The sequence below is a fragment of the Lemur catta genome, chromosome 12 (assembly GCF_020740605.2).
Source record: "Lemur catta isolate mLemCat1 chromosome 12, mLemCat1.pri, whole genome shotgun sequence".
NCBI classification, from domain to species: domain Eukaryota; kingdom Metazoa; phylum Chordata; class Mammalia; order Primates; family Lemuridae; genus Lemur; species Lemur catta.
In genome coordinates this window covers 49,265,547-49,553,904 of record NC_059139.1, presented here as the reverse complement: position 1 = coordinate 49,553,904, position 288,358 = coordinate 49,265,547, and the positions used below count along the sequence as shown (strand labels likewise).

The window sequence follows — 288,358 nt, the reverse complement described above, 5'->3', positions numbered from 1 at the left end:
TTAAATAAATGTGATTATGTTATACATCATTTTAATGTGCATTTCTCACTTTTTTTTTGCTAATGACTTATTACTTGCTGTTTATGTTACATTTATTTTAGACTATGGAAACCATGTTAGACAGATAGCAAATTAAAGCGATTTTTTTATTCGTAAAGGAGCTGAGACAACTCGAAACATCAACAATGCATTTGGCCCAGGAACTGCTAACAAAGGAATGAACGAACAAACGAACGAACGTACAGTGCAGTGGTGGTTCAAGAAGTTTTGCAAAGGAAATGAGAGCCTTGAAGATGAGGGGTGCAGTGGCCAGCCATCAGAAGTTGACAACGACCAATTGGAGCTGATCCTCTTACAACTATACAAGAAGTTGCCAAATAACTCAACATGGACCATTCTATGGTTGTGAGGCATTTGAAGCAAATTGGAAAGATGAAAAAGTTCGATAAGTGGGTGCCTCATGAGCTGATCGAAAACCAAAAAATTCATCGTTTTGAAGTCTTGTCTTCTCAAAGTGTTGTCTTCTCTTCTTCTATGAAACAACAAACCATGTCTCAATTGGATTGTGATTTGTGATGAAAAATGGATTTTATACAACAACCAGTGATGGACCAGCTCAGTGGTTGGACCGAGAAGAAGCTCCAAAGCACTTCCCAAAGCTCAACTTGCACCAAAAAAAGGTCATGGTCACTGGTGGTCTGCTGCTGGTCTGATCCACTACAGGTTTCCAAATCCTGGTGGAACCGTTACATCTGAGAAGTATGCTCAGCAAATCGATGAGATGCACTGGAAACTGCAATGCCTGCAACTGGCATTGGTCAACAGAAAGGGCCCAATTCTTCTCCTGACAACACCCGACCACACGTGGCACAGCCAAACGAATTGGGCTATGAAGTTTTGCCTCATCCTCCATGTTCACCTGACCTCTCAACAACTGACTACCACTTCTTCAAAGATCTCTACAACTTTTTGCAGGGAAAATGCTTCCACAACCAGCAGGATACAGAAAATGCTGTCCAAGAGTTCGTGGAATCCCAAAGCACAGATTTTTACACTACAGGAATAAACAAACTTACTTCTCGGCAAAAATGTGTTGATTGTAATGGTTCCTATTTTGATTAATAAAGATGTGTTTGAGCCTAGTTATAAGGATTTAAAATTCACAGTCTGAAACCACAATTACTTTTGCACCAACCTAATATAACTAAAGGAAAACTGTCAGACTTTAAAATTATTCAAAATTGTACCACTCAGAGATAAGCATCTATCTTTTTTGATAAAAGTAGTATTTATTATACATGTGGGGAAAAACCCACAAACTTTATTGGAAGACATGAAATGAAAGCCTCCCTAGTATTTCTTAACTGATCTCTCCTCCCCCAAATCATTAGGTGTTTTCTCCTCAGTAACTACAAAGAGTAGTTTCCTATATGTTCTTTGTTGCTTGTTTCTTGAGTATCCTTTTTTGTTTGTTTAATATTTAAGGCAACATAAAATTTAGATCCCTATTTTGTACTTTGGTTTTTTCACTTGGAAATATTTCAGGGTAAGTATATGAGGGTTTCATAGTATTCTGCGGTATGTACTGCCAACATTTTTTTATATTTCCTTCCATCTATATAGATAAGATCGTGAAGGACAGGATGAGCCTTGCTAGCACATCTCAAAATTCCAAACTGGAACATTTAGTATTTAGAATGTAGTTTATGTGGTGATTTAAATCCTGACTTAAAATTCTTCTAGATACTATGACAAGAGTTTTTGGTTTGGGGGGGTCTGTTTTGTTTTGCAAACTTGTATTAAGTCCTATTAGAATATGAAAATTAAATCATGTTTTGAAGTACACTTAAAAATCTTCATTGCAAATAATTAGACAAAAGCCCCACTCTGATAAACAACATGGGTCTAGACATAAACAAGCAAGCCAAATGAAGAAAGTTACTTTTAATATGTATGAACTCTGAAAAGTTTTTTCAATAATATGTATATAGGTATGTTAATATTTTCTTGGACTGTACTTTTATATTAAAGCTTTGATTAACCAGAATTAGGGGAGATTGAGCTATTACGGTTAATTGAATTTTGGTTGTCTAAGAAATAATCAGTAGAACTTTGTATTGCACTATTCCTTATTGTTGAAAATCTTCCTGATTTATAGCAATGCTTTTTCTTGCTTTAGTAAATAAATACTAGTTTTTTCCACTACTTGTCTGTAAGAGAATCACATCTAAATTATCTATCCCAGCTCCTTGTGCAATGAAAATCTGGCATAAAATTAAGTGCACAGTAAATACTTGTTAAACAGTTTGGTTGAAAATAATCTCATCTTTGTTTTGAATTTCTCATGGAATATACTGATCTAATTTTTTTCTCCAGTAAGCTGAGCTTTTACCATTAATGCTGTTTCAAATACACATGTAAAGGCTTGGAAAACATATCAATTAAAAAAAAGACAGAAATGTTACTATGTAATCGAATGTTGTTTTCACATTGTAAATATAATGGAATGGGTTTTAAATTTAAAAATTAAGACTTTAACACTTTGATAGATTAAACTTACTTGAGGTAGGTGTAGGACTTAAGAGCATGAGGATCATACGTATATCTATGACTAAAGTATTTTTCTTCCCTTCCTTCCTCCCCGCCGCCATCTAGTAGATATACTTTGGTATTTCGAGTATATTTTATATTTACATTTTTTTTTCTTTCTTGTAGTCTTATTCTCTAGAGAGAAAACTGATTCTCTGAAACATTTTTGGTTCATTTATAGATTGGTCAAAGAAAAAGTGATGTATGAAAAAGAAGCAAAACAACAAGAAGAAAAGATTGAAAAAATGAGAGCCGAAGATGGTGAAAATTATGCCATTAAAAAGCAGGTAAAATTATATCATAAATAATAATAACATTTACAGAATACCATATAACTAATGTAGTCTTTACAACAGCTGTTTGAGATGGTGCTATTGTTTGCTTCTTTACTATTAAAACCTCCACTTAAAGATAAGAAAACTGAAGCACGAGTTAAATAATCACCCATGGTCACACAAATGCTAAGTGGCAAAGATAAGATTTGAACACAGGCATTCTGGCTGTAGAATCTGTACTCTTTACCACTAAGCTATACTGCCTCTCCAATTTTAAGTATTAAATATAAAAATGGACTAATCTTATATTAAATATACTCAAGTGTTTAAGTTCACAAATATTTTTCCAAACTGATGTGTGAAGACCACTAAAATATGTATTACACTTTTCAGTGACTACTTATGTTTGTCTTCGTGACAAATTTTAGTCTCTTTAGTATTGCATACAAGGCTCTTTTTTATTTTGGTATCCGCTTATCTCTCTAAAGTCACCTCTTAGCAGTCCCTACCTGGACCACTTAGGTTCCTGCCTTTTAGCTCCCTGAACGTGCCCTTTCTCCTTTGCCTCTGAGATTTTGCATGTCCAGGATGCTCTTCCTACTCCCCCTACCTACCCTCTCCTTATTAATTCCCATTTATCCTTCAAGCCTCTCCTATACTCACCTCTACAGTGAGTAGGTACCCCTCCTTTACACTGCCATAACACCTTCCTTATTCCCATGATAGCATTTATTGAACATTCATTCTTGGCTGATACTTGCTTGATAATTCCTTGAGAAAGTAGAGGCTATCAGGGAACTTTCTCATATTAGCACCACAAAATCTATCAACCTATCTGCATCTGTACTCATACTACCTTCCTTCTTGTGAGAGTGTTCTTGTTATAACTATCTGTGACATCATCACTCCTTTTTCCTCATCTTACATGCCTCAACAACATTTGACACAAGTAACCACTTTCCCCTTGAAACACACTCTTACATTGGCATCCTTGATAAAACAGCCTCTTGGTTTTTCTATTTCAATACCATTGTTTCTCAGCCTCCTTTGCTAAATCCCTCTCTCTCTCTCCCCCCACCTCCCCACACACACACACGTATATATGCTTTTTAAAAAACCTTTAAGAGTTCTTTCTACAATTACTCTCTAGGTAGTTGCATACCATCTACAGGTTATATGCCTTAAATATCATCTTTATGCACATTCATTTATTCAATCAGTAGATATTTATTGAACACCTCCTAGATGCCAAACACTGTTCTAGGCACTCTTTTAGGCATGGCATTAAAAACAACAAAACAAAAAACCAGAGTCCCTGCTTACTTGGTACTCATTCTAGTGCCAGTGACTCCCAAGTTTATGTCTCTGAGTCTAACCACTCCACATGCACATATCCAACTAATCACCTACTTGACATCTCCTCTTGGATGTCCAAAATAAAAATCTTGATCTTCCCCCAGCCCAGCCTAAGCCCCACAAAACAAAAAGCTATTCCTTCTCCTGTTTTCCCTTCTCAGTAAGTGGTCCCTCCACTCATTCAGATACCCACCCCAAAAATTTAGTGGGTCCCTTCTTAGTACTTCTCTTTCTAATAATCACATCTAATATCACCAAGTCCTATTTATTATTCCCTCTATTTTTATCTCTTGCCATCACTTTAGTCCTTGTCCACTATCATCTCTTGCCTGTACTGTTACAAAAGCCTCCTAATTGGCCTACCTCTTTGACTCTTGACATCCTCCATTCCTTCCCCCAAGAATAGCTAAATTGATCTCTTTAAAATGTATATTGGATCACTTGCTCCTCTACTTATAATCCAGTGTCTTATGCATTTAAAATAAAATCCAGATGACACTAAGGAGAGTGTGAACCCACTCAAAATGCACTTTTTGAATCAGCTTTGTAAACTTATAGTGGTTTTTACCATGTCAGTTATGTTACAGCTTGTAGTAATGCAGACTTAATTCAGCAAAATTAATCACTTAAAATTGATTTTTCTGTAGGTACTTGCTTTTTGCAGTGCAAAAGGAATGTAGTGGCACCTGAAACATCCTCTTCCCTTGGCTATCTAGGAAGAGAAACTTCTTATTTTATTGAGCTTCTAGGAGAGCCTTCCTGTATGTGTGGTACAACACCTTGTACATAAAGGAGATTTCTGTTGTCAGATAATGCCATCCTCAGTCGCTTCTCATTACCTTGGCTTTTTTCTCACTTGGATCCATTTTGCTCTGATTTTCCTAGCTCTTCTAAACTGTTTTAAACACATGGTTACAATGCTATCTATCTCTTAGTGTCTACCAAACTTCCTACCTGAAGTTGGTTGCCAAAATGCAGGGGAGATTCCCTCTCCTGGACTAGGCCTAATTTTGGTTCGTTTAAAAGTAAGTTACTAGGCAGAAGTTGCAGGATGCTAAAAGGCCAAAATACCCATCAATGAAAGAGTCATTCTTCTGCCCTTTTCTTTTCTGGCTAAACAATGTAATATATCATTCAAATATTGCCCACATTGATTTTAGCCCTCTGCTTCTGATATCCCTCTTTTTCTCCACTATTCCCAACCCCCAATTACAGATAGTTTTACCCTCACTTGGTGAAAGTATTCTGGTTGGCTTGTTTTTTAACCTATGCTGGAGCTGAAATGATTGGCAATAATACAATCAATCGAACATATCTCTATTAATAATTTCTTCTGAGGCATGACTTATCTCTTATTTTCTGTAAGTAATGTTATAAGATAAACTGGTATAATTTTGGACAAAGATTTCTCACAAAACTTTGCAGTTATTACATTTAATTGCAGTGATGTGAAATTGTGTCTTTTTGAAAAAGATTCACACATGTTTTTGTGACTTATTTGAAACATGAGTTAACATTTACTATTAGATGTTTCTGCCTTTTTCCTCTAAATTAAGGGGTATTTTTTTTCATTAATATACAGAAAATATTAGGAGGCTTCAGTCAACAAAGAATAATTTGACCAGGGGTTTCTCACAGGCCGATTCTCCAAGAAGTACTCAGATTTTCTTTTAATCAATAATAAAAATATGGAAAATAACTTTGAGTTGTCCAAGAAAATATTTTTGTCTCTTGGTATATACACTCAGGTTTATAAATGGTCTTCTGTTAGTACACTTGCTTTTTTGTGTTTTGTTTTTGTCATAGGAAATTACAAAATGTATCCAGAGAGATCTCATATATCCTTTATCCTTCCTCCCCCAATGTTATCATCTTGCTTAATTATATTCAAACCATGAAATTGACATTGGTACACCATGAAGTTTCCTCATAGTTCACTCACACTGCACTAATCTGTGTGTTTGCATATATAGTTCTATGCAATTTTATCATGGGTAGTCTGTGTAACTACCAATCAAGATGGAGGAACTAGTCCATCACAAGTCTCCCTTGTGCTACCTCTTTGTACCCACCCCATCCTTTCTGTTCCCTAAACCCTAAATAATTACACTGTTTCAAGAATGTCACACAACATAGAATGGAATCATATATAATAGTATGTAACCTTTTAAAATTGGCTTTTTCCACTTAGCATAATATCCTTGAAGTCTTGTTGAAGTTGTTGAGCATATCAACAGTTTCTTCCTTATTATTGCTGAATAGTATTCCATGGTCTGGAAGTACTACATTTTAACCATTGAAGAACATTTGGATTGTTTCCAGGTTTGGGCTGTTATGAAAAAAGCTGCTGTGAACATTTGTATACTGTTTTTACATGAACATAAGTTTACATTTCTCTAGGATAAATGCCCAAGAATACAATTGCTGGGTTGTATTAGTGCATTTTTAGTTTTAAAAGAAGCTGCCAAACTCTTTTCCACAGTGGCTTGTATCATTTTATGTTCCCACCAGAAATGTGTGAATAATTCATTTTCTCCACATCCTCACCAGTATTCAATGTTACCACTATTTCTTTTTATTTTAGCATTTAGCCATCACCTGTATGTTAGGTATATAGTGATATTTCACTGTGTTTTTAATTTGCATTTCCCTAATGGCTAATAGCGTTGAACATTTTTTCATGTGTTTATTTATTTGCTGTCTCTTCGTGTCTTTTGTCCACTTTCTAATTGGATGCTTTGTTTTTGTTTTGAGTTTTGAGAGTTCTTTTTATATTATAGATAACATGTCGTTTGTCAGATACTTGTCAGTTCTCAATTATTTCTCTGTCTGTAATTTGCCTTTTTAACAGGATCTTTCACTGAGCAATGATGATTTTAAATTTGAGAACATTCAATATATCACTACTTCCCTTTATGAATCATACTTTTGGTTTCAAGTCAAAGGTATCTTTGCTAGTCCTAGTTCCCAAAGATTTTCTTTCTTTTCTTTTTTTTTTTCCTAAAAGTTATGTGGTTTTTTGTTTTACATTTAAGTCTTTGATCCATTTTGAGGTGATTTTTATACAAGATATGAGGTGTAGTTGGAGGTTCATTTTTTTGCCAATGAATATCCAGTTGCTCTAGTAGCATTTGCTGAAAAGGCTGTCTTTCCTCCATTGAATTGCCTTTGTACCTTTGTCAAAAAACAGTTGGATGTATTTGTGTGGGTCTATTTTGGGGTTCTCCCTTCTGGTCCTATAATCTTTATGCCTTTACCAGTACTGCATTGTCTTGATTACTGTAGCTCTGTAGTAAGCCTTAACATTCGGAAGGGTGAGTTCTCTTACTTTATTCTTTTTTTTTCCCCAAAATTGTTTTAGCTATTCTAGTTTGTTTTTTTTTTTGCCTTTCCGTATTAATTTTTAAATAAGCATGTCTATGTCTGTAAAACACCTTCTCACAGGAATTGCATTAAACCTGTAGCTCAGTTTGGAGTTAATTGCCATCTTTTCTGTGTTGAGACTTCCAGTCAATGAACACAGTAAATCTCAATTTATTTGGGTCTGATTTCTTTCATCAGCATTTTGTAGTTTTCAGCATACAGATCCTGCACGTTAGAGATTTATACCTAAGTATTTCGTTTTCTTTGGAGCTGTTATGAATGGTATAATTTTTAGTTTTGGTTTCCACATACAATATTTGTTGTTAGATACAGAAGTGCAGTTGATTTTTTTGTGTGTTGATCTTGTAACCTGAGAACTCACTTGATAAACCCAGTTACTAGTTCTAGGAATTTTTTGTAGATTTCTTCTGATTTTTGTACATAGCAATCATGTCCTTTGCAAAAGGGACAGTTTTATTCATTTCTCATCTGTATATCTTTTATTTCTTTTTCTTGCTTATTATGTTGGCTAGAACTTAACAATACTACCTTGAATGAGAGTGGTGAGAGTGGACATCCTTACCTTATTTCCAATCTTTGGGAGCAAGCATTCAGTCTTTTACCATTAAGTTCATATAATGTTAGCTGTAGGTATCTTGTAGATGATCTTTATCAAGTTCCCCTCTGCTGAATGTTTTTGTCACGGGTATTAGGTTTTGTGAAATGTTTTTCCTGTGTCATTTGATAAGATCATAGGAGTTTTCTTTCTTTGATATGTTGATATTGTGGATTACATCAATTGATTTTCAAATATTTAACCATCCTGGCATACCTGGAATAAATCCCATTAATCCCACTTGATCAAGTATATAGTTCTTTTTATACATTGCTGGATTCAATGTGCTGATTTTTTGTTTGAGGATTTTTGTGTCTAAGTTTGTGAGAGAGAGTGCTTTGCAGTTTTCTTTTTTATACTGTCTTTGTCTGATTTTAGCATTAGGTTAATACTGGCTTCATAAAATGAATTGGGGAAATAACTCTTCCTGTTCTGTTTTCTTAAAGGATTTGTGTAAATTGCTGTTAATTCTTCTTTAAATGTTTGGCAGGATTGTCTACTGAAATCTTCTGGGCCCAGGGAGTTCTTTTTCAGGAACTTTTAAACTACCACTTCAGTTTTTTTAATGATTATGAGACTATTTAAGTTATTGGGTGAGTTTGAGTGGTTTGTAGTTTTTGAGGAATTGGTCCATTTCTTCTAAGTTGTTTAATTTATGAGCATTATGAGTAATATTTTAATATTATTTGTTGTATTTCTTTATTCTCCTTTTAATAGTTGCAGGATCTGTAGTGATAACCTCTATTTTGGTACTTCTTTCGGTCATTCGTGCATTCTCACTTTGTCTTTGCTGAAGGTTTATCAGGTTTTTTTTTCTTTTCAGAAAACCAGCTTTTTGTTTCATTGAGTCTTGTCTATTTTTAATTTCATTGATTTCTGCTCTTACTGTTATTATTTCCTTCCTTCTGCTTGCTTTGGGTTTATTTCGCCCTTTTTTTCGAAAGCTCTTGAAGTAAAAACTTAGATTATTAATTATAGACCTTTTCTTTTTCCTAATGTAAGCATTTTAGTGCTATAAGTTCCCCACTAGGTACTGCTTTAGCTGCATTCCATAAATTTGACATGATACATTTTCATTTTCATTTATCTATGTATTTCATTGAGACTCTCTTGTTGGCCTATGGGTTATTTAGAAATATATTTAATTTATAATTGAAGATTTTTCTTTCTGTTATTTCAGTTTTGTTCCATTATAGTCAGAGAATGTGCTGTATAGGATTTCAGTTCTTTTGAATGTGTTGGGTATTTTGTTTGTTTCATTTTTGGTTTGGGAGAATTTTGGCTTGTTGATTTGTTTGGTTTTGTTTGTTTTTTGTTGTTGTTTTGTTTTGTTTTTGACCCAGGATATGGTCTACTGCAATAAATGTTTTTATGGGCACTTGAAAAGTATTTGTGTTTTCCTTTCTTAGGTAGAACATTGGTTCTTTTTCTTAAGTAGAATGTTTTACAAATGTCAATTACAGCTTGGTTGATAATGTTCAGTTTTTTTATATCTTTGCTGATTTTTGTGTAATATTTCTATCAATTGCCAAGAATAGGATATTGAAATCCCCAACTATATATGTGGATTTGTCTGTTTCTCCTTTCTGTTCTATCAGTTTTTGTTTTATGTGTTTTAAAGCTCTGTTGTTTAGTGCATAAGCATTTAGGATCACTGTTTTCTTGGTGGATTGGTCATTTTATGATAATGTAACATCCCTCTTTGTTCCTAATAATGTTTTTGCTCTGAAGTCTACTTTATCCATATTACTATAGCCACTCCTAAGTTTTTTAAGTTAATGTTTGTATGATATATTTTTTCCATCCTTTTATTTTCTATTTATTTCATTATGTTTGAAGTGGGTTTCTTGTAGACAGCATGTAGTTAGGTCCAGTCTGTGAATTTCTGTCTTTTAACTGGTGTATTTATACCATTCACATTTAAAGTAATTATTGATATGTTAGAGCTTAAGGGCCCAGATTATTTTTGACTCATTGGATTTTTCTTACAATCTTAACCATTGAGCAGTAACCACAAAACACAAGTCAAATGGATTTCTTGACATGTGAGCATATAACATTTTACCACCATATAAATGAAAGACTTAATCATTGTTCAATAATCTCTGTATTACTCTGGAGCTCAGTCTGGCAAACTAATGCAGTTACCATTGATTGCAGAGGCAGCCAATAGCCAATATTAGAGTGTCTATAGGTTATTACAGCTATAGGTACAGACAGCTTCTGATGAATGATCTGGATCATTACAGCAGCTAGAACGTTTATCCCAATCAAGCAATGGCCTAAGAGCTTGAATGACATTGGCCAGATTATTTCACAGAACTCTTCTTTCTGAAAAAATGAAAATCTGCCAATTAGGGTATTTTTTCCCCAATTTATATATGTTTGACTATAAAGGAAATTGATTAGATTTTAGATTCAGCAGTTTATTCATTGTTGCAATCTGAACCTTGCTAAGTCTCCCCCAACTTCCATTTTACCTGATTAACTACCAAAAAGAAATCATAACTTTTTAAAAAAACTATTAGACATCAGTAGGACTGCATCCTGTTATATTCCCCAGAGGTTCCTTGTACTTCCCAATCTGTGCCAAGATCCTGATTTAACCTCAGTTTTATCATAGTCAACATTAGATTAAACATATTTTAAATAGAGGCACCATTCATTTGAATAGAACCCCCCAAGGGAAGCTCTTTGAAAGATAATGTTCATTTAGTTAAGTTTGTATCTTTACTATATAATTACACCTCATATACTGTCTTTTAAATTATTCCTGACAGTTGTAATTTATTTTTACAAGGTAAAGTATATGATTTATGGCTTTGATGCAGATGTGATTTATGGATTCCAAATTATAGTCATCACTGCATTCCTTTGGCTCCCTGTGGCATGATCTTCTTGAGGCAATGTCAAATGTTTATTTTCATATTTATGCCCCTATACTTGATTAGAGAACAGAGACCTTCTCTTTTTCATCTTTGTACCTCCTGTACCTAGGATCCTGCAGACATATTGAAACCTATTAAATGAATTAGGGTGGTATATAGAAGAGACTGAGCTTTGGCCGTGCTTAAGTCAGAGTCTCGTTTTGATAGACTAATTGAAAATTCTTTCCCTGTAATAATAGATAGAATAATAATGAATAGAAAATATTTTAGACAGCATTGTTTAAAGTCCACGTAGTGACTAAAGCTTTCAAAAATTTTTTTACAAGTATACATTTTGACTTCTCGTGGGTTTAATTCTTTATAATCAGGCCTGGCATGGTGGCTCACGCCTGTAATCCTAGCACTCTGGGAGGCCCAAGGCAGGTAGATCCTTTGAGCTCAGGAGTTTCGAGACCAGCCTGAGCAAGAGCGAGACCCTGTATCTACTAAAATAGAAAGAAATTAGCTGGACAACTAAAAATATATACAGAAAAAATTAGCCGGGCATGGTGGCGTGTGCCTGTAGTCCCAGCTACTTCGGGAGGCTGAGGCAGAAGGATTGCTTGAGCCCAGGAGTTTGAGGTTGCTTTGAACTAGGCTGATGCCACGGCACTCTAGCCCAGACAACAGAGTAAGACTCTGTCTCAAAAAAAAAAAAAAATTCTTTATAATCATTTCATCTCGTTTAATTCCTATAAGCTGTGAAGGGAATTCCATAGGAGAGGAAATATGAATCATCCAATATGAAATGTTCCTGTTACTGATTTTTCGTATATATTCAAATCAACCAGATACACAAAAATAATTTAGTGGCAGAGATTAAATGTCTAGGTGTAGCATGATCAGCTCTGAGGTAAAGTCATGATCCTATGTTTGAAATTTTCAACCTGTGCCTTATTGTAAAAGAATTATAAGTTCAGCAGCAGTAGATTTCCACCTGAGAAAATAGATGTGGATAGAAAATATAATTGTATATTATAATTCTGATTTTTGTTTACAGTGTGAGCTATGACAAAACTATTGGGGAGAAGATGATGCTAGGATTTAAAATTTCCATGAAAGTACAGTGTTATTACCACTAAATTATGTCTTTCCCTTTTATTTTATATGAGCTGGATAATCTTAGTAAAAGTTCAGATTTTGTACCCATTTCTTTGAAGGTCTTTGACCAAACATTATTTTTTGGAAATAAATATTTAGATGATCTTTTTGTCTTTTTCTGAGAATCGTGTGTTATACTCCTGCTTTGAATGGTGAAGTTTAAGTCCAGAAAGATCCTCTAGAAAAATATTCCTGTGTTTAATTCTGTAGTGTCTGTCTTCAGGAGGAATAGGCAAGAAGTTCAGGTTCAGAGGGGTGCCACATTGGTAATTTGGCTCAAACTGCATGGGGAGAATAATCTGTCTCCTAAAATGAAGCACAAGGATAAGTAATAACTTTTTATGCATGATAAGCATCAAAAATATGAACCTGCTGGTCTTTGCTTTTCATTTTTCTTTACCTCTGTCTTTCAGTGAGAACCTCCTGCAGTGTGCACACAATGTGATCAATAACTCAATAACGTTTTTCATGCAGTAATTATCTCCATGTGATATTATCTGAACACTGTTTTTCTTTATTACTCAAAAGATGCAGGAGATATTTATATAACCAGCTGATCCCATTTTGGATAAAGGTGCTTTGTGACAGCAGTGAAAACAGTTTATTTTAAATAGCCTTTTAAATAAATGTTCTATGAAAAGCTTTTCCAGTTAATTTTCACTTAGCATGAGAAGATGATTACCAAAAAGGTTTAGTTCTAAAACTAGTACTTTGTAGATTTTATAGTATGTTGGTTTTTTTTTCCTAACTTCTAAGAAACACAATTTAAAATATTGAATCATTTAATATAACCTCAATTTTTTTATGATTCCTCTAAATCATTAGATATTTACCAAGGTATGAGTTAAACACCCGTAAGTCTGCCATGTCCGCATGTCTCACGGAGATTCTTGTTATAGGCAGAGATCCTGCAAGAGTCCCGGATGATGATCCCAGATTGCCAGCGCAGATTGGAAGCTGCATATACCGATCTTCAGCAGATGTTAGTAAGTAAAGACTTCTCTGTCTTATGTTTAGTTTTTTTACAATCCAATACATGGAAGGCCAAAATTTTAAACATTTAACACTGAGAACTACTTGGAGATATTTTTTATTTTTATTAACTTGCCCTGTATACCAATACATTTTTAAATAAACAATGAAGTTTAAATTATGTTTTGACTTATTCCTCTAGTGAAAGCACTGTTTTCTAGCATGTTTATTCTATTGTCCAGCAGTATCTTGAATTATTTGGTTTTCATAAAGTTCTTTTTTTGCACATTAAGGGTAAGTCGAGTGTTTGAAATTTCAAAGGATCCAATGTTTCAAATGAATTTGAATCTTTATTAAAGGGATCTGGAATTCTTTCAGTTTCAAATCTAAGTCAATTTGAGAGAGGGAAGTAAAACCTGGTAACATTAATATAAGCATTCCCCTCAGATTAACTTGGAGCTGGATAACACTTATAAATGCCTTGTGATACAGAAGATAGTTAAAGCAGGAAATAATTACTATGTTAAAATGCTACCTAAGAAAGGAAGCACTATTTGTATTTCGTGACAGTTTAAATACTTTTTTCTCTCATGAATCTAGTAGCTGAGAAAATAATAGAAATTGCATGAAAAAATATAATCTTTGGATGATATATTTGTGTGTGAAGATGTATTCAACAATATGTCAACCCTTAACAAGCTTATAGTTACTGACAAAAAATAAAGACTTGTTTAAGTTATAATATAGAGGTTTAAGAAATTCTTATAGTTTGAATTAAGCAAATTCTCAATATTTTTCCTTTAATTTTTCATATTAAATACACACATCTTTTATTCCCTTTCCTCTGTAACTGTATATCTCCATCTTGTATTGACCTGACACGAATTACTGACCATAGCTTCATTTAAAAATCAAACAAAATTTCCTTTGTATAATAATTTAGATGATATTATTTCATTTATCTGTTACAATTACAACATATTAGTAAAAGTTTCCTGTATATTAGTATCATGGAAAAGCTCAATCTTTAAATATTAGAATATGAAAAATGATGTATTTTGTTTTCTTTAGTGCAGGCTATGTAATATCATTAATAAGCAGGCAATTCACTTTTGTCATTCAAAGATTACATTTAATTATGGTGTAAAATCAGTAGACTTCTTGTCACTGTGAGTAGTTAAAGGATTATTTTGGCTCTAATGTTGTCATATATGTAATATGTTAGCAAGTCTTTCTTTTTGACTTTTCCCTTTTGTGTGATGATGATGTATTGACAAAATGACAATAAAAATTTTCTTTAACATTTTCTGGGGTTTTTATCCTAATTCCAATAGCTTTAGATGGCTGTATTACTTTTTATATGACAATATATTATATGGGAATATACAGTGAAACAAAAGCAGAACTGTGGGAAACTGGTGGAATTATACCAAATTTATTTGAGACTTAGGATCCTTTTGCTGCTACTTTTTATTTACATTAATGGTTTGTAACATTTGAAATTTGAAAAGGATAAACTTAATTTTTATTATATTTCATTTCAGGAAAGTGAAAAAGACTTGGAAGAAGCTGAGGAATATAAAGAAGCACGTTTAGTACTGGATTCAGTGAAGTTAGAAGCCTGAAACTTTTCTGTACAGGGTGTTTTTAGGATAAAATCCTGGGGTCCATTCTACAATTCATTATTTTTGACCACTGCTGTGTTCAAGTAGTATGAGAATGTGATTCTTTTTAAGCAGTTGCATATATTTTTCTTTGCCTAATTTAATGTGTCAAATAAATGAGTTCATCTAATAAAATTGTTTATTTCATACCTTACAAAAATTTTTAATTAACCTTTTATTATTAAATCACATAGACTTTATGACAGAATTAAAATCTGTTAGGTTCTGTTTGAAGTCTAGATATTTTGCCTCATAAGCATGCATTGAGTTAAAAATAGGATACCATTTTTTCAGATAAAAATCCAAATTTTAGGCAAGCACTCTAGTGTGTGCCTATATTTCCAGCTACTTGGGAGGCTGAAGCAGAAGAATCACTTGAGCCCAGAAGTTCCAGGCTATAGTCCACAATGATTGTGCCTGTGAATAGCCACTGCATTCCAGCCTGGGCAACATAGCAAGACCATGTCTCAAAAAAAAAAAAAAATCCAAATTTTAAGCACTTTATTCTGAATAGGGTACAACTGATAAGAAACAACACTCTGTGAATAAAGCTCATATATTTATCCCTTCGCAAGGAAAACCTAACATTTCCGTTGCTGTAAACTAATGGGAAACATTTAAATCTTTTTCCAGAAAGAAGATTTAAGTACCAACCATTTAGATCTTCAAATAAGATTCTTATGAACAAGGAAAAATTGAATTTTATTTGAAAACATTGATGGTTATTGCTGGTGATGTGCTGGGAAATGTTTAAAGTTTCCTCAAAATGGAAGGGGAACCTCTCATTTGTAGCTTTTTGCCAATTTCGGTGGTATAAATACTCCCACCATGACTAATTTCAAGCTACTAATGTGACATCACTGAACACAGAAGTGGGAAAATTCAGGCCATCTCCACAATACACTGGCTACGGCAAAACCTTGATTATCTTGATTTGACTGGGAGGAAAAAAGAGTATCATTTTGTCACAAAGTATTTTTCCAGTACAATCGTAGACCTATTAAATAATTGTTTGAGTTTATTTTTCAAAAATATATGACAACTCATTTAGTCTTATTTTTCTAGAAAATGTGTGTGAACTTTAAATCACCAGCCTAACATGAGCATTGATATCATGTACTGAAATACTACTAAGAGCATTGAAACTGTAAAACTCACAATTGGGAAAAAAAGAAAACTTGTTGGTGCCATAAAATACTTACAGTTGCAGTATAGTTGGTTTGATTTTGGCAGCTGCAGATAATCACTAGAAACCTTAACGTGTATTTATTAAACCTGTCTAGATGATCAGAAAAGAGAAAAATATCCTTTTCTAATGTTATCTCTAATGGCTTCTGTTGTTATAAAGCACAGGATGTATCATTTATAAAATAAACTCTTATTTATACATGTCAAAAATTACTTCATCAGAAAATAGCATACATCAGAAGCATTTCTAAATTGAAATGTCATCTCAAATATTACATGCCATTTTAAAATATTTGAAGTGAGAGGAAGAGTTGAGAAAATAAAAACTATAATTACACTATAAAATGTCATAATAAGGTTTAATATTAGAAATTTGAGCACCAAACGAATTGAAACTCTTTAGATTATTTTGTGGTTGAAATCAAGCACCAGAACAACAGATTGGCTTGGGGTGGGGGTTGGGGGTAATATTTAGTTTTTCAAGCAAGATCTTATTTAAGTATTTTAGTATTTTTTTAAAAGAGTATCACATCTCATTATATATATATATATATATATATATATATATATATATATATATCCATATCCACAGTGGTTTCTTGACCAATTAAAGCTTGAAGAGAACAGAACATTAAATACATATGTATTTGTGTTCCAGAGAAAAGACACAAGAAACACTGAAGATCAAGTTTTGTAGCCAGGAACTAAATCTTGGTTGCCAGAAAAATTATTTTGTTGCCAAAAGCCTAGAAAAGGAGAAATCAATGACAATGTAGAAGAAAAGAAATATATCTTTAGAGAATTGCTGTCTCAACTAGATTTTATACTAGCTCTCTCTCCAGGTACTAATGAGAAACACAAGAAGCTTAACATTCTGTGAAGGTTTTTTGTTTGTTTGTTTGTTTGTTTTTTTGTTTTTCTTTTTGAGACAGAGTCTCACTCTGTTGCCCGGCTAGAGTGAGTGCCGTGGCGTCAGCCTAGCTCACAGCAACCTCAAACTCCTGGGCTTAAGCGATCCTCCTGCCTCAGCCTCCCGAGTAGCTGGGACTACAGGCATGTGCTACCGTGCCCGGCTAATTTTTTTCTATATATATTTTTAGTTGGCCAGATAATTTCTTTCTATTTTTTTTTTTTTTTTTTTTTTTTTAGTAGAGACGGGGTCTCGCTCTTGCTCAGGCTGGTCTTGAACTCCTGAACTTGAGCGATCCACCCACCTCAGCTTCCCAGAGGGCTAGGATTACAGGCGTGAGCCACCGCGCCCGGCCCATTCTGTGAAGGTTTTATTTCTAGGAATTTTTGAATCATTCCACTTAACGTTTTTATGGCCATCAAGAGGCACATTAAAATAAAAACAGTTGTAACAGATTCAGCATTAACTTGTTTTTAAGTTTTTATTTAAAACCTTACATCTATGTAACAATAGGTAGAAATGCCAAAAGTAATTTTGCCTTTTCTTCGTGCCCCAGCACCTGACTCCTAACCAACATATAGTAGTTGCTCAATAAACATTTGTAGAGTGGGTGGAAAGCAAGAACACATCTGACCTCTGGAGTGAGAGAAAGAATGCCGAGAAGGATTCTATCACATTACAAACACACTTAACACAGTGCTTTTCAAACTATTTTGATCACAAACCACAATAAGAAACACATTTTCCATTGTGACCTAGTACATATATATGGGTGTGGATATGTGTGTATAAAACAATATGTATCCTTACTATGTACAATTCCTCTGATGTTTTCTGTTGTGTTACATTTTTTTAATAGTGATTATGACCACTAGTTGATTTCACTACCTGGTATTGGGTTGTGAAAAACACTGCCTAATACAATAATATAAAATTATTCCATTTATTAAACTAGTTGTCTCAGTGAATATGTGCAAATGTTATACACATTGCAGGTATAAAGTATCATGGTAAAGTGTAATCACTTGTCTTCTGTAATATGCCCATAGTCCTCGCATAAATACAAAGCTTCAGTAGGGAAGGCAGGCAAAACAAAGGCATACAAGTGACAGATATAAATGATAAACCTAACTCACCTGTATTTTTGTGTGAAGCAAATGGTGCATCATTTCTAAGAGTGTGCATGGGATGAAGAAATAAAGATACAAATACAAGGTGTGGGATGAGAAAAGTGACAAAATCCAGGCTGGTTTCAGTGCCGCTGAGAGCATTCCTAAGCCCTAGCATCTTCGCTTGTATTTCCTTGGCTAATAGGAAAATCAGTCCTAGAAAATGAAAGTATTCCCTCAGTGGTCCTGGACAGGGGCTTTCTGGCTTGGCTTTTGGGACATTTACATTTCTGCCTGAGTATTAACATCCTAAGAACTAGGTTGTCCTTCCTTTCTCCTATTTTGTACCATATTGATAAGTCTTGTAAACACTTCATTGAGAAAGAATGAAACTTGTGGGGAGGGGAAAAAAAGCACACTGCTAAAATAAACACGTGTTTGTTTTACGAGTAATGGAAACAGGTTAAAACAATATACTAAATGTTCACTTGACATTTCTCAACTTGCTGGTCAGCAACATTCAAAGCCTAATATTTAAAAATTACTTTTTTACCTGTACCTGTGCACTGAACCACTTAGAAATTGAGCAGTCAAACCTGTTTAATCTAAATCACTTTGCAAACTTCATTACATTACTTGGCTTTTTAAAAATCCTATCAAATTTAATAAGAACATATCCTACAGCTAGTTATCACTTAAATCTTATTATTTGGTCATTTAGATAAACCAAGAATAGATTAATCCTTTCTTTGATGGCATTAGGACCTTTAAATGTCAGTATAAACTTGACAAGTATGTGAGAGCAAGAGCTGTGAAGCATTTGTTATTAAAGGGTTAATCAGATCATTTAGTCCTTGAAGCTCCTTTGAGTGCATTAGCTGGAAAGAAATTGAATGGTTTAGAAATAGTATACTATAAGACCAGCCATAAATATTAGAGTACTTGAAATTTTCAAGAGTGCTTCATAAAAGTCTACATTGCACTCCACTGTTTGTCTTACTGCTCTTGCAATATGAGATGTATTGGTTCGTGTATTGAACTGTTGCACAGAAAGGTATAATTAGTCTATGTTACAGTAGATCTGTACCTTATATTTTGTTTTGTGCTTTCTGTTGGCTGCTGGATAGTTGACATAGTACTTTCAAAATTTTGGGGGAGAATATTTTCAATATGTCACAAGAAGTTAAGATTTTTGGCCGGGTGCAGTGGCTCACGCCTGTAATCCTAGCACTCTGGGAGGCCGAGGCGGGTGGATCGCTCAAGGTCAGGAGTTCGAGACCAGCCTGAGCAAGAGTGAGACCCCGTCTCTACTAAAAATAGAAACAAATTAGCTGGCCAACTAAAATATATATAGAAAAAATTAGCCGGGCATGGTGGCGCATGCCTGTAGTCCCAGCTACTTGGGAGGCTGAGGCAGTAGGATCGCTTAAGCCCAGGAGTTTGAGGTTGCTGTGAGCTAGGCTGATGCCATGGCACTCACTCTAGCCAGGGCAACAAAGTGACACTCTGTCTCAAAAAAAAAAAAAAAAGATTTTTAATGCACAAGAGCTCTTTCAAAGTAATAAGAAAAAGTTCCCAGTATAAAAAGTAGACGAAGGATAGAAACACAGAGTTCACAGAAGAAATACAAATGGATAGTTTTTTTTAAATGTTCAATTCTAGTAGTAATTGAAGCAAAATTTTTAAAAATTATGAATACCGATTGTCTAAGTGTGATACAGTACTAGCCAATGAGCTTAGACAAGAGGATGAAATAAATATTGGAAAAGAGACATCATTTTTATTGTATGTGGATGATAAGCTATGTACTAGGAAAATCACTAGAGAATCATCTGTGAAATAATTAAAAGCAATGAGGAAATTAAAGTATTTACAAAATATATAGAATTGTTATGGGTTGAATTATGTCACCCAAAAAGATACATTGAAGTCCTAAGCCCCAGTACCTCAGAGTGGAATCTTATTTGGAAATAAGAGTCCTTACAGAAATAACTAGTTAAGATGAGGTAATACTAGAGTAGGGTGGGCCTTAACCTAATATGACCGGCGTCCTAAGAAGACAATGTGAAGACAAGGCAGAAGATCATGTGACAAAATAGAGACTGGAGTCACGCAGCTGCAAGGAACACCAACATGACACAAGAAGGGAAAGACATGGAACAGATTCTCCCCTAGAGCCCTCAAGAGTGTGTGGCCCTGCTGACACCTTAATTTCAGGCTTCTAGCCTCCAGAAATCTGAGACAATAAATTTCTGTTGTTTTGAGCCACCCAGTCTGTGGTACTTTGTTACAACAGTCCCGGAAAACGAATACATAGAGCCCAAAAGCTTTTCCATATGCCAGTAATAACCAAATATAATGGGAAAAAAGATCCCCACAGAGAGTCAAAGAAAAAGACATTTTTAAAAATGACTTGCACTATATAGGGGGAGTTAATATTGGCAAGATGTGTTTTCTCCCCATGTTAGTCTGCAAATTCAATGAGAAAGTACAAGAGGGTTCGGGGGGAAGGGAGGATTTGAGGAAATGATTCTAAAATCCAATTTAAAGAATTTTTTGGAACAGGCAAGAATGGGAGGGAATATGAAAAAGGATTGTGTCGAGAGGGAGCTAACCTTGCACTCTAGTAAAACTTGGTCATTACAGTAATTAAGTATACCGTAAAAGAATATAAGATCAAAGAGAATATAGCCTGGAAGCAAACCCAAATTTATATAAGTATGTGATGTATAAATTTGGTATATGACAAAGGCTATTTCAGACCCCTGGGAGGACAGAGTATTCAATACGTGGCCAGCCATTGAGAAAAACATGCAGCTGGGTCTCCATTTCACCTCACACCAAAATAAATTTCAAATGCATCAGAGATTTCAATATGAAAATGAAAAAATTAAAAGCTAGAAGAAAGCTCTGGTGAATTTAATAGACTAACAGAACTTTTAAATTGATATTATGCAGTGAGGGTACAGGGAAATAGAAAATCTAGCACACTGATGGTAAGAATATTTTAAAGATGGCAGTTTTCCACAAATATATAAATGTAATGCAACAAGTATCAAACTTACAGAGGTACAGAAAAATAAGTGGTAAGACTCCCCAAGAAAATCTTGAAAATGGAGAATTGGTGAGGGAGAGAGGGGATAAATGTGGGAGGCACTGCAGTTGGATATTGAAATTTAAAACAGTGAAACTGGAATAAGATTGAACTGTCAGTAGAATAGTAGAAAACCCACATCACACTCAAGTGTCTGTCTATACATCAATACCTAATAGAGGTGGCATCTCAACTTCGTGGTAAAAGAATGAATATTTTCCATGCCAATAAATGGAATTAGAAAATTCAGTTACTGAGAAAAATAAAAACAGATTTCTGTCTCACCTCACACAATAAAATAAAGCTTAAATGGATTAAAGAATAAATTTATGCTGCAACTACTTCTTGACCCTCTGCTATTAGTCAGGCTCTGTCCTGGTGTTGGGACACAGTGGTGACCGAGCAAGACATAAAAATCTCTGCTCTTGAGGAGCATACAACCAATGAAGGTCAACAATAAATAAACAAGAAAATATCAGTAGAATATTCAGTGCATAGAATTAAAATAAGATAGTGTGATAGAGAACAGCCAGATAATCAGGGAAGGACTTTCTGAAGAGGTGACAGTTAAGCTGGGCTCTGAATCAGAACCTCAACAGAGCAAAAGAATAGCTTATGTGATGCCTAAGCCAAGAAGTAGCCAGATGAGACCAAAGAAAAGAGATCAGTAGGGCTGGAGCCAAGTGAGTGATGGGGAAAGTAGCGAGAGTATTTGTAGGACTTTGTAAACCAATGAAAGAAATTGAGATTTTATTCTAAAGAGAGGCCAGAAAGATTTTAAGCAAGAGAGTGACATGATTTAATTAACATTGTTTGAAGATCTTGGTGCTCTGTAGAGACTGAGTCACAGGGGGCAAAAGTAAGGGAAGAGAAAAGTTGCTATCATAGTGCAGAGTTAAATGTAAAGAATAAAACATAAAAAACTGAATATTTTACTTAATATTTAATCTTCAAGTGGAAAATCAATTTCTGAAAATACAAAGGTTACTTGCTTTGCTAAACAAAAAATATTAAATATCTGTTTTTCAAAATAAAATTAAATAAATTACATGAGCAACATTAAGCTGGGATAGAAGATTAAGGATTTTAGGAGAAGGTTAATGTTTTTAATATATAAAAAAAGATAGGTCAGTCACTTTTAATTCTGTCATCCTCTTCTCTATAAATTTAATATCTAGCTGTTTTTATTGGGAATTATAAGGAGAGAAAAGACTCACTTATTGAATTGTCAAGTCATTTTCTTATTTTAATAAACCCAAAAGGTATAAATCTTCCATCTTTGTCCTCCAATGCCTCACCTGGACATCATCCACGCACTGCAACCACACCTGTCTTCGTTTCCCTTCAGCCCCCACCACACACACCCCTAGGATATTGTTGGGTTTCTGTTTTGTAATCTATAGTAACAGGTATAGCATAGTAGGGCTAATTGGATACAAGTGAAAGCACATCGGCTAATACGTACTGCTTCACATGTCTGCACGCACCTGAGCCATGGTGGAGAATGACTTATGTAGTGATTTAAGAGCCCAGGTTCTGGAGCCAAGCAGCTTGAGTTCAAATCCTGGTTCTACCCCTTATCAGCTGTATGGCATTCAGCAAGTTACTTGATTTCCAAAATGAAACCTGCTGATGAAGCAAAGCCAAAAAAAAAAAAAGCCACCAGAGGATGAATGTTTTTAATATATTAAAAAGCTCTTACCACCCAACCTGGATCAAGAAGGCAGGCACAACAGGTCCTGCTTCTACCACTGGCAACCTGCTCTGATGAAATAAGTTTCCCTGGGTGGGGGGATCTTCCCAGAGGCGGGGACAGGAGTACTTGAGATGGAATTTTAACCTGAGTTAATTATCATGGGAGCCAGCTGAACATTCTGAAAGCATCTGATGTCTGCCAGAGGGTGGATTGAACGAGAATCAGAGACAGAAATTATGGGCAGTTCTAGAAATAAATAAAAGTCTACTTAAATAAAAAAAAAAAAAAGAACTCTTAAAAACAAAAACAATCTTACAGATAGGTAAGAAAAGCCAAACAAACATCCCATTAGGAAAAAAATGGGCAAATAACACGAATACTCAGTACATAAAAGTAGTACAAATGACCAACAAATATATGAACATTTATGGTCAACCTTGTAAATAAGTAAATAAACACAAAATTGAACAATGAGATTTCCTTCCTCCCAATCAATTTGACAAGGAATTTTGAAAATTCTTATATGAAGACAGCAAATGTGGGGGCAACAGACACTTCATACTTCAATTATGGTAGAAGTAGAAATAAGTAGGCAATAAAAATATAAAGCCTTAAAAATATGCATTCCCTAAAATATTTCAAAGGATCACATGCTTCATTAGTAATAAAGAAAAGTTAAAACCACAATGAGATACATTTTATACCCACTAGATTGGCACATCGAACCCCATAAACTCTCGCCAGCCAGCCTGATGCAGTAGTGGTGCCAGTCGAGAAGATTTCTGTGGGAATGCAGCACTCGTATGTGATATCATGTCTAATTAAAAAGACTATTTATTTCCAAGGTAAAACTAAGTCTGTATATCATTTGTGCCAAAAAAAAAAAAATCCATGCATTTCACAAAAAGCTATGTTTTTCCCAAAACACTTCTTCAAAAGGAAATTTTGGATGAACATTTTCCCCAGTTAGCAAAGGTCATTGATGAGCAGAATGATATACGAGAATCATTTGAAGAACACACAGCTGTTATAGACAATGGAGAATACAATGAAAGGTTCACTGATGTTGAGAATCATGACATCACACTCAAATTATTATGTTATTCTATTAAGTATGAAATGTCCGATTTCCTTAAGTGCTAAGTTTGACAGTTGATACTTCAGACATTTCATTTTGATACTTCTTGGTTTTTGTTTTGTTTTGTTTTATGTTTGCTTTTGTTTTTTTAACTGGGAAGATACATCCTTATTCTTTCAAATGCATGTTTGAGCTTGTGATTATCTTTCAATTTTTTTTAGAGTAATTTTTGTGAAACCATGGATAAGTCAAAAATTCATGTTATTTTTGAATATGAGTTTCATTGTGGAACCAATGTAGTGCAGACAGCTCGAAATATCAATGAAGTATTTGGGAAGGATGTGGCTAATGAATGCATAGTATGTTGATGGTTTGAGAAGTTCTGTTCTGGTGGTTTTAATCTTGAAAATGAGCCATGTGGGCGCCCTGAGACCAAGGTGGGTAATGATGAGCTGAAAGCTGTAGTGAAAGCAAATCCAACTCAACCTATACATGAATTAGCAGCAAGGTTTGACATTACTATTCCAACAATATTGGACCAATCAAAACAAATTGGCGAGGTAAAGAAGCTGGGTGGATGGCTCTGTGTGAATTAAATGAGCATCAGAAGAGAAATCTTCTTGCAGCTTGCCTTTCTTTGCTGTCACGACATAAAGGTGAACCATTTCTAAACCATATTGTTATGTGTGATGAAAAATGGATTCTTTTTGACAATTGCAAGCATTCGGCACAATAGTTGGATAAAGATGGAGTGCCAAAACATGGTCCAAAACTGAATATTCATCAACAAAAGCTAATGGTGTTTGTTTGGTGGTCCAACGCTGGTGTTATCCACTACAGCTGCATGAAACCTGGTCAATTGATTGCCTTGAATGTCTACTGCAACCAAGTGGATGAAATGATGAGGATGCTTGCAGTTAAGCAGCTGAGATTAGTCAACAGAGACAGGCCAATCCTCTTGCAAGACAATGCTCCAGCACATGTTGCACAAACAGTGCTGCTGAAACTACAAAAGCTGGACTGGGAAATTTTCTGTCATCCACCATATTCACCAGATCTTGCACCAATTGACTACCATTTCTTCCAGGCTTTGGACCACTTGTTGCAAGAAAAATAATTAATTCTCAACAAGCTGTGGAAAATGCCTTTTGCAATTTCATCACCACTCGCTCTCCAGGCTTCTTCACTGCTGGCATACACAAGCTACCGTTAAGATGGCAAAACTGTGTCGATAGTTTAGCTGCATGCTTTGATTAATTGTACTGCTTCTTGTCTGAGATATAGTAAATTAAACTTTTGATTTGAAATCAGACATTTCGTATTTAATGACCTAATAGCATTTTAGCCTCACCTGGTTGATATCACCAAGGTGCACCTAAAGAACTACAGATGGAATTGACTGAGCTCTCAGGAAATGACATTTTAAAGTCACTGTCTGATGCTAAGAAAGATCAATTGAAATACAGAAAAATGCAGTAGAATATGCATGCCTTCAGCAACATGCCCGAAAAATGCTTTCTTGCTTTTCAACCACTTATTGCTGCAAATCTACATTGTACCTAACCCAAATCAAGATGGCTTAAGGTCACAAATGAATGATACCCATCTAGGGCAGCAATCCCAAAATTTTTTGTCACCAGTGACCAGTTCCATGGAAGACAATTTTTCCACGGACCAGGGTGGGGGGTGGGGATGGTTTGGGATGATTCAAGTGCACTACATTTATTGTGCAGTCAAACCTCTCTGCTAATGATAATCTGTATTTGCAGCTGCTCCCCAGCACTAGCATCACTGCCTCAGCTGCACCTCAGATCATCAGGCATTAGATTCTCAGAAGGAGCCAAGGATCGAGCAACCTAGATTCCTCGCATGCGCAGTTTGCAGTAGGATTGGCGCTCCTATGAGAATCTTCTGCTGCTGCTGATCTGACAGGAGGTGGAGCTTATGCGGTGGTGCCAGCGATGGGGAGCAGCTGTAAATACAGATGAAGCTTCATTTGCTTGCCTGCCACTCACCTCTTGCTGTGTGGCCCGGTTGCTACAGGCCACGGGCAGGCATCGGTCCACAGCCTGGGGGTTGAAGACCACAGAGCATCAACTGAAACTGTGGACCTCCATGCTGCAACCAAATCCTCACATGCTTTCCAACAAAAAGCAGACACAACAAAGTCATTAACAGGTTAGTTAACTTTAAAATTAACAAATAGTTTTCCTTTTTTGAAATGATTAAGTACATAGTAGATTTTTACAAAATGATGTACATTTTTAAGTATATCTAGTTGAAGTTTCTTGAATGCAGCCTTATTTGATTACAGCTAAGTTAATGTGGCCTCCAACATGCAAAGGTTCCCCACCCCTCCCCTAGCCGCCTGTGGCCATCAAACCCTTGAAACACAGATTGTCCAAATGGAGACACGCTGTAAGACTTAGTATGAAAAAAACATTGTAAATATTTCATTAACAATTTTTAGTATTGATTACATGTTGAAATGATATTATATTGGCTTTATTGGTTTAAATAGCATATATTACTAAAATTAATCCTACCTCTTTATCTTACCTTTTTAATGCAGCTACTAGAAAAATTAAGTTACCAATGTAGCTTGTAACGGATTTCTATTGCATGGCACTGCTGTAACATGTATTGTCTTCTCTGTCCTATTTCCATCTCTTTATTTGGTCTGTTTTCTGGGAAATTTCATCAATTTCACCTTCCAGTCGTTCTACTGAACTTTTTGTTTAAGCTATCATCTTTTTAATTTCTAAGAGCACTTTATTGGTCTCTTAGCCTTCCTTTTACATGGCATCTTATATGTGTTTTATGAATGCAGTATTTTCTCATCTCTCTGATTTTGTAATTCTAGATCTTTTGACATTTTATTCTGCTATCTGCACCATTCCAGTTTCTTACAAGCTTCTTTATTCTCTTCGTTTAGTGTCTGTCTTTCCCGTGGAGGCTTTCCTCCAGTGTCTAATGCCTCTTGGTTATCTGTTCATATTCAAGAGGCACCAAAACGCTGCCCGGAAAGGCTGTGTGCACTGGCTTATTTACTGACAGTCTTTCCCGTGGGTTGGTGAGGTGGAAAGCTGAACTTCCTTACAGAGACGCTACGGTCACTACTACCATCCCCAACCGTCAGTTTATGGAGGCTTTTTCTCTGGTTCTGTACTTTTTTAATTTCTCTAGGGAAGAATCCTCCAGGGTGCTATCTGGATAAGCAGTTGGGGGAAGGGGACTGGCATTTTGGGAATGGGAGAAAGATTGGGAGTCAAGTGTCCACTTTTCCCTTAATTCTACTATTTTCAGGGCCTTCTCATCTCTGGCTGCTCTGATATGTTTCCAAATCCAGATTGCTGTTGCCGCAGGCTCAGTTTCTCTACAGAATAAACCTTCGGTTTCTTGGCAAAGTTGAGGTGTCACCTGACTTAGTGCCAGCATCAGACAGGGCATGTGACTACCTCTAGCTCCGGCTCCTCCTCATGCTGAGGGTGAAGGGCCTCCCTCCTCCTTTCTGGTGTCCCTGTGAGCACTCTTTCATCTACTGTTATCTTCTGTCCTGTTCTTGTTGTCCTTGTGGGTCATTTAAAATTATTTAGTATTTTCTTAGTGGGATTTTAGTAGAGAAAGGAGATCAACACATGTGGTCAATTTCCTTATCTGTACCCAGAAGTGCTGTTTCTATCCTGGCCTCCAGCTATTTACTGATTTTTATTTTCTGCTCTAAGAGATAGTAACTTCCCTGGGGGAAGGATCAAGGTCTGCTTTATCTTTGCGTCCACTTGCCACTTTCTTCCTAGCGTCTACATGTGACTTTGTACAAACTAAATTCTCAACATTGAGGGAAGCCACTCATGTAAATTAGCTACACTTTTTAATCTTATCGGTTCCCTGTGTGCCTTGGGATGAGTCACTTTACCTCTCTGGGTCACTGGAGGAGACTGGAGTGTGTTTTCTAGATGATTTCTTCAGCTTTAACATTCTAAGAATCCATGTGCCCAGTTTCTTTATTAGTTTTGACTGCTCGCTAGTGTATATTATATCATCACTAGCATCTAAGCTTATAGAGGGTTGAGATCTTTTGCAAAAGAAAAAATTTTAATCCATCATAAGAGGCAATAATTACTCCTAGTTAAGGGGTTTATAATCCTTGATCAACAGCGGTGACAAAGTACAGTACTGAAGATAGAACAAGAATAGGATGTGCAAAAAAACAGTACCTCTTCCTGTCCTAGCTGCCTAGATCTTGATATGTGGAGTGGGAGGCTGGGAGAGGTAGGTAGGGGAAAGCTATTGGAAGTTGTCTTAAAATTTTGGTTTTATTCAGATATGGTGAGGCCAACAGATCAGGGGACTATTGCTGTTGAAAAGATAGTGTGTTACTTGCAGTAACGCAAGAGGGGACATGCCATACTAGGCAGGGCCATGCAGAGGAGCACCAGGGTCAGGCAGGAGCCTTGATTGTAGTTTCCACAGGGAAGAAACTGGCAGGGAAAGCAGCGGAGCAGAGTTAATAAGGGTTGAATACTCTGAATAACTGTGGCAGGCTATGGGCTACAGCGGTGGTCCCTGGTTGTGTGGTACCTGGGCTTGGGGTGGTGAAGATGCAGGGAAATTGCCTCCTGGAGTATATAGGCTTGGGAGAGAAGGGGGTTCAGAGTAAAGGCTCTGGAGTGGCCAGTTCGCCAATGAAAGGCACACCTCCCAGAGAGTTCACTGCTGTCCCTAAGAAATGGCTAGCCCTGGGAGGGGCAGTCAGTGAGGCCTAGGTGCCAGAGCATCAAGAATACAGAAAATGAGGCCGGGCGCGGTGGCTCACGCCTGTAATCCTAGCACTCTGGGAGGCCGAGGCAGGTGGATCACTTGAGGTCAGGAGTTCGAGACCAGCCTGAGCAAGAGTGAGACCCCATCTCTACTAAAAAATAGAAAGAAATTATCTGGCCAACTAAAAATATATATAGAAAAAAATTAGCTGGGCATGGTGGCACATGCCTGTAGTCCCAGCTACTTGGGAGGCTGAGGCAGAAGGATTGCTTAAGCCCAGGAGTTTGAGGTTGCTGTGAGCTAGGCTGACGCCACAGCACTCACTCTAGCCTGGGCAACAGAGTGAGACTCTGTCTCAAAAAAAAAAAAAAAGAATACAGAAAATGAGAACATATAGTTAATCCAGAAGTGGTCAAAGCAAGCCTGAGATAGAGAGATAGAGACTCATGAAGAAGCAGGCAATGGGGCAGGAGGGTGGGGCTCTTGGAAGACAGAGCGGAAGTCAGAGCTTATAAAAGCACAGGCCTGGAATACCTGTGTTTGGGAAACACGTGTTGTGTCATTGTGAGTGGAGTGTAGGCAGGTGGAATGTATTAGGTAGGGGGTTTAGCTTTCTCATATAACCAGAAGCCTGGCGGTGCCGTGCTGGGCTGATGCCTCCACTTGAGGATTTCACCAAGGATCCAGGCTCCATGTCACACTTCCTGCTCCACCGGGCTTCTGTGCACAGGCAGCATGACGGCTGATCCATCTGCCTGCAGGCATTGAGTCCAAGTCCCAGGCAGAAAGTAAGAGAAGGTGAAATGGCAAAAGTCAAACTCCAGCTAAGATTTACCCCTTTTTCCCCGGGAAATAATAGCTTTCCTAGACATCTCATCCAGTATAGACTTCTGCTTGTGTCTCATTAGCCAGAACGGAGCCACATGGTTCACCCCAAGAAGCAACGGTATCTGGGGGAGGGAAATGTTTCTAACATTTACATTGCTACCCCAAACAAAATTGAGGTTCTATTAAGAAGGATGAAGAGGCGAATAGGTTTTATTTAGTAGTGTTTGCCACAGAGGGAAAAAGGAAATATGAGCTTGTCTCCTTCAATTAAATGAGACAAACCATATAAAGCATTTAGTGCAATGCCTCCTAGCTTATAGTGTGTGCTCCAAAAAAAGTTTGCTGCTGCTGCTCCTACCACAACTGCTAGTATTATTAATAAAATGTGTAAGTTCATAGTCTTGATGTTTCAGAGGCCCACTAATTCAACAAATATTTATTGCACTTTTAAAACATACAGTCTTTAGGTGCTGGAGATCAAAAAAGGGAATAAAATCTGATCCTTGCCTTCTAAGAATTTGCCATCTATGTTGACAAATGCATGATGAATTGAATGTGATAAAAGTTTCAGCAGAGGCAGCCTTGAAAGTTACTAGAAGTGGAAGGAACTTGAGAGAACATGTGAAATGAATCCCTCATTTGACAGATGAGGAAAGGGGGAGCCACCAGGGAGGTGAAGGGGCTGGCCACCACCACCCAGCTCTCATTGGGGAGATCTAGGCCTGGAGCCCAAGCCTCCCCATGCCCAAGCGGGTCCTCTTCCCACTCACTACACTGCCCTATTGGATGTAATTTGAAAATGCTGTTTTTGAAGCTAGACAAAGAGACTGGAATAAAACAGGCCCTACCCTTTGGGGAGGTGGGCAGGCCATCCAGCAGAAATGCAGCCCTTGGCTCAGGAGGAAATGCAACCCACAGTAGATTCACTGAACTCCCAGGATTGCAACAATGTGTGTGTGCCAGGCATGAAAATGAGGGCCCCTCCGAGTGGCAGATAGGAGAATTCCTCTGGGTCAAGACTTTTATTCACTCTGTGATTTTTAATTAGCAATCCTGATTTTTCTAAGAATTGCATTAAATCAGCAAATGTTTCTTGCATAACTCCCCACCCACTGATCCTCTCTTGGATGACACGGGTCACTAAAATGTGGAAAAAGAATAGAATTTGGGATCCTGGTGCATGACGCAAGATTAGAGGAGGAAAAGGGCCATAAAATGTCATTCAGAAATATCTTAAAGATATTAAATGCAGTCTGTTCTCTACAATGACCACTGTATTTTTTTTAAATTAAAGAATACTTTGCTCTGCTTGTCATCAAGTACAGCAAAAGATTTTTTTTTTTTTAATGGTGAAGTTAATGAAAATCACAGACTGGCTGGCAGAAACAAAATAAAGTCACATCTGGAAACAGCTGCACTAGCAATTAAATGGCATTTAATGTGACTAATATCAAAAGGGTGGGTTTTTCTCCCCCTAGCATTAAGGATGCAAAATTCAGGCTTCTGAGCTGCTCTGTGATAATAGTTTTGAGTCAGTGGGTGTTTAGAAGTCATTCTGATATTTATAAAGAAAAACCCCCAGTGAGCCATAGACGGGGATTTGAGTCAGGAAAAAAAATGAACAAGAGCTGCGCAGTTTGAATTTTGAGAACCAGCATAAATTTTTCAGTTTTTTTTCCCCCTAAGCATTAACTGTTCAGTGTTTCAGTTCAATGAAATAAAGGCCTCTTGTTTCCCATACCAATCAAGTGACCTCCTGCCTCGCTGTAATTAGTGGCAAACTTCAATATGCAAGCTAAAAGACCACCTAATTAAAAAGTGTAATTAATTTACATAGATCATTCAAAATGGCTAGATTAGATAGCTTATGGAGATAATATAAAACTCTTTGAGCTGCTTTTATTGGCTTCTTTCCCTGCTGTTCCTCAGGTTCTGAGTATTTTCATGGGAATGAGTTTATCAAAGTGGGAAGGGCTTGGAGGTGATGGTTTTAGCTAATCACTGCTAAACATTTAAAGCTTTGTGATTATTTTTATCAATTACCCAAGTATAAAACAACAACAAAAAAGTGGCCTTATCTTCCTGCTTGGTGCTGAGTGGCCTAATGTTATTAGTGAATATTTATTAAGTGCCTGTTGAGTGCTAGATGCCACTCAAAACACACAGTTATTTTACAGTTTGCCATGGTTAGAAATGACTCCTCTGGGCTAGACAGCACTTTGATTTTTCGGATCATAATGAGATGGCTACAGGACCCAAAAGGTTTCTCTCTCCCTTTATTCATAATTCACAGCACCAACCACTATCCTATACTATCTACTGTACCTTCAGCATTAACAGTATTGGACTCTAGAGCTTGGCCAAGCTGCTATGTGACAACAAAGTGACTATTCCAGTAGTGAGGGAGGAGAGTTCTAACTTCTTATCTTTCTTGGTGCAGAAATTTTGACTCTATGGTAATGGCCAATCATAATTTTCTTTTCTCTTACCTGGGTAACAAAAAGAGAAGTTTCTCCCCAATTTACTTATGGAGGCGATATATCACAAGATCAATCAAGCAGGACTTCTGAACAAAGAAGCTTTGGACAAGGGATTTACTAATACTGCCCATCTTTCGGGGAAAAGTCCAAGGTCCTTGGCAGTACCTTGCCAAAGAACAATAAAGAAATCATCACCCTCTTTTAATTTTATCTGATCCTTCTAAGAAGGAAAAATTGTCACAGCATTAGATGATCTTGGTATAACTCTACAGTATTATCCTAACAATAGCAAATAACATAAGAGCAAATGCCAATTTTCTCCTTAATATATTTGACAACATATATCCCTGTGACATGAATCTTCTATAATTCCTTAATATTTTGTGGCTTTGAATCATTTGACAAGGAATTCTTCCCTCCCCGTGAGATAAACTGTTGGATTATTACTCAGAGAGTGAACACTACATTTTGGAACCTGAATTCTATCACTTGACTTCTTACATTTAAATCCCTGAGTAGCTCCTACAATTTTACCTTTTTGTTCTGTGTAAACATAATTCAGGTTCCACTTCACTTTCCATATGCCTCGGTCTCCTCATTAATATGCTTCATATAAGAGCATTGTAACTAAGCAACTCGAACATTTGATGCAATCGGAACAATAGCAAATATTATCTGTAATAGCAGTTCTCAAACATTGCTGCACATTAAACTCTCCTAGGGAGATAAAAAAAAAAAAATCCAGATGCCCAGGCTGCCTCCCAAACCAATTAAATCAGAATCCTTGGGAGGAAGGACCCAGGTATCAGGATTATTCCCTGTCTGACTGAGCGAGGAATTTATTGTTATATGCCTCTGAGTTTGGAATGGTTTGTTATGCATAGGTCTCTGATAGATATGTTCATTCGTATTTTATTCTCTGAATACTGATCAAGCATCTACTATGTCCCAGAGATGTGCTAGACTTTGGAGATACAGCGGAAAACAAAGATGACCAATATCCTTGCCCTAACGCAGTTTTTATGACCTTGTAGTAGAGATGAACAAAAAATAAGTAAACCGATAGCTAAGTAATATCATTTCAGGTACCATTAAGAGTTCTGGAAACAAATAACTCCATAGCAATGTGAGAAAGGAAAAACAAAGTTGGATTCCTACCCCATATCTTACTGAGGATAAATCCCAAACATATTAAAGATTTCAATATTAAAGATGAAGAAATCACAGGAGATTCAAAAGCCATAGAAGACAAGACTGATAAATAAGACTACATACTGTCATAAGCAAAGTCAAAAGAAAGGTCAAACTTAGAAAAAAATATCTGTAACTCATTTGTACAATTAGTTACTTTTCCTATTGTATGCAGATTTCAGTAAATCGATAAGAATAAGATCAACCACCAAATAGAAAAATGAACAGATAGTTTACAGAAAAAGGAAATGCTAGTGGTTCTTAAACACTCGTGGGAGATACGGTCTGAGCGGTGGCCAGAGGCCTGGCTGTGTGGGCCTTGTCAGTGGCACTGAGGGGTCTGGAGTTGATGACATGTGATAGGAAGACATGAGAGGTTTGCTCAGGGGAGTGACACAGTTGGACCTCCGTTCCAACTGTTGTGCTGCAAGTGGGATGGGTTTGGGGGAGGACAGAGGTGGGGAGACGAGGAGGTGCTATCCTGCTATGCAGTAATCCAGGTGCCAGGTGCAATGGCTCGAACCTGTGGACCTGTGGTGTGAGGGTGGGGAGAAGTGGGCAGATCTTGGGATATATTTTGAAAGTGAAGCCAAGAAGGTGGCCATTGGATTGGATGTCTGGGTGATAACATGGGATGATTTGAGGATGACTTCAATTCTTTTGGTTTGTGCAACTGGGTGGATACTTATTGAATACCTACTGTATTCTGGGCACAAAACAGACATGGCCCTGCCATCAGGGAACTCAACTTGTAATGGAAGAGACCTACAATAAATAAGCACTCACTTAACTCAACAATAACCCTGGGAGAGAGCTATGGGGGCTATGGCAGGCTGCTGGGATGGCAGGTGACCAAGGGAGGAAGGGCCAAGTGGGAGGGGTGAGGAAGGCCTTGCCTGGAAGGTGATATCTAAACTGAGATCTGAAAGCTATGATGAGCGGGGGGAGAGCATTCAGGGGAAAGGGAACAGCATGTGGAAGGGCCCTGCGCCAGAGGAAAAAATTATTGCATGAATTTTCAGGAGGCCACGGTGGCAGATGTGTAGTACACGAAGCAGAGGTAGTGGGTAGAGGGATCAACAGGGGTCAGGTCACGCTGCGCTTGCAGGCCAGGGTGAGGAGAGAGAGAGTGTGTGTGTACACACGTGCCTGTGTGCTCATTTCTTAACAGCAATGGGATTTAAAGTTGTCATGCTCTGTCACCTGGCCTTGAAATTCTGGAGTCAAAGGGGGCAGGCATGGTGTTCTGCCAGGATGTGGCCTAAACAGGTTTGGCGCTCTTGCTTCTTTATTCCTCCACTACCTCTTTTTTCTTCCAAAGTTGAGTCTCCGATCTTTTCCTGAGAGGAACACTCTTCGCTTTCTCCAGATGCTGTGGCTCCCCAGGAGGACAGCCCAGATCCAGTGTCCACGGGACACCCTTTCCCAGCCAACGCTTCTGCTCCTCTCTCACCTGCAGTTCTGCCACTTCACACCGTCCCCTCAGGCGAAGCGTCAACAAGCGATGGCTGTGGACAGAGAAGGATGACAACAGAAATATTAAAATCAAGACTTCCCAACCTTGCCCTGCCTGCGAGGTAACCTGGGAGCAGCTCAAGGGCCTGTGTGTGTGTAGTGGCCGTGCGGGGCCGGCCTTCCTCCCTCATCACAGCACTACGGCAAATTTCAGAAGGGGAAAAAGAACATCTTAATCATGAGCTGATGAGCTGATCGATATTCTCAGTTTACCTCTTTAGCTTCAGGGCCCAAATTGAAAACGGGGCTGTGAGAATCTCAAAGGGCTGCAGCTTTGGTACCTCCCTGCCCCCCAGGAGTGGCTGCTCATGCCAAGTAGAGCCTCAGAGCTTTCTGGGTGCTTCTGCTGCTTGGTCACTTACAGACTTGTGGGAGCTGCTTTTGGGGCTGTCGGCATCAGGCTTGGTTAGAACTTTCCCCTCTGAGGATATCCCCAAACCTCTACTCTGGGTTAGAACAGAGCTCCAGAGGCCAAGCCTCTGGTTTCCAGAATAACTGCAGTCAGGGACACAGCTACTCTGCAAGGACACAGGAGATTTGTACCCGAGTAGGTGGGAAAGTGGTAAACAACTGTCACTCAAGTGGCACTTACACTATGAGTGCCCCACACTGAGCTGGTTAACACTCACCCCAACCTCATGAGGGGGGTACTATCATTATCCCCATTTGACAGGCCTTTTGGGGAAACTGCAAGTTAGGGATTCTTTTAATAAGTATTAACTGCACTTAATGCGTGATAGAGATTCCATACCAATTCTGGAGGTTTCTATGAAACTAATTGGGGTTAATCTAAGACAGTAGAAACAGACCTGGGGTTTGGGAGACCTGAGCCCCAGCCCTAATTTCCGTCAGTCATTAAGGGGCTTCAACCCTTCTGGGCCTTGGTTTCTCATCTTCACAAATGAGAATTTTAGGCAATTGTCCCTAAGGACTCTTCTGGCTCTGACAGTACAGGACCTTTCACTTCAGCATCTTCTATATTGTCCACATCAAATTTCAGCCCAGTGCCCTGTTCAAAAACTGAGTCCCTCACCACCAATGCATAATAAGGAAATCTCTGCACTGGGCTCACTTTCCAGGGCTTCAACTTGAGCTGGAGAGGGCGAGCCCAACTTCATCCACAGAAGCCATGCTGGACTCTTCAACAACAGGGAAGATGTTGAAGAGTCTTAATGTGTCTCCGTCAAGCAATTTGTCCATTCTCATTCTGCTCTACACATGTGGAGTTGGCCAGGTTGACCCCACCTTGGCCAGTTAGCATAATTCCCAATAGTAATGAACTCTTCTACATAATTCAGATTGCTTCCTAAGACTAGTTTGAATTGGGCAATCTGATTCCCAACTGCTATGGAACAATTAGACCATTCATTCATTCATTCAACAAAAACTATTTTGCACATTATTACGCACAGGATCTGTAAAAGCCTCTAGGAATACTGAGGTATGAAGATAAAGTTTCAGCCTTCGGGTAGCTCCCATTCTACTCAGGGAAAGAGGCAATGAACAAATAAGCACATAGCATACTTTAAGACAGCGATGAGTCCTAGGCTGAAAAAATAAAGCAAGGTAAGAGATGAAGATCTAGGGGTATATTTGACTCTGGGGAGACTTTTTTAGATCTGGGGAAGGGATGTCAGGGGAGGTGTCTCTATAGAGATAACATTTGAGCAGAGACCTGAATGAAGAGAGAGCTCTAACCATGTGAAAGTTCAGAGATGTGTATTTCAGGAAGAAGTTACAAACAGCAAGGTACAACAGCCCTGAGGTGGGGATGAGAATGGCTAGTCTGAGGACAAGCAAAGGGCTAGTATGTTGTATATTGGTAGTGGCCGTCCATCTGAGGGTGAGGGCCCTCCTTCATAATCTGCCTGGCCACACTTTGGAAATCAGAAGTGTGGGGTACAGAGGAGGAATCTCTCATAGTGTGACTTAAAGATAACAAGATATGTGGCAAGACAGCCAGGCCTACCCCCAACATTTGCAGCACCTGGAGCAAGAGTACAAATGGAAGCCCACATGCTATATATTTACATATTTAAAAATTATAAGTCAAGCTAACAAACTGTTAAATGAAATATGTACTACGTTTTTATCTTGACAACTATATTTTCATAACAACCTGGAAGTTCAAGTTCAAATTCATAATTTTGGGAGTCCCAGCCCCCAGCTCCAGGCTTGGCCTTCTCTTCCTGCCCACCAGCTGCATCTGGCACAGCAAGGGGCCTCACACAGCTGTTTAAAGCCAAGATCCAGGGCAGGGGCTCCTGCTTACCTGGGTATAAGGGCGGCACCGCATATAGTTTCTGGAAGATGAATGTTAAAGCAATCCTCCCTTGTGCAGAGACAGACTGGGAACCAGGGAATGAGGGCTGTGGTCAAGGTGCCAGAAAAGTTGGACTAAATCTTTCAGACAGGTGAAGAAGAGTTGATAGATATCTTGGACTTTGTAACCTGGGAAGTTTACAAGTTTCTTGTGCTTTCTGTGTTTATCCTCTTCTTTGTCCTCTTTACATCTGTCTGTAGTAAACTCTCTGAAAGCTCCATTCTGTCTTAGCTAAGGGAACCCAGGGAAAGATTTTAATCTTTGCTTCAGCAAGAATATTTAAGGAGGCAGCAGCACCTGGGTGCCAGGGGGAACTAGAATGAAAGAACCCAAAGAAGAAGGTGAAACTTGTGATTCAGAGGTGTCTACCTATCCCTCCACCTCCACACATACACTCCTGAAAATTTTCTTTCAAGCACTAACCTTGCAAGTCCTGAGTAAGAAAAGGAATCCCTTAGAGGATCCTTGTATCTGTTCTCTCCTCTCTCTCAGTGACAGAACCCCCTACTGTTACATGCCACAATGCCTGTCCAGTATAAAGAATATTTTCCAACCTTCCTTGTAGCTGGCTGTGATCATCTGACCAACTTCTAGTCAATGGGATTGAGTAGAAGTGTTGTGTGCAACTTTCGGGTTGTGCTTTTAAAGGAAGGAGGATACTCTTCCCCTTTTCCCTGCCTGCTGGCTAGAACGTGACATGGTGGTGAGCCATCTTGGATGACATGGACAATGGGGACCCAGTAGCAGACAGAATGGCAAGATGGAAGGGGCTGGGTCTCTGACACCACAGACTTACCATAGCAGTCCTACGTTTCTTACATCTGGACTATTAAGTGGGAGAGAAATAGACTTCTATCTTATTGAGGCCACTGTTGTTTTATTTCTCCTGTTGCTTTCTCTTTTACAGCCACTGAATCTTCATTCCAACAAATACAGTACTTTTACCACTTCTTGGAGGGAATGGATTCCACAAGTTTAATTTCCCTTGTATATAGGACTTTTAAAAACTTGTCCTAAAAGAAAATTGTAGGTTGTCTCCTAATTCATGTTTATACTCTTGTCACCTTCCTGAATTGTATAGATTTTGATCATATCACCACTCAGTATGTCTTTCTATGTTAAAATCCTTTGTGGTTTAGTCTGACCTCATAGAGAGCAACTCTGCACTTCCTAAAATTCAATGATTTCAATTTTATTATCTGCTTTGGTTAAATGGTACCATGGGCTATTGTCTTTGGGCTGGGAACCTGGCCCACAACCTAAAAATGTTTATTGAATTTAATTAACTTGGATTGAACTTCAAAAAGCATTTTCTCTTCAAACAGGCAACATGAACACAGTCCAGGATTCTAGACTTCATAGCCCAGGCTTTCGTGTGCTAGCCCAGGTAGACAACATGAAGCCATGGAAGGAATTAGGATGTGGAGAGAACTCCTTTACAAGATGCTCTTCCCTCTGGCCCCCATCTCACCTCAATTTCAGGCCAATTCCTGTGCACCTTTCATATCTCAGCTTAGACGTCACTTCCCAGGCCTCTAGATTAAATTAATATCCTCTGAGTTATTAATATTATCTCAAAGCCTCTGGTACTTGTTTTTTATTATCTACATCATATTTGTATTTACTCTCTGCTGGCTATCCTTGTCAACTATAAAAGCATGACCATACTCATCATATCCACAGGCCTCAGCCCAGTGCTTGGCTCACAGCCAGTGCTCAATAACAATTTGGAGCTGGGTGCCCTGGTATGTTACTGTAGTCAGTCCTAGCTACTTGGGAGGTTGAAGCGGGAGGATTCCTTGAGCCAGGAGTTTGAGACCAGCTTTGACAACGTAGCAAGACCCTATCTCTTAAAAAAAAAAAAATCAGCCAATGGATAAATAGATAAGCAATGAGTGGCATTATCCTTGATTCCTCTCTCTCAAAGCTCACATTTAGAAGCAAATCCTAGGCTTCCTAAAAAATGCTTCTAGATTCCAACGACTTATCTCCTCCTCCACTGCTCTTGTTCTGATCTAAGCAACCATCATTTCTCCCTTGGATTACTGCATTAGGCTCCTACCTGGCCACTCTGCTTCCACTTTCTGCTCCTGCTCTCTGCTCCCCACCCCTCCTCCTGCCAACACACATCAATCTTTCAGCAAACACAGGGGAGGAGTGAGGATGGGACCAAGTCATAAGTGAAGGCCATGTTGAAGATAGCAGTTCTGTCCCTTCCAGAGCAGGAAAGCCACGGAACCTCCTTTCTTATGTTTTAACTAGTTCATGTAGAGACTGTAGTGCTCCATTTCTGTTGAGGTAGATAGGGCCATGTGACTAACTCTGGTCAATATGTTGGAAGAGAAAGCAATAGAAGCATTTTTGAGGCATGCCCTTAAAAAAAAAAGGAAGGAGCCTTCCTCTTTGTCTGCCTTTCCAGCTACCTAAAATGCAGGAGCTGGAGCAGCCATCTTAGGCCACAAGATGGAAGGCAAGTGAAGTAAGGCAGAGTAACAGTAAAGAAGTCGGGGCCAGGTACAGTAGACGGCACCTGTAGTCCCAGCTACTCAGGAAGCTGAGGGGAGAGCATCACTTGAGCCCAGGAGTTCAAGGCCAGCCTGGGCAACATAGCGAAACCCTGTCTCTTAAAAAAATAAAAATAAAAATAATTTTTAAAAATGAAGGCTAGGTTCTGGATCTTTTAGAGCTGCCATATCAGCCTTGGAATGCTTTTGTGTGTTATGTGAGAGAGGAATAAAACTCTTTCTGTTCTAAGCCACTCTAATTTGAGATCTCTGTTACAGCAGCCTGTGTATCCTACCACGTATTCCCTTCTCTACCACAGCTGCTTCACAGGGAGTGAAAAAAATTACGCCCAGAAAATGTATATTAAAAAGTCAGTATCATTCCTAATGGGTGACTTGGGGATTTCTCAAAAATTAAGGTGGGGGAGAGTAAATTCTTTTTCTAAAGCAGTCAGAGGAGAACCATCTCTTGTTCCATATATCAGCAACTCAAGAAAGTGTGGAAGCATGGAGAAGGCAGCTAAGCTACAGGCTTTCAGGCCCTAGAGTGTAAAATGCCTTAGGGGAGTAAATGAGAGAATTAGCTTAAGCTCTGGATTTGGGGGCTTTAGTGGGCTTAAGACAGACTTTTAATCACCCTTAACTCTCTGTAGTCCCAGTGTGTGAATTTTAATCACATTCACTTACACCTCCACCCAGGGCAAGGTCTGCTTATTTGTGACCCACCATTGTATGAGGCCGATCTCCCTAGGCAGAGTGCCAGCTGCCCAGGGCCTACATCTAGGGACCAGAGCTGCCCACCGACAAAGCAGGTTTCCTGACAATTCTCTGCAATGTAAAAACATTTAACATAGCTTTGGATTCATATCAACCTGTGTTTGGGTCAGACGGAAGCTATGAATTTATTATAAATTTGTTAGACAGCATGCATCTCCTAACCAGTTGTTTTCTTGGAACTCACTGGTTTGACAATTTCTTTCTGATTCTTGACCCAGGTAGAAGTCCTCTGGAGATTTGTATTATTTCTTTTCAGAAGGTCACATTCATAAATATTAAAGGTTCACCCAGATACCACTCTTTCACAACTTGGGGCCCATAGATGGGCTCAGGAGGGGCCCGAACCCCTTAAGTTGTCTTCAAATATATGCATTTTAATGGGAGGCAGTCCATAGCTTTCATCAGATTCTTGAAGGGATCTGTGACACTCCACCCCAAAAAAGTTTCTTAAAAATATGCAAGAGTTTCACAGAGCTTGTAAGATTAATTAGGGAACCAATAATTTAGGTAGTAATGACACCTAAATCCCCATCTCAAGCCTCTCACTACCACTAGACAGATATGGACAAGAAGATTCTCCTTGCAGTCTTCTTTTAAATGGGAATATTCCATGGTATTACATTAATTCCTAACACCTAAGACAGTTAATTTACCAAGTTACTTTCTTCATCAAGATTCCAGGTTTCTGGGTGGGAAGAAAATACTGATTAAGAAGGTGAACGAGGGTCAGAGCACACTGAAACGAACTGAGCTACTCTGGGATTGTCTCTGCCTCCCACAGGGTGCAAATATCTGATAGCACAGTCGACCCCTGTGGAAAATTCAGTGGTGGACCACGGGTGACATCAGAGTAAGGATTTGTCCCTCTGTTCACCTCTCATTCCCCAGTGCCTAACACAGTGTTTAGCACATAGTAGGTGCTCAGTAAATACTGGGTGGGTGAATAAGGAAAAGTGTGTCAGTTACCTTATTAGTCACTTTGTGTGAATAACGTTAAGTCTCCTTGTCCAGTTGAGAATGGGTCCAAATGATGAAACTGAATCAAGGAGCAGGCTAACAATCTAATTAGAAATAAATATTGAGGTGTCACCACATCTGGACATTGAGAGCATGCATATATACACACACCTTGATGTAAAGAAGGAACTCGTAGGCCATCCTGAGCCTAATAAACCAGAAAGATCAGAGGTACTTACTGAAGAAACCTTTGGAATAATTTATATGAGACTTTTAAAAAATGAGGTGGTTAAAACACAGAGTCGATGTTTTTTCAGTACTTTAATAAAGTTTGGACAAAGACTTGGAGAGAATGAGAACCACCAAGGCCCTTCCACGCCAGGACCCTTGGCGCTCGTGAAGACGCGGTATTCTGCTGCGTGTCGACGTCTCCCGGGGTGGCGTCCACCTGCCTCTGAGCACCTGTATTTTGTGATACTCTTTCCTAGTTGAACTCACATCCGCCCAAGAGGGCTTCCACCTGTTCCCGAAGTTCCCCGACTGCTCCTCAGCACTCGCCCTAACCAGGGCCCTCCCTCGGGCCAGCTCCTCCGGGGTCCGGTGCCCGGGAAGTTGTGCAAAGCTGGCGGCGGCCGCGGAGCGGGCCGGGCTGGCGGGCCCAGGGAGCCAGGCCGCCCCTGGCCTGGAGCGGCCGACGCTGCCCGCACTGCCCGGCCGGGCCGCGCGACCCGCCCGAGGGAGGAGGCCGCGCGCCGGGTGCTGCGCCCCCTGGGGGCCGGGCGGGCCGGGCCCGACGCCTCTCCCGGATCGCGGGAGCTCCGGACCGCGGGAAGCCGATGCGCCGGCCACTTCGGGCGGGCGGGCCGGGCCTGTAGAGGAGTTGGGCTATTTTGTAACTGCACCATCCACCCAAGCCTCATTACCACCTCTTAATGAGACCCCTTTACTCCGTGACGTGCAACCGCTCCATCTCATTAAGGAAATCGCTCTTCAATGCTGATTATTTTATTTGCAGCCATAATTATATTTCTTTCGGCTAAATCACGGTTTAATCGAGCCCACATGGAGGGCAGCAGCACTAATTACGGCGGGGGATGCGGCGGCGGCGGCGGCGGGCGCGGGCCGGCTGGGGGGGGCGGCGGCAGGGGGTGCCCGGGCGGCGGGCGGCGGGGCGCGGCCGAGGGGTCGGCGGGCGGGGAGGGGCGCGGGCGGGGGGCGGGGGCCCGGGCTCAAACACAACAACTTATTACTTCTAATTCCCCAACTGTCACCAAATCACCTGCACGAAACAAGAATCTAATTTGTTAAGCTGGCATGTCTGCAGATGGAAGATCGATCTTCTCTGTAGATTTCTCTAATTGAGTGAATATAGACGCCCGGAATTAGCCGCACTCGGGCTGCCGGGAGGGGGCAAGGGACAGGGAAAGCGGGTGGGGAGAGAAGGGGGAGAGGAGGGAAGAAGAAAGAAGAGGGGGAGGGAGAGAGAGAAAGGAGAGAAAAAGAGAAGGAGGAGACGGGAGGATGGAGGGAAAAGAGAATGAGAGGAGAGAATGGATGATGGAAAGGGAGAAAAAGAAGAAAAAAGAGGAAGAAAGAATAAAGGGAGGAGGGAAAAGGGAGTCAAAGAGCTAAAAGGAAGAGCAAAGGCAGGAAGATGAAAGGAGGAAGAGATAGGGAAAGAGAAAATCCTATTTGAGGATGGCTAGTTACCTATAGCATCACACCCCCCACTCCTCAAAGTCTAAAGTAGCTGGAGCAGCGGAGCCGGAGTCAGTGGTAAACCTGGGACTAACTGCTCATGAAAAGAAAAAGGTGGGGACGTAGGAGCCAAGCTGGGAGCTAGCGGGGAGGGGGCGAGCGCTGGCGGCTCGAAGAAATGGCTTACAGAATTACATTTGTTTTTCTTGTGATTTTATTAAAAGTCACTCCTCATCTCCAGAATGCGTGAAAATATCTACTTTCCACTCAGATACACCGCATTAACTTGTTGGAGGCGAATTTGTTTGTTTGTCTATTTTATTTATTTGCTAGATAAGATTGATGCAGTCTTATTAGCGCTATATCTAGTTATAGAAAGAGATAAGGATGAGATGTTTTTCTTTTTATTCCAATTACTAGCCTTGTCACCTAACTGAATAACTGATATATGATTATTTATCCTGAGTAAATAGAAATCAGAAAAGCAACGAACTTAACACATGCAAACAAAATCTCTATGTCACATATTATATTCCGTGTGGCTAATTGGGGCCATTAAAATTATGGGGCGAAAGGCAAAAAGAGAAGCAAGATACCGCAGTCAGAGGGCGGATACTGATCTGTCATTGTTTTGTGTGGAGCTTTCTGCGTTGAGGGCTATGGATGCCAGTTGTTAGAAGAGAAAGATGGGAGAAAAAAATAAGCAAGGAACTGACCCTTTAGCCCACGAGAGTCAGGCGGGTGGACTGTCTGGTTGTAGTTTGCAAACTCGAATGTGTGAGAAACTGTTTATTGCAGAAAAAAATGTGTCCAGCTCGTGTATTGTCAAAGGCTTCTGGGAGGGGTAGGAAATCAGACTCTTGGGCAGGTTTTCTACTCCTCCGTAGCCCCTGGCATGCCTCCGCCGTGTGGGTGAGCAGGCAGTGGACACGCACGGTTCACATAAGCTCGCGCACAAGTACACGTGTTTTGCACACGCAGTCCTGCTCCTGGCGCTTAAAAAAAATGCCTGGAGTATGGCTCCTCAGGCACCCCATGGCATTTAGCTTCGAGGCTGGGGAGTCTGGGCCCTGGAGGCAGAATTTTTGCTTCCAGAGGCTCCCTGGGCTACACCACGGGGACAACCCTAGCTAAGAGCGCTCCGGGCCCAGCGAGGCTCGGAAGATGCACCTTTGGGCTAGGCCTGTGCGGGTTTGGCTGGGGTTGAAGACACTTCACTCTGCCCTGAGAATGTCCTCCCCAAGGCGAGGCGAGGGCGCTGTCGCAGTGGCCCGGCAGGGGCACTCAGCCGAGGCCTCCTAGGCTGTGGTTTCTTTTTCTGGGAACCTCAAGTGAGAGTTCTTTTACGCAGAGAAGTGTGGAAGCGTCCATCACCCCCTCGCGAGACTTGGCCGCCCTCCCAGATCTCCTTCCTTCCAGTCACCCCACCCTCAAATTTGACTCCCCCAGATAAGCCATACATTAAGCAGCCTCAAACCTTAGGGTGGCCAGATGTGGACCACCGACCCCTGCCCAGGAAGGGGGTGGGGCGGTAAGAGTGGGGGCTGGGAGAGCGTCGGTTCTGGCGCCTGGAGCAGGATGTGCAAGAAAAGTGGTCACCATTGTTCCAAGCACAGCGGACTTGAAAGTTTCCTTATTTTCCTACTGTATTTTTGTCCCCTACTTTTTATTCTTTTTCCTGTTCTAAGGTAGGCCTAAGGAAGACGATCTGATTAGCCGTTGCGTTTGGGTTATTGCATATCTGGAAAAGTAAACAGGAGTGTTCAAGTCACTTGATTTGTTTTCTGTAAGCAAATAATACCCAAAAGCATGGCTGTAATTTACCACGAATTAAAATTGATTCTTTTCATCAGGCAAGAAAATAGGAAAATGTGAGATCGTTAATTATTGAGGGAGGCGCTCCTCATTAAAGGGAACAATGTTACAATTCAGCATCTAATAGCAGGAATGTGAATAATAACGCGCCATATTTCAGCCCACTGTCTGCAAAGAAAAGAGAGCAGTTTACAAACAACCCAAGCAGCTGAAAGTTACATTTAATAAACATCCGAGGTTTCTGTAAGTGGAAAAAGCAATTAGGGCTCTGGGCACACTACCCAATTCTTTTCGGTCTATATTTTTATTCTGTTTGTTTCTGTCTCTACAAAGGATTCACAATGAACATGAAAATACAACTAATAGAGAAAATCAGAATTACAAACCTAATCAGCACAAATCCATCTTTAAGGCCCTAGCTGCCCAGATCTCCCACCCCATCCCACCTCCTAATCTAGCCACACAACATTTCTAAGTCATGCTCTGGAACGAAACTGCAAAGCAGGAGTAACGACGCCGATTTTGTAGTTGTTGTGCTTGTAATTTACATAATCATTCCTCAAGATTTAGTTTAAAAAAAAAAAAAATCTCCCTGAGAGCCGACTTCTCTCAAAGCTACAGAGTTCTCCGGCTCAGTCTGGGCGCGCGGGGCGGCGGGAGCCAGGAGCGGGTTCCCTGGCCTGTAAACGCTCTTTGTGCTTCGTTAAAAAGGAGAAGGGGGAAAAGGAGAAAGAAAAAAAATGATTTCCCTGTGCATCGCCTCTTGGCAGGCTCTTGTACAAAATTCAATCTCTATTTTTTATGAGAAGTAAACTGTCTAAATAAATTTTATTAGGGGCAACCAATATATTTTCTGGTAGTTCCCTTTGTTCCACTTCTACGTGTGTGTAACAATCTAAAACCTATTTATTGAGGAAAAATCACTGGATCCGTCATAGAAAATCCTTTTACTTTGCTTTGAAGTGATTTCTGAAGACATTCTTGTCATTCCGAAGATTTGGGGGCCATTGCGCTAAAGCCTCGCCTTGTTAGGGACTTCAGTTCCCATGATCATGTGGGAAATGCCTTAAATTATCAACAGCAATGGGCCTGACCGGCACTTTCCCGGCTGCCCCAGGAACGTGGGAAGATGACGGGGAATAAAACTCTGGTAAATACATCTCAGGCGCTGCCCAGGTGGATTCAGACATTGGCCAAAACGAGCTGCCGAGAGGGAGCGGGGCGCGGGGGTAAGCATTTTACGTCCAGGCTATTGTCGTGTTCCTCGCCACGCCTGCTGGCGGCCGCTCTGGGCTCCCGGCTCGGGCTCCAGCCCGTGCCCTCCCCACCTCGACGCCCCCACTCCTCCCCGTCACCCCCTCCCACGCTCACATTTCCTTTCTTTTTCTTTTTTTCCACCTTTCCTTTCTCCCTTTCCCCCACTCTCTGAGATGCTTATGCTCTGAAGTCTTGGAAGAAATGATTTAGTTTGTTTATACTGCTATAAAAATCAAGACCAATAGAAAAGTCATAAAATGAAGCGGGCTATCAGTCACGCCGCAACATTGTTATTCAGCGGTTACTAACAGAGATGGATAATCCTTTGATTTCGTCCCATTGTTATTACTCTGATGTGTCTTCACATTAACTATTACACATTTATTTATCGACCTGAAAGATACAACAAAACAGAATATACGAGCGAGTGAGTGTGGGAGGACGCTGCACCGCCGGCGCTGTTCCCGCGGCGACTGTGGGACGGGGACACGCGCGCTTGTGTACACACACGTGTAGACTCGCGGCCCCGCGCCCTTCTCTTTCTGGGTCGCAGCCTCTTTGCCCTCCCTGCAGACGGGGTGTGCAGCCACGGCAGTGCGGGCCTAACGGACCTGCCCATTTGGGGGAGCAGGGTGCCGCTGCCAGGCTTCCCAGTCTCTTCCTCAGCCACCTCTGCCCACCTCTGCCCACCTCTGCCCCTGCGTTCCGGTCTGGATACCCTGCAAGCCCCACCCAGCTGGGCAGAACCCCCCTGCTAGTCCCTGGGCGTGCGCTGGCAGGTGCGCACTCCCGAGCCCCGTCCTGAGCGCTCGCCGCCCGGCCGGAGCTGCTGGCCGGCCTGCTCCTGCTGCGCGCGCCCGGCGCTCTAGCTTCTAGAAACTGGGGTTTTGTTTGGGGGAAAAGGAAGCTTTTATTGGAGGGACTCTATTTGCTTTAGGTATCGGAGTTATCCTCCCAGGCAAAGCCTTTCTCGATAGGGCACCCGGCAGGTGCTTGCCTGACGCCCTAGGGGCTCCCAGACACTCCGCAGCCTCCTGGGCTCCGCCAAGCCTGAATCGGCGGCCTCGGCGGCCCCGGCGCCCCGGCCCCACATAGGCCGCGTTGGTAGGAGCTGCGGCGGCCGCTGAAGCCCAACTGGGCCCGGAGCTTCCGGGGAAGCGGTCTCCGCCACAGAAGGAACCAATACTCTGCATTCACACGTGTGTGTGTGCATGTGTGCGCGCGCGCACGTGTGTGTGCACGGGAGGAGGCGAAGCGGCTGCAGGAGGAAAAGAGGAAACAAAACTGCCCCAGAGTTCGCTTTGCCGCCTCCTTTGTCTCCGTGCTCAGTCCCTGTCACACACAGCTGAGGACACTCGCTCGAGCACGCACGCACACACACACATACACACAATTCCTCTCGCATCTGCTCTCAGGCAGCATTTCCAATGTTTTGTGTAAGTCAATTGGACGGCGAACAAAAAAAGCCATTTGCTCGGCATTATTTAAAACAGACTTCATAGGGCCACCCTTTTGTGGAAGCTTTATTTGCACTAAATGAATAATCTTAATTGCATCACTCTCGAATTAAAAATCAATGTTAATCAAGTTGGGAGTAGTAAATATCAGTTTTCATTGTGTCTGAGTAGAGGGCATTTTTCTTGTGTTGCAAATAAAAATACAAGTCAAATAACTTTAAAAGGGCATTATGTTCTGCTACAAATACAATTGAAACGGATTGTTTAGGAGCAGATCAGAAATGGTACAGAATTTTGCACTTAATTTCCTCAGTTATCATTTACAATAAGAACCTCTAGGCTTGACAGCCAAGTCTAAACAGTAGTAAATTAGTACAAATTTATACTGATTTTACTCTAATAATCGTAATAAAAGCTTATAGATTTGGCACTAATTACATAAATGCCTAATGATCTTGAAAATTACTCTGGTTAGAAATATATTACTAATCTAAACTTTGTTGTTGGCTGGCTCTGAAAAATCAGAACATTAGAAATGGTTCGCTTCACTTGTGCAAAGCACTTTAAATTGTTCAAGTAGTTTAACATATTCAAGAGGAAAATAAAGAGCATTTAACTTTATTTACAGCCTTAAGTGGAGTTGGGAGCTGAGCTGAACTTAGAAACTTTGACCAAAAGAGTGGGTTGGGGGCCAGGATGCGAGCGTGGTCGGGGCAGAGGAGCGGGAGCCAGGAGGGAGCCCAGCCGGAAGGGTGCAGAGAGCTCGAACCCACACTGCACGCGGCCCCCCGAAGCAAACAGCAGACGCGGACGGTGCGGGGGAAGCCAACTCCTCCTTGGGCTCTAGGACCGAGGCGGCTTCGGGCCTCTGTAGGCCCCGGGGCCCACCCTGGGCGCCTGGACCGCAGGCGCAGGCCTGCTGAGCGGCGGCAAAGTCTAGGCACCATCTAGAGGCTGCGGTGTGCCCTCCTCGTGCCCTGGGCTGGCAGGCTGGTACCAGCAGCAGGCCAGTGTCACCCAGAGCGCGCGGGTGGGGGCGACTCTCGGGTCACGCGGGGGTCATGCCCTGCCCTGGCCTCTGCTCTGGCTCCTGCTCTGTCCCTGTCCCAGGAAAATCTTAGCTCAGAGACACAGAGCTGCGCCTTTGAAACGAGCAGAGCAGGACAAGGGGAAGGAAGCCGGTGCCTGGCAAAAAGCGCAGGGAAGAACTAACGGGAGCCGGGCCCAGAGCTCAGGGTGAGGCCGAGGCGGCCGCCGCTGCTTTAGCTGCTGCTCGGGGCTGAAGCTGCCAGGGCTGCCGCGGCCGCCGCCTCCTCCCGGCGGGCGCGGGCGGGCGGGCGGAGTGGGGGACTCTCCGGGCGCTGACATTTGCAGGCTGCCCTCCTGATTGGTCCCCTCGCCGAGCTGCTCACGGGTTCATTCAACTGTTAAGCACCTCCCCGTCTCTCTAAAGGACATTATAATGCAAGAAGCCCCCTTTTTAACCACAAACCGAATTTTCTTTCATTTAGGTGATCTATATATATCTATATCGTATAGCTTATAGCTTATATCTATTTTAAATAACTTAAAGCCGCTAAAATTTGGGGGGGAACAGCTTTCGCCCTGGAGCGGTGCGCGATGCTGTCTCACGCCGACCTCCTGGACGCCAGGCTAGGTGAGTGCGCGCCTCTCGCCCGGGCAGGCAGGAGAAGCCGGGGCAGGAAATTGTCAATTTGTTCCTTATTTTACCTTAATGTGCCCTAAATGGACTAATTTCTTTAAAAGTAATTGTGCTGCATTAAAGTTTAATTTGATTTAACATCGTCTTTAAAAAAAATCTATGGAATATGTAAATCCAAAAAAGGAGTTGGGGAATGTTGTTACTTTTTGTTTTTCTTATTTTTTCTCTTCCGCCTCCCCCTTATTATTTTTTTTTTGAAAGGCGATCTACCCCGTGATAATTTGTTTGGAGGTGTTTCTCTCTCTCTCTCCTGTTTGCCTTGATTTGGGATTTCTTTCTTCTTCTTTTTTCCCCTCTTTCTCTCTCCCCACTACCTTTCCCCCTCCTCCTTGTCTAAGTATGGTCGAATTTGTTAAAAATCTGGCATGAAAGAGAAGCCGCTGCCATCGAGGGGGATTTGCTAAGTGTGCTGGTTGAGAAGGAGAAACGCCAAATTCAACCTCACAGGCATCCCCGCCTTCTGCAAGGACCTCGACGTTGCCAATGGCTGAGAGGAACACTGCTTTCATTTCTCCGGAAAAAAAAGTTGAATTCTCTAAAGTTTGATTCACTGTTTTACATAGAGTTGACTCGAGTTTCCTTAATGCTCTCCGGGTTGCTGGGCTCTGGGTTTCCGGTTTGGGAATCTTTGGTGATGGATGTGACTCCATTTTCCAAACACTTTCTCTGATTTGAGGGGGAGGCGGAGCTGATTTGGGTTGATTTCTGGGGGTGGAAAGCTTGGAGACTTATTCGTCTTCCGAAAGTGAGTGGGAATCGGCTGAGGGCCGGAGGTAGAGCGCGTCAGGCTGCCTAAGTGCAGGTGGGGCAGCAACCGAAGAACCGAATAATCGTTCGATTTTCTTTCTTTTTTCTCCTCCCTACCCCCCGGGTCCAAAGATTTGCCCGAGATTTCCTGGACGCCGGGGTACGGGTTATGAGAGGGATTCGGAGGCATGTTTTATTGCCGGGACTGGGAGCGCTTTATTGTGGGAGAGATGAAAATGTGCGCTGTTTACTGCGGGCGCCGGCTGCGGAGAGAGGGCACAGGGCCGGGCGATGTCATTCCAGCCCAGCGGTCCGAGTCCTGGGGAACCCAGCTGAGCACCCCCGGAGTTTCTTCCCTAGGGCCGAGCGTGGGCGCAGAGGGAGCTGAGCATGCGGCTGAAGGAATACGGCTCGGGGAAGACAGTCCCTCCTGGCGTCGCCGGGAAAGTAGTGACCACGATCCCCTTGCCTCCTCAGGTATGAAAGATGCCGCCGAGCTTCTGGGCCACCGGGAGGCGGTGAAGTGTAGGCTGGGCGTGGGGGGCTCCGACCCCGGGGGCCACCCGGGGGACCTGGCGGCCAACTCCGACCCGGTGGAGGGAGCCACTCTGCTGCCCGGGGAGGACATCACCACAGTGGGCTCTACTCCGGCCTCGCTGGCGGTGAGCGCCAAAGATCCGGACAAGCAGCCCGGGCCCCAGGGCGGCCCGAACCCCAGCCAAGCCGGCCAGCAGCAGGGCCAGCAGAAGCAGAAGCGCCACCGGACGCGCTTCACCCCAGCACAGCTCAACGAGTTGGAGAGGAGCTTCGCCAAGACTCACTACCCCGACATCTTTATGCGCGAGGAGCTGGCGCTGCGTATCGGGCTGACAGAGTCCCGAGTGCAGGTATGCTGGGCTTGGGCTCCGGGACAGAAAGCAAGGAGGGAGAGGGAGGATTTAAGCAAAGGGAGCGAGGTCTTTCCTTTCCCTGTCGGGATCCTGGGCTGCATTCCGGCTGCCTATGTGTTCCTGGGTCGAGTCATCCTCCTTCTCTGCCCGGAAACTGGCCCGGATCACCATCCCCCAGTGGACACGCAAGGCCCCTGTCTCCGGCCAGCATAGCCACATGTCCGAAGAGACTCCTCAAAAGCGAATCCCGGCGCCATTGGGGTCTGGGGTTGGCCTCCTTCCTCCAGAGAGGGCAAGCTCCGCATCTCCCAGGCGGCTGAGCCGAGCGCGCCTCAACTCCAGCTAGCGTTATTGACAAGCATTTCATTACTCCCGTAATGAGTTTGTGTTAAGCGTCTGGGTAAATAGGGAAATGCAACAATTATACAGAAAACAAGAGAAAGGAGCAAATAAGGCGTTACAAGAGTCTCTCTCTCTCTTTTTTTGCTACACCCAGGTTTCACTGTGTGGCTTTATCTTAAGTATTATCCTCCCGCCGCTCTCAGGCAGAATATCCTTAGCTTTGATGTTTGCAAGGGGCTTGAACTTTGGTGGTCTACCAGTGCGCCTGGGGTGCTGGCTAGATGCCCCACAGCCTGTGAACCCTGTTCTGTTTTGGTTTTAGATTCCCCTAAGGAAACTGGGAGAGGTGGGGGGGTGGGGAAGAAGGTTTTCTGTTGTAGATATCCTATCTGAAGAACCAATATTTAGGACAGGAAAGGTTGACAGGTAGTAGACGGAATTATTGTTGACACCTTATTCTTCTTCAACCACTCTCCAAGTTGTAAACGATATACATATATATATAACCTAGAAAATCACACTTACAACTTTTTTTTTAAAATTGGGGAATAAAAGTATAAACCTAATGGACCCCAGATTTTTTGTGTGTGTTTTAAAAGAGTGAAAACAACATATCAAAGATTTTATGGACAGGTGCCTGGGGGTGAAATTCCAAGATGTGCACTTAGTCTTGAACTATCCAGGGTGCTGAAAATCGTCTTTTGCTATCTTGCAGTTTGGTATTTTCTGTCCAATATCCTGGGTGTCAATCTGACTAATCTGTTAAACCAGCAGTACATATATATAAACTTTAAATATCTCAGTTACTTTACATCTGATCTAAGAAGTAAGCGATGAGGATATCCATAGTCACAGTGTTGAATATTGCTGTCTCCATTCTGCATTCTAAAGATAGTCTAAACGGGAAAAATAGTGCATGCTTCTGTTCTAATAGTCAGTAAATGAGTGTCATCGGGGACTTTAAATGGTCAAATTAATAAAGTAATATTGAGGTTATAACATAATGATTAACATTTTTATTCAATATAAGTCTGGATGGTTTTGTTAGTGAACTCTGAAAGGCCTGAACCATTGGGCCTCTAAAATCACACAGCGAAAGTATTCATTGCATTGTACAGATAATATTATTAATGCCTTTTAAAATTTTTACTTTTCGCTTTTTTTGAAAATCTGAAGTTGAGTTCAAACCTCTACAAAAATATGCAATTTCAATATTTCCATCAGAGGTAATGATACTACTTGCTTGTAGGTTCAAAATTTATAAATTTGCTTTTTGTCACTCAAGAGAAATATTACCTATTAATTTTTGTTTAAAGAGGAAAATGCTATGTCTTAACCTAGACATACTGGTAATTAGTCTGAATTAAAATAGAACTTAGAATCACAAATAAAATATAATTGGACTACTGATTTTATGAAAAAAGAAAACGAGGTCTATTAAACTTTATTAGGTCTTCCAAAGGTTAATGATAGTGATTCTTTTAATAGAAAAAGTTGCAAATGAAATAAAATATAAACTATGTAGTAGAAATAGTTATTTTCAAAAAGTACAGAAAATAATATGCTAGAAGAAAGAGACAAAGTACTTTAATTGTTCTAGCATAATGTTCAACCAAAGATAATAGCTTGAGTCTGCTGATAGAAACAATTTAATAGAATAGCAATTTCAATATTTTTAAAAATAATGTTCCATAGTTTAAAAAGTAATCAGATCAACATAACCTTCCTAATTAACTTTTCAAAATGATTAACATGATGTAATATAATGCAAAAATAATTTATGGAAAATGTATTTACTTCACAATTCACTGTACCATTGCTCCTTGACCAAATTCAAATTAAATAGTAATTGGTTTATGTTCTTATATGATGAGTACTTCATAGTTTTCTTTATAGTTAACAGATTGCCACACATTCTTTCCAGTATGTGGGCCACTGCACTGATTAAAAATTATCTAAATATTTAATTCATTGCAGTTGTATGTTTTTAAAGATGCTATTTTATTCTAAATTATCCAATATAGTTATTTTTTATCTCTGTCTTGTATACAGCACACTTTTAAGTATTTTTTAAAGCACCTCTACTCACATGGAGGCCAATTCCATGTCTGATATCGCTCCCCTTTTCTGGCTAGTGTAATAAAACCATTCCTTTTATAGCATGCCATTATTAGAAACCAATTTCAGAATTATTTATAACCTGGAATGGCTTATTAAGCAGCAATGCGAGAATCATGCAAATTACGCGATCAAATGCAATATAATAAGCATAATCATTAGTCTCTAGCACGGATTAATTAACTTTCAATATTTTATTTACATAAAAACCAAATCAGTGAAATAACTTCTGCACAGTCAGGCTTGCCTTTCAATATTTTATACGAACAAAAATAATGTGCTGTAATTCCATTGACCGTGTCCCCCAGAATGGCCCTGTCACCTGCCACATCTTAATAGGGGGACAAGCTGAGAGTATTTTCTAGTTTTCTAATGGAATGAGAAATTGCATTTTCTTCCTCTCCCAGCACTATTAAAGTGTAATGAATTCGGCCCAGAGTTCACGGCTGGCTGATCGAAATGAACCTGAGATCTAGGCTTTAATACAGCTCCCCAGATTTCCTCCCAAATCTTCACATTAATCATTTGCTGGATTCCAATGAGATCTTCATAAAGCCTTTGCTTTGAGGGGGGGAAAAAGTAATATTCTCCCCTTTACCCCCGCTTTCTCTATTTCTGAACCATTTATAGCTGGGGAATTAAACGGGCTATATATTTTAAAATACATTTACAGTATGTCTATATTACTGTAACAGCAGATATCATGAAAGTGGATTTTTAGATTCCAACCTCCATTAGATTCTCACTGTTGTATTAAGCATTTTCTGAGAAGAGCCGCATTTCAAACTGAGTACAAAGTTGGCCTGTGGCTTCGGTTAATATATTTCCTGGAGTTGTCATCTGTGCATTCTGAAAATCTCCCTTAGGTTTTGCCTGCATTTTAATCCGTCATGCTCTAGTTTTCAAGTGGAAACATTCACATTTTAAAAACATATGCATCATAGCTTGGAACGGAGGTGCCCAGACCCCATGCAGATTTTTTTTCCCCATTCCTAGTAAGCCATGAAACATTAAAAAATTTGTAGCCATCATTTGACTACTAACCCTCAAACATAATTGAGCACAATTTTTCGATTATTCCTATAATATTTAGTTCTATAACAGCTGTTCTTTCCCACCTGTGCCTGAGCAGCTCCTGAATTCATAAACCTTTCTGACAGTAGTGTTTTCTATTGAAATTCTACTGGGCAGCGTCCTCTCCCCCTCTTTTTTTTCTGCTTCTCTCTCTACTCCCCTCCCAGGACAACTCCCTCCTGCAAACAACCAAACATTTCAGGATTCACTGCCACTTCAAGGGTGTTAGGAACTGGTCTTGACTTTGTAAGACACCTTTCAAAATATATCCAAGTACAGCGTGTTAGGTGTGCAAACCGTTTGGACACAGACACCAGCCCATCTACCTCCCCCTAATCCAGCGCTGGGTAGGTGCTGCAAAGCGACTTGTGGCCGCGTGTCTCCTCACTGTGCCTTCCTTTACTCGGACGTTTGCTCTCCGCAGAAGGCAGCTAACAGCTCAATCCCGTCGCATTGATCCCGTCCACCATCAAGGGCCCTGCTGCCTCATTAATCCGCAGTGCCACCCGCTCAGGGGCTGCATCTGGAAAGGGACAGCGACATATTTACCAATTGCCAACATTGGGGTAGACAGCAATCTGGGAAATGGGGTAGAAACCAGAGAAAGATAAAGTTGTGGGCGATGGTGCCCTTACGGTGGGAAGGCCAGGGCCGGGCCAAAGCTGGGTGAAAATTGTAGATTGCAATGCTGTTCACGTTGGTAAGCATAGAGTGTGTCTTTGCTCACACAGGTGTGAACACACCGCTGGGCATGGCTGGTTTACTGAGAACAAGGGCAGGTATACCCTTTAGCTTGCAGAGTAAAGACTTACTAGATTAAGGGATGAATAACCTTTTTGGCCACAAATATGGTGGTCAAAATGCGTTGGCCAAATTCTAAGAGGAAACTCTATCAGTACCTGAGCTGTGTCCTACATCATTTATATTTAGGCACAGTAAATCTCCAGTTGACTAGATTTTAAACTGCAAGTCTGCCAAGTAGGCAGGCTGGCAAATTATTGGTTTGGTTTTTTTAAAGGTAAAATTCAAATAGGGGGAGATGGGAAGTTATCTTGGTCTGGCAGCTTCCTTGATATCTTTCAGGCAGCACTCTTCCTCTGTGATAGTGAATTTGACATTCCTAGGCGAATTTGTCTGGTAGGGCCTGAAATTCTTGGGCCATTGTTAAGAAAGAGCGGGAGGGTTATTTTCATTTGGAGTATTTTCATCGAATATATCTCCCTGAAAAAGACACTTGGGTTTGTCTAAGCAAAATTACATTTTATTCATATATAGTGTGAGTTTTAAACTTGACCTCCTTTAACTCATATTGGTCAGAAAATTTGCCTTTGGTTTACAGATGAAATGGGACGACTTGAGGGAATTGGAAGTTTTATTACTTGGGATCCTTCGTAAGTTACTGAAAAAAAAATCTTGAAAGCTCTGGGGCTCAGGGCTCTGGCAGCAGGTTCCAGCACCTGTGTACCTCTGGGCACACAGGTATAGCCCAGACAAAGATATACTTAGAGTGGTTTGGGAATGAGGCACGGCGACTTGTGGCAGTAGCATCAAGCGCTATAGGAGGAATCAGAAGTCACAGGGGCGACCCAAACAACACTGTAGCTCAGTGGCGCTCACTTTCCCACACGGATCACTGTATTAACCTCTCCGCTCTGTCAACCGTGGCATTAGGGACTTTCCTTTGTCTTTCGATTTTGAAACTGACTATGTCATCCACGGCCCGTCATCAATTTCCAAATTTCCAGCGTTTCTGAAAATTCTATACCCCATCAGTGTTATAAGGCGCGCCATTAAGCCACATGGGTACACATGTTTATCTTCATTTGTGCACCTGTGGGTCGAGCCTTGACATATGCCTGCCTGCAGACCTGTGTATCTCTGCAGTGCACAGAATGTGCAGGGGCGTGGTGAGCACTGCACACGGTGGCATATTTGCACTGTGAGTAAACGCTCCGGGCCACGATCACTCAGGAGCGCGGGAATCCGCGCGCGGTGGGTGCAGGAGGCTCCAGCTGCCACGAGCTGGTGGAGAATCAGGGTCTCTGGCTGGGTGTGGGGGCGTGTCGGGCCGATGGCTCTTGTTCGGCCTGGGGCTGAGTGGCTGTATCCAACGCGGCTTTCTGGAGCTCATGTCCCCGCGCCTCTTGGCCGCTGGGCTAGCTAACCGCGCCTCGTCTGTCTCCCGCCCCGCCCGCTCCAGGTCTGGTTCCAGAACCGGCGCGCCAAGTGGAAGAAGCGCAAGAAGACGACCAACGTGTTCCGCGCGCCCGGCACGCTGCTGCCCACGCCAGGCCTGCCTCAGTTCCCGTCAGCCGCCGCCGCTGCCGCCGCCGCCATGGGCGACAGCCTGTGCTCTTTCCACGCCAACGACACCCGCTGGGCGGCGGCCGCCATGCCGGGCGTATCACAGCTGCCGCTGCCGCCGGCGCTGGGCAGGCAGCAGGCCATGGCTCAGTCTCTGTCCCAGTGCAGCCTGGCGGCCGGGCCGCCGCCCAACTCCATGGGCCTGTCCAACAGCCTGGCGGGCTCCAACGGCGCCGGGCTGCAGTCGCACCTCTACCAGCCCGCCTTCCCCGGCATGGTGCCCGCCTCCCTCCCCGGCCCCAGCAACGTCTCCGGCTCGCCCCAGCTCTGCAGCTCCCCGGACAGCAGCGACGTGTGGCGGGGCACGAGCATCGCCTCCCTTCGCCGCAAGGCGCTAGAGCACACAGTCTCCATGAGCTTCACTTAATGCAGCCGCGCCCCGGCCCGCTCCGCCCCAGCGCCGCCCCCGGGGCCGCCCCGAAGCCCTCCCGGCGCGCGCCCGGACCCCCGCTCCCTGCCCGGGCCCTTACCCGGTGCCCTGCCCTGTCCCTCCCCGGCCTCCATCCCGGCCTCCACCCTGTCTCCTTTTGTCCTCGCCTCTCTCCACTCGCTCGGGCTCACCCCAAGCCCCAGCCTGCGAGGCCTCCCCTCCGCCTGATTTCGCTCGCCCACGGTCCCCCGCCTCCCCAAAGCCCCTCTTCTCTTCTCGCCCAGCTCCTCCCTCGCCCGGGTCTCCAGCGCGTCACCTCACCCTCCCTCGACCCCCAGCCTCCTGGCTCGCACTTGCCGTGCTCGCTCCCTCCTCCCGGCCTTCCCACTGGCGGCGCTCCCACCCACACCTTTGACGCTGCGCCTCCGACCCCTTGCCCGCCTCCTCCTCTCCGGTCCCTTCTTCCCCCGCACTTCACGCCCCTCCTCCCGCGCCCGGCAAAAAGCATCCTTCCCGCCATTTTACGTACCAGGGAGTCGACTCAGGATCTGAAATCAGACACCAATGGACTGGTTTGTGGGCAGAAACACAGACACTCGCACTCTCGCTCACTCAGACACTACACGCGCGCGCACACACCCGCAGTGCACCTAGGTCACACACGGACGTGTTCAAGGGACAGCACAATGTTAGGGATTTTTGTCTTAAAGGAGGACAAGCATCTGCTACCAACCACCTCATCTGAGGGCCCAACCGATGTAATTTGATTTATCCTTGTATTCTTTCTCTGAGCTCCTCTCTTTCTTTCCTCTCCCACCACCCTACCTTTGCTCCGTCCACCCAGTCACATCCATGCAGTCCTCTATTGGCTCGCAAAAGAAAGCTTTTATTTGATCTTATTTTTATTTTCTTAAGCACAACTGTGTGAGACTATAGAAGGGAAGGCTTCTCAGGAGGAACATGCCAGTGGATTGGGTGGCTGGACTAGACATGTGATGAAGAAGAGGTGATCTTACCCGTTTTGATAAGTCTTTATAAGGAGGAATATAAAATAAACATGTAAGCAAATTTTCCTTTTGTAAAAGCAAAAAGCCACATCTCTTTTCTGGTTCCTTCAGGACTGGGGTTTGTTTGCTTCCTTTTCCGTTTCTCTCTTCTTGCTGCTCTGTGCCCTTGGTTGTTTTGTGGTCGTCCTGTCGTCCCTCGTGCCCCTCGGCCACCTGCCGGCCGCCGGGTGCACTCGGACATCTACAACCCTGCAACTTTGTACAGAGAAACACAATCAGCTCTTTCTGCATGTGCTGGTCAAATCCAAACCCAGAGAACAGAAGCGCTTTCTAAGAATGAACAAACATGTGAAATAGGATGTTTTGTGTAGATAAAGCATTCTTGTTACATACTGGTCAATTTGTGATATGTTTTAACTTATTGTCTGTGCTTATTTATGGAATTTGGTTTTCTTAATAAATGTTTGAGCTAATATAAAGCATATTATTTGACTTTTCCGGACAAGTTTATATCGAGTTAAATGTAAATGAATAAAATAAAATCATTTTCAGTATGTGATATGGAGAATGATGGGTTTTGGTGTGACTCTGAGGGGGCTCATGGGGACAGGGGAAGAGGGCTGCTCTTGGGGATTCCCATATTGGTACAGCTTTGCGGGCTCGGGGCGTTTGGGACGCGTGGGCCCATCGCCCTTCAGCAGGCTTGGGTGCAGTTTCCGGGCGGCTGGGCGAGGTCTCCACCGCGAGGCGGCTTGCCAGGGCCGGGCCGCGAGCGCCCCACGCGAGCTCAAGCCTCGCGGGGCTTCCGGGCCAAGCCGGGCTTCTGAGCCTGAGGCGGGGCCGGGGCGGAGCTGCCGGCGCGGAACGCAGGGCGCGAGGGCTGATGAGCTGCGGGGTGGCGGGTTTCCCCGCACAACGGAGCCGGAGGGCGCCGAGCTCACACCCTGGGCCTGCAAGGCGCGGAGCTCTGCCCTCCCGCGCCGCCCGCTACGCAACCGGGCCCCACGGTGGCGGTGGACACGACAGGCCGCGGCTCTTGCCTTCCCTGGGCCTAGGCCTCGCTGGGGCCTTCCCAAAGAGGCGACAGCGCCTCTTCGGTGTCCCTAGACCCAGGCTCAGCTTCAGATACCCGGGACCTCCCGAACGGGGGCTTAGGGTGCCTCAGAAGAGGCGTGCCCAGGACAACGGGCGCCTGTCAGGGCTTCCCCAGCCGGGCTGCTCTGGTTTTCCTTCTGGTCCGTGCTCGGTGTGAGCTAACCTCGAATTTAGCCACGTGCTCAGGGGACTTCCCCAAAGGAGTAGTAAAAATTGCTGTTTCTTCGGTAGTCTGAGGAGGAAGGTTGCCAGTGTGTTTTTAACTTTGAGGCAAATCGATATCACAGGCTTCCTTTGGAAGACTAACCAAAATCAATCTTGTGGTTTGAAATTTAATGGCCATTATAGGCATTGAGAGGGCACCCCTTTTCCCATAGGAAGATTTCTCACTTGGTTGCCACTGAGTGTAAACCCCCAAAACACACTTTGCTATCATACAGTTCCTACCTCTGGGCTACATGTGAATTTTAGGAACTGCTGTAACCGTTACTCAACGAAAAGAACACAATGGAATCTCCTCAAAGGTGAGAACAAAAAGGCATGATTTTCTATGATAAAGAAAATCATGTGTTTACGTTACCCTAGGAATTTTAATTAGAGGTGAATTGGTGCGTGGCTTCACAGAATATTTCAGTTCTACATTTTCTAAAGAGTATTTTTGGATACAACATTAAAATATTAAAGGTGAGAAACACATGCTAATTTGGAATTCCGTGTAAAAATGGAACATTTCTGTATTTTAGGACTCATCCTAGAATTTAGCAGCACAACCACCAAATTTCTAAAATATTAGTAGATGAAAAATACTTTTCCTTGTTTTTACATTTCCTCATATTCTCCCTTGTCTTATGTTAGTGCTTTTTTTTTATAATTTGAAATCGTGGATACTGTAATCTCAAATCACATTTAAGAGATCAGTACAAATCACAGATTGCTTCACCAGTGAGCATGGAAGGTTGTTTACAAGGATGCTAATTTTACAGCTTTTTTATGCTGCTATAAAGCATAAATTTATGATGTAGGAATGCAATAAAGGATGCTAAATGGAATCTTTAAAAATTGTATTTCTCAAAGGCAAGGGAAATGGGATCTTTCATTTGAAAAAAATGGGACAACTCAGAACACTGATGAGAAGTTGCAAATCAACTAAAGTGATAGATGCTTTCAAAGATACTTATATTTCATAATATAATGGTTATTTATCAATATTATAATGAAAGTATACAGAGTTTTTCATTTGACCTGACTCTGAAATAATATTTGTTTCTATGGCAATAGATTTTTGTGTTAAGAATCCAGAACATTTTAATGTCATGTACGCCATTAGGATAAGGGAAGGCAAGCTGGCCTAAATTGTTAAGGTTGAGAGAATGAAGATCTCAATCACCAGCCTGAAAGATTTCTGCTTTCTGAGGGGAAAAAAAAAAATTAACAACAGAATAATAATGCTTCGTGTTATTTTTTTACTCATCATGAACAGCAATTCTGACTCAAAACTGTTAAAGTTATAATAACTAATTAAATTTGATAAGGGACGGAAGACAATAATGATGAATAATATCAGAACACAAGGTAAGTAAGTACAACATGCTAGATGTCCTGCCTCTAATAATTGTACTTTTTGCTGAGTAGCCTGTTTGGCATTGAATACTGTCACCACATGCTAGTTAGAAAAACTCAATCCATTATGATATAACTATATGATTGATTTATTTTACTATACGTATTCATCCTTTTTCCTTTATTTTCTCCTCAATTTTGGTACTAAATATCATACATGGCATACAAGAGATAGCACAGTAATGATGTTGTACTTAGACTACCTTTTGTTGATGGCCGTAGAAATGTGATGTAGGAATACAACCTGCTGAAGATGATGTTAAATATTGAATACAAAATAGGATGCAGAGCAATTTGGGTAAAGCAAGGTAGATGTGAATCTAGGTACACAGAGGAAATACAGAGGAAATTCTAACTTTGGACCAATTTATGCTTGATGCCCTCAATGACTGCTTTTCCTAAAAATGAAAATGTGTTTTTAATGTGTATGATGGACTTCACATTTTAATTTTTAGGATAAAGAAAAAAAAAACATAGCCCACAAAAATGTGTATTCTAGTAATGGCAGTAGTTAACCTGTCAGTTGAAAGAATGTAACCTTCCTTTTCTCCTTTTCATGACATAAAGATAATCTCATCTGAGGGCATTTATGTGAAGAAATAACAGCATGGCATGGTGAAACTGCTGGCTCATTAATCCTGGCATCTACTTCCTACAGGGTTCCTTGATTAGTTAGATTCATTCACTGGGCATTTCGGAGTTTTTGATTTGTCACCATTGGCTAGGTTCACTGAGTTCAGGCTAAATTGAGCCAGAAGCAATGTTTATTAGTAATTTTGTAGTACAGGCTACCCTAATAATTCAGCCCAAATATCTCAGCTGAAAAATATCCATTCACCCTCACTTCTAATGTGGGTTGCAGCTGTGTTCATAGGGAATTGAAAGAACACAAGTGATTGGGCATGTATTTTCTAAATTATTAATATGACGGCTAATAGCTGTAAACCCATCTTTGTATCCCATGCAGAAATCACGACTCATTTTAAAAATAAAAGCAGCCACAAAGGGAGGGCACCCCCTGCCTAGCTCTCCACTAACTCTCATCAGTACAGAGCTTGAGTATAGGCACCATGGCCTATTTAGCATGTGGTCATTACAGAGAGAAACAGAACAATGCCTTTGGCTTTTTCCCATGCATGCTCTATCAAAACAAACATGGATTTGTAAGATGTACTAGAAAATGCTATTAAGGTATTTCAGGTATGAGCTCCACACAAGGCCCTCTTGATTTTGATGATGTCATAATCAGTCTGTAAGCAGGCATAATTTGTTGTTTGTGCAGTTCAGCAGCATCTTCTATCCACATGATCAAATATCCCATATATACAAATTTCCGGATTTAGAGCCATATTGGACATACACTTGTTGCAGTTGCTCATGCGGCCACAATCCCTCTCAGTTCTATGTTGAAGTAATTCACAGGTATCAGGATATATAATTAACCCACATGACATATATAGTATATGTTCTCTGTATCTTTCATTGAAATGTCACAGGGTTTCAAATGCTTTTGCTCGCGGTCTTTATTGAAGCTATTTAAGATAAACACAAACAAGGTCAGATTAAGAACTGTAGAAGCCCTTAACATGGAAAAGATTATATGGAATTCACATGAAATTAAAAATAAAGCAATATTAAATTGTAAAACATAAAACAGATATACTGAAATTAAAATAAATTCTTTCTAGATTTTCTAATTGCAAAATTCTGAGTTCTGTGAAGCTGAACTGGTATGTCTCTCTCTCTCTATTTTTAGAAGCAGGGTCTCTCCTTGTTGCCCAGGCTGGAGTACAGTTGCCTGATCATACCTCACTGCAATCTCGAGCTCTTGGGGTCAAGCAATCCTCCTGCCTCAGCCTCCTGAGTAGCTCAGACTACAGGCATGTGCCACCACACTTGCCTGGCTAATTTTTTAAATTTTTTAAATTTGGGGGGTCTTTCTATGTTATCCAAGCTGGTCTCAAACTCCTGGCCTCAAGCAATCCTCCTACCTTGGTCTCCCAAAGTGCTGGGATTACAAGTATGAGCCACCATGCCTGGCCTGGTCTCTCTTTTTGCTGCCCTTGCTTTATTAATTATCACATGCTTAATCTATCTGTTAGGTACTCCAACACTGATTTCAGAAATAACATTTTTCAAAGGGAGTTTATTTCATTACTTTCCCTCCAGTACCTTACATTTGAATCCCCTTTTTCAGTTTGGAGAGCACATGATCTCATTAAATCATGGCACCATTGTGAAGTAGATCTTATAATCCCTATTTTATATATGAAGAAATTGAGACTCATAGAGGCTAAGTAACTTGCCAAAGGTCACATACCTAGTAAGTGGCAGAGATCATTCTTTAAGTCAGCTCTTCAGATCATTCAGCAATACCAGTGTTTATGTGATATGTAGACATTGTTTTTATTCTTAAAATATTTTCAGTGAAGAAAACAAAATATCTTCCTTTACTTAGAAGTTTAACAATCCACCCTTGTAATTTATTCATTTTTACTTTTTATTTTTTTGAGACAGAGTCTCACTCTGTTGCCCAGGCTAGAGTGCTGTGGCATCAGCCTAGCTCACAGCAACCTTAAACTCCTGGGCTGAAGCAATATTACTGCCTCAGCCTCCCGAGTAGCTGGGACTACAGGCATGTGCCACCATGCCCGGCTAATTTTTTCTACATATTTTTAGTTGTCTGATTAATTTCTTTCTATTTTTTAGTAGAAATGGGGTCTCGCTGTTGCTCAGGCTGGTCTCGAACTCCTGACCTCGAGCGATCCTCCCGCCTCAGCCTCCCAGAGTGCTAGGATTACAGGCGTGAGCCACCTTGCTGGCCCACCCTTGTAATTTAAATAGAGATGCTTTGATGGGACATGATAGCTGCATTAAAAGAAAAGATGGTTTCAAAATGCTAGAAACACTACTTTCCTCCTGAACCTCACCCCCTCTCTAGAGGTTAATTAAAGATAGTTTAAGTGTGCCACTGAGAAGGCACTAATCATGCGAGAAATCTTCAATGAATTTGTCTCCTTGTGACATGAGCTCTGGGTTGAGGTGGCAAGAAACTTGTGAGAGAGCTCTGGGAGTACTTTGAAAGGGGTGGCATCCTAGATGGTGAGAGAAAGATTTGCCTGTGGCCTATGTCCACAAGGGAGAGGAGCCTTGGATTCCTAGGTGCTTCAGATCTTCCTTCCTTCCTTTCTTCCTTCCTTTTTTTTTTTTTGAAACAGAGTCTCTCTCTGTCACCCCGGGTAGAGTGCAGTGGTGTCATCACAGCTCCCTGCAACCTCAAACTCCTGGACTCAAACTACAGGCACGCACCACAATGCCTGGCTAATTTTTTTATTTTTTGTAGAGACAGGGTCTTGCTCTTGCTCAGGCTGGTCTTGAACTCCTAACCTCAAGTGATCCACCCACCTTGGCCTCCCAGAGTGCTAGGATTACAGGCATGGGCCATTGAGCCCGGCCTGTTTCTTATTTGTTCCTGCAAGATTTTATAGGGGGATCTTTTAATGTTGCTTCAGTATATTAAGATAGTCACAACTTAGCATAAGCTGTTTCACCTTTTTCTGTCCTTCACATATTAGCAGTCTATTGTCAATCAAAGATCATAAAATCTTAGCATTTGTAAGGATCTTTGAAATCATCTAGTTCAAATTTCCTGACCACAGTTATCCTTTTGTCATTTCTCACCAAGTGGACTTGCAGACTCTGGTTGAGTACAAGGCAGATCTCTTTTACTGGCCTTACTGCCAGAAGTCCTTCCTTTCACTGAGCCTAGTCTGGCTCCCAGTTCTTCCTTCCATAGTCTTGCCTCATTGAAGACTTTCTCTCACATCTCTTACTGCTGAAATGATTTTTCTTTTTAGTCTTCTTTTATGACTATCAGTCTGTGTAACACTAGGCTATGCCATGGTACCAGATAAACCTGATATCTCTGGCTTAACACAACCACAGTTTGTTTCTTGCTCACACAAGTTCCACTGTGAGTGAAGGGACTCTCCAGGACAGCTCCCCTTCACATGGTGACTCAGTGATCCAAGGTGTTTTCATTTTGTGACGTAACCACCCTGTTATGGCGTTTCCATGGTCTTTGGGGGAGGAAGAGAGAGCTGAAAGGTTGTATATTGGCTCTTAATGCTTTGGCCCAGAAATTTCTGCTCATGGTCTAATAGGTAACAACTAATTACATGGTTTCCCCTAACTGCAAGAGGGTTGGCAAATGGGGTGGAGCACATGAATATTTATTTAAAAAATTTTTTTACATTCTTTTCTTTTTTTATTGATGCATAATATTTGTACATATTTATGGGGTACACGTGATATTTTATTACATGCATAGAGTGTGTAATGATCAAGTCAGGGTATTTATGATATCCATCACCTCAAGCATTTATCATTTCTATGTGCTGGGAACATTGCAAGACCTCTTTTCTAGCTATTTTGAAATATACAATATATTGTTGTTAACTATAGTCACTCTACTCTGCTATCAAACACTAGAATTTACTCCTTCTGTCTAACTGTGTGTTTGTATCCATTAACCAAGCTCTCTTTATTCCACTCCCCCATACCCATACCCTTCCCAGTGTCTGGTAATTATCATTCTACTCTCTACCTCCGTGAGATCAACTCTTTTTAGCTCTCACATATGAATGAGAACATAGGATAATTTGTCTTTCGAGCACATGGATATTTAGCAAGTAGAAAACACATCTCTGTCATTATCTTATTTTCTCAGTGATAAACACCCTTAGATTCCTCATTTAACATTTCTTCATACTTATAAGTCAACAGCTATATTTTGTGCTTGTTGGTAAGTCATGTAGGTGGGGGTACCAGAGAAAAATGTATGCTATCCAAGCTCTTCAAGGAGCTTACCATAGAGTTGAGGAGAAAAGACACATATATTTTTAAAAGAAAATGATACAAAGCAGTTTTTATTGGATTGATCAAGGGCTAAGTACTCTGATCCATATCATAAATGCAATGGGAACTCAGGAGATCGTTGGGGACAGAATTCCTGGGCAAGGCTTCCTGGGAACTGGGCCTTAAAAGATGACAAGGTCACCCTTTAGGAGTTTATTCTCCACTTTGTTGGAATTCTTTTGACCTTTCCTTGGGGGTCTTATTTTCAGATCTATAAAGCATGTTTTGTGTGTTTATATGTATCATTACTAAATTCTCCACTATCCTTTTAAATGTGGAGCCATTAACCAAGTTCAGATTTCTAGTGACCAGGGCAAGGTATGGTGGGCTATTTGCCAGAGTCACTTTAATAGCCATTCACAGTCTGATATAGTGTTATAATATCATTGATATTCCCTAAATAGATAAATTGTAGCAATTCCCCAATATCTAGCATAGACTCTAGCACACAGTAGGTGCTCAATAGATGTTTATTAAGTTGAATTTAGGTCAGATGTATTGGTGTTAAATCTTCCAGCTTATTGCACTTACTATTATCCATTATCATATCTAGGGGAAGTAGTTACCAATTAAAAATATATATTAAAGAGTTTACGTGATTATTAAGGTGAAAAATAAGCAAATCACTCCTGACAACAAGCAAGATAATGTTTTCATTCTCACAAAAAGAGACCATCCTCATCCTATGATGAGCACAGTGCTTACTTGGAGTAAACTAGTCACCTATGGGAGGCTAATTATCTTTTCCAAAGAACTGGGGTACCATGTAACATCTTCAAAAAGATAATTTAGTAAATGATGCCCTGGTATCTTGGAAGAGTTAATATGCCACTCTTAGAAACTCTAGTGACTGAAATGTTTCCCACAATAGGGGGAGGAACACACACTTGCCAGAAAACCAGCTATCTTAGATTTCCCTGTTGGAAGACTTAAGAGCTTCATTTTCATTTAAACCTAGTGGCTTCTCTGAGAACTGGTTGTATGCCATGAGACATTTCAGCTGTGAAGAGTGACGATGAGAATTTTCTCCTTAGGAAGAAGCACTCCAAAGGAGGCCCTTACGGTTCTGGTAGGGGTTACTTTGGGCACAGGTATCCTCACCTACTAAAGTGTGGTTACTCCATGGATCTAACTGAAAAGGAGAAATTAGGGAGAAAATAGATAACTTAGACATATATTCATATAGGAAGCACTTAGTAAATTTTGGTTGGATTGATTAGATTCAAATAGTACCAGTTCCTTGTGTAAAGTTAGGGCGGCAATTGGCCAATTACTTAGAAGCTAGAGTGGGGCAGTGCTCGCATATTTATTCCGTCACCAAGGCAATGCCAGGTGTTTGTGACCACATGGGAAAACGAAGAGAATGGGAAGCCCAGTGGCTGCTCAGGAGAGCGGAGGTCCACAGGCCAGGAAGTATCTCTGTTCATCACCTCTCCTTATGTATGCATGAAGTCGAATTGTTCAAGTCCTGGGGAAACTGGTGAAGTATGTAAAAGTTTTGGGAACTTCAGCTTTCTTCTGAGCCGAACATTTTCAGGGTGATAGGACCTTGTTTTTCTAATCCTTTTGCCTGATTGAAACAAAAAATTAGCTGGGATCATTTACATTTTGACTGAATAGAACAGAGTAAATCTTTGCAGCAATATGCTAACTATTCGTTTTAAACTCTTTAATTTTAGTTAGAAAGAATGTTTTCTAATCTTATTCTATTGAAAGAACTTTTAAGCATTAGGAGGTAAGCACGGGTGATGTTGGGGCTAGAGTTTGCACAGGGGCATTTTGTTTAAGGAAATTATACCACACCTGAAATGCATCTGCTTTAGTTGTTTGGGATGTTCAGGGAGCTAGATAAAAAGGAGTGAAGAAAATTATCTGGGCGGTGGAAACACAGGTGTTTGTTTTATTCTTGAACTGTATATTATATGTACTCTTGCTTGTTGGATATATTTTAGAAAAGAAGAAAAGTACTGGTAGTAATTTTCTCCCTCTTGTAATGTCCCATCTTCAAACATCAGGTTTCCTAGAGTAATTAGACTTTACAGACGTCCCTAGGGATTGATTGCCTCAAAGCTGCTAAGTATACAGAGGCACTTTTGGCATTGTTGACTTCTCTTACATGAACCCCAAGGCTCCAGCGTCACCTCTGTCTGTCTCCTGGCTTTCCAGTAGTCTTCCTCCATCCCTACCCCTCCCCTTTAAAAACCACACCTCTTTTCCTTCCCTGTCTCCGTTCTGCTGCTTTGAAGTTCTGAGAGTCCATTCTTACTGCGTAATATCCGGATCTGAGTTTCCTTCTTCCTTCCCTATAGTAATTCTGTCGTTCCCTCTAGGCAGGCAATCCTCACTCTCCTGGCCCCAAATTTCTGCTGAATGGGAGACACTCGGAGCTGGGGTCAGAGCTGGGGTCAGAGCTGGGGAGAGGCAGCAGCTGGACATGTTGCTCAAGCACCCCTCAGGTAAGAGGGGTGAGGGAAAGAGGGAAAAATGGGGGCTTCATGGGGTGTAATACAGGAAAGTCTGCCCTGGAGCACAGGGGTAGACAAGACAATGAAACCTGAGCTTGGGGAGAATCAGACTCAGGACGTTTGTCTCCTAATTTGTGTGTATTAATGATTAGCTTAGTTATTTCCTGGTCTAAATACATGGTACCTGACACTAGATGGCAAAAAATATTTGTTAAATAAATGATGCTAAAGTGATATGAGAGAAATGCAACATTGGCTTTAATTTAAGTACCAGAAAAGTGAGAGAGGAATCAAATGATTTGCCATGTAAAAGTAAACATATTGATGTGAGCTGCTTATCTAACGACTACAAGGCATTAAATCAATTATATATAAAATAAAATACTTTCAAATGAACTTTGAGTTCTATCTTGTAACAGTAGTGAATTCTGCTAGATGTTAGGTAGGATGTATCAAGATGGAAAGGGAGGTTACTGGTCATCTAATCTTATTGTTGCTGGTTAAATTATTCACGGAAATTGTAGACCACATAGTCATTTAGCATAATGTAGACGTCTCCAAGAACAGGACATTCATCGATCTCTAAGGGATTCCATTTCTTCTAAAACATTCTTATATCAAACTGAAACCATCCCCCTTCTGGCTTATCCTTTGTGTCCTACAAAACAAGTCTACATCCTTTATTACTTGACAGGTCCTCACATGTTTAAAAACAGCTTTTCTGTTCCCCTTTCCTTCCTAATATTTGTGAAAATACAAGGGGCTATAGTGAGAGGTGCTAAGCTTTTCCCAAGTCATCAAAAAACTTGTTTAGTCATCTTTATTTTAAAAAGAAATTTTATTCGTAAGGAGCATCAGGGTGTCTGTATCTTATTTTCCTATCCCAGACATGTAAAGCAAGTTATTTTAAATCAGTATTTCTCAGTCTCTGGGAACGGGGTTTATGAGTATCATTTTGAAGTTTGAGAACCACTGTTTCAATCCCTTAAACTGTCCAGGTGAATTAAGTATAATTGATGCTAATCTCAGGAATGGGTAGCACCTGGAGAGTAATGTTGCACCTTTCTGGCCTCTCAGCCAATAGCCTTGGAACAATCTTAAGTCTTTTACTGACTGAATATTAACATCGATCCCCGACCCAGCTCTTTTATTCTCATTTAATAATGAGAATTTCTTATCCCCCCTATTTTTCTTGGTCATGGATTTCTCAATTCTAGTACATCTTCCCCTACAGCATGCAACTTGAATTCTTTTCAGCCTCCATATCCTCAGCCCTTTCAGGTTACTGCTTATATAGAACAGTTATCCTATACTCCCAACATTCAAGCTTTATGAGACTGTTCCTTACTCAGGTCCTTTAGATTGAATTGTTCTTCAACTTTATTTTTTTCTAAAATGTTATTTATATACAAATGTTAATATGAATGAAAACCATTTATAACCCATTACTCCATTTGATTATTTTCATTGGTTATGTTCACTTCCAATCTTTATACATGTACCTAAGTTTTTAATATTTGTGACCAAAAACATAGATGGCATTTTGTATTTTGCTTCTGTACATTTTCCATATTGATTTATATCTTCATATGCATAATTTTAATGACTATAGTATTTATAGCTTTTTCTGATTATAAAAATGTTACCTGTTTATTATAAAAATTCTTAAACATAAACACATATATGTTCATTCAAAATATGTTTGAATGTCTATTTCTTAGCTACTTGCTCAGAATTAAGCACTAAGGTTTAACATGTCTCTGTGTGAGTGTGTCGATGTGTGAGAGAGAGAGAGAGAGAGAGAATTATTTTAAGAAATCTTTTGTGTATAACAAGTCTCTGGAGTGAAAACACAACAAATGAAAGTCTTTCACTTACTGCTACACTGTCCCATATGGTAGCCACTAGCTACATGTGGGTATTTAAATTTAACTTAAAATTTAAAGTTCAGTGCCTCAGTTACAATAGTCATATTTTAAGTACTCAAAACCTGTATGTGTCTAGTGGCTACCATATTGGATAGCATTGCAGAAAGTTTTATTGGACAGTGCTGACGCATAGCATTCTAGGCTAGGGAGATGTAGAATCAAGTTGTTCTGCTTCCTGCTGAAATTCATGGGACTTCATTCTGTGCTTCAGCTGTGGAATAGAACAATGTAAGCAGACAGTGAGTGTCCCTGAGGGCCTTTGAAGAAATGCATGTAAGTAGGAATTTACCTAGCCATGGGATTTCTACATAGATTTTAAGGTAAAAAAAAAAAAATTTAATGGGAACAAGGGGCCAAGGAAGTTCTTAACTACCAAGCCTATAGAACAAGAGGGATGTGCAATCCAAGTCTAATACTCCTGTGCTTTCTCCATACCACTACTCGGAGCCACGCTTCAATGATTTTCTGTCAGGGATAACGAAAGAAGGCTTTTTATGTAAAATTTTAAAATGTATCCGTACGTAAATGCTTGGGCTATGCCTTGGCCATTTAGAGTGGGTGTATGAGGGATGTAGTGTGGAGTGCAAGAGGAGACCAGCTATGATTTGAAGTAAATGTGTGTGCATGTAATACACACATGTGCACACTAAGATTTTCCTCCAGCAGTGTCATAGCTGTTTCAGGAAAACAACTGTCTCACCACTTATAGCTCATCCAGTGCCTGGTCTGAAATTAGCCTTACTTTCTCCCCAGGGCATCCTCAGTTCCCTGCAGATCTCAAAACCAGTTATACATCAAAACCCTGTGGACCTGGTCAGATGTGCTGCCATGTTAATTATAATGCAGAGCATGGTTGTGGATTCTGTATGCAGATGTGCGTAGAAAGCCTGCAGATGTGCACAAAGAAAAAGCTGTTGAAAGGGCTTGAATACATTTTACTGGTGCCAGGCATATTTATCATAGGATGGTTACTGAGAATGCTGATGGATTCATTTCAGGATCTGTGCAGTGTAAAGTATGTAATGAGCAGAGACTAAATTGAGCTAGTAGGGGAAAAACATCTATCTATATGTCTATATAAACACCTTCTCTCCCACCCTGACTCCTCCCAAAAAACCAAAGATAGAATGAGTTTATATCATTTTTTGAAGTGCCTTAAAGGTAAGAAATTAGCTTTTACTTGGGAGACTTAGAATAATTTTAAAAACTGAATTTACTTAGAATAATTACCTGGTATCTTAGTTGCTGGCAATATTGGGGAATCACACAAACTCATTATTGCCTTGATTTATGACATTAACCATAGTAGCTGTTTTTTTTTTTTTTGAGACAGAGTCTCACTTTGTCGCCCGGGCTAGAGTGAGTGCCATGGCATCAGCCTAGCTCACAGCAACCTCAGACTTCTGGGCTTAAGCGATCCTACTGCCTCAGCCTCCCGAGTAGCTGGGACTACAGGCATGAGCCACCATGCCCGGCTAATTTTTTTGTATATATATATTTTTAGTTGGCCAGATAGTAGCTGTTTTTTTATTATAAAAAATTTCAAGCATGTACAAATGTAGAGAAACTACTTTAATGAACTCCCATATATCTATCACCCAGACTCAATAATTATCAAGATTTTATCCCATTTCCTTCATTCATTCTTTGTTCCATCTTTTTACTCTGTTGTAGTATATTGAAGCATATCTCAGACATTACACACATTTCAATAAACATATCTAAAAATATGGACAATTATACCCAATAAAATAAATATTTTAAAAGTATTGTCTAATGCATAATCAAATTTCTTTGACTATCTCAAAAATGTCTTTAGAGTTGTTAGAGTCAGGTCCAAACAAAGTCCATACATTATAGTTGTATCATGACCTTTTTTTTTTTTTTTAACAATTCAATAATACTTAGTAAACTTGTAGACTTGTGCAACCATCATTACAATTCAGTTTTAGAACATTACCATTACTCTTCAAAATTTCCTCCAGCCCATTTGTAGTCAATCCCTGCTCCCACCTTCAGCCCCAGGTAACCACTCATCTGCTTTCTTTTACATTTGTATAAATTTTCCTTTCCTGGGCATTTCATACATTAAGTCTTTTAAAATCTAGAGTAGCTTCCTCCTTCCTCCCCTTTCCTTGCTGACATTTACTTATTGTTCGGTTGAAGGCCCTGTCTTCTGGACTTATTTGTTTGCCTCTTTCTGGTGTCATCTAGCTTGTTCCTTCATCCTCTCCTTCTCTATATTTCTTATAAATGGATTTAGCTACAGACTAGTCAACAGAACTTCTGCAATGGGGGAAATGTTCTGTATCTGCACTGTCTAATGACTATATGTGGCTTTTGAGCACTGGAAATGTGGCTATGGTGATGAAGAAACTGAATTTTTCATTTTACTTTTTAAATTTAGCTACATGTGGCAGTGGCTACTGTATTAGTACAGCTCTAGAGGCTTAATCAGAATTAGGCCCAATGTTTTTGAGCATGAATTTTCATAGGTAGTGCTGTATGCTTCATATTGTGTCATATCAGGAGGCATGTAATGTTTGCTTGTCCTACTTTCAGGGATGCAATGGTTGATCTCCATTGTAGCAATTCTCTATCAACATTTTATTACTAATGATTTCATCCATTTATGTATATTGCCTGAAGCAATTATTTTACTAGGCTTTGCAAAATAGTGATTTCCTACTTCTATCATTCCTTATTCATTTAGTAGTGGAAATTCTTTGGTGAAGAATGTTTCTTCATCACCTAAGGCTATTTGCTTATGCTAAAATAAATTTTGCACAGAAAAAGCAGGATAAATACTTAATTTTTGTATTTTAACTGCCATTTTTTCAGAGTAATGTGTGCCTTAGTTATTTTGATTGGTGTTTAACGAAATATTTCATTTTTTAGTGTCATTATGAACTTAGGCAGTTTACATATTCAGTGTACTTTAATCATTTTCATTTATTATTCTTAATGCTCAAAGCATCTCATCTTTGACCAATAGGAGTTCTTTGAATTGGCTTGTATGTTCTTTTGAAAAAAAAAAACTACAGGAAACACTAATCATTAGGGAAATGCAAATGAAAACCACAGTCAGATATTACCTCCCCCCACATTAGAATGGCTGCTATCAAAAAAATAGAAACTAACCAGTGTTGGCAGGGATGTGAAGAAATTGGAACCCTTGTGCAGTGTTAATGGGAAGGTAAAACAGTGCAGCCACTATGGGAAACAGTATGGTGGTTCCTTTAAAAATCAAAAATAGAATTACCATTTGATCCAGTAATTCCATTTATGGGCATATACTCAAAAGAATTGAAAGAAGGATCTGGAAGAGCTATTTGTACACCCATGTTCATAGCAGCATTATTCACAATATCCAAAAGGAGGAAGCAACCCAAGTGTCCATCAATGGATGAATGGATAAACAAAATGTGATATATACATACAATGGAATATTATATGGCCTTAAAAAGAAGGAAATTCTGACACATGCTACAACATAGATGAACCTCGAGGACATTTTGCTGAGTGAAATAAGCCAGTCACAAAAGGACAGATTCTGTATAATTCCACTATAAGTGAGGTATCTAGAATAGTCAAATTCATAGAGACAGAAAGTAGAATGGTGGTGGTTGGGGGTGGGGAGAATGGGAAGTTATTGTTTAATGGATGTTAAATTTCAGTTTTGTAAGAGAGAAGAGTTCTGTGGATGGCTGCCATTGAACTATACACTTAAAAATGGATAAAGTGTTACATTTTATGTGTAGTTTTTTTAAAAAGTAGTTTCATATGGGCAAAAGCCTGTTTGGAATGCATTTAAGTAAGAATGGAATTAGTGAAATTGGAGAATCTAAATATAGGCAATTATTTACAAACTTTACATATAAAATCAACAAAAATATTTAAAAATCCATTATATGCCACTTGAAGATAAACATAATTAAAGTTATTTTTATATATTTTCCCCATGTATGTTTATATTACTAAAGAAATTTATATCATTAGAAAAATCCACAGGGAATGTTTTCTCCTCTTTATTATCCAGAGATGCTTTAAACATATTTAAACCAAACTTATCTTAGAATATCAGATTTGGAAGAGTCATACATATCATCTAGTTTAATCTCAATTTTTAGAGGAATATGAAAAAATGCTCAAAATCACTAATCGTCAGGGAAATGCAAATTAAAACCACAATGAGATATCATCTTACCCAAGTTAGAATAGCTATCATTAAAAAACCAAAAAATAACAGATGCTAGTGAGGATTCAGAAAAAAGAGAACTCTTATAATGCTGTTGGTGGGAATATAAATTTGTATAGCCACTGTGGAAAACAGTATGAAGATTTCTCAAAAACCTAAAATTAGCACTACCTTATGATCCAGCAATCCCACTACTAGGCATTTATCCGAAGGAAAAGAAATCAGTATATCAAAGGGATACCTGCACTCCCATGTTTACAGCAGCACTATTCACAATAGCAAAGATAAGGAATCACCCTAAATGTCTATCAGTGGACAATGGATAAAGAAAATGTGGTATATGTACACAATGGAATCCTATTTGGCCATAAAAAAGAATGGAATCCTGTCATTTGCAGCAATATACATAGAACTGGAGGTCATAATGAAATACTCCAGGTACAGAAAAACAAATATCATATGTTCTCACATGTGGGAGCTAAGAAAGTTTGTCATGGATAAGAGGAATGATAGATATCAGAAGATGGGAAGAGTGTGTGTGTGTGGCGAGGTGGATGAAGACAGGTTGGTTAATGGGTACAAACATGCAGTTTGAGTAAGTTTTAATGTTCAGTAGCGGAGTAGGATGACTATAGTTAATAATGTATATTTCAAAGTAGTTAGAGGACTTTGTAATGTTTCTAGCACAATAGAAATGATAAATACTTGAGGTGATGGATATCTTAAATAACCTGACTTGATCATTACACATATTATGCATATAACAAAATATTACATATACCCCATAAATATGTACAAATATCATGTATCAATAAAGAAAAATAAAAAGTAATAAGATTCAGCCTTGAGTTTATGAATAGGAACAGAAGCTGAGGAGTGATTCTTTTTGCTCTATTTCTACTCCAAGTCTCTGAGAGAGACATCAGAGGCAAGGAGAGATGAGCAGTGAACTTGAAATGAGGGTTTAGCTACAATTAGAGAAGCAGCCTCATATTGAAACAGCAGAATTTCGCTCCCAGATCCATAAATGCCAAACCCTTAGTCACATTGTAGTGAAGGCTTTATATTAATACAATGTGCCTTCAGGCTGCTTTCCCCCATTCTCCTAAACTTGCAGTCTAAATGTTTCATTTATAAAAAGTAAATTTAAAAATTAATATTATGCATAGCTTCTCTGCTTTATTGACATCCTTGCAACTCTTTCTAATGAGGATTTTTAGAAAATACTATAGCATTATACCATTTCCCCCCTAGAAAGTCAAAAGCAACTGACTAATTCCCAGTGGCCGAAATAAAATGATTTCCAACTTTCAGACCCACTTCAGTTTGGCGTTCATTTCAGGTGGTATGGCTTGACAAAATAAAAATTTCTTTGCTTAGATCTAGTAGGCTTTGCTTTATGAATCTGGGGGCTCCTGAGTTAGGTGCATACATATTAAGGATTGTTATGTCTTCTCGTTGAATTGCCCCCGCTACCATTATATAATGACCATCTTTGTCTGTCTTTACTATTATTAATTTGAAGTCAATTTTATCTGATACAAGAATGGCTACACCTGCTTTCTTTTGGTTTCCATTTGCATGATATATTTTTTTCCATGCCTTAACCTTGCATCTGTGTGAGTCCTTGTGGGTTAGATGTATTTCCTACAGACAGCAGATACTTTGGTTGTATTTTTTCATCCATTCAGCCAGCCTACGTCTCTTGAGTGGGGAATTCAAACCATTCACATTAATTGATAGAATTGATATATGGGATGCTGTTGTGTTCATCCTGTTGGGTGGTACCTTATTGCTTTGTTTTGCCTCTTGTACTGCTGTTTTATATGAGTTCTGAGCTTTAGCTTGTGGGTGGTTTTCCACTGGTGGGTGACCATTATGCTGATCCACGTATAACGCAGTTCTAAGTATTTTCTGTAGGGCAGGTCTGGTCTTGATAAATTCCCTCAGTGTTTGCTTGTCTAGAAAAGTCTTTATTTCTTCTTCATTTGTGAAACTTAGTTTTTCAGGGTACTTAATTCTAGGCTGGCAGTTGTTCTGTTTAAGAGCACTGAGGATTGGGGCCCCAATCCCTTCTGGCTTGTAAGGTCTCAGTTGAGAAGTCTGCAGTTAGACTGATGGGTTTTCCTTTGTAAGTTACTTGATGTTTTCACCTTATGGCTGGCAGAAGTTTCTCCTTTGTGTTGACTTTGGCCAGTCTAATGACTATGTGTCTTGGTGATTACCTCTTTATGATGAATCTCCTAGGTGTTCATTGAACTTCTTGTACTTGGATGTCTAAATCTCTTGCAAGACCAGGGAAGTTTTCCTCAATTATTCCCTCAAATAGATTTTCCAGCCCTTGTGCATTTTCTTCCTCACCCTCAGGGATGCCTATGATTCTTATATTTGGCCATTTTATATAATCCCATATTTCTTGTAGGCTTTGTGCATTCCTCTTAATTTTCTGTTCATTATTTTTGACTGGGTTAATTCAAAGGAGTTGTCTTCAATCTCTGAAATCCTTTCTTCTGCCTGGTCTAGTGTATTCTTAAAACATTCCACTGTGTTTTGTATTTCCTTAAATGGATTTTTCCTTTCCAAAAGTTCTATTTGATTTTTCTTTAATATGTTGAGCTCTTTAGTGAATTTTTCATTCATTTCCTGAATTGTTTTTCTGTTTTGTTTGAATTGGTTTTCCATTGTCTCTTGGATTTTGTTGAGCCTCCTTGCAATCCATGTTTGGAATTCTTTATCTGTCATTTCAATATCTCCATTTTGGTTGGAATCCATTGCTAGAGAGCTAGTGTTCCCTTTTAGGGGTGGGTGTCCTTTCACTCTGATTTTTCATACTTCCAGAGGAAGTTCTTTTGCTGATTCCTTCTCACCTAGAGCAGCTGTTGCTTCTTCCCAAATCAGGTACCCAGGGTCCACTGCAGGCCCCCAAGGGAAAAGACAAGGGACCCACTCTCTGTGGAACCCTCAGCCTGTAGCATGCACCCACTGGGGAAAGGCAGCCACTCGCCAAATTCTTAGCTTGCCCTGCTTTTCTGGTTGCAGTGTGTGGGGCAGGGGTGGGGAATGAAGCATCTGAACGGAAGAAAGCTGGCTCTCAGGCTTTTCGTGACACTCTCCTTGGAGGGGAGCCCCTCATGGAATGTCAAAGCTCTGGGATCTCACAATTTCTCCCCACTATTCTGTGTTTGATGCTGTGCCTGGGCTTGTGGGGGTGGAAAAGCCTCCAAGAAACTTGGTAGCCTGCTGGACACCAAAGGCTTGTGAAAGGGAGAGGGGTCCCCCCTTACCCTTTCACTAGGCTCTGAGCCTCTCTGGGTTTGATCCTCACTGATACAATTTTTCCTTTATCATCTTCCTTCTCTGCTTCTCAGTTTTCCTCTGTGAGGTCCATGGCAGGCTACAGCACCTCTCTCTGTGATCTAAACCTGATCTGTGTCCCTTCTCCCCTCTCCTTTACCTGAAATCCAATCTTCCCTCTGGGATAGTTCAGCAAGGAATATCTCTAGCTGCTCATCTTGATGAATTTTTAATCTGAGTAAAAGATTAGTCACTGAAGTACAGCATTTCTTTCACTGCTGAAGAGAGAGAATCCAAATAACCATTTCCCAGCTTTTGGGTATCCCAAAGTCCTCCTTATGGATCTTTCAGTATCAGCAGGTTACAGGGCAACAAGGGATGCACCAGAGCCACCTAGGGTCCTTAGGAGGATGTGAGACACACTATGCCAGTGGCCAGAATCCAAAATAAAAATTTAATGAAGAGTCAAGTTTTTACTGTAAAATTTTTCTTCCAATAATTTAAAAAAGTACTTCAGGCCATAGTACTGTTCCCACCTTAGTATCAGTTCCATGCCTCCATTTTATCCTTTAGTTATAATTCCTTTGGTTTCAAAGGGAACATTTCCCTTGGCCATTCTTAGGAACTTCCAGCTCTTGAGTTTGGCTTCTCTTACTTACCATGTAGGTTTTAGATTCATCATCCACATTGTGGAATCTATCAATCTTTCCTTCCTTTCCTCTTCCCCTTCCCTTTCCCTTTCTTTCCCTTCCCTTCCCTTCTCTTTCTTCCTTTCGTCAGGGTCTTACTCTGTTACTCAGGCTAAGTGCAGTGGCGTGATCATAGCTCACTGAAGCCTTGAACTCCTGGGCTCAAGTATACCAAGGGCCATTATTGTGATTCTAAGAGTGATTTGAGGATATCGGTAAGGTTTGAGTACATAGATCGGTAATTTTAATTCACTTATGGTCAAGCGTAGGGTACCCTATGAAAGTTCAGTAGTACATTCTGGTACAGGAGCCTTAAATTTTCTTTAGGAATAGGCCATATAGAAGACATCACTTGGATTATATCTGGAGGCATGAGAAAGAATGCTGTGATCCACAAGAGAATGTTACAGAACAATAAGTGAATATAGCCGCTAAACTCTGAGTTCCTTGATGACTTGTCTTGCTCCTTTCTATGTTACCTTTCACCTTCCAGTGCCATTTTAGGCCCTCGACAGTTATTTGTTGAATAAGCAGAAATTATCCTAAAATGCTGTCAGATTGTGACTTTAATATAGCCCCTCAAGCATAGTGTCCTTAAAGCCTTCTGCATGCTACCCCCCACAAATGGCTATACATTCTCTTAAACACTAGTATTTTCTGTTCTTTTCATCGCCAAATGCCAAAGACCCTTTTTTATTCTTTAGCCCCTCTTCCCACCAGGGGACCCTCTGTTTTAGAAGATTTTATTTATCATATAGTATTTATTAATTAAATATTAATATAAATATTAAATAATTTCCTCATTTGGAAAATCAATCAAGGTTATCTAGCTAACTAGCTTTCTATGTATCTAATAATAAGAACTTCTGATTAGCAAGAGATGACCACTCTAAATGCATGGAGCAGACATCATTCTGTCAATAGCAAATAAACTTATATTTTAGTTAACTTCATTAAAGGAATGTATGCCAGTAGTTTTAGGCTTTCTAGGAATAATAGCAATAGCTTGAAGTGCCTCATTATTCCATTTGTACATTCCTAAAGGTCTAGAGAATTCACGTTTGAATTCTTAAAAAAGAAATCACATTTACAGTGTGGTTTCTTTTTTAAGAAATGCCTGATCTAAATGTTTACCAAATGCTTTGAGAACCTGGACTTGTACCCTACTTAAGGCCATAGAAATTCAAAAGACCTTAGGTCAGACTTTGGCTGTGTCTGTCAACCCCCAGCAGCAGCATTAACATTGAACCATAATTGTCTCTACAAATCTGGGTAGAGCCTTATAGAAAAGAAAAAACTACTGCATCAGACTGGACTCTTCCTATTGTTAATGTCAGGAAACTCAACCCCAGTGAAGTTAAGAAGAAAGAAAACTTACTGATTCACATAACTTTGAAGGCCGGGTTGGCTTCAGGCATTACTTGATTGGAACTCAAACATTGTTCATCATTTGTCTCTCAGCTTGGACTTCTGTTGTTTGGGCTGCATTCTCAGCTTCTTACCTGTGATTCTAGGATGGCTAAAGTAGCTCCTGTCTGCATCTTTTCAGGTTTAAGTCCAATGGAAAAGAGAGAGGCTCCTTCCCAGGGATCCCAGCAGGAATTTCATTGAATCTTACTGGTTCTGACTGAGATATGTGGTCACCCTGTCCAAGTAACTATGCCCAGGGAAATGATGCACTGATTTTTTAGTCCTCAGGCCAATAAACCTAGGTGTAAAGCTTCATCCAAAGCATATGGACTGAGAACTGGGGAGGGGAATTCTGCAGAAAATAACTTGGGATACTGTTGTCAAAGGAAGGAGGAATAGATGTATGGTAGCTGAATATGAACTGTCTAGACGCTAGCATTTATTAATAACGTGTCCGTTAGTTCCTATTTTCCAGGCACTGTGCTAGATACATTCATAAATGTAGTTTCATTTAATTGCATTCTCACAATGTCTCTGTGAGATAGTTATTTCTCTCTCTGTTTTACAGTTAAGGAGATAATCAGAGAGGGTTAAGTCATTGCCCAATTCCGTATCAGTGGTTATTGCTGAAACTGGGATTCTAGCTAAAGTTTTTCTGAATCCTAGTGCAGTGCATTTTCCATCACCTCCTTTCTGGTGTTCAAAAAACACTGAGAGGCCAGGCGCGGTGGCTCACACCTGTAATCCTAGCACTCTGGGAGGCCAAGGTGGGTGGATTGCTCGAGGTCAGGAGTTCGAGACCAGCCTCAGCAAGAGCGAGACCCTGTCTCTACTAAAAATAGAAAGAAATTATCTGGCCAACTAAAATATATATATATATATATATATATATAAAATTAGCCGGGCATGGTGGCACATGACTGTAATCCCAGCTACTGGGGAGGCTGAGGCAGTAGGATCGCTTAAGCCCAGGAGTTTGAGGTTGCTATGAGCTAGGCTGACGCCATGGCACTCACTCTTGCCCGGGCAAGAGAGTGAGACTCTGTCTCAAAAAAAAAAACAAAAAACAAAACACTGAGTAATAGTTAGAGCATCATTGGAGAATGATTGTAATCTCTCTAAGTAATTATTCTGAAGATTGAAACACTCATCTGTATGTGTTTGTAAAATGACATGTTACATTATATTTTAAGCTTATTCCTTGTGCAGACTCCTATGGGCTGCATTCATTCATTCAATAAATATTTGTAGAGTGCCTATTATAAGCCAGATACTATTCTAGGAACTGAGGATAAAGCAGTGAACAAAACAAAGTCTGTAATCTCAAGGAGCTTACATTCTAGTATAGATGAAACATATACAGAAAGAAACATGGTAATCATGAGGCTTCCCTTTTAATTTAGGTTATCTATGGGGCTCAAGCCCTCATAGGTATTTCCTGCTATAGGTAGAACTGTGAAATTTCATTCATAGTTTGCCTAGTATTGACTCTGACAAAACTACTTACTGAGGGCCGAGCTCAGATCAGGGCTGGAAGCAAGGTAGAGAAGGAAATGAGGAAACGAATCAGTCATGCTGTAACGGAAGCCAAATGAATATTAATGTTCATTAATATTCAAAACACCTTTTCCTCAATTTTCTGGATTGTTTTTGGAAAAAATTCCTCCCCCAAAGCCCCAACCACTACCTTCCCTCCTTAGACACAGAAGTATAGAGTCATTAGAGCTGTGGTTCTCAAAGTGTGGTCTGCAGACAACCTGTGTTCTCAAAGTGTGGTCTGCAGACCACCTTTTCAGGAGGTCTGGGAGGTTAAAACCATTTAATAAGACAAGATATTATTTGCCTTTTTCTCTGTGTTGACATTTGCTCTGATGGTGCAAAAGCAATGGCAAATAAAACTGCTCACGTTTTAGAGTGAATCAATCCAATGGCACAAAACTCTGCTATTAACAGTAGTCATATTCTTGCTCAAAGTAAAAAAAAAAGAAGAAGAAAGAAAGAAAAAAGAAAAAAAGTTTCCCTTGAGAACATTTTTGGTGAAACAATAAAAAAATTAATTTCACTAATCTCAACTCTTTTTTTTTTTTTTTTTTGAGACAGAGTGTCGCTTTGTTGCCCTGGCTAGAGTGAGTGCTGAGGCATCAGCCTAGCTCACAGCAACCTCAAACTCCTGGGCTCAAGCAATCCTCCTGCCTCAGCCTCCCGAGTAGGGGGGACTACAGGCATGCGCCACCATGCCTGGCTAATTTTTTCTATATATATTTTAGTTGGCCAGATAATTTCTATTTTTTTAGTAGAGACGGGGTCTTGCTCTTGCTGAGGCTGGTCTCAAACTCCTGACCTCGAGCGATCCACCCGCCTCGGCCTCCCAGAGTGCTAGGATTACAGGCGTGAGCCACCGCGCCCAGCCTAATCTCAACTCTTAAGAAAACACCTTTTTGATATTCTGGGTGATGAAATGGGAAACATGCACAATATACATTTGCCTGCATGCCGAAGTATGGTGGTCCCTAAGAGAAGGCACTTGTGTGATCGGGTTGTGAGCTAACCCAGCTGCTTTTTTCATGGAATACTATTTTTACTTGAGGGAATAACTGACAAACTATGGTTATTCAAAGTTGAATAGTTGGCAGACATTTTTTCAAAAATGAACAAAGTAATCTTTCGAGGAAAGTTCAAGGAAAACAAATGGCAGTGTTTATTGCCAGTGCTAAAATTTGAGCTCTCAAGTAAAAATTAGAAATTTGAAAAAACTTGTGGCCGGGCGCGGTGGCTCACGCCTGTAATCCTAGCACTCTGGGAGGCCGAGGCGGGTGGATCGCTCGAGGTCAGGAGTTCGAGACTAGCCTGAGCAAGAGTGAGACCCTGTCTCTACTAAAAATAGAAATAAATTATCTGGCCAACTAAAAATATATATAGAAAAAATTAGTCGGGCATGGTGGCGCATGCCTGTAGTCCCAGCTACTTGGGAGGCTGAGGCAATAGGATCGCTTAAGCCCAGGAGTTTGAGGTTGCTGTGAGCTAGGCTGATGCCATGGCACTCACTCTAGCCTGGGCAACAGAGTGAGACTCTGTCTCAAAAAAAAAAAAAGAAAAAGAAAAAACTTATGAGCTTGACAGTGTTCCAATATTTAAAGACTTTTCTGAAAAGACTGGTGGTCATATTAATGAATGTGATTTCAAAATATTAACTATTAATTATTAATATATACGGTAATGTGTCAAAGTTGAAAAGATCTACATAAGTCAGTGAACTAATATTTTCCAAATAACCGATATATAATGGTATAAAATCATGCATGGTTAGAAAGAAGATTCACTCAAAGTGTAAGATAAACCAATATATTTAATGTAAAAAAGTATGAAAATTTCATTGATATGGGTTCAGATTTTATATTACAACTAACCTTTAAGAAATATGACACATTTTGGTTTGTTATCAAAGCAGAATATCCACAGTTATCCAAAATGACTCTTAAAGAACCACTTTTCCAACTACATATTTGTGTGGGGACAGATTTTCTTTATATACTTCAATCAAAACAACATATGACAAATTAAAGGCAGTCTCATTTCTAAGAATCCAGCTATCTTCCATTAAGACAGTCTCCTCACTGAGTTTTTTGAGAGGAGGAGGAATACGATTATTTTTAACAAAATGTTCTTTATATTAACATATAGTGGGCTTATTTTTACTTAAAAAATAAATATTTGAAAGAATTTTCCGTTTTAATTTCTAATACTACAACTATTGATATAACCTATAAACAAAAGCTCTTTGAGGTCCTCAATAATGTTTAAAGGAACAGGGAAGTTTGAAAACTCTTGAAACTTTGACAACTGCTGACTTCAAGGGCTGTGTTTTCCTTCCAAGGATCAAGAGAAGTACATATTTCGGTTCTTCATTTTTCCTGCATTGTGAACCCAACCAAAGAGTTCCCTGCAGAAGTGAAAATTTATCAGAGAACTCTTCAGTCAGGTGGTGGAATTAACAGGTCCCTGTGATTATCAGAGCCTAATTTCTAATAATTAAAAGCTTGGAGCTTTTTATTAAATCGCTGGAACTTTTTATTAACATTAGAGGATGTGGTTTCAGAAGTACACTGTAGTCTGTCTGGATAAGGGAGCAAGTCAGGAAAGATCACTAGTGTGTGCTACAACAAATGGCTTCTGCCCTAGTGCTCCCCACTTCTTTACCATGTGAAATGACATTTTGACCTCATATTCCACTCTTTTCAGCCCCTTTCCCAAGCGATTGGTGCTAGCAGTCAGTACCTTAAAGTAGGAGACTCCCCAAATTTCCTGGCAGGTGGGAGGGGAGTGGGAGGCCATGGCTGAAATACATGCGTTCTTGGTTTAAATTGTGCACACTCTTTCCCATTGAAATAGGATTCCAGTGGTGAGTAGGCTTTCCTGGCAGACTTAGGTGTCTTAAATTTAAAGAAAATGTTTAGAATTTAATTTTTTTCCTAAGTTGGGAACTGCTTCTACTTTTTAACAAAATTGTACATTTTAAATCAGGATTAAATATTCTATCATTGTAAGGATAGGTAAAATTAAGGATGGTGTAACAGTGGTAAAATGTGGTCGTTTTCCTCTTTATGAGACTGAATGATGGAATTTGACCCAAAGGCAATGAAATTAAGCCCACAGGCAGTACTTAGAAACACAACAGAGGTAATGATCAAGAAGTATCTGGATTCCCAAATTTTATAAAATGGCATCATATTGCTCAGGGCCACTGGTATTCAAAGGGAAAAAATAAACATTCCACAAAATTGTCTATTTTCTAGTTAAACTGATGTCCTATAACTGTATCTGAAAAGCTAAGTTGTAATTTTGAGGACATCATGGATGAAAGAGAAAAAAATTACTACCACTAGTAACAGATGTGAAATTACATTAGATAAATATAATCATTAGTTTCAGTCTCACCCTGGTTAATTTGTTTGTGGAAATGTGCAACCCATTATTCATTAGATAATTTTTCACACATTGATTAGAAAGCCATGTCGAATTGTGACCCTGCACATTTGGATTTACCTATCTTGCAATGAAGTACACCACTTACAGTGGTGGAAATGGGGGACAAAATGTTTATCTCAAGCTGATTTTGTGCCAATAAATAAAGTAAATCAATAGCCAGTGAAGTGTGAACAACATTTCTCTGCTGTATAATATGGTTTTGGGGGCAATTTGACATGCTACAAGGGGAAACAAGGATCTTGAACAGAAAGGTAATAAAAGCAAATCATGCTGGTAACTGTTATTGAAGTCCTGTATTTTTCTATACTTGGGCAGCTTTCAGATGTGAAAAATAATGCACATAAAATTATAAAAATATTGAGGTAACTCTCCCCCATATTTATAAACATTCTTTCTTATAGCTGAACCTGATTTTATTGGTCATGCATTCTATACCTGTGACAAATCTTTTCTATTCTCTATTTGATCTAATTTAGTACACAAATTCAAATACCTTTAAAGTATTTATAGCAAATGAAGCACAAAGACCTTAAATTTCAAATAGTTTTTATTAGCACTCAGTAAGACCTCATCCGAATTTTACTTTTCAATATTCAGATAGCTACTTATAGTAAACAAAAATCTCTCAAATTAAAAAATGTTTTTTTCTGCCTCGTGCAAAGCTTCAGAGAGAAACCCCCACTTCCTCTTCTTTCACCTCTCTTACCATTCCAAGCCCTGAAGAACCACAGGAGAAGTCTGCCTTATCCAAGCCCATGAATCTCTTTTCTAATCCTCTGAAGGAGAATAACGGTATAAATGCATTTATAAAGTGTATTTTCTTGTCAGGTGGAACCTCAGATGTTGTCTTTTAAATTAAGATGAAAGTAACACATTTTTCCACATAATGCAGGCTGCATTCAAGTAATTAACGGTTAATTAAAAGCAGGTTTTTTTCCCTGTAGATCAGACAGTGAAAGGATGTGCTATGTTACCATAGAAAGGAGAGGTTGAGCTGTTTGGTTTCTAAAATGAGCTTTCTAGTCCTCTTGGTCTAAAATCATAGCCAGGGAAACCCGCAGATTCAAATGAGAAATGGTTACTGGTATCATAGAAACCGTGTTTTGCTGCCCAAGAATGTTATTTCCTTGATAAATTCTGTGTACCATTGTTAGAATTTAAAAAAATAATGGAGCACAGGCTTTTTTATAATGTATGCTGACACTGACATATAATGTATTTAACTGTTTATTTTCAATGACTTGATTCATGTGAAAAGCCCTATAAATGATAAATATATACCTCTATCTTATTGAGATAATCCCCCCTTTTTTTATTTGGACAGGGATTCAGTCTACATTAGATTAAATTTTAAAGTCTATATTTAAGCAGATTTATAATGTTATAAATAAAAGAAAAGATCCTATTAGCTCTAATTTCTCATTTAAATGAAAAATTAGCAGAAGTATAAGTACTTACAAGATCCAATATAATAGAGAGACTATGGGTGAAAAAGATGAGTGTGTTAGACTGAAAATCAGATCTGTATTCTAGTCCTTGCTCTGTCAGTTAAGTCACATAATCTTTCTGGTATTGGTGGATTAGGTGAGCTCCAAGTCTCTTCGAGCTTTAATATTCTGTGCATATAATGTCTTTACAAGATAGTATCATACTACTCGTGGATGAATGAACTTTATGACTTAGGTAAAAGTCTACCTTTATTACTATAACCTGCTTTTTTATATTTAATATATTATAAACATTTTTCTACATCCTTATGTATTCTTTTACATCATTTGTAATGGCTGTATCATATTCCATTATGTGGATTTATCATAATTCATTTAATCAGTCCCCTGTTGTTGGACACAATTAAAGTAGCTTTAATCATCTCTCTCTTACAATGCTGCCATGGTTTATTAATGGGTCTCCCTTTTCCCACTCTTGCCACTTACAGTCTAAAATTTCTATAACCAGATAAATCTCTCTCTCTCTTTTATGGCAATTCAGATACAACATTCCCCTGCTCAAAACTCTCCAAAGGGTTCAGTCATTCTTAAAGTCTAAAAGCCCTGTGTGGCCTGTAGAGCACTGTGTAATCTGGCACCTGCCTGCCTCTGGAACCTTATTCCTACCATTCTATGCCTCACTCACTGCACTTCACTGTTCTCCTGGCCATTTTTCAACTCTCTAAGCATGTCCCCACCTCAGGGCCTTTGATCTTTGTGTTTCCTCTGCCTGGGACATTCTTCATGATTTGTTCTTTCACTTCCTTCAGGTCTCTTACCTGGGACTATGGGTCATGCCAGCTAGTTTATTGCTAACAATGTAATTTATGGTGAACACCTGTTTTTGTTCACCTGTGTCCCTGGGCCAGACTGCATTAGTTTGACCTCTGAGGTGACAGGGCTGGAGACTGATTAGCTAAGGTCAGTCACAAGGGTGCTCCATGCCTACAGGACCAACCCTCCAATAAAAAACCCTGGACACCAAGGCTCAGGTGAGCTTTATTGGTCTTTCTCCTGTTGGCAATAGTTTGCATGTGTTGTTAGGCATCATGGCTGGGAGAATTAAGTGTTGTTGCAACTCCACTGAAAGATGGAGCCTGGTTTCTCCTGGACATCTCTGTTGCCCTTTTCCTTTGCTTATTTTAATCTGTATACTTCTGCTGTGATAAACTGTAATGGTGAGTTTCACAGATTTTCTGAGTTCTTCTAAGGAATCATCAAAGCTGAGAGTAGTCTTGGGAATCTGCTGACATAACTAATAAGTCAATAGAATGAAAATACAGAGTAATAATAAATTCTTGACTGATATAAGACAAGAAAGTAAAATGAGTAACAAAGAATAAGACAAGTAGAAAATGCAAATTAATCTGGAAGATTTAGATCCAGGTATTATCATAGTTATACTAAATGTAAGTGGAATAAATAATTTAAAAATAAAGTGTCAGACTCAATCTGACTACATGCTGCTTATCGTGACATACCTTAAATATAAGAACATGAAAGACTGCAAATAGAAGGACAAAATATTCCAAGTAAACACAATCCACAAGGAAACTGGTGTAGCCACACTAATATCAGATGAAGTAGATTTTACTAAAATAAAGAGGGACATTTCATAATGATAGAAAGGTCAATCCCATAGGAAGAGAACAATCCTAAATGTATATGCCCCTAGTAACATGGACTCAATACATATCAAATAAAATTTATACAAAAATATAAATAGGTAATCCTCAATCATGGTTGGAGACTAATATATCTTGCAGTCACCAATAGAAGAAGCAGAGCAAATAAGTAGAAATATAAAAGATTTTAACAATCTTAATGGACATAATTACAACCAGTATTTAACAAACTAGAATGTACATTCTTTTAAGTGCACATAGGACATTTACTAAAATTGACCATATCCTGGAACCACAAAGCAAGTTTCAGCAAATATGAAAGGACTGAAATCATACATACTGTTTTCTGACCATTGCAGAATTATGGTAGAAATCAATGAAGAGATAACTAGTAAACTCCCGAATATTTAGAAATTAAACCACATTTTCTGTATAACTTACGAGTGAAAGGAGAAATCAAATTGGAAATGAGAAAATATTGAGCCATACGATAATAAAAATGCATTGTATCAAAACTTGTGAGATACGTCTAAAGCTGTGCTTGGTGGGAAGCTTACAGCTCTAAAGCATATATTGGAAAGGAGAAAGGCTATCAGTGAACTAAGGATACATCTCATGAAATTAGTAAAGGAACAGTGAATTAAACCCAAAGAATGAAAGATGGAAAATAATAAAAGTAAGAACAGAAAGCAATAGAATAGAAAATAGGTACAATAGAGAAAATCAAAAGTTGTTCTTTGAAACGACTAACAAATTTAATAAACTCCTGATAATACTAATGAAGAAAAAAGCAGAGAAAGTATAGTATAAATGACTAATATTAATAAAAAAATGAGACATTGCTACCAATCCAAGTTGTTAAAAAGATAATAAAGAGGCATCATTATGCCTACAAATTTGAAAATTTCAACAAAAGGGAAAATTGCTTGAAAAAATAACTTACCAAAATGGAATCAAGAACGAATAAAAAATTCAATTATATTTTCTATTACAGTCTAATTAGGAGAACCACTCAGAAGAAAACTAAAGTTTCAGATGACTTCTCTGATGAATTCTTCCAAACATTTACTTCCATTAACATTGGAAGCAATACTTCCAAACTTTAAGTAACATCACTCTTACATAAACTTTTTCAGAAAACAAAAATAGAGCACTTTCCAACTCATTCTATGAGACCAGCGTAACCTTTGTAACAAAACTGACAAAAACAATACAAGAAAGAAAAGGTACAGGCCAATCTCTCTCATGAACATTGTAGTGAGAAAATATTTTACTTGACATAAGTTGCTATTAACATCATGACATCTGTCAAGGGGAAAAGGGGAAATGGAGCTCCCTCAGGAGAGGACTCCTCCCTTCTCACATAGACCACCAGTCTATACTAGCAGCTCTCCACTTTACTGTCCCAAGCAAGAGTCCTTTTTTCTGTCAGCTATTTTGTCTAAAACAGCCCACTCTCAGTTCCCCTCTGCCCTTCCTTTTTCTCAGCTCTGACCTAGTTTCCCACTTCAAACAACCCAATTAAGCGTGTCTGTGGGAAGCCCTACCCTTCAAGGCTTATAAGGCCTTGACCGATCTTCTGCTCTGCTTTGTTTTCTCCTCCTTCCCTCACCCCATGTGCCATCTGTGTGGTCTCTTGGGGCAAGCTGTATACCTCCTCCTGGGAGTTGTATGTCTTAATAACGCTTATGTATTTTCTCTGCATCCTATTTGGGTGTTACATGCTCAGTCATCTGAACCTACTGTGAAAGGAGATACCTGCTAACCCACTGCAGACACGGGTAAAGCAGTCAATGCAGATATCAACACAAGTTATAAAAATCCAGAATAACAATATTAACAAATCTAATCCAGCTATATCTACAATTTATAACATGTTACAAGCAAAATTGAGCTTATTCCAGGAATGTAAGGTTAGTTTAACAATTTAAAAGTCAATGACATTCACGTTAACAGAATAAAGGACGAAACATTCCTCCATATAATCATCTCAATAGATAATGAAAAATCATTTGATGAAAATCCATCACTTGTTTATAAAGGCTCTTAGAAAACTAGGAATAAAAATCTATATACTTAAACTCATACAGAATATCTGCAAAAAATAGTACAGCAAGCATCAAACTTAATATTGAAATATTGAAATCTTTCCTTCTTGAGATAGGAACACAAGGATGCCAACTCTCACCATTTCTGTTTAGAATTGTACTGAAGTCTCAGCTAGTGCAAAATAGTAAGAAAAATAAAAGTTACAAGGATTGGAAAGGGATAAATTAAAATGTCACTATTCAGGGATGATATGGTTGCATATGCACAAAAATTTAAAAGTATGGATAAACAATAAGTGAATTTGACAAGATTAAAATATAAAAATCATCAGGTGTGGTAGCTCACGCCTGTAATCCTGGCACTTCAGAAGGCCAGGGCAGAAGGATCGCTTGAGGTCAGGAGTTCAAGACCAGCCTGAGCAACATAGGGAGACCCTGTCTCTACAAAAAATAGAAAAATTAGCTGGGTGTGGTGGCACGCGCCTGCAGTCCCAGCTACTTGGGTGGCTGAAGCAGGAGGATCACTTGAGCCTAGAAGTTTGAGATTGCTGTGAGCTAAAGTTATGCCACTACATTCATGTCCAGACAAGAAAATGACATCCTGTCTCAAAAAATAAATAAATAGACAGGTAAATAAAAATCAGTCATGTTTCTATGTATTATCAGTGAAGAATTACAAAATGAAGACTTAAAATGATAGTTTTGCAATACCATTGAAAACACCTAGAAATAACTCTTAAGAAATAATATCAGAGATCTCTACAGAGAAAACTACAAAACATTTCTGAGAGAAAGACATAAATAAATGGAAAGATAATACCATGTGTGGAGTTGGGAGACAATATAATTTCCTCCAAATTGACCTGTAGATCCAATATAATTCCAGTCAAAATCCCCACAAGTTTTTTGTTTTTGTTTTTTAATGTAATACAATCTCAATTAAAACCCTGGAAGATCTTTCTTTTAAACCTGATAAAGTGAATAGCTCTGAAAATCTTGAAAAAGAGGAAGGTTGAAGGATTTATACTATGGGTATCAAATTAAAAAGATACAGTAAGTATGATAGAATATGACTGGCATAAGATGGATACACAATCAATTCTCATTATTCATGAATTCAGATTTGCAAATTCACCTACCTGCTAAAATTTATTTGTAGCTCTAAAGCCAACATTTACTGCTTTTCAGTCATTAGAAGACTTGCAGAGAAAAGAAAATTTGGAATAATCTGACATGCACGTTACCAGCTGAGGTTGAACAAGGTGATGGTTTCTCTCATACTTAAATAAGTATTCTTTTTGTGATCTACTGAGTGTCACATTTCTCATATTTTTGGTTTCTGTTGATGATTTTGCTGTAAAAGTGGCCCCCCAAAGTAGTGCTGAGGCCCCTCTTGTTCTTAAGCACAAGAAGGCTGTGATATGCCTTACTGAGAAAATACACCTGTTATATAAGTTTCTTTTAAACGTAGTCATAGTGGTGTTAGCTATGAGTTTAATGTTGATGAATCAATATATAGTAAATATTTCTTTAAACAGAAACACAAAAAGCAAGGTTATGTATTGATCGATTGACATAAATGTTGTTACTAGAGACTTTCAGGAATCCAACCATATATTTCCCCTAGGAGCAATGGTTCAGTATTTATTAATTCAGTGTTTGCAGAAACTTTATAGAACATAACTACTGAGAAAGATGAGAATTGACCATATAGACCAATGAATGGAATGGAGAACACAGAAACAGAATGATAACTGATTGAATTGAAAGTTGCCTTTGGAAGTGCACAGGAAAGGTTGTTGTGTGTCTTTATTAAGGTGTTCTAGATACAATGAATATCCAAATTGAATTAAAAATGAATCTTGACCTCTACCTTATATCACACCAAAAAAAAATCACTTCCATATAGATTTTAGACATAAATGTGAAAGATGAAGCAATGCAGTTTGTAAAAGATTACACAGAATATCTTTCTGAGTCTTTTTTTGGCACAAATTTTCTAAACAGAACCAAAAACAGCACTAATCATGAAGAAGAAGATTGATATATTGGACTTCATGAAAACCAAGAATGTCTATTCACTGAATAAGAAGGCAAATCACTGAGTGGAAGAAGATACTTACAATACACATATATGACAAAAAATTCATGTCCAGAATGTATAAGCAACTCCTAACCATCAATAAGAAAGAGGCACATAATCTAGCTTTACATGGGGAAAAGATTTGAACAGGTAGTTTATTAAAAAGGATATACAAATGACCAATAAGCATATGATAAGGTGACTATTTTTATTTGCTAGGGCTTCTGTAACAAAGTGTCACAAAATGGGTGCCTTAAACAATAGAAATTTACTTTCTCACAGTTCTGGAGGCTGAAAGTCCAAGATAATTGCTCTTGAGCAGAATGTATATTCTGTTATTGTTGAGTGCAGTGTTCTGTAGATGTATGTTAGGTCTAGTTGGTTTACAGTACTTCTCAAGTCTTCTATTTCCTTGTTCTATCCATCATCAAAAGTGGGGTGTTGGCTGGGCGCAGTGGCTCACGCCTGTAATCCTAGCACTCTGGGAGGCCGAGGCAGGTGGATTGCTTGAGGTCAGGAGTTCAAGACCAGCCTCAGCAAGAGCGAGACCCCATTTCTACTAAAAATAGAAAGAAATTATCTGGCCAACTAAAAATATATATAGAAAAAATTAGCCAGGCATGGTGGCGCATGCCTGTAGTCCCAGCTACTCGGGAGGCTGAGGCAGGAGGATCGCTTAAGCCCAGGAGTTTGAGGTTGCTGTGAGCTAGGCTGATGCCACAGCACTCTAGCCCAGGCAACAAAGTGAGACTCTGTCTCAAAAAAAAAAAAAAAAAAAAAAAGTCGGGTGTTGAAGCCTCCAGCTATAATTGTCGAATTGACTGTTTCTCCCTTCATTTCTATCAGTTTTTGCTTTGTACATTTTGATGCTCTATTATCAGAGGCATATATGTTTGTCATTATTATGTCTTATCAATGGACAAGATGGATCCTATTATCATTATAAAATGTCCCTCTTTATTTCTAATAATAGTTTTGTTTTAAAGTCTTTTTTGTCTGATATTAGTATAGCGTTGCCAGTTTTTAAGTGATTGCTTTTTGCATAATATATATATTTTTATCTTTTTACTTTCAATCTTTTTGTGTCTTTGAATGTAAAGTGTGTCTCCTGTAGATGTTTTTTTATCCAGTCTGGTAATCTCTGCCTTTTGATTGGATTGTTTAATCCATTTACATTTAGTGTTATTGATATAGTTGGAGTTACATCTTCCACTTTATTTTTTGTATTTCTCATTTTTTTTGAGCTTCTGTTTCTCCTTTACTGCTTTCTTTTGCATTAAGTGAATATTTTCCAAGGTATTATTTTAATTTTTTCAAGGATTCTTTTTCACTATATTTTCTTATAATTTTTAAATGGTTACTCTAGGGTTTACAGTATACATATTTACTTATCAGAATCAGCTTCAGATTTATACTTGTTTAATTCCAGTGAGATATAGAAATATTACTCCTATGTAGCTCTATTCCCTTTTCTCCATTTTTGTAGTTTTATTGTTATGTATATTATATATTAATGTCACAAAGCCAGTAATGCAGTTATAATTATTAATTTACTATCTATAGTCATTTCGTAAGCCCAATACAACTTTGCTCCCTCTCACCTCCTTTTAGCTTTTATTAGAAAATGTATTATGCATATATTACATTTCTATATGCTGTAGGCCCAAGAATATCTTATATACATATTATTTTAGACAGTTACTTTTTAAATCAGTTAAGAGGAGAAAGTAGAAAAATATACATTTATACTTCTTTTACAATTACATAATCTACTGTGTGTGAGTGCATGTATATTTGAATTATCATCCAGAATCAACTTGCTTTCAGCCTGTAGAACTTTGTTTAGTATTTTTTTTTTTGTAAGGTAGGTCTGCTAGCAATAAATTCTCTCAGTTTTTGTTTCCTGGAAAACTCTTTATTACACCTTCATTTTTGAAAGATAGCTTTGTCATGTATAGGATTCTTGTTTGACGGGTATTTTTTGAGAATTTTGAACATATAACCCACTGCCTTATGGCCTTCATTATTTTTGCTGTGTAGTTAGTTGGCTGTTAATCTTATTGGGGTTCTCTTGTAACTGTTGAGTCATTTTTTCTCTTGCTGCTTTCAAGGCTTTCTCCTTGTCTTGGGCTTTCTGCATTTTTAGTATGATTTGTCTATTTGTGGATCTCTTTAAATTTATCTTACTTGGAGTTCATTCTACTGCTTGTGTGTGTAGGCTAATGCTTTTTAATAAATTTGGGAAATTTTCAGCCATTATTTCTTTTAATATTTTTTTCTTTTCCTTTGTCTTTCTTCTTTCCTTCTGCTACTCCCATTACATGCATTTAGTGAGCTTAGTTATATCCCACATTTCCTGAGGCTCTGTTCATTTTGCTTCATTCTTTTTCCTATCTGTTCTTTGGCTTGCATAATCTCTATTGATTTGTCTTCAAGTTCACTATTTCTTTCTTCTGCCAGTTTAAGTCTACTATTGAGCCCCGATAGTGCATTTTTAAATTTCATTTATTATACTTCAGTTTCAGAACTTTCATTTGATTCTTTTCTATAATTTATATCTCTATTGATATTATATATTTGATGAGACATTGTGATCACACCTTCCTTTACGTCTTTAATCATGCTTTCCTTTAGTTCTGTGAACACATTTATAATTTATAACACAATTTATATTTATAACACATTTAAATGTGTTATAAATAACACATTTAAAATGGACATTTTAGATAATATATGTAGTACTCTGGGTACTTAACTCCCCTTCCCTGGGTCTTGTTATTTGTTTGTTTGTTTCTTTGGTGACTGGCTGGCTTATTTTAGTGAATTCTACCCTCCTACAGTATTAAGCCTCTGATGTTGCTCCTCAGGGATGTTCAGTTTGGGGCATGCCCGTAGTCATCCTGGGATGACAGTGGTATTAGTCTCTCTTGTTGTGTTTCCCTGACCAGATCCAACTCTTAAACCCTATTAATTGCGGTTGATTTCTCTATTGTTTTCTATAATGCTCTTGGGGCGTAAATTGCCTCACAAACTTATCCCTGACTTGCAGTGGTTCAAGTTGTGATTTTTTTACTTTCCCATGGTGTGAAAGCAATTTGCGTTCAGTTGAAACTGTACTTTCAATTTTGAATTTTGATCTTTTCTTGGGCAAGCCATATGCAGTACAATACTCTCTCTCAATGCTGGGCAGCAGCAGTGAGCCATCCTGTCTTTCATTTTCAGTTCAATATTCAATAAATTGCATGAGACGTTCACCACTTTATTATAAAGGAGGCTTTGTGTTAGATGATTTTGCCCAACTATAGGCTAATATAATGTTCTGAGCACAAATAAGTTAGGGTAGGCTAAGCTATGATGCTTGATAGGTTAGGTGTATTAAATGCATTTTTGACTTATGGTATTTTTAAATTATAATGACTTTACTGAGGGGTAAGTTGAGGGGCATCTGTAATTTCTGAAATCAGTGTTTGATATTTGTTCTGATTCCAGCAGCCCCTCTCCCAACTATTTTATTTCCCAGATCTCTCTTGCAAACTAGCCGCCATAGTCTAGTCTGTATCTTCATTAAATTTGTGAATTTCCTCCCAATTGCATTTCACCACAATCTCTATTGTTCTTGGAAGTACTCTTAGTTTTGACTCTCTCCATGCTCTGTTATAAATGCAGTCAGTTTATTTGGGAAGAAAGTTGGCCTGCTTCTCCTCCCCCAAGTGAAATCTCTGAACTAGTGCTCTGGAGCTGGGGTTTAGGATGAAGGAAAGCTTCTCTCTGAGTGACGACCCTGCTTTAGGAGCTGAGCACTCAGTGGAGGACCATCTGAGGTCCTCTTGGCTTGCCTTTCCAGGCGTGGGACCCTGCCTTATAAGCTGGCATGCTGTGCCAAGATACAGCCTATATTCCATGTCTGGGGGCTGAGCAGAAAAAGGGAGCCCTCACCTCTAGACCACACTCCCCCAATACTTAGCCTCATTAATAGGTTGCTGGGGGCTGGATGAGAAATGCTAAAGTTCTCCTCCTGCTGCAGAGAAGCAAGCACTCTGGCTTGGAGCTGGGGGCAGAGGGAGCCCTGTGTTCTTAGCTGCAGCGATGTTGAGTGGAGTCTCTGCCTCACTAAGCTAGGAGCAGGAGGGAGGAAGCAGTCTTGGTTCAAATAACAGAGACTCTGGCTTTCTTACTGAATTTATAGATTTTCATATGTTTCTTCATTTGCTGTTTTCCCTTAGGAACATTTCCAGAGGCCCTACATGGTTTCTTTTAAATAATTTTTACGAGTTTCATGGGGGAATGGTCAGTGGAGCTCCTCCTCATGCCGTCATGCTGGAAGCTGATCTCTCAGGACTCTTTTTATCTCTCAAGATTTTTGAAAGATTTATCCTTCTTGATGCATATAGTTCTAGTTAACTCATTTTCACTGCTGTACACTATCCTACTACTACTGCATACTATTCTGTTTTATGAATAAAGTAGTTTATTTAGTTATTTCCATACTGAGGGATAATTACGTTGCTTACAGTCTTTCATTAGAAACAGTGCAAAAATATTATTCTTGTATATATCTCCTCATACACCTGTGTAAAGTTTGTGTAGGGAAGACACCTAGAAGTAAAATTTATAACCAACTTTACTTAGTATTGCCAAAATACTCTCTAAAGTATTTGGAGGAATGTATACTCCCTCCATCCTCAACAATAGTTTTTTGTGTTATCAGACCTGATAATTTTTTGCAATTCTGATTAGTGTGAAATTATTCTCTTTGTTTTGTTAATTCACATCTCTTAATTACGCTGAGATTGGGCAATCTCTCTTATTGTATTGACAACACTTTCTTATTTTGAAAGTATATTTCCTTTGCCCGTTTTTCTATTATTTTTTGGGGAGGGGGTAGAGGAGTGGAGTGGCATGAGGATAATGATTTGTAGGGAATCTTTTTATATTGTGCTATCAGTTCCTTATTGGTTATATGGGTTGCAAATTTATTCTTTCATTTTTTGGACCATGACTGATTGACCTACAAGAGATATGTGACCCAAGCTTAGCCAATACAATTTTTTCACCTGGGAATATGAAAGAAACTTAGAACACAGGGAGACAGAAACTGGGAGTTATGTTTGTGGCTAGGCTCTGGAGAAAACATGATGATCTTCTGAGGAAGTTCCCAGTGATGTCCTGGTTCCTTCACTTCCAATGTCAACACTTCCTTTCGTTCTGTGAAATATGCCACTATCCTTTCAATACCCACTTACTTAAAAAATTATTATTATGCTATCTGGTGTTGATTTCTTATTGCTCCTAACCACAAAAACATTTAAAAAGTAACTTTAGGCTGGGCGCGGTGGCTCACGCCTGTAATCCTAGCACTCTGGGAGGCCGAGGCAGGTGGATTGCTTGAGGTCAGGAGTTCAAGACCAGCCTCAGCAAGAGCGAGACCCCGTCTCTACTAAAAATAGAAAGAAATTATGTGGCCAACTAAAAAATATATATAGAAAAAATTAGCCGGGCATGGTGGCACATGCCTGTAGTCCCAGCTACTCGGGAGGCTGAGGCAGGAGGATCGCTTAAGCCCAGGAGTTTGAGGTTGCTGTGAGCTAGGCTGACACCATGGCACTCACTCTAGCCCGGGCAACACAGCGAGACTCTGTCTCCAAAAAAAAAAAAAAAGTAACTTTAATACAACTCTCAAATTTCTGGCTTAGGTAATGGTCTGATAGTGATGCTGTCAATCAAAATAGGGGTTATAGGAGAGAGAGCAGGGAGTAAGTGGCATTTGAGGAAAGATAATTGGTGCAGATTTGGACATGCTTAATTGCACTACCTCTGGAGAACCCAAGTAGAACTGCCCAGGAAGACTGTGAAGTATGAGAAAGAAAAACGACCAAGAACAGAATCCTAGTAGCACTAATGCTTAAAGGAGCTGAAAGGACAGAAAGAGGAAGAGGAGGACGTAAAGAGATATGAGATGAGGTAGCCAGAGCTCATGGAGGTGTGAGAACAGATTCAAGAAGTGGGGAATAGTGAACATAAGGAATGAGTGAGAGGCCTGAGTTTTAAGCAGGGAGTAGTTCCTATCAGGTCAAGTAAGATTTGGCAGTGAGAGATCACAAATGATACTGTCCTGGTCAGTGTTTAGGGCTGTAAATCAGACTGCAGAAAGTCAAGAAGCAAATGGAACAGTAGGAAGTGGAGAGAGAGTGTAGAGCAGTGTTTTGAGAAACATGTGAATGGAAGCAGAGAGATAAGACAATATCTAAAGGGGGTGGGTGTTGGGGGCAGTGAGTAAAGATGTGGGAGACTTGTGCATGTTTGTATGTGACAGGAAGGGATCAGGAGGGAAAAATAGGCAAGAGAGATCAAGATTTCCAGGAGACAACAGGAAACGGGGCAAAACACAGATCAAGGGTTTCCTCTAAGAAGAAAAGAGAATAGGGATGTTTTGTCATGTGGCAAATAATTATACACTGTGTAAGACATGCTAGGAAGTATGTACAACATAACAGGTTATAAAGGAGAGGGCTATTAAATCTCAGTCTGTGGTGTCAGGAAGACTTCATCCGGGAGGTTCATTCTGATCTTGTATGACTGACTGGCTGCCTGTCAGCGTAGCCTGAATACTCTGGAAGGCACAAACATGAGCTTTATCACTTCACGGTCATTGGGATGAAGGATTTTGTAGACTTGTTGTATTTCTTAGGCTCTTTTTCCTGAACTATTTTAAAATATGGTGGGTAGTGCAGAAAATTAATCTTGTTAACTCTGTAATTTTTCCATATCTCCATACACAAATTCCATGAGGAAAGTCTCAGTTCTTCAGCAAGCTTAACCCATGAACAGGGAAGGTTCTTTTGCCATACTTCCCAAGACTTTTCTGCATCATGACACACAGAAAAAAAAGGATAATATTTATCCTGCACACTGGGGTGAAGAGATTGTACAACTCATATCAGGGATTCTTACCTTAGTGCCCTAAGAGCTTCAATAGCATGGGCACACCTGAGTGCCCTAAGAGCACACCTGAGCACCGCTGTAACCATCTAGTGTGCCATGGTGTTCCAATTGGAATGTCTGCTCTAAGGTGTGTCCCCCTATGCTTTGACCTCTTTTCAGTTTCTGCTCTATGATAAAGGACTCCTCCCCACCATTAAACTCTTTACCAAAACTATTCAACGTGTAATATAGGAGGATGCTTAAATACTGAAAGCACACGGCTTGCTGTACCCTTACATATCTCCTTCATAAATGTATATGTTATCTTAAAGAGCCATCTACTTTCAAACATATTTTATAGGTTTCTAAGTTATCTCATTTTTAAGTTCATTCCTATTTCTCACCATATCAAATCTGGTATAAGTGCTGTAGCTTATTCTTTCATTCTTTCTCTTATAGAAACTACAAAGATATTTCTTTCACATTGCTAGAGTAGTGTAATGCTGGGAGAAAGCATGTTCATTACACTGATATTATGCTGTAGTGTATACTTAGTACACTATAAATAAGGTTCAGTGTAATGAAATCATTCATATATTCCAGTAGGAAATAAGATATATATATATACACACATTTTTTAATTTCCTAAATGCATTTTAGGCCATTCTGCCATGGACAGAGGCTTTTCTGAAATGTGATGTTTACAATTTTTAAAAAATCCTGATTTTATAATGTGCATAATGTTATGTTTGGTCTGTGAAGATTAAGAAGTTAACTGTATGTCCTTTGTATTTAGAAAAAGTTGTAGGAAGATAAGAACCTGGCTTTTCTTGTTTAAATTTCAACAGGGAGAAAAATACAGGAATATATTATGCAAGGAAGTGATGAGTTGTATGGGAAATTGTGTTTTAAGACCTACTGTAGATCTATGTCGTGTCTGTGAAAGAGAGGATAATTAGTGCCTGCACTCTCAGTCATATCAGACTAAAGGTAATGGGGTGTAAGAAATGGTTCATTAGGCTCTCTCAAGCACTTTTACTGTGTCCATACTATTTATACCAGCAGAAAAAATTCAGTCTTTAAAACCAAGTCAAAGCATTAGCCTTAGATTCTTCAGTATGCGAAATAACATTGAGTAATGATCCCTTAAAGTCAAATGAAAAAATGTACATAGAAAACCTACACAGTGTTTATTGGCTTATGCGTCACCCACACTGAATACCTGCGGTGTCCGACCTCCTCCTTCTTGGCTGTCCGCTCCACACCTTATGTGTCTCCTGGAGGTAGGGGTGGTGGAAGAGGTGAGATCAGAAACCAGTTTGTGAAATACAATCACTGTCCACATAGGAATTTTATTGGAAAAGGACCTTTGTTGCAAAAAGGCTCCTTACCTGGGGTAGATGGGGAGAGGGTAGGGGAAAGCAAGCAGTAATGAGAAATTGGTTCTCTCTTCTAGAAAAATTGCTTTTGGTGGTGGATATGAAAATCTGGTCAATTAACAGAGGTTCTAGTGTGTTCCCATGAACTTGTTCAAATGCTGTTCAGAGAGGTGTTGAGGCAGAGGTATCAAAAAGAGGAGGGGTAGTGCAGCTGATGCTGTCTAGACCACATTTAATTCTGCTGTAAATTTCTGGTCAGTCTCTTTTAATTGTCTTCCCCCTCCTGACCTCTCCTCCTTTCTATACAACTTCTGGGATGCACTTCTGAGCTTTGGAGTCCAAAGCTGGGCAGGCATTAGTGGCTTGTCTCTGGTTAGAAATTCTGTGCCTGCAAGATGAACAGTTCCTTAGCTTATGGGAAGGAGGAGGAGGAGGTACCATGAAGAATTAGCAGGGGGAAGGAAGATCTACTAGAGCTGTATATTTAATTCTTCTTAGAGAATAAAGTTGTATAACCTATAATTTCTGTATGAGTGAGGTATGTGAAGTTTCTGGTAATGTTCTGAAAAACTAATTAAGAGAATTCTGTAGTAAATTAGGGCAGGTCTAGTACTTGACTTGGTGCCTGGTTTAGTCTCTTAAGATCCATTCATTTCTGGACCTCCCAAGGCTTGCAAGTAGCTGGGCAAAAGTAGTGAAAACAGCTTTGTCCTGGACAGGAAGGAGCCTTTGATTGTAAATTCTCTGAGGGTAGTGACATGTCTGAATAGTGGCTCTGTGGCACAATGTACAATTATGACAGAATTAGTAAGTGCTTTTTTTTATTTCGATTGGTATGACAGAAGAAGATTTGAAGAGGGGAAGAGAAAGCATAGGAAATATGTAGGAACTGCTCACTCCTTTGTATGTACTGCAGAGACCCTGTTTTATACACTACTTTTGGGGCTGAATTAATCTAATTAAAGATATGCAATAAAAATCAAATACTTTTGATTACCTAAAAACTCAATTACTAATGAATATTTTGATCAAATAATGCCAGAGAACTAGCTTGAAGGTTTGTTTAATGAAATTGACTACTTTGAGAAACTTTCCCTTGATTCAAATAAATGTTTCTGAAAGGGTAAAATTTCACCATAATGGGGAAGATCTTTTTTGGTAGGCAAAATTTTCAGTTCTTTAGATGACTAAGTACCTACAAGTTCCCCTCCTTAAGATTATTCCTGTCTTCATTTATTCTCAAACTATGTCAGGAAGTTGTTAGGTAAAAGCTGTTATTGGGAAATGTCTATAATTACTCAGTACTATTTATTAGATATTAGGAGTTCCAAATCAGGTTAAAAATCAGTATGAAATAAGAAAATAAAAGCCTCTTGAACTATTCATAACATTTTTTAGAGTTATAGCTCTTGTCAAGAAGCAACAATTACTGAATGCTTTTTTACACTGAAATAGCTTTTGAAATTGCTGCTAATTCACATAGCTAGAACAGATACATGTAAAAAATTTTTTGAACACAAGATTTGTAGTCAAAAGACCTTGATTCAAGTTTCAGTATTGCTGCTTCCTAGCTATGTCTCTTAATTTCTGAGTACTTTACTCATCTATGAAATAAGTAGAGTAACGTTAAAGGTAATATATCTACTTGGGCGTGGTGGAGCATGCCTGTAGTCCCAGCTACTTGGGAGGCTGAAGTGGGAGGATTGAGGCTGCAATAAGCACTGCAGCCTGGATGACAGAGTGAGACCCCATCTCTAAAAAGAGAAAACAAAAGTAGTATATTTACAGTGGAAGTAGTGAGTGCATTGTTAGTTCTAAAGTGCTGTACAAGTCGTCATAGGAATAGTGGTTATTATTAAGATAGGTTCATAAAGTGAACCTTCTCCTGTTTTTGGCATATCTCTCTAATCACCTCTCGTATTCTTTGGAATTGCAAGATTCATTTCATCCCAAACACATTAACCCGTTAAGCCTAAAGAAACTTGGTTTTTAGGCCCTCCATGGCTGCTTGCAGAATTGTGTGGCTCAGAAGCCTAGTATTTTTCTTGCTTATCCAGGCACTAAGAATGCAAATATTAACCCGGTTTCTTCCATTGGAAAAACACTTTCCCCCTTTCCCTGAGAATTGGGATTTAAACACATTAACAGCAATTAGTGCTTGAGCCAAGAATTCAGATTTTGAATACAACTACGGTTGACATTTGCTCCTGGATGAGAGAGTGAAAAATGGTCCATAAAGTTTCTATTAACTTCAAAAGCAGCAACATCTGCTCCAATCCACAAAGCTTCAGGGTCTACCATGGAGGAAGAGAGTGCTCTCTGTAAGCTATGAATCCTGCCAGCACTCAAGTCCATAGTCTTCCTGCCATGGCATTAAAACATTGAAGAAGGGCATCATTTCCAGCAAAAACTTGGAGCAGTCTCATTAAGCAAAATGTGAAGCCAATATTATGCTTGAGACTAGCTGAGGAAACTTAGAAGTGCAGCAACCTGAAAAAGTTCTGCTCAATGCATTTATTTAAAAAATTTTCTTCCAATTTTCCCCCCTCTTCGTCTTCTTCTTTCTCCTTTTTCCTCTTCTGTTTTGCCTCCCACCATAAATATTTGCATAACTCAATGTCGGAGTCTGTCTCCCATACCTCTTTTGGGCTGTTTGCTGATAGTGGCACTTTGGGTATTATCTGACTACTAGAAAAGACCCAACATTTTCCAAACAATGCTGTGGTTTTCTCAGTTACATGAATTTCCCCCCCAAAATTCAGGGGAATTCCAGACCATTTTGCAATTAGTTAAGGATTATATTTCCTTATTTTTATTAATTTCATGTAAAGTGGGATTTATCAGTGGAGCATTCATTGACACTGACTTCAATTTATTCTGATGAAACTGACTGACATCTGTGTGTGCTGTTCATCAGTCATAATTTAAACCATTCTTAATTGCATTAAATGTAAATTAAGACATTCAATTTCAGCCATTATTTTTCATAAAACACTGTGAACTGAGTTTTAGTGGGTCAAGAGATCTTACATTCAAGATAAATAGGGTAAATTCAAAACTTACCATTTATGTTCATATTTCACCCTTTGTCGACTATTTCTTTCATTGCTTACTAGATTGGAACAATTAATTTGCTCTCTGAAGAGACGGATGGCTAAGGAAGATGTAACTGAAGTTTTTAACAAATGATTTTATCAATTTTAGAGCTTGCCTATGTTTAAAATATGTGATTTTAAAAACCTTTAATTAACTATCTACCTAAATCTAATGATAATTTGAATTGAAAGTGCCAAACTAAGTTCTCTGATTTGGAGCTCATACCTTTAAATCCTTGGATTTTAAGAATTTAGGGTTATATGTACATATATTTTTTAAATGGTTTAGCTATGCTAATATAAAATTTCACTATAACACTATAGCTTAGAATATTAATGTAAAAATTAGTAACATCTGTGAAATATTACATACTATATGACAGTAAGACATACTCTTCCCCACTTCCCTTCTTGATAAGTATTTCATTTTCCAAATAATTTATTCTGGTTTTATTTGTAAGCACTTGTCTCAACTCCTGCAATTCTCCCCATTAAATGAGAATGATCATGTTTTAGTCATATAATTATTAGAGTGATACTGATAATTATGAATAGTAAATAATAACAGGCATTTGTATGACATATTTTCATGAGAACAATGTATGAATCCATGGTTAATATTCATCTCTGAAGATACATTCAAATAGGACAGCCCACAATCGAGAGCCCAAGAGAAATTGGGACCAGGTGAGAATCACACCATTAGCAAGAATTAGTTTCCAACAGAATGAAGTATCAAATAGCTATGCCTGAGAGGTTGGATTTAGCTAGGTTCCTGATGCTTATTTTTATCTAGAAAGATGTCGGGAACACTAGTACAGGTGGGGTTTTTGTTTTCTTTGTTTTTTATCTTTGTCTTAGCCCACGTGACTAAATACCAGATTATTCTTAGAAAAGAAGTTGACAGAATCTTCTAGGTGTGTCCATATGCTGAGGTTTACCCTACTGTGCAATTGCCACAGGAGATGTAGATTTATTTAAGAGAACATTCATGCCACTTACCCCAGTCAATGGTGAGAGGTTTCCTTTGACAACAAACTAGCCAGAACTTTGCCATGTGATTAAACCCCTTTGCTTTCCAGTTGAAAGTTGGTCAACAAAGAGAAGGAAACTGTCACACTTGCCTTAGTTACCTCTGTAGTAAAATTTTATATGACTATTATATACGACATTTACATTCCCATGTCAGTTCAACTGATGGAAAATGAAGTGTTGCAATAAGTCTGGAGATGGGTAGTGATGCAATCATTCTACTAGTTTCTTGCTATTAATATATGTCTCTTACTCATTTTTAAAGATAGCGTAAATGAGAGTACTGAATATAAATGGCTTTTGTGAGTCATCTGGGTCAGTGAAGCATGTCATTGTTTGCAACCTGAGTTCCATGAGAGGCCCGGCTGGTTGATAGGCATACCATATATTTTTCTCATAAATGAAAAACACAAACAATATTCACAGCATTTAATGAATATTATAAAATAATACAATATTTTTCTTCCATAGGAAAAAAAAAACCTAGTTGCACGTACTTAATGGTGTGGCCTTAGTGCACCATCTTTAAACTATGTAAAGCCCATATAGGAAGGCATTGTATAATTTATTTCTCCAGATGTAATGTTAACAAACATTTTATTATGATTTATTTTTTGGCTCCTTGAAAGATGAAGTAAGTTCTTTAGTATTAGCATTGTTAATGATTTTAATGAGGCATTAAAATGTTGCAGTATTGTAGGAACATTTTTCTTTTTTCCTTTTAACATTATTTCCTTAATATTTTACAGGACTTTTAATGTTAAATTGATGAAAGAACCTGAAAGGATAATCCACACAGTGTCAAAGTGCTCCAACAGTGGGAAAGAACCAGAGAAAGGCAGGGCACAGTGATGGGGTGAGCTCTGAGGAGATGCCCCTGCACTGGCAGTAACTGTGATGTTGGAGTCTGTTGTTGCTGAAATGAAGGCAAAATAACATTATGTTCTCGCACACAATTTTTCTGCTACAGTCCACAGAAATCTAGCACACATAGCACAAACCATCTGTACTTTCAGAATAGGAATGGAGAAGCCAAACACACGAACAGGAGCTTTTTAGGGAGAGAATAGTCCGTTGATTGGCTTCTGTCTTAGAGTAGTCTTCCTGGTTGGGCGTTTAGAGTTTGAATCCTTTCTGCTGCATGCTGTTTAATTCTAGTGTTGCCACGGCCTCTCACAGTATGCACAATGCTTTCATGGGCATTATATTCTTTAATCCTTACAAAGACCCTTGTGAACTGTGTGATCTTTAGGGGAAATTATTTTCTCCCCCAAATCATAGTAGTTGTGCAAGAAGTTGCTCTTTGGAAAACTTATATTGCAAAGTGACCACTCTTCAAAGTATCTAGACCAGAGGAAATAAGGACAAGGGGTTTCACTCCCAGCTAGCAGAGCTCTTATACAGGTATGTAATCCCACGAAGAATGGCTAGCTTTATTTTAGGCATCTGAGAAAGTTTAAACAACAGATGAACCAAGGACTAAGCAACCTTTGCAGCTGCACAGTGGAAATCCTGGCACAAAGGGGAACTGTTCTTGAATAAATTCTCCAATGTCACAGGCAAAAATAGCCCTTGTCATGGTTTGGCCTCAGCAGCTGTTTGTTCTGCCTGGATCAGAGCATGGCAGGACAGTATTACTGTCTTGTACATTTCATTATCTGTAAGCCTGATCCTGCCCTTAAACAACCCTCAAGGCTATACCTTAAAGCTCCATATACCCTGTAAATGAACGCCTTTTATCACTTCTTGCTTTAGAGGAAGTGTGTATTGGATCTTTAACGTGGTCTTTAAGTCAGTATAGCTGATTTAGACCCAAATCATCTGGGGATTGTGGAACCAGGAAAAAAATGGTCTCTTGCTTATGGAACCAAGTGCAGGGATATCCAACTCTGTTTTTTTTTTTTTCCCCCATACCCTAGGCAGTGCTTTTCAAAGTGTGGTCCATGAGCTCTCCATACTTGAATCTCTGGGGTGGGGTGATGTTCGGGGTGGGTATGAAAAGGGAGGGATAGAGAGGGCTGAATAAATGGAGAACGAAAGATACTTCTTAAAATACAGATTCTTGGACCCAAACCTATTAAGTTAGACTCTCTAGAGAGAGAATTTAGAAATCTTTATTTTAAACAAGTTTCTTAGGTGATTCAGAATAGCACTAGTTCCTTGTCAATGTTTTTTGTAGCTGGTGTAGGGTTCCTGTATCACATTTACTTCAATACATAATTAGTTTGTAAAGATAACACTTATAACTGATTAAAAATGGTTCTGTTCATGCAGTATTTGTACTACTGCTTGGGAGTAAAGGGTTTGCACTAACCCTGTGATGTTGCTATGTGCATGGGTCCAGCAGCTCTGTGAGGATGAAAAGTGGTACTCTCGTTTCAGCCTCAGCACCAGCCATCCGTCTTGCAAATGCATAGACAGTAGTGACCTCGGTGGAAAGGGTGACAGCGCAGCTCTCTTTTTCTGGTGGCTCAGTAACACCTACCCAGGAACCCTAGAAAGTGTACAGAAAAAACTTAAAAGCTGAAATCTAAGCCAGTCACTTATACTGTTTGTTAGCTAATATAATAAAAGCTCCATCATGGAAGAGATGTCTTAATACCTTGACTAAAATTAAATTTTGGTATTACCTGTGGATTTCAATCATTCGTGCTATTCCAAAACTCCAAAGCATGACACATCTAGAGTTGCATTAGTAGAGCCACCAATAAGTATGTGAAAGTCAATATCGGTATAAATAGAGCAATGGACTCTGTCGCTCTGCCTCATTTGTTTTCAGCATTTTAATAGGGCTCAAATCTTCAAAGTGTCTGGCCCAAGATAAAAAATCTGGTTCATGTACTACCATATTGGACTTTCCTCTGAATATTGGAGCTTATTTTTTCCCATTGACATGAGCTGATAGAAGTGCCTTATTCTATCACATGGAGTGCCATTTAACTCTAGTGACTTCTGGTGCCCCTCATAGCATGCTGACTGTCAGGAAAGCTAGACCTCCAGGCCTATACATGTGCATAGACTTTGATGGCAGTCAATTTGCACACCCTGAGGTATAGCAGGTCTGTGTGTCAGAAGAAGTGTACAACATAGGAAACAAGTCACTTATTACCCTGACACAAACAATTTTGATGTCTACTTTCAAAAGCATATTCTTTTAACCCCTTCAACCCCACCCCGATACTGCCACCTAAACACGTATGGGCATGCTCTCACGCACAGGTGCACGCACACACCTACCCCCAACTGACTGAATTAATAAATCCTTTTCTTTAAAAAATGGCAGCAAAGGCCCAGAAATATTAAAAGAAAACCCTCTGATGAAATATGTGTCTTGGCCTGCTTTAATATCCTTCAAAATGGGCAGTTTGGTTGAGGGGGGATTTTTAGTTGCATCTTTTTTGTCCTAGTATTGTGTTAAGTGCACATCGTTGCAACTGACATGCATATATTAAGAGTCATCTAAAAAGTTATGTAGTATCAATATAAATAGAAACCCAGAGACACCTAAAGGACATGTAGGAAAGTGAATAGAGAGTAGGTGCCTTTAAATAAATAAACACACGAAGAACAGTAAATGGAAAATATCTCTTAGTTTTAGGCAGATGAGCTAGATGGTCACTAAAATCCCTCCCCAGGCTCATGTTCTGTGATTCTGTGGTGTCTTGGTTAAGAGCATAAGCTTTGGAAAGACTGCCCAGGTTGGAATTTCAACTCTTCCACTTGGGAACTCTATAAGTTTGATAAGTTATGTCACTTCTCTGTATTTATTTCCTTGTCTAAAAAGGAGGTTTCTATTAAAACCCTCATAGGGTTGTTGTGAGAACTAAGTGAGTTAATGCATGTTTGCCATGCAGTAAGCATTCGATGTGTATTAATTAATTATAATAATCTGTTGAGCACTTATAATGTGTCAAGATATTATGAGGAGAAATGGGAAAAAGACTTTTTGACATAGTTTTTTTTCACGACATTTATAATCTATCAATGGAGAGAAGATTTATAAAAGTGTGATTTGAGAAAAAAAATAAGACAGCAAGATACTGACTTCCATCCCAACAGGAGAAAGAGAAGAGAGAAAAGAGAAAGGAGTAGTTTGACCAGTGGACACTTGGTAAGAAGGTCAGATGGGGCTCATCTTTTGAAGATGGATAGTGTTTCGGTTGGTGGGTGGATGGAGAAGGAGTGGTTTTAAGCAATGAATCAAGGAATTTAGAAGGGAATAAGATTGAGGAGACTGTATTTGTCAGAAAAAGAATTAAGTTGGAAAAAGTCAGGTGGGGCTAGGTCATGGAGACTGTTAGAAATTGGCAAAGAAATTTCAGCTTAAAGTGCCAGGAAGTCAGAAACTGTTAGAAAGTTTTTAAACACTGATGTGATGATGAAATCAGTATTTAAATATACTCTGTGTTGAAACACACAGAGCTGAAACTACACTAGTAGTTCCAAGTCTAGTTGTGCATGAGAATCAACCGGAGAGCCTTAGCCCCCAAGAATTCTGATTCGATAAGTTTGGGGTAGCCTGAAAATCTGCAGTTTCGCAAAATTCCCTCAAGTTATCATGATCTACATCCAGGATTTTGAGAAGTAATGAGCTATTGCATCATTCTAGACTTGAGGTCGTGGGGCTATGACTCCATAGCAATGAGAGTAGAAAGGACTACTCAGATTTGAATGACATCTTAAAGAATGAAATAGGCAATAGATTCACTGTAGGGGATTTATAAAGAGAGAAAAGAATCAAAGATTACTTCTAAGGTTTTACTTTGATAGAAGAAAAGGTGGTTTGAGATGAATTGTAAGGCCATTGACTTTGAGTAGATGATAGTTCATTTAACAACACATATTCTGTAGCAGGTAGAACCTGAAGATTGGAGCACATTATCAAAAGTCAGGGCTGGAAATGAGGATTTAGGGGTCACTGGTATAGAGTTGGTGGTTGAAGCCATTAGGGTGGATATGGTCACCAAGGGGAATAAGTGTAGCGAGAGAAAAGATGAGTGCTAAGAGTAGAACTTCATGCAATACCTGTCCAGTTGGGCAATAAAAGGATTTCAATCAGCAAAGGAGACAAAGAAGGTAGGCCATTTAGAATGTGAAATGATTGCACTAGAGGCTTTCGAAAGTTTTACAAGTGGTGACAAAAGTATGTAGATCATCAATGATGTCCATGAAACTTCCTTCCTTCCTTCCTTCCTTCCTTCCTTCCTTCCTTCCTTCCTTCCTTCCTTCCTTCCTTCCTTCCTTCCTTCCTTCCTCTCTTAGAGACAGGATCTTGCTACGTTGTCCAGGTTCATCTGGACCTCCTGGCCTTAAGCAATCCTCCCACCTAAGCCTTTTGAGTAGCTGAGCTTACAGAGGCAAGCCACCCAGCCTGGCTTGAGTATGAAGTCTTAACAGGCTGCTCTACATGCAGAATATGAATGTGTTGTGAAAGAATGCAATTTGATGGTTAATAATAATAGCAATAACAACAGTAAGAAATGTACAAACCAAATATCTCAAAATTTCAAGGAAGAAGAGATTACTTCTTGAGAGAATCAGGAAATGCTTCTAGAGGAGACAGTATTCAGACAGTTATTCAGTGGCTCAGGCACAAGAAGTGAAAGTGGCAGAGGTATGAAATAACAATATTAGTATCTGCTAGGTTTGTTTCAGGGGATGGATAAAGTTCCATAGAAGAACCACCTACTATATATTAGGTACTGTCTTTACATGTTACATACATTAACTTATTTAATCTTTACAATTGCTCTAAAAGGTAGATATTATTATGCATATTTTATAGATGAGAACATCCATGCATATAATGATTAAATAACTCACCCAAAGATACATAATTAGGAAGAGGAATAATTGGAATTCTAATCAAGACTTCCTTATTCCAAAACATGCATTCCTTCAGACAGCTTATCAAAAATTTTCAACTGAACTGTCTAGAATGGCAGAAGAGAGTGAATTCACACTCAAGGGATCAAAAGTAGACTACTGAAAATGGGAATTTTTTGAATTCTTATGTTTTAAAAATTCCTGTAAATTTTGCATTCTATTTCTTTCTTTATTTTAATGTAAAATAATGTTTTAAATTACTTTATTTCCCCATCTAAGAAGATATACCATGTTTCTCCAGTGGCTTCAAGTATTTCCTGGCACGCTGCCTGGTCCCTGCCAAGAGTGCATAGTATTATTAATATATCATTTTCACCTTTTAGTGCCTGGTGCATAGTAGGCACTCAATAAAGAGTTGGTGAATTTAATCTATGAATCAAAGGGTCACAAAAGGTAACATGTACCAAGAAGGCAGTTTCCCATGGGATGAGTTCAAAGACTTCTAAGAAATGGATGAAGTTTATATCCTGTGAATTACTCTGTGGTCAGACAAGGACACTAAGGGTATTATATGTTGAAGGGATCTGAATGGTATGTGTAGGGAAGCGTTGTTTTGGTGAGCTTGGTTATTGACTTGTCTTAGATGAGAATGAGGTCTAGCATGTGGTGTTGCTGGTGAAAGGCAGATTCAGAGAGAAATCAGAAACTCTAAATTGAGACTTGTAAATGTAAGAGGGGCCATCACCTGTGTGTGGTGATTGAAGAAGTGGAGATTTAGGAAGTCAGCCATTGTTAGTGATAAAATCACCACAAATACTCATAGCTTTAAAATTTCATCAACCTGGAGACTGCTACCACATTGTAGTCATGTGGTTATCATTCATTCATTCATTCAACAAACATGTATTGAGCACATACAATGTGTCAGGCACAGGACTAGGTAAAGTAATGGTTATAAAAATATTAATAAAATAGATGCGGTACTTGCCCTTAAGGAGCTTAGAGTCTATTGTAGGAAATGAGATAAATCATGTCTATCATACAAGATCAAGAGCAATAATAACAGTAAGAAATGCACAAGTCAAGTATCATAGAATTTCAAGGAAAAAGAGATTAGTTCCTGGGAGAATCAGGAAATGCTTCTGGAGGAGACAGTATTTGAGCTCAGTCTTGAAGGATGAACAAGATGTGGTCACTTATAGATGTACTTATAATATGTTTATTGCCTCTTAGCATGAATTACTCTTATCCAAGCCCAAGTAAGCATAGAAGGCAAAATTCACCTGTGTTTGTTTTTTTACTGCATATCTGGAATACCCTTCAGTGGTCAAGATGCCTGGCCAAGATGATACATAGGCCAAGATGTTATATTTTGTTTCTAAATTGGCTCTTTCTGTAACAATTATCATTTTGTGTTTTCTTAGAAGGAAAAAGTTTGGACATATGCAATTTTCTGTTGAAGACATCATTAAATAGCAGAATTTATTAACAACTACAGTTGAACCAAGGGACACATCAACTGATTGTTAGTTCCCTGCCACCAAATGAAGATATATTATCAGTATTTGTGTTAAATATTCCATTTTAACAGTGCAGATACATATTCATTAGGAGGCAAAATAACCTTAGAGTTTGCACTTTGCAAATGCTTGTTATTTTCGCAAGTCTACGCAGATTTTAAAACTTTGCATTACCTCCTGCATGTAATCTCAGAGTCTGTCATTCACATGTAGAAAACTCACCTCTCTATTTAGCCCCTGGTTGGTGAGAGATAGACATTTACAGGGCCCCTCTGCCCTTGAGCTGTTCCATTAGTGCATGGAAAGCACCTTGCAGCCTGTGACAAGCGCAGCAGATCGGCACTAAATCAAAAATCAGTGCCAGCCAGGGATCTAAGCCACCATGAAGGTCACAGCCATCAACTGCATGCCATCTCAATCCAAACAAAACACATTGGATACAGGGGGATTTTCACAACTCACAATAGATGACAAACATTTCATGTTAGAGTAATCCATAGCAGTGAAACTGGGACTGACCTTTTAAGTACTTTCGAGTATTTAATCAAACTTTGAAAAAGCTGGAGGTAATATTCATTAATATTTTATATTTTAAAACAAAATATAACAAAATAAAACCTCCACAGCCTGGTGTTACTGTAATCAGGATTTTGATGAAAAAAAAGTCCTTTTTGGTTTTGTATTCATGTGTGTTTATAAAATACAAAATTATCAGAAGCTTTGTATAAAAATAGTTTTCATTTAATTTCTTGCTTTGAAAAATGTGTCATCGATCCATTATGAAATGAACAATTTGTGCTTTAAACTGCCCAGTTTTGCTTATTCTGAAAACTTATAATTAGCATTTATATTAAATAGGAAATATTAGGACTTAGTCTGACTTTAGTACAAGTTCACCTTCAGCAATGCAGTTCAATTGAAGTTGCTGAATTTGAGTCTACATATTAATAGGATTTCTGTACAGTCCAATGAAGGTTTTGAATAATATAAACATTATTTAAATGTTGTAGATGCAATTCCTTTTTCACCTCTAACTGAAAAAAAAAAATCAAGGAGGAAACATGCATCAAAACTAAATAATAAATCCTCTGCCTACTTCATGGATTTGCTTTTATGGCATTCTGAGAATTAATTGCCTAGGTTAATAAGAAGTGTTGGATAGCCAAGAAAACTAAGCTGGATTTTGCCAAATTAACTTGGAAAATGCCTGTGCTCTACAAAATGAGAAACTTGTATGCAAAAATTATTTTCATAATTGCACTAGCATAGCAATGTGATCTGATTGAGTTATATCACACTGCTATGGGAGGCGGGGTGAGGCAAAAGCTTAATCCTTCTACCTTGATGAAACGACTGACAAGTGGCTAACATAAGAGATTTATACATTATTCTTACTAAAATTTAGCTTTTGTGAGTGAAATTCAACAAAGCAATGGATACAGAGAACAGTGAACATGGTTTGGAGCAACCAAGACTATTTTGAGAATATGCCATTTCAGAAACAAATATTTGGACCCAACTATCTCTACCGTTGAGCGAATTCATGGTTAATTTACACTAGCTAGTGAAGCTTTATGAAACTGTAAAATCAAAGCAGTCCAGCAGGAGTGTATGTAATGGAAGAATGCCATCTGCTGGTGAGCCCCATCAAATCCATAATTAGAAATACCTGAGAACACATACCCAGTAGATGAGGAAGATTCAAAGTTTGTAGAAGCATTTTTTTCTTCTGAGAAATCTGCTCTCATTAAGCTGATGCATACGTTTGATATACATTATTCATTTTAAATTAGCTTGATTACTAATTTCATGGAATCACTAGTCAGGAAAGCCTTGAAAGGAAATGGGTGCAAAGGGATTTTTTTTCTTTTTGCCAATTTACAAAGTTTTTGTATTCATCATTCATCAGTAGTCAGCCAGTGAGTCTGTTCTATTTAAAAGCTCTGGCTTTTCGCTTAATGCATCCCATCTGTTTCTGAAATAAATTGCAATAATCCGTGTTTAATTTTAATCAATGTATTACTAAATATGCAAATTATATTAAAAGCCGTGGTTTGAAAAAGCTTTCATTTGTAAATATGGTAGCTTAAAACAGGAAGCATATCTAAAAGCCATTTAGCTACAGTAGCCTAACTCTAACACTGTAGCTGATTTATAAAGCAGATCACAAGTTGATCTTTCTCCCACAAGGGGATATGTAAAACTGTTGCATATCAGATTTTGTTAACATCTGATGGGCTAGTGCTAACAGTGTAAGAGACTCACACTTCAGCAACCATGTCTTTTACATTTAAATTAAGGTAATCTTATTCCATTCTACATCTTTCTAATTTTTTTTACACAACCTAACATATGAATTTGCGTGATTGGTTTATGAATCACAGTTAAAGCAATTTGAGCAAGCCTTTCAATCAATCTTAAATTTTTAGTGTCTAATTTACTTGTGATTTGCATAATTAATTGTGGAAGGGATCCTTTGGGAGTCTCTCTTTTCCCCCCTTTTTCCTTCCTTACCTTGTATCTCGTACACTGACTAGACAGATTAGGAACGATACTGGAGTTCTTTCAGGCCTACTGGATGACTTTGTCAGGAATCCAGAAATTATATTGCATTGTTCTCTCGAATCTGGCTGGACTAAGAGGTAAATTCTGAAAATTCAGTCTGTTATCTGCAAAACTATCCATTAGTATGGCTGTCATTAAATAGTTTACCAAGCAATTACCTTATGGTTTAAATAGTTTACCAAGCAATTACCTTAAAGGAGGATTTTGGAATTCTTTCCTGTACACAGGTCATGAGTATGTAGGGGAAAAAATATATATTTGTAGGTATATATATGTAGACACACACATATATATGTAAAAATTATGTTCATTTACTAAATACTGTCATCTAATTGTTGTACACTTCACCTACCTAGAGTGTAGTCTAATTAGTGTTATGCTAAAGCAAATTTCAGGAATTTTGCCATGCTGTTGTTAAACATGGTTATTATTAATAATCTAATTATATAAACTTCTAATTAAATGAATTATAATAAAAACAAAGGTAATAAGTGCTCAAAACTTATCACTTCCTAATTATTATGCTATATTTTAAAGTTATCTATTCTCTTAAGATTATTTATATCTATCTGTTGTATCTGTATGATGAAAATACTAGATAATAGTGCACTACTGTACATTTCTCCCCAACTCTACATTTAGTATATCAAACTGATAGCTTCACATTGGCCATGGTGGGAGTCTTTACACCACAGAAATCAGCAAATGCCACACATCAAGGCTATTTCTCCCTCTGTATAGCTGGTTGTAAACCACTTGCCAGTATACCACTATTTTTAACCATAGTAAACACAGCAACTCAATATGTGTTCTCTGTTATTTATTCTGGTTCCCCTCACCCCATAGAGAAACTGACCGAATTATTACTGTATTTGCTCTGTGCTGGATTCCAACATGCTGGTCCAGAGTGTGGCTAGCTATAAGCAACTCCAGCAGGCTTTCTCTTCCCTGCCATGTACATTATTTATTTTGACCCTACACACTGTCCCAAATCCAGAGGCAGTTACTAAAAACTATGGTCCCCAACCCCCGGGCCACAGACTGGTACTGGTCTGCGGTACTGTCCACCATCCATGGAAAAAGTGTCTTCTCTGAAACTGGTCCCTGGTGCCAAAAAGGATGGGGACCACTGACTAAAAACACTCTTGATGGAAACCATGAGTGGCTTTAACAGACAGATGGGGGTGGGCATGATTCACACAGGAAAGAGTGAAATCCAGGAAAATGATGTGTAGAGGCAAGATGACTCCTTAGTTGCTAAGAGTATATCAAGTTTAAAACCCGCAACTGCTTTGTTTTATTTTAAATTCCTGGAGTATATTGAAACTACTTGCTCCTAATATTAGTTCATATTTTTAATCAAATATCTGATCTGATTTAAAACATGTTTGTTTGCATACGTATTTCCCTAGCACACCTTAAAGTTATTCATATTGTTATGGGGTGAAGACTACAAATACCTGCATAAAAAGAGAAACTGTGTGACTCTGTATGAAGACAACAACCATCACATTACACAGCGTATCATTGGTTAACTTTAGAATTGTCAAGCATTATTTAAAATGAGAGAGAGAGAATAAAACTGAACACAAGTGCCATGACAAAACAATCATAACAATAGAACCAAACCCAACTTCTCGATTAATCATTTAAAAATTTTAGCTCTGTTTCTAACAGTTTTCTTTACTTATTTTAAGCTCCAGTAGCAGGATCAGATTTCTGCTGCCTCCTGGCAAATGAGTTATGATCTGATCTGAAGTTCCAAGGGAAATGCTCAAAGTTTATTTTTCCCTAGCTGAATAAACAGTACCATGGATATTATCTTTTGTGTTAGAATAGTGTTGTCTTCACATAAGACTCAAATAACGGTATTATTCATTTCCCTGAACACAGACACCCTCATGCGTGCTGACAGGTTTATAAGGATGCAGTGGCAGCCACCGGTTCTGGGAGCTGCTACACGGCCAAGTTTGATTTCTTACAGTCCTGAGTGATGGAGCCTGGGTATGCCCGGTTATCATCTGCTTTCTCTCTCAGATGCTTGGCTTGCTTTTCAAGAGAAGCTTTTTCGATATTCATTGCCCTGTTGATTAGATCCAGTCCTTGTTCAGTGAATGGTTTCAAGGCACTTTAAGTTGCAGCTCTGGAGGCTGGAAGTCCAAAATGAAAGTGTCCGCAGGGTTGGTTGCTCTCTTTGGCTTGCAGATGTCTGCCTTCTCGCTGTGTCCTCTCGTGGTCTTCGCCCCGTGCACGCACACCCCTGGTGTCTCCTGTCATTTGTTCTTGAGCTCACCTAAGAAAGTAACCACAGCTCTCACAGACCCTTTTATAAAAAGTAAAATATATATTTGGTTCCCTAGGAAACCTTAGCCCACAATTTCTTGTTAAACTTCAAAAATTACGTTTTTTCCTCTAATAGACAATTTGGAAAATACAGAAACAATTATTTTTTAATGACTTTATTATTTTGGAAGAAGGAAAGTCATCACATATTCATAATTTTCTGAGTAGCTCATTGGTTTGCCAGGCAACTTATTGCTGAGTTTATGGGACTGCCAAACAACACTATGATTAGAATGTGCTGGAAAATTAGTTTGTGGAATAATATCACTACAACAATATAAAAGTAGAATCATGCCAAGGGCCATCTTTGTTAGAATAAACTTATTTCTCTATGCAAAAGATTAATCATACCTCAGGATGCTTAATGGTATAAACAAATTAAAAACATCAGCTTGTGATCTAAGGTCATTTTCAAATTGGAAGCGAACTCAGATGATGCAAAAATAAGTAGGGCCCAGTCCTCGGGAGAACACAGTGCAGGCTCTGTCGGTGAATGCACCAATGTGCTCTGCTTCCGCAGGCCCTGTGTGTCTCTGGACTCCCTGGGAAAGGCAGGCTGTCTGCCTAGCACCTGTGGAAGAATATTTCTTTCAGTTTCCTTACTTCTTTTCTGTTCTTCTTAGATTTACACTCATGGATGAGATATAATTCATAAATGACTAAAAATGTCACCATGGTAAATTTTCCTTCCCTAAACAAAAAGAAAATTCAAGATCTATGATTTATCTTTATAAAAATTGTTTTTAAGGTAAATATTAATTAAAAATTATGGTATGGTCTAAAGAATAGCATTTTGATGATTACCTAATACTTACTCTTATATTTTTTAAAAAGGGGCAGGGCAAGGTGACTCACACCTGTAATCCTAGCACTTTGGGAAGCCAAGGCAGGATTACTTGAGGCCAGGAGTTTGAGACCAGCCTGGGCAATATAGCAAGACCCTGTCTCTACAAAAAATTAAAAAATTAGACAGGTGTGGTGCCACAGGCCTGTAGTCCCTGCTACTCAGTAGGCTGAGGCAGGAGGATTGCTTGAGCCCAGGAGTTCAAGGCTTCAGTGAGCTATAATCACACCACTGCACTCTCTCCTGGGTGACAGAGCAAGATCCTGTCTCTAAGAAAAAGAAAAAGAAAACATTTGAAGTCTTCTGTGTGCCCATCTCTTCTCTCCCTACATAGGGGTAACCATTATGCTGACTTGGGGTTTTCATTTGCTTGTTTTTACTCACTGTTTTACCATTATTTTTTCTTCTAAACAATATATTGATCAATTTTGCATACTTTTGGCCTTTATATAAAGAGAATCATACTGTATATATTCTTTTGTAACTTTATTGCTTCATTACTTTTCACTGTCATATAATAATCCATTATATGAATATGCCACAATTTATTCCTTCTACTGTTGGTAAAAATTTGAGCTATTTCCAATTTTTCTACTATGAATAGTATCAGTACACTGTGACTATTCTTACACATGTTTTTTGGTGCATATGTGTAAAAGTTTCTTTAGGTACATGCCTAGGAGTGGAATTACATGCCTTCAAATCTACTAAGTAATGCCAAATTATTTTCTAAAGCAATTATCCTAATTTCTACTGCCACCAGCAGTGTGTAAGTGTCCTAGTGGCTCACGCTAACACTTAATGTCATCAGAATTTTTAATTTTTGTAAACTTGGCAGGTGTGAAATGTCATTGTGAGTATCTTTTACCTTTTTATACTTTTGGCTACTTCTGCCTCCTCTTTGTGAAATGCTTGCTCAAGTCTCCTGTCTATTTTCTATTGGGTTGTGTGTCTTTTTCTATTGATTTATAGTAGTTTTTTGTATATTCTATGTATATTTTTTTGGTTACTTTTAGGGGATTACATATATCTTCTCCCAGTATCCATTTCATTTTTTCCTGATGGTTTCTTTTGATAAACAGATGTTCTTAAAATTAATATACTGTAGTTAAATTTATCACTTTTCCTTTATGACTAGTACTTTCTGTGCTATGTCTAGTAAATTTTTCGCTACCTCGAGATCATATATTCCTCCATATTGTCTTTTAAAAGTTTCATACTTTTGCTTTTAATATTTAACTCTTCAATCCACAAGGAATTTTTTGCTTGTGTTTGTAAAAGGGATGTGTAATAAAGAGTCTGACTCCGTTTTTGATGTGTGACTACTACCAGTGGTCAGGCTCCACCCCTCCCTCTCCCTCCTGCCCAGCACCTGGCAAAGCTGACAAGAAAGCCCAGGTGCTTCCTCCCTTGGTGCCAAGCGGAAGTTCAAAGCATCCCTCATCCCAGCCTCATTACTAACCACAGTAAAAACCAAAGTCATGTGTCCCTCTCTCCCTTAGGCTGTTAAGAACTGGCTTGGGTACCTGTTCTGCTCTGCCGAGAAAGCCTTATGATGTGCAATAAGGTTGTTTTTACACTGTGGGTAGTATCCCAATCTTGACATCTGAACCAATTTGGAATGGGAGGAGGTCGATCTCACCCTTCACGGGGCAACCACAAAAATAAGATCTGATTCCATTTTTTTTTTCTCATTTTGGACAACCAGCTGTCTCAGTGACCTTTGCCCCACCATCCACAATGCTGCCTTTGTGAAAAATAAAGTCTGTTTCTGGGTTCTGTGTTTTATCCTGTTGGTTATTTTTTTTAAATTTCTGTGCCAATACCACTTTCTTAATTACTCTAGCTTTATAATACATCTAATATCTGATAAGACAAATCTACTCATTCTTTTTTTCTTCTTTCAAAGTGTCCAGGCTATTCTCTTTCCATATGAATTTTATAATCAGTTTGTTAGTTTCCACAAAGAAACCATATTAGGATTTTGATTAGAATAAGATTGTACCTTTATGTCTTTATGAACTTAAGTCTTCTAATCCATGAGTATAAGAATTTTTATTTTATTTTGATTTTTTTTTAAGAGACAGGGTCTTGCCACCTTGCTAAGGCTGATCTCTAGCTCCTAGACTTAAGTGATCTACCTTAAGTCTATTTATTTAGCTCTTTAATCTCTTTCAATAAAATTTTATAATGTCTCTATAAGGATCTTACCCATTATTAGATTTAGTTTTAGTCACTTTATGTTTTTTGATGCTGTGATGCTGCTGTAATTCTTCTTTTTTAGGTAATTGTAGATTCACATGTAGTTGTACAAAATAATACGGAAAGATCCCTTGCACACTTTGCCTAGTTTCCTCTGATGGTAACCTTTTGCTAAACTATAGTATAATATTACAAACAGGAAATGAATATAATTGGCTGATCTTATTCATATTTCCCCATTTTTAATTGTACATGTGTGTATGTTAAGTTTTATACACATTTATCTCCTATGTGAGTTCTTGTATCGTTTACTGCCGTTCAAGATACAGAACAGTTCCAACACCACAAGGATCCCTCCTGCTGCTTTTTTTTTTTTTAACTACACCATTGTCTTAGTCCATTCAGGCAGCTATAACAAAATACTATAAACCTATAAACAATAGAAATCATACTATGTATTATAAATTATACTATATATTATAAATGCTGTATACTAATAACAGAAATTTATTTCTGACAGTTCTGGAGGCTGGGAAGTCCAAGAACAAGGCACCAGCAGATTCTGTGTCTGGAGAGGTGTCCTGGGTCACAGATAGCTCCTTTTTGTTGTGTCCTCACCTAGTGGAAGGGGTGAGCTAGCTCTCTGGGATCTCTTTTATCAGGCACTACTCACATTCATGAGGTCCCTACCCTTGTGACCTAATCACTTCCCAAAGGCCCTACTTCCTAATACCATCACATTGGTGATTAGGTTTCAACATCAGAGTTTTGGAGGTGGGGACACAAACACTCATACCAGAGCAACTATTTTCCTACCTCCCTTCACCACTCTCTACCATCCAGCAACCACTAATCTGTCCCCTGTTTCTAAAATTTTGTCATTCCAAAAATGTTATATAAATGGAATCATACAGAATGTAACTTTTTTGGATTGGCTTTTTTTTTTTTCATTCAGCATGATTCCCTAGAGACTCATCCAAGTTGTATCAATATGTCAATAGTGTGTTCATTTTCATTGCTTAGTAGTATTCTATCTTGTGTATATACCACAATTTCTGTAACCATTCACCTATTGACTCCAGTTTTTAGCAGTTACAAATAAAGCTGCTGTAAACAATCATGTTTAGGTATTTGTGTGAAAAGAACTTTCATCTCCCTGGCATAAATGTCCAGGAGTGTAATTACTGGGTTGTATGGTAGTTGAAAGTTTAGTTTTTTAAACAACTGTCAAATCTTTTCTAGAATGGCTGTACTATTTTACATTCCTACCAGCAATGTATGAATGAGCTAGTTTTTCTGCATTTTTGCCAGCATTTGGTGATATTAACTTTTTATTTTAGTAATTTTGACACATGGGTGGTAGTATCTCATTGTAGTTTTAATTTAAAGTTCTCTAGTGGCTAATGATGTTGAACGTATTTTCAAGTGCTAATTTTACCTCTTTTGTAAAATATCTGTTCATGTCTTTTGTTCATTTTAAAATTAAATTGTTTGTTGTTTACTGTTGAGTTTTGAGAGTTCTTAACATATTCCAAATACTAGTCCTTTGTTAGATATATGGTATTGTGGTTTGAATGATGGCATCCTCTCCAAAATTCATGTGTTGAAATTTAATCTCCATTGTGGTGGTACAAAGAGATGGGGCCCTATGGGAAGTGATCAGGTCATGAGGGCTGTGCTCTCATGAGTAAATTAGTGCTTAGCTAAATGGAACTTGTTTAGGCCCTTTTTGTCCTTTCCGTCTCTTCCACCATAGTGTTTGTCCCCTTTGGAGGATACAGCAACAAGGCTCCATCTTGGAAGCAGAGACAGGTCCCTCACCAGACACCAAATGGCAATGCCTTGAGTTTGGAGTTTCCATCCTCCAGAACTGTGAAAAATAAATTTCTGTTCTTTATAAATTATCCAGTTGCAGGTACTTTGTTATAGCAGCACAAATGGACTAAGACATATGACTTGCAAATATTTTCTCATAGTGAGTAGTTTATCTTTTCATTTCCTTCATATGAGCTTTCACAGAGCAAAAGTTTTTTCAATGAGGTTTAATTTACCCAATTTTCTTTTTATGGATAATGTATTTGGTGTCAAGTCTGAAAGCTATTTGCTTCACCCCAGATCCTGACAATTTTCTTTTATGTGTTTTTGTTAAGGTTTTATAGGCTTATATTTTACATTTAAGTCCATGACCCATCTTGAGCTAAGTTTTGTACAATACAGAAAGTTTAGGTCTAGGTTCTTTTTTTCCCCTGCAGATATGCAATTGTGCCACAATCATTTGTTGAAAAGGCTATACTTCCTCCACTGGAATTGGTTTTGTACCTTTGTCAAAAGTCAGTTTAACATATTTGTGTGAATCTATTTCTGGGTCTTCCTCTCCATTGATTCATGTGTCTATCCCTCTGCCTGCATCACCCTGTCTTGCTTGCTATAATTATGTAGTAAGTCTTAATATGAGTAATTTCTCCCATTTCTTTGTAATTCTTCTTTGTCAAGATTATTTGAGGCTGGCTTCTTTTACTTCCTAGTATATTTAGGAGATTCAATCATGTTGTACACTGCTATAGTTCATTTTTTGCTGTTGTAGAATATTCCACTTATGATTATACACCACTCTACTGTTCATTTATCCACTCTACTGTTGATAAACATTTGGGTTTTCAAAAGTTTTTATATATTATAAATAATCTCTTGGTATTTATTCTTATAAATGACTCTTGGTATTCATGTATGCTCATTTATGTTGGATATATACCTATAAGGAGGATTGAAGGATCATACAATATCAGTATATTCAACTTCAGTAGATAATGCTTAACATAACTATAGTCATCCTGATGGGTGTGAATTGGTATCCTATTGTGGTTTTGATTTGCATTTCCCTAGTCACAAATGATGTTTAGCATCTTTGCATGTGCTTTTTGGCCATTTATATATCTTCTTTGGAAAAATATTTATTCAAGTCCTTTGCCCATTTTTAAATTGGGTTGTTTGTTATTGAGTTAGTAAGAATTCTTTATGTATTCCAGATGTTAGACCTTTATCAGACATATAGTTTGTAAATATTATTTCCCATTCCATAGATTGTCTTTTTACTTTCTTGATAATGCCTTTTGATGCACAAAAGTCTCTAATTTTGATTAAGCCCAATTTACCTACTTTTGTTGTTGTTTGTGCTTTTGGTATTATATCTAAGAATTCATTGCTAAATCTGAGATCACGAAGATTTACTCCTGTTTTATTCTAAAAATTTTATAGTTTTAGCTCTGATACTTAGGTTATTGATACATTTTGAGTTAATCTTTGTATATGGAGTGAAGTAGGAGTTTAACTGTATTTTTTTGCATGTGAATATTCAGTTGTCTCAGCTCTGCTTGTGCCATTAACATGTACCTGTATTTGTTTTATCATCTCTTGTTTATCCATCAATTCATCTTACTGTTTTGATGTATTTCAAAATAGATTTCAGGTATCAATCACTTTTCTGTAAATATTTCAGCATACATAAAGTTAAATAGTATTCAATATTTATTTAGTTTCTTCTCTTGATGTAAATTTTACATATAGTGAAATACACAAATCTTCATTGTACATTTTCTAGGTTTTGACAGCTGCATACAACCATGTATCCCAAACCCCTATCAAGATATAGAACACGGTCATCATGCAAGGAGTTTCCTCCATGCCTTTTCCCAGTCAGTTCTCACCCTCAAACTCTCTAAATCAGAGGGGATTTTTTCCACTACGGATTAATTTTGCCTGTTGTAAAACTTCATATAAATAGAATTGTTCAGTACACTCCTTTTTTTTGTATAAGGCTTCTTTTACTCAGCATGATGATTTTGAGAGCATCCACATTATTGATTGTATCAGTAGTTGGATTTTTCTTAGTGGTGGATGGTATTTCATTTTATAAATATGTTTATTCTTTTATTAATGAACACCAGGGTTATTTCCAGTCTGGGGCTCTTATGAATAAAGCTGCAATCAACATTCTTGTCCAAGTCTTTTTGTGGATATATGTTTTCATTTTTCTTAGGTAAACACCTAGCAGTGGAATTTCTGGGTCAAAGAGTAGGTGTACTTTTTCCCAACAATGAATGAGAGTTTTGTTTGCTCTACATTCCTGCCCATATTCGAGGTTGGCTGTCTTTTTAATATTAGCCATTCTGGTGAATGTATTGTGGTCTTTCATTGTGGTTTTAATTTTATATTGATGACTAATGATATTGAACATCTTTTCATATATTCCTTTCTTGTTTAATATGTGTCTGTCTTTTTCTTGTTTTTTTCTATATTTTGATAGGAGCCCTCATGACAAATATGTCAGGTGTATCAATCATTTTTATGGTTATTGTTTTCCAAACTAATATTATCTCATGTTGTTAACCAAAAGATTAATTTGTTTTGCTTTTCACACTTAGGTCTGCAATCCACTTGAAACTGATTTTGGTATATAGTATGAGGAAGCAGCAAAGATTCATTTTTCCCATATGAATATCCAATTGTCCCAGAACCATTTATTAAAAAGACCACTGTTTCCCCACCATTCTCTGTGCCACTTTTGTCATAAATCATGTAGCCATTTATGTATGGATTTGTTTCTTTGCACTCCATTTTCTCATTAATCTGTTTGTCTGTGTACCAATACCACATTGTCTTAACTCATATAGCTTTAATAATAAATCTTGACATATGATAAAGCAAGTCTTCTCCCTTTGTTCTTCTTTTCTAAGATTGTCTTGGCTAATCTTGGCTCTTTGTATTTGCATGAAAATTTTAGAATCAGCTGGTAAAGTTCTAAGAAAATTTTGGATTTTGATTGTGGTTTTATCGTATCTCTAGATCAATTTGGGGGAGAATTGATATGTTTATAATATTGAGCCTCTGAATCCACAAACATGGGATATCTCTCCATTTATTTAGATCTTTAAAATTTTCTCTCAGTAATGGTTTGTAATTTTTCTGTGTAGAAATCTTACAAATTTTTTGTTAGATTTATTCTTGTTTGCTTGTTTGTCACATTCTTTATAAATGGCATTTTAAAAATGTCTAGGCCAGGCATGGTGGCTCATACCTGTTATCCCAGCACTTTGGGAGGCTGAGGTGGGAGGAACGCTTAAGGCCAGAAGTTTGAGACCAGCCTAGACAACATAGGGAGACCCCCCCATCTCTATAAAAATAAAAATAAAAAATATATATTTATTTGTTGTTGGTATATAGAAGTAAATTGATTTTAGTTTATTGACTTTGTATTCAGCAACTTTACTAAAATTGCTTAGCTTTCCTAATAGTTTATCTATAGATTCTTTAGCATTTTCTGTGTACACAATCATACATGTCAGCTGTGAATATGAAAGTTTTATCTCTTTTTTTATAATTCTGATACACTTTAATTTTTTTTCTTGCCTTATTGTATTGATATGTTGTCTAGTACAAAGTTACATAGAAATGACAGTGGGCATTCTTATCTCAGCTATCAATATTTCATTAAGTGTGATGTTTCTGTAGGTTTTTAAATAAATAAGCTTTATCAGATTAAGGAAGTTTGTTAAAAGTTCTTTTTTTAAAAAAACCATGAGGTGTCAAATTTTAACAGATAATTTTTCTGTCTATTGAAATGAGTATATGATTATTATTTTTATTGTGTTAATATTCTGAATTGTATTAATTGGTTTCAGAATGTTAGTCTAACATTGCATTTCTGTAAGAAATATATCTTGGTCATGTTGTGTTCTTTTTTTATGTTGCTGGATTTTATTTGCTAATATTTTTTGTTTTGTATTTGTAAATTATGTTCATGACTGAGGTTGGCCAGTAATTTTTCTTTCTCAAAATATCCTTGTCAGACTTTACTATTTAAGCTTATTTCAGTCTCACAAAAAAGTTGGGAGATAGTCTTTGGTTTTCTATTTTCTGGAAGAGTTATATAAGATTGGTATTATTTCTTTCTCAATTGTTTGGTGGAATTGGCCTGTGAAGACATCTGGGCCTGAAGTTTCCTTTATGGATTACATTTTCTTTTAATAGTTAATAAACTACTTAGATTTTCTGCTTTTTGTGTCATTTTGGTAATTGTATTGTCTAAGAGTCCATTTTATCTAAAATTTCAAAGTTGCTCATAATCACCTCTTAATACCTTTTTAATGGTTGGCATCTGTAGACATTTCTTCTTTTCCATCCCTATGTTGTATATCTATGCCTTCTCTCTCTCATTGCCTTGGTCAGCCTTTCCTTAGGATTATCAATATTAATAGTACTTTCAATGAATTAATTTTTGCTTTATTGAATCTCTGTTGTAAGGTTTTTACTGTTTTATCAATTTTGATATAATTTTTATTGTTCCTTCTTTAATTTGCTATTCTTAACTTTTTATGAATAATATTTACCTCATTGATTTTCAATCTGCATTTCTAGTATGCATTTAATGAATTTAATGCATTTCTCTTGAAGTACTTCTTTAAACTGCATCTCATAATTTTGATATTTTGAATTTTCAGTTCAAAATATTTTCTATGATTTCTTTGGCCCTTGCATTATTTAGAGGTAGATTTCTTATTTTCCAAATAAATAGGGATTTTAAAGGGTTTTTTTTGTATTGACATTTATTTAGCCTAGTTGCATTGCAGTCAGAGAATATATTCTGTCTCATATCAGTCCTTTGAAATTTGTTGAGACCTGCTTTGCAACACATGCCAATTTTTGAACATGTGCTATATGCATTCAAGTTGTTGGGTATAATGTTCCATTTCTATCAGTCAGGTCAAGTTTCTTCTTTTGTTTAAATTATATAGTCTATGTATTCTACCACTTTGTATTCATGATTGTGTTTTTTTCTGTTTCTAACTGTAGTTCTATAACATTTGTTTTATATATTTGAGTCCCCGTAATTAGGTACATACAAATTTAGAATTGTTATATCTTCCATATGAATTGAGCTCTCTATTATGCAGTATCCCCTTTTGATCTCTAATGTTGCCTTTATGCTTTAAATACTACTTTGCCTGATATTACAATAGATACACCAGCTTCCTCTTTGTAGGTGTTTGCAAGGTATATATTTATCTTTCATTTCACTTTTAATATTTTATATCCTTCTTAATGTGTGTCTTTTTTGAACAGCATGGAGTTAGGTTTTGTTTTTTTTCATCGGGTCTGACAATCTGTTCTTTTACTACAGCATTCAGTCCACTAGTATTTATCACAATTATGAGCATTTCTGCTTTGCTGGAAAGACCTGGAATTAAGGCTTTTATTAAACTAAGGCTAATGGAATAGGCTTTCGGATATATTAATTGTGGGCTCAAATTTTCTAGGTGTGTGATAAGTATTAAGAAAATTTCCATTTTTAAAATATTCTGTAAAAAGGGAAGGAGACAGTGGATGTGGTTTCAAGCTGAGATTTAAAAAAATTAGATTCCATATGGGATAGCTATTAGAAGTACTGAACAAGAAAGGACCCATATCAAGTTTCCAGATACAGCCAAGCTCAATCTTTAATTTGGCATTGATGGAGCAAGAAAAATATCTAGACTGATTGAATTATAATTACAGCTATATGAATCACACACCACTATATATATAGCAAATGTGATTTTATCTATGATATAAAAAGGGCCTTTTTAATGGAGTTTTACTGTAATTTTAATAGACTGGAGAAAGTAATGAGGGAGTCATCACTTGTGTGTATTGGGGTGAAAAAGTAGGAAGAATATCTGAAGTAATCACTGATGTGTTAAAAAGATATTGAGACTGGGATTAGGATTGGGGAGGTGTGCCTCAAGTTAATGACTTATATATCAGGCCCTTGTAACTAGGTACTAGTTCAGAATAAAAGTTCATAAAAAGCATGAAAAATAGGACTGTTAAATTCAAATGTAGAATATTGTTTTGCAGTGAAATAGAAATAAATATTTAAAATGACTAGTTTAACTATGAAAAAGATATTTTTGAGACAGATAAGGAAATTTGAATATTGATTATTAGATATTAAGGGATCATTGTTACTGGAATTGGAAAAATATACAAGATATACTAGGTTTCAGATTGAGCCCCTCTGAATTCTGGTGATTTTATGGAACTCCTTCAACATTTCAAGAGGTCTAGATCTTCCCTAAACCCCAATTGTAGCAACTCTAATAGCTTAGCCACTATATTTTTTTTAAATGTTGATGGTTTCTGTTTTCTGCCAGCATCCCTAGAAAGAATTGGTCTCTCTATGCCCAGTTTTTATAGCTCTTACTCTACTGAACCGCATGTGCCTTCTCACAGACTGTGAGCTCCTCAAGGTAGGATCTTTCTATTTCATTTTTGTATCCTAAGTACCGAGGACACAGTCTGGCATGTCAAGGGCCATAATAAATATTTGTTGCATGAATGGATGAGTGAGTGGAAGAATGAATGAATAAATGAAAACAAACCAAAATAATTTGGTGACATTTTATTTAATTTCATGGAACATAATGAAAAAAATATGAATTCATTTTTACTATGAAGTTTAGAAAGCTTTGGCTCTTCAATGGAGTGCATTTGTACTGGCACTCTTTCCCTGTTGTCTCCGTACTCCACCCTCCTCAGTAATCCTCAGCACAGCAGTGTCTTCTGAAGGATTCATTTGATCAAAAAGCATTTTACTGTTATACCCTCAAGAGCCAGGAGGTTGGGGGAGGGGGACATAGGTGAATTGTGTTCATCTTCCAGAGGATTGATTTTACTTAAATATTTAGAGAAATGTAATTGTTAAATAATTTAGAGCATTATTTTATGTTAAAACAAACTCAGATATATTTTGGTATAAAATGTTCAATGAACACAAAAAATCTAAGCTATACCTTGAGATCGCTGGGAACCCTTTTGGCTAAGACTGTCCTCCCCACCTCAACTCCTGGGTCAGTGATTTATTCTTTCTATGGTATTTTGGTAGAAAATGTTCAAATTGCACTGACCTATGATATATATAAAACTCCCAAAGTAATATTAATAATAAAAGAAAACAAGTTATTCTATTTTTAAACTGTCATATTTTCATTTGTCATCTACCAATAAAGCTTGGGGGGGAATCTGTCATATTTTCTTTAGGACTAATCTGATTGTTTTTTTCCTGTGTATGAACGCATGTATGCTGCTGTTTTGAACTGTGTACTATAACTTATAAAAAGTGTTAAAAAACATGTTTAGTAAAATTGTAGTCAGTGTATATAAGGTTGTTTTCTTTAAATGGTAGACAATTTGAAAAAATTGTCAGTTCCCCAGATAACCAGATGCTCTATTTCTCTCTAATAAAAGGATTGGATAATTCAAATCCACTTAGTTAATTCAAGTCTGGTTTTATTTTACTTTTTCTCATTTTCTTAGGTTTCGAGTAGGCATTTACTTCAGACAGTGCAGTCAATATTCAATGTTCAAAGTTGTCTTATTGAACTGTAAGTTGATCTTTATTCTTTATATTCAAGGTTTTTTTTGGTGTGTATATAGTTATATTTAAATCCATCTCTCACCATCTATAAGACTATTAAACTAAAAAAAGTCTGGTACTCTAGCGGTCTGTATTGCTTGTACTGACACTGAACTAAATCCAAATATATCTGTAATTCAGCTCAGTTTAAAAAAATTATTAAACACTAGTGCCAGGCACTATAGGCATGGCACTATTATAGTTTGTTGAATATAGTAGGTAATCAGTAAAGGCTTTCTAATTAGGAGTAATAATAGTAATGAACAAAGCATTTAAGCTCTGTCTCATTGCTCCTTGATCTGTAAAATAGACACAGTTATTTCCTCTCAGAAAGGTTCTAAAGTAGGATAATGAATTTACCAAGCACTTGGTGAATATAAAAATGAAGGGGAAAAAATGTAATGCAGATTATTCTAAAAAGTAGTAGAGATATCATTCTGTTTTATTTTGCAAACACATGAGGTGCTTCCCATTATTTATTTTTCTTTTCTTTGGTGACTGTTACAGTTGCTTGTATTGCTTCTAAAATGAGTGCTCTGCATCTGTTACCTTCGTTTCCTCACCGTGTGTCACACTTCCCTTCTTTAACCCCTCATCGTCTTTACCGAAGCTATGCTTTCAAAATCTCCAGTGACTCCCCTCTAGTAAAAATGATTACCTTTTACTCAAACCCCTCCCACTCCCTACTCTTTTTTCCAGCACTTAATTTTTATGGTCACCCCTTTGGAACACTCTTGTCTTGTTTTGGCTTTTATGGTGGTGTTTTTGGCCATCTTTCTCTCGGATGGTTCTTTTTGTTTCTTTTAAAGGTTCCCTTCTCTCTGGCATTCTCTGGGACTGTCTTCCTTGAGACTTTTTCTGTGGAAAATTATCTACTGTCTCAAAGTTCTGCTTTTTAGTCTTGTTTTCCTCAACTCTATAGCTCTTGCTCCTACCTTCAACAGAACCACAATCCACCTGTACACCTGCCTGGAGGGCATCCTTACAGGTTTCTCAAGCACAAACAGGTATGAAATTGGAAGCATCTCAGGTCTGCTTCTCTTCTTACTTCACTTCTAATGTTTTAGTCACCTAAAGGTCATGGAGTTCTAGTGATTCTTTTAGAAATAACTCTTATATTAATAATTGTTTTGAACTTAGTAGAGACCATGTGACTCATTCACTGTTTCTAAACTAGTAGCTGGAACCAGGAATCAAGCTGAAATCTTAGAACTCGAAAATCAAAGACCTATTGCTTATAAGGCCCATGGTTTCTGACCTGAAATCTTTGGTTCCAGATGTATTTCAGAATTCAGAATTTTTCGGAGTTTATATCATAGTGTACATATGCTGTTAATAACATAATACCATTTTGGGGCAGCACAGCACATATAATCACACATATTAATATTTCTGCAGTAAAGTGTGTGATCATTCATATGCAATGTGATAAATCAATACTATAAAAAGGCTCTTGTCAATTTAGGTTAGGTTTTGCCACAAAATCTAGTCAGGTCAGGTGAGGTTTTACCACCTTTGGATTTTGGAATTGTGACTAAGGAATCGCAGACCCAGAAAATTAATGTTTATAATTTTGATACAACATTTTCATTGGGCAGAGAGTCAATTCTCTCCATAGTCATCTGGGACAATAAGCTACCTTAATGGGGGCTGTAGGAGCCAGGAGGTGCCTGGGGCAATACCAGTTGTTAGGTTGGAATCAGGGTAGCTAGAGTCTCCCGGCAGAAAGATCTCCCACAGATCGGGGTTTGCGATTAGAAACTCAGGTGGTATTAATAAATTCCAGCCAGTCAGATGTCCTTGTCCAGGAGGCATTTAGGATTTATGTTTTTCAGATAGTTATGAGGACTTAATGGAATTTGGTTGGACTCCAAAATCCGTTTATCATTAAACCCAGTTCTCTGCCTTTTTTTTTCTATTGTTAGGTCTTGATATGTTAAGAAATATCAAGCATAATCTGCACAAGAATAATCTGAACCCACTTAGCTACAAGTAGCTCTTTTTAACAGCTACTCCCTGATGGCTAGTAAGGGGCAAAGTGACCTTCACCCTTACAGGGTTCAGGTCTGAAAGGAAACTCATTTCCAGGGTGGATCAGCAGCGGACAAGGAGCGTGAGGGGAGAATGTGAAGAAAGGCTCAATTTTATGGGAATAAAACTAGTGAATTGAATGATAGAAGTGGTCATTTTGGGTATACCAGAGTAGAGAGCATCTCCTTTTTCAGAGTTTCAGGTCTTTGAGCTCTGTTTCATTTGCTGGTATTGCTTGTGTGACTTTTAGCAAGTTCATTTCTTGGTGATTTGGTTTTCTCATGTGGAAAATTAAACTAACCATACTTACATCTTACTACCTCACAGAGAAAGTGTGAAAATTAATGGGTTAATGCTGGAACACAGCTTAAAGGTCTTTAGATAAAAGTACTGTTGTCAGTCACAGCACAGAACCATTTGGACTCCAGAATAATGGTTCTAAAGAGATTACTAAAATACCGTCTGTGCACGTTTATTAGAGTAGATAATTTTTCAAGTTATAGCTGTGGTTTCTAATTTAACAAATCTAATTTTATTTAATCAATCCATTCTAAATGGGCCTAGAACCCCGTCAGAGAGTGATCTTACACCAAAAGGGCAAGATAATTATCCTGGCTTTCTCATCTGACTGTTAGTTCTCTAATTATGCAATTTTTCCCAGTGAGGCTACGGGCCCTCTGAAAATAGCACTCTAAGTGACTTAAAAGGAAAGTAATTCAGAGGCCTAAATTTTTAAAGGTGTTTTTCTTTTACTTACTAAAAAATACAAAATTGTAATGTACTGGAAAAATACATTAAAATAATATATTGAGAATAGTTTTCTTTAATATTTTAGTGACTTAATTAATCCTCTGGAACTTTGAATATAATAGCTTTCTTGTGTGTGTTTGTATGTGATAGGAAACAGAAAAGAAACTATAGTTTTTGTTACCATGGAAGTTATAAGTAAAAACTCAGGAAAAAATTAAAATAATTATGAAATGGACTTCACATTTAACATAAAAATATAAATTCATATAATAACGATAAAAATATATTAAAAATCTTTTTAATTACCCAGTTTAAATGCAAACCAGACTGTTTCTATCATTCATTTTAGGAAAAAGAATATAAACGTGGCCAGGCGCGGTGGCTCACGCCTGTAATCCTAGCACTCTGGGAGGCTGAGGCGGGAGGATTGCTTGAGCTCAGCAGTTCGAGACCAGCCTGAGCAAGATCGAGACCCGTCTCTACTAAAGATAGAAAGAAATTAGTGAAACAACTAAAAATAGAAGAAATTAACCAGGCATGGTGGCACATGCCTGTAGTCCCAGCTACTCGGAGGCTGAGGCAGAAGGATTGCTTGAGCCCAGGAGTTTGAGGTTGCTGTGAGCTAGGCTGATGCCACGGCATTCTGGCCCAGGCAAGAGAGTGAGACTCTGTCTCAAAAAAATAAATAAATAAATAAATAAAAAATAAAACGTGGTACACATCTTCACAAGAAGCTATTTTCAAGTTAAATCTTAAATAATTACTTCTCAAATATAATTTTGTTTGAATCTTAGTCCATTACGTTAGAGACAATTTCATAGAACAGTGGGTAGATTAAATTTGGAAAGTATAAAGACTAAATACTTGGAGTTAAATTGCAACCTGAACTTTCATTTAATTACCATGTTGTTTGTTTAGTAAATAAAGAGAATATAAAAATTAATGTCCTTAGGAACTCATACAGTATAACTGATTATGGTGTCAACTATTCAAATACAGTTTGATAAGTTCAGTATTATATACTTTCAAAATAATTTATAGGAGGTTTAGATACAAAAAATTCATTATATATGCAAGTACATAGGATAGTAATTTAAATAAGTTTATTTTTCTGAATATAAATAACCAGGCAGCACACTGTAATAAATAATTATTTTCCTTTTAGTATTTATTATAGCAATTCACTATTGATTTATATTGGTCAAGTACCTGAAATTATATTTATTGAATATATAAGTTATCTGATATTAGCTGAAAAATGTACTTTTCAGACCTACTCCTAGCATTTAGCTAAAGATCTCAAAAGTGTTTTCTGTTTAATAAATGCAGTGTCCTTTCTTTGAAAGTCAGAGAAACTAAGTCTAGAAAATTAACACTTTTTCATAGGTCACAAAGAAAATTAGCAACATTTGCAAATAAATCTCTACTTCTCACTAAGATTATTCATTTGGAATTAAATTTATATTGTCCATATATATTGACTTAAACATATATTATTAGATTCTTAAAGATAAAGTAGTATCCTTGAAAGAAAGTACATTCTGTTCTTTCAGGAAATTTTGGTTTATGAACTATTTAATTTGGAAAGTGCTTTATCTTATTTTAATCACAACACATTCAAATTCATAGCTACTACAAAATTAAGAGAACTTATTCAGAATAAAGAAACAAATTAAGAAAATACTGTTTTCCATATTCACATTTATCACTGGAATAAGGGGAATTTCTTGTTAGAGTAGATTCTGATCTGTGCCATATGAAAACAAATGACTTAGGAAAAACAAGGCTATAATGCCACCTGGGGGCTTTTAGGGACATCACAGTCACTAAAACTAATAATCCTATAGGGTAATTTATAATTACCTCCGTTTGTCCTTCAGAACAATAATTACCATGTATTTTTCCCTTTTCACTGATTTTTATAGTGATTAAATAGAAGGAATAATGATTCAAAATATTATCCTATTTTCTACAATTCATATTACTGAGGTATTTCTTTCCTATAACCAAGCAGTATTTTTTTCTCAAGAGACAGGAGATAGGTACAACATAAGTTATCTAAAATGTTGTTAATACATTATGAGATACAATAAAATTACAGGGTCAAGCCAAATAAGAACAAGCTTAAACAAAAAGACATATGCTAGTGTGTATCAGTGGCAGTGAAAATATTCTCTCTCTCTCTCTCTTTTTGCCAACTCAAAAACCCATAGAAGAGTTAGTCACATCAGCAGAGCCACCCTCAGAAAGGTAGCACGTAAGAAGTGGTTACAGTGCAACACCCTTTTATGAGAGAGTTCATTTGCATTCATTATTTAGTAGTCTTTACTGAATGTCTATTGTTTGCTGAATATTGTCAAGAAAAAAGAAAGATCCTCTGTGCTGTCAAAAGACAGTATAGACAACACACAGGAGATAAAAATACACAAGAATTGCTAACGCCCTTATCTACATTATTTTTGTTTTGTTTTATAACAAATTGTTAATTTTTTTAACCATTCTGAGAACCATTTTGGCTATCTTATGCTTTAACTGTATTTTTCCCATTTGGGTGGTTTTCAAATCTCTGTTGCTATAAGCAGTGACATAAAAGCTCTTTATCCTATTTGTCAACTTATTCACATCCCTTTTTTTCCTTTCTGCTAATTGCCTATTAGCCTGATATATAGTAGATGTTCAATAAATGTGAATAAATAAGTCAATATTTTAGAGTTTTCTAGTTGTCCCAAGATAAAATACATAAAGGAAAAGAGAAAAGTTGAACTAGTGACTGTATCTGTGGGATGAAGGATTTGGTCCATTGTTTGCAGCCTGATTCTAGCTAATTTGTGTACGTGTTCAGAGGACCGTGTGGCCTAATTACAGCAGGTGTATTTAAAGAAGAATAAATTTGTAACAGAATCTTATCTATTTTTTTAGTCAACTGGTCACTATAGCATCTGCTAGAAGCCCTGGTTAAAAGTTGATGAGATTTGTAATGTTGATGTAATGTGTAAAGATGAAGATCTGTAAATTATCTGTAGATTATTTGAACTGTATTACATTACTATGGCAGAAACCAGTAGTGTGTTTCCTCACTATCCATCTTTATTGTCAGCAATAGAATTTTTATCTGGGCCTTTCACTGCTCAGAATAGAGGCTACTTTCCCCAGCTTCCTTTGCAGCTGCTTGGGTCCATATAACTAAGTTCTGGCCAGTGGGCTGTAAATGGAAATACCTTGTGGCAACTTATGGAAAATATTGTTAGGAGACAAGTGGCACATACCACTTGCCTCTTCTTTTCATCCCTTCATCTATCCTGCTGTCTGAACAAAGATGCTACTATCTTGGGCCATAATATAGAGGCCAGACAAAGTCAAGCCAGATGGAAGGAGCCAGAGTCCTTGGCACTGTGGTGTGCTGGAACAGCCCTAGACCACTTTCCTGGGACAGAAATCAACTTCTATTACAGCACTCTTCTATCTGTTGGATTGTCTATAACTTGCAGCTGAATCTAATAACAACTACAATAATTGTCATGGGAAATGAAGATTCATTTATTGATTACAGTTACTTTATATATTTTTAAATTATTTTTTATTCAATATATCCATGTGTTATCTACTTTGCTAATTTTGTCCATTCTCTCAGCTTAGAAGCATCATGATAGTATTAGAAAAGGTATAAAGGGTACTGTTTTACACAGTTAATAAAAAATGCAAATAATAAACATAGGAAAAATATCCATCCTATAACTAAAAATACAAATTAAAACAGTAAATTGTCCATTATCTATTAGTAACATAACAAAAACATTTTAAATGCCCAAAACAAATTTAAAAAATGGAAACTAGCATACCATTGCATTGCGTGTGGCCACATAAATTGAAAAGCAATTTAGAAATACGTATCAAGAGCTGTAAGAATACATTTGCCTTTTGATCCAACAATTCTGTTTCTGGGCAACAGTTCTAAGGAAATAATTGTAAATACTGAAATGTTATGTGCACAAAGATACTCACTAAGGCATTATTAATAGTGGTGACAAACTGGAAACAATTTAAACATCCAACATAGGGATTGGCTAAATAAGGTATAATAATATATATTGGAGAGATTAACAATGACCATTTCAATGACCATTGAAAATGAGGGTCATTTATTCACTGATTCAAAAAATTTGTTGGCACACAGTGGCATCTCACTAAAAGTCATACACTGCATAATGATGTTTTGGTCATGATGGTCTGCATATACGGTGGGGGTTCAATAGGATTATCATGGAGCTGATGAACCCAGGAGTTCTGGGTTACAGTGAGCTATGATCACACCACTGCACTCCAGCCTGGGCAACAGAGCAACACCCCATCTCTAAAAAAAAAAAAAAATTAAACAAGTTTTTTAAAAAAGATTATAATGGAGCTGAAAATTCTGATTGCCTAATGGTATTGTAGTACAATGAATTACTCACGTTTGTGGTGATGCTGGTGTACACAAACCTTTGCTTCTAGTCACGTAAAAGTATAGCACATACAATTATTTACAGTACATAATACTTGACAATAACTATGTTACTGCTTTATGTATTTGCTATACTTTTTATCATTATTTTAGAGTGTATTCCTTCTATTCATTAAAAAAAAAGTTAACTGTAAGACAGCTTCAGATCCTTCAGGAGGCATTCCAGAAGAAGGCACTGCTATCATAGGAGATGACAGCTCCATGTATATTATTGCCCGTGAAGACCTTCCAGTGGGACAAGATGTGGAGGTGGAAGGCAGTGATATTGATCATCCTGACCCTGTGTGGGCCTAGGCTAATGTGTGTGTTTGTGTCTTACTTTTTAACAAAAGAAGTTTAAAAAGTAAAAAAATAAAATAAAATAGAAAAAAGCTTATACAGGGTGTCCCAAAAGTTGCCGTACATGGGGACAATGGGAAATCATAGCTAATGTACCTTTATTTACAAAATAGTCCTTACAAAATTTTATAAAATTTTTCCTTTGTATGGAGACTTCTGGGACACCCTGTAGAATAATGATATAAAGAAAGACAATATGTACTGTATAATGAGTTCATGTTTTAAGATAAGCGTTATTATAAAAGAGTCAAAAAGCTGTAAAAAATTTAGTTTATAAGGTAAAAATGTTATAGTAAGCTAAGGTTAATATTATTGATGAAAGAAATTAAAAAAATAAATTTAGTGTGGCCTTAAGTGTACAGTGTTATAAAGTCTTCAGTAGAGTACAGTAAGGTCCTGACCTGGGCCTTCACATTCACTCACCACTCACTCACTCACCCAGACCAACTTCTAGTCCTGCAAGCTCTAGTCATAATAAGTGCCCTGTAGGTGTGTACCATTTTCTAATCTTTTATACCATATTTTTACTGTGCCTTTTCTGTGCTTAGAAACACAAATACTTATCATTGTGTTACAGTTGCCCACAGTATCAGTATAGTAACATGCCGTGCAGGTTTGTAGCCTAAGAGCAATAGGCTATTCTGTATAGCTTCCATGTGTAGTAGGCTATTCTAGCTAGGTTTGTGTAAGTACACTCTACAATGTTGGCACAATGACAAGATCACCTAACAATGCATTTCTCAGACTGTATCCCTGTCGTTAAGCAATGCATGACTGAATTTGTCAAATAAGAGTGTCTACTATGTTCCAGGGCTTGTTCAGGTTATGTAATGATGAGCAAAAATAAATAAATATGGTTCTGGTTCTCATGGAGCTCAGAGCCTTGTGGGGAAGACAGCTGATGAAATAATTACACTTATGGTTAGTGCTACATAGGAAAGGAACATGGTTCTATAAAAGCAAAAAACAAAGGAACCTGACATAGACTGAGATGTTAAGATTGATATTGCTAATTAAAGATGTGACCTTTGCACTAAGATCTGAAGAATGGAAAGAAATTAACGACAAAAATGGACACAAACACTATATATTAACATAGAAAATGCTTAGGCTGTAGTAACTGGAAAACACAGAGTACAAAAATGAATCTATAGTATGATTGTGCTCAGAAATAGGTATACAGGAAAAAAAGACTGGCAGGAATACATCAAAATGCTAAGAATGATTTAAAAGATGATAAAATTTTAGATATTTTTTTCTCATCTATGTCTCCAGTTTTCTATAATGTGCTATAATTACTTGTATGAAAAACTTCTTAAAGAAATGCTATTTTTCTGTTAGAGTAACATATAAAACTATCAGCATAATGCATGTAAGGAAGCTTTGATTCTTAAAGTACAAAAAAGAAAAAAAATGTTTTTGTAAAGCAAAAGAAGGAAAATAAACTTTTGATTAAGCAGTCATTGACTGAGAAAAGCCTTCTGTGGGCAAGTGCAGAGGGTGTGTAATTTGGCTACTCTCAGTTTGACTGGAGAGATGATGAATTTTTACCACTCAAAGGGTCTGCTTCAATCAAAGGAGCTAGAAAAATAAATTGGGGTCATGAACATATGAAATGCAGACTTAATATCTGGCAAACATTGTGTAGAAATAGTTCTGGAAATTTTTCCATTAATGCATGTTTAAAATTTTATGAAGGAAAAAAGGCATACCTAGCCTTTTTAAAGGGCTGTAGGAAAAAAAAAAAGTCAACTTCTTCATGTCTTCTTTACTATCGTGTGCAAAATAACTTTTATACTTTCACTGAATGCAAGGAGGAAAGAGGCAGATGGATGAATGAAGAATAGTAATTTAGTTCCCAAGGAAACCCTTTGCTAATTGGAAAAAAAGACAGTTTTAGGATTTGTGGCTATGACAATATATCTGAACTGTTGTGAATATATTCTGCTGTTGTTATATAATCTTGAAAGCAGGAAGAGGTTGCATTATAGCTTTTTCTTTTTCAGTTTAAGAGCTAATTTAGTTATGTAGTGAATGCTGAGCACTAGCAACAATAAGAAAGGCAATGCCACTGAAGAATTCAAGTTTTCACTCTCAGGTGCATAGACCTACTGAGTGTCAAGCAGTTGTAAGACACTGGAATCTATGCATTAGGCTCAAGAATCTTTACAAAATTTCATTAAACAGGGGCTAAAAGAAGAAACTATGTAGAAAAGTGCAAGAATTGAAAAATACATATGCCATGTAGTTCACCCCAAGAATATGGAGGCACAACAAATCCTTAGGTGTTTGAAATATGCCAATCACTTAAGTGTGTTTCAGCCAGCATCTGTGGAATAAAATCAGTTATTTAAATTCAGTCTCTAGCTTTCAGTCAAGTAGGAAAAATCATAAGCCTTTTCATTCTGTCTTTATCAGAAATTTTCCACTGCTAGTTAAGACCCCCCCAAAGGAAAAGGCATCTGTATTAGTCCGTTTTGCATTGCTATAAAGAAAATATCTGAGGCTGGGTAATTTATAAAGAAAAGAGGTTTATTTGGCTCATGGTTCTGCAGACTGTGCAAGAAGCATGGTGCCAGCATCTGCTTCTGGTGAGGGCTTCAGGGAGATTCCAATCAAGGCAGAAGATGAAGGAGGAGCAGGTGTGTCACATGGCAGGAGGAGGAGGTGCCAGCCTCTTTTAAACAACCAGCTCTCATGTGAACTAATGAAGTGAGAACTCATTATCAGGGGGAGGGCACTAAGCCATTCATGAGGGATCCTCCCCCAATACTCAAATACCTCCCACCAGGCCCCACAGTAAACACTGGGGATCAGATTTCAACATGAGATTTGAAGGGGCCAAACATCTAAACCATGTCAGCATCTTTGAATCCTTAGCACTTGAACAGGGCTTCAATGTAATAAGAATGTAATATGTGAGTACCGAATACAATAATACATTTATACATTGATTTTTAACTTTTATTTTCAGAATTTTAAGCACCGTTTTCTTGCCAGAAAAGTTGAGATCTCCCCCACCCAATTTTATGTCCCAAAGACTAATTGTTCACCCTTTCTTACTGACTACCCACAATGTCATACACCCCCACCCCAACACAATTACAGACCATGGCTTTTCTTAACTTTGGGGGAATATTACAATCATCTGGGGAACTTTTAAAATTCTGATGTCCAGGCTGATCCCTATATAATTACATTAGAACTCAGGCATCAATATTTTTTATACCACTCTCCAGGTGATTCCAGTGTGCAGTAGGAAGGTTCTCCATAAACAAATAAACTAACAAAATTACAAATTTATTTTAGTTTTTCCTCATTTTATCTAAATTAAGGCATAATACTGTTGTTTTGTATCTCTAGTTACTGGCTATGAATGCTCAGTGGAATATTGTATTCATTGATTGATTAACTGCTTAAACTCCCAAGGATGGTAGAAGTAGAATAGGTGGTAAAGTAATTATAATATACATTACCTATTACTGATTTATGAAGTGTCTTAAGTGTGCTCATCTGTAGTATTAATAATTAGGGTGGCTCTGGGTAAGAATCCAAACTTAACTAATGCTTCTTGGTAACCTAAATGGAGATTTAGTATCTTAGAAGTTCTATGTACCAGAATTCTAAATAGGCACAGTGAGAGTAACACTAAAGCAATTAAGCTCATCTGTTCTTGAAACTTTCTGGCTGCTGACAGTGAACTAACCTAAGCTGACCTTTACTAATAGAACTGTATATGTAATAGAACTGTGGATGGATGCTTGAACAGATTCGTATTGTTAAAGATTGCTCCATGGTTACATAGAGAGAAAATAAAAATTCTTTGCCTGTGTTGTTCAGAGATTTAATGTGATACACTATTGACTGAAGGCAGTTGATTAATAAGTCATTAAATAAGGGTCTAAAGCTTATTTAGACAATGGAATGTGTTATGGTGGATTTCTGTCATCACCAATGCACTCATTACAAATATTATAATTATGAATGAAAAGCCATTAGAGATAGAGACAGAGAACTCAATTTAAAATTCTACTGCATTCTGCTTAATTCCATGAAATATAAAACAAACTCTTTGGTAGGAATGCACAATCCTTAGCTGAACAATTCCTTGTTTGAATGAGAGAACAGGATATATTGGTGCAGTGGTGTGTGTTGAAAAGAGGTCAGCTGGAGAGAATGAACTGGTTGTGTTGTTGGAGGGGAAAGAGTTGTAAATAAGAGTTGTGAGCTGGATGATCTTTCAGTGCAGAATCCTAAAAATTATGATAAGTAACACTTTTTTAATACAAATTCTATTTGTATTTGTAGGGGCATGGTTTTTTACACTCTAATTTAAAAACTTGAACTTGGAGTTAGAAAAACCTGGGTTGAAGTCCTAGCTCCAAGCTTAACAGGCAGTATAACCATGGTTATTTCTCATCTTTGAGACTCAGTTTCATCAGCTGAAAAATGTAGCTATTTCTCCTGCCAATGTCATAGGGTTGTTATGAGGAAAAATTAAGATAGTGGTAAGGGATTGAAACCTGAAACTGCTAAGCAAGTGTGTAGCAGACACTATTGATAACCCACTCAACAGCCACTCCCTCCTTCATTCTTGTCGGGCAAAACCTTAATTTTATTCACGTGTTCACTCATTTTCTATTGGTTAAATCATGATTAATATGATCTAATCCTGGTGATCCCAGTTCCACACTAGTGATTGGTTTAGGAAGAGGAAGGGGACGCAATGAGATGTGAGGGGAAGTTTCTCAAAAGGTTCTATTAAAGAGTTACTCTCACATGCTGACAGAGTAGCAAGATTCAATGACAGCTTCAGGCTGCCAATAAATATCTTACCAGCCTGAATTTTTAAATCAGTTTTATTGAGATATAAATCATATACCATGCAACCTACTCACTTAAAGTGTACAATTCAATGGTTTTTTTCATATGTTTACAGATATGTGCAACTGTTACCACAATTTAGGTTTTCATCACCTGGAGAATAAACCTCATATCCTTTAGATACCATTGCCCTGACTCCCTCTCCCCATCCCTAAGCAACCACTAATGTACTTTCTATCTCTTTAAATTTCCTTATTCTGCACTTCCACATGAATGGAATCATAGTATGTGGCCTTTTGTGACTGGCTTCTTTCACTTAGCACAACACTTTCAAGGTTCATCCATGTTGTAGCAGGTGTCAGTACTGCTGCTAAGCTATTACATGTTTATACCACATTTGTTTATCCATTTGTGCATTGATGGACATTTGAGTTGTTTCCCCTTTTGATTATTATGACTAATGCTGCTATAAACATGCATGTACAAGATTCTATGTGGACATATGTTGTTGTTTCTCTTGCTTATATACCTAGGAGTGTAATTGCTGGGATTCCTGAAACAAAGGGAATTCCCAGGAAGATGGCAAAGGAAACCCCAGAGCAACAGGCATAGAAAACAACCAGTTCCGATTGGAGCAGGAAGTCAGAAGTTTTGATGACAGAGGGCTCCAGGAGTGAAATGAGGCTCATATTTTATATCATAGGTCTGATTGATTGAAATATTATATTGAGAGAAACAAGCTAAATCATAGGCCAGGTAGTTCACCGGAGACAACCAGGAAAAGAGATAGTTAAGAAGAGTCCTCCTGGAGACAGAAGAAACCTCAAATACTGGCTTCAAAAACCATCCTTGCCCAGATTTAACTGGATCAGACTGTGGAATCATGTATACCATGGAGCATTCTCAAAACTAGTCAGCAATTAGTGGAGACTGACAAAAGGAGCAGAAGGTTTAAAACAGAAATCAGATAAAGAAACAGTTAAAGAGAGCCCTGCTAAAATCAGTCATTCTAGGGTGACTGTCCCATGCCAAGGCTGTACCCTCTGATGAGCACAGAAAAAGCTGCACACTGTATGGGGAGAGAAACAGACCACTAAAATAGTCAAGGCACTACACAAATACACAAGCACAAAAAAACAAGAACAAACTCCAGAGAATGGGGGAAATCAATATCCAGTATCATATATTACCTAAAATGTCCAGTTTTCAACAATAATTAAAAAATCATGACATAACCAGAGAAACAGGAGAGTATAACCCATACACAGGAAGGAAAAGCAGGCAACAGAACTGCCTGTGAGAGGGTCCCAATATTGGATTTAGTAGACAAAGAATTCAAAGCAGCCTTGATAAATGTGTTAAAAATAACTGAAGAAACCATACAGAAGTAAAAGATGCTATGATGACAATGTCTTATCAAATAGAGAATACCAGTGAAGATACACAAATTATCTTTAAAAACCCCAATGGAAACTTTGGGGTCAAAAAGTAAAATAACCAAAATAAAAAAATTCACTAGAGAGGCTCAACAGTAGATTTGAACTGGCAGAAAAAGGGATCGGTATACTTGAGAAGAGATTAACAGAAATTATGCAAGCCAAAGGACAAGAGAAAGAAGAATGAAGAAAAAGGAGCAGAACCTTAGAGAAATGCAAGATACCATTAAGCACGGCAACATACGTGTAGTAGGAGTACCAAATGGAGAACAGAGAAAGGAGAAGAAAAAAATATTTGAAGAAATAATGGCTGAAAACTTCCCAAATTTGAGGAAAAAGAGTATACTTCAATGAAGCTTAATAAACTCTAAGGAGAATAAACAAAGAGATTAACACTTAGTAATATCACAAAAAGAAAATGGAATCCTACTACTCCATCTGACTCAATAGTAAATAACATTTTCTACCTAATGTTATAACCATAAAGCTAGAAAACACTGAATAGTGACTAACAGAAAAATTTGTTATACCTATATTGAGAGTATGGCGAAAAGGAACATTGGTGATATAGGTAGGGTGATGAGGTAAGGAAAGTTTAATGTGAAGGCTTAGTGGGGAAGGTTTTTAGTATTAACCCTTATCTAACATAAGAAATCAAAGATCTCAAAATGATGCCTGAAGAGAGAACAAGTATAAGAGATAGCAGTATAAAAATAATTTCAGAAATATGGAGGCAAATTGTAAATGCAGCAGCTACAACCTTCACAGTGGTTGCCTCTGGAAGCAGTATTAGGGTTAGGAATAGACAGGGCAGTGTATTTCTGTTTTCCACCATAAGCCCTTAGTACGAATTGACTTTAAACATATATACATGGTTTTGTGTCCATAAAATCCAAATTAACTTTTCTACCTTACTACACTTTGATGATTATTTTTATTTTTATTTTTTAATGGTGGTAAAATACATGTAAAATAAAATTTGCCATCTTAACACTTTTTAAATGTACAGTTCAGTAGTTTTAAATACACTCATATTCTCATGCAACCTATCTCCAGAACTCTGATGATTATTTTTAAACCAGATGTCCTTAGAATTTAGTCCTTCCCTTTATTCATTACTAATTTGTATGTGATCCTCTCTTACTCTTCAGCTTTCTTCTTAAAATGTAAGCATCTACTCAATGTTATTCTAAAGTTCAGTGTAAGTTTCTTGAGAGCAGAGATTGTAGGATTCAAATATTTAAGTTTTGAATATCTTTCTTGGTTTCTAACGTAATGTCTTAAAGCATATACTAGTTCTTTTGCCCTTCCTTATACATTTCAGAAGCAGCTTTATCTATCTATAAGAAATCCTGCTAGGATCTTCATTAGTATTTGCCATCTGGGCCTGAAGACTTCTTTTCCAGAATACTTTAAACTATGAATTCAATTTTGTAAATGGTTATGGAACTACTTAGGTTATCTATTTGAGCTTGGACGAGTTTTGGTAATTTGTGATACAAGAGAAATTGTTCTATTGCATCAATGTTGTTAAAGTTTTGTGTGTAGGGTTATTTGTAGTGTACCCGTATCCTTTTAACGTCTGCAGGGTTTGTGGTGATATCTCCTCTTTTATGCCTTATACCGCTAATTGTGTCTTTTCTCTTTTTTTCTTTGTCAGTCTTGCTAGAGGTTTATCAATTTTATTGACCTTTTTAAAAACCTAGCTTTTGGTTTTATTGATTTTTCTCTATTTAAGTTCACTGACTTTTTTTTCCCCTATTACCTCCCTTTTGTTATTGAGTCCATTTAATGAGTTTTGGATTTTGGTTATTGTATTTTAAATTTTAAAATTTCCATTTGGATCTTCTATTTTATATGTTCTACTTCTTTAATGATACGTTCTATTTTAGTGTTTGTTTCAAGAGTGTTCACAATTGCCATTCGAGCATTTTTATATGTTTTAAAGTCTTAGATAATTCTGACATCTGTAAGATTTTGTCATTGGCATTTGTTGATTATGTTTTCCTATGTGAGTTGAGACTTTTGTGTTTCTTAATATGCCAAGTAATTTCAGCTTGTATTCCTAGACTTTTGGAATATAACACTATGAAATTCTGTTTTATTTAAGTCCTATGGAGAATGTTGATATTTTTATTTTAGCAAGGATAATTCCTGGCTAGGTTTAGGCACAAGTTCTAACCTCCCTTTTGTGAGGTGTGGTTCCAGTGTCAGTTCAGTTTAAATTCCTTGGAAGTGCTACCTGTATTTCTCCCACCCAATGATTAGTCTTGGACCTGGGCAGAATTCTGTTAGCTCAATTCTCAAAGTCTTTGGCATACTAATTAGAGTAAGATCTATTCGTAAGCAGGTGAGGGAGGTGAGCCTAGGATTTCATATACAACTAAATGGGGTTGCTTTCCTGAACTCCTCTCTTACCCCTATCTCTCGTACTTTCTGGTTCTGTGGGGGCAGTTGTTTTAAAAAGTCTTTGTCTAGCAAATCCAATGTGTGGGGCTAGTATACTATTCCCTTGCCCAGTACACTCAAAATGAATACAAAGATAAATCAGTAGAGATCCTAATTCCCTAGTGACTGTCAGTTAGTTTGGGCAGCTACTCACAACTAATATACCCTAAAATAGAATGTATAGACTCTCTTATTGGTGCCTAGGACATTCTGCCTTACCCCTAGAGAACAGCATTTTATGTGATTCCTTTTTGCTTCCCTAGAACATCTGTGCTCAACATATTTGTTGAGTTAATGCATTGGTTGGTTTGTAGGTTCTCTACAAGAATTTACTGCTAGGAGGCTTATTTGAACCTAACAAATACATATGCAAATGTATGTGTACACTTCTACAAACATACGTATAAGTGGTTCCTAGACCAGTGATTCTCAAACCTTTCTACTCATCAGAATCACCTGAGGAACTTTCCCCAAACCCTGATTCCTATGTTCCAACCACAGAGATTGTTTTACTAAGTATGGGGTGGAAGACAGGAATCTACATTTTCAAAAGCTACCCAGGTAATTCTGATAAGCAGCCAGGGTAGAGAACCACAGCTCTTTGACTACCTAAGAAAATTTAGTAGTCAAAGTATATGAAGTGCCTTCTATTCCTTAGGGAGATTCAATGTTAAACAGTACAGCATATAGTCAAGAATACTAGTTTTGGAGTTCGGAGATTCGTTCCAATCCCCATGCAGCCACTTCCTAGCTGTTAGCTTTAGACAAGTTACTTAATTGTTCAGAGCTTCAGTTTCTTCCTCTATAAAATAGGGGCTATAGGGTAACTATGAGGATTTATGTAAATCCATATAGCACAGTACATGTATATAGCACACAATAAATAGATCTGTTCTGTTGTACACACATGCCACTGGATTCGTTCGGATGCAGAACTCTACTGTGGTCCACCTTCTCTAGGCAGTTCTTGGAAAAACGGAGGTGGTTTCCTAGTGGTCCCCCAGCCACGTGAAGACCACTGCAGCGGTCTAACAGGGAGGGAGGCAGCGGACTCCACGGTGCTCGCTTGCTCGCCGGGCTCCGGTTGCTGTTCCGCGTGCGTCCTCCAGGGGCCGCTCTAAGCCCCCCCGTGCCTCCCCGGCGGCGCCCCCGCGCGTGCTCACTCGGAGCAGCGCGAGCCTCGGAATCGCCGCAGCCGCGCCAGCCTTCGGCGGCCGCTCTGCGGGCGGCTCCCCGAACTAAGCCTGTGTGGCTGGGTGCGGGAGCGCTTCGGGGACAGAAGCCTTCCGTCTCCTGTGGTCTCTGCACTCTCACCCTCCCGCGGGCCAATCTGGGGCGGCAAGGGTTAGCGTCTCCATTGCGCTGTAGCCCAGGAGGTAGGAGGAGGCCGAGCCCCGGGCGGAGTTCGGGCTGACTGGGGCCTGGACCCGGCGGGACGCCGCCGCTGCCCGGATGTTGCGATGGCTGATCGGGGGAGGCCGAGAACCCCAGGGACTGGCCGAGGTAAACTCCGGGCGGATCCTCCCTGCACCCTCAGAGGCCGAGCTGGCCCGGGCAGGGCTGGGTTCCGAGCCTGTCGTCGGACGGCGGGGGCGGGGCCGCGGGCGTGTCCTCGCTGCGCGCTTCCTGGCGCCGCCGTGCCCCGCCGGCCGCCTGCGAGTGCCAGGCGGGGACGCCCCAGACGGAATCGTTAGACACAGGCTCGGGGACACCCCGCCAGTCGTCAGGCCGGTGGGACCTGTAAGGACGTGGGTCTTCTGGCTGCTTAAACCATCCTCATTTCAATTTAAAAAAGTATCCAGCTTAACTAGAACGAGTGGTGACTGCAACTTTGCACTTTTATTTGAATTGGTACTTCTTCCCAACATCACCTGATACAGGGAACATAAAATTAACTTATTTATCCAAGGACCAAAATAAGGATATAAGTATTGCTTTAAGGTCAAGAAAAAGACTCTAGTTGGCTACTGTTTTTGGTTCCATAGTCACACTTTCTTCATGGGCCTGAATAATTGAATAGACTGTGTGTAATGAGATTTACATTTGAAAAGTGAATAAAATAATTTTGCAGTCTTAAAAATGTTGAGGTCCGGAGTTTATTTCATATGCCACACAAGAACGGAATTTATGTTGAATTCCATTTTATTTCTTATAAGAAGTATTTGTTTTGACTGTTTAAAAAATTGGGTGGTTGCGTGTAAGCAGCCTTCTCAGTTTTAACTTCCTCATATCTTTGCAGCTGAGGCTTATTGTCTATTTAAAAAAAATTGTTATTGCAGATTAGTTTGAAATCCTTCAGATTATGGAAGAATTGTGGGTCATGGAATAGCCATATGTGATATATATGTCACAATTCTATATTAAGCCGATTATTTGATTGATCATGTAATTTGATTAACCAGTTCTGCCATTACTGACAAGCTTTCATTTGGGGAAAAGCAGTTTATACAGTTTTCAGATTTCTCACTTTTGTTTTTCTTTTCAAAAGCTCTGCTAGAAGGGGGACAGGGAGTAAATAAAAAATTACTGCTTCAAGGTGGATTTTTTTGAAACCACTTATGCATGTTAATGTATACTTTTTTCATGTAAAAGTGTTTCAGTGGTATAACTGCTGTGTGAATTTGCACATTATCAGAACCTATGATTTTCCCTAATTTATGCAAGAACTTTGTATACAAGCTTCTAGTTTAGGCAGTGGTTCTCAACCAGGCTGATTTTGCCTCGGAGAGGACATTTGGCAATGTCTGGGGACATTTTTGATTGTCCTGTCTTGTGTGTGTGTGTGTGGGGGGGGTGACATCTATTGGCATCTACTGTGTATAGACAGGGTAGTTGCTAAATATTCCTACAATGCACAGGACAGCCCTCAACAAACAGTTATCTGGTCCAAAATGTCAATAGTGTCAAGTGTTAGAAACCCTAATTTAGAGATTAGTACAAAAATTTTTATCAAGAGATAGTACTCAATTTGACTCCAGAAATGGAGTTAACAAGACCTACCTTATAGAATCATTAAGTTACATAGCACAGTGTGCACCATGTGGCTTGCCACATAATACTATGTAAATGTTAGCAATTATTATTAATATTATTGTCCAGAGTTGAATTCACTGAGTCCAATGATTTAATTCCTTCTTTCATTCATTCAGCAAACATATATTGATTGCCTAAAATGAGGTAGGCAATTCTTTTAATCTATATTTTACCCCTTTGATTTGAAGTTTTGTTTTCTGCCAAGTTTTAATTGAGAAACACATTCTAAAATATTGAGTTGGATTTACCCATTCATTTTTTTAAGTCAGGTTTAATGAGATGCAATTTACATAAAATAGAATTCACCCTTTTTGTAAATGTATTGTGATTTGAAAATACTAAAACTTATGGTATAAATTCGTGGTAAGAGAAGTGTTTTATGCTGAATTGGCAGTTATTTAGTTGATATTAGGGGAAATAATACTTAGTATTAGAACATGATATCTTCTGGATTTTAAAATCTTGTATTCTTAGATGTATACTATGCAGTTATATTCCAATATGGTTTTTCATCATAAATCATTTTCTCTTTCTCTGTCTTTTGTTTTTGCTTGTTTTTTCCAATACAAGAAATCTCCTTTACAGACAATAGGTGAAGAACAAACCCAGAACCCCTACACTGAACTGCTTGTACTGAAAGCTCATCATGATATTGTACGATTTCTGGTACAGTTGGATGACTACAGGTAAGAGACTCTAGTTGTCCAATTGACTATTGTTTGGGAAGAGTTTTTAGAGAATTCTATGTTAAAAAATAACTTCAGAATTAATACATCTTTTCTGAAAGTTTCAAAACTGATTATTATTAACAGTTAGTAGAAACTGAAATTGACCTCTGCATCTTGATGAAATCTGTATCTCAAGTCTTTTTTGCCCAAAGTCAAGGTGTCGTATCTAGTAATTTGGGGGTTATATATGTTTTTTGAGTTCTCTGAAATATTCTTGTTAGTTTAGAGTCCGCGTGTATGACTTTAAAATTTGGGTGAGAGTTATAACTGCATTTTAAGGCAAACCTGAATTTGAGAAACAAATATGTAAATGTTTCAGGTACTTACCAGGAATGTACTATTTTTAGTGGAAGGTAAGGATTAAATCTGAATTTTTTGTTGATGAAACCCCCTTAAAATGTACATTAATCTGTACTTTCTTGCTAACATGTATAATATTGTGTTTAATATATTTGCAAGCAGAGATGAAGGTGTGTAGTTTTTAGGACTTTAACTATTATTGATCTTTATATTTGTTTATTAAACCCTATTCAACTGTATATTTATTCTTTGTAGCATGTGACATTGTAACAATTAATTAATAGTGTAACTACTTAATATTTGTCTTCCCCTCAAAAATGTATCCCCGAACCCTACTTCTGTTGTCTCTACCAGTTCTTCCTCTATCATCTCTAATTTTCTCTTTTGCTTTTGCTACTGTCTTCTGTTTTGGGTGACTGCTACTGTGATTATTCCTAACTCTGACTACCACTTCTGCTGTTAACCTTGTCTTCTGTTATCTTTTTTATGTCTTTGACATTTTTTTGCTTTTACCATGGACAGTGCAATTCTGACACTACATGGAGTTAGGTCAGATTCCACAGGTGAAGGGCACTCTCCTATGCAGTATTCCCCTAGCCTCAGACACTAGCCAAATCTACTGGGTTTCCAGGCCACCTGCACTTCTGACTAGCTGACTACAAGTTCCTACTGCCCCCTCAGGTTTCATAATTTGCTAGAATGATTCACAGAACTCAGGAAGGCACTATACTTACGATTGCAGGTTTATTATAAAGGATACAAATCAAGACCAGCCAAATGAACAGATGTATAGGGTGAGGTCTAGGGGAGTCCCAAATGCAAAGCTTCTGTGTCCTTGGGACTTGTCACCCTTGAGACATATCAGTGTGTATCACCAGTAAGGAAGCTCACTTGAGCTTTGAGTTTCAGTTTTTATTGGGGTTTCATTATGTAGGTATGAGTGTTTGAATAATTGGCCACATGATTGAACTCAAGTTTTAAGGCCCCTTTGTCCCCATCCCAGGTGGTTGGGAGGTCCAGTTGATACCCTGTGATAGCAACACAAAGCCCAAACCACCTAATCACATGATTCATCTTTCCAGTGTGGCCAGCCCCCGTCCTGAAGTTATCTAAGGACCTATCGTGAGTCATCCTGTTAGCATGAACTCAGGTGTCGTCCAGGGGACCCACCATGAATAATAAAGACACTCCTATTACTTGAAAAATTCTAGTTTAGAGGCTCACTTCTAAGAAATCAGGGACAAAAGTCAGCCAAAGTAGTATACAACACCATGCTTCTCAACTTTGCCTGAAGACTTGCCTCATATATATTACTAGCCACTTAGCACTGTTTTCCTGTTGTGCTGCAAACTAAGCAAATCATAGCATGCTAAATATAATAATCTTCAGCCTTCTTTGATAATATTCATTGTTGCTTTGTCTTTAGTGACTCTCCATTTATTTAAGTGGTCATTTCCGTGGGAAATGAAACATTTCTGGAAAGGTAGGATTTTGAATAGCTAAAGTTTTCTTACGCCATAGTTTACCATAGTAAGTTGCTAGAAAAGAAAATCCAGATAATGTCTTACAAATCATCACTAATATCTGGGCCTTAAGAAATCCTAAAATCATTTTGTCTAGGGAAGGTTAAATAACAAATATATAGTACACTTTCAGGTTGTGATCTTTAGATTTTTATATAGATTGTTAAGATGCCCCTTTCATTGCTGTCTTCTGTGAAATGCCCTCTTGGTTATTCCTATTACACAGAAGAAGAATCTGTAGAAAAGGCCAGCTTCTAGAATAATGCTGACTGGTATTTAATTATATTTTCCCCACAGTGCTGCTCATGGTATACTTTAGTTGTTTAATGAGAGAGTAAATATTCTGTACACAGTGAAAAAGCCATACATACCAGTTATCTATTGCTCTGTCAAATATCACCCCAAACTTAGTGGTGTAAAACAACCTCCACCTATTTGGCTCATTATCCTGCAGGATGGCAATTTAGGCTAGGCTCAGCTGGGTGAGTCTTTTCACCTGTTCCTGGATCAGCTGATCTTGGTTAGGTTTACTTACACATTAGTGGCCAACTGGTAGATTAGCTGGGGCTGGCTGCTTCATGATGGTCCCAGGTGGGATGACTATACTGTCCCTCCATTTGGTTTCTCAGGTGTTTGTTCACATAGTGATCATGGAGTTCTAACACCAGTAGAGGGGCAAGCCCCAGAGTAAGACACTTTTCAAGTCTCTGCTTGTGTCATGTTTGCTGTTGTTTCATTGCCAAAGTACCAGTCAGGAGCTAGTACAGATTCAGTGAATGGGTAAATAAACTCTGCCTCTTGATGAAAGGGGCAACTAAACTAAGTCTTATTGCAAATGATGATGGGTATAGGGAGGGGGAGTAATTTGTGGCCAGTTTGCTGTCTATCACAATGAATTTAAATGTCTAGAATAGATGGAGCCTGCTTTTTGGCTTTTGCAATAATGACTTCACGAATCACATTTAATTCTTTATGCTTAGGTCATTACTGTATCAAAATTTCCATATAATTAGGTATGAAGTTTTTCAGTCAGTTACACCTGTAGAACTTTCAATTTGTGTTTTTTTTTTTTAAAAAAATTTAATTCTGTACTAAATAAAATATGAACTGAAAGAGTCATTGTTGGTAAGAAGGATATAGGAAAATCTACAAACTAAATATGAGCAGAATTAAGAGCTCAGTGTTTTCACTCTTAATTGTTTCGTTTAGAATTTTCACCATTGCATGTGTATGTTATTTGTGCATTGTCAAATTATAGAAATACCTTTCCAGTTTTTAAATAAATTTTATGTTGTTATACTTTTTATGTTTTTTACTTAGTTTTTATAGTCATTACATTCTGGGTTTTTTGGTCAGCTGTTGTAATCCAGGTTTCACGCTTCAGGTCTTTAGATAATATCAACTTATTGAAAATTTTGCAGAAGGATTTTCTTGTTTTCTTGGTGGCTCAGCTAAAATCAGTGAGTGGAAAATTTTCTCAGATTGGTTTTTGAAGATACTAAATAAATCCTGTATAACCTAACAGACAGCTGCCTTTTCTTTTCTAAGAGTAGTTTTTGAACACGAAGTGAGGGTCATATTGATTGGGAGATCACTAAAGAAGGCTAAGCCTCAGCAAGAGTCTTCCAAGAAATGGACTGTGCTAAAATTGCATGTAATACTCTAGCATTTGACATATTAAACTAAACTGCGTTCATAACACATTTTAAGAATAGTTTTCTCTTTTGCTCATTTGACCATTCCTTGCTTCTCTAGGAAATAGACAAGGTTATGTAAGATGGTGATCATGACTGGAAAAGAATCAGATGACCCATGAAGTGCCAAAGTGGAGAACAAAAAATGTGCCTTTAGGGTGGCTGGTGAAGCTGTACATTCACAAGAAAGTAAACAAACTCAGTATAGTTTGATAAACCACTAAAAATAAACAGTATGCTCCATCTGTAAGAAGATATTCTTAAGCTAAGAATATTCTTTCTCACACATTAATGTTCAGAAAATAACGATTAATAGTCAAGATGGTTTAGATCCTCCTAATAACTGGGTTCCCTGGGAAGCAGACACTAAAATGCAGTTAAGCATACCAAACGTTTATTAGAGAGAAATACCAACGAAAAGAGAAGGGAGGGAGCAGCATTGAATGAAGAGAGCTGTCTCTGACTCCAGTGCAGATGTGACACAGTCTCTGCCAGCCCAGCAGGGAGTGCCGGTGGAAAGATTGCCCTGAGAGTAGTTCTGTGCTGGACGTAAATAGTGGGCTTAGTACCACTGCCTTGCTCAGTCATTTGCTGAGCATCATCCAAGAAGATGTTCCTGGCTTCTACCATCTAGTTTAAATCCCAGTGACTGGGGACCTTCTCAGCTAGTAAGACTTTGGCTTGAAAGCTGAAATAGACCCTGAAGTCAACAACAGCTGGAAGCAGTCAGATAACTACATTCCTCACAGCTGGGCAGCTAGTCCTCTCTTGAAAGGGGCTCTGGAGGCCCATCTTTGTGTCTGCCACACTTGCATACTTGCAAGTTAGGCTATTTTATTTTTAAATTGCATGAATACACTGATATGGGCCGTGCAATTGGGCAGCTTTTTAAAAACTTTAAGGATGCCATTGAGTAATAGTTCTTTGATGGTTTGAAAAAGTTAATTTAGTTTTCAGTGATATTAAGGTACCTTAATAAGGTACCCTGGAAAAGAGTATAAGTAGAATTATTTTTATCATGAATTCCAGCAGCAATAGTACTAATAACAGACTATACATCTGCCAATTTTTTTAAGTGCTTACCCAGTGTTACATTGACTTTAGATAGACACCTTAATTTATTGTAACAGACTTTACTAAAATCTATTACCAATAAAACAAAAAAACCTTTTCTGTTTCCAAGACCCCTGGATGACTCTCTGTGGTGGATTTGTTTATTCAATTTCTGTTGTTTTTGGATAGTCCTTTGAATCAAGTAAGGAATTAGGGCAGTGTCATCATCTATATGTGTATACTACCTTTTCTCCTGTCTTTTTTCTTATTTCTAATTTTGTCCATTTGGGTGATATTTTGGATGTGTAGCTGAATTTTGTTTAGTTGGATAAGATGTTAAAATGTAGCTTTAAAAATCCATCTGATAATTTAAGCCTGAATAAGGGAAATAACTGCAATGGATTGCAACATATCACATATGTTTAAATCCATGAGTTCATAATGATACTTAAAAAAGGGAACTCACTGGTTACATTTGGGTAATGCTAGGAACTAACTCATTTTGAAAATTGGTAAATAAAGGGGCAAAGTCAGGACTTATATTGCCTTTCTTATATAAACTGTATCTTGGAATCAGTAATAATTGATGAGAAGAAATGTCTCTTTATAGAAGAATTCAAGCTAGGAAGAATGATAGAATTGGAGTATTGCAATTTTGTAACATCTAATGTGTAGAGGAGGGAAAAATGTGTTTCTTCCACTTAGGTTTATTGGCCAGGGCCCTGTAAGTTGGACTGATGAAAGACAGATTAACAAGACAAAAACAAGTGTATTAATGTGTGCATCTTGTGTACATACTGGAGTGCTCAATGATGAGTAACTCAAAGGGGTGGTTAAAACTTGAGCTTATATAGCATCTTAACAAAACAATAAATTTGTTGACTGATAAGACAAAGGAAAGGGACTTTGAGTTTCTTGGGATAGCAGATTGTAAGAAGCCAAATATGTGGGGGAAACTAATGGTAGATAAGGGCTAGTTAGTAAGGTTGGTTTGTACAGATGCTTTCTTGGTGCCATCTCATCTCTACTGATAAGGTTATCATCTCCTTCCTGGTATGGGAAGGGGGCACTTTCACAAGGTGTTTTATGTTGTTTTCAGGAAGATGGGGGAGGGCAGAGAGCTCATTCTGTGTCTGCTTTTTCTCAGTTGCCTTCAGCTGAAAATAATCCTTGTGTCAGAGTGGTGTATTTCAGGGTTACATACTCAGAACTCATTCAAATGAAATAAGGAGTTCAGGCAACGATTATTGATGGCTGTTAACATCACACATACACAAAAAAAGGCTGCTGGAAATTGTTTCCTGATGGAGTATACAAACTGCCTATGAAGTAGACTTAGCAAAAGTCAAATCTGAATCTGATTATATCTCTAGATTTAACTATCCATTTACTAAAAATACAGGGGACGGAGGTGCATGTTAAATGACGACACAGGAAAGTAGCCAGAAAATCCAGAACTCTACAAGACAGATGACTTTTTCTCAACAGATGAATTGCAAGGGAAAAATAGAGAACAAATCAGTAGAATAAAACAGACTTCAGGCCGGATGCGGTGGCTCACGCCTGTAAACCTATCACTCTGGGAGGCCGAGGCGGGTGGATCGCTCGAGGTCAGGAGTTCAAGACCAGCCTCAGCAAGAGCAAGACCCCGTCTCTACTAAAAATAGAAAGAAATTATCTGGCCAACTAAATATACATAGAAAAAATTAGCAGGGCATGGTGGCACATGCCTGTAGTCCCAGCTACTCGGGAGGCTGAGGCAGTAGGATCGCTTAAGCCCAGGAGTTTGAGGTTGCTGTGAGCTAGGCTGATGCCAGGGCACTCACTCTAGCCCGGGCAACAAAGTGAGACTCTGTCTCAAAAAACAAAACAAAACAAAAAAAAACCAGACTTTAGAGATGTATCAACCAATTGCAATGTCTGGAACTTATTTGGATGTTGCTTTTAAGTAATAAACCATTACAAAATATGAAACACTGAGGGAGATTTGATCGCTGACTAGCTCCATTATGACGTTGAGGAAATGAATGTTAACTTTAGGTGTGATATAAAAGAGTCCTTAGAGACATGTACTGAAATATTTACTGATGAAATAAAGTGACTGGGCTTTGCTTCAGAATAATCTTAAGAGGAATTGGGTAGGTTACAGATGAAACAGTATTGGCCATGAGTTGATAACTGTTCTCTCCACTTTTGTACATATTTAAATTCTCCACAATGAAAAGTTAAACTATATTTGATACAGAGGAAATAAAAATGCCAATTTAAGCAGTATTTTTGCTTCAGTATGAAATAAAATGTTTTATTAGGTGTTATTAGTATTCTAAGTGTTCAATGGAGAACCACCCCTGTTTCCCTTTGAGAACAGAATTTATTGAGAATAGATATAACACAGATGGACATGGAATTATCAGTTTAATAAAGTAGTAACTGATAAAAAGCTGAATTAAGGGATATGGCTTAAATATATACTACAAGCACACTGGCTTTCCTTACACTTTACCCTGAATTAGGTAAACTTCTTCACTGAATCAGTGGTACAACTGGACATTTGCAGGCACTCAGATGTAGACTTACTCCAAAAATAAGAGCAGACCAGAATATTCCCTCTATGGACAGACAGATCCACACAGAAAACTGACAAGAGGCTGAAGTGAGCATGTTCAATTCATGTTCTTATCTGTGTAAGTGGGGCAGAGAGAGGCCAATGATGTTTTTCAAGTAGAAGTTTCTTTACAGAAACTTGAGCTTAAGGGAATGGAGGTCACAGGGATTTTTTTGTATTCAAATACTGTAAACTTGATGTGCAGTTTAGCTTTCTATTTGTGATTTGAGGGAGGGGAGAATTTACCAAAGATTTTACCTTTGCAAATGACCATGGGAACAATGAAATCTTCCTGTCTTCATTCTATTTGTGAGTTTAAAAGGAACTTTGGACTTTTAGATGTTAGAGTTGTGATAACATAATACATTTTTCTTAATAAAGGGAAAAAAAATCAATGTTCAGGTAGATATAATAAAAGAACAGTGGCATCAATATCTATGCTTCCTGAAAATGCTCTGAAGTTCCTTTGAAAAATTGTAGTAGCATCTTTGAACTTTATAGTAAAAAATAATGGTATCTGAGTTTCACCATGCATTAGAAAGTACTTGTGGATTAGGTGAGAAGTTAGTTAACTACTGGCATTTTCTGTATTGACCGAATAATATTCTATTTTGATTTTTTTTCAGTGATGTATGGTTACGTAGATGTTGAATACAGGAAGATTTATGTTCAGGTTTATGGGCTGTATTTTTAATGATGTCCTTTATTTAAGATTATATTAGAATTTGTAGGACCTTTGATTTAATTGAAATGGCTTCACATGAGTAAGAACTCTTAAATGATCATTTAGGTAATTGACATAGGAATTATTTTTGAAAACATTTTATAAAAATCTTTATGAAGCTTTGCTGTACTTTCAGCCCACAGTTGGCAAGAAGGAGAGACTACTTTCTCTGAGACGTTGAAGGGAAGCTGTTTAGAGGGAATCATTTTTATAAATTGAAATACTTTTAAGTAAGAATTCTTAATGAACTCATAACACCACTTCATAATATTAGACTGTGAGTTCTTAAAGAGCAAGAACCATCTCTTACTCTGATCTTTATTCTCAGGATCAAGCGTATATATAGTTAGTGCTTGATACATAGTTAGTGCTTAATGAGTATTTCTTGAATGAATGGGTGAATCATTGACCACAATAAATGTAGTTCTCACAATTAGGGGAGCAGAGGATAAAAAATTCTAGAAGACCTTCTATAGGTCTTCGTTAAACCATTCTTCACCTTGTTGAACTTGTTTTTCATGCATGTATTTTTGCATAGTCATTTAATTGTGTAGTCTCAAAGAGTATTTTTAAAGACTTGGTTTCAAGTTAAGAAGACTTGAAGGACATGCATTAGAATTGGACAGGAACATAAAAAAATAAAGGAATTTATTTTTGTGTGGTAGGATTCTGGGCTTAAAGTTTTTCAAATTTCTATTTTTGTTGTGATAATATACTGATTAATAATGATAAAAGGAAAAGAGGTTACATTAATACGTCTATTTCACAGAGCCCTTGTAACACTTAAATGTTTGCTTATTCATTCAACAAGTATTCCTTTAACACTTTAAACCTGCCAGCAATAGGGATTCATTAGACTAGGAAGTACTATATTATAAAGCAATAAATATGGTAATTACTATATTTAATTGATTCTAAGAAACATATTTTCCCCATTTTAACATCTCTAATATTTGGACACATATAATTGTGTCTTTTAGTTAAAATTGGCAGCATTTTTTCCTTAATGGTACATAAAATTATAGAGTATCTTATAATTGATGTCTTAGGTGTGATAAAATACAGTACATTTCTAAGCAGTCATTAACTTTTAAGATCTTGGGGCAAGAACCACATGTAATTTGTCTTGGCACCTCCCTAACACCTAGCGTGGAATTGCACTAATTATATTTTGTGCTAATCAGTAAGGAAGTATTTCTCTCAAAATCTTTATTCTTAAGTCTTTGCATTCTACTAATTTAGTGTTTTTACAAAATTAATACATAAAATGTTATGGCAGTATAGTCACTATTCTTCCTTTTATTGAATAGCCTAAACCTATTGACATTTTAAATACTCCTTTTTTATAGTTGATTACTTCTTCCCAGTAGTTATAGTATATCTTACGGTGAGGAATTATTAGGTTGAATTTTCATTTCTGATTTTGAGATGGCTAGAGTGTGTCCTTGACTGACTAGGATTTGGTTTAATATAAACTGATATAGTATAGCTAGTTTTTAGTTATCTATTGTATCAGGATGATTAATTATAATTATTTGTTATTTTATGAGAGTTACTAACATGTAGTAAAGTTATATGGCTTGGTTTTAAAGCTTTATGTTTCCTCTTCAAAGGAGGTAGTGATAAATACTAAAATGGCAAAAAAAAAAAAAAAAGAGCAGCAATAGAATATACATAAGAATTGAAGGCCTGGATAATCTGCCAACTGGGTAATTGACCTCTGAGCAGTAAAAAATTGGCTGTGATTTCATGCATTACTATCAAGCATTGTTTAGATTTAACTTTTCGTTCACTACTGACTGAAAGAAGGTTTGAAATGAATGCTCCGTGTCTCATTTCTAAACTCTCAACCATTCAATCATCTCTCGTTGTGAACTCATGAGATTCAAACATGATAAAACAGTAATGAGAAGTTAAAAATCAGGGTTAGGAAAAAAGTGTATATTTTAAACCTGCAGTATTCTAAATGGGAGAAAAGCAATTATAAGAGGTTTAGAGAATCAATAGAAATTGATGTTTTACACCAAAGAAAACTTAAAACCTTGAGTCCTGCCCTCCCTGCCATCACTACACAAATAAAAAGAAATCAGTAGGCCCAGAAACATAAGCTATTAAAGATTTACTTTCAGCGTATTTTATTTTACTTTATTTTTAAAATAAGAATGAATGATAGTCATGAATTTAAAAATAACTGTTTGTATGGTTTCTAGCTGGTTACCTAAGAAGCTCTACAGGTCGTTTCCATTTGGAAGATATGTAGATCTATATTAAAAAATTATTTACAAACTTTCTCAGACTGTATTTGATAAATTTCAGATTTCTGAGATAAGCTCTTGGCTCTAACAGGAATGTAATCAAGGGTTTGAAACGAGGGACTGAGTATGGGAATTGTTCAAGCCAGTAAACACAGCAGTTAAGTAAGGGACTTTGAAATTGAGCATGAGAAATTTGAACTTGAAGCTTAGTTTGGAGTGTTAAGGAAAATGTTACATGACTGAAGTAGTGAGATTTTATAGGGGTAGAATCCATTGGAACAGATGCTTTCATAGGAACAAAGTGATTTCTATGTTCCAGTTCTCTACTTTTTCCCCAATGATAAATGTATGGCCAGTGTTTACTTGAATGAAGACATCCAAGGCATACCCAGATTTTGTGAAACTGTTAACAATCTTCCAGGGAAGTACAACATATTTTCTGAATGCCATAGCTGTTAGTGGAATATAATTTATTAATAGTTATTAAATATAAAGAGCCAGTTATATGCTGTTCATAGATGGCTCTCTAAACACCACATTCAAAAAACAAACCTGAATTCAAGTGAATAAAAGTGATGTTATGGGGATAACTTTGAATCGATTCTGAGCCATTAAAAATAGTTTACAAAATTGTGTACTATATTACAAATAAATTATTTGACATGCTTAAAATGTGATTATTGTACACCATATTGGGTTACTGCTTAAGAGCAGTGCTTTCTTGCTTTTACTGTAATGTAGTCACTATGACAAATCATCCTATATGACAGATTATTTGTCTTGATAATGCTTGTGTCAAGGATATCTTCCAGTCTACAGAATGTAGATGACTGTTCCCTGTGCATAGAGAGTGGAAGGTGAATAGGAGAGATAAGCTACAGCAGAGTTTATCACAGTTCTTTCTTCATGCTGTGGAACATGTTTCCTTTCCCTCTGTGTATGTATTTCAAGCATCTTCACTAAAAAAACAACAAAAAAAACTCTCAAAAACCCCCAAATGTTCCAAACCAAGAACATAACATTCATGGAAAGACCAAGGAGAGACCAAGGAGCCAAGATGAGCAAAGGAGAGATCTTGAATTTAAATGATAGAGTTAAAATATCTTTACAGAGAAATAGTAGAAATAAAGAATTTATCTAAAGACATGATTCCATTCTACCCTTGGAATATCACTTCCTATCACTGAAGACACTCCTCAGCTTGGTTTCATTTCATTTAAGTCAGGGATTTCTTAAAATAATAGAATTTTAAAGCAAGGAAGGACTTTAAAGTCATCTGTGTATCTCCTTTATTTTTACATTTCTAGCAGGTTATTCTTCGTAACTCTGTAAATGTCTTATTTATCTTTGAATCCTTAGTACAGAGCATAGAACCTAGAAGGTATTCTATAAATATTTGTTAAATTAGCTTAAGGAACAAATCTTCATTAATGTTAGTCAAAATACCACTCATAAGGTCTGCTAGTTCTTAGTTAATCTTAGCAATTAAATGTTACCATTGATTGTTTTTTACTTGATCCTTTTTTTTTTTTTAACCAGATTTGCATCTGCTGGTGATGATGGAATTGTAGTTGTGTGGAATGCCCAGGTGTGTATTGATTATATGTGGATTGTGTAATGAAGATATAACAGTATAGTTGAGTATTCATTCATAAATAATATCTGGGGACATATTTGCATATCAGTATAATTATTTGAAACTAATACTTGAAAAGGGCTACTTAGGATAAATTCATTTAAAATAGGGATCAATATTTCATAATAAAGAGGGAAAGTTTTTTTAATTAAGATTTTTTCCTGAGAAACAAATGCCAAATTATGAAAATAAAAATTTTAATTTTACTGAACTATGCACTGACTGCCAGAATGAATCAAGTGTTGATTTTTGTGAGAGGCACAATTTTTCTTTCAGCATTGTGTGATAGCATAATATAACATTTGTCTCATGTTTGACTTTAATAGTAATATAATAATAGGCTTATAATAGTAATATAACAGTAGGCTTATTTTTAAAAAAGATATTTAAGGCCTCACCAAGTTTCTCTAGGGTCTCTCTTCCTGATCCTTTTTTACGCAAATAATTCTCTTTTGAAGCATTTCTACTCCTCTCACCTTTATTTTAGATTGTTATCTGGTCTGACTGTGTCAGATCCTCATTTTTCAATGGCTTGGCCTATAATGAAAGCAGTTTTTACACATTACTTTCACTACATTCATGAAATCATGCAATCTTGGAAAGATACGCAATTTACATTATATTTTACATTGTATTTTTGTATATTTACTACTTGTGAAATCAGTAAGAGAATGATGGGGAAAGACATTGGATGAGTGGAATAGATTTTGGTGTTCAACAGAGATGGACTGGAGACTTAACTTTATAAGTGGTTGATAAATTAGTGGAGATAGATATGCTCATACATACACACATTGTTACACTGACTTTTATTTCCTTTCACAACCTTGTAACTGTAGAGACTTAATAACAAATACATGGATGATGAGGACTCCCTATTTTTTTCCTACAGGTTAAGTTACTGATTTTTTTAAGAATTATATTCTTAAAACCATAGGAAAGAATACTCTTAAATTTTCTATAAAAATATGCTAAAAATTAGCATTTTCTATTAGAAAATTAAATTGTTCTTTCAGCACTTATTTAGATTCTGTTTGATTGCTTAAGCTAAATTGTAAGTTCTGAATAAGCAATCTTAAATGGAATGTTTGTGTATTTTCTACATGGTGATTCTTCTTAATGTCATTTATGATAATTTAAGTTGTGAAAGATGAGGCTGTTAACATTTTTATTGGTATTTCAGACAGGAGAAAAACTTTTGGAACTCAATGGACACACTCAAAAGATAACAGCTATTATTACATTTACTGCCTTGGAATCTTGTGAAGAAAAAAATCAACTCATCTTGACAGCCTCTGCTGATAAAACAGTTATTATATCCTTAAATGTGGAAGAAAGTAAAATAGCTACAGTGACCCAAGGAGACACTACATACATTATTAGTCTTTAGCCTCTAGGGGCCTGTCTATTCATTCATGTTTTAGCAAAAATGGTTTTATTCTAGCCTTTATAAGACACTTCTTAAAAGTATTAGGCATCTGAAAAGTATCAGACTGGAAATGGCAGGTTAAGGCTTGTTACTGATGGAAACCCCATGACTAAAGCTGTTCTTTCCAGAGTTGTTGTTATATCAGGTTGTATAAAATAGAAGAAATAGGATAATATGGGCATGGAAATACTTAGTTTATTATCTCTGTTTGCTTTTCAATTTAGGGAAACAAAGATGAGTTGGACTGGAGAATAATTTACATTTCTTTTCTCCTCATTGTCCAGCAAAAGAAACCAAATGGCCTAAGCCATAAGAACCTTTTGAGCATCTGAGTCTGGCAGAAAAGTGAATTACCATCTATCTGCTCAGTGTTTAAAATTAATATTCTGTATTTAAAAGCAGTTTTATAAAAGTAAAATTCCTTTTCCTTTCCCCATTCTTTTAGGTAAAAAGTTATGATAGAATAGCAATAGTAGAGTTTTACAAAGTGCCTGTATATGTCAGGCATTATTCTAAGTGTTTTACGTATATCAACCCTTTAAAATAGCCCTTTGAGATAGGTACTTTTAATTATTCTCATTTATAGATAAGAAAATAAAGGCACAGAGAGGGTAAGTAACTTCCCAGGACCACAGTTAGTGTAGGGCAGATGTGACAAACAGCCTGACTGCAAAGTCAGAGCTTTGAACCCCTCTCTGATACTGCCTTCATTAAATATTTCTGTAAACAAATTTAGCCCTTTAATATCTGTATGAGGAATTGAATTTGTGAAGCCCAGAGCTGAGTGCTATGGGTACCTGCATTCTTTCATTATTATATATTTTTAAAAAGGTGTTACCAGATTAGCTTTAGAAAGTCTATGCTTATCTGAAAGTTCTGTTTAAATAGTTTCAAGCATTAGTGATGTTAAGTTTTAGAGTAAGCCCCAAAGGCTTACTTTGTAGCATACTTTAAGAGAGTTTATCAGCTGAAGTGGTTTCTTAACAGATTATGTACGGGTGAAGAAAAATGTCAAGAAAAGTTTTAAGTGGGGATAAACTATTTATATATATATATATATACACACACATTTTGTGTGTTTGTGTGTAATTACAATATAACAATATAACATAACATTGACTCAGATGCTTAGGTCACAGTAGCTTTATTACTGCTGCTCTGTAGAGGCATATTTTATGTAAAAAAGTTCTTGCTTTTTTTTTTCTTTTTCAGTATCAGTATAATCTCTGCAAAAATAGCACTTAAAATACTTTTTTACTAGACCATTCCTAAGATACTATAATAATATTTGGGGGCAATTATTAAAATTACTGTTACAGTACAGAGTTTAGTAGCTGGTACAGTATCAGTATAAATTGTACCTGTAAATGATAGTATAGAGTCTTTTCCTTTGCTGAATAACTTTTCTGGTAAAAAAAAAACAAAAAAAAATTCCAGGCTGCTTAGTTGGCAGTTTCTTTTACCCAAATGAATTCTAAATTTACTCCACTTGGGCCTTCAATACAGATAGAGCATCCCTAATCCAAAAATCTGAAAACTAAAATGGTCCAAAATCTGAAATTTTTTGAATTCCAGCATGACACCACAAATGGAAAATTCCACATATGACCTCATGTCACAGGTCACAGTCAAAACTTTGTTTTATGCACAGAATTACTAAAAATATTGTATAAAATTACCTTTGGGCGATGTTTATAAGGTATACATGAAACGTAAATGAATTTTGTGTTTAGACTTGGGTCCCATTCCCAAGATATCTCATTATGTGTATGCAAATATTCTAAAAATCTGAAAAAATCCAAAATCCAAAACACTTCTGATCCCAAGCCTTTTGGATAAGGGATACTGAACCTGTATTAACTTTCTTAATTAAATGCTGAAGGTAGGTTTTTTTATTTTTGTCAGGTGATATCCTTAAGAGCTCAAGTTACTGAATAGTAAACATTTAGCTTTCAAATAGTGAAATTTTAAGTGAAAAGCTGTGTGATAATACTAGAATTGCAGTAAATTTAAGACCAGAAAACATTGTCTGCTTACTGGGAGCATTTTTTGTGTGCTAGCAGTTTGTTTAGTATGAGATAAATATAAAGTATCTAATTCTCATAACATATCTAGCTTCATTTAAAAAATGAAATACAAGACAGATGGTCCTGACCTAGGATGATTTAAGTTAAAATTTTTCAACTTTATAATGGTGCCAAGCAATATGCATTAAATAGATACTGTATTTTGAATTGTGATCTTTTCCTGGGCTAGTGATATGCAGGACAATACTCTCTCCCAGTATTGGGCAGCAATAGCAATGAGCAGCAGCTCTCAGTCAGCCGTGCGATCCTGAGGGTAAACAGCCGATACTCTACAGTGCACTGTGTTGCCAGGTGATTTTGCCGAACTGTAGGCTAGTGTAAATGTTCTGAGCACATTTAAGGTAGGTTAGGCTAAGCTATGATGTTTGAGAGGTTAGGTGTATTAATAAGTGCATTTTCAACTTAGGATATTGTCCACTTAACAGTAAATGGGCTTATTGGGATGTAACCTTATTGTAAGTTGAGGTGCATTTGTATAATAAAAAAATAACAAAAGGCATTGGATGTAATAACTAGTTTGTGAAATTAGTTTCAATCTTTACTACATACATATATATGTAAATGTGTTTTTAGACATGTAAAATGTATTTCTTACCATAGGAATTGGTATAATAAGTTTGAAAATCATTCTGCTCCATAAGTCAAACTAACTTTGAACTTTTTATGATAGGCCCTCTAATTATGTTAAATACATATACAGGTAATAATAATAGACTGTTCGTGTCTTGTTTGAATTGGAATAACAGTAGTAAATGATGCCATGCACATTGCAGAGAGCTTTCAGCAAATATTAATGGGCGTGATAGTTTTTAGTATAAATACTTGATGTTCAGTTTATTAGATTATGGGAGACTATTCTGGAGAATAAACTTTAAACAGCTGCAATATTTAATGCCTATAAAGATTCAGTACTTTAGACCACTCATTCTGTTGGCATTTTCAAATAATTTGATAGGAAAATTTATCTTGGACTTATTTTAGATCATAAGCCTGCTCTAGTAAGTTGATGACTCACTATATGAATTAATTTTTATGGTAGTATAAATACTGTTTTATGTTTTATGTAAAGATTTTTCTAACTAAATGTTTAACATTTGTGATTTAATTGGTAATTAAAAAAGTTATACTTAAGATTTTAAAATTCTGTTTAGAAATTATTTCTTAACATAAATTTAGGTGTGGGATAGTAACACTGGCAGACAAGTTCAGAGAATATCATGCTTCCAGTCTACTGTCAAGGTAAAATCTTAAGCAAATATGAATTTTTATGGTAATCTGTTTTTGTCTCAGAGAAATGGTTTCATAAGTTAAATGAAATTACTTTTGTAGGTTTAAAAAATTATTCACATGCACCTACAGTCATTTGGTTCTTCTAAGACTAGATTTTTGTGTATGTATTATGTGATAGAATGTTTGAATTTGAAATTACAGCAGGAGATAATCCCTATAGCAAGATAAGGAAATAGGTTGTATCTGGTATATCTTTAGTAAGTAATTCTAGGAAGAGATATTACTTGCAGATTGACTATAGCAGTAGCTGATCTGTTTTCTTTATACTTTGAATTAAAAATATGGAGTTATTTATTCCTTGACCTCTGCCTTCTCTAAGGTCATAAATACAAGACATATCAATTACTTAGTTCCAGAATTCCAGAACTTATATGGCTAATTGGCTGCTGTTGTTAGGTTCATTTATTTTACAATCAAATTTTTTTTGGGGGAGGGGGGACAGTGTCTGTCTCTCTGTTGCCCAGGCTGGAGTGCGTAATCATAGCTTACTGCAGCCTCGAACATCTGGGCTCAAGTGAACCTCTTGCCTCAGCCTCCCTTGTAGCTAGGCCTACAGGCACACGCCACCAGACTTGGCTAAATTTTAATTTTTTTGTAGGGACAGGTTCTTTCTGTGTTGCCTAGGCTGGTCTCAAACTCCTGGCCTCAAGTGATCCTCCTGCCTTGGTCTCTCAAAATGCTAGGATTACAAGTGTGAACCACTGTGCCCAGCCACAAGCAAATATTAATTGGGGCTTATTATATGACAAGAACTCTGCTACGTGTTAGAGAAACAAACATGGATAAGACTTGGTTACTTGTGATTCCTCCATAAGAAATTACTTTAAATGTTCTGAGATAGAAAACCACATTTTTTAATGTCAGCAAGTTTGGGAAAAGATACTAGTAAGATGGGATGTTTCCTTATTTGCTTTAGGGATAACTGATCTCCATATTGGAGCTAATAATTTTTTTCCTTTTTCCTTTTTAATGTGAAAAGAATTGCTATCTGCCAGTAGTCAGGGCAATTTGATTTTTTCCCTAAAAGGCAGCATTTCTGGTAGCCCTCAGGACACTATGCTGTTCTAAATATCAAATTGGTAAAGTTTCTGGGGAAGAAAGTGCCATGTGCTATATGCTTGTATCTAATTTAACAATGGATTTTAAGAAGTCATATAAGTCCACCACAAAAATGTGTATGTGAATGTTCACAGCAGCATGATTCATGATAGCCAAAAATGGAAAGAACCTAAATGTCCATCAACTGGTGAATGGATAAACACATTGTAGTATATCTATACTGTGAAATACTTTTTGGCAATAAAAAGGAATGAAGTACTGACATTAAAAATTCAGAGATTAGACTGGATAGGACCACTTGACATATAAACTTTAACTTCATCAGTTATTTTCAACTCTTTAATCCATCAGTTTTAAAAGCAAACCCACTCTCAGCCTTGGCAAGACTACCAGAACCTCTTCCTTTTCTTCTTTTCTTCTTCTCTCTTGCTCTTGTCCTTGTTCCCACTCAGAGTCAAGGGTGAGGAGAGTACTATTACAGGAGTGGCCTTTGAAGTACCATGGTACTTCAAAGACTTCTGTAGTCTTTGAAACACTCACTTTTCTGAGTCTTGCAAACATACAGCATTATTGAGAAGAATTAGAAGATATTAGTTTAAAAAATAAATACTAAGGTCATATTTTCAGTTTCATTCAAAAAGTTTATTTTAAACTGTTTTCCAAGGTGGCAGTATCATTCATTGTGTGTTATTCATTATTCAGTAACAAATTACCTCAAAATTTAGTGGCTTAAATATCTCACAGTGTTTGTGGTTAGGAATTGAGTGTCTTAGCTGGGTGGTTCTGGCTCAGGGCCTCTCATGAAATTGTTGTCACCCGAAGGCCTGACTGCGGGTGGAGATTGCTTCCTAGGAGACTCACTCACATGCTTCGTACGTTAGTGACTGTGCTTGTCCAGAGGCTTCAGCTCCTTGCCACGTGGACCTTTCTCCATATGGCCACTTGAGTGTCTGTGCCCTAGAGCAAGTTATTTACGAGAGAACAAGGAGGAAGCCACATAGTCTTGTAAGTCACACATTGTCCCTTTTGCCACATGATGGAAGCTAGTCATATAGAGCCCACATTCAAGGGCAGGAGACATAAGCCCCACCTATTGAAGGGAGGGGTTTCGAAGAACTTGTGGACATATTAAAACCACTGAACAGTGAATGCTTGAGTTTCTAAACTGATACACATTTCAAATCGATTTTGCAGTGTTTAACTGTTCTTCAGAGACTAGATGTTTGGCTCTCTGGTGGGAATGACCTGTGTGTGTGGAACCGAAAATTAGATCTCCTATGCAAGACCAGTCACCTTTCTGATACAGGTAAAAAACAAATTGAGGTAATTGTGAATTATGACTGATAGACTCCAAAAGACACAGGGAATATTCAGAGAGACTTTCCATGAATACAAAGGTCAATACAGGGGATTTTTCTTTTTAGTTCTGAAGACAATTTAGCCATATTCAATTCAGACCAAGGATTGTGTAAAATATATTTCCATTCTGAATTGGGAGGAGAAAACCCCACTTCTGTTGGCTTCTCCTTCCCTTTTAACAGAATTTCTTAAAAGTAGTCAAGAAAAACCTTTTCATATTTGCTCTTGGGCCATGTTCCTAAACTGAGTTTGATGAGCATGTTGAAACAAACCCTTAGAACTTTATAATAGCATTTTTCTTTTTCTTTTTTTTTTTTAATGGAGTCATTGCCTTTGAATAGATTCCTGAGAATGACCTCTTTGTACGGTTGGTTTTACCAAAGTGTCTATACATGTGTAAGCTTACTAACAAAGTTTTATTCTTTCAGAATTCCATTTACATACAACTTTAGTTTTAACAGGAAAAAAAAATCAGTTTTGACGTTCATTGATAGCAAGGATCTTAAAAAAATTAAAATCTATTTTCAGAATAAAAATATTTAAATATAAATGAGTACATTTAAATGATAATACCTTGAAGTCATGCAATACACTCAACTATTTTTGTTTCTAAAAGTAACCAAATGAGCCTATGGACATATTAGAAAGAATATTATTGTGTATATTGTTGATGTTTCAAAGGTAGCAGGAGCCCTGTGAATTAAATTTACAGTTCATAATTGGAGCTAGCCTATCTCCACATAAATATTATAAAATATCAGGAAGATGTCTCAGGAAAATTAAATCCACATATTATAAGGATTTATACTTTAACCTGTTCAATATTTGATTACTAATAACCTTGCTTGAATCTAGAGTATATTTCTTGGTTTACTATTATGAGTCATATCTCTATTTTCATGTTAATTTCCCTCTATTCCTTTAACTAGTCTGTGGTTATCTATGAATTTTTCCCTGTGAATTATTAGTAGCTATGTTGTAAAATACTGGAATCGGAGCTAAAAAGAATCTTTTGCATGTTAATAGAAATAGCCACTTCTTATTTCACTCTCCCTTTCTTTTGCAAGTTATCTTCATGTACTACACGTTAAGTAATCACAGTATTGCCCTGTTTATCAGTGTCTCAAGAGGTAACAGACAACTGTGAGGGAATCTATTGGAAAGCTTTGAAAAGGCCATAGGTAACCATTGGTGAACATTTTGTAATTTGGGTTTTCCAAATTATAGGATACCAGGTAGTCAATAATGCTAATGCTACTAGACCTTTATCTCATGGGCTGAAGGGGCTTTTAGGGGCAGTTTATTCTGTATTTGGAAACAAGCAAAGATAATGTTAGTCAATACGATACAGTGGAAAGAACACTGGATAAGAAGACCGGCATCCATATGCCAGCAGTATGTTTTGTGATTCTGAGTATTAAGTACTTTTAGATTGTTGGGTCTAGAATTTTTACTTCACAAATAGTTTAGTGAAAATTTTTTTAACAAGCAGTTTTCTGCATTTGGAATTTTTATCTTGCTCTTCATCTCTGCTGCTCTCCTGTTTCCTCTACCTCTTTCTCTTGTACCACTCCTCTGTCTCCTCCCCATTCCTGTCCCCCCACCCTTCCTCCCGTAGCACCACCTCCTGTTATGTTAGTTACTACTGTTAAAACACACTTCTGTGGAGAAAAAATTTTGGCCAGAAATACTCTCCAAATTACAACAGTGCTAGTCCTTTGATGAGTAGGAAGGAGAAGCAAATGAGTAGACTATTTTCTGAAAGTGCATGTATGTTATAAATTTTATATATGTCATAATGGAAAATTAGCTTTAATAAACAGTTTTTTTGGCAAGTGTGGTGGTTTTACTATATCAACTTTTATTCTTCCTGAAAATTAATATTTTATAACTGTAACATACCTTTCAGAAGTTAGTTACCCTAAAATCATTTCATGATTCAGCTATGAAAAGATACTCAGAACTCTATACTGAAATAAATGAAATGTGGTAGAATGTTGAATGTGATTATTTCAATAATACAAGGAACTTTGTACATGTATTAATTGATCATAAACATGCTATTTGAAGGCCAGTTTCTTAACTGTAGACGGTTGGCTAGCTCATTTCATGCCAGGACGCCTGCTCAGGCTTCTTAAGTTTGCATTAAGGAAAACCCCAATTTTGCATCTCTTTTGAGCTAGCCATCTTATACATGGGTGATGGTGATTATCTTAAGGGATCCTTGGTAAATAAGTTTGAATGGCTAAATATACCACTTTACTACAATAGTAAAAATCAAAGAGCATATTCCACCCTTAACAAGCAAGGAATGTGTATGTAGCAAGTTTTGTGTGCTTTATCATTACCACCGTCTTTATGGGAAATTACACAAAACTGGGAATGTTTTAATTTTTGATGTAGTATGTGAAAGAAATAATATGACCTTTGTTTTATATGTTTTTGGAGGAATCACTGCTTTGGTTGAAATACCCAAGAACTGTGTTGTAGCAGCAGTTGGCAAAGAACTGAGTGAGTATGAATTTTTTCTTTTTCTCTTTTAAAAAATTTGTGAATTAGACTTGTATACACATGCTGGGAAGACTAATTAGTTTTTTATATAATGGAACATCTGCCGCTGTCCTAGTCTTGGCTTCTTGGGATTGTTGAAGTGATACAGAGATTGAGACATTTTCAAGATGTTAGGCAAGGTTTCTTTTTCTTGTCAGTATTTCAGGTTATTATCTCTCTTAGCTTGATTAAACAGTGTATTGCTTGTTATTCCAAAATTCCAATCTCAGAATCATTTGGTAGTATTCCAAGTCAAGTTGAATTTTCATACAACTTTGATAGGCAACAGAAAGAGTTCTCTTTTGTATTGACTGTAAGATCTTCTTTTGACAGCTACAGTTTGAACATGAATGGCTGTCAGGATTAAATAACCTTGCTAGAGATTTGTCAGTTGCTAAAATGTTGTCAGAGATACAGAAAGAAACATGGCATGACCTATTATCCAGAGAGGAATGTGAGAAAGAAGAGAGATATTAGTAATTTTAGAAGGATGTGATCTCTGAGACCTTTCCACTTTTTGGAAGTTAGTCATCCTAAGCTTTGACCATCCACAGCACTTGGTCCAGTGGCTTATTATAGCCCTTACTATATCGGTGATAAGCCCCTTCATAAGTTGCACTCCCACTCTGGACTGAGCATTTCAGGGCAGTGACTGGGCCTTATTCATATTTGGTATCTAGAGTTCCTAGAACATAGTAGCTGTTTAGTAAATACTTATTGATAGAATTACTTCAGTAGACTTGATTTTGGGTTTTTCTGTATTGATTAAAGTTAGGATTTATGTTAGTTTAAATAAAACTGTATTTGTTAAAGTCAGATTAATGAGTAAAGCAACACATTTAACATCTACTGTAGTTGAACTTTATGGCATACAAAAATTTTAAGTCATATACTCCTCAGAGAATTTGTAATGTAAAGATATAAGCCTAGGTATTGAGAAAAGTTAAAGAAACAGCTATTGAAGTCTTCACTGAGTTGAAGTTAAGTATGAATTTATAGTTTATTTCATAATGGTGCTTACTGGGCTGGGGACATGAGTAGAGAAAGCTGATGGTGGAGATGACTCAGGGATGTGGGCCACTGGGTAGGGGAAGGAGTGAGGTCAGATAGCTGGACGTGTGTGAAACCCTAGAGGGAACGGGGGCCTCAGTGTTTGGCAGTGTCAAGGAAAGGGAGAGAGTTCTAAGGACATACTCACTTTGGGTTTTAGCAGATAATTTCAAACATCTGAAGCATTTTAAAGAAGTAGTTTAAAGTAATATGAATAAGGCTCTCTTTGGAGATGGGTTTTTCTGTATGGTAGGTATTTTTCACTTAATGAAATGCTTTTGGAGCAGAAATAGTATTTTATTTTTCTTTGAACATTTTAATAAAATTATATGTCTTTTTCATTTAGTAATTTTCAGGTTGGTAGCACCCACAGAAGGATCACTAGAATGGGATGTTCTCGAAGTTAAGCGCCTCCTTGATCACCAGGATAATATTCTGTCATTGGTTAATGTCAATGGTAAGCTCAATGTGTACATTTATATTATGTACAACTTTTTACTTGTGGCCACAACCTGTTTTGAACTTCAGTCTTGTTTTGTTCTAGGATTCCAGAATTACTGTCGTTAAATAATGCTTTAGATTAGCAGGGATTGCCATTTTCTTTTACTCTGAAGTTTCAGCCTGTAGAGCTGAGCAAGTTTCCTAGATGGTTAGGTCTAAGATTTAGGCACAAGGAGAACAGAGTAGGGCACAGAAAAGAAGACAGAGGAGAGCATAATTCTCTCAGGCACCACTTGGTAGCTGTGGGGTGATTGTCATGGGCTATAAATCCATAGCATTTCAGCATTTTTGGCAACTGATGCCCTTTTGTCTTGCTGAGCACACAGTACAGTATCACATAGCAAGTTATACACTTGGAATGAGTAGGATTCAAGCCAGTTGTAATCATGATTGAGGACTCTCAGAGAATAACACCTACAGTAAAGGTCTGCAGAAAATGGGGTAGACATGGTTATGGGTTTCAACTTGCCATATATCCTATTTGGCTTCATAAATGATTTTAATGAGTATCTCCTATGAGCTGAATATGACATCAGATGGCAGGATAGGATCACAAACCATAGATCTTGGCATTTTAGCTAGTTCACTTGCAAATATGTGACAGTTTATATCTTCAGGGTTCTGGGTGATCTGTGTACAAGGTCAGATGAGAGGACTCCTGGTGACTTCCAGTTTGATAGTCCGGTGGAGATTGCAAGAGCATCCTGTAAGGATGCTGTGAATATGATGTAGTGGGAAGACTGGACTGTACCCCCAGCCACATACCTACCTGAGGCTGGGGTGGCTCTTATTTTGTGCGAACATGAGATAAAGGGAAAGGGGGACCCAGAAGTCTCTAAGTATAGTCTCTATTTGTGTGCCATTCAGTCACATTTTCAGATACATCAGTAAGAACATCCCTCTCAGCTCCAAAATCCTTCCCCCTAATACAGCTGTCTTTTTGTAAAATCAGCTGCAAAGTTTTCTAAGAATTAGCTTGTCTATAATGGTAGAAGAAACAATGGTTGGTAGTGCCCCTTTAATTTTCTCTGGTGGCTCTTCTAATCTGGTCCTGGAGGGAGTGACAGCACAAAAGGCAAGTTCTTACTTGGGAAACCCTCTGAAGCCTCCTTGGTGACACTGAACCGTAAGTATCAAGGCCCTGGGGCTGCTGAGAAAGGTACAACAGTGTTCTGGCCCATTGTACTGGTCTTGCCTAGTTGTCTTGTTTTGGCGGTGAAGCACTGGTACCCTTGAATCAGCATGGTTACTTAAGATGATGGGATAGCACTGAGATAGCCTTAACTTCATGGCACTTCTTTTGCCATGTGATATGCAGAGAAACTTATAACAGTTACGAAAGCTTTCTTCAAGTATTTCTTTGACAAATTCTGGAGGGAAGAAAAATGGAAAGCTAAAGCAAAAAACTTGTTAACAAAAGTTACAGAAAACCCCTAGTACTTTTTCATTTATAGACTCTATGGCTGCAAAATTTCACTACACATAGTTAGTAAGCCGAAAGCATATTTAGGATCCATACATGGCCAAGGAGTCTGGTAAAATTTGCATATGATTTACTGACAGTCTGATCTGGTACATAAGCATGTCAGACATGCTTAGACTGTGGCAATCCTGAAATGTTTATGTTGTACAATTCCCTCCTCCACTTTCAGCCCAGCTCTTTTTCCTCATCCATTAGCAATGAAAGATGTGACCAGTTACTGGGTTTGTACATCACAAGGGAAGTGAGATTTCAGAGAGGTGGCCCCAGGGCAACCTTAGAATGGCACCATAGAACTCCCTAGATGTGAATGCCAGGTTTGCTAAAGAGATCTGAATGCCCAGGCAGAAGGTTTTTAAGGCAAACAGGATAACCTTGCTAATCTCTTTTGGTAAACGCCTGTGGGTACTTCGTATTTTATTCCTTTTCTTGTTTTGAACTGACAGCATGGCATGGTCATCACAAAGTGTTAGTGCTTGTGAGGGATGGATAGACAGATGCCAGGTGAGATTTTCATACTAAGTGGCCATTGATACTTACTTATTTGGTGTGAAATGTTTTGAATGACCTGTTTGGGAATTATTTGTAAATAATTTACAGTGATAAACTATGTACTGACTCAGATGAATGCCAGTATTTTGTTTTTAGTGAAAAATTTCAACTGGTCATTAATACTTTGTTTCTGTTGCGTAGAGGAATCACAGATACTGGGAGAATTAAGTCAGAGCAGGCAGCTGCGTGGTCTCAGTAGGTTAACTCTGTGTTATGGCTACAGATGCAGAGTGGGAGTCCAGAGGAATCTTCACTCCTTAGCTCTCTGGTTCTTTTGTAGCTTGAGTGAAATTAGAGGAGGGAAAGTGGTAGAAAAGAAAGTCATGGAAAGATTAGTACTGTCTCAACTTTCCCATTATTAAAACTAGAAGCTTGTTTCTTTTCACAGATGAGATGTAAACTTCTTCACAGAATAAATTCTATAGAGTCTGTTAATGAATGCTAGAAGTTAGACATTAATAATCCACCTATTATGACCTTTGAACCAAGACTAAATAATGTTTACATGTAGGATTGCTGGTAATTCTTTATCTCTGAGAGTTTGTTCATCTGGTCATTAGAGATTTGTGTCCTGCTGGTTTATTTGAAAAATGGAATAATTAAATCATAATTACTCATGTATGTATTCCTAAAGTGCAAGTAACTGGATGTTTTAATACCATTAATGTGGAAAAATACCAGGTGCTCAAAATAATAGCAGATAACCAAAGATAACATTTGATGTCTTTTTAAAATGGCTGCACATTTATTATTTAATTTGATTTTTACAATCATTCTCTATTTAATGCATGAGAAATTCACGATAAAGGTTAAATGACTTCCTAAAGACCAGGCAGTCTGGCTAATACCAGGCAGAGCCAGAATTAGAAACTGGGTTTCTAAACTCAGTGCATTTACTCTCCATCTTACCCTAAATAAGAATTAAAATAAATTACATTTCTTTTTTTTTTTTTTTTTTTGAGACAGAGTCTCACTTTGTTGCCCGGGCTAGAGTGAGTGCCATGGCATCAGCCTCTAGCTCACAGCAACCTCAAACTCCTGGACTTAAGCAATCCTACTGCCTCAGCCTCCCGAGTAGCTGGGACTACAGGCATGTGCCACCATGCCTGGCTAATTTTTTCTATATATAATTTTAGTTGTCCAGATAATTGGTTTCTATGTTTAGTAGAGACAGGGTCTCGCTCAGGCTGGTCTCGAACTCCTGACCTCGAGTGATCCACCCGCCTCGGCCTCCCAGAGGGCTAGGATTACAGGCGTGAGCCACCGCGCCCGGCCTAAATTACATTTCTTTAACTTTTAGTCTAGCAGTTGTACATTTTCTATTAAATGTATAATATGTAAAGTGTATAATGTGTTGAGTATAAAATGAAAAAAACTTCATTTTCTTTAAAGGTTTAAAAAACTTGTTATTGTATGAGTTAGTCATAGTAGAAAAATGAGAAAATGGTGAAAAACATAAAAAATACAAAAATTAAAATTAAAATCTTTCTACCATCCAACCATCCAGTATAAACTCCGGTCCACATATTTCTAGGTGTTTTTCTGGGCGCACATGCGTGTGTATATGGGTATAGGGTTTACTGTTTTGTAACAGTATGTCATGAATATATTTCCATATCAATATAAATATACTTACACAACTTAATTTTCAGTAATAGCATTACTGTTTCATTTTGTGGGTGTCTTATTTATTCAATCCCCAATTAGATGTTTAGATTGTCTTCAGATTTTTAAGATTATATATAACAACATTGTACATATCTTTTATGCATTTCCTTCAAGATAAATTCCTAGAAGTAGAATTGTTGGATCAATAGGTTTACGTTTTTTAAGGTTTTGATACATATTACCAAATTAATCTTTGAAAAAATGGCACTAATTTATACTAATTTATAGTGGGACACTAGCAGTGCATGAACATGCTGATTCCTTATGTTTTGGGCAGTACCATATTGGGTATTTTCCTGTGTTACAATCTTTCCCTATTCACAAGTCAATAAATGACATCTCATTGCTTTTAGATCTCTTTGATTATTAAAGGAGTTGAACATCTTTTCACATTTTTACTTACCATTTGTATTTTTTGTTTTGCCTGCCCAAGTCCTTTGCCCATTTAACTTCTTATGTATCATGTACATCCAAGTTGCAGATTTTTCCCAACTTTTTGTCATTTACATGTATGACTTCTTTTTTTTGCCAAGCAGATATTTTCTAGGATATTCCCCACCCCTGCACATCCAATTCTTCCTTTAGAGCTCTTTACCACTCCACGTTCATAAAAGTATTCACCTTTATTGTTTTCATTCCTTTAAGTACCTTCAATGTTTTAATCTATTTGAAACTTATTTTGGAATATGATCCAAAGTAAGGTTCTTTTATTTTTATTCTCCAAAAACTTAACCAAATATTCCAATATGAGATATTTCTTTCTTTACTCAAATGAAATGTAATCATCATCACATACTAAATAACTAAGTAAACTTGAGTTTATTTCTGGTCTTTGTATTCTGCTATAGTAATCTTTCTGTTGGCTTGTCTGGGTACCTCACTGTTCTAATTACTGTGGTTTTACAGAGCATTACTACTAGGCAGTCCATTCATTTTTACCTTCAGCCTAAATAAAATGATTAATAATGAGGTAAACTTTGCCTAGATTTGAGTTTTGTCACTGGCTCCCACGTTGGAGAGCTGATCGTCTGGGATGTCCTGGACTGGACCATGCAGGCCTATGAACGAAACTTCTGGGACCCATCTTCACAACTGGACGCCCAGCAAGAAATAAGGCTGTGTCAAAAATCAAATGACATTTCTATTCATCATTTCACATGTGATGAAGAGGTAAGAAAATGTATAAAATATTTATAAACTTGCCTTTTTTAATAAGCCTAATTTCTGATTTTTAAAATTTAATCCCATGATGGACATAAAAAGGTATCATTATTCATGGTTTCAAGGTGTGCTTTAAAATCATCCGATATTTTTCAAAGACTGTACCACTTGTGCAAAAAAAGCATTTTAATCTTCATGCCTAATCTTGAGGCAAGGAAATGATTAAATGGCCACAGACAATAAAAACCCTCTTGAAATTTTGAGCTGGATTAAATAATCCCATACGATTTGAAGTTAATGTTTAAAATTGTTTTAAGAGACACTGTGAGAAAGAATCTTTTTGAATATATCTGGGGCATTTCCTAGAGAGGGAAAGGAAATTAAAAATTTTAGTAATGTTTCTCTTTTATTCTGCGAGCATTCTAGGACAAGATAATTGGATGGGAATTGCTGATTGCCATCGTTAAGGCCTTGGCAGTGATGCTTTTGAAGCACTTTACATCTTTTTTGCTGTAAGAGATTAGTGTCAATGGACTACTGAATCTTGGCTTTGTTCTGAAAAAAAAATCTCTGCTTTTAGCCTCAGGGGCTCAGAAAATGTCTTTAAAGGGGAGTTATTAATATTTTTCTGAATGAAATCACAAGAAATATTTTAAGAGTTCTAACCTTTGAGGCGAGGGAGTGGGGGAAGCTTTTCTTTCACTTTTTTTTGGTACCTTTCTATATTGTTTAAATTTTCTAATTGTATCCATGTTAGTATGTTTATTAAAAAATTTTAGTTGTGTTTTGGAGTGGGGAAGACTATGATCCTTTTGTTTTCTTTGCACTGCTCATACTTTAAAAACAAAACAAAAGAATAGGGGAAGAACAGGATTAAAAACACTAATGTACTCAAAGATTGTTTCTTTGTATCCCAACTTTAATTTAAAAAAAAAATTAAATATATATGATACAAACAATATGGTCTCACAAGAGATGAAGACTAGATCTCTAAGAGTTGTAGCCCTAAAAATTATATATATTTTATATCTTTTTCTTACTTTTGTAAAAATTTATATTAAAAGTTTTTCTGTTTTATATTCCTTTTTATCTTAAAAGTTTTGGTTGATGTTTATTAGCTATTCTAAATGCTTGCTAAAGCACCATACAGTTTTCCCTAATTTTCCTTCTTTTCTTGGGGGCTCTTCTAGACTGTCTCCATTGAGTGAATGCAGTCCCCAAAGGTCATGAATTCTCTAGATGTATTTATAATTTTCTTCTTGACCTTGGATAAACTACTTAGAACTACTTTCTGGGGATTCTACATTGCATGTAGTCCACAGGGCTCTTGATATTAGCACACTGGCTAGCTGTTTCAGTAATGCCCCTGGCACTGGTCCTCAGCTTACAAGTGCAGAGTACCAGTCCTGGGATTTGAGGGGATCATTCCAGATCTATACTCTGGCAAGGCTTGAGTGCATGCTTTTGTTCAGATATTGTAGGTCCGAGTTGGGTTTGTGGCCTTTGAGACTATGAAAAAGGTTGGAGGGCACAGGGTCTAAACAGGAAGGCCATCTGTGTGGGTTTTTGAAAGGTCTGCCTCATGAGGGTACCTATTGAGCATGAATGAATGATGCTAAGACAAGTGCTACCTGAAGTGTAGTAACTTGCAAAAATTTTAAAAGCTGGCGTGAGTGTGTGTGGTGTGAGGAAAGAGCAAGGGACTGGAGTAATGTGACTTTGATTCTTATATTGACTCCATGTCTCATTTCTTGTGAGACTTTAATTTCCTTTTAATTTTAACTTGATCATCTGGAAAATGGCAATAATGCTTGTCTTCTTACTTTAAAAAGATGTTGTGAGGCTGAAGTGAGATAAGTACTAGTGAAAGTGCTTTTAAAAGATTAAAGTTGTTTTAGTGAAAAGGTATTTATTTCTAATACTACATTTGGGAAAAATACTTCAGAGGATCTTACAATGATAATGCCACTGTAACATATGCTTTTTTGTATTATTTATAAGTCTCTTGGTTGCTTAAGATGTGGAGTACAAGTAACTTTACTCACATTTTCTGGGCAAAAGAAGCTAGGTAATTTTTCCAAGGATATAGTATTATGTGAATGAAAACCCTTGTTGTCCCTCAGCAGCTTCTGCTGTAGGGCCAGGCTGGCGGCCATGCTATCATGTTTCAGTGAGAAAGAAAGTGATGCTAAGGGATATGATATGCAGAGTTTTCTCTGTATTAGTGGTTGTGTCCTTCTACCTTCTAAATGCTCTAAGCTTTCTCCAGTGCTTTGACATTTTTGGGCTTCAGAGGGCAGTACAGTAATTTGGGCTGAAGGCTGGGAATAGGCAAGTTAACAATGGCTTTCTGATGTCATGAAAGGGCAGGAAATCTATACCAGGTAGTAGTAAGTACTAGTTTTATGTATATTTCTGAATTCTTCTCCCCAGAATGTATTTGCCGCAGTTGGAAGGGGTTTATATGTGTATAACCTTCAAATGAAGCGTGTGATTGCCTGCCAGAAAACCGCCCATGACTCCAATGTCCTGCACATCGACAAACTTCCAAACAGGTACATGTTCCTATCTGTTCTGCAATAGATGAAAGAAGTCACGGTTCCCAGGGCCACCAGTGTACTTTCTCAGGTGTCCGAGTTACCTGGCGGGCTCCATGGCTTGACCTGCTGTGTTCTTTTGGAAATGGAATGCCCCCTATGTCTTAGCTGAAGAGTTTGTGGCAATATGTTACAGAATTTACAAGATGCAAGGATCAAATGAATTATGTTGAATTTCATTTTAAGAAGAGATTATTTAAAATTTGGTATTTATTGAATAAAGTAAAAGACTGGGGCACTTACAATGTACTGATTTTTCTTTTTATATATTCCATAAACCCACTTTTTTGTTGTTGTTGTTTATGGCCAGAATCAATGGTAGTCTCCTTTTTGTGTAAGGGTGTTAAGTGAGGGTTTTCCTCTCAGGATAGATTTGGCTGCTGAGTTTCTAGGGATGAAAATTACAGGAAAGAAATAGCATTATTTTCTATTCAGGATACTTTTAGAGTGAGAAGCATCCCAAGAAGAGACACAGTGAGAGGAGGGAAAGGGGGCTGCTCAGGACATTGTGAAAGAGTAATTCATACCCTGTTTTCCTAAATGCATTTTTAAAAATGGAAAGAACAAGTTTATTGCATTTGAGCCAATGTAACTTAGTATAATGCATGCCTTTCCTGAAGAGTGCTTTTAGTTTACATTGTAAAGCCATGATAAATTGTGATTTTTATCAGCTCCTGCTAAGAGCTGAATAAAAGCAGTTGAAGACTCCAGTGATTTCTTTCATTGGAAATTTAACATTGGCCCTCCATGGTGCTCTTTCTATCTTTGTATTACTGATTTTCTGTTCTGACAGGCAGTTAATCTCATGCTCAGAAGATGGCAGTGTACGCATTTGGGAGTTACGAGAAAAACAGCAGCTCACAGCTGAACCTGTACCAACAGGTGTGTGTCTGTCCCCAAAAAGCTAGTCTTTCTCCCCCTCTTTCTCTTTTCTCATGTGAAAAGCAGAAGAAAGGAGGTTATGTGAAACCACAAGAATGTGCTCCAAATAGGCATCACATGTTTACAGAAAACATATGGTAATTGAGACCTAGGATTCATATCTTAATATTGCCTTAATGTAGAACTGCCTCTTTATTTCAGTTCAAGACAACTGGGTTTATTGCTTTGAGGATAAACTTATTTTCTGGCAATCTAAATATAAATGAATAATTATTTCATTTGGTCATTGTCTATAATTTTGACTGATATACAAACAGAATTTGTACCATCAGATGCCAACCTAAAGTGTTCTTTAGCCTTGACATTGAACTCTATTTATGGGAAAAAACACTTTTTTGTGTGTTTGTATCATAATTTCATGAGCTCTTGGTTTTCAGGTATTTGATTTGAAGAACAAAACTCTGGATATTTGAATAAATTGGTTACCAAGCTTTGCATAAGAAATAAGGTGCTGGTACCTCTAGTTTATTCTGGTTCTTTTGACTTACCTGAAGTCCTAGGGTATTGTTTTTGTACGTACACGTATAATTTTCCACTATGCTTTGTTGATAGATCTGAGTTGTGCCCTTTTTTGACAATCAGACACTGCCATTCAGGCCTTTTACTTCTCTCTTCCTTCATTCCCAGTGCCTTTTTATTATATTAATAGACCTTCACCAATGGGTGAGTAGGGCAATAAAAGGAGATGAGGAACAAACTTGGTTAGCTAAGAAAGTTGAAAGGAAATAACATTTAAAAAACCCTAGCATAGTGCTTGGTACCATCCACTTAGCCCTTGACTAAAATAAGTGTGAGACATCTTTGCATTTAAATTTTGTTTTTCTGATCTCATATTACTATTATAAATAAAGAACACAGTAATGTTGGAAATGATTGAAATGACTGTGTTTTTCTAGGTTTTTTTAACATGTGGGGATTTGGAAGAGTGAACAAACAAGCCAGCCAACCTGTTAAAAAACAAGAAAATGCCACTTCATGTTCACTGGAGCTTATTGGAGATTTGATTGGACACTCATCATCTGTGGAGGTATCGCTTTCAATAGGCATAGAATGTCCAGGCAACTCCTGCTTTTGCATCTCACTGGTCTTTTCATTCAGTTGGTCTCATAAAGACCTATAACTTTCTCTCTTATCTGTAGGTTTTTGCTGGATCTCAACCTGGAACAGGAGAGGATATAGTATGTGCAGTCAGGATCTCCCTTTATAGAGATTTGATTAGAGGAAGCTAGGAATGCACTGCTTTTAAGAATGGGCTTAATCATCATTATTTATCAGCTGGAAATAGCTGACAATAAGGGCAATATGAGTAATGCTGAACATATGTGTGTAGAGTTAAAAACTTTAATAGAATCTAGTTCCAGGGGCCTTTATCAAATTCATGAACAGAGTACTGTTTTCACCTGCCTTAGATCTGTAATAATTTGTTAGCTTTAGTAAAACCCTGTACCTTAATTATTGTACATGTAAGAAAACACTAGTGAAAATTATAAGATGCATAAAATTCTACCTTGGAGAAATACAAATACAGTAACATTTACTACAGGCACTATTGCCCGTAATGAAAGAATAAGATCAGATAAGGAGACAACTGGGAGTGATAACAGCGTAAACAGTGCCCTAAGAACTTCTTAAATTGTTCTTCCCTGTTTTATAGCCAGGGAAGAAAAAGTTTCATTTGAAAGGGCTTTCATGCTTGGGAGCAGCAACAACATACTTGCTAGTGAGCATTTCCTATATTTCAGACAGTGGATGCTGGAGTTTACAAAGAGATCAAATATAATCTTTGCCCTCATGGATCTTGCACTTCAGGGGAGAAGAAGGGTGTACACCTAATAAGCTGTTCATCTAGGCTGCTTATGATGTATGCAAATAAATAGTGCATACTCAGGAGAAACATTTCTTGCTGAATCCTATAAATGGTTAGTAGAAGACATGGGACTTGAGCTAAATCTTGAAGTTTAGGAAGGATTAATACATAGCCTTGTCACTGTAAGCTCCTTGAGGCTGGGTACAATGTTTTATTTGTCTTTGCTTTTCTCTCACAAGTACCTCAGTTTTTTTTTTTTTAACTTTTTGTTTTTGGCTGGATGGCTATAGTGTAGTTTGAGGGTGGCTAGCATGGAATGTGGTAGAGAAAAGGGCAAAGATGGCATTTGCATGGTGGCAGTGAGCAGAGTGGCTAGGCTGGAGCACTGGGTTGCTGCGAACAGAGACCAGTAGGAGATAAAGCTTGGGAAAGTAGCTTGGGGTCAGACTGTGAATGTAGGGGGAACCAATTAAACATGTTTTTAGATGGTGGGAGAAACCTTCAAAATGGATTATTTTTCATAATATAACACAGTATCAGATTCTTAGGAATTTCCCTGAGTTGAAAGTGTTGATACTTAAGTGTTTTTAAAAAGCATCTCTGACTTCACTGGTAAAATAGAGGCTGTGTCTTTGGTGCTATCTGCTGATACCGCCTCATTTCTTTATTTCCACCCTTGCTCTCTGGCCTAACCCCTCTGCCTGTGTACTAAATTCTGTCTTTCCCAGGCTCCTGAGGAGTTTTGCTCCCTTATTTTCCCCTTTACTCCTGCTACATCAGCTGCGTCCTCTCCTGGGGACTTAACCTGCTATCTTCAGAGAAAACTCTCATTCCTCTTGTTCCTTAATGATCTGTTTCTCTTATTTTGCTTTTTCTTTCAGGGATCTCATCCTTTCCACGGGGTCATGTATCTGCTCTCTGCTACTCACTCTGTAACTTCGTAGTGTTCGTGCTGACTTTTCATCAACTCTCCATGTTCCTGGTCTTAGCTTCCAGCCTTGTCCTTCACCGGGCATGCCCTTTCCCTTTACTGAGAGAGTGTATCTCTTTGAAGCTTTCTCTGACAACTTCAGTTTCCCCTTTTCTGAATTTCTTTGGCATGTTATAGTTTATACTACATTATTTAGTATCTAATTACATAGTCTTTCATTGGGGCCATAATTGTTTCAACTATGATTTTTCACAAGTGAATTAGAATCTTCTTGAAGTTAAGGACCATAAGCATATAGATGATACTCAGAAAATGCTTCTAGATTGATAGGGAGAGCTGAAGCCAGTGTTTATTTTTGGAAATTTTGAATTCAGACATTTTATCCTTAGTCATTTGTGTGTAAATGATGATTAAGTAAAGCAGGTGTGGCAAGACCTGTATCTGAAAAAATCTTCAAACGAACACTTGAAGAATTAGATTATGGTAAAATTTGGAAGATACTTTGGGAATTCATATATTTTACAAAAATAGCTGTTACTAATAGTTCTGTAGTTGAGCAACATTAATAAAGTTATGATTATTAAAATATTAGATATTGGTCATATGTGTATGTGATGGTTAAGAATACTCAAAAAGGAAATTTCTCATGATAAATGGAGTTTTATATTCAGATCCAAAGGAATCTCGAAGGTACATATCTAATAGTACCTTCTTCTTAAAGTTCCTATAATCAGTAGTTTTAATTTTCTTTACAGATGTTTCTGTACTTTGAAGATCATGGACTAGTGACATGCTCTGCTGATCATCTCATTATTTTGTGGAAAAATGGACAGCGAGAATCTGGATTGCGCAGTTTAAAATTATTTCAAAAATTAGAGGAGAATGGTGACCTGTACCTTGCTGTCTAGGAGTACTTGTGCATGAACCTTGAACATCAAATACAGGGTAGTACTCTGAAAACCATAAATATATCGATCACTTAAATTTGTAATTTTTTTCCTATTGGTCTATAGAATTCTACATGTTTGAAGTCTTTTAAACAAGGAACAAGTTGCTTCTTAGGTATTAGTACATCTTCCAAAGCACATAGAGCAAGTTTTCCACTGGACTTTGTGTTGCTGTTGAAGTGGTAAGCATTGTGTTTTGAGCTTCTTTGAACTTAGACCCTTTGTGAAGAGGTAGAAATACAGGTAAGAGTAAAGTTTTGGTATTCATTAGAAGTTTTTTTATTCTTTGATTTTTCTTAGAGCCTGTTTAAGAATTCTTGTGATAAGTTTTAAAATATCCTTTCTCGTACAAATTTTCTTGGTCTTTAGTAACTGTCAGTATTTTATAGTGCAAACTTGAATCTCTTAACCAAAAAATGAACTAAATATGCGGTCTAAGTATAACAGTTCTTTTTGGTACCAACTAATTTGTCTGAAAATTTAAAAAATTTTTAATTCTAGTTACTAAAATCCCTATGAACTCAAATCAGTAGGAATCTTATGAGGGTGCATTTTTTTCCCCAGTGTGAATTGGCCTGATCAGCCAGCTACTGGCTAGATTGGTACTAGAGTATGCCAGGGCACAGTGTTTCCCAAGTCAGGGGCTGCAGCTGAAGGTGCCTGATCCATCTGACCCATTGACTAAAATATGAAATGCTTAAGAAAGGCTTCATTTATGTAGTCCCTTGTAGGGTCCAATAAGACACTATAACTGGCCTTGTGAGAATCAACTTCTTCCGAACTCCTGTTAATGTTGATATTTTGACGTCCTCCTCTGAACCATAAATGTTCTTAATGGCATCTATAATGGTGAATCCTTTCCAGAAGCTTTTCAGTTTATTTTGCCCAGATCCAGAGGAATCACTAGCTATGGCAGTTATAGCCTTATAAAATGTATTTCTTAAATACTAATAATAACACTTGAAAGTTGAAATTACTCCTGACCCATGAGCTCTAGAATGGATGTTGTTTTAGCAGGCATGAAACCAATAATACACAGGTTTGTTGTCACTGAGCAGTACCAATTTGAAAAGAATCTTTTTCTGAGCAGTAGGTCTGAATAGTGGGTTTCAAATATTCCATAAACCATGCTGTAAGCAGATGTGCTAACATCCAGGCTGTGTTGTTCCATTTATAGAGCACAGGCAGAGTAAACATAGCATAATGCTTAAGGGCCCTTGGATTTTCAGAATTGTACGTGAGCATTGGCTTCAACTTAAGGTCACCAGCTACATTAGCCCTTAACAAGAGGATCAGTCTGTCCTTTGAAGCTAGGAGCCAGGCATTGATTTCTCCTCTCTAGCTATGAAAGTCCTAGATGGCATCTTCTTCCAATAGAAGGCAGTTTTGTCTTCATGGAAAATTGGTTGTTTAATGCAGTTACTCTCATCAGTTATCTTAGCTAGATCTTCTGGGTAACTTGCTAATTTTCCTTGTACTTTCATGTCATTTTCCTTAAACCTCATGAACCAATGATCTCTGCTTGCTTCAGATTTTTCTTAAGCTTCCTTACCTCCGAGTTGAAGAGATTAGGCTTTGGTTTAAGAGAATGTTGTGGCTGGTTGGATCTTCTATCCAGACCACTCAAACTTCCTCCATATCAGTAATAAGGATGTTTTGCTTTCTTATCATTTGTGTGTTCACTGCAGTAACACTTCTAACTTCCTTCAAGAACTTATCCTTTGCATTCACAACTTGGTTGGCTGAAGAGTCCTAGCGTTCAGCCTAAGTTTAATTGTTTCTAGCTTTTGATTTAAAGTGAGAGAAATGCAATTCTTCCTTTCACTTGCATACTTAGTGGTCACTGTAGGATAACTGGAATAATTTCAATATTGTTATGTCTCAGGGAATAGAGAAGCCCGAGGAGAGAGGCCGGTCAGTGGAGCAGTCAGAACACAGATAACATTTATCAATTAGGTTTGCTGTCCTATACGAGTGTAGTTTGTGGCACCCCAAAATAATTACAGTAGTAACCAAGATCACCACAACAGATATAATGAAAAAGTTTGAAATACTGCAAGAATTATCAAAATGTGACACAGACACGAAGTGAGCACAGGCACCAATAGACTTACTTGATGCAGGGCCACCACAAACTTTAAATTTGTTTAAAAAAAATGCAGTATCTGCAAAGTACAATAAAATGAGGTATCCTGGTACTGTAGTTAGTTTTCTGCCACAGTTATTTAAAAATACCTTTATTGCCTCAGTGCCTGGCTCTATTCACATAATGCAAAGCATTGGGTAATCCCTTCCATTTATCTTTCTCAAGTTGAGTAGGGTTTTGATTGAACTGATGGGTTTGTTATTTGCCCAGAAGCCTAACTCTGAGGACAAGCAAATTTCAAAATCTTAAATTAGAACTGAAAAATGACTTTGTGTAATTATAGGGTCATTCTGGTTCAACTAACAATGTGTTATAGCTAACTTCCTTCCTCCGGTTAGTAATAATGTGACTTCTCTTTGACTTGGTGTTGTATTTTTCTAAAGTAATATGGCTCCCCTCAACACATGGTGTTTAGTAAACAACTCAGTATAAGAGGCAGTTGTAATAGTTTATATTACATAAAAACTGTCTGACACACATTCCATCTGAAAGCCTATATTTCTAACAAATTGACTATATGGAAGAATATACTAGTTAGCAACTCAGAAGATTATACCAATAAGGAACAAATATACTGGAGCTTTAGTACCTGGCTGTCTTAAAGCATTTAACATTCACACATTAATATTAAAGTTTGAAGTTAACATGAAATTAATTTGACATAACACTGAGTAAACTGTAATGTTTCATATAGAAACCGTCGGACACCTGATAAATGTTACTTACCCAATGGAACTGAAAGTGAGATGATCAGAAAAAGACTGTCCTTGCCTCAAGCCAGCTTCTGAAGCCTAGACAAATTATCTAGCTCCTTAATACGGGATTCTGGCATCCTGACTTTTATGTGTTCTGAAAACAAAGTGTGTGACTCATGAAATAAAGGACACTAAACCAAAAATTTGAAATTATGAAAAATTTAGGCCAAAGAGGTAAAATAAAAACAGTTGCTGGGAATGAAAAATGGCTGTAAGAATTTAGTTACAAGTACTTCACAAAAACATTTTCATCACATTTACATAATACAGCATTACAATGCAAAGCTGGCTGCTGTCCTGACCAAACAAGTTTTCTTATCTAACAAAAATAATTTAGATACATTTCTTTGTATGGAATTGTCATGTTTCCATTTTTGGTACAAAACATAGAAAAAAACATTGGCACATTATGTAGTGATAAGTCATTTTTTCTCCCCATGTACCAGTTCCAAGTATTCTGCATTCCAATTTTTATTTGAAAAAAAGTAATTACTGATTCAATTAATTCAGTCTGTTTATACTTCTTAAAAATGCAGCATGGAGTACAGAGGAAGAAAAACTAAGATATTTTGTTTACCGAGTTTCTAATATTTATAATACATAGAGAAGGGTTGGTTGGTAAAAGAGAAAGGAAAATCTGAAGTCTGACTTTATGTAGATCACAGAAAGTTGTGAAAAGAGCTGTAGAAAAATATGCACTTGTGCTTTAGAAGCTTTTAGCATACAATAGCTTAAAATAGTATTTACTGCCTCCCCATATGCCTATTTTCTGATGTATTTACACATCATGCAATTTTTTTTACATCATTAAAGCAAATGGCATGATCTCAAATATAGATAGGTTAAAAATATCTGAACCTTAAAACTTCCCCTATCCCCTTCCCCAAACGTATAGGTGGTGCATGGCACAACATACTCCATGGGCTTATACCCAGAAAATTTAGAGTTTAATAAAAAATTTAAACAGTAAATGTATATAAATTTTTTTTAAAAAAAAAATCTTGTCCAAGGGCATTCAGATTTAATGGCTTTTATAGAATACTCAGTATAGTGCCTTGTGGCTGTCTCTGAGAGCCAGAAATAAGGGACATTCATGGATTCCTCCCCAAAACGAGATACCACCCCCTCCCCCATCACGGATGGCTTTCTGTTAAGATGAATGCCTTTTACAGGAAAAGGACTGCACAGGCTGCTGATACCAGTCTAGAGAGGGCACTCGTCAGGCCAAGGCTGTGTTGTAACTTGGGAGTTGTACCATCTACCAAAGAACCACCTAGCCATAGAGGCTGTGAAGCTAACTAGTTTATCAATAATTTGGTCCTAGTTGTTTTGCTCATATTATGTAGTTTTTTTCTTAGACATATCTTTTCAGATAAGCTTCTTATGAATCCTTCAGACCAATGTTCTTGAGGAAGACAGTCAAGCTCAACAGTGGTGGTGAGAGATGAGCTGAACACTAGCTAAGCTACTTAGTCACCATCCAGGGGGATGAGCTCACGGGCACCAATGCGTTGCTTCTGTGTCCTGCTAGTTACAGTGAATCAGCTTCACAGTTTGACAAGGGCATACAGGATGACAGCAGAGCAAAGGCATTTGCCAAGTATTTGTTTTGTCACTAAATGATTGTTCCAAAGAACATTTTTTTATGGAATGTAACTTTCTAAAAATGAAATTTGGGGACTTGAATGATTCAAGGTCAAATATTAAACATTACCTCCTTCACCTATACCTGTCATTGTCATATGAAGGAAAGCCTCTTGTTTACACTACTGTGATTCACAGTGCCCTTTGTAGATCAAGAGGTCCCCTTCTCTGGCTTGGCTTTAGCTTTCGGATGGAAGCCTCAGACTTTTGCACTTTAGGTCGTCTAATGTCTTCCAGTGTTTGTAGTTATCAGCCAAATGTTGCATCAGGGCTGGCAGATGTGCAAAGGCTGCAAGGACAGAAAAGAATTAAAAGAAACCTGTTAAATTAAGTTACACCTCAGGAGCATTTAAAAGGCTGGGGCTCTCTGGGAGAAGCCTAGGATCAGAATTGGAGTACCCTGGGTCAGGCCTTAGGCTGTAAGTGAACACACAAGCATGAGGACAAGTCATTAAGCACTAGTTTCTGAAATACAGGTCCTTTTAATTAAAGATTGAAAAGCTGTTTTATCTTCTGCTAGAAAGGTGGAAATAAAACAAAAATAAAGAAAAGCTGTTTATCAGTGACATTATCAGAAGAGCCTGGTCTGTAATTCAGAGCAGACTCAATACATTTTGCATTCTTTCTAGAATTTCCTCCAGTGACAGAATAAAACTGCTATAAGCTTTGGAAACCTGGCCTTTGATAACTGGATAAACAAATCCTTGCCTCTTCAAACAACCATTAAGTCTTCTGTACACAAGGTTCTGGGCCAGGTGCTGGGGACGCAAAAAGTATACACATGCTCCACCCTACCTAGCCACAAACAGCTGACAGCTAACTTTTTGAAAATAATACTTCCCTTGCCTTTAGGCCCAGCCTATGTCATTAAAGGTTATCATCATAAAGCATAACAAAACATTCTTTGTGGATGACAAAACAGTAACTGTCTTACCATCCCAAGCATCAAACATGTCTGTTATGAAGTAGTCAATGAAGGAGATCTGGGACTTGGGGATGCTGCAAGTATTCCGGTCAAACACTGGCATCACCACAGGTAGCCCCTGTCTCTTCTCTTCATCAGTCTGTGAGAAAAAAATACCACCACACAGGGCTGTAGGGCACATGAGACACTTTCATAGTAACATCTTCTTTCTTAGAACAACCCTGTGAAAATGGCTCATTATCCAATTTTATAATTGAAGAACTAGGTTCAGCAAGGTCCTAAGACTTAAGTCAACCACTGGATGAGCTGCACTGACTAAACTCAGGTCTTCTGACTTGCAAGTCCCTTATGTTTTATGCTATACCATATCCCCTCCTGACACATTGATCTCAGGGTATTTAGCCCTTCCTCTGTGATCTGTTTTTATTATTGTAAAGTCAAAAATCATTTTCAAAGTCATACCAATACAACTTCTCATATCAACGAATACAGACTGATATTTACACTGAGGGTACAGAAGTAATAGTGGGAAAAACTGCTAATGCTTTAGCATGACTCAAGAAACTAGCACCAAACTCTATTAATAGTAATAGTCATTGTATTATTCACTGCCATAGGTTTGCAGTTTTCAAAAGTTTCACTTAGGAATTAGCTCTTTGAAGCAGTAAGAATTGTTAATTTTATTAGATCTTGACCTTTGAGTACGTGTCTTTAATATTCTGTGTGACAAACTGGGAAGTACACATAAAGCACTTGTGCTGCATACCAAAGTGGTGGTTGTCTTGAGAAAAAGCACTTACGCAATTGAGTTGTGAGCTGAACTAGCTGCTTTTTCCATGGAGCGCTATTTTTACTCAAAAGAATTGTCAGACAAACGATTGTTCAGATTTGGGAATTAGGCATGCAGCTCTCTCAAGGTGTGTGGAAGTCTGAGTATTAGGCACATTAAAGTGTATATTCATGTGTGTGAGGCCATAATTCATTGAGCTAAATATTAAGATCCACATTTCCTGCTGGGGTACTGAGCCAGAAGCCAGCTAATCAGAAGCCTCATTTGTAACGTTTCTGATTTTTAGGTCATACTGGCTTGTGAACACTAGTACATTCCTTTTTGGGAGGACACCTAATAAAAAGCTTGCATCCAAGAACTTAAAAGTGCTTCTTTCTCACTCCCCATTCACACACTTTGAGAGTAACTGGGAGTAGGCCTTCGCGTCCTCTCCGTGGGTCCTGGGAAGCCCATTAGTGGCCTCCCACCAGCTCCAGGCTCAGCTTGCTCATTTCAGCTCAGTCGATCAAGCAGCCTTAAAATACCCACTGGGGTTTTCAAGGAGTAGTTTGGTTTTTTCCTCTGTTCTCTCTAGCAAGCTCAGAACTGCCTGTCCTACTTTCCTTCAGTTCAGGGGTTCTCTTTACAGCCTGGAAAGCTGCAGTTAATTTACTAGGGCCTTTGCTGGCCATATTCCTCCTCCCAGCCCTTCTTGGCATCAGCAGCTATTCTTTATCCTGCTTCAGTGGTACATTCCAGCCATGCAGACACTCCCACGCCCACTCTGGTCAAGTACGCTAACCTGTGGCTACTTGTCTTTCTGTCAAACACATATACGTGGTCCTTAGAAGTAGGGCTCTATTTAAAATATCACCTTGCATCTGTTTTCTGGATTTTTCTCCTTTAACTCCTCTTTACACTGCCACAGTTAAAGCAGTTCTCCTTATGTAAACATTTTATTTTCCCTCCTTAATTTTGCTCATAATGCTTTGTTCTCCCAGAAAGTCTTTTCCTATTTCCATATTTCTAAAGCTCCCTTGTATCTAGGCGAAAAAAAAAAAGACCTCTCTGAGCTCCCATAGCACTTAACGTATACTTCATTAGGTGTACTTTTATTTATGATTTATTTTTTTTTTTTTAAAGACAGGGACTTACTCTGTTGCCCAGGCTAGAATGCAGTGGCCAGATCACAGCTCACTATAGCCTGGAAGTCCTGGCCTCAAGCGATCCTCCCGCCTTGGCTTCCAAAAGTGCTGGGATTAAAGGTGTGATCCCAGCCTAGGTGCACTTTTCATTTTTTAATCAACATGTGGACCAGTCTACATCTTTCTCGTCCTGCCCTGGGATTGTGAGCTACTCGTGGCAGCCAAGTGTCTTAACTCATGCCTGTGTTCCCCCAGTGCACCGTGGAGGCACTCAGTAATAACCCAGTAAATGAATGAAGAGTTTCCCAGTTCTTGTGGAAGTTCAAGATCCAACAGTTTGAGAAAGAAAAGTCCCCATTCTCCTAGGGAGACTTCAGTTAGTGATCAGCCACACCACTCAGTCCCTCCTCTGAGGAAACCATAGAGTAGTTAACAACTGATACAAAGTTACTCAGCTGGAGAATGCCTACAGTTCTGTGACCCTGGGGCCCATTCCCAGACGGAAAGTGGAGCTTCCCTAGAGAGAACACACCTGAGCAAAATACTCCTCAGAGATCCTCCCAGCCCATTCGATGCACAGGTCCAAGGGGCGGCATGGGTTGGCCACGTCAGCACACTTAATCATCATGCGTTTGATCAGAATTTGGTTTTCAGGAAAGTTCTTCCCAGTAGGATTGCATTCACAGTCGCTGCCCTCAATCTGGAAAACAGATGGTCAGATCAGGGTTGGTTCAAGACAACCGTGACGCCCACAAGGGCTAGCTCACTAGGCATAACCTGGCAACCACCCAGGCACACTTAGGCATGACTGGGACTCAGCAAAGGAAGCTTTTCCTGTCCCTAATTCCATATATAATATACTGATATAGTCTTTACAATAGACTAAGCAATACAGATATACAGAGTTTGAAAGGTAAAATTCCCAGTCACCCATCCATCCTCACTTCCATTTTCTTCCCCAGAGGTAACTGCTACAGCAGTTTGTGTTTTGAGCAATTTGGTGTGTAATCTTACACATGGAGGAATTTTCTCCCAGTGTTACAGAAAATATGTAAAAGCAGAGCTTTCAGTTACTTTAATATGTTACAGGTGGGGAAATAGCACATACATGTGACCCTTCAATTATGTCTTGATTTATTTCTACTTATTATACCTACCCTCTCTCCTGTGACCTGTTCCACCCCGACTCACCCATTCCCTCCTGCTTTGTTTTTCTTAAGGCACCTGTCCACTCCTGTGTTTTGGCAGTTTTTCCAACTGGGCGGTAGGGAGTGTGAGCCATGTAGGTCTGGGGCACTTGGATTAGGAAGTAGGCTAGGCAGGAGCAGGTGTGTGCAGCTAGCAGTCACAGGCCACTTACATAGAACCTGGAACATTGTTACTCTGCACTTTTAAAGACACCATTGAATTGACTGTGTGAAAACAATTAGTTCTCCAGAGCTCTGCCAAGCTGAAAGACTGCATGAAATTTAGGGGATTGTGTTTTATTTTGAGGCTAGACCTATTTAGACCATCAATGGGCAGAATATGTTCTGAAGGTTTTGATTCCCTACCATGGGGAAGATACTGCCTATTGTAGATACTTCAGTAATCAGTAAATCTCAACACAGAGTTGGGGGCTTACATGGACAGATGACCTTCCCAATTCTAAATTCCCTGATTCTGTATAATGTCTCCATTTTCAGTCCCCAGATCCTTGGTGGAAGGAGAGGGCCCTGGCATTCTGCTGTGGAATCCCTGGGGATGGGGTGGGACAGGTGAGGTGGACACTTCCCCTCCATCCAGGCTAGTCATGGATGGGTCCTGCACAGACAGTCTCCTTACTGATCAGGCTACTTTTAAGACAGCCATTCATTATCCATCCACTCCTCCAATCAATCTCTTCTGCTCAGCAGAAATGAGCAGAAAAAGCTTTTCTCCCTTTATGGGACTATTAACAGCTTCATGGTTTCAAAGGACAATTGATCTCGTTTTAAACAGCAGAGGTATGAACCTTCCATCCCATGTTCCTAAAACTCAAATTGGTAAGGACCTTAAGGCATGTCTAAGATACAGCAGTAAGTTTTAAAAAATGAAAATCAACTTGTGCTTTTGCTTTCTAGTCACTTCAGATATTACTATGGTCTTCAGGTACTGGCATACTTTTAACGTGAAGCAGCAAGAACTTGCTTTGTTCTTTAAAATACTCTCCAACTTTGAAGTCTCCCAAGAACTCAAAGAACAGGATTAGAAAGGACTTTGGATTCCCCAACATACCACCATTTATGTCAGTCTTTGCCCGTCTGCAGGCTCCTTCCCTCATGTTCTGTGGGCCTCCCGGCTCTTTTTGTCACTATTAGCTTTATCCTCAGCACCTTTCTTTCAAGGAGCTCTGAGTTGCTGTGGACACTGTCAATTTATTCTCATCTCCAAGGAAAACAGTGGCCAGTACTTTCAGCCCCTTACCAACTCCTCCAAGCAAATAGTCACCTTGCATTGGCATTCAAATGGGAGAGAAAACACTTTGGGGCAGAGCTGGCGCTCATGGAAATGTGCTCATGACATGGAAAATGCTTACCTCAGCTGCCAGAGGCTTGTTGATGCTATTCACAAATTTGTTCACATGTTCAAAGTGTTTTGTCATCTCTGTTGCCAAAACCATGTCAATAATAGCCTGGCGCAGTGTTCGATAATGGTTCCTAAAATTAACCGGAAGACAAAGGGCCTTGTTCATATCGTGTCCAGAATTAGAACTATTCTGCCACATTTCACCACACTTCCTACCACCTAGGAGGAAGCTGGGGCACAGAGTTAGGAAATAAGTGCAGGTCACAAAAGTTTACCTGCGTGTCCCTCCCAATGAGCCAGACTTGCAAACACGATTCCACTTTCCCCAGTGATAGCTGACCCTTCCTGATATCATTTATGAATATTAAAAAAAGAAAACAGTACCTGTCACATGGTGGGCATTTATTTTAAAAGGTGATTTCCTTCTACCTTCCATTGAGAACATCAAAGCAGTGAGGTAGAGGGAAATGACAGGCTGATACAGCCACCAGATGAGTTGTCCCACTGCATTCTCTGCAGACACAGTGATGCCTACTGCAGAGAACTGTCAATGATTTCTTTCAGTGACGGCACTGGAAGATTTTCTTGTTGATAAGTAATTTTCTAGACTACAGCTGAGAGAAGTTGTAATAGATGGAGCAATAATTCTGCCCCAAATTACTGTCCAATTCCTATCTTTTTCTAACTTCAGGAGCCAGAATAGGGGGACTGAATAAAATTGGCTGTTGGAAAAAATTCTTTGTGTGAAAGTTTAAAAACCAATCATTAAACTGAAGCTGGAATAACTGGTCTCCAAGTTTCCCCAGGTTTCTGGAGACCAACCTGATAGGTTCACATAGACAAGCAGTCCTGAGGCCCAGACAAGCTCTGTGCTCTGTCCAGTGCCCTCTCCCAGTTGTTTGTCACTAGCCTGGCTGGTGCTATGTGGGAAGTTCCCATGCCCTGACAGCAGGGTTGCCGACAGGCAAGAGGAACTGCTCACATCTGGCCAGCTCTCACCAGAAGAGAACACGGGGCTGGGGGAACCTGCCCAACACTTTGGGCTCCAGCACCTCTGCCGGGACCTCCTCATGAGGTAGGATTTTAAGTGGCCCAAAACTGAGCTGGGGAAAGACAGGAGAGGATACATTTCCCTTGAGTTACACAAAAGACAAGATGTCCTCCTAGGAGGATAAAAATATCTGTTATACTTACTACTAATAAAATCAACATTGATGTAGCTTTTGGGTGTATAAAATATTTTCATGAACTCAGTGAAGACCGAATGAGATTTTAAAACATGAAGCACAACGAACCTGTCAATGTTCTTGAAAATGTTGCATTTGGTGTCCTTGACTGTGAGCTGGAAGGCCAGGGCCGTGTGGTGACTCTCCAAAACAGCAGTGTCATTATAGAGCACAGCAAGTTCACTGCCTGCATTGCAGAGGAAGGAGTTGGTCCTTCCCGGGTGGTCCACATCGTGGACTGTGGCAGCAATCAGGGCTGCCACCTCATCCAGCTGATCAAGGCTTCCCTGGGATGAGGAGGAAGCAAGGCTGAGCATTAGCTACCGGGTCTTGGAGACCTGCATCCATTCCTGTCTGCTAGAAGGGGAGGGACCAGGGGATTTGGGATTTTCAGAATGTTCCTTTAGCCCATAGAGGCTTCTGACTTCCTAGATGTTGAGAGGTGGCCCTGGACATGTTGCATTAGCTTACTGTGCTGTGTATTATCTGCTGCAGTATAACAGATACTTAAATTCTTTCTCCAGAGTTAACTCCAATTCTCCAGGAAGCAGCCAAACAGGCCTCCTGAGTTGCCTGTTGTGTGGTATATTGCTGTGATTCTCCAATAAGCAGACACAGCAGAAAGTAGCCTAAGGCCACAAATATTTATTTGCCTACTTATGAAAAGATTTTGAGAGTGCTGATAGCAAGTGGCATGGATATAAGAAAACTCTTCACTTGGTGGTGAAATGATGAGAGCCAAGCAGTAAAACAGGGCCAGGGGGAAGAAGAAGAATTTTACCAGGAAAACCAAAGCTAAGAGGAGAGGCTCTTGCAGCTAAGCACAAATTTCAGCCCGGGGCTAGCAGGCAGCAAAGGCAAAAAGGGAAACCCTCCTAAAGCTCTCATTATATGATTAAAGAACACAAACCAGAGCATCCAGGGATATAAATGTTTTTTGAGCTGGCAGCTTTAGAGGGAAGTTATCAAATGGGCTACTGTTATATAAGAGATGCTGTACTGTGAATTCATTCATTATTTATTGGGTGCTTACTGGGTACCAGTTATGCACAGTGCTGAAGCTACACTGATGATTTATACTGGCACAGTCTCTGCTGTAATGGAGTTTATAATCTAGAGGGAGAGAGACAAATTTAAAAACAAACAGAAGTAATTTATCGCGAGATGTGCTAAGAAGGAAAGCACAGATGCTCTGGGAGTGCAACGATCTAGTTTAAGGCAGCACTGTTCATTAAATTTTGTGTGATGATGTAAGTGTTTTATATTTATGCCATCCAATAAAGGAACTCCTAGTCACATGTAGCTATTGGACACTTAAACTTGTGGCCAGTGCAACTGGGCAGTTGAATTTGTCTTATTTTTAATACCCTCGTGAGGCTAATGACTATCATATGGGATAACATGGGCTCAGAGGGTGGTCAGAGATGGCTTCTCTAAAGAAGTGATTTCTACGCTGAGCCTGAAGCATAAGCAGGAATTCGCTAAGCAACAAGTGGCAAGGGAGAGAATTCCAGGTAGAAAGAACAGCCTATATGAAGCTCTGGAGGTCAGATGAGTTTATTCAGGAAACCTAAAGAACATCATTGTGGCTGATGGATAGTGACGGGGACAGTGGTCCCCAGGATAAGGCTGGAGGGGTTGGCATAGCTTTTGGTATTCCCAAAATTTGCTCTTAGGCTTATGGGAAGAAACATTGCTTCTCAGGTGAGGAATGAGCCTGAAGCGCAGCTCTGTCCTGTAAGGACACCGTGACTGGCCATGGGGCTAAACATGCTTATGTTGGCTTAGGGTTGTAGTGGGCTTCCCCGAAAGCTCTGTCCCCACCAGACGGGAGCCATTTCCATTTTGAATCCCGACCTCATGGGGCTGGTGAACAAACCTGGGGCCCCCGTCAACAGACCAGGTTTCCTAAGCAAGGACAGCAGCAGATGTTTTTTCAGTTTTTCTCAGATAGATTCTGCAGTGCCCAGGGCAAGCAAGCATGCATGGCCCGTTTCACTGCTGGTCAGGAGAGGCCACGGGAACCTGCAGTGCAGTCAGCTGTCTCCAAGCTCAGGACCCAGGACTACCCCAACTCGGGCTCCACCCACTGAGTCCACCTGTGCAGTGAGAACCCATGGGGCCCACCTTTGGGCCTCAGCTAGTGCTCCTATAGTTATGTTCAATCCTGTTAGAGTCTGGGGCCAATACACTTTTAAATTCTTCAATGAAATAGATTCAAGTAACTGGGGTAGAAAATGCAAGTAGCACTAGATGAGACATGTCTTTCCTTCCAGCTTACACTGATTTAAACCACAAACTCAATGATGGCACTTTTACAAAGGTACCAATAATGGGCCGTGCCCTGCAGTTTGGGGGGGCACCAACAGTGCAGTCAGAAATGGCGGGGAAGTGGGGAAGAAGGCTCGGCTGGCTCACTAGCAGAGGAGAGAAGCAAGGCCCTACATAGGGAGGATTGTCTGGGGAAGAAAATTCCACCAAACCCACCACTGGTGAAACTCCAAACCCTTGGAGGTGTAGACATCTCTGCATAGGTTTTTCCTTCTTGAACCAGCAGAAGTAGATTGGGTTCACACGGAGGAGATTGGTCACAGTGAGTTCCATTCTAGATTTGCCTTTCAAACAGTTCCTTATTCAGAATAAACAATCACTTAACCCTGAGAATAAGAATGGAATGCTGCCTACCTTGGCCTCTCCACTCCCAGTAGGTCCTAGGAATCAGGAAACGTGGGGAAAGGATGGGGTCCCTAACAAATTGAAGGGGCCTGTCACCTCTGGGCAGCTTATCTCTATGGCTGGGTTGAGCATGCTTTGAAACAGTTACACTAAGAATTTTAGCCTTATCACATAAAGAATTAGGGGTGACAGACCACATAAGGAAGAGGCAAGAATATATTTCCCTGGCCGTCTTCATCAGTGGCAGCAGGTCTGGGAGAAGATGCCTCAAGAGTAAATCTTACTGGAAGCATCTCGTGGCAGATTCACCAGTGGTCATGGGCAGACTAAACCCCAAGCACAGGAGCCCTCCAGCCCAATGCTCCGAGGTTCCTCACAGCTCTACATTTTCTGATTTTCTGTCGGACTGCCAGGGAGAAATGTCTTTTGAATTGTAAACATACTATATCATATCTAGTCTTAGGCTTGTTTCTATTGCTGTTATTTGAGAAATTCAATCAGACTGAATACACTAGCTGAACTCACAATTTAAAAATTTTTTGGAGGAGGTGTAGAAGGGGGATGGTATAGTTACTAATAAGCATTACCTAATTTTTCAAACACTTAATCTATATTTTCCTAGCGTAGTTCTGCTTAAATGAGGTTCATCTCTAACTCAAGACTGCAGCAGCTAATAGATCACTTTGCTCTTGGTGTTAATGAGCTCAGTGCTGTTCTCAATTGACAGTGTGTGACCTCAGCTGTATAGTATTTCATGCAGTGCAAAATGCAGGCGTGTGAACCTACAGTAGCAATCCAGAAGTGTTTTAGCTCTTCAAAGGTGTTACAGAAAACATAGGTTGATACCACTATTACTTTTTTTAAAAAGTAGGAGACAAACATCTTCAATAGCATCCTTCTTGGACCACACTGTTTTCTTGCTGATGAAAGTGAATACTACGATAAGTCTTTGGCAAACCTGAGAAATGCCTCCACCTTACCACCCCCTCCCCCATTTTTTGGTGGCATTTCTGCTCCTTCTACCACCTGTCCTACTATTGCTTTAAGTATCTAGGGTCTTAATCCCTCATCAACACCTGTTCTAAGAAAATCTAATATCAGAAATTTACAGATTCATGTGAATTTCAGTCTCTATAGGACACTTCTCCTAGGGGTATCTAAATTTTAAGCTTTAGTTCTAATTGTAGCAAAGGAATTTACAAACTTCACTGTGCAAGTGATGGTGGTTTGGAAGGAGGGGAGATGGGGATTTCTTGCCAGCTTTAAATAGGGCTGCCCTATGTAAAGGGCAGGGGCTGCCCTGCAAATCGGCACTCACACATGACAGTCTTGAACTCTTAAGTAAGACTAAGGAATACAGAACGCTTTGAACTATGCAAAAGTCATTAATATGCAGATATACACATTGATACCTGCATAACACACATGTATGTAAATCAGTGTAGAATGCTGAATGGCTCATTATCTGGATTGTAACATACCAATGGCCAAGCCTGATACTAAAACTTAACCTCTAGACCTAGTAACCACTTGCTGTAATCAAGTTCTGTCCTGCAACCCAGTAACACAGAGCTCCTAGTGAAGATTTGGAGAATGGGTTCATTAATCAAGCCATGCATAAAGGAGGTCTCTATGGTGGCATAAATTATTATTTTAAGCATTTGGGGGAGAGGAGGGCTAGGAGAAAGGTCCCTGTCTTTACAGCATCAAAATGACTGGTCAATTTGGTAGCCAAAAAAGTGCTGTCAAATTGGTTGCAAAATAGCTTTTTGCCTAATGTAGTTACTAAGATCAAGTTCTTGGATCCCCAGTCCCAGCAGATAGGTAGATCATGATGTCAAAATTCTACCTTCACTCGTTCCTTTCCCAGGAAGAAAGCTGTGGCATGGAGGACGTCCGCAGCATGGGTGGAGTTATGGTAGGCATTGGAGGAGTGGTAGTTGGCTTCTATCACTTGGAGCCAGGCCCGAAGAGTGCTTTCAGAACAGTTTAAAAATTCACATACTCCAAACCGGGAGAAGACCTTTAAGCCCAGGTAAACCAACGGCCTGGAAAATAGGAAAACAAACCCTGGTTCATTGTGTTCACTGACCCTGAAACTATTTTCTTTGAGGATATTGGGAGATGGAGACATTTTTCTTCTGATGATAGCTCTGCACACACAGGAGCGTAAAAAACGTCTCCTCCCAAAATTAATAGAAGGTAACGCATCTTTTCCTCCCCAGCCACCTCTTTGGAACTAAGTGCTTCCCTGTAGTGAATCCAAATTATTTCTAGAATATCTCTAAGTCATAGGCCCTTCGGTGGCTCTGACAACCAAGTAAGGTTCCCTGGCAGTCCTCCATCTCCACTTCCACAGAGGCCCTGCTCTTTATGTTCCCTAAGGAAGTTACTGTGCCGAAGGACAAAAGGCAGGGCTTGGGTGGTCTCAGCAAAGACCCATCATTTGGAGTATGTTACTTATTTACCAGAGAGAATCATTCATATCTTACAGACCAACACTGCTGGGAAGAAACAGCCTTGTCCTAGTATAGGAAAGGACCTTTATAGTTACCTATTCTTTTCCCTGCCTACAGGATGGATCAGAAGAAAAATCTATAGTGCTCTCAAATTCATTTTGTGGGCTGGAGCATCAATAAGTTTGGGGCTGAGATGACTTAGGACTCGGGCTCAGTACACAAAGGAATGGCCTGCAGATACTCAGGCCGATCCCACGGCTCACTAACATGCTGTCTCCATGGAGGAGCTCCCGAGGGGCCACCGTCCCTCAGCCCGTTTGACACTCCTTCAACATGGCATAAAAGCTAGGACCCGTGAGGTCTCTTGTGGCAAGGACACACATCTCCCTCAGAGTTTCCAGATGTGAAAGTCTCGAGTGTGGCCATTGTTCCTGCCCTGCCCATAGCCAGACAAGTCATATACCTTTTATGCGTAACCGCCTCCAATTCAAAGATGTTGAAGTCCCAGCTTTCCTCATTATCAAGTAACTGAGCGACAGAAGGGGGAACATCGTTGATGGTTATGGGCATCGCAAGGTGACTGTGACTCTGGTGCACATCTGAGCAAACAAATGGGATGGGGAAGGCTGGTTAATTGTGGAATCTTGAGTGCCCAGGAGCATCTTTCATCATCTTCAGGGTTGCTACTAGAAAGAAAATCCTGAACTTTCAAGGGTAGGAAGATTTTCACTTCAAGGTTCTTCTATTACTAAACTTCAAGGACCCCCAAGTAGAAAAATAATTCAGTTTAACTGTTTAAATGTATAGAGATTTGTAATTCTTATTCTAATAGTGCTCAGAGAAGTAATTTTAATTAGGAGACCTAGTTTCAAATGTAGACCACAGAGATGCTTAAACTCAAATGAGACCAATTGCAAGTAACACCAGGGTCCTCCCGGAATAATAATCTCAACACCGGGGATGGCACAGGCTAGATAGAGACAGGTTATCAGCGACCAGTGGATAGATGAAAACTTACTCTTGGTAAACACATACTCGTTTCCTGACAACCTTCTCAAGCCATCCTGGAATACAGAAAGATGCTGTTAGAAGCATGCTTTATACCTCATCATCATTCTCTCATTTCCTTCATTACACAAAGATTTCAATTCTGAATAACAATCGATCTGGAACTCCAAGTTGAAGCAGAGCTCAAAATTAAATCGGAACAACAGCTGCAAGACAGATCACCCCCTTCCATGGCTATCAGTCGCAGGAGATGGAGACTTGGGAATAAAGTGGACATGACAGCATTCAGGACTCACGCCTGAGCCGGGGGTTGGCTCTGTTCTCATGCCATCTTCCTCTTCTGGCATTTTGCAGTCACATAGGTGAAAGCTCAGAAGTGATCTTGCTTTGAATACATGTAAATTTGAAGGGATCCCACTCATCCACAGAGTTACTGTTATTCTTGTGTTTTTAGAAGAGATGAAGCCATCAACTGCATTTTGGGGATGACTTTTTAATGTAAAGTCTTAAAAAGGCTGGGCTAATTTTTCACTAACATCTCAACTAATTTTTTTCCAACTGTATTTTGTGTTTTGAAACATAAGCTTTCCTGCCAGCTTTTGAAAGAAAAGTTTCTAGATTTGAAGTCTTCGGAGAGACAGCATAAGAGCAGACAGAATTCCAACGTTGTGCCATTTACTGGCCCTTGAACTTTTTAACTAGGTCCAAATGTTCTTGAATCTCAGTTTTCTTCCCTTTACCTTCTATCCCTGAACACCTAATAATTTAGATCTTTGACTAAAAGTCATTTAGAATTGCTTGTCATCCCCAGAAAATGTATGCTAAGGTTAAAGTAATAGTAACAAAGGGGTCCCCTGAAGTCACACCTTGGATCTTTAGGCCAAGAGCTTAATTTTAAAAATTGGATCAGTAGGTAAGTAACAATAGCCACAACTGTCCTGCCTCTGAGGAAGGTATCGCAGGAGCCTCCTCTGTTTTTCCTTGCCTTTCTCTTTCTCCACTTCCCCCCTACAATGAGAATGAGGTGGAATCCTGGTTCCTCACAGCCTCCTCTGGAGTGGAAACCCAATGTGGCCTGGCAGTGGGGGGGGGGGGGCGGGCACACAGCTTGTTCCTGTAGCCAGAATCCCCCTGCTGCAGGGCTGCAGTGGCCGTCCTCTTGCTGGACCCTTGCCTATGCTGTCTAGAGGCTGCAGTCTGTACTGCATCGGATGCAGCAACTGAGCCCAGCCCGGAGGCAGGGAAGGAATAGGAGGTTACTCAAGTTACCGGCTGAGAATGGACCAGAGAGCCAGTCACCACTCAGCATTTGGTGGCAGGGCTAGTAGAAACCTTCAAAGTCAAACTCTTGGACTTTGTTTTTCTCCTAAAGAATTCTTCAAGCATCAGCCTCTGACGAGGAGCTCAAATAAATAATTTGATTTTTCTGCTTTTTCTTTACTTGGTGATAGATGATGATTATAGCCAAATAGATCACAGCAAAACACTAGAACAGGATGGGTCCCTGGAAATCAGCCACTCTTGATGGTGCAAATGGTGCTTCTTGCTGTGTGGCGGGGGTGGCTGCTCCTCCCCTTCCCCTCCCTGAGCCAGAACAGCTTTCACCTAATTAGAAATGGAATTTCCATATAAACTGGTATTTAAAGAAAGGATTTATGGCTAAGATTTGGACAGTGCTACAGTCTAAGTACAAACCCTTTCATTACATAGAGAGGCTGAGGTCCAAGGAAACGTAAACGTGACCCTCAATCAAACTGCACCCAATGGAGGGAAGAGGCAGCAGAGAGGGCCCGCGGGAGCCCCGGTCTGCACAGGTAGCCCTCGGTCAGCTGCCAGGCACTCTTTACAGCATAGGGTTCTCGGCGACTGGTCAGCCAGCCCCGTGGAAGAAAAGGTGAAGGCAAGAATGACTTGAACACCACCGTGCACATGGTACGCAGGTTTCGATGCAGCTGCTTCTCATTATGCTTATGTTAGTCTAGACAACAGTCATGCCTGCACCTACGGGTAGCTGTTCACACGCCCGCCGCACTTGAGAGTGCGTTTACTTCCAGTTTCACCTCACCACTCACAGTCATCAGGCCTCCAACAAGGTCACTGGTGTGAGGATCTTCCTCCTTGGTACCCAGCTGAGGGGAGTACAGTTCTGTGGTCCGTAAGATCTCCAGAACTCTATCCAAGGCCTCTGCTACCGTGACTGGGCTGTTTTCTTGGGCTGCATTGATTATATTTATAACCTAAGGAAGCAAAGCAAGAACAAGTTTGAGAACATTAGGATTCTACTTCCCAAAAGTCATGTATATACCCAGAATCCAAAAGAAATCAGATGGCGACACGTCCTCCTGTTCTAAATGACCAGTGCTGAGCGGCACTGCCCCTTCTTCCTGAAGCATGCTTTGCGCCCCACGCAATTCCTGGTGTTCTCCCACCCCTGTGCCTGCATTCCCTCAGGCTCCCTGGCTGATGCCTCTCCTCTAGCTCTCTTTCACAGGCTGGAGTGCCTCCGAGATCAGTTCTGGGCCTCTCTCTCGCTTTATAGTCCTTCTGGAAATGATGTTTCATTTCCATACTTTGGACACATGTGAGCCATAGCCAAGAACTCTCAAACTAACCTCCCAGCCCTCAACTCCCTTTGCCCCCAGGCTTGTACATTCAACTGCCCACCTGAAGTATCTGCTGGAATATCTTACTCTCTTAAACTCATGGTCTCATTCCCCTGTCCCCAGAGCAAGCATACAGACAAACACAGCAACAACAAAAAAGACCAAAGCTGTTCTCCCTCCCTGGTTTCCACCCTGCAGTAAGCATCAGTTCTGCCCACCTCAGGCGCAAACCAAAACCCTGCGAGGCCCTGCCTGACACACCACTTTCCCTCATTCCTCTCCCCGCCCTGTTGGTGCTGCCCCTAAATGTTTCTTGATCTATGCATTTCTCTCCCCCTCCACTGCTATAATTCTAGCCCAGCTACCACCATTTCTCTCCTGGAATTCTAACAAAGCCCCTAACCGGCCTTGCCTTTTGCACTCTTGCCACCTCCAATCCAGTCTCTGCCTAGTGGCTGAGTGTTCAACAAACACACCTGAATGCGTCACCACCCCACCTTCACCTCTTCAGTGGTTTCTGCGGCACGTAAACCAAGCTACAAACTCCTGTGACAGCTCAATTGACCAGAACAAGCTGCGCCCTGCCCGGCCTCCGGCATCATCTTCTGTCCTCTGCTTGCCGAGCTCCAGCCACCCTGACTTTCAGCTCCTCAAATGCTCCAATCCCCTTTTTTCCCACCTCAGTGTTTTTCCCCTGGTCATTCCTGCTGCCTGGAATCCTATTCTCTGCCCTCCTCTCCTAACACCTCACACTTGAAGTCTCGCTTGAAACGTTACTTCCTCCACTGAGGCCTTCTCTGACCACCCCTCATCACCCAGTCTACGTTAGGGCCCTATGCTCATTTTCTCACATAGAACCCTGTTTGCCTTCATAGCACCGACTGTAACTTATAAATAGGTGTTAGTTTATTTAATACCTGTTTCCTCCACTGGACTGTGAACTCCGTGATAGCACGGAGTGTATCTCTACAACACAGTCCTGTGCCGGGTGGCCCTGACTGCAGAGTGGAGGCAGCGGCTGCCACTCACCTTTGTGATGGGAGCTTCGATGGTCATAGAGTGGATCCTGGCCATGGACGGATAGCGACGATTCTGCAGGCTTGGTGCTAGAGAGAGGCAAGAAAGTCGTGTCCGGTTCTGGCGGCTCAGCTTGGCTGAGTGCCACAAAGGAGTCACTTTCCAGACCGGGGGCCTGATTCTCACAGGACTACCCCGCCCCCAGAAAGCAATGAATTTACCCATCTTTTATTCTGAAAAGGCTGACAGCTCAGCCACTATTTGTCCAAGTCTGGAAAGGTGGTCTGGCAGGAAGGCTCCATGAGTCCCAGGTCCACAAGAGGAATTTCAGAGAAGGTTGATGGGCTCCTAAGGCCTCATCCCAACAGCCTCATGATCCCCCAGGACTCTTGCCCCTAAGTCACTAAAGCCCAGCTCGGGCCATTCCATCACTTCCAGTCCTAAGCCGCTGGCTGTGTCAGCAGATGACTGTGGCTAGCATGGGAGGGAGGCCTGGTTCCTGCTTGGGTGGGGGCTGGGACAGGGCCCACTGGAAGCATGAATTAGGGCCAGTCACTCCCCTTTACTCCCCCTTCCTGCACCCTTAGGTTCTTAACTCCCAGAAAGCCATTGTGGTTCTAGTTCTATAGAAAATTTCATTTAAAAATAATTTTTAATAGGTAATGCTTACACTTAGTTTAAAATTAAAAAGGTACAGGCTTCACTTTAAAAGCACTGTTCTTGTCAGATCTTCCTACCACTCCCTCTGAAGTAGGCAGGAGGGGTAGAACCCCCATTTTACAGATGGGACGACTTCATCTGGCCAACGTCAGGGCCCGACCGCTGCCCAGCCACCTGTGGGGTCCCCTGCCAGCAGCCTTCGCAGATTCCTCCATACTCTTCAAGCTCCACTTCGCCCATGCCAGGGAGATGACAGTCTCCCTCAAGTTCTACTCCAAAAAATGAGCGAATCCAGTTCATTTCCCTCATCGTCCCCATCTAAACTGTTCTGTCTACCTCCTTAATCCATATCAAGGTATTCAAATTCATATTTTCTTTACATCCTTGGTCTCAATCCCTTGCATGCCCTGTGAATTATCCATCTTGCCTTGAGCATCTTTGGTCCTTGCTATTTCAGCCACTGTCATACTCAGGCTTCCCATTGTGACCTGAGGGACTAGAGGTCCTTCACTTGCCCTTTCCTTAAGTTACCACTGTTATCTCCCTTCTACCACAGGCACTGACCATCCCTTCCTCACGCCCCTAGAGCCTGTTCTCCCATTTGCCAAATAAAAGCCAAACGCCTGAGTGTCATCCAAGGTCTGTTGTCAGCTCTCAAGCTCTCTGATCTCTGTGGCATTAGCTGCTGGCTGCCTCCCTTCTCCATACCCCCTTGTTCTTGGTTGCTGTGACACAGGACTCACATGGCTCACTCCCCAGCTCTTCGGTCCTCTCTGCTGGCCCTATTTCCTCTGCCTCCGCTCTCACTGAGCACGTGCCTACAGGCTTGAGGTTGGACCCCCTGTTCTGTCAGTGTGCACACGTGAGCCCGTGCACCCATGAGAGATGTTCCCCTGCTCATGGCTTCACCTGTCACCTCTTGGACTCTCAAATCCAGATCTCTAGTCCTGAGTGCCAGTCTTGCATTGTAGGCATCTCCACTAAAACTTGTCTTCTCCTTACCCCCTAACCTAGCCATACCTAGAGATGTTCCTATTTTTGTCAATATTGCTTACAATTTTCCAGGCACCTGGGAATGAAATTTCAGAGTCATCTTTGACCTTTCTGTCTCTCCACAAATCCAATTGGTTACTTAGGTCTATTGATTGAACTCAGAAAATGTTTTGCTAAATTCTGCCTCATTCTCTCTGTGACATTTTAGTAAGGGAAAGTAAGTGCATGTAGCGGGTACACTGAAAACTGGGTTGATGTTGGGAGGTGGGAAGCCAGGACGCTGGCCCTGTTCCCACCGCCCCCCGACTAGCACCCAAGGATGACCTTGTCTAACTACTGAAACTGAGTTGCATGTGTGGTTATGTGGCCCAGCACTTCAGGCCATCAAGGAACAAGCATGGAGTCACTTCAAAGAGAAGACAAGAGAGCATGAGAAAGAGAAAGAATTTAAAAACTCTAAATAATGTTCAGCTTACTGGGAAATCTTACTCCTTAGAGTTTAGACACTGAAGAATTTTTGAACACATTCCTCTGTCATTTTCTACATTTTAAAAAGGTCAAACAAAACTGGTAACGTCTTACCGTCACTGCTTCGAGATGATATTGATTTCACATCAATAGACTCTTTCCTCCTGTTCTTGTATCTGAACGAATGAGGCTCTAGGGGTTTCGGACGAGAAATGGAGGGTGATCAGTATTCAGTGTATTCACAGATGAAGCTCAGATGCATTTTTTTCCTTATTTTCTAAAGAAAACAAGGTTAATTTTCAAGCACTATAAAATAATTTTAAGAAACTGTAAATGATTTACTTCCTAAATCATTGAGACACACAGCATTATCAGTCACATTAGTAGATAAATGATGCCTTTTTCTTGTGGTGCCACATTACATCATGGCAATGAAGCTTATTATCAAGGGTTATTTAGTTCCACGAATAAAATATCATTTTAAAAATAAACATTAAAACTTGAGGGAAAATTTTGGGGAGGTTCATTTTGACTTGAAGGACAATATATTCATCTTGGTGGGGAAGGCTCTTATGGGCCTTTTTTGATATTTGAGGGACTGAAATACTAGTGAAGTCCAGAGATTTTGAATTATTTGAGATACTAATTTGCACCAATTTTGGGCACCTCTGAAAGGTGAGACCTCTAGGTGGTCTTCAGGTTCCCTCAAGGATGGATCTCATCAAAGGATGCATACTGCCAATCACAGGAAGGAAAGAGAAGAAAAAGCAGTTTTATAGTCCCAACGATTTCCAACAACTAAACCTTCACCCCATCCTTATTTTCTGAGGGAGCAAAAACATTTTTAAAAGTTCTGTATAAGTCTTTGCAGACTCTGAATTTAACACTGATAGTGTGCTGTCATGTTAATGCAAAAACTAACAAAAAATACATGCCACCAGTGAGCACCGAGGTATAAAAAATATCAAGACAGCAGTGTTGGCTTCAGAAACATGCATTTTCAGGACATTTGCTTCTTGTGAGAATAACTCATAAGCAAAGAGAGATATTTAACCATAATCCAGAATCACTCCTTACTATGCTCAGAGGAGGTAGACATGCAGGTTCCAATAGGAAGAATATATTTCTCAGACACAGATAAATGATCATATTCCAAGAAGGAAAAAAAAGATGCAATAATGCTTCTTTAAGAATTGCCTAGTGACACCCAAAAAGGCTTACAGAAGAGTCTATAAAGTTGAAAGAACCAGGTCTGGAGCCAAATTGCCAAAATTCAAATTTCTACTCTGCCATCTAGTAGCTGTGTAACTTTGGGAACATTACTCAACTTCTCTGTTTCAGTATCCACATCTGTAAAGTGGGGGCTGGAGGTGTAATTATAGCATCTCATTCATAGGCTGTTGTGATGAGTGAGTGAGTTAATCCACATACAGCACTTACGATAGTGTCTGCCACACAGCATGTAGTACGTACGTTGGCTGTTATTACACCTGTTCATTTACATATGTATCTTTTTAGACACATGATCATGGTATATTTTCTACTTGTTGTTTTCACTTCATAATATGTCCTGGACACTTTTCTTCATTACCTTTTTAACCATTTACTTTAGTGTCATAAAAAATCTGAATTAAATAAAAAATGGTTAGTTCAGTAACTAAACCTGAATTATATTTATACAGCATGAAGTGAAGGCAGAACTGCTATAAAGTTCATCTGAACACCACAACCACAGAGCCTTGTCTTAAATGATCTAACTTAAAATATTTACTATTATTTTGCCTAATTTTTATCTTCTAGACTCTGCCTTAATAATTTTCCTACCTTGGTTATGAATTTCAGTATTTCTTTATAAAGATACCTATAGATAGTACTTTAAATGATATTATTGGCCGGGCGCAGTGGCTCAATGCCTGTAATCCTAGCACTCTGGGAGGCTGAGGCGGACGGATCGTTGGAGCTCAGGAGTTCGAGACCAGCCTGAGCAAGAGCGAGACCCCGTCTCTACTAGAAAAAAAAAATAGAAAGAAATTATATGGACAGCTAAAAATATATATAGAAAAAATTAGCCGGGCATGGTGGCGCATGCCTGTAGTCCCAGCTACTCGGGAGGCTGAGGCAGGAGGATTGCTTGAGCCCAGGAGTTTGAGGTTGCTGTGAGCTAGGCTGATGCCACTGCACTCACTCTAGCCTGGGCAACAGAGTGAGACTGTCTCAAAAAAAAAAAAAAAAAAAAAAAAAGATATTATTAGGAGGGCATTTTGAAAATATGGCATTTTTCAAACCCTGAGAAACCAATGGTGGTCAATTGCAAGACACTTGTTTTTAGCCTATTCAGGGACTTAATCTTATACATTTCTAACATTTGTTTACCAAATAGTAAATTAAATCTAACTTAAAGATTTAAGATTAAATTTAAAATTAACAAACCAAGAATTACTCAAAATGTTGTTCCTAAACAGAATTAAAAGTAGAGAAGTTAGCTTCAAGGCTGTTATCCAGGTTGGCTGAATTCTGAATCATTCAATAGAAATTATTCAAAGATGAAAGATACATATTTTTCCTGATTTTCTCTCATTTAAAATTAAGAGAATCTGTAGCAATAGAAATGATTAAAAGTTTGGAAAAATTATTCTTCAATAAAAGCTAAAGTAAAGTCACTTAAATAAAAAAATCATTAGTCATTCTCTCAATAGATGCTTGTAGAATAAATAAAAAACTTAAACCAGAGAAAAGAAGGAAAAAGGAGATTTAAGTAGTTGTACTCAGTGGCAAAAAGGAATACTGCATCACCAATTAAAAAAAAAAGCTACCACTTACTGAGCACCTACTATGTACCAGGCATTGTACTATATACTTTAAATATAATAATCCATTTAATAATTAATTACAACAACTCTGAAAGCTACATAATGGTATCCCCATTTTACTGATAAGGAATTTAAGCGTGGAGAGATTACGTAGATAGCCCAAGATCAAAGAGTTAATAAATGGTGGAAACGATACTTTCTAAGATAGAATGGTTTCAATTTATCAGTGTTCTGTATTTATTGTCTATTATTAAAAGACAATGCTGGGCACTGCAGAGGATATAAAAATGCTTGTAACAATTTTTGGCACCCAGAAGCTCAAAAGTTAGTTAAAATGATACCCTCACTCTAAGTGTTACAAGAAATTAGAGCATCTTCAGAAAAGGGGAGGGAATATACCAGTTAAATGCCAGGTACTGCTGGATATTATATATATTTTCTTCTTTAATCCTCATTAACAGGGAGATGGGTATTGTTAACTCATTTTACAAATGGAAAAACTGAAGCTCAGAAAGAGCAAATGCAGTCTTTCTGAGTAGGCTAAGTATGACCCATCCTAGAATCAAGGAGGGAGATTAAATAATGAGCCCAGGGTCTGACTTTATGCATCAATGGCTGGGAAAACCACCAATGGGGCAGGGAATGTTACAATTCTTACGGGAACAAAAATCTTAAATCCCTGGTAGCAGAGTGATTTTTTTCCTCTAATGGTAGAGCACTCCAGACCTTTCCACATATACAGATCAGGTCCAGCCCCTTGTTTTATAGATGAGGAAACTGAGGGTCAAACCAAGTCTTGTCCAAGGCATGAGATGAGTGAATGGAGAACTGAAATCGGAACTTAGTGCTCTTGCCTCCCAAGCCAGGGCTACCCGCATTTTCTAACTATGTAGTCAGCTGTTACTGCAAATAAGGGGAAGACTGGATATGGTTGAACCACTACCATATTTTCACCTGTGTCATATCCAACCACTGTCTCTCCTAGAATTTTGGGCCACTCTCTATTTTGGGTCTATCTATAGGGTATCTAGCCAAGAAAAGAGAACAAAGATGGGAAAGGCATTCAGTAGATAAGGTTGCCATGAATGAAGATTCAAGGAAATTTTAAGGCATTTCTGCTTTTCTTCTGGCTCTCCAACCTCCCAGTATTAGCACTTAGATTTTAGCAATCCACCTTCTGTGCTGGTGAGTGTCAATCTAGACTTCAGAGAAATTTATAGACTTGAATCCCCAAATGCCTCCTAAGTATATTAAAGTTAAATTGAAGTGTTCTCACCTGTCTGAGAATTGTCTCCTGAATCACGATGAACCTTGTGAATCTAAAGTTGTTCAGAAGTTTGGTAAAACAAGAGAAAGATTTTAAATATGGCATTTGCTATATTTCCCAAACAATTCAGTTAAAAAGCTCTGAAGACTTCAAGAAAGCAAGAAGTTACACAGATAATATGAACAGATGAAAGACATACACCAAGTGATAATGCTACAAATGCTCTATTACTTTTAGACACTTATAGAATGGCTGAGCCTGAAAGCAGGAAGGTACCCGCGGGACACTTCCTAAGCAGGACATCTGAATCACCAGTCAGCTATTCTCATTTGGAAAGTCTACAGAAATGCAGAAAGACAAAAACTATAACTAAATTTACATTTTTATGAGGCTAATATATAATTTATGTTTCAGCTATGTTATAAAATTTTTCTATAGTATAAGAGTCATCTGAATTTAAGACTAGAAGTTTTTAAAACCTTCCTACAAAGCTTTCCAAATGCTCAATTATAGAAAGAATCAATTTATAAAATGTTTCTTCACCATGAGATCTGAACTTTAGATGTAGTTTTGCACCTAGTTCTTTCTCATTATCAAATTTTTTTGTGCTAATGATTTTGTGCCAGTGCCCAATAAATATCTGTCAAGTGACAAATGAAGTCTTTAACACTAGAAATAATAAGTATGCTTTCTTTGGAGTTAAGCATTTCTTGTGTTTATAACTGACACTGTTAGTGGGGCACATTTAGTTCTATCACACTTAGAATCATGCTACTTCACTGCTAAATCCACCTACTTCCAGGTGCTCAGACCATTAAATCTTTGTAGCCACTCAATGAATGGGCCAAGTTAACTTGGAAAACAAGACAGGTGAGTGTGTAGGACTGTTCATGGAGGAAGATTAGTATGACTTAGCAACATCACTGAATAGCCAGAAACCCGTCTATAATCAGACACAGGCAAGATGTTCCAGCTTGACCGAAACACTGAAAAATAATCATGTAAAACTGAAGTGTTAAAATAGGGTTTTCTATAGACTCTTCTACTCAGTCCATTCCACATAATTATAGAAACAATTACATGACCAACCTGTGTGATATCTTGATCGTAATGTGACTAAGGGCCGTGACTCACTTACACCGTAATTATGGGACCCTTTTATTTCTTCTGTGAACAACTGTTTTATCTTTTCCTTCAGGGATAAAGACCATTTGCTATAAAGCTACTTACTGAACTTAATGTGAATTTTTTATACTGTATCAAGTGAATGGAAATTTTGCCTTGCAAATTATTCTCTCAATTAGCTTTAGCACAAAAATGAGTGATTTTTAAATGCTTTGCTTTCTTCACTGAATCAAAATATGTCTCTCCTTTAAGAGCAGAGTCCCATGGCTTCTCACATTATACCAAAGAAAAAAACCAAAAAAACCCTTTTCTCATCTTTCATCAGCTCCCCTGGGCCAGCTGATCGGCCTGTGGGGCTCCCGCAACTTCAGGGTGGTCTTGTGGAGAAAGATAACACACAGTCCAGTAAGTGGACAGCCCACCCCTGCTGTGGGGTGGGATGTGCCTTGGCCACTAGGTACGAGGAGGAGCAGGGATTCAGGTACCACTTCCATCTGCCAAGGTGGCTCTGGTCTGTCCCCTGAGTATGATGTTGCATTTGGCACGTTCTGAGCTAACAGGCCACCCCAGATTGGCTCATCTGCCTCTGATGAGCTCTGTCCATCCTACTGCCAGCAACGCAGCACGCATACTCCTCGTTTTACAAGCACAGATTCTTCAGGGCTGCATCAGCACCTGCTGCCAGGACCCTGTCATGTGACTCAGGTCATGACGCTCTGGACCAAGAGCAGTGCCTGAACACCTTTCTCCTGTCACACCTGGGCAGCGTTGTGCGTTTTTGAAGTTTTCTAACTCCGATTACTTACACACCTCTTCCACATAACCCCATTTTACAACCAAAGATTTACCTGGATGACAAAATTCTCTCAGAAGTATAATTTTCTTCTAGAGGTCTAAACTTACAAGTCATTTAACATATTAACTGCCACGTGAGTTGCATTTAACACACTAGTTTTGAGCCCGGGGCCTCATGAAATACATGTAACTCATATGTCTCTTTACCTTGGGAGCCATGGGGTACGCAGGCAACTCATGCTGTCCTGCTGTAACATACATGTTACATGTGACGGGTGGCCCCTGCTCAAAACCCTGCAGTTGGTTCGTGAAAATCTTGTTGATGTTCTTATTGTTACAATTAATATTGACAATTTAATTGCATATAACTCACAGAAAACAATAAAAGTAACAAATTTTTCATTAAATTAGAAAGGATTGTTTTATTTTCAAAGTTTTTATTCTATTTTCATAATACAACACTGTGGCCCCAAGGAAAAAAATTTTTTTTTCTAGTGTGGCAGTCAATGTGTTAAACTCAGTAGAAATCATTCCACTAAAATTATTCTCTTTGTAATATTCAGTTAAGTTCACTGGGAAAATAATTAGGCAGTGAGTGTTCTATGGTTTGTTGTTCTCTACTGGGGGCAGCCAGGAGGCCCGTGGGCTTGAGCACGGCCAGGCTGGAAGAGTGATGAGCTTCACCCCATGGAAACAGCTGTCTCTTATAGTTCTTACGATGCCCTTGCACAAGACAGGAAAGCTGAGGTTCAGAGAGGTTAAGTAACTTGCCCAAGTCACACAGCTAGTACTCGGAGCCAGTTTCAAACTGTAGTCCCTCTGGCTCTAGAACCATCTGCCCTTTGTCAACTGCTGTCTACAGTGAGGTCCCCCAGAAGGGATTCCCAGGCCCAGGCTTGTTAAACTGGGGTCTAAGGAAACATTCCCCTGGATGAGTGCAGGATATCTATTTGAAATACAATTTTCCTTGAAATTTTTAAGAAAGGTTTGAGTTTCTATTATCAAAAGGTTTTGTCACATGCAAGTTAAAGCAAAGAATCAGAATTCAATGTCCCCGAGCCAGTCAATCTCTCTGTAGTGTGGTGTTTGTTTTCCTTTTGTATTATAAAAGCTCAAAATGAAGAATATTTTCATGTACAGTACTGACTGGGAATTTTGATTTTGTGTGATACTGGGGAACCAAGAGGCTTTCGTGCTACTGTTGCTGCAATGTGAATACTGTGAATACTTCCCTGGCCTGTGAAGCTTTTGCTAGAGCTCAAAGCTGGGATTTCTCAGCCAGTCCTTGGAGGACGACAGCTTGTTTCTGGGGGAAAAAAATCATTTCAAACCTCTGATTACCTAAAATACTACAGGTTGCCTCAAACTTTGCTGTCCTTGTGCTAAATGCTTTGTTTGTGGACACCCAATTATGCTTGACTGTATGTAGAAAGCACTAAGAATTCTGATTTGTGTATCTGTGTGCACATGCATGATTTGGTGGTCACTTATCTCTTAAAGAATCACCATTTAAAAATCATATTTTCTCTACATACCCACCAAAATGTCTAAAACTAAGAAGAAATTTTGTCAAGGATATAGAACAACCGGAACTCTAATAATATATTGTTGGAGTATAAAGCTGTACCATCACTTTGAAAAAAGGCCTGTCAGTTTCTTATAAAATTAACCATACACCCCCCCCCCCCCCCCCCGCCCCATGACCCAGCAGTTCCACTCCAAAGCATTTACCCAAGGTAAACAAAGAGATAGTCACAAAAAGCCTTGTCTAAGAATGTTCAAAGCAGCCCCAAACTAGAAACAGTTCTGATGTCCCTCAATAGGAACAGCAGATTCTCCCTGCTGTGATGGATTGATGCAAAGGAATATTTCGAAAAGGGAAAAGTTGCTGATACATAGAGTGTGGAAAAATTTTAAAAACATTATGAGTGAAAGCAAACTCATAATGTCAAAGCAAAAAAAGTTCCATGTAGGCAGGGGTTAATGTCTAATTTGATTACTTTTGTATACCCAGTGCGCTTAGTGCAATGCCTGGCACACAGAAGCTAATGAATATAAAATGAATCCGTAAGAGACTGAGATTGATCAGGCTCTTTACCTTATAGCTGTGATTACTACGTTGTTATTAATGATTTGGCCATCCTATTGGTCTTGGTTGGTTTTACTTAATACTTATGTCTCTAAAGACATTAATTTGCAAAGTGTTTCCTAGTAAAACACTGGCAAAGACATTTCCATAAAATGTGAGTTTTGTTTTTTTTTTTTTAAAGCCAAATGGTATTGACTAAAAATACATCCATTTGCTCGGACAGTGCCAAATATCTGACAGGCAAAGAGTTAGGATGGTGAAAATTGAGGCCAAATACCTGGATGCGCCCTTGCCCCTGGGTTGGTTCCGAACTTCTCGAGTTTCTTTGTTTCTCATTGTATTCAATGGAATGGTAAAAATGGTAGATATTATTTAAAAAACAAAGAGATTTTTCACATCCATACATACAATGGCAATGAAATAGGAAGTGATTTTAAAATATCTAATAATGTAGCAGATATAAAGCCAGAAGAATGCTGGCTTTGATGGAAGAAGATTTTGATCAAAGTTTTCAAACTGAGATTTACATTGTTTTGCTGTTTGGAGTCACTGCCCCCTCCCCCAAATATTATGAAAAGGGGTAAAAACCTGGTTAAGATAAACAAAAAAGTACTTTTCACTTAAATAATCAGTGTAGCTTACAAAGCTGACTTATTAAGCACTTTTTTTTTTCCAGATGGAACATTCTTGATCCGCAACTTCATGACGGCATTGAACTCTTTCGTGTATGTGACAAGACTGCTTTGATGAAGCGGGGCTCGAATGCTGGATGAAGAGATTTGATCACAGGAACTGAGTCATTTGAGACCCTCCCTTCATTTACATGTAATGAAAATGACAGCGTGAGTGGTACAGTACAGAATATCTTTGATCATCTCCCTTTACTGAAAATACTTTGATGAGTATTTTCTAAAAAAGTAAAAGGATCTGGTGCGTAGATCAAAGATCTGTTCATTCTTTTCAAAAAGCACTTGAAAAAACACTTCTCAAAATTCCCACCCAAGCAGCCCCCAAACATCAGAACAAAATACCTCACGTGACATTCTGGCTCCCTGTCCTCAGTAGTTACCTTTACATAGCTTCTATGGCCACAGCAAGCTGTTGCCATTTTCACATATTCTAAGTCTGAGTTCTCAAAAATTCTCCAGCACCAAGACAAAGAGAAATTGCACGGATGCTGATCCTGATAGCTGGCGTCACATCTCCCCACATTTTATGCGTCTAGTAGACTTGGGACAACAGCATCTCTCCCCTTTCATCTTAATGGGAATTGAAAATGTTATTTGTATCAAAGCAACATGCATTGGTTTGATATAGATGAAAGTACACATGAATTTTTAAGATTACACAAGATTAAAAAGAAAAATCCCAAGCTGTTTTTTTCCCCTAGATCATTTTCTATATGCCAGACAAGCACAGGTTTATCTTCTGCTGTTAGATATTTTCTTGGGAAAAGCTCTAAGCATCCCTTTCCTGCACAATGCCAGATCTGCATGTTCCCGTATCACTGGTGTCCCTGGGTCAAAACTTGCTCACCTCCCAGAGCTTGTGCCCACGGGTTCTGCATTCAACGTGCATTTGCAAGAGCCTTTACAGAGAAGTACTCTCATTATCCCAGTGATAATCATTTTTGTGTCCTTATCTCATAGAAAAACACTTAATTCAAGCTACTATTCAGGCTTAAGTGTTTTATCTTTTTTCCCTTGTCCAGTTTCTCCCTAATGGCTTTCAAATACCTACTTCACTTCATAACTGGCAAATATTGAATTTTCTAATATGGAAATATGATATAGCCATGGTTCTCAAACTTAAGCATGAATGCGAATCACCTGCAGGGCTTGTTAACACAGACAAGAGTTCCCAGGTGAGGCTGAGGCTACAGGTCCAGCAGCCAGACTGTGAGAACCACTGGCCTGGCCTACAGTGGCCCAGATCACACTGGTTCTCTTTGCCTTCTCTCCCATAGATGAGTTCTGTTTGCTGAGAATCTGGATTCAGTGATGTTTACATTGCTTGCTATTTCAGGACTGATTTTAGTTTCATTTCCTCTGAAGCTCCATGCTGCACATGTGCGGTGTGTCTGCCGAGCACTGTCCACAGAAGCAGCACGCTGTGTTCCTCACTTTTATGCTGTCATTCCTCCAGCCTGTGTCCCCTCGCTGCTCAGTAACAAATTTACATATAAAGTTTCCGAAAGAAATTTCATTTTACTTAAATAATGTAGGGAGAAGGCAGAAAAGGAAGGTCCAGAGAGCCTGCGTGCAGCCATTTTGGCCCATACCAGACCTGACCAGACTAAACAAGGACGTCCCCAGCCCGGACCACCTGACGATGGATGAATTATACTACTAAGCTGGATGCCCTACAACGTGTGTTTACCTTTCTGTGGCAGGAATTTATGATTAACCTTTATGGCCTGACCACAAGACAATGCCGGTCATGAATGGGGTTTTTGAACATTTAAAACTGTTACCATTGCCCCGTAAGGGGCCACTCTCCTCCTCGGGAAAGGACCCCACCTCTGTCTGTGGAGTAGGATCTGTTGTCTCGCTCTCTCACACTTTCCGCTAGCTGGCTTGTTCTTGAATTCTTCCCAGCGTGAAGCCAGGAACCCACTTGGCAAATTCAGGGGGCTTTCCACCCTTCACTGGGACACCTCCTGCATCAAAAGTTTCTTGTTCTTAAAGAATTGTCCATGACTGATGGCACTTTTGCTTAACACTTTCATGTATAAACCCATATGCCTGCTAGATTTTGTCAAGAGAATGAGGGAATTACAGAGATCTAATAATTTCCCACCCCTGTTATACTAGCACTCAACAGAGTCATTAAACTACTTGATGACACCGGGGCTTCTGTGCACTCTGATTAGCATAAGATAGAATTGATCCTCAGGCCCAGTGCTTAGTAAATCAGCCCCCCCAAGACTGAACACAGAGGCAGGGATAGCACAAAGGAAAAATTAGTAATAACTAGAAGAACATAAAACAGTTTTATCACTGTGTGTCCTGAGGTTCTGAAAAATGCTGTTCATTAGAATCTTTGTTTACATTTTGTGAACAATCACACCCAGGAGGAAAAAGAGGCATCTCTAATTGAAACCTCATCTTCTAATTCAACTCGAGCAATATTTTTTGGGCCTTGAGGGCAAAGATGGTTAGGTCCCAGTGTCTACTGTGAAGGGATTTACTGTCTAATAAGGGACAAAAACAAGTGCTGTCACAACGAATTTACTTATTTGGTAAGTGTGTGTTAAGCACATACTGTGCACTAGGCAATGTCCTAGGCACTGGGGATGTGACAAAGAATGAAAGAGAAGGCTCTGGCTCTCAGGGAGCTAGTGCCCAAAGACAGCATTCCTCAAAAGGTTGAGATGTTAAGTTTATGGCATTCCCAAATTTGACACTAAATAACCTTGCATCACACATTCAAGCTGTGAACTAAGATACAACCTTAAGCTCCCCAGCTGACTGAATGGACCCCTTCTTGGCCAAGGGCACCCCAGAAAAAGCCTAAAGCTGAGTTGCTGGCCATGAGGAGGGAGTTCAGAAGTGCATTGGTCATGCCCCACCTCCCTTCTTAGAGATAGGCCTTGTAACAATAAAATTCTAAATCATTACCAGGCCTAAGGCTATACACAAAAAAATGCTTAAACCACACCTGCAGGCCATCAATTTACTCAACAGATCACTTGAGTTTGGTAGTCTGGTGGCTTGTTTCTGATTAACAGACATCCTTATCTTAAGTTAAAACATTCCAAGCCTTTAGACAAAGCTTCATGTCTTTAACCAATGAAAAATCAAAGAATCTTTAAACCCACCTATAACCTGTAAGCCCCCCAACTTTGACACGTCCTGCCTTTTTGGGCCAGACCAATGTACTCACCCTCCACATGCTGACTTAGTGTCCCACGTGCGATTCCTGTCTCCACGAATGTGTAAAACCGAACTGTAACCCAGCTACTGCGGGCAGGTTTTCTCAGGACCTTTTGAGGCCGTGTGCTCTGGGCTGGTCACACACATTCTGCTCAGAATAAACCTCTTTAAATTGTTTTACAGACTTTGAGTTTCTGTCCATTAACAAAGCCATTCCTAGTCCTAGGCTGCCTGTCTGAAGGCTGATGGTACCTGCAAAGAAATCCTAGCAAATGAGACCATTCACCTAATTGGGTCTGGAAATGCTCCGAGAGAAAAGAAGACCCGAGGGGGGCATTAAACAACACTCCTGTGCCCTGAAGAAAGGAAACAAAATGCATGAACCAACCAGCATTTATAATTTTTAAAAAGTATATAGATCTCATGTGACATGGGCAGATATTTTTTTCCTTTCCAGACACAATAAGAGGTGGCACCCAAGCCCAAGCAGGAGCACCGTTACTAGCTAGACTGTCGTGGTTGTGACTCTGCCTTCCGTGCTGTGCTGGCAGACCAGCTGCAGGAGCACGTTACAGGGAGACTTAACTTCGTGGGGTGGCCTGGTTGAGGAGAGGCAGACAGGCACAGATGGCAGCAGAAGAAGCCATGAGGCACATTCTCACTCTACACTAAGAGATTCTATTTCCTCTCTCCCAGCTTTTCAGTTTGGCAGACTCTGGTACTATTACACTCAAGATGTATCAGAAAAACACATCTGAAATTCTTGTCTGCATACAGGAACTGAAATACTTTTTGTTAAAGTTTTGGTCCTATCCAGGGGACAGTTTATTTGGGATCATTTAGACTGGCCCATCCAGCTAACCTGACCCTCCCTGGCCAGGGCTGTGTTAAGCCTTCATCACCGGAGTTTCCAGCAGTAGCACTACTGTCCTTGGGCCTTCAGGCTCCCTTAAGAGAGAAAACTACCCATCATGACGCTGCAGATGAGGCCTGTTTCCAAGAGAAAGCAGTGCAGTACAAGCTTAGGGGACGTTCACCACCCCAGAAACAACTGTCAGTAGAGGGTTCTAGAAACACAGCTGAGAGCTTCATTAGTGGCCACCTCAGGGACAATAGCACAGCAAAGTGTCACATATATGGCAACTATTTTGAACGTTTCCTGAGAAAAATAGCTGTGTCCCCTGGGAACTGTTACAGTGTCTAAAATGCACATTAACAATGCAATTTCTCAAGAATTACAGATCCTAGAGTTGAGAATGTGCGAGTGTGTGGGACTGTCTGGTTCTGTCTGCAGTCTTAGGCAGCTAAGATATGTCATAGAGGGAGGCGGCAGAGGCCCAGTGGCAGAGGTTTGCCCAAAGGCACCAAGCTGGCCAGAGTAACTGTGTATGCCGCCTTCTCATCAACCTCCAGTGCTCAAGATGCAAGGGCAAATATTTCAGTATATATTAGAGAAAATGAAAGGGTGGCCTTGCAAAAAATCACAGGAAAATATCTAATCCCACAATGTCCCCAGTAACAGCTAAAGATCAATCCTATGAGCTCTCTCTCTGCTGTATCTCTATTCACGGGCATCCTGCCGGGTTCTGTTTTCACAAAAACAGCTAAAAGGAACCCAACAGACAGAAAGGAAATATACATTTTTTCTTTACATTCACCAGCTCACTGCCTTTTAGAATCTGTTTTACAGCCCTAGAAATTCCTGAATGGACATTAGGAGGGACCAAGGCTAGGCCTCAGTTTCCTGCCTAATATCGTATCTTAAGGGCAGGACAGCTGACAAGATCTTTGACATCCAACAGCCATGTCTGTTGTTATCCGCCTGCCCCTCCAGGAAGAAAGAAAGGAGTGGATACAATTCACAGTACCCTGTTCATTCAGCTACAGCCATAAATCATCTTCACCCCTTTTACAATTCCTAAATAAAAAGCCTGAACACCTGGTTCTCTCTGCCAACACTATCTCCCCTCTTTCACTGTGTTGTCCCTTTTCCACCTGGGAAAAGTAAAATAAACTTCTTTCTATCCTAATTTTTGTCTAGGGAAATCTTTCTCAAAACCGACATGCACTAGCTCACATGCTAACCTTATATACACCCTTAAGAAAATCAAGATTTTTTTTTCTTAATTTCTTTAAAACATTAAAACAAAATTTGCATTTAAGGCAAAAACAGACATTGTCTTGTGGGTTTTACAATGTAAGTAGATGTAATATATATGAAAACCATAGCGTAAAGAAAAAGAGGGACGGTGGTAAATGGATCTTACAGTTGCAAGGGTTTCTGTGTTTCACGTGAATTGGTACAAAGGTTAAGGCAACTGTAAAGTTAAAGATGTACATGGTAATCCCCAGAGCACCCATTAAGAAAATGCAAAGAGATTTAATTAAAAAGCCAATGGATAAATAAAATAGCATTTTAAAAATTGCTCAAATAATCTAAAAGAAGGCTTGTATAAAAGAACGGAGAAATAAAAACAAAACAAAATACAGGGACAAACAAAAAACAAATGATAAAATGTCAGACCTGAATCCAACTATGTCAATAATTACATTAACTGTTAGTAGACTAAACACTCTAAGAGGCAGAGATTTTCAGAACTGATTAAAAAAATCAAAACCCAATGATACGCTCTCCATTAAAAAGCATCTTAAATAGACACAGACTGAAAGTAAATGGATGGGAAGAGATACATCATGCAAACAAATAAGCATGAGAAGGCTGGAGTGACTATATTAATATCAAATAAAATAGATTACAAGATACAGAATGTCACCAGATACAAAGAGGAACAATTTATAACTCATCAGAAAGACATAACAATCTTAAATGTATATTTCTTAACAACAGAGCTTCAAAGCACATAAAACAAAAATTGATAGTATTGAAGGCAGAATAGACAAGTCCACAATCCTAGTTGAGGATCTTAATACTCCTCTTTCAACACCTGAAAGAACTAAAAAAATTAGTATTAATAAAAACATAGATGATATGAAGAATGCAATTAATTACCTTGACTTCATTGATATTTACAGAACAGTCCACCCAACAACTGAAGACTACCCATTCTTTTCAAATGAACTTGAAACACTAAGACAGACCTTAATCTGGGTTATAAAACAAGTCTCAGTAAGTTTAAATGGATTCAAATCACACAAAGTATATCCTCTGACCACAATGGAATTAAATTAGAAACTAACAGAAAAATATCTATAAAATTCCCAAATATTTAGAAACTAAAACAATAAAAAACTGCTATTGATAAATAAGCCATGGGCCGGGCACAGTGGCTCACGCCTGTAATCCTAGCTCTCTGGGAGGCTGAGGCGGGTGGATCACTCGAGGTCAGGAGTTCGAGACCAGCCTGAGGGAGACCCCCATCTCTACTAAAAATAGAAATAAAAAAAAAATTATCTGGATAACTAAAAATATATAGAAAAAATTAGCCGGGCATGGTGGCGCATGCCTGTAGTCCCAGCTACTCGGGAGGCTGAGGCAGTAGGATCGCTTAAGCCCAGGAGTTTGAGGTTGCTGTGAGCTAGGCTGATGCCACGGCACTCACTCTAGCCCAGGCAACAAAGTGAGACTCTGTCTCCAAAAATAAACAAATAAATAAATAAATAAATAAATAAATAAATAAATAAAGAAGCCATGGATGAAAGAAGAAATCAAAAGGGAAATTATAAAGCATTTTAAACCGAATGAAAATGAGAACACAACTTTCCAGGAAAGAGTTAAGATAACAAGCCTGAGGTTGCTATCTTTAGAAGAGCCTGTTTGTGGGGTTGGCCATTGGCTGGTGTTTGGTAACTTGATTTTTGTAATGTTCCCTACACTGAGACTGTTTTACCCATCTAGGGCACTGATAACTGCTTTATTTCTGGGAGATAGGAATTTTTATATTTGTGGCTAGTTGTTGTGCTTATGTCACCAGTTCCCAATAAAAACTTTGGAGTTTGAGTCCCTGGGTGAAAATATCACACACATATTGTTGTAGCCTGTTGCTGTAAAAAGGAGGCTGTTCTCTGTGACACCATCTGGGGAACAGAAGGTAAGAACATTAGAAACATGTTTTCTGGAGGCCTGATGTGTCTTTTCCCCTTTCTGATGGCGGGAACAAACTATAGCCATGAGTACAACTACCTTTGCATCCTGAGTCTTTCTAGTGAATCACCAAACATATGGGTGGTCTTGGGACCTCCCAAACAACAACATAACATTTTGGGGATGTGGCTAGGCAACAGAGGGAAATTTATAGCACTAACATATTTATATCAGAAAAAAAGAAGACCTCTGCTTCCATCTTTAAAAACTAGAAAAAAACACAAATTAACCTGAATTAAGAAAAAGAAGGGAAATAATACAGATCAAACCAGCAATCAATATAATGGAACATGAAAAACAAGAAAGAAAATCAGTGAAACCAAAAGTTTCAAGTCCAGATGAGAAATTCTATGAAACATTTAAGTAATAAATAATGCCAATGCCAAAGCTCCTCCAAAAAATTGAAGAGGAGGTAACAGAACTTCCCCACTCATTCTATGAGGCTAGCATTACAGTGATTCCAGAACTAAAGACATTACAAGAAAAGAAAACTGTAGACCAATAATATCCCAGATGAATACAGATACAAAAATTCTTAACATTTTGGCAAATCAAATTCAACAATGAAAAGGATAATATATTGACTGGGGTTTACACCAAGGACCAAAGGTTGATTTAACATGTGAAAATCAGTCAATGTAATTCACCATATTAACAGACTAGATGAGAAAAAAAATATGATCTCAAGAGATTAAAAAAACGCATTTGACAAAATACAACATCCATTCCTGATTTAAAAAATTCTCAATAAACCAAAATAGAAACTTCCTCGACCTTATAATAAATATTTTATACAAAAACCCTATAGTTAGTATCATATTTCATGGTCAAAGAATGAATTTTTTTCTCTAAAATCAGAAATACGGCACGGATGTCTGCTTTATTACTTCTATTCATCACTGTAATGGAAATTCTAGAAAAAGAAAAGAAAAGTATCCAGTTTGGAAAAGAAGTAATAAAACTATGTTTACTTGCAGATGACATAATTGTCTATTTAGAACATCTGATAGAATCTATGAAAACGCTACTAGACATAATGTTGCAGGACAGAAAATCAACATAGTGAACTCAATTGTATATTTATGTTGCAAAAATGAGCAATCAGAAATTAAATTAACAATACCATTTCAGTAGCATCCAAAAATATGCAATACTTTGAAATAAATCTGACAGAAGACGGATGAGACTTATACACTGAACACCACAAAACATTACAGAGAAAAATTAAAGAAAACCTAAAGAAACAGAACTATATCACATTAATGGATCACAAAACTTAATATTGTTGAAGATGTCAATTTTTGCCAAATTGTTCAGTTGTAATCTTAATCAAAATTCCAGAAGGCATTTTGTAGAAATTGGCAAATTGATTCTAAAATTCACATGGAATGCAAAGGACTAGAATAGCCAAAACAATTTTGAAAAAGAACAACTTTGAGGATTTACAGCACCTGACTTCAAGATTTATTATAAAGCTATCATAATCACGACAGCACTGAGATAGACAAATGGATCAATGGAACAGAATACAGAGGCTAGCAATGAAAACCACGCATACACGGTCAATTGATATTTGACAAAGGCAATTCGGCACAGAAAAGATAGTCTTTTTATCAAATGATGCTCCAATGATTGGGTATTCAAATTCTAAAAAAGAGATCCTTATACCTGGCTCCATCTAAAAAAAAACTAACTCAAAATGGATCACTGACCTAAATATAAGAGGGTAAATTATAAATCTTGCAAAAGAAAACATCAGAGAAAGTCTTTGTGACTTTGCATCACCAAAGAACTTAGACATAACCAAGGCATGATCCATAAAACACTCATAAATTACACTTCATAGTACTTCTGCACTTTGAAGAACACTGTTAAAAGAATGAAAAGACAAGTCACAAACTTGGAGAAAACATTTGCACGTATCTGAAAAGGACTTTTATCCAGAATATATAAAGAACACTCAAAACTCAACAATAAGGAAACATACAACCCTGTTCAGAATTGAGTGAACTATTTGAACATACGGTTCACTAAAGAAGATATATAGAGAGAAGTAAGTACATGAAAAGATGCTGAATGTCGTTAGTCATTAGAGAAATGAAAATCAGGACCACAAAGAAATATTATTGTATAATTATGAGAATGTCTAAAATTAAAAACCAACTCCATCCAGTGTTGGCTAGGATGTGTGCAACTTGAATTCTCACATACCACTAGTGGGAATTAAAATAGTAAAAATACTTTGGAAAACAGTTTGGCTGTTTCTTAAAAAGTGAAACATGCACCTACCATTTGATGCAGGCTTCTACCCAAAAGAAATGAAAGCATATGTCCATTCAGAGATTTTTACATGAATGTTCAAAGAAACTTCATTTATAACAACCAAATCTGGAAACATGACCATCAACAGATACATGAATAAACAAATTGTGGGACAGTAATGTAACAGAATAGTGCTGAGCAATAAAAAGAAATGAACTACTAAAATCCATTGAATTGTACACTTTAAATGGTGAATTGTATGGGATGTGAATTGCATCTCAGTAAAGCCATTATGATGAAGAAGAAATGAACTAATGATAAATGCATCAGCATGGGTGAATCTCAGAATCTTTATGCTAAGTGACAGAAACCATAAAAAGAGGGTACATACTCTATAATCCTAACTACATAAACTTCTAGAAAATGGAAACTATTCCATGGTGATCAGCAGTTGCTCGGAAATGGGGGGAGGCAAGGAGAGCCAGGAGGGAAGGGACACAAAGGGGCCCAAGGACGCTCTTGGGGGTACGTTGGATATGTCCATCACTGTGATTGTGGTGGTGGCTTCATGGGCTGCATACGTGTAACAAAGCGTATCAAAGTGGATGCTTTAAACATATGCAGTTTAATGCATGTCAGTGATTCCTCAATGAAGCTGTTAAAAAAAATAACGATCTGAGGTTCCACCTAAGAAGATAGAAAAAAAGAGCAAACTAAACCAAGGTGAGTAGAAGAAATGCAGGAAATAATAAGGGTAAGGACAGAAAACAACAAAATAGAATACAGATTATCAACAGAGAGAATTAGTAAAGCCTAAAAGTTGGTTCTCATGGTTAGATCTAACCATGCCTCTTCGCTTTTCTTTCTGCTTCCACATATCTAAGTCTTGTCCACTTGACGTAATAAAACTAGCACAGGGCTGTCTCATTCCTTCTGTGTTGCTCATCAAGTAAGTACCTTTCTAGTGATTAACTTGTAAGACATGATGTTGGTAACTTAATTATGAATAATTTCGTATACTCTAGTTTAGTCTGAATTTACTAGTCACCCACCTAGCACCGCGTGAGAAGACACTGAAAGCTGCTTGGGGTGACCTGCGCAGTAGGACAACCTGGCTGTGACGCAGCAAGTGCAGCGGGGCCCCAAAAGACAGAAGGCCGCTGTGACGGGGACATTCCGTGGGAGGGACTGGACTTTTAAATCTCCCTTTGAATAGATGGTAACACGGTCCCAAGCAGTTGAGCTGTCTAGAGTGGAGAATCCCTGGGGAAAGAGAATGCCATGTCACAGGAGGGGCAAGGGATGAGGTGCCGGGACTTTGAGTCACCTGGACAGACCTTATAGGCAACAGGGAGCCAGAGTATGTTTTAAGACAGAAATAAGTGGTCCAAGTGTCATCTTGGGGAGATGAATTCGGCAGGGGGTGTGGGAACGACTGGGAGAGGAGGAATGGCTTTAACTCAGTGATTCTGGAGGCAGAAGAGACAGATTTGAAGGACCAAACACAAAATCACACTTTCATCTCTAAATGCTACTACTGAAAATGGGACGCCAAAGGTTGAGCTTTCTCCAGGGAATCAAATGATTTTCACACTTGAGGACCCTTATTCTCCCGTGGGGATGTATTAGTCACAAAGGCCGTGGCAGCCTCCCTGGCCCCAGCCAGCGAGTTGGAGCCGACAATCCCACGCCAGAGAGACGGCAGGAGAATGAATGGGAACAAGGGGCGGGCTGCTCGTGCCAAGCGCTGCACGCTCAGATGACTCACCCAGGCCGGTTACTCAGCGCTGCAGGAAGCCTTAGGAAAACACTGAACTCCCAGTTGGTATTTCCAAAATCAAAGGTCAAGGTCACTGCCTGAAAGTCTAGCTAGAAAGTGTGCTTTGGACCCCAGATTAGTTCACCCACAAGGCGGGGTGGCTCTTGCACACCGCACACTCCACAGGGGACAACACTCGACTCTGCTAAGTGTCTGCGTCTCTACTCCACACCACCGAACCTGGGGGGACACAGAGCAAGTCCCAGACGCTAACCAAAACCCGGCTCACCTTTAGCAGCTGCACGAGGGGGAAACGAGTCCTGAACAAAACGAGGCAAGTTTTTTCCCCTTTCCTTTTTACGTAAAGATACACGTTTTATGTTTTCTTGGGAAACCAATGTTTTAACATCCCCTCTTCTTTGTAAGTTTACAAATAACAGTAGATGTTATCTGAAAAGAACTTTTTAAAGGTCTTTTTTTTCTGAGCAGTTTTACTGTCTTGCTCTAGTAGAAGCTGATGAGCTGAGAGGCCCCCCCAGGACATGGACCCCCTGGGTCACCCACAGCTTCCACCTCTGGAGGGCCTGCTCCGGCCCTGGCCCTGTACCTCCCTCTGCACAGACACCCCAGGGGACAGCTGCACAAGGGCCCTTGCTGGGGGGCAGCCAGCCAGGAGCAAGGCCTAGATCCCTGAAGCCCCCAACGCTTTTCACTAGATGTTTTAAAGACGCTGCAGTTTAATGCCACTTTCTTTAAATTCCTAGTATAGAGTACGACTCTGGGGCCACTGTTCAAACAACTCCCTCTGAATGATAAGTGATGCTACCAAAAGATAAAGGAACACATACAGGTGTCACTCTGGCTCCACAGAGAGCTGCAGCCAGAAGGCTGCGTTCCCACAGTGGTGAATTCCCCCGGCCCCGGTTGTCGGGCCCCGAGGAAGAGCCACCAGTGATGGTGGAGGAGACCTGCCCGCTAACATCCCCAAAGCAGTTCACTGTCCCCACAGCAGTTGTTCCCAAGGGCTCGGGCCCACCCCACAGCTGCTGTCGCTGGGCTCCTCTGTGGGGGCCACATTCTTGCCTCGCCACCCAGGCTCTCTCCAGGGATACGATTTGGACGTCACCCTTCAACTGCTCACAGACAACACCGTGCTTCTGTGGCTCGTGGGGGCAGCTGCATCACCTGGGGGTCCAGCAGTGACAGGCAGAGAAATAAGACTTGGAGTTTTGCTGGTGTCAAGTCACAAGGATGATGATTTACTGAAGATTTTTTTTAAACAGAAGTTCTCATAGCCCAAAGGGTGTTGCATGAAGTTTTCAAATTTAAATTGAAACAGAAAATGATATAAATCACACTCACCCTATTACTTCTCCTTTTCCCCTACCGTATTTCACAGCCATGAAACATTAATGCAGAAGACAAATGAAAAAAAAAAAGAAAAAGAAAAACCAAAACCCATCAGCTGAATCAGATAACGGGGCTTGGGATGCAGACCATAGAATGAATTTTTGTTGCCCATGTCCCAAATCTCACTGTAATCAGGACACGAAGTGTCTTCAGGTCAGGCCCTGTAAATAGAGAAGCTCCGGTGTCCAGAACCAATCTGAGGAAGAGGGGTGATGCCCAGAACATCGTCCACCCCTTCGGGGGTGCCTCCCAGGCGCCAGGCTCTGCGCGAGGTGTCGGGGATGCAGCTGGGAAGATGGGCAGGGCCCATCCTCACAGCGCTCCCCAGGCCGAGCCAGGACAGCAGCTGCCCCCAGGTCAGCCTCCTCCTGGGCCAGAGGCTGCCCCACAACTGCACGCTGTGCACCACGCTTCCTGTCTCCCCATTCTGCTACCCCGACACCGCGGCTCCTCTTCCCTGGATGCCACGCTCATTCAACAGATATTTTCTTGTGCCAGGACCCAGGAGGGAGATACAACGATGCTAAAGACATGGTTCCTGCCATTGGCAGTTCCAGGGAGGCCTGGTTCTCCCTTTGAGAATGAGACACAAGCCATCCTTCTATCAGTCCGCCCTTCCTTGGATTTTTGGCCAAACCACACTCTAGTCCTCCACTAAAACGTCCAGCAGGAACCTCTGCAGGCTGATCACATAACCTGACCACACTGGACGCAACACTCAGAGGCTCCACTAGTTAGCCTGGTGGTTCTCAACCTTGGTGGTACACAGGGGCCCCTGGGCAGCTCTGGGAAACGCTCCTGCCCGGCCCGCACCCCAGGCCCACTGTGTCAGAGCCTCTGGGATGCAGCCATCACTGCTCTGCTGGGTTTGCTTATTAACACCCCAGGCTATGCCAACGTGCAGCCAAGGCTGGGAACCACCGTGTGAGCCTTCCCACATTCCTCACAAGTGCCGAAGGATGCAGTGCCGCCGGGTGGATTCGAACCTTCCTCCTGCAGGATTTCCATGGTCGAACAGGTCCGCTGTTCCTTATGGACTACAACCTGCTTCTTATGAATCTGCCTTTTGCTTCCTTTGTAACTCCTGGGCCAATGCTCTGTGAATAGATACTTAAATTCCTTTCAATAGTTGCAACGATGTGAAACCTTTCCACAAACCTCTACTGGACCCAAAGGCGCTTGAGAGCAGGCTCCACCTGTGCTGTAGTTCCGGCCCATGCTCCGTGTGACAGTGCTCAGTGCTCGTACACAAATGGCAGCCCCTATGCCTGGGCCCTTTTCTCCCCCCACCACCTGCCGACCCCCAAGTAAATATGCTGCCCTTGTCCCGCCTCCCATGCCACAGTCATCTTGTTTGAGTAACAAATAATAAGGACACGTGCCATTGAACCCACCCCTCACCTTGTGGTTCTGGGTTTGGGGACAGGCTGGTCATGAGAAGGTGGGTACAGGGGCACTTGCTTCAGCTCCTGCAGCTGGGCTCTGAAATCCCACCCTGAAAACTCAGCTTCAGCAAACCAGGGCAAGAATCCCACTGAAGAACACCCCAAAGTCATCCTCCTCCTCATTTCTTCCAGCAGTGGCACTGGAGGAGACCATGCTTCCTGGAAATTTATTCTTAGAAATTATTTAAATGGAGCACCACTAAGTGAAGTCCCAGAAGCTTGACTATACCTCTCAGTGACGAATGCGGCCTTGACTATGGTTGAAACAAAAGATCCTTTAGGCAAAGGAGAGGTGGCACGATGGCCGGCTGTCAAGTTTGGACTGGCTGCGTGCCTGCAAAGTGTGAGGGCAAGACGCACGCTGGAAGGCTGCGGTGAGAACACACAGTGCTCACCCCACACTGCCACGTGCCTACCCACACCCGGGCTGGGGGGAGGTGCTCCCACGACCTTCCCCAGTGCCAGCGGTCTGGGGCTCCAGCGTTCTGTCAGAGAGGCCGCGGCTCCTCTGCGGGCAGGACAGTCGGCCACCCCACTCTCTCAGCCTTCCACAGCATGCTCCCAACTGTCCCCTGCCACTTCCCTCCATGGTGCATCACATAAACAGGCCCATCTGCATGGCATGATCAATTAAGTCTTCAGTCCAAACCCCACCGGGGATGGCTCTGAGCTGAAGCACCTGGAGGCAGGGTGTGGACAAGGAGGAAGCCAGGCCGAGGCTGGCGGGCCGCTGAGCATCTGGGGCCCAAGTGCACTCCTAGCTCAAGCTCCCTGCTCGGCACATGGAGGGATCCAGCCCAGCCTGGTCATCCTCTCCCCTCCTGCCCCCAGTTACCTGTCCGCTTTTGCGGGGCCTCTGCTCCCCACGAGAACACATTCCACTCACCATTCCAACATGCCTCGGTCAACACCTCCTCCATGAAGTCACCTCCCAGCTTCCCAAGTGAGGGGAACCTTTCTCTTATGAATGCTTTGAATACGCGCCTGTATTTCTTTTATTACCACATTGCTAACTCCTGTGGGATTTGAATCCTGGTTCTGCCACATATATCCTACATGAAGCCTGGACAGGTTCCATCCTGAGCCTCAGTTTCCTCACTTGTAACAAGGGGATCGTGGTGTCTACCACATGGAGTTGTGGCGAGGATTACAGGAGCCAACGTGTGAGAAGCGTTTGCAGAGTAAGAAACACAAAGCATCTACAGGATACATCTTATCATGACTATTGAAACATAATCTTCATGGACTGAATATCTGCTGAGTGAGTTCAGCAGCATCAGTGGGAAATGGGGACTCAGGGGACCCAGATGTGCTGCTGCTCTTGGTGGTCCGGTCTGGCAGAGCAGCACTAGTGTGGTCGGTGGCAAATCTACTCTGTCGTGGGGTGGCCAGGAACAGTCACAGGGGGGATGCTTGACCTGCGTCAGGGCAGAATGAGTTCTCCAGCGGTGCAAGAGGAAGGAAGAGGAGGCTCGATGGAGAGAACAGTAAGGCCACGCACCGAGGCGTGACCAAACCTGGCGTGTTCCAAGAACGGTAAGCAGCCTGGTGCGGCTGCTGCAAAGTGGCAGGGGAAGAAGGGAAGGGTGGGCTGGACTGTGCTCCTTAAAGACACCCGACAACTGCTTAGATGATGAGCGGCCACTGGGAGCCTTCAGGATGGGGACTGGGGCTGGCCCGGATGATAATCAATGCTATGCTGTAAAGGTTTAGCCACCGGCTTGCTGGAAATGTAAAGGGAGCTGAACATACATTTACTATAAATTTTACTGATATAAAGCAAAAGTCAATAAATTACTGCCCAGAGGCCGGCCACCTGCTTTTGTAAATACAACGGTCTTACAGCCTAGCCATGCCCATTTGTTCGTGTGTCACCTGACTGCTCTCGCACCGCAGCGCCAGAGCTGAGTGGAGCGGCTGCCACAGACTACAAAGGCCTAACACGTTTACTCCTATCAGACCCCTGAAAAAAAACTTCCCAAGCCCTGGTATAAAGGATGTATAACATGATTTGTAAATACTATAATATAAAATACTCTTGGTTGTAAATTCTATATAGCCAATCGATTCTCACAAAGTGCTTTTGCAGGTTTTTGCTGACCTTTTGTCTCAGCAGCCAATTTACAGCTGCAATGGACGAATGAGTGAAGTTTGGACATGAATGTCCGTGGACATTTTCATTTACATTAAGAAGGAAGAGGAAAGTCGAATAACAAAGATGTATGTAGGAATTTCACTCATTTGCCAATGATGCAAACAACTTCTTTGTTGAATCAAATAATAGCTTTTGAATACTAGAAGAATATTTATTTTGTACTAGTCACAATGAAACTGGTATAGACCTGACACATTTAAGTTTATTCTGGATTATGAACATTTTCTCCATCATTTTAAGAGAAAATCAATGAAGAAAGAAGTCCTGACTTGTGTTTTCCAAATTTCCTTCTAAAAATACTCCCACTGCGGCTGTTTGAAGCTGCCAGCCTGACGTCACTGAATGTGTAACAGTGGAAGGGGCTTGGCCTAATTAGCTCCAGTCTGTTTTTCAACCCCTGCGGTCATATCCTTTAGGTTAAAAGTGTGTGCTTAGCTCTGCACACAGGCTAGATGAAAGGTGATCACCATCCCTTTCCCTAAACTCGCCCTGGGGAGACTGAGAAAGCAAACATCTGAGTAACAATGCCACGGTAAAGATTTGCAGGAACATCCTGGCCTGACCTTCATTCTCCAAAGTTAACTGACCAAGAACAAAGAAGTTTTACAACCTCCTCAGACCTTCACTGAGCCCAGATGTCTGTGGCCCTTGGTTACCTCTTATGACCCAACCCTCTCTTCCTCTTCCCTTAAGATAAAAAGGAGCCTAAGTTCATATTAATACTAACTTAGGATTTTTTTTAGGACACTAGTCTGCCATCTCCTTGGTCTCCTGGCTCTGGCTCTCTGAATTAAAGTTGCTTTCCCTGCCCCAACACCCTGCCTCTCAACTCACTGGCTGCCCGGCGGCAAGTGGGACGAGCTTGACCTTGGCTACAAATGTGGAGTGAAAACGACGTGCACAGCGGTGCAACTCTACGTGGTGTTTCCACAGTACAACACGACAAACACACGTAACCTCAAGAGCACAGATGACTGTCAGCATGGTAACATGCTTAGGAAGGGATGGATTTTGAGTACACGTTACTTCTTAAAAATAAACTTTGTTTAGTTGCATGCTAATATAATGTTTAATAACGGCTGGTTTAACAACTGACTCACAAAATTCCAGAAAATTAAACAGTTTTCACAAATTGCTATGAGCTGGCCCCAGCACGTGCTGCCTGGAGGCAGAGAGAGCAGTGACGAGGCGAATGCAGGGCAACCAGAGGTCACAGTGGCTTGAGTGAGGTGGCAATGGGGTGGAGGAGAGGGCAAGAGTGAGTCAAGAGCTGCTATGAGGACACAATCTTCAGAACTAAGTGGCTTCTAGGATGCAAGAGGCCCAGGAAAGCAAGGATACTAACAGTGGGTCCCAGGCTCAGGGTGGGGCTGAGTGGACGGGGGTCCATTAGCCGAGTCAGGGATTATATTCCAGCAGGAGGAGATGTGGGGACAGACGCCTGGCTTCTGCCTCGTCCATCCTTGTGTCTCCCACTGGGCCAAAATGCTGGGAGTTGAGTGAAGCTCCCTGAATGGAGGGATGACTGCTCAGCCCATGGCCTAGCCAAATGCTCAAAACCGATTCCTTAACGTGAACTGAATAATTCCTTCTGAGGAGTCAGCTACCAACTGTTGCATTGGAAAAAGAAAATTTCCAGAGAGTGCTAACACCCATAAGTTACATACAAAAATTAGCAAATAAGTAAAACTTTAACGAAAGTCAGTCAGGTAATGTAAAAGTCTCTTGGGCTCACTTCGTACAAGTCTCCAGAGTGAGCAGAATCTTGCAATAGTCTGAATGACACAAATCATATATAAAAGTACAGCCTATGGGATTTTAAATTTAGGGGGAAAAATCCCTCCTCCCAAAGGTCAACATAGTGTCTTCTCTTTAAATCCTAGTTGTTTTGGATGCATTAGAGGCACAGATGAGATTCGTTTCTAAGAAATAGCTCGGCTATGTGTGCTTATCATTCTCACCAAACCTATCTCACATTTCCTAATCTTTCTCTGCGTTTCAGCCTCCAGCACTGAGGCGCAGCCGAGTGGGGCCTCCGCGCCGGCGCAGCTTGTTACTGGCGAGCAGGCACTGACGGTTTCATGCAGAGAGAAACTTCACTTCCAGCGCGGACTTACCGCTCCCTGCCCTCTGTTTTTCCCTCCTCCACCCCCCACTTGTCCCAGCCACAGGCCAAGTGCCTTAAAACCATCTGTTGATGGGGCACAGAGGACAGGATGACAAAACAGGTAGAACAAAGAAACCCCATCGCTGTGCAGGGCAGACAACCCCGGCACTGCTGTCCCGCGTGCCGGGAGGCGCCGAGCTTCTCCGCCAGGGAAAAGGACACCTGCATCTATTGCCACTCGGCATCCTCCTCCCACACCGTGCTCAGTGCCGGGGCACGTGCCCAGAATGTTCTGTTTACCCTCGCCCTCAACAGCCAAGTGATTCCCGTGTCGGCTTCAGATCCCTGGGGCTTCATGAAACCCGTCATGACCAGCTACGGCCCAACACTGGCGTGAAGCTGCCTCACCCGCCTGAGAGCACACGACCCCCGGGCTGAGTCCTCAGCGCCCCTGCCTGCCTCCCCGCTCCCTGCCGCGAGCGCCTGCTGCCCCGTCCCCTCGGAGCCTCCCACGGTCCCTGACGCGCATCAGGCACTTCATCCACGTCCGCTCAGGGTCTGGCTGCCCAGAATGTGGTTTCTCAGGGCAAAAAAAAAAAAAAAAAAAGTGGTTTTGCAATATCAGAGGCCTTTCTTGAAATAGCTTCTTGTAAATATGTACTAAAGCTAAATGGAAAAATGTGGACAACTTAGAGACTTTACCAAATATGTCAACAAATATTTTGGGGCACCTGCTGTGATGACACATACGTGTACACTCTGGATCATGGTAATACACCAAGTACATAGACTACATTTCTAAATTTGACTGGCCACTTTCGGAGATAACTGAGGTCATGTTTTCAATTGTAATAGCCTTCTTCTCCATTTTTTTCAAAAAGAAGCCACACTTATATGTGTGCCTTGGAAGAATGTGGCATATTCTTTGTAATACCATGCGAGACACATATTGGCTACGTACAGATCAAAACTCTACATGAAATAAAAGTTTGGGACAAGACAGAAACTATACCTTCAATTTCCTATGCCCTCCAAAGGTTATTGTGGTTAAGGAATACAAATTAGTTTTCAAAATAATTTGCTGAAGGCCCCTGGGCATACACAGTGGAGAGTACAAAGAGGCATAATCCACAGTCCCTGCCCCGAGGCAAGAACTGAACCAAAGCAAAGTAAGATTGACGGTCTAATCCTGGGTGATACAGGTAAGAAGTGTCATTGTCACCTCTTTGGGGTGGCAGATTTGGAAGATTTTTTTAGAGGAAGGAGAACCGAGTTGAGTCCTAAAGGACAAAGCAGCAGCAAAGGGCCCACGGCCTTTAAAAGCACGTAACAGATCTCAAATCCTGGGAATTTAGAGCAAATTGAAAACTTGATTTTATCACTTAGCAATGAACAGAAACCAGCAAGCGACTCTCTGTGCTTCTCTCTCCTCATTCCCTCCCCACACCAGCCACTCTCTTCTCTTGGTTTTGCTGAGAACGCCATGAGATGTCAGACGCTCTTGGTGTTAAGGACCCTGTTTTGCCACAAGCTGGAGGAGAAGGTCAAAGAAAGGAGCGGGGTGGGGGACAGAACGTGGCACGCATAGGGAGAGGCAAGGCCTGGGGCCGTGAGGGCTGAGGACATGCCTGAGTCTACAGTGGGAAGTGGAATAGGCCAGAAGGGCAGTGGGCAAAGACCCGCCGTGAGGATGGTCCATGCAGGTGTGAGGACCAGCTGGGAAAACGCATCGACCATCTGGAGGCCCATGGGAGGTGACCGCAAGTAGAGTCCAGGTAAATGAGAGAAGGCAAAGAGGGAAGGAGGGAAGAGAGACAATGCGAGGCTGACTCCTAGAGTGATGAGCACAGACAACTGCAGGATCCTTGGGTCCTTTCGGGTGCAGCTGCCAGTGAGTACAGTCCCGCTGGAAAGGACAGAAATCGACCACGGATGCTTGGGGGGTGGCCTGTCAGCCACACTCAGACTGCACACATGCCCAGAGGGGGCCACGTTCCAGGGCCCGAGTGGCTGGGGGAGAAGCCCGGGAGCCTGGTGAGAACCATGGGGCAGCCTCCTGCTCCCACACGCTGGTGAAGCCAGCCTGTGCCCTGGAGGAAAATCCTACCAGCTGTCAACAGGTGGCTTTGCTCTGTTCCCACAAAAGGAGAAGAGGTCATTCTGATGAGGGGAGGCTGGCCATCTCCTTTAACCAGCCTTCTCAATCCATGGCTAAACGGTTTCTAAAATGTGTGGTGTCTTTGAGAACAAGCCTTCCCCACTCCGCAGCCCAGGCAATGCAGAGTTGGGGGCATGTCTAACTGCCCACTTGCTCTCTCTGGCTGAGCATCCCAATTCTGCTCAGTTTTCTGAGGCTGCGACGTCCCCCTGCCTGAGTAGGTGCAGCAGGGCCTGGTGCTGGCACTCCCCACTGTCCACTCAAGAGCTCTAGAAGGTGAGAGCGCACTTTCTGCAGCAGTTTGGGAACTGAAAGGTGCCCCACATCTCCCCAAAGACATTCCCTAAAGGTTTGCTTCAGTGCCCATCAGAAAGTCCTTCCCTAAGGGTAAAGGCCCTCCTAGGGGCCTGGGGAATGGTTACAGCATCATTCCCTGGAGGCGCAGAGAGTCTGGACTCGCTGGCAGAACCTGGACGATGTGCACAGCTCATCAGCATCCTCTCTCGCCTGCGAAAGTGCAGGCGAGGTGAATCTGTGATAGGGTTCGGCAGGGGAGGGTAAGTCCAGACTGCCCTGTCCAGTAAAAATACTGTGTGAGCCACACATGCAAACCACATATGTCATTTACAATTTTCTAGTAGCCACATTAGAAAGGGAAAAGAACAAGAGCTGATGTCAGGTCAGGGTCCTAAACACTTCTTTTTCCCTATGAAAGGCCAACTCTTGGACCATGGTTGCAGATCCCTGAAATCCCACAGTTCAAGCCATGTATTTGGATTTGGGTTTTGACCCTGGGAAATGGCAACGGCCTCAGGGGCCCTAGGTCCTCACCTCTGCACCAGCACGAAGGGTGGGGACAGCCTTTGAGACAGGGCACAGGGGCTGGCATGAGGGCAAAGGGGGCCCCAGCAGTGTGTGTGCTGTGTGGACATGGGGTGCTCCTGGGGGTCTGCCCAGGCTGTTGCTGGTCTAAGAAAGGGGGACATCCAAGAAAGGGGATTATCTTTGAGAAATGGGGCTGGCAAACTTTTTCTGTACAGGGCCAGATGGGAAATATCTGGGCTTTGCAGGCCACCTGGCTTCTGCTGCGGTCGTGTGAAAGCAGCCACAGGTGCTGCACAGGCGAGAGCACCTGTGTCTCGGTTTCAATAAAACCTTATTCACAGATTTGGCCTACAGGCTGTCGTTTGTTGCCCTCTGTCCTAGATGACACCTAAAAAATTCCTAGACAGCCTCCCTGAGTCCTGGGTTTTGTGCTTCTCCCCTGCCCGGTCCCCGCTTCCCTGGTGCTGCCTTCGGTGTGTGCTGTGTGCTGGTCTGGAGCCCCCACGGCTTCAGGGGCAGATATATCGTGTCCCCGGTGCCAGCACAGAGCAGGTGTTTAACACGTATCTGGGGAGAAAACATACATGTGGTGTAGGAGGAGACGACGCTTACAGCAGACAAACCTCACCAGGCATTTCCAGCGTCTTGGTAAAAAGCTACAGGGCTCGCATAGGAAAAGGGATCTTTGCTGATGACAAGCACTACCAGGAGACAGCAGCCTGGCTTACAATCTCATTCCTTGTTAAAATGCAAACCCATGGACCGATTTTGACATCAGGGCTAAACCCCTGAAAGTAGTGCCACCGAAATTGCCTGCAGACAGGATCCCATTGCAGTTCGCTTCAGCTGCCTTCCACAAGAAGGAAAAACGATGGAGCTAGCCAGAGGTATAAAAATGCTCTGTTATTGGAAAATCTAAGTGTCTCTCTAGGGCTGTGCAGCATCATTAGGTGACGTCAATGGCTCAGGGTACCCGAGCTCTGCGTCTCTGCTCTTCTCAGAGCAGCAGCGAATTCATGGCACTGCAGGCATTTCTATTCAGAGCCTCAGAAAGAAGTGGCCCCTCGCTCCTGCATCCTGAAGTCCTGTGCTAAGGGCTTGCCTGCTCTCCCCGTGATGCAGGAAGAGCTACAGCTGGCAGGAGGCCAGGACTGAGACATTCAACTTCTTTCAAGCTAGCCGACTGCTCAAGGCCCTACTATGCACAAGCAGCTGGGCACACCAAGAAAGGCACAGCCAGTGGCCCTGCCAGCAAAGAGAGGGCAGTTTAGCACACACATAGCTGTGACAATGGTGGGGGCTTTGGGGCCTGGAGCAGGGAGGTAGCACTGGTGCTTCTGGAGCTGGGCCATGAAGGACCGGTAGGATTTGGGCATGTGGGGCTGCAGGGAGACTGGTAACAGGAAGATTGGATTTCCCTTCACTTGGTGAGCAAGTAGGGAGGAGGAGGAGCGAGGCTGAGCTGGTGGGGGGAGTGTGTGCTCCATTCTGGATGGGAACTGTACTCGGTTGATTTCTGGCACGACAATGAACGAGCCACGTGGACCTGTACCCTCTACTGTGTATCCACAGCCCAGAAATTCCAGTTTGCACTGCATAGGTTCAGAATTTGTCTCTAGAGACACCAGGTTTTCTGCCCCCCTCCCTCCGCCCGTGTCGCCACTCACACAGAACGCAGGCTGCCTCCTGGTGTGTTTCAACCGGGCTCCTGGAAGAATGTTTTTCCTATGAAAGTCCATTCTCTCCTTTCCTAGAGGCCTCCAAGGACCTTGCCTCTTGCAGGACTCTATGGTATTAACTGCAAACTTCCTGATTTCAGTTGAAATTCTCAGTGCTGAAGAAAGCATTTTATGTTGAACTCAATCTTATGAAAAAGCACATGGACATGGATTCCTTCAATGTCCTGAGACAACCGACAGAAAGGCCCCGGTGGGCTCGCTGCACTCACCCGTCACCTGTCCATGGGCTCACCTGGTCCCTCCTCACCTGGCACCTCCCAAGTCTCTGCCACCCTCCACTAAAATGGATTACACCCCGGAAGCCCTTGAAATCCCTTAGAAACACTGTCCCTTCTTTAAAATCTTCATCAAAATCAAAGGTCATATTTTAAAAGTTTTCAAAAACAGACCATTGGTAATTATGTTTCTTGCATACCTTTTAATCAACAAGTTATAGAGCATGAAGTAAACACATACTCTAGTAGTAAAGTATAGATCAAATAGAAAAAAATACATACACCAATGCTCTGTATGAAACTACTTTCAAGTGTTCTTGAATATAGCAACTTACTAAAATTCTGTTACTTCAGAAGAAACATTCAAATGTGTTGTTCTGTATGATGCAATGGGAAGAAAAACATCACAGGACTGATTGGGAACGATTCTTGCTTTTGATATGAACTTGTAAGGGTGAAATGCATAAATGGATATATACTTCCCATTTAAGAAACAGAGATAGGAAAATAGAACATTTTTGAAGGAAGAATTTTATGCTCTCATAAAATATCCGGGTCTAGAGAGTTGTTCAGTCACAGCGAAAGCATAACTGATGTGCACTGCTAATAAAGTAATATAGGCTTGCAGGGAAATTAAAAAAAATATTTGTCAGAGGAGGCTCATTTTCCCATAAACTGCTTAACTGGCAACCACAATTTGATAGGGACAAAAGCAAGCAGGGCACAGCGGCAGCGAGGCGGCAGAAAGCAGCACGGGGTGTGGCCGGGCTGACGAGCGGACGGAGGAAGCTGAGTACTGTACCTGTTTATTATTGTCAGTGGTGCAGCACAGCTTCTTGAGAGAGACAAAATGCCTAATTTTCCTAATAACATAAATAATCAGTTATTAGTGAGTCAGATATGAGATGATTCAACAAATTAGCAAATGAAAGCATCAACAGACTCTTCTTAAAGCAACATGCCAGGGTCCATTCTAGGGCAGATTTAAAATTCAAGCAAAACCTGATCTACAGAAAAAGCACTTTGCGCACAGAACCCACATGTGCCTTCAGAAATGGGGCCCCCCTTTCAACCCTAGCTGGCTCGGAAACACTTCCCTGTCGGGTATTTCGTTTCATAACTCGCTCCTGAAGTTTGGCTCCTACATACCCTCAGTGACAGGATAAAATGCTACTATGAACAAATTAGTTTTAATTCTGCTGGTACTAATCATTTTATAGCTTATATAAAAAGCAAGAGACTCATTGGGGCAATGATCACATTTCAATGGTTGGTATTTTGATGGTAAATATTACATGTTCTTTTATACTGTAATTTTCATAATGATGGCATTTTGGGGGCAGAGAAAAATCCTGTTATTTCAAGACTACAGGTGCCTCAGCCCTGTGCAAAAATCGGCTCAAGGTGGATTTTTTACTGAGAGTAAAGCCATGAAATCCAGAGAGTTATGTTAGATTTTATGCCCTGGAAGCCTTTAGGCTCGCCCCACCACCCCCGTCCCCCCCACCCTGAATCACTTTTCTCTGGAAGACTCTGAAAAGAGGATAGAAAATACTGGTTATGTTTCACTCAAATAGGAAGAGGTAAAATTTCCCTACTTTTAATAAGAATTGCCTCTGATAGCTCACTGCCTATAATTAGGGGGAAAATAGCACTGGGAATGGTGTCTGGACAAAAGAACTTTCTCTTATCTGTAAAATCAGAAAGATCAGAAAAATGTATTCTGACGACCATCACCAGGCAATAGCCTGTCTTCTCTGCTTTGGCTGTCTAATGACTGGTCACACATACACAAAGTGATTCTTAGCTTCGATTTCCTGAGAAGATGGTCTAAGGATGATGACAGGACCACCACGACAGCCGTGGGCACTCTCTCCATCCCAGGGCTCTGAGCACCGCCCGCTGGCCGGGACGGCCGTGCTGAGGCCAGTACCGCTCAGGAGGAGGACTGGGGCTCGCCACCCTCGGCCAGCGGCCTGTCAGCACCCCCACCACCCAGAGGGATGCAGAAAGGGGAGCACAAGTTCCAAAATGCATGAAATACCATGCAGAGGTGAGCAATTTTGAAACTAATCAAACAAGTCAAATTGGAGGGCGAACAACCTACTAAATACATTGCTGACCTGATGGCACGTCTAGTTTTAGGAACGCAGATAGTCCTAAGGCTCTTCTGTTCCAGCTTCCCGCAGGATAACTGCTGTCTTACCTTTTTCCAAACGGTCATGCAACGTTATGTCCCTTATAAACTCTAACTATGAAACTGGTGTTGACCTTCAGGCTGGTTTCCAAAGGCTCATGAGTGACGTTTTGTTAGGGGATCCTGTTTGGCTGTGTAAACCTCTCACAAAATGTAACTGGGAGAAGGAAAAGGAATTGTGTGTTTTCCCTACCTCTCCACAAAATAAATAGGCTTCTCTGGTAATCCGAGGCTTAGTGCACAGCGCCTGGCCTGGAGAGAACCAGAGTGAGCTGGGCCTCGAGGAGGAGGAAAGGGTGGCTCCCTGTGGCCTGCAGGGTGAGCTGGGCAGCCCTGGCTGGAGAGCATTTGTTGTCAAGGCAGCAGGACAGCCTAGAAATCAAGCCCCTTCAGAGGGTTCTGGGAACAATGGAACTGTGCACGATCAGGTTGGAAACTGGGGTGATGTTTCATAAAAGACCACAGGCAGGAGACGAGAACAGAGAGAAACCGGTCTGGGGGTTGCTGGCCAGGAGAGGCGCCCTTGGTATACACTACGACACCATGAACAGCACGATCCGCTTGCATTTCTGCACCTGAGGCTTACGCTGGCATTTCAACACACACCCTCAATGCCCACGAGGACCCTGAGGTTTCATCTTCAGCTTAAAGAGTTGAAGAGTTTGCTCTCACCCTCCTTGGCCAATCACTGGGGTGATCTTCACGTGCTGTTGGATGCTGTCCCCGGATTTCCGTCTGGCATAGTAAACCCCCTGCCACTCCTACATGGACAAAGAGAACTGTTAAAATCCTTCGGTCAAGGCTTGCAGCTGCTCCTACACACGTCTCAGTAGGCTGAGTAAGGAAGTTCCCACAGGCTTTCATTACATGTCACAAAGCCCTGCTCTATCACATACCTGTGACGATGCTGACATGGCCACAGTGCATGAAGACAAGACCACACAATGTGTCCACCGCCAGGCTGTCTGTCCTGGGTTCCAGGACACTTGAGCAGTGGGTAGAATTCTGCTCTCAGCTCTATGGGTGCCATGACACCAGGTCATGGGATTCTCTGAGGTCTCTCTCAAAATCTTTACAACAACCTATGAGCTTGGTATTATCATTCTTAATTTACAGATGGGTAAACTGAAGCTCAGAGAGTCTAATTTGCCCATGTTAGGAAGTGGAGGATCTCATTATAAATTTGTTGCTCTTTAATGCTCCCTGAACCCCACCATCTTTCTAACATCCTATGGACCTCCCATCCAAGGCCTGCCTGAGGTTAGCCTGGCCCCCGGCAGTGGCCACAGATGAGGCCCAGGGGAGTGTGAAGAGCCTGCTGTCTCTGGACCCTGGAGACCCAGCTGGGATAGAGCCAGGTGACCTCATGGGCAATCCTGGGGCACCTCCACCCTTTCTGGGAAGGATTGGTTCAATCAGAAACTGAGATTCTCTGCAGCCATTCCCTGTGCCCTCTCTCACATCATGTGGCTAACTGCTATGCACACTGGGGTCACCAGAAGTGTGACCGTATTCTTTTGGCAAATTTTTTTGAAGTAGTTTATAATGTCTTGTTTCCTTTTGAGTCTCACTGCCCCAATGTTTAAAAAACTTTGGGCCATCATCTATAATCCAAATTTATTTTATTCCTATAAAATGGCCCCTCTATTAAATGATCTAACTTGTTCACATCAGCGAAAGGCAGATGAAAGAGATACTACGCAAGGAAGCATTGCGAATGCTTAAAAGAAATTGCACAGGCAGTTCCAGCTATGAGAGCCACTGCTCCTCTAGAGGAGAGGGCTTGGGAGAAAATTCCTACTGCACTTCCACCATTGCCTTCTGAACAGAAAAGGAGAACTGGCTACCTGGGGCTACCTGTAAATACTGATATTAAATATGTTTAGTCCCTCAAACACTGGATTAACTGAAAAAAACACAACAGCTCTCTGGGCAGAACTCTGCTCAAAGATAGGCTCAATACCACAGCAATGACAGGTGGGCTATATTCATGCAAAGGATGAAATGTCCTTACACAAAAATCATCAGATTTGGTACCATCATGATAAGCACCAGAGTGACTTGAGATCCAAAATTAACTCAAAAATTAACTCATTTTGCAAACACAGGAGATCTTTTGCTTAATTACAACGTTGTTAAAGAAGCCAATCTTAAGGATGGGACATGAAAACTCACAGAAAAAAATGCACCGGGGAGGGGGCTGCGATTGGTGTTGCCGGCTCAACCCACCTTTCCCTTCTTGATGCATGTATTGATGGTATCGAGAAGGTCTGCCCGGTTCTTATCGCTTTTGGGCAGGTCGGCGAGTTCTTTCCCCAGGAGCTCACCTTTGTGGTAGCCCATCATCCTTTCGAAGGCTGGGTTGACATACTGTTAATGGGAGGTGGGTACAGATCAGTGCGGGGACACGAGGCGGGATTCACGAAACGTCTGTGCGTCCCGTAGGAACACTTGCTGGGACACAGAGGGACATCAAACACGAAGTTCCCAGGGCAGAACTCTCTAATGCAGTCGCTGGCTGGTCCCCTCGGGCCCCCAAACCCCCCCTGGAGTGGCCGCCTTCCTCCTGAGCAGCAACCGAAAGAAACCGTTCAGCAGCCCTCGTGTAGCAGTACCAGCCTCGGGGAGCTCACCCACCACCGCTGCCCCCGGAGTAAGGAAACACTTGGGGAAAAAACAGAAATAAAACTAAATCATCATTCAATTCAATAGGCTGTGGCTTATGTTAGTCACATCTCTCTCCACAAGTCAGCAATTGCATCTCTCAGGTCTCTTTCCAATGGCCACTGTCTATTAATCAATGCTATGGTTTGGGGCCACTTCTGGTCGCATCAGAGCAATAAATTCAGTTAAATGGCTCGGGCAGGAGGCAGCCCTTTCAGGGCTGGGCACAGGACAGGCATGAAGAGAGGCTCCACCGCACGTGCCGGGGCCAGCAGACTCAGAGGTTTCCTTCCAGTGCTCTGCCCGGGTCCTGGAGCTTAGAGCTATTACCTTAGCTGACTCCCCGCTCCTGTCCCGCCCTCCAATTTCCTTTCAGAGAACACAGTCACCAGATGGGGAGCTGAGTGCAGGGCGGCAAGCGAGGAAGAACGTGGGGAAAATGTGAGCATACTGCATCTGGGTCACGGATTTCTTTGGGCATAATTTACATTCATCTGCTGCTTCAGAGATGTCCTTACCAACTGCAGTCACTCTTGCTCTGGACTGTGATGACAACAGTCATGAACTGGGTGACGCAGGGACACTTGGGGAGCTGTTCCCTTGGGGACATAGCCTCTATTAACACGATTAACCCCATGAGTTGAAAGGATTGGGAGGATGCTCTGGCCATTGGCCTTTTGGAGGTGGCTGAAAAGGAGGGGGCTGTGACATTGACTTTACGGATCTTCAGACACCCTCCCGGCCCCATCACTGACATGCGGCAGTCAGTGCCCTCCCCGGGCAGGGCGGGCATCACGCACACAGTGGCCCCCGTTCACCAGGCCAGCCCCGTACTCCCTGGCCCAGCCCCGCAGGCTGCTGAGCCAGCTGCACGTCTCCTCATCTCTGGGCCTTTCTCATACGCTCTCTCTGTGTAGAATGTCCTCCCCCCCCCCCCGCCCCCGCCTCGACATCTCCAATTTATCCCTCTCCTCTTCCAGGAAACCTTCCTTGACCTCCTCCCTCCACCCCCCGAGCAGTCTGAGTCGGTGCCACTCCTCAGAGCTGCCACTGACCCCGGTGCAGACTTCTAGGGACTTAGTACACTGAATTTAAATGTTTGTTTCTCTCTCTCTCCCATTAGACATTAAAATCCTCAAGGGCAAAGCCTATTTGGGATTTACCTTTGGATACTTTGTGCTGTTTAATAGATATCTGATGGATGAACAGAAAATATCAGAGAATGTATTGCTTTCATTATTTGTTGTCTATAGTCTCATCCCTTTTCCTAAGTGTTCATTCTGCCTTGCCCATTAGGCTGTAAATATGGGTAGGAGTTATGGCCCTTCTTTCACGCCAGGGCTCCCATAACCTCAGAATACAGCGGGTACTCCAGGACGTGGACTCTGGAGCCAAGGTGGTCAAGTTCAAATCTTAGCTCTGTCAAGTACTAGCTATATAACCATGGACAAATTACTTAACTTCCCTGGTCCTCAGTTTCCTTGTCTGCAAAATGAGTACAATAGTGATCTGTGGCTCATGGGATTATTTTAAGAAATAAATGAGTATGTATAAAATGCTGACAATTGGGCCTGGCACATGTAAGTACCATATAAGTGTTTTAAAGCAAAGTATCTGTCTATATACATAGATAGTTTAGATAGATGGAGGCATAGAGGAAGGGAAGGAAAGAGAGAGACAGACAGAGAGAAAGACAGAGATTGTTTCTAAATTTTAAGTGCTGCTACCTGACCTCTGGAGATCTGAACTCATAAAGAGGCACTAACTATTCAGTTGGAGGGCCCTGAGGACGCTGGCACAAGTGAGAACATGTATGGAAACATCCCATCCATGTGACCCGTCCTCAACATCTACAGCACGAAGGTAATTTTAGTATCCCCTTTCCACATAACATCCTCTATTTGACTTCTTTCTTCTCCCTCTTGTTTTTAATTTTATATGACAGTTTGCTGGTACATTTTTAAAAGGAGCAGGAAGAGGTTCCCTAAGAAAAAAACCTGTAAAGGTTTATTTCAGAATCCAAGTTTCCCTTTCAATGCAGTGACCTTCCAGCTTCCCTTCATCTCCTCCTTACAGCCACCTACTGGCCTCACACCCTGTTTCATACCATAATGCGACACCATCTCCCAGGGATACAGGTTTTCTAACCACCAAATGCTACCTGTAGAACGAGGAACTCAGTGTCCCATTTGAGGGGGCTTCTGTTAGCTTACAGGTGGAGAAGGCAGGTGGAGGGCAGGGAGCCCCTTCTCCTCAGCACTGAAACCACAACCCAGCTGCCCACCGTAAAGCAGGAGGTGCAAAGCACATATGCTTCAGGAACAGAAGTGACTGCTCGAGTCTGGGTCTACGTGGGGTGATGAGGGCTCTGCGCTTGGTCTGTGACAGAAACACGTCTGGCTCTCCCTGCGGTCCGGGAGGCAGCCTTGTGGGCAGGTGGGCCGGCGACAGCCAGCCACATGAGCAAGGCTTCAGATCCATCTCAAGGGGCAGCCAGAAAAACACCTTCTAAGAACACAGCCAAACAGGAAACCTGGTAGGAAGGCTTTGAAGACATGGCTGCATATTTTGGTTCCAATACTTATTATTGGGGTTTCCCTTGGGCAAGTTGCATGACCTTGCCAGGCCTCGGTTCCTTCATCTGTACCACAGGGCGGTTATGGCCCTTTTGCAGCCTTATGGAATGGAAATGAGGTAACCTAACAAAAGTGCCGACGACATGGCCCAGGCATGGTGGGCAACTGAGGTCACTGATCTGGTCTGAGAGCAGGGTGTGTCTGTGTGTGCACCGAGCGGGGGGGGGGGGGGGGGGGGGGGGGGTTCAGAGAAGACAAATGCGAGGCTGCTGTCGTGGGGTTCACTGTGTGTTGCCTCCTGTCTTTGGTGCTGTACTGATGACAGCAGTGCTCCTCACACCCCACGTCACCCACAAACCAACCGCAGGCAGGCCAGTACCCGCTAGAGGAAAGTCTACATTTCAGGGTATTTTTAAAATACAGACATCTTACTTTCCAACAACTATCATAAGAACACCCATTTTCAACAAAGGCTTGTCTACTATACACATTTCCTTAAGAAAATGACATTGATATAAAAGTGCTTTATAATTAGAATACCAATTGCAGGCAAATAAATGAGTTATCTTGGAAAATATTCTGTTCCCATAAGCATTTACTCAAAAATTCTGATTTACTTCTTCATAAATAGTGTCCTTACAGATGGTCCAAATAATTTACTCCATCTCTGTCAAAGAAATCACAGGTTATCATCTGAAGTAATAATTTTTCATTCGTTATTGAAGTCTATCAGTATTCTTTGCACAGTTTGATTTCCCCTTCTCCTTAAGAAAATGTGCTGATACGAGACTTATGGAAAAGTACTTGAAAAAAGTGTGGCTCAAACCTGACAGGTTCTATTTGATGTCTAATGATATAAAGTGTTTTTCCGTTCATACCTGAATCACGTGGTCATCACTTGTTATTTCTATAGCTTCGTGACAGTGGTCTAATGCTGTAAACACGGAATTACAGGCCCTGAAAGTTGCAAAACATTGATGTTAGTTTTTCTATAAAAACCATTCTCATTTCATCTGTTAATATTTAACACAGTAAACAGATACGGGATTCATTAAAACTATGCACTTTTTGTTACTGCTATGGTCTGAATATTGGTGTCTCCCCAAAATTCATTTGTTGGAATCTAGTACCCACTGTGATAGTATTAAGAGGTAGGGCTTTGGGGAAGTGCCTAAGTCATGAGGTCTCCACTCTCACGAATGGGATCAGTGCCTTTATTGAAGAGCCTCAAGTGAGCTCCCTTGGCCCTTCTGCCTCATAAGGACACAGAAGGTGAGGAACAGGAGGCCCTCACCAGTCACAGAACCTGCTAGGACCTTGATCTTGGATTTCTCAGCTTCTAGAATTGTGAGCAATAAATGTCTGTTGTTTATAAATTACTCAGGTCAGGGTACAGTAATGAGCCACATAATGATGTTTCAGCAATGATGGACCCCATATACAATGGAGGAGGTCCCGTAAGATTATAATGGAACTGAAAGATTCCTATTGCCTGGTGACGTCATAGTGTAACATACTGCTCACATGTTTGTGGTGATGCTGGTGTAAACAAACTTACTGTGCTGCCACTAGTATAAAAGAATAGCATATATAATTATTTACAGTATATAATACTTGATAATGGTAACAAACTATGTTACTGATTTATGTATTTGCTATACTATACTTTTTTGTTATTTTAGAGTTTACTCCTCCTACTTATAAAAAAAAGTTAATTGTAAAACGGCCTCAGGCAGGTCCTTTAGAAGGTATTCCAGAAGAAGGCATTGTTATCATAGGAGATGACAGGTCCATGAATGTTACTGCCCCTGAAGACCTTCCAGTGGGACAAGATGTGGAGGTGGAAGACAGTGATATTGATGATCCTGACCCTATGTAGGCCTAGGCTAATGTGTGTGTTTGCGACTTAGCGTTTAACAAAAAAATTTAAGAAGTAAAAAATATTAAACATTTAAAAATAGGATAATGCTTATAGAATAAGGACACAAAAAAAGAAAATATTAGCTGTGTTTTAAGCTAAGTATTATTGTAAGAGTCAAAAGTTAAAAAAAATTAAAAAGTTTTATAAAGTAAAAAATTACAGTAAGCTAATTTATCATTGAAGAAAGAAAAAATTTGTTTATAAATTTAATGTAGCCTAAGTCTACAGTGTTCATAAAGTCTACATGAGTGTACGGCCTTCACAGGCACTCGCCACTCTCTCACTGACTCACCCAGGGCAACTTCCAGTCCCGCAAGCTCCATTCATGGTAAGTGCCCTATACAGGTATACCATTTTTTTTTTATATCTTTTATACTGTAATTTTACTCTACCTTTTCTATGTTTAGATATACAAATACTTATGTGGTGTTGTGATTGCCTACAGTATTCACTACAGTAACATGCTGTACAGGTTTGCAGCCTAGGAGCAATAGGCTACACCATATAACTTAGGTGTGTAGTAGGCTATACCATCTAGGCTGTGTAAGTACACTCTATAACGTTCACACCATGACATAATCACCTAACGACAAATTTCTCACAATGTATCCTTGTTGTTAAGCGATGCATGACTATATTTTGTTTTACCAGCCCTAACATACTAAGACAGTTATTAGTATGTCTTGAAAAAAAGTGTTTCCAACTAAACGCATAAACAACAGCATGTATTTCTGAGTATATGATATGAAAAGAAGAACTGTAATTCAGCAACATCTTCACGGATCGTGGAATGGACTACATGTGAGCTGAATGAAACGTTAACACTAGCATGAGAGAACAAGATGCAGAGGAGACTGTCTTACAAGTCCCATGTGTTCTCCCTCAATGAAGTTCTGTTTCATTCACAGTTGTGGTCATGGGGATGTCAAGTCCCCATCAGCCAGAAGAACCTAACTAAACCCAAATTGGATCTGAGGTATTCTGGTCTTTTGCAACAGACACAGAAACATTTTTTTCTCCTTTCTTACTTTTATGATTTTACTTTGCTTCTAACCATTCCCATTCTCATGATGAAAGTCGAACATGGCAGAATCCCCCTTCCCTAGTTCACTGTACCTATGATGCCCTCCAGGGGGTTCTTTTCTTAGTGATCTGTGTATCTGGAATATTTGGAATCTGACTCTTATTTTCTTGCTTATAATTTTAACTAACTTCAAATCTAGAGCACCTCCAAATACAGTAAGTTATTTACTATCAAACACGGCAAGTATGTAGCTAGAGCTTTGTTATTTATACTGACTGTTTAAAGAATCCCAATGGAAGCTTTCTCACACGTTACAAAAAGAAAAAAGGAAAACGTTGATTTACTGAACTGATGATTCTTCTTATAAAACAAACTCTTAAAATGTTATTTTCCCCACTCATAAAGGCAGTCTAACTTTGTCACCCCATTTCGATCTGTTTATAGGGACGAAGGCAGCAAGAACTGGTGAAATCTGGCTCTGCGTTTTTCCAGTTAAGGGACCTTGGGCAACTTTTTGTCTTCACTGGCCCTCAGTTTCCTCTTCTATAAAATGGGATAATATGTATTTCACAGGTTTTTATAAGAATCAAAACAGATGATTTATGTGAGGAATTTCTCAAAGTGCTTGGGACAATATAAGAATTCAACACATGATACGTGTTATGACTTGCAAGATTACAGAGCAATATTTCTTTATTCTCTAAGGCTTTCAAAAGCCTTTGGTGAAAAAAAAAGGAAGAATCATAACCTATCTTTTCTCATGAGCATGCCTGAAATGTCAAACCAAGAACTATATTTCAACAGTAGAAAGGCATGCACGCAGATGAAGTATTTTAGCCCACTAAGGCATGGCCTTCCTACAGCTGCAGAGATGAAGACATCAGTGTGTGAGGGTAAGTAAGGCCAGTAATCATGATAGGGATTCGCAGAGCAGAGGAGAGTATCAACCTAACTGAAATTCCTTAGCAGTGCAGCACATTTTCTTAGCCACACTGCTTCAGTCTGCCCAATTTGAACTGTATACTGCCCTATTGCCATCACTGCTTTTGTAATCATAATCCTTTAAAATAAGAAAAAAGACTAAATGAAGACCTTAAAACTGTTACTAAAGTCATTAATGCACTGCCTAGCAGAACTAGTCTTATCAGAAGTATTTTCCAGGTACCTGGTCCAGAACTGGGCTTAGAACAATAGGAAAGCGTTCCCCAGGCAGCAACTATCTTTCAGAAGTTACAGCTGGAGAAACACACTCCATCTGGGCTAATTTGTTAACTTTGAGAGCTGGATAATTAAGCTCTAATTAACACATTTTGTTAAATGATAAATTCCTTTCTTGCCTAACTATTTTCTCTAAAGTACCTGTATGTGTCAACTAAGTATATAAATAGGTACTTCAGAGTATTCTAATTTTTGTCAATTCAAGAGGTTGCCTTAATACAAGATCTTAGGCACTACCTCCAACATTTATCTATTAAACATTCATTTTATGAATATTGACAAAGTACAAAATCTTCAATAAGAACAATGCCCAATAGGCAAAGCAAATTCTTACCAACAGTTGAACTGAAAGAATATTAGTAGGAGCAGCATATTATTCCTCATGATGAACACTATTGGACTGCAATGTTTATTTGGGCTTTCAACCTCTTTTGGTTGATGGTTCGATTTAAATAAATGGCCAGCAAAATTAGGTAATCAATTTGAGTTATGTTCCTAGAGTCGTGGAACTTAATTGCTTGTATTAATTATTCATACTCTTCAGGCAGAAGAACCTTAGTTTTATTAATTTTCTGTTTTGGGGAACCATATAACTCTGTCTCAGATGTCCTTATTTTTTATCCTTCAGGTTACAAAGTTGGAAAGTTGGGAAAAGAAACACAAGGGAAAAGTAACGTAGGTGCAGAAACCCATGATGTATGGGCAATGTGACCATTTCCCCTGCACCTTCCTAAAAGACCCAGAGGGAAAAAGCAAGTATTACAGGGTCCCAGGTATGAAGTCTACAAATAACACCGTGCTCTCATGGGATGGAAAGAGCACCAGACTGAAAAGCAGGACGCCTGGATTCTACCCCAGCACTGCACCAACACGCTGAGTGGCCGTGAGGGCTCTCAGTGTCTTCCTCTGTCAATTGTGGCTGGGGTGGCTGGGTTCCACCATCGCCTGTATCCCTTCCAAAGGTGCTCTATCTAGACTCTACCGAAACAAAACCGACAGACCGACAGACACACACAGACACACACACACACCCATAGGCTGCCTGGAACGAGGGTAGGACTGGGCAAGGTTGTGGCTGGTAGGGAGGAGATTCTGAACACAAGTCCATATCCCAGCAGGGGTCTGGGATGAGTGGGAAAGAGGGAGTGGACAAGACAAGGGGATCGTGGACTTGCCACTTTTGGGCACTTGTTCCTGGACAATGGTGCAGCAGGGACTAGTTATTTTTAAGCCTTCACAGCTCAGTTTCCACTCCTGAACACAATGGCTGTTGCACAGAGCCCACGGGAGGGTAAAGTGCTCTACAAATGTCTGTTACTACGGAGAGATGTAGTGTTCCACAGAATACAGAGTTTTACCCAGCAGAAACTTTGATTCTTTCAAAACTTGAGAATTGCTACTGTCTTAAGACGTGGAATGAAATAAACACGATGATTTGGGTGTAACTTCTAGACTGACTAATGATTCAAACAATAGCTGCTACTGTGTTAGTATAAATGATCAGCTTAAACTCCTATGAAGTAGTTAAATCATTAGCTTTTTTTTAGATAAAGTAGATCTTTCCATGACAAAGAGGCATAATATATAACATTGAAAGAGATAAATGGTCATCATTTAGCCCAGACCTAGGTACTCTCCATTTCATGAATTCTTCTATTCAACAGAAATGTGATTTAGTTCTCACATCTCTAGAAGTTATAATGGAATCTTAAAATTAGACCACATCTTTTGTTTGATCAGATCAGATGATCCTTTTTGTTTCTTGGTTAAGTAAATATAGTCACCAGCCATGAAGACCTGGACCAAGGTGTCCACCTTCAACATTTGACATCATGCTGCAGCACAGACTGTCCTTGCAGAATGACAGTAATGCTACATATTTAGCTGCAGCTGGGGGCGGAATTGTAGGGAAAAGTATTATGTAATTAGACTATAATTATTCTGGCATTGTATAATAAAGAGCCTCATTTTCCCAGTCTGCAACAAATGACAGAGTTGCTTGCCTGACTCGGGGTACAGGTAGGTGCTCTAGATGTCCTTGAATGCCCTAAGGAGCTGGAGGAGGCCATGGTATGGGTCATTGTCCTCTCATCTACTGGGCCCAGATGTGTATATCAGGGGTGATTCAAATCATGTGCATACACACCTGTGAGTGTGTACATGTGCACACTCGCACACGCACACACACACACAGGCAGAGAACTTGAATAAGGTTGAGGCAAAGCCCACCAAAAAGCAAGAGCTTAAGCTGGTGTAGAAGGTAAGAGTCCACATGCCAGGCAAACCTTTCTTCCTGGAACCTCTGCCTTCCTGGGTCAAGTCCATTCGCCAACTTCACACTGATTTGTGTTAAGAACTTGAGCCTTTTCATTATGACCTGAGTAATGGGTCCAACTTCCTCAACTTGTTCTAGGTAGTGAGGGGTGAGAAGTTATAGTATTTATATAGTGACAAGTACTTAGAAACTTGCAAAGTTCTGAATCTGATGAGACCTTGAGAAGTCTTCAGCACTCTAGCTCTATGTCATGTTCACCATGGACAAAGCGCTCCTAACGTCCCTGCGATAGTCCCCTGATGCCCCATGTGCACCACGAATCTGTGCCAGGGCACCTCCTGGCATCTAACACATGCCATCACATTTAATGTTGTCTACGAAAAGAGAAGCATTTATTTAAAATAAAATGAGGGAGTTGCCTATCAAAGCAGTAAGGTGTTGTGCTGTTCATTTTTTAGTGTAGATAATACACAGTTAAAAAATTAAACCACAATGAAATCCCTCTCTTCCCAATTCTATTTATTACAAAAACATCTAAAATAAAAGTACTAAGTCTTTTCATCCTAATTAAAAACAGTAGGCTGGGCGCGGTGGCTCACGCCTGTAATCCTAGCATTCTGGGAGGCCGAGGTGGGTGGATCACTCGAGGTCAGGAGTTGGAGACCAGCCTGAGCAAGAGCGAGACCTCGTCTCTACTAAAAATAGAAAGCAATTATCTGGCTAACTAAAAATATATATAGAAAAAATTAGCCGGGCATGGTGGCGCATGCCTGTGTCTCAGCTACTTGGGAGGCTGAGGCAGTAGGATCGCTTAAGCCCAGGAGTTTGAGGTTGCTGTGAGCTAGGCTGACGCCACAGCACTCACTCTAGCCTGGGCAACAAAGCGAGACTCTGTCTCAAAAAAATAAAAATAAAAATAAAAACAGTAGAGACCCCAGGGAATAATAACAATTAACTTACAATTAAAAGCACAAATTACTGAAGTAAAGGCAATGTGGTTTTCTAGAAAAATTCTATTGAGTTCTCTGAAGCTAATAAACATATGGATAAAAAGAAACCAAGGGATTAATTTACTTATGCTTTCAAGCTGAAATGCTTAGGCACAACAAATGAAACAATCAACAAAGCAAAGAGACAACCCACAGAATGGGAGAAAAACATTTGCAAACTGTCCATCTCACAAGGGATTAACAATCAGAATACATAAGGAGCTCAAACAACTCAACAGCAAAACCCCCCAAATTATCCAATTTAAAAATGGGAAAAGATCTGAGTAGACATTTCCCAAAAGAAGACATACAAATGGCCAACATGTATATGAAAAAATGCTCAATATCACTAATCATCAGAGCAATGCAAATCAAAACTATAAAAATGAGATATCATCTTACCACAATTAAAATGGCTATATCAAAAAGACAGGCAAAACAAATGCTGGTGAGGATGTGGAGAAAGGAGAACCTAAGTCAAGCACAGAAAGAAAAATATCACATGTTCTCACTCATATGTGGGAGCTAAAAAAAAGTGGATCATGAAGATAGAGGATAGATTGGTGGTTACCAGAGGCCAGGTGGGGGAGAGGGGATGAAAGGGGACAAGAAAGAATAAAAATAACAGAGGACTGATAAGTAGAATCTATATAGAACTCAGGAAAATCAGCAAGAAAAAAAATCTAACAATCCCATTAAACACTGGGCAAAGGACATGAAAAGACACTTTTCAAAAGAAGACAGACTAATGGCCAATTAACATATGAAAAAATGCTCAATATCTCTAATCATCAGAGAAATGCAAATCCAAACCACAATGAGGTATCACTTAACTCCAGTGAGAATGGCTTTTATCAAAAAGTCCCAAAATGATAAATGTTGGTGTGGATGCGGAGAGATAGGAACACTCATACACTGCTGGTGGGACTGCAAACTAGTACAGATTCTATGGAAAGTAATATGCAGATACCTCAAAGAGCTAAAAGTAGAACTACCATTTGATCCAGCAATCCCATTACTGGGCATCTACCCAAAGGAAAAAGACATTCTATAAAAAAGACATCTGCACTAGAATGTTTATAGCAGCACAATTCACAATTGCAAAGATGTGGAAACAACCCAAATGCCCATCAATACATGAGTGGATTAGTAAAATGTAGTATACCATGGAGTATTACTCAGCTATAAGAAATAATGGTGATATAGAATCTCTTATGTTCTCCTGGATAGAGCTGGAACCCATTCTACTAAGTGAAGTATCCCAAGAATGGAAAAACAAGCACCACATGTACTCACCAGCAAATTGATTTCCCTGATCATCACCTAAGTGCACATTTGGGAATAACACCAATTGGGTGTCGGGCAGATGTGGGGGGGGAGGGGACAGGTGTATACCTATATAATGAGTGCGATGCACACTGTCTGGGGAATGGACATGCTTGAAGCTCTGACTCGGGGGGGTGGGGGGGGGATGGGAAATATACATAACCTAAACTTTTGTACCCCCATAATATGCTGAAATTAAAAAAAAAGTAGAAAGTAATCCTTAAAGGCTAGTCTTAATCTAATTGTGCAAAAAATAAACATTTTCCTAGGTTATAATTTTAAAACATTGTAAATGGTGGAAAATACTGCCAAAAGAAGAAATGCTTCCAATTTATTTCATTATATTAAGCCCCCCCCCCCCCAGTTTAGATACTGCTGTTTACCAGCTGCCATCACCTTTTTAAAAGTTTCCATATCCCTGGGATTCAGCTATGGACCTGTGAACATCAGCCTGTTAACAGATAAGATGCTCTGAAGAATTGCTAACCTTGTGGTACCGCCTTGTTTTGCTACGTACCGTAATTTGAACTGTGAGCGAACTTCCCCATGTTCTATTTGAATGAGTTCATTATAGCAAGCAATTATGCTGCTATTCTCCATAAATCTCTGAAAAGAAAGCAAAGATAATACATGAGACATATATAGTTACTTCTTAGAGAGTCAAATAGAGAAACTTCACAGTTGTTCCTACCCCCAGGTAACTCTGTTATATAAGACAGCTAGTAAGTAACACGAGATGAAATAGAACAGTTGTCAAGGTGTTCAAAATGCTTGTTTTTAGATGTATGAGAAACAACAGAGCAGGTGATACTGTACACTCAACTCCCTTCATAACAAAGGTGGGATAAACTTCATTATGAATACTCAAGGGTACAGAATGCCTGCCCAACCATATTAATTACTGAAACATTTTTGCTTTATATTGCACTAATAAAAATAATCTAAAACCCAACATTCAACATACTCAGTGTGCACCTCACTATCAGTGACCTCTTTTGAAGGGAGAGGCTGCTCTTTGCTTCCTTTCTAATTTTCTTAGTGCCAAATGCAAAGCTCTACATGTGACAGATATTAAAACTCAGTGAACTCAACAACAAAAGATGAACAACCTGATTAAAAAATAGGCAAAGGACGTGAACAGATATTTACCCAAAGAAAATATGCAAACGGCCAACAAGCCCAGGAAAAGATGCTCTACATCATCAGTCATTAAGGAAATGCAAACCAAAGCACACTGAGATGCCAATTCACATCCACTAGGATGTCTATAATTTCTTTGAAAAGGAAAATAAGTGTTGGTGAGGATGTGGAGAATTGGAATGATTGTACACTGCTGGTGGGAATGTAAAATGGCTTAGTCACTGGGGAAAAAAGTTTGGGGGTTCCTCAAAACATTAAACATAGAATTACCATATGACCCGGCAATTCTACTCCTAAGCATACACCCAAAATAACTGAAAAAAAGTACTCAAACAAGTATTTGTACATATATGCTCATGGCAGTATTATTCACAATAACCAAAAGGTACAAACAGCCCAAATGCCCATCAACAGATGAATGGAAAACAGATTGTATCACAGTGTGTACATACAATGAAGTATCATTCAGACATAAAACAGGAATGAAATACTGACAACATGTATGAATCTCAAAAAAATATTAAGTGAAAGAATCTAGACACAAATAAGCCCATGTTATATGATTCCACTTATATGAAATATCTAGAATAGGTCATTTGACAGAGCCGGAATGCAGACTGGTGGTTGCCAGGGCAGGGGGAGAAGGATGAGGAGTGAATGCTTAAGGGGAACATGGTTTCCATTTGGGGATGATAAAAATGTTTTAGAACTAGACAGAGATGGTGGTTGTACAACATTGTGAATACACTAAATGTCACTGAATTGTTCACTTTAAAATGGTTAATTTTAGTTTCATCTCAGTTTTAAAAAGGCTTTCCTGTATTTTAAAAACTTAGCAGATGAATGAACAGATAGATAAGCAGATGATAAAGGCGAAGAAAATGCAACACATGTCGTCATTCCTCAAAGAACCATTAAGCACCCGCTTACACTAGGTGTGAGCCGCTCTAGCCCCACACTTCAAGGAAAGGAGGATCTTTTTCACTAACGATCCCAAAGTAATTTGTTTTACATTTCTTATATATCCTATATTATTCAGTGTAGGATATAAAAGAAATCGAGTACTTCCTTTACATGGACATGTCAATTCTTGAGAAATGATAAAAATCAGAAAAAAAAAATAGCAAGTAAAAAAAATAGTAAGCAAATACATTTCAGGATAATTCTACTAAGGAAAGGAGAAATGTCTTACATTTTAATTTATAAAAAATATATACATTATACAAATTGTTTTAAGCACGTATCTGGCCAATGATTAAGTACAAAGATAACCAGAATTTCAGAGTATTCCAAACTATCCATCACATTCTTTTGCCTTTCAGATAGCTAGACAGGTATAGAAGGAGAATACCAGGCCCTGCTGGAAAATATACTTTTTAGGTTTCCTGCAAGCAAGTTAGAGAAAGAGTCCATCCCTTTCCCCTTCCTATCTTACAAATACACACACACACACACACACACACACACACACACACACACACACACTCTTCCACACATCAGGAGTGGAAGGCTTCTCCTTGGCTTTCCCTGGGCTTCCACTGTTTCATGTGGAAGCTGAGAAGGGCTAAGGAAAGAGGGAAAGTCAAAAACATACACAAAAGGAAAATACTTTCTCTTTGATTTACAAACTAAAGATAAACACAGTTAGGTTCAACTTGAGCTTTTAGATGGGTAAAAACTATATATCAGCCAATAACAGAGCTCTGAAGGTTGTCACCTTTGAAAAGACATAAAAAACAACTCTGTGATAAAATAAGTTTTGAAAATATTGGGACCAACAAAGTTAGCAGGTTTCCTTCCTACAGGACTTCTCAGAGCGTTCAATATGCTAATGTGCAGCACTGCTCATGTGCACTGTGGATGCTCAGGGGTGAGAGGAAGAGGAACCAAGTCTTCACTGATTCCCCACATTTATTTGACCACAGAAGCCCTTTCTCATGGAACACCTATTACGAGCATTTGCAACGCTAGTGTCCTGTCAAACAGTTTGGGAAATACTCTTTAGTGGACTCAATATGGGGTTTGGAGTTAGACAGCATGCATTTATCTCTTGACTTTATCATGAGTGTGAGCTCTGGCAAGCTATTCAGTTGTTTGGAGCTTGTTTCCTCCTCTGCAAAAATGGAGAAAATACTGAATCCCTCATATGTAGAGGAAGATTAAGCAAATCATCGGGAACCAGGCCTGACAAATAATAAATCATAGCTCCCCACTTCCTACTCCACAAGACGCCTCTCCAGGGAGAACCGCATCCTATAGTTGTGCCCTGGGCGTGCCCGGAACATTGCACTGCACGTGGTCAGAGCTCCATAACACTTGTTGAATTGAATAAGCATCATTTCAAATAGAAAAAGAGGCACATAGAGTTGATAGAAGAACAGCTGCAACTATCCTTTGCTAAGATGCTGGTTTCTAAGAGGCTCTGCGTGGACTGAGCATCAATACAGTCGGCCACTTACGTGGAACCCCAAAGGCTTCAAGGGGAGTTGTTGTGGGATATCTGAGGGCACATTTGTTCCTGGATCCCCTCTCAGGGACCATAGACCGAAGGGCTGGCCAATGAGCTAGCAACACAGGGCTGCGTTTCAGCAGATGATTTAATACAATCAAAACAACTCGGAGATGGGAAACACCTCATGGAAGGCAAGAATAACTGGCATATTTAGAAAGGTGCTTGGGTGGAGAGTTGCCAAAGACAAGATTTTGTCCAAAAAAGGAGAACAGACACCTGGAGATCAGCCTTAGCTGACGGTGTGCCACAGTAACTCAGGGAAAGCTGTCGTAGGTGCAGTGCACCTCCCTGGGAAAGAACCCCAGCTATAGGGGCACCCTGACCTAACTGGTAAACGGCCTCGATCAGAACACCAGGTGGTTCCTGACAGGGACTGTTCCTCATGCCCCCACCAAGGGTTTTATTCCCTGTGGCTGACTGCACAACTCAGTAACATATCTGGACAGAGGGAAACAAAATCTTCCAGAGCAGTAGGAACAGGCTGCAAAATGCGTAAGAAAGAAATAGTGGAACTTTTGTTAGATTTTCTTAAATAGCATTTGCACCCAAAGAGTGCTGTTTCTCCCAGGCTTTTCTGTGAGCAAATGTGCAATCTCAAAGCCCTCCAGACAAGATGCTATCACTTCAAATGACACCAATCTCTAAATCAACTAGAGGCAGGATCACTGAACTCAAAGCAGAATTCCAAAAGGAAACTCAACAGCACTTATATGGGTCCTAATTGCCAAAAGCTACGGTGTGTCATAGTCATGCTCCAATCATCCCCTGGGTAATGAGGAAACCCTACACATCCTCACACTCCAAGAGGTCCTGACTCAGACTTGAAAAGGACAGCACTGGGGTGGAAGATGGGTGGTCAATATCACACCGAGATCTATGAAGACTGCACATATTTTAGAGTTATTTCTTAGAAAATGAATGAGTAAAGAAAACAAGTCTCAGCCACACAGCTTCTTTGCCAACTTTCCTTTTGCAACTCTCCATTCCAAAACACAGAAGCATTGTCTTATGCATTGTCATTAAGACTCAGCACACAAGAATAGCTTTCAGAACCAAATGGCAACCTCAGTGAGAAGAGACAGACAGAGGAGAGGAAGGTGTTAGGAGAGTGAGGAATATCGCTAGCCAGCAACATTCATTTCTGTTACACGCTGTGAACCACGACACTACCTGGAATCTTTCCTGCAGCACCGCTCCTTCCACACTGAGGCACCAAAGCACAAAACGACTGCAGCACAAAGGTGCTTTCTACTTCTCTGTGGTCTATACCCAAGACGAATATATTTTTTTAAGCCCAGGGTAGCAAAGCACCATTACTTAACACGTTCGATGGAATATTCACAGTTCACAAGGCAAGGCACAGACACTACCGTATTTTTGAAGGAATATATCACACCACCTATTTGAGAGTCAGATTGCTCTTATCAAAAGACCTTGAGATACTAGCTAAGCCTAGTTATTTAGTTTGTTAGTATGTTTCTTTAGAGTAATCAATCTTAATCTTCAAGTTGCTTATCAGTGTTCTTCGTGTAGTTGTCACTCAGAGAATTTCCCTTTGCTGATGTTAATGGTTTAAGCCAGGCGTTCACAGGATGCCACTGTCACCATGGGCCTGTCCCTAGGGTGTAAGCTCTGGCCAGCCCTGGTGAACAGAGTCCTGGGTGCCAGTTTGGTGGACTTATCTGTACATAATCACACGCATATTAAGTCTAATTGACTGAACTTATTTAAATTAGATTACTTTGGGACTACAGAATTTTGATCTGATTTAATAAGATGTGTTTTCATGTCATCACACATCTGTTGCTAAGATATATGGAGAAAACCCAGGGAGACAAAGGCAAAAAGCTTGACTAGCAGTTGCTTGCTACTCTCCCATGAGAACACAGTTCCGTCCTTTTCCTAGCAGTCCTGGGGCGGATTCCCTCAACAGTTTTCTGTGGCTGTTTTGCTCAGCTGCTGTGGGAGAGTCAGGGGTCAGGTGCCTGCACCCGAGAGAGGGGCCGGCTCGTCTGGTACGTACCCTGTTGAAGCCTGCGTGGAGGAGAGGAAGGACTGAGGCCTCTTCGTGGTCATCCGATCTGCAGCAAAGCAGAAAATGTGGTCACTCAGCAGATACAAACCAGGACTCCTCACACTGAAACACGGAGAGAGAGCAATGAGGCCATGCAGTGTTAGCTCTACGAGGGGCTGCCTGACCAGCACGTGCCCCCCAGGGCACACCTGCCTTCAGGGACACACCCCACCTCTGCCTGACAGACGCAAAAAGAACAAAAATGGAAAAACTCCGGCAGTGTGTCTGCAAGTGTCACTCTGGTGCATGAGTGGCCCTCTCCAACTCTGGGGTGCCCTTTGGGGTTGGGGCAAATGTATGGGAGCAGTCCCATAAAGGGACACAAGAGGTGCACTGCTAATCCTGAGACCACTGGCCCCTGTGCTGCCCCCAAACCTTCTGGAAGTGTAACTCCCAACCAAGAATTGGCCGGGTGCAACTCTGAGTGTGAGGAAGACAATGGCATTACAGGCTACAGGATCCCACAGCCAAATGGAAAGTGTCAGCAGGAATGCAGAGTCAGAAGGGAAGAGGAGAAAACAAAAATTGGTACTTGTCACTCATTTCACAAGGGAGTTCCTGTAGTGAGCCTACAGTTGGGTGTCAGGACTTCAGTCTGAGTACAAGGTGGGGGTGGGGGTCGGCTTGTCATGAAGACACTGTCACTGTTGAGGGAAACGGTGTCCTGAGACAGCCAGCAAGTAATAGAGGGTACACACCCTGAAAAGCAGGCAGGAAAAACAGAAGAGAAGGGATTGGGCGGGAATGCAGACAGAAACAGGAAGAGAAACCCAGTGCTCAGCTGTGGCATTACCGTGGCTGATTCCTGCCCTGCAGGGAAAAGCTGTCTGACCTACTCCCTCTTTCCCTCGGGAACGCAAGGTTCTACCTTCTCTCAATGGTAAGTGGGGGGCACAGGGGGAGACGAAAAGGGTTCCAAAGGCACTAATAATGTTCTATTTCTTAAGCTGGGTGACACAGACATAGGCACTCATTTATTATTGCTCTCTCTATATACAATATTTTATAATGAAAAACAGAATAAAACAGGTGAAAATCCTAACAAAAAAGTCATAGTAAAGCATTATTTGTCAAGGACTAGTAAACATTGTTGCTATATGAGTAGGAATAAAAAGTGTTTTTTCTTGGGCCCACAGAGTAAGCCAGGCTTGGGAAAAATGCCATGTGGCCTGGTGCATTTCTGGTATCCACGTGCAAGACTGCAAGACCCTGTTCAGATCTGAGAGTGCAGAACATGACCGTGAGAAAGAGGGTCGAAAGAGGCTGATTTCCCATCTCAGTTCCCCTCTCTCATTCCCCTGGGATCTTATCAGCCACCAGGATGGCAAGGTGTAAGGAACCAGTGGGGACAATTTCTTCACTTTCTTTGGACCACAGCCCATGGTAGGTGTCAAAGCAAAGAGACACAGCTCCTAAGAAGAGACTCCAGCACTAGCCCGTGAAGAGGAGTCTTTCGTAAGGGTGAGATTTTGTAGCCATGACCTTCTACAGTACCCGAGTGGCTTTGGACTGAAGTATTTCAAGTCTCCCGTGGCCAGGTTGGCCTAGGGGGAGCCCTGCGCTCTCTTGTCTGAATTCACGGCCTATCGGCTCCTTCATCACAGAATCTGTGCCAAATGCCACAATGAGGCCGAGTCCAACAGGTCCTGGGCACTAATTAAGGTCTTATTCTCTCTGAAGCTAATGACAGCCATTAAGTGACTACAACAAATTTTGCTGCTTGCTGAGATTCCCACCACTGCAGCGTGTACAAACGACTTTTCTTCCTGCGGGCTCCCTCATTTTAAGTGCTGGCCGTTTCTCGTCCCGCAGTCTCACTGTACCCACAGCCCAGTCCCTCTTCTTCACCTTCCAACACTGGCATAAACCTATTACTGTCCTGCTTCTGGCCATGTGACAGTCCCAACAGCAACTTCACAAACCTTTTCTTGTAGTGGATTTAGCACCTCTTTGTTCTCATGCTTGAACATGAAGAAAATTTGTTTTTTCTTAAATGAAAAACAAGCATAGCCCATCTCTTTGCTTCAAAGAAAAAAGATAAACTGGAACAATGTTCTCTCCAGACCTCTTCCTCCTCAAATTTTCCATTCATTTCTGGCAGATGATGAGCAAACTTTTTTTCCCCCGAGGTGTGTGAGTATGTGCTAACAGCGATTATATATGACAGAGAGAAAAAACCTAAATATTTCCAGGAACTTGTGAAAAAAAAAACCCCAAAGCAAGATCTAAAGTTGACGTTCAAGACATGCCCCTTGCTTTGCTAGCTCAAAAACTGGATCATATCAGACAAATGTTTCCGAATGAACAGTACTACTTGCAGCCAGGAGGGGAGGTGAGCTTACGCTTGGGAAACCACCGCGAGGATCACCGTGTGCTCCGAGGGATTTGTGGCCCGGATTGACCTGCAACGAGAAGACTCCAAGTCAAAGAAGGTGATCTGGGCTTTGTTACATAAAATGAATGTGGAACTTCTTCACATTGAAAATGGCACAAAATCAAATCTTTCTCTAAAGAAAAGGTCTCAAAACACATGGAAGACAACAAAGAAAGATGCCCTTGTGGATTAGGACAATCTCTTCATTTAAAAAAAAAAAAAAATTTTTTAACTCCTAGGCAATGATCCAACAGGCCAGACCTGCCAATTTTCCACTTCAAAAATTGGCAAATTCCACTTAAATTCCATGTTTTTTTTAAATTGAAATTCCACTCTGCAAAAAAATTGGCAGTTCTACAAGCCGCCTCTTATCAGTTTATACCTGGGGGAGCTAATCAGGTTGGATCTTTTTCCTTTTAAAATAGTAGGTAGTTCAGAAAGTTGACCTTATAATAAAAACACTTGCAGGCAGCTGGATGTACAAATGCAGGTTAAAACCTATTAAAGATAGTACAAAGAGCCACCCAAATTCTTCACTTGTAGTTGTTTGTGCTTGAATACTTTAAACAACTTGATCATCAGCTGGGGATGAGAAATGTTGCAATACGGTGACTGTCACTGTCTAATGATGTTTGTTGTACTAGAACCACCTGTATACTGTAAATTTATTCCCTAGGAATTAAACAGGATAAGAACACAGAAGGATAGAGAATGTTGAGGGCTATGAATCTTCTCAGGAGAGGGGCTGTGCTGCAGCTGATTCTGGACTAACCTGGTCGGGGGTCGTCAATTGAACGAGCATCAATAAAGGGCCGCACACTTGCAGCGCGGTGCAAACCCGCATGCTTGTTTTGATCTATTCCCTTGGTCTGGCCTCTGCGTATTCTGAGCTCCCTTGGAAGGGAAACACCATCTCCAAAAACAGAATCACTCCTGAGAAATTTGTGAAACATGTGTTTGTTTTTCTCTCTAGCTATGGACATTTCTGCTCCTCTCCATTTTAACCTGTTTGCACTACTGCTCCCCTAGGGACAGCCCCGACTCAAGCTGCTTCACCCTTTTCAACTTCAGAATTTCCTGACTTTTCTCAAAAATGTCCTATTCCTCGAGACCTCACTCTATGGGGGCGGAAGACTCACAGTGATCGGCTGCCATATTTCTGGGAAGTGAGGTTGTGAATAAACGACAAGTGAAAGAGCAGGTCCTTGGGAGAGAATGCTGCAATTCGTGGTGCAGGGTTGGGGGTGGGGGCAAGTCAACACCCCTCTCATGCTGGCACAGGCCACTTCCCATCTAGCCACTCCACAGGGCAGGTCCTGCTAAGGTGAAGCTACTCTTATTAGTATTTTACACTTAGCAGCCTCCTAATATTCAGCAGAAACACCGGTTAGCACCTAATGAGGAAGAGACACCATATTTCAGCGACATGCTCTGGTCTCTAGGGACACACTATTAAGAACTTCTCATCTTCCCTCAGCCGCTCCCACCTCAGTGAGGCAGCAGGACAGACTGCTGGGCTGCGTTCTAAGGGGTGACTCCGGAGCTTCAGGCATGTCATGAGCGTAACTGGGCCGGGGCACGCTCTCCCTCGGTTTCCTTCAGGATTGGCCTCTGTCTTTTGGGTTGGTTTCTGCTGCCTGCCTCTTCCCTCTCAACCCTCCAAAGGAGGGGACTCAGGGGGACCTGGGGGCAGGTGGGCTGGGGTCCGAGGACACATGTTAGGCTTAAATCCATCCCTTGCTCAAAGGCCAGGGGTCTAGGGCCACAGATGACAATAAAGAATTCACATCTGCCAGGAGTGTGTCCCCCACGCCTCTCCCTAGGGCATGTGTGCTGGCAGTCAAGCACTCAGAACCTGGCCACCCTCAACGTGACCAGCAGCGGTCAGCAAACACACTGCCAGGTGCACACGCCTGCCTTCTGAACCACAGCCATCCCTTTGTTTTTCCCTGCAGCTAAGAGAGAAGTACGTTTGTTAGGAAACAAAATTCTATCTCTTTATGTTCAAAGAAGAACATAAAGCTTATCTGCTAAACTGGGCCTTTGCTTGAAGTAAAAGATTTCTTCCTATTCATTTTTTCTGTACAACTAAAGCTTGTCTTAACTCATTCCATGTATGCACAAAGGACTGTGGTATTTCTACTACAAACCCATGTAAGAAAAAGTAAGTGAAGGCCAAGAAAAATCAGACATACTTAGTTATACAGGATCCAATTCTACCCTGAAAATCATTTAAAAAATATTTCTTCATACCAAAAATAGCATCTAAATATTTTATATGTATATTTATATACATTGTTAAATAGGAAAATATTTTCATTCAGAAATATGAGGTTATTTGAGACCATTAAAATATTTTAAATACAGGTACTTCAGAAAAATTCTTCTTTGGGAAACTGAAAATCATTAATGACTAGCAGAGTGATGCCGATGATAAGAAACTTCTCTTAATCCATTAATTTCCTGTCAGGGTACCAAAGGTTCTCAGAAACCATTTCCCCACCTTCCATTTCACTTACTAATACTCAAGAAAATTCCAGCTCCCCATGCAATTGGACTCTGTCCTGGTCTAGCATTTAATTAGTGACCTCTTCCTGTCTAGCTTCAAAGCATTCCACTTCTGCTAAATGAATCAGTTCATCCAGAGCTAACTCTCATGACTGTGCATTTATTTATGAACAGGCCTGTGCTTCCTCCCCAGAGCGCAAGCATTTCTGTAAACAAGCCAGGGGTTTGGGCCCCTGGAAGGTTTTCTGCCGCTGCAAAGTGGCTGCCTTCGCTCCGTGACTGGGAAGCCTGCTATGGGATCCACCCATCTGTGTCAGGCAGAAGAAAATTTATATTTCACACATTTCTGATGTTCATTTTGGGATAGAATAATGAAGATTAAAATAGCTGGTTTAAATCCAAACCATATCTGTGTAATGAGAACTGTGTGAATTTTAATGTTTTTTTTTTCTTATGAGCAATGCACAGGGTGGGGGGAATACCCTGAAGTTTTCAGGGGAGCCTAGCTCACACCTCTAAATTTAGTGCAATTCAAATGTGGAAAAATGGGAGAGGAGAGAAAAATCCATAGGAAGGAGCTATAGCTTTCGCCATAGAAATCTGTATAGATTACTTAGGAACATTAACACGTTTTAGAAGTATTCCAGATAGAACTAAAAACATCTATAAATGAAGCTCATTTTAGGCTGTTAAGTAAACATCTACTAAGCATATTAAATTAGGGAAGGTACCTGCACACTGCTTCTGCATCGAAGTTCCGAGTTTGTCTGTGATCGATGACAATAATTTCATGATGCTTATCAAGAAAGCATTCAAGGGCTGACTCCGGAGTCCGAGCAATATTGCATCTATAACCAGCTCTGTCACAGGCCCACCAGAAGCCATCACTCTGACTATCTTCCTTTGCAAAAATCAGCAAAACCTGAAACACAACGAAAAGAGCATCTTGATAGAAGTCCTCCTCCTCAGAGACTGTATTCAAACAGGCCTATGGTATACTGGTCACCAATGGAGGGAAACCACCTGAGTTCAAATCCCAGCCCCTCCAGTTAGTTACTCAGTCTTTGAACAAGTTATTTTATCTCTTTGGCCTATAATTTCTCTGCCATGAGATGGGATAAAAAAGTGCCACATAAGCTAGTTGTGAGAACTGAATGAGCACGGACAGGATAGGTGCTCAGTCACTTCGGTGGTAGCTGTTATTTACTGCAATTACAAGTATTTTTAATTTCTAATTGGCTCTGTTTTTAAGTAAGATAAGCAATAAAATTATTAACAGGATAATTAACACAGGTTAGATTATGGCTCACGTATACAGTATATGTATTTGGTTCCAGTGCAAATGACATTTGCCTTGAAGTCCCTGGAGGCCACCTCTCTAAACTTGGCACTAAAATACCTGTAGAGACACAAGAGAGTAGGGAACTCAAAACAGCCTCTAAAACAAATTCTAACACCCCATCTTTGCCAGAATCTAGAAAGAATGATCATGAAACGAGAAGCTGATGGAGTGACACTGAGGTAAATTCGCCTTTATTTGCCTCACTGGGGAGCAGCCCCACTCGCAGGAAAGAAGGTGGCAATACTTTCTGCAACTTTCCCCTCATCATCCCTTGGGCTCAAGAGCCCGATTCTCTGCCAGCTCGAAAGCCAGAGACAGCCTTGCCACCACTCGAGCTTCTTTATTTATTTATGGTCTGTCTTCCTCACCAGAGAATTAAGTTTCAGGAGAGCAAGGACTCACCCGTCTCGTTCCTGGCTGTACCTCCCGGGCCCATCACTGGGCTGGCACTCACTAGCTGGTTAGTAAATATTTGAGGAGTGAAAGAAAAACTACTTATGAGGTTTTCTGAGAAATGCAAGAGGGCTTTACTATTAATAGATTACCTCCCAGCAATAGGTCTAATAAGAAAAATCCATAATAATCTGAAGATATTGATAAAGCATTTAATATTCTTCCACATCCACTTCTGCTCTAAACAATTGAGAACAGAAGGGTAGTTTCTCAACATGAAGAGCTTTTAAGCCAATAGTCAATATCATTTGCCATGGTGAAATACCAAATGCGTTTCATTTAAAATCAGAAACAAGCCAAATTATTCAACCATTACCATTACGTTTGAAACATATTAATTAAAAATTAGAAATATACAGAAAAGTCAAAACAATGATATAATGAATCTCATGTACCCATCACCCAGCTTCAGCAATAACCAACTTCTGGCCAATCTTGAGTTCATCTCTTTCCCTACTGACTTTCCCAATTCTTGTATTAGATTGTGGCAAATCCAAACATCTTATTTCATTCATGTGCTTTTGTGAAAGATAAAGACTCTTTTTTAAAAGAACAAAACCACAATACCATTTCATACCTAAACTTCCCCAATAATTCCTTAAGGTAAATAAATACCTCAATGTATCATACATGCCGTTTGTTTTATACTTTATTGGAATTATTTCTTGTTTTCTCAAATGCCATGTTTCCAGAAGAGAAATAATATACTTTTCAGTATGATTCTGACATTTTCTTCTTAGCATGTGGCTTAAAATCACATGCCAGGAACACCTGAGGCTGCCACGCTTGTTAAGGCTTACCCTGGCCAGAGACTGTCACTCTTCAGCCCAGGATGCTCCTGACATCTCCAGCCACAGAACTCCTTCTAGGAAGAAATGAGAGGTGGCTCTCCCAGGAAAAGTGAAGGGCACAGCTGTGTGGATTTGGATAATGAAAAGAAAGCCTTCAAACCAAACCATTAACAAGAGAGCCACAATAAGAAAAATCAGGTAGGATAAACTGGTTGGTGCAAAAAGTCAACAGCCCTTCACTTGGGGTAGCAGTGGTGTTAACATGAGAAACTCAATATCCAGAGCCTAGAAGTCAGAAAAGGTGAATAAACTTGTCTCTCATCTGTCTGGCTGAAATATGGATCTCTAAATCAGAATCTTAAGAATGTGTATGTCCTTGATACCATGATGCCTCAATATTTGACTAATACAATAAAACACAACTCTATTCTTCTGTTGGACAGTGCTACAGCTATCACTAATTTTTAAAAACACTGTTTTTAATTACTTAGGGTATGCTGATGAACAAAATAAGGAGTCCTTGCACTGTAGTGGCAGACGGACAAACAATAAACAACAGGCACATTGAGTAAGCACATTCTATGGAAGGTTAGTAAGTGGCGGGTGCTATGTAGAAAGCAGCAGCGCAGAGTAAGGGCTCAGAGCGGGTGTGGTAGTGGTGTAAGCAGGAGGCTAGGGTAGGCCTCACGCAGACAGGTGACCAAATGCCTGAAGGGAGCAGAAACGAAAGCTCAGTTGATGTCTGAAGGAAAAGCACTCCAGATACAGTGCCATAAGCCCCTGCTGTGTGGCTGATGTGTTCATGGCACTGCAAGGGAGCCAGTGTGACCTGAGGGAGGGTGGGAGGCCAGTAGGGTGAGAGAAAGTCAAGTTCACGGCAGAGGGCTGTGACATGGTAAGGCTTCCCAAGCCCTTTGAAGGACTTAAAAACTTGATTTCACAAAGAAACTTACAAACTGATTGAAGGTGGGAAGTTGTATTACTTGTGCTTTTTATTTTCCGTTTCTGATGCTTTGCCACCTGGGGCTTTGCTGACACCAGAAGGACTGCCCCTCCCAGGGTTAGCTAATTCCTAGAGATAGCAAGTAACTCTCCAGGGCTCACACCTTTCATATGCAAACCAACCAATCCAGAGCCTATGCCCCAACCACCTCCTTTGGCTCTTACACTCTGGGCTATAAGCCCCCTACCCTAATCACCCCAGGGCCAGGTGCCAGACAACTACAACCCCCTCCCACACCCCCCTGAAATTATTTAGCCCATCCTAAACCGGCTTACCCTGCGTCTCCCAATCCTTCCCATGGAAACCATAGAAAAGGCTCTTGCCCACGTTTCCCCACCTCCCTCTGCCTCCTCACAGACCCTGGCGCTACCGCGTGGCCCTATGTGGCAGGGTGTACCCCCTCCTCTTAAGAACTGTAACTGTTTTTTCAATGGCAATTGTCCCCTGAACTGTTGGCCTTATCACACCTGAATAGTAAAATCTACATTGAAAAAATGAAATACCTATATTATAAAACCACTCACTGGAGGATTTCTTTGGATAGTATGTAGAATGCTTTCCCATTTATAAAAATTAATTTAGAAAGACTACTTTTCAATTATTCAACTCCTAAGTAAAGTGAAAACCTATGGGAATAAAAAATATACATTTTAGAGTGAAACGCTGTAGTAATCACCTTTTTAAAATACCTGCTTTAGCTCAGGAAAATTTTATCTTCTCCAGGAAAGTGGTGGATCCAAGTTACCAGGATTGGACTCTTTGTCCCCATCTCCCAGGCTATATAGTTGGGCTAATGATACTGTTTCTAGGAATGTAGAATTTGAACAGAGAGACACAGAGGCTGGGAACTGGGACCCTTGGCCCATAAACAGTAGAGATATTAAAGGAAGAACTGTAAGTGGCACTGTCAAAGGGCTCAGAGATGGCCCACTGATGTCTTTCCCAAGCCATGGCTTTTGAACACTTCCTTGGATTCTGGGGAAAAACATCCCAAAATTGTACTATCTTCCTAATATATTTCTTATTCATTAGTCTACCTTTTTGTGTTTAATATAAGGCAACTGTTAATTGCAACCAAAAAAATGTAAAGCAATAAAGTCCTTCTTCAGCTTTAATAGTCTATATCAGTATTGACAGTTTCTTTGTTAGACATGGCCATTTGTTAACATTCATTGATCACTGAAGTTAATACATGACTGATTCACACAAATGATTTTGCAAAATATATTTCTGAAAAAAAAATCATTAGTGGCCTATAACTGAACTTGATTTGTACAGAGTAAAAGCAAACTGATCCCTGTGCTTGCTCTAAATAATATGCTCCACATTCATTCAAAGAGTATTTATTGATGACTTATTGTGTAAGATGTTAAGAACTGGGAATAAAAAGATGCCAGAGATAGCCACAGGCCAGTCTCTGCCCCTAAGACCCTAGTCGGGGAGAGTGAGGCAAGCAGATAATTACAATAGATGCGCTAGTAAGCTGTGACCAAAGACAGAGCACGGCCAGGAACCCTGGCACAGGGGAACAAGCAGAAGGAAGTAGTTTTGCCACATCAATCTCACTGTACTGTTGTAAACACAGCAAAAGAGCAGACGATGAAGAAACGATCAAGGCTGAAGCCGGGAACGATGAAGAAACATCTTTCTGGAGCAGAGCTCAGCTACCTTGGCTTTTGTCCAGGTCCAGACCACAATGACCAGCAACCCTCACTGGTAGAGCCAGACTATAAAAATGACCATGCAAAGCTATCTTAACAAACAATGCCAAAATTATGACTATTCTGTGACCTTTAAAGATTTTTGTCAAAATACTGAAAACTCTCTTATTGCTGGTTACAAATGTATAGGGAAATGAAAAAATGTAAAACCAGTATTTATTTAGTACACTGTAATCTAATGCATTAGAAACACTGAGGATTAAACTATTTTCTTTCTTTTGAAAAACCTCATCAAGAATAGTGTGAACAGTGCTTGCCACCTTCTTCTAGTCACGTAAATGACGGTACGGAGTGAGCATATTTTCTCTGCCTCTGTGAACTGTCGTACTCCTAGGTTGGAATCAGCTGCCAACATTTTATCCTCAGTGTTTTCCATGTCATGCAATATCCCCAGGGTTCCTTCCACTAGTGTGAAGTTTTCTTGCTGGCCTCACTTCCTCCATAACATCTTCACCCTTTTCATCACAAGCACTGTCCTCATTTATGTCGGTAAGCTTGCATCCACCAGCATGTCCAGAATCTCTCCGAGGGAGCAGCCTGGCATTCCCACAGTCAGCTATTTCTCCTCCGCCTACCTTTGATTCACATTTCACTTACAGCACTGTCACTTTTCATTTCTTCACTGCACTTTCATCTTTGTTGGCTCAGTCCTTCTTTAGATGATCTATTTTTATATTATGTCATGTGGGTTTATCACGGACAGACAGGAGGCAACACAACTACGTGCTTTGCTGTCTGCACTTATGCAGAATGACAGACAGGCAGAGACCAACCACACAGACTTTTTAAAAAAGTGATGGGTTACTGATGCTGCTGCACATTTATTATTTACATAGTGATCGGCGGACTGGAGAGCCAGCAGCAAAGTTTGTACTCCAGCATTTATTCATAGTTAAAACACTGATGTCACTGCAATCTGAAACATGTTGTCAGGGGTCTGGTGTTATTTAACAAAACCGTGGAATTTGCACACCTTGGAACTGGGCAAAGTGAGGGCTACTCGCACTGCTTTTCAAAAGGAACTATTAATACTATACAAAGACCTCAAACTGTCATGCAGGGCCTCCCTCAGTCTCTAAGAAGAACTCTACCTAAATCTTCTTGGAACCACAAAGTTTAATTTATCTTTCATCACCAGTTAGGAGGATGAAATGAAGGCTGACCCGGGGCAGAGCCAAGAGAGTGAAGTAGAGGGCCTTATGCAAGAGGCTACAGCAGGGAGACACACGGGCTGCTAGTTACTTGAGGGACTGAGGGGCTCCCAGCGGCAATGACAGAAGCAGGGGCCACAGCTCTTGGGAGTTCTCAGAGCAGGAAGGGACTCTGGGAATGATCCATCCAACCACCATCCAACAGATAAGGACAGCGACCTCCCCAAAGCAAAGCAGCGGCAGAGCTGGAACCCACATCTCCCAACTCCTCCTTCAGCAATCTCTCCCCAGCTCCAGTTGAGGTTACCTTGCTTTGCTGGAAATCCTTGTAACTATTTCTTTTACAAGTTTTATCAAGAAAGAGGTGAAAAATATCTTTCTGAGGATAGCAATAATCTGTCTTTGATAGCTAAATTAGAATGAAACCATTTTCTCTGGTGAACGCTAATTATGAAAAAGATGAAAACAAAACAAAACTTTTCCTTAACTTGAAGAAGGCAATATATAATTGTTACCAGTAGTGTTTTTTCTAAACAAGGGTATGTCTGCACATCTCCAAATGTATTATCAACATCTACTATTAAACATCTGATTTTCAGAATATTCAGTTTGGCTTTAAGCAAAAACCTAGTAGTTTCCAAAGTAGATCACACATTTAGATCATCTAAGTTGTGTCCACATAATACTAAACAACTGGCCAATTTGCTCTGAAAAGGAGTCAATTGAGCTGAAAAACAACAGTCTGGGAATTTTCCTTAAATGTCCCTAGGAAAGTGATGCTGATAACAGCTAGAGTTTGATGAGAATTGTCTAAGGGCCAGCCATTATACTGAAAGTACTTGAAATACACTATCTCACTCAGTGACCCTCAAGCAACTCTTTGGAGGTGGGCATTACCCTTATTTTACAGACATGGAAACTGAGGCTTGGAGAGCTAAGAGACTTTTACATAGCCACACAGCTAGCAAGATTTGAACTGAGGTTGGCTTGACCCCAGAGCCTTTGCAATCATCATGTTAAGCAACTTACTCTGTTTTGTTTCTACTTCATAAAATATTGGACCAAAATTCTTAACAACTCTGTGGTTCCATGAAACTGGCTAGACTAGGAAGAAGACAACTAGGTGGCAGCAATACGGACGGACAGGAAGGGAGAAGCTAACTGCAAGTTACCGAGTCACCAGTCATTTCACTTAATGCGTGAAGGTCAGCTCTCCACGATGCCATGTCATCTCCAACATATAAAATCCCCAATATGTAATGGTTCTAGGAAAAAAAAAATCCATGCCCATACTACATGGAAGAACAACATGGAAGAATAGGTTTTGAAGGGAGGTGCTGCCTTGCTAGGAAAGAGCTTAAGCCACAGCTATGGGATCTATTTCCAAGTCCACTTGGAAGGCCCAGCAGGAAGGGGATGAGGACAGGACACCCTAAGCAGAAGATGTCAATTCTGTACACTGGGGAAGTAAACGTGTTCCGGGCATTGATAGAGAATAGAACACTCGATTTTTAGACTGCATCATGTTGATTTGAATCTACTGCCTCATAATAATTCCCCAGCTTTTTATTTTCTAGCCAAGATTGGAAAATATGACTTTGACTGTGAGTCACAACACTCACCCAGGAGGGAGGTTCTCTACAGTACCATGTGCACTTCCCATCCTTTCCACTCCTAACTGTGCTCCTGCCAGCTCTGTGGGGTGTACAGAGCCCCATGCTACATGTCCTGATGTGGGAGCAAATTTTCCCTGATGAACTCAGAAAGGCACCCTCAAAAGCAAACACATCCCTGAAATATTCTTATTAAGACATTTCTTCCCAAGCCCTAAGAGCTCTGGCTGATGCAGCTAATTAATATTTTTGGCATTTCAGTGAAATAACAGAATAGATATTTTTCTCCAAGGGAAAAAAATAAAACAAAAACAAAAGCACTAGGACATGGCTTGATTTTTCTAAGACAGCTGCAGTGCTGGTAGTAGAAGCACTTGACTAGATATCAATACCCCTAAAGTTAGTGATATAAACAATAAAACCTACCTCCCAGATCTCTCTCTGTGTCAGGGAGCATTGTGCCATCTCTCTACCCTCTGCAGCACCTAGCATGGAGGGTTGAACATAGGAGGTACTGAGTACATTCTTATTGGATGAATTGGTTAGCCAAATTCTATGTTTGAATGAGAACAAGTAGTAAAGGCATCTTTGATCCTAAGTTGGGCTTGTTATCTTTTTTAAAGGAGTCTCTTAATTATTTTTTCCCTCACTCAATGAGAGACTCTTGACCACTTGTACCTGCTGTTAAATTTATATGACAGAAACCAGTGGGGTATACATTAACTGTGGTAACATTACGGCCCTTGCACTAGGTGGTGGATTCATGATATTCACTTTGTTATTATGTTTCATAGGTTATGAGCACAAATCAAAAATATTTTTCTATGTTTTAATATGCCAAATATAATAAATTCAAATTTACAGACAGCTGGTTTTCAGTTATGGGAGAGTGGGGCTGTCAACGGATAGTTAAATCCTACAAAAAACTTTATCATATTTGAGAGGACAGAAATACAGTATAACCTGAGGCTTTGTTACAAAATTTGAATAAGCATGTGTATTAAAAATAATTTAAGAGTAGGAACATACTTCAACACAATAAAAGCCATATATGACAGACCCATAGTTAGTATCATACTGAATGGGGAAAAAACAAAAGCTTGTCTTTTAAAATCTGGAATAAGACAAGGATGCCTACTCTTCCCCACTGTTATTCAACATAGTACTAGAAGTTCAAGCTAGAGCAATCAGACAAGAGAAAGAAATAAAGGGCATCTCAATTGAAAAAGAAGAAGTCAAATTATCCTTGTTTGTAAATTATATGAACTTATATCTAGAGAAACCTAATGACTCCACAAAAAATTATTAGAATTGACAAACAGATTCAGTAAAGTTGTAGGATACAAATTCAACATACAAAAATCAGTAGATTTCTATATGCCAACAGCAAATGATCTGAAGAAGAAACCAAGAAAGTAATCCTATTTACAACAACTACAAATAGAATAAAATGCCAAGAAATAAACTTAACCAAAGAAGTTTAAGAAAGCTCTCTAAAATGAAAATTATAAAACACTGATGAAGGAAATTCTATAGGACACAAAAAAATGGAAAGACGTTTTATGTTCATGGATTGAAACAATTGATATTGTGGAAATGTCCTTACTACCCAAAATAATCTACAGAGTCAATGGAATCCCCATGGAAATACCAATGATATTCTTCACAAAAATAGAAAAAATAATCCTAAAATTTATATGGAACCACAAAAGACCCAGAGTAGCCAAAGCCACCCTAAGCAAAAAGAACAAAACTGGAAGAACTACATTACCCAACTTCAAATTATACTACAGAGCTATAGTAATCAAAATAGCATGTTACTAGCATAAAAACAGACACACAGACCAATGGAACAGAATAGAGAATCCAGAAGTAAATCTACACATCAATAGGAAACTTATTTTTGACAAAGGTACCAAGAATACATATTGGGGCAAGGACAGCCTTTTCCATAAATGATGCTGTGAAAATTGGATTTTCACATGCAGAAGAATGAAACTAGACCTTTATCTCTTGCCATGTACAAAAATTAAATCAAAATGGATTAAAGACTTAAATCTAAGACCTGAAGCTATAAAACTATGAAAAGAAAACACTGGGAAAACACTCCAGGACATTGGTCTGGGCAATGATTTCTTGAGTAATACCCCAAAAGCACAGGCAACCAAAGCAAAATAGGACAAATGGGATTATATCAAGCTAAAAAATTTCTGCACAGCAAAGGAAACAATCAACAACCCACAGAATGGAACAAAATATTTGCAAACTACTCATCTGACAAGGGATTAATAATTAGAATATAAAAGGAGCTCAAACAGCTCGATAGGAAAAAAATCAAATAATCTAATTTAAAAATGGGCAAAAGATCTGAGTAGACATTTCTCAAAAGACTACATACACATGGCCAACAGGTATACAAAAAAATGTTCAAAATCAGTAGTCATCACAGAAATTCATATCAAAAATACAATGAGATATCATCAGTTAAAATGGCTTGTATCAAAAAGGCAGGCAATAACAAATGCTGACAAGGATGTGGAGAAAGGAGAACCCTCACACATACTGTTGGTGGGAATGTAAATTAGGTGCAACCACTATGGATAACAGTATGGAGGTTCCTCAAAAAACTGAAAATAGAATTATCATATGATCCAGCAATCCCACTGCTAGGTACATATCCAAAAGAAAGGAAATCAATATATCAAAAAGATATTTGCAGCCAGGGTGCAGTGGCTCACGCCTGTAATCCTAGTACTCTGAGAGGCCAAGGCGGGCAGATTGTTTGAGTTCAGGAGTTCGAAACCAGCCTGAGCAAGAGCAAGACCCCGTCTCTACTAAAAAATAGAAAAAATTAGCTGGGCATGGTGGCGCATGCCTGTAGTCCCAGCTACTTGGGAGGCTGAGGCAGAAGGATTGCTTGAGCCCAGGAGTTTGAGGTTGCTGTGAGCTAGACTGACGTCACAGCACTCTAGCCAGGGTGACAGAGCAGGACTCTGCCTCAAAATAACAATAATAATAATAATCATAATCATAATAAAAAGAGAGATTTGCACTCCCATGTTTATTACAGCACTATTCACAATAGCCAAGATTTTGTTTTGTTTTGTTTTGTTTTGAGACAGAGTCTCACTGTGTTGTCCAGGCTAGAGTGAGTACCGTGGCATCAGCCTAGCTCACAGCAACCTCAAACTCCTGGGCTTTAAGCGATCCTACTGCCTCAGCCTCCCGAGTAGCTGGGACTACAGGCATGCGCCACCATGCCTGGCTAATTTTTTTTTTCTATATATGCATTTTAGTTGGCCAGATAATTTCTTTCTATTTTTAGTAGAGACAGGGCCTCGCTCTTGCTCAGGCTGGTCTTGAACTCCTGACCTCGAGCGATCCACCCGCCTCGGCCTCCCAGAGTGCTAGGATTACAGGCGTGAGCCACCGCGCCCGGCCTACAATAGCCAAGATTTTGAAGCAACCTAAGTGTTCATCAACGTATGAGTGGATAAAGAAATCATGGTACATATGCACAATGAAATAGTATTTAGCCACAAAGAACGAAATCCTGTCATTTTCAATAACATGGATGGAACTGGAAAACACTATGTTAAGTGAAACAAGCCAAGCACAGAAAGACAAATCTCACATGTTCTCACTCATATGTGAGAGCTAAATATTAAAACAACTGACCTCATGGAGACCAGAGAGTAGAATGATAGTTACCAGAGGCTGGGAAGGGTAGCGGGGAGGAGGGGATAAAGTGGGGATGGTTAATGGGTGCAAAAATATAATTATATAGAATAAACAATATTTGATAGCACAACAAAGTGACTATAGTCAACAAGTTATGGTATACTTTAAAATAATTAAAAGTGGTTTGAGCTCCTTTTATATTCTAATTATTAAACACTTGTCAGATGAGTAGTTTGCAAATATTTTCTTCCATTCTGTGGGTTGCTGATTGTTTCCTTTGCTGTGTCGAAACTTTTTAGCTTGATATGATCCCACTTGTCCAATTTTGCTTTGGCTGCCTATGCTTTTGGGGTATTACTCAAGAAATCATTGCCCAGACCAATGTTCCTAACACAAAGAAATGATAACTGCATGAAGTGATGGAAACTCTAATTACCCTGATTTGGTTACTATACATTTTATGCCTGTATTAAAATATCACATGTACCTTATGAATATATGCAACTATTATGTACTCAAAATAATTAAAAATAAAAATGAAAATGAAAAAAATAAAAAAATTTAAAGGTAGCCACCAAAAGAACAGAAGTATACCTATAGCTCCCAAAACATCAGAGAAAATAAAATGTAACTTCAAAAACTTTGCCAACTTGACAATAAGCAGAAACAAGAAACTAGTGGAAAAAAGGATAATAAATATAAAAACACAAAATAAAAATCAACTGTATAAGTAATTACATTCAATGCAATCAAACTGAACGCATCTATTCAAAGATAAAAATTATAGGAAGAGATTTTAGAAAAATAAAACTGTGCTGCTTAAAAGAGGCATATTTAAAATAAAGTTATAAAGTATCTGCAATCTTTTGTTTCTGAAAAAAAAAAACAGAAAAATATATACTAGGAAAATGTTAACCAAAGAAAGCTGATCTGGTAATATTACCAACAGATAAAATAGAATGTCAGGCAAAAGGTTAAAGGGGAACGCTACATAATGATAAATGGGTCACCAGGAATATGCGACAATCAAGAACCTGGATACACTTAACAACACAGACTCAAATATCAGCAAAAATCAACAGATATGATAAATCCACTGTAATTAGAAACTGACAAATCACACAGTCACAAAATCAATCACAAAATTAATAGAGATTGTTTGAATAGCATAGTTAATAAAGTTGAACTAATTCATATATATAGAACCCTCTACCCAATAAGTAGAGAATACATCTTTTTAAGCAACTTTTATGGAATATTGATTTAAAAACTGACTACATACTTGGCCACCAAACAAATTGCAACAAATATCAAAGAATCAGTAACAAAGGCATCAAAACAATTCAATGGGGAAGAACAGTCTTTTTAACAAGTGGAGCTGGAAACAACCAGACATCACTATGGCGGCGAGGATGACAGGAAATGAGCCTTGATGCCTAAGTCACACTATACACAAAATTAACTTGAGATTATAGATCTAAAATTAAAAGTTAAAACAATAAAGTTTTTGGAAAAAAACAGGAAATTATCTTCTTGACCTGGGAGTAGGTGAAGATTTTCAAAACACAGAAAGCAATAACCATAAAAGAAAAAAAAGTGATAAATTTTAGACTTAGTCAAAACGCAAAATTTTTGCTCATCAAAAGCCAGAGTTATGAAAATTAATAAAGGAGCCACAGATTGGGAGAAAAATGTTCTGAAAACATGACAAAGGACTTGTAACAAGAATATATATAGAATTCTTATAATTCAACAACTTTAAAAAATTAACCCAATTAAAAAATGAAAAGGAGACTTGACCAAACACTTCACAAAAGAAAATAGAAGAGTGGCCAATAAGTAAATGAAGAAGTGCTCATCATTAGTCATGAAGGAATCCAAAGTTAAATCACAAGAAGATAGTATTACTCATCCACTAGAAGAACTAAAATTAAAAAAGACTGACAACATCAAATATTACTAAGCATTTGGAGTAACAGAAAGTCTCACAATGCTTGTGGGAGGGTAAAATGGTACAACGACTTTGGGAAAAGGTCTAGAAGTATCTTAAAAACAAAACACACCTTTGTTCTGGAGGTTCTAGTCAGGGCAATTATGGAAAAAAAAGAAGGCATACAGACTGGAAAGGAAGAAACAAAAACATGCTCTTATACATAGAAAATCTTAAGCGATCTACAAAAAAACAATAAATGAATTTGGCAAGGTTGCAGGATACAAGATCCTGTAAAATGGAAAGACATTTCCCGTTCATGGATTGGAGGACAAAACTGTTAAGATAATACTCCCAAAATTGATCTATAGATTCACTGTATTCCCTATCAAAATCCCAGCTGCCCCTCCCTTCAGAAATTGACAAGCTGGTCCTAAAATCCATATGAAGATGCAAGGGACCCAGATAGCCAAAACAATCTTGAAAAATAAGAATAAAGTTGGGAGACTCACATTTCACAATTTCAAAACTACTACAAAGCTACAATAATCACAACAGTGTCATACCGGCATAAGGATTTACATATAAATCAATGGAATAGAACTGAGAATCCAAAAATAAACCCTCACATTTATGGTTGATTGTTAAAAAACACTCTTCTTTCCTCATTGTCTTGGCATCTTTTAAAAAATCAAATTCTACTAGACAACTAGATATTCACATGCAAAAGAATGAAGCTGGACCCCTATCTCATGCCATATATAAAGATTAACCCAAAATGGATCATAGAGCTAAATGTAAAAGCTAAAACTGTAAAACTATTAGAAGAAAACAAAGAAGTAAATCTCCATGACCTTAGCATAGGCAATGAATTCTTAGATATGACACCAAATAATGTTGAATGAAGAAAACAAATTTCAGAGTGATTTGCCCACAGCATGACACCTTTCAAAGACAGCTTAAAAACCTTCAAAACAAGAGTAAATATTATGAATGGATACATACATATGAAAATAAGTATACAAGTATGTACCATAGTGGTTACTTTAGAGAGAAAGGGAAAGGGGAGGCTGAGGATAAACAAAGGGCTTAAACAGCATCTGCAATCTTTTGTTTCTGAAAAAAACCCTTTGAAACAAATAGGGCGTACTGTTAACATTTGATAGAAGAGGGGTGGGTACACACATGTACCTATGTGAATATTTGAAATATTTTACAATTTGACAAATTACACTTTTAAAAGAATGAGACATCCTTATCATAAGCATTCATTGCCAGTGCAGCACAGGGCAAAAATGAAGGTAAATGAAATTGATCTAAAATTACACTAATCCCAAGAAGTATCCTGGAAATTGCTTTGGGAATAAATCCCTGATATCAACTCCTTTATTTGCCACTGCCTTTATTCAAAATTGGAGTACAAAATACGTGCCCTCAGAATGATTACTGGAATTTTCCACTTGTTTGTATTCTATACAAATAGTTGTGGCTTATGTTTATTTATCTCTCTCTCTGCTCCTAAATTTGTTTTCATCTAATTTTCCCAAGCTAAATCTCTTCCTTTTGTTTTTTTCCTTTACCCAGACTTGCTTTTCCTTTTCCCAGCAACTGTAACACATTATTTTCTTTTTCCATTTGCTCATAAATCAAATAGTACATTTCCTTGGTTGTTTTTTCACTTTCATCTATATGTTGGTTGGTTTGTTTACATCTTTTCTGTATCTTCACTTGTCCTAAGTACAAGCAGCTTCCAGGTGCTAACAAGCTACAGTTCTTACAAGGAGGAGGTTCACTTACTTAGGCCGAACACGCAGATGAGGATTTAAAAATTACTTAAAAAGGTACACATTCCCTTTTGTATTTGTTTCCCTGAAGGGGGCATAGGAAGCTGGAAGGGCTTTGGGGAGGACACAGTTGCTATGGTTGTTAGAATGAGGTCAATCCTAGAACCCAGAGGGCTGCTTGGCTTAAGTCACATGGGACATGAAAGGGGAGCCTTTTATCATCTCTTCCCAAGCAACAACAACAGTTATCATTTACTGAGCATATTCCACTGCCAGGCAGTGTTCTAGGCACGCAATGCTATTTCATTTCACTCAGAATTCCCTATGAGAGAGGCATTATCAGCTCCACTTTGCAGACAGAACACTGGGTCAGAGGCATGAAGCAATATATGCAAGGTCACACAGCTGATTAAAGGCAGAGCCGAGATTCACACCCAGCTGTGACTCCTGGCAAAGCCAGCCCTTTAGCAACTCACCGTTCCTTCCCTTTCTGGCTGTAGCAGGATAGGGGGCAGACTAGCCTTTTGGTGGAAGAGCTGTTCTTCCTCACAATCCACCATGCCATCTACCTATTATATTTATACTCAAGATAGGACAATGTTTAAGTCTTCAAGAAAACTATTTGAGTCCTCAAGTGTGACATTAATAAAAACAAGCACTTACCCCCCCCAACACAGAGAAATATATACACTATGTATGCACGTGTGTGTGCATGTGCGGCAAGGATAGCTATCTGCTCCATGCCCTGAAAAGGAAGCTTGTACTGAGTAACGGAGGCATACCTGAATAGGGTCCTGCGTCAGTCTCATGGGCCCAATGCGTACTTCTGCCGAAGACACCTGCTAAATAAAGGACAGCACATAAGAAGTGTCAAGTCATAAACTGACAAAGCCTTCCTTACGCAACATATTTACATAATATTGTCCCTTTGCATACTCTAAATGAAAGGATACAACTTACTGACCTGGAGACAGGTTACAAAACATCATGTACAGTACAATCCTGTTTTTATACAACATATATATTTTATATGTATTGGTAAATGTCTGTAAGGATATATCCCCAAATGCTAACTGGTCAGACTTTAAGGTTATTTTTCCTTTAAGTGCGTGGATTTTTATAATAAGCATGGATTATTTTATGGGAGAAAACAATTCAGTTCAATAATTATTTACTGAGCACTTAGTATGTTCTGGGCACTCTGCTTAGCCTGTTGTTATTTTGAAATTTCAAAAGAGAGTAAAGCTTTCTCTCGAATATGGAAGCTTAAGTGTGTCTATGGCTTAAGAGCCATTCCTTTATTTGGATCTTATTTTTCTTATTTCATGTTTTAGTATGAGAAATAAACAGCTTACTCTTACCCATGTTTACCATGAATAAATTACTTATCTCAGTTATATTTCCTCTAATAAGCCGAGTGACACCACACTGTGACCACAAGATCCTAAGCTCTGCCCCACGACATCACCTCCACAAGTGAGCCTAGGGCTCCTAGGTTCACCAGACAACAGTGTCCAACTGCCTTGAGCAAGGAGTTAGATGGAAGTGAGCACAGAGCAAATGTTTGTCTTTATCTTTAATTACTTTTCTTGGATTTCTAAAAATGACTTTCTCTAGACGAGTTTGGTTGAAGGTCTTGGCCTCACCTCCACAGATCCAATTTTGTTTTTCTCTAAGAGGCTGCGGTCATTTGCCACGACTTGGAAACTTATCCTGCACCCAACACTGTATTGGCCCCTTGTCAGCCTGAAGGAGCATCATCAGAATTCACAGGACCAGAGACACTGCAATGACCCAAGGGTCACAGGATGCTTTATCAGTTCAGAAAACAAACTAGGAAATACAGAACTTTCCTTAAATTATACTTCAAAAGACTAAAAATACCCTTCTCCTTTCTTCCTATGTCCCCGTGGTTAGCTCCCGGTGCTTGTGCTGAGTCCTCTCCAAAACACCAACACTCTTCTGCTCTATAGGGCTGGTTCTCCCACCCCACCCAGACATGGCTGTGTACAGAAGCGATGCTGGGTGCTTTGGCCTTTCCCCAAACCAGCCAGCAGAAAACTCCAAGAGCCCTCTAATGACTGCTCATCTGAGGCCGCTGGCCCTCGTCCATGGGTTCTCAGGAGGACAAAGCTGCCTGTCCCTGCTCCACTTGGGCAGGCAGCGTCCCCAGCGATGGGTCTGCCCAGCAGGCCTTGCATGATGAAAACCAACTCAGGGCCTTGAGTTCCTGAGCCTGTGACCCAGTGACAAGTTCCTCCCGTGTTTCACTGCAGTGTCAGGTAGAAGTAACAGGCTCAAGTTGAGCATGTACCTCTCTTACACTTCTTTTCTCTAAGCAAATCAGTACGCTGCAAGGTATGTGTGCCGATACCGGCAGCCTACATGCAGGCCAGGAGCAAGTCCACTGGGAGAGCAACGTCCCCGGCCCTTCTGTGTCACTGGGCTGCTACGCCCCTCCCCACCCCGCCCCGCTCCACTCCACTCCCAAAGCAGTTTGTGTTGTTTGAAACAAACTTCCTCTTTCAAAAGCAGTGCACTAGCCAGAAACTTTACTAAAAAAGTTAATGACTAGAAAGTGAAACAAATTTGGTGTATGAAAATAAATTTGATTAATAATCCAGGATATGTTTGCACTCTCCCTGGCATCTCTCGAGTTCACTACATCCACCATGCATAGAAGCCCTCTCCAGTGAGGCCTCCTGTGAATGGTTTCTCCAACAAAATCAGGTCCTGAAGGCGTTGGCCAGTGGTGGAAAATAAATTAATGAGTGAAATAATAAATCAATAACACTTTAAAACAAATAAAATTGTTCTTTGGAAGCCTAAGAAACTGAAGGAAGGACTCCTGCAAGAAGGGCACAGGCTATCCAAAAATAAGAACAATTCTCCCCCAGCCCACATGTTGCCTTTATACTTTTGAAGGTAACCAGTACGCACATGAAGTGGCGATACAGCTAACCTTACACAGAGGGGTAGGGACGGGGAAGCGGGCCACGTGCAGCCCCATCAGGATAATACCTGAGGACTGTGAACGTTCCCTAAGCCCTTTCCGCCCCAGGCAGCGTGCTAGGCTCAACCTCCCCTGTGATCTCTGCGGCACACAGACAAGGCCACTAAGCGAGAGCATGGGGTTTTAAAAGCAACATTCAAGCAAGAAGATATCATTCTCCTGCCTAAGGACAGGGAAGACCCTACAGCTTTTCCCCATAGCCCAACCCAGCTCAGCAGGAAGGTGAGCCGTGAGCCTGGTGGAAGGAGGGCAGAGCCAGAAGAGGGTTTCAAGGTTGCTGCTGAAGGACCCTCTCTCCACGTCCACCTCTCACGTCACTCTGGGCCCCTTTCCCATCTCCTCCCAGCCCCCACTTCACTGCACCACCTCCCAGGTGCCTTCACCTCTCCTCCACTGCCACCTTGGGTGCTTCAGTTTACTAGCTTCTCCACTCATGACCCATGACTGTGTCTCTTGGCTTGCCTTTTCCATCTTGGTCCTTGTTCCAAGTCATCTGACCTTGCTTCTGTGTCCAAAAGAGGTCAACTGTCCCAGCAGAACCCTGGAACCTGTCCTTGCTGGCTCTGAGGGCTGGCAACAGGCAGTGACCAGCAGAGGAAACCCCGTGGCAGGTATATTCACAGACAGCAGTGTGCACAGTTCTGTTTCTAACACAGGAGTCTGATTGCCTGCATTTCACCAATTTATAAAACAGCAATTATGAACAGAAACAGCAGATCATTTACTGACGTCTGTGTAGCCAAGCCAAGATTCTCTACTTCAAAGGGTGAACTTTGAGCAACTGCAGATGCACAGATCCTCAATTAGTGCATTAGCTCTGATTCCAGGAAGTGACCAAGTTTGCCAGGGACAGAGAAACAAAAGTGGGGGTGGGGTCACAGGTAACACAGTTCCACTGCCTGAGAAGAGGGGAGGATGGGACTGGAGTATGAAGAGAGACACACTTCCTAGCCCTTCCAAACACACAGGTTCCCCAATAGCCTAATGAGGTGGGACTGCTGAACTACCATGTAGTTTTAACTGCACTGTATGACGTTTATACTGTGTCAAATATCTGTGTGTACACATACGTGTGTGAATGGTAACACACACGTATACATGTAAGCAGGGTCAACAATTCACCTTCAGATGAGCTGTGTCTCTAGGAAAAAAAAATAAGAGTACCATTTTGTAGCATTTTCTGGTTTCCATGGTGTAAATACCATGGCTGGTCTCAAACTAGTTAACATAAGTCCCTGACTTCCCAACTAGGAACATATCTTTTCATGTAGAGAGGTCTGTAAGTGGCCAACTTGTTCAGTCTTTGGTGATCTGCAAATGTCTATCACTTGCTTTTTTTGGTAGTTTAGCTGGATATAGAATTCTGGTTGAGGGACATTTCCCTCAGCCTTGGAAGTTGGGAAAAAGAGGAGATAATATTTCTGGTGTGGGAGGTGGGGAGATTAAGGAAGTCTACATGAAGACAGGCAGGTTGTGAAGAATAGGAAGATGAACAGACTGGGCTAGGGGAGGAGATTCTAGGCATGTGGAATAGCATGAGCAAAGGCACAGAGGCAGGAATGCAAAGGGGCTCACAGGGGAGAAAACAAGTCCCCAGAGAGGCTGGATGATAAGTGCATGGAAGGGAAGAGTGGGTGGGCTGGGATCAGATGCTTAGAGGATCCTGGAAAGGAGCTCCCTTCTTAATCTGTAAGCACCCATTACCCTGCAGGTGTTTGAGTAGAGGATTAATACAATCAGATCTGTGACTTGAGAAAAATCAAACATTTGGTTTACCCACTTTCTGAATAAACAAGAACAGAGATTTAGCAACAACAAAACAAAAATGCTGCTCTGAGTAGGAACTACAGCAGTGAAACCAAGTGGGAAAATGTATTGCGATGATCAAGAAAAAATTACAAGGGAAAAAAGCACAGCTTGGCTTGACTTCAACAGTGAGGGAACTCTAAGATGCAACCCAGCTGGTGCGGGGTAGGCAGAAGAAAGAGACAAACTCATGAGCGAAAGCAAGGTAGTTCTGGTTGGTTAATTCACCTGTCACGGTGCCACCTCCTCTAGAGGTGATTGCCACAGCTCTTGGTAGTTTCAGCTTCAGGAATTTTAAGTAACTTGGCGTTCAGTTTTAGAGCTTTCCTCAGACAGGAGGGCAGCTGAGAATTCAGGAAGGAAAGAGGCTGACCTGAAACCCCTTCCCCACCACAACAGCGTACTCATCCTCAAGGCCCTGCTCCCCTCCGGAGATGGGTCAAGCCCAACTTCACCCGGGACAGAACCAGTCAGTCCTCTCTTCAGTACTCCTTCCATATTCATAGCACGTATTTTATTAGTCATTTAAATATCTTGCTCCTTGGTAAGACTGAGTTTCTTGAGGACACAGACTGTCTTTTTCACCATTTTATCCCCAGTGTCTAGAAAGTGTTCGTAAATGCTTTGTGGGAATTCAGTTAAACTGAAAAGATCAGGCAGATTTTAAACTTCATTCGTCCTAAGCACTGCTTTCCACTGTGCTCCAAAATTTGGAGAATTAATTCTGACTACCCCAAAGTGAGAACATTAATTCTGTCTGCATTATCTACATTTCTGCTGTGGCTTCCACACTCCATTCTGGTTCTGGAAAATAGGTGATCCAGTATCTGCCAATCCTGGCTCATGCCCTGGTAGTCTGTCAACAGGGCTGCCACCAGCACTAAGAAGGAAAAGGGTGTATGTGTGTGTGTGTGTGCGTGTGTGTGTGTCTGTGTGTGTGTCAAGATGCCTGTGTGTGTGTATCCGTAACTTCCATCTTCCAAAAACAAGTTAAGAGTCTGAATCTTCCCTACTTCAATGACTTCTCCTTCAGAATGCCCTTCCTCCCCACCATCTGCAATACTGGGAGTTCCCACACACGTAAGAACACACACACACAGGCAACTTAGGGCAAGCTTGACATCACTCCACAAGAAGGGTCCAAGGTGAAGACCATTTTTCACTCACAAAAGAGACCGGCTGTGGACACAGGATAGGCATTTTTAAATGCCCTTAATCAACTCTACCTGAGGCCCTGCTGGCCTTGATTTTAAAATAGCACTTAATTATCTCAATATGTCCCCCTGTCCACCCTCCATTCTCAGGCCAACTTGATTCTTTATTCTTTAGAGTTCTGGGTAAACAAAGGTTGTGTTTGACTTTTGCCTTTTTAATGGAACTCTGTACTCTGGCATCCAGTCAGAAAGGGACTGACACTGCAGCCTGCAGGTGACCCCACCATGAGGCTGGGCCTCCCTGCTCCACACGGGGAACCCTGGGCCTGCCCTGCCCTCCTTCCCCTGCCACTGTGCTTTGCACAACCAGGAGGCTCTCTTCCTTCTGTCCCTTGCCAGCCACGGGCCCGCCAGTGGGCTCTGCCCTCCCACTACCCCCCACCTCGCCATCTTGGAGCTGGCTGCTCTCCAGCACTTCCAGGCACCTCTG

At 39.6% G+C, this 288,358-nt stretch overlaps 4 protein-coding genes across 6 annotated transcripts in view; 3 read left to right on the top strand and 1 right to left on the bottom strand.

Annotated features, from left to right (window-relative positions):
• TBCA (tubulin folding cofactor A) overlaps nt 1-14,993 on the top strand; it is a 72,990-nt gene extending 57,997 nt beyond the window's left edge. The window contains exons 2-4 of the mRNA XM_045565692.1: nt 2,771-2,876; nt 13,127-13,213; nt 14,744-14,993. Of these exons, the coding sequence (XP_045421648.1) occupies nt 2,771-2,876; nt 13,127-13,213; nt 14,744-14,824 (274 nt within the window). The 3' untranslated portion in view covers nt 14,825-14,993. The remainder of the gene's footprint in view (nt 1-2,770; nt 2,877-13,126; nt 13,214-14,743) is intronic.
• Nucleotides 14,994-48,957: 33,964 nt separating this feature from the next.
• Nucleotides 48,958-58,695, top strand: LOC123648105 (orthopedia homeobox). Its single transcript, XM_045565834.1, has 3 exons — nt 48,958-49,158; nt 50,449-50,858; nt 56,596-58,695. Exons 1-3 carry the CDS (start codon nt 49,122-49,124, stop codon nt 57,124-57,126), a joined length of 978 nt encoding a protein of 325 aa, XP_045421790.1. The 5' UTR covers nt 48,958-49,121; the 3' UTR covers nt 57,127-58,695.
• An 87,922-nt stretch (nt 58,696-146,617) lies between these two features.
• WDR41 (WD repeat domain 41) lies at nt 146,618-184,486 on the top strand. Of its 2 annotated transcripts, XM_045566445.1 has the most exons (13): nt 146,618-146,991; nt 149,092-149,207; nt 160,943-160,991; nt 162,223-162,354; nt 165,732-165,794; nt 168,099-168,210; nt 170,712-170,774; nt 172,210-172,320; nt 177,050-177,234; nt 179,659-179,780; nt 180,616-180,704; nt 181,661-181,791; nt 184,258-184,486. In XM_045566445.1, exons 1-13 carry the CDS (start codon nt 146,941-146,943, stop codon nt 184,408-184,410), a joined length of 1,377 nt encoding a protein of 458 aa, XP_045422401.1. In that variant the 5' UTR covers nt 146,618-146,940; the 3' UTR covers nt 184,411-184,486. The 2 variants fall into 2 exon arrangements, with proteins under 2 accessions (XP_045422401.1, XP_045422402.1); XM_045566446.1 differs by lacking the exon at nt 184,258-184,486 and having other exon boundaries at nt 146,644-146,991; nt 180,616-180,706; nt 181,662-181,754.
• A 3,007-nt stretch (nt 184,487-187,493) lies between these two features.
• PDE8B (phosphodiesterase 8B) lies at nt 187,494-285,351 on the bottom strand. Of its 2 annotated transcripts, XM_045566443.1 has the most exons (22): nt 285,292-285,351; nt 282,678-282,734; nt 267,158-267,348; nt 263,887-263,946; nt 261,494-261,551; nt 256,336-256,424; nt 247,944-248,022; nt 244,055-244,195; nt 242,498-242,586; nt 240,431-240,491; nt 211,577-211,619; nt 207,605-207,682; nt 205,382-205,458; nt 203,822-203,986; nt 201,760-201,805; nt 201,205-201,340; nt 200,132-200,330; nt 195,676-195,893; nt 194,391-194,511; nt 192,366-192,533; nt 189,929-190,058; nt 187,494-189,283 (listed from the first exon to the last, which is right to left on the bottom strand). In XM_045566443.1, the coding sequence occupies exons 2-22, from the start codon at nt 282,702-282,704 to the stop codon at nt 189,174-189,176; spliced, it is 2,286 nt and encodes a 761-aa protein (XP_045422399.1). In that variant the 5' UTR covers nt 282,705-282,734; nt 285,292-285,351; the 3' UTR covers nt 187,494-189,173. The 2 variants fall into 2 exon arrangements, with proteins under 2 accessions (XP_045422399.1, XP_045422400.1); XM_045566444.1 differs by lacking the exon at nt 285,292-285,351 and having other exon boundaries at nt 282,678-282,737.
• Nucleotides 285,352-288,358: the final 3,007 nt, after the last annotated feature.

What these genes read in the sequence shown, in the direction of transcription:
- PDE8B (XM_045566443.1), bottom strand. Translation starts at nt 282,704, where the DNA reads ATGAGACTGACGCAGGACCCTATTCAG. An exon ending in TGACGCAGGACCCTATTCAG is followed by an intron (nt 267,349 to 282,677) that starts GTATGCCTCCGT and finishes GTTGTGTTTCAG; the next exon opens with GTTTTGCTGATTTTTGCAAA. An exon ending in AGGAGACAATTCTCAGACAG is followed by an intron (nt 207,683 to 211,576) that starts GTGAGAACACTT and finishes CGAAACCCCTAG; the next exon opens with AGCCTCATTCGTTCAGATAC.
- WDR41 (XM_045566445.1), top strand. Translation starts at nt 146,941, where the DNA reads ATGTTGCGATGGCTGATCGGGGGAGGCCGAGAACCCCAGGGACTGGCC. An exon ending in TAGTTGTGTGGAATGCCCAG is followed by an intron (nt 160,992 to 162,222) that starts GTGTGTATTGAT and finishes TTGGTATTTCAG; the next exon opens with ACAGGAGAAAAACTTTTGGA. An exon ending in ATTTCACATGTGATGAAGAG is followed by an intron (nt 177,235 to 179,658) that starts GTAAGAAAATGT and finishes TCTTCTCCCCAG; the next exon opens with AATGTATTTGCCGCAGTTGG.
- LOC123648105 (XM_045565834.1), top strand. Translation starts at nt 49,122, where the DNA reads ATGCTGTCTCACGCCGACCTCCTGGACGCCAGGCTAG. An exon ending in CCTCCTGGACGCCAGGCTAG is followed by an intron (nt 49,159 to 50,448) that starts GTGAGTGCGCGC and finishes TTGCCTCCTCAG; the next exon opens with GTATGAAAGATGCCGCCGAG. An exon ending in TGACAGAGTCCCGAGTGCAG is followed by an intron (nt 50,859 to 56,595) that starts GTATGCTGGGCT and finishes CGCCCGCTCCAG; the next exon opens with GTCTGGTTCCAGAACCGGCG.